General features: G+C 46.6%; 1 protein-coding gene across 1 annotated transcript; it reads left to right on the top strand.

Moving 5' to 3' along the window:
* Positions 1-11,465: 11,465 nt before the first annotated feature.
* Positions 11,466-161,393, top strand: LOC146860951 (cytosolic 5'-nucleotidase 1A-like). The gene is made up of 7 exons (XM_085644926.1): positions 11,466-11,633; positions 72,620-72,690; positions 104,837-105,004; positions 131,707-131,836; positions 133,607-133,729; positions 145,166-145,344; positions 158,649-161,393. Exons 2-7 carry the CDS (start codon positions 72,643-72,645, stop codon positions 158,988-158,990), a joined length of 990 nt encoding a protein of 329 aa, XP_085501052.1. The 5' UTR covers positions 11,466-11,633; positions 72,620-72,642; the 3' UTR covers positions 158,991-161,393.
* Positions 161,394-243,793: the final 82,400 nt, after the last annotated feature.

The following is a 243,793-nucleotide window of genomic DNA, read 5'->3' as shown; positions in this document are numbered from 1 at the left end:
ACAGATGGTGTGGCAATACCCCTGAGGAGGAGGTGGTCGTGGACAGCCAAGGTAGTCACGAAGGCAATTGTGAAGGATGCTACCAGTTGTCTGCTGGTTGTGGCCCTGCACTCCAAAAAGGCCAAACACAGCAGGAGATTTCTCGACTTGCCCTTGTGCTTCCGAAAAGAAGTGTGACAACTGCTTTGAAGTCCCCTGCTGCACGTGGATCAGAGATTGGCTACGGGATCTGACTTAGTGAATACAGGCAGAAATAGATATGCTTGCTAAACCAACATTCGTGATACGCATTCTGGGGTGGCTGTTTAAAAGCTCTTGAAGCAAAATCCGACGAAAGACTACCGTGAAGACAGTTAATACAGACCTAATCAACAGATATTTACACTTTTAGCACAATAATCTCTTACAAGAAATTATATATACATAATTGCATTGAAGATCATTCTCCGACAAGTCACAATTCATAAATATAACTTGTTGCTGATCACCTGTGAAAATTACAAACCAACATACTTTATTCGGTTTGAAGTAGCAAACAATAAGAGACAATTTCACTTGGGATTCAAACAATACACAGATAAAACATTGCAAAACAAGGCATCGAGATTCATCACTAATAAGGTTCCTTTGTCTGACAGCACAATTTCAAAAAATAAGCATCAGAACAACGCATAAAAGGATCGCTTATTAGCTGTAAAAACTGAAAAACTGGCCTAGCCTTGGTAACATTTGATTGATTGATTGATGAGAAACTTATATAGCGCAGCTTTCGCCCTGCGGGCATCCTGGCGCTCAGACTGATTAACCAATATCAGGAGTGACAGAGGAAGGATGGAGAGCCAACCTCAAGTTATACTTTGGGGTATAACCAGGTTTTGAGACCCTTACGGAATTCTAGTAAGGAGTTGCACTGTCTTAAGTTCAGTGGGAGCTTGTTCCACATACTGGCCGCAGCTATGCTGAAGGCCCTACCACCTACCCTAGAGCGCTTAAATCTCGGGACTACTAATAAGCCGGCTGCGGAGGATCGAAGTTGCCTAGTTGGAAGGTGACGAACAAACCTGTCCTGTAGGGGGACTGGTCCAGATCCGTGCACAGCTCTGAAAGTCAGACATAAAGACTTAAAGGAGACCCTCTCCTTAACTGGGAGCCAGTGTAGGTCCCTCAGTGCTCTGGTACTGGAAGAGCTACGACATCTGTTGAGCACTAGTTTGGCTGCTGCTGACTGGATCCTTTGCAGTCCCTGGAAGATGTACTGTGGGGCCCCCAGGTACTAAAGTAGCTTTGAAAAACGAGATCTGAAATACTTGTAAATTGGACAAGTTAAAGTGCATAGTGTCTTGAGTGAAAGTAGAGTCACAAATGCACTGTGGGCGATCCGCATCCTGTGACCATCCCTTGGGCTACTCAGCAAAGGATGCATCATGTTTAATCTAACACATGTTAATAATAACGATGAGAGTTGGACATATGATATACAAGGTATGGTTCTGCATGCAGGGTAGTCTGCACAACTGCATATGACCTGACTGAGACCTTTGGTAGGCAAAGGATTCTCTCTCTTCACGTATTGGCCGACAAAGGTGTCTTTTACCCGAATGAGATCAGCTTTCGTGATACACTCAGGTTGCAAAAAAGAGACAGTCGCCCTAGATTAAATAAACATTTCTTGATGTAAAAATCCATGGTATGCGAGAAACATGTCCTGACAATCCTGAAAAAATATCCTATTGAGTTCCAGCTGTGGCTTGAACTAGATGGACAACCATAAGGTCTCAGAGTTAATGTAATCAATTTAATCGGCGCCAGGGTGCCTAGATAACTTCTATGTTAGTTAATATGACTAGGAAGTGATTTTATTGTAGTTCTGCTGCTTCCTTCTGTCCCCCACCCTCATCATTGCATGTTGCCCTTGTCACCTCAAGCTAACATCAAAGTGTATTTGCTGTACTTTCCCGGCACAAGATATGATGATTTACAGCTATGTTTATAAGTTCGAAATGTTACAATAATTGTTTCTGGTTGCAATTGACTTGTAAGGTGGCATGACCTTCATATGTACGAAAAGGGGGTTCCGTGATTTTGGCATGTACTATAGGCACATGTGTGCCCTTTGTATGTCACTCCCATTATTTGTACCATTGTTGAAATATGTATATGTACATATGATGAACAGAAAAATCAATAAAGAAATAAGTGTAAAAAAATATAATTCATATACACCTTCTAGGGTACTCCTGTAGCGTACACTATTATAGACACAATTTTTTTAAAGGGTATCTTTAGATATTGTAGGACCACTAATATCATCCACTAAAGGGTACAAGTATCTATTGGTCATGGTGAATTAGACAACTCGCTAACTAGAATCTGTACCTTTTTGCGAAATAAAAAGAAAAACAATAGCCCCAGCGGTCACTGACATTTTTTCACAGATGATTTTCCTAAGGAGATTTTTTCGAAGTTGATGAAACGTGTTTGTGAGCATCTGGGCATAAAGCAATAGCGTACATCAGCCTACCATGGGTTGGAAGAACATTATGATGGCACCGTTAAGCTCACATTATGGAAAATAATGATTTATTAAGGAAAGGAACAGGGTGAGTTGTTACTGCCAACTTTTGTTTTAATACGAAACCAGAACCGAGCCAGCTAGGGTGCTCCTATTCAAACTATTGTTTGGACACAAGCCTCATACTTTACTGGAAATTACCCTTGAAAATTGAGAAGAAACTCTCAGGGAAGACAAAACCTTTCAGAATATGTTGCTCATCTAAGACCTCACCTATGAAAGTTATGGGGGATTGCTGAGCTAAGTCTAGAGACAGCCCAAGAACAACAACAAGTGTACTATAATAAGAAGGCACAGTGGAGGGAGTTACCTCTAGGCGACTGCCTCTTAAACATGGCAGGTTGGGGTACAGAGCAATGGGGGAGCAAATGACAGAGTCATCAACAATGGAACTGTTAGAAACCTTACACTCGTTCAAAGAGACTTTTTACAAAAACACCAGGGAAAACGTGTTTGATTTCTCACCAAATTAAAAAAAAGAACTAGGAAGGGTGATAAAAACAAGTGCCTTATAGGATCCCAGAAGAAAGGCTGTACAACAAGAAGTGACCAAAATGATGGAGTTAGGGGTGCCAGATCCTCCCTGAATGGTGATCCCCAATCATATTAATACCTAAACCATATGGATCTATAGAGTTTTCCATTGATTTTAGAGCAATCAATCGAATTTCTAAATTTGAGTTATCCTTTGCCACGTATTGATTGCACAGTTAGGGGAATCCAAGTATATAGCCACTATTGATTTAACTAAAGGATAGTAGGAGATCCCATTGAGACAGGAAGACAAATAAAACTGCCTTTGCCACTCCCCAGAGTTACTTTATTGCCCTTTTTTTGCATGGAGTTTCTCCTACCCTTTAGTGCTTAATAATTCCCCACAGGCTGGTTAGCGCCATCCCTGGGCATCCTATAGAGAACACTACTTGACCTGAGGAAGACGATGAAGTACCATACCTGCTGTCATTGCCCTGTGGAAAGACCTAAAATACTGTACAGGAAACCACCCAGAACTGAGGTTCTGCGTATATTATAGGGGCAATAATTCAGTCACCAAGACTGAGCTTATTGAACGGTTAGGGGTTGCCACATTTTTCAGCCCTCGAAGCCCAAGTCTAGCATGGTGGTAGACTTTGGCTATCTTTAAAATGCCCAAAGTGGATAGAGTTGGGCTGGGGAACATTTGCCCCATTAGTTAGGAAATCTCCAGGGATCATTCCCACCCACTTGCTCGTGCCAGACAGAAATGTGGAACCTCCAAGCACCCACTTCAGAACACTTCTGGACCTGTGGAATATTAGAAGAGGACCTGACCTGCTGTCTGACATCTGAGAAGAGGCTAGAAAACTGGGCCTGCTCTCCCTCTTGTACCCATTACAAGAAGCCACAAGCAGCTTTTTCCTGCAATAACCCAGCTGACCCGTGGCAATTGGAGCAAGATTGGACCCCCCTTTTTGTCAGGATTCATACCCGTTAGCACCTTCCTGATTATTCCCCCCCCTGCCACCGTTGGACTACCTCTGCAATAATACGGTGCGAGGAAGAGGTGGAGCAATGACATAAATTATCTGGCTGCACGCCGGCCAGCATGCGTAATTCTTTCGTATCCTGGGACTCGTCTCGGCTTAGCCAATCTATTTCCCTTGAAAGCCCTTGTGAGGGTGGGGTATGGCCCCGTGAGTAGAATAATGAGAGACGCTAGTCCGTATGGAGGTTTGTGGGTTCTTTAATGTTCAAGCCCAATACACTTTATAGGTGGAACTAGGTCTTGTTCTCCTCGTCTGCTGATACAGAAGTCGTCTGTCCCTCCTTCCCTGGGGTTCTGGGTCTGACGGTGTTGCTCCGACGGGCATAAAAGGAAGAGAGACCAAATTTTAGTCTTTCTGTTCTCGGGGTCTGATAGGGATTGGGGGGGGTAAAGGGAGTGAGGAGTCACCGGGGTCCGTCACCAACAAACTACTGCTGAGAAACAGGGAGGCTCTGAGTGTGCAGATCACCCCAATCAGCCCAAAGAACAACCCCGTGAACTCCCCGATACAAAAGAAAACCACTAGCTCCCTCCCCGTGTTGTAAGTAAACCCAGGATCCGGCCCCGTACCTTTCCCAGCCACGCTCCTCCGGGCGTGTGGCGGGGCGAGACACCGTGTAGTTGGCCTCCTGGCACTCCTGCTCCCTTGTTGCTGAGACTTCCTTCTCCTCCGCTTCCGATCTCCATGACAGGTCCTTCGTCCGATATCTCGCTCTCCGTCTCCTTCCCTGCTCGCTCTCCGGCTCCTTCTCCTCCCTAGGCTTTCGCGCTGATCTCCTCCCCGGCTTCCTCCTTACGGGGACTCATCGTAGCGGATTGGTGTGTTGGGGATGACGTCAGAGGAGGCGTCCCCGCCTCCGAGGCGGGCAAGGCCGCATTAAAGGGGCCGCCTGCGTCCTGCAGATGGGGTGGAAAGGGATAGTCACCGAGGGTCCTTTCCAGTCCCTCCTCCTCTCCTGAGACTTTGTGACAGCCCTCAATGTGGATAGCGTTCGAAGGTTTACTGGATTATGTTGTAGTTTGGCAGCATTAGTTCTGCTGCGTCTGGTGGTGGAATCCTGAGCCATGATGGCGAGTCTCCTGCTGTGCGGGCGGCGAAACTTCTCTCCCCGGTCCAATTCAGTAGCAGTATCTTTGCCCGCATATTTTCTTTTGTTGTGCATCCCTTCATTAACAGCGGCAAGAAAGAATTACAGTTGGTGATACATTGTGGCTGGTGGGGAATTCTCGCTTCCAGATAGGAAGTCTGCTCTTTGACTTTACAGTGACAATTTGTGCATTTAAAAGGATTTTTCACCTCCAAGGATGGAATTGTGAGTTGAAGGGACATTTTGTGAAGGCCTTTTGTTTCCTCTCTGGTAAAACTGTTCAAATTACTTTCATATCTTCGCTTTTTTTGGAAAGAAGGTCTTGGTTCCTTCCTTCCTTCCTTGGTTACTCCAAACATTAAGTATGCTGTGCTTTTGAATTGTGAATTGGCACTTGCTGAACTCTTTTTTTTTCTTGACCTATATTTTTGGGACGTTCTCTCATTTTACTGCTTTTTGAAGCTAATTAATTTGCTATGTATCTATGTTGTATGATATATAAGGTTTTCCAGATTTGATTGAAAGCAGAGATCATGATTAATCATGTGTTTGTACTTATAGGAGTACTGACCAGGAGGAGTTGTAGCCCTCCATGTGAATGAAAGACCAGGTGTGATATACGTCTGCTTATGGAGGTATCACATTACCCTTAATGAGACCATATAAAAGTAACTATTGTTTATGTATTTCTTCATTGTATTATTCCTTGTTTTACAGGTATCCTAGTTCCCGCTGTTCCCTTCCTAATTCCCTTCCCTCGCTTGATCGCCCTAATCCTCTGTAAAATACTATCAGAGTTGGGGATGTCAAGAGGTGGACATCTTTATGCATCATCCGGATTCTGAGGAGTTTTCATCTCGTGGTTTATGAGAGCCTTACACTCTTGGCCTTTGTCTGCCACCCGCTGAATCTCTATGCTCCATCCCTCAGGTCCTTAGGGGCTTTAGAAGCGTGGGCCTGTGGTGGATTAGGACTTAGATGACAGAAGCCAGAAGGTAAAATATTGAATCAGGACAAATCTGGTTAGAGTAGTCGACCTGCTCTTCATCACAGTCAGATTCAATTTGGGTCTAGGTCTTGCTCTACTGCAAACATTGACTACTATTGGCACTTTGTTCTTCTTGACGCAGTTTTTACCTCAACTTTTAAAGATTCATATCTTTGGTTTCCCTTATTGGATTCTTGTCATTTTTTGTGTAATGTTGTTTATTAACTTTCACTCTATTTTTCTAATTCGTTTGAGATTGTTATTGTTTTGTATTTCAACTTAAATACTGTTTCAGTATCACATAAATACTTTACACATTGCCTATAAGTTAAGCTTTCTGCTCTGTTCTATAGCTACCAGGGGGTTGCCCTCTCGTATATTTAGTGGCTCACCCCAACAAGGATTGTGATTATTGCTGGAGTTGGGTTCTCACCCATCTCAAATAATAACCCAATTTCTTACACTTGCTCTCTTGTCTTGCCACTTCATAAACACTACCTCTGTGAAACATCATTTGAAATATTTATATGGTAATGTTACAACGAACCATCCCTCTGTTGTTCTCTGTCTTCCTTGTCTATATAATTAGGTATATTCAACAGATATAGCGATTGCAATTAACACGATCTCAACTATCTCGACATCATTATGTATCAAACCATTGAGAGGACATCATCAGTGCTTTGGTTCTTTACTTTCCTCTGTTTATGATTTGGTTTTGTTTTTTGTTATTTGTCTTTGCAAAACTAAAAACAACAACGTCTTTAGAATTTAAGAAAGTAAACCTATACTTACCTATGTACTTTTGCCTTCATAATATTTTGTTGGTACTCAATATTCGGTCTACGACATTTCTGTAGCACAATACATTTTTGCTCTATAGTCTACAAGAGCACCAGTCATCTCAAGCATTGACTATGGAAGCAATTTTAACTGGTCTTTCACGCAACGACCTCTTTGATATGGAATACAAAAAGATCTAAACACTCACACCGATCTTTATATAGCTAAGCTGGCTTCCCATAGAATTCTGTCTGACAGATAACACTAAATGAATAAAATATAAAGAGATCCAGATGAACTCGTTGGAATGCAATTCTTAAAAACTTCAGATCTCGGGTGGAAAAAGTGCTCTAAGAAGCCAAGCTCAACCATAGCTGCGAGCATTCAGGTTTGTAAAAACCTGCACCCTTAAACGTTCTTTTTCTGGAAATGCAACTAGGATGTAGAATTTTCTTCTGACGTTTATCTGAATAGCAACTTTGTTTTTCACCTTCTAGAGAGAGCGGAAACTATATATTCTCAAAGACATCACATATATATTTCTTCACAATCTAAAAATTGCCTTTTTGTCAAGGGCAATTATTTTTTTCACTCATCAGAAATGTTTATGCTATCCCCCCTATAACAATGCAAATTTGGTATTCTGCTGAACTCTGTGATTATCATGGTGGAGTAATGAACACTGTCACCCTCTGCTGGGGACTTCACTGTGATATATCAAAAAATAACAATAAAGACAGGAGCTCTAAAAACATCTCCAGTTCTGTATCCTGGTAATACACACCTTCCTCACCCAAAGGGGGAGATTCACCGTTATCCCTTACATCCTTTCAAAAACAACAATTGATGGACAAATTGCAGAACAATGTCGTACATTCACCCCAGTACAGAGATCTGGGCCTAATCCATCGTTTTTTTGCTCACTATGCTATTCCAGTTTGGACCCAGCCATATGCAAATCAGTCTTGACCCTGCGCCCAATAGGAACAGTCCAGCCCGAACTGCCAGGGCAGGTCCTCCCTGGACTGGAAACAAGCATCCTAGGACCGGTTTCGGGCTTTCAGCCCTCATCAGCAACGATAGCTTGACTCCAGTGGCATGGAGAACACGGGACCCACGTCTGGGCATACCCGTCCGACTCGGGGTGACAAATGCAAAAACAACAATTGATGGACAGAATGCAGAACAATGTCGTACATTCACCCCAGTACAGAGATCCGGGCCTAAATCCATTGTTTTTGTGCTCACCATGCCATTCCAGTTTGGACCCAGCCATATGCAAATCAGTCTTGACCCTGCGCCCAATAGGAACAGTCCAGCCCAAACTGACAGGCCAGGTCCTCCCTGGACTGGAAACAAGCATCCTAGGAATGGTTTCGGGCTTTCAGCTCTCATCAGCCAGGATAGCTTGACTTCAGTGGCATGGAGAAACCCCGAAACCGGTCCTAGGATGCTTGTTTCCAGTCCAGGGAGGACCTGGCTTGGCAGTTCAGACTGGACTGTTCCCATGAGGCACAGGTTCAAGACTGATTTGCCTTTAGCTGGGTTCAAACTGTAATGGCATGGTGAGCAAAAAAACGATGGATTAAGGCCCAGATCTCTGTACTGGGGTGAATGTATGACATTGTTCTGCATTCTGTCCATCAATTGTTGTTTTTGCATTTGTCACCCTGAGTGGGACGGGTATGCCTAGACATGGGTGCCATGCCCTCCATGCCACTGGAATCAAGCTATCCTGGCTGAAGAGGGGTGAAACCCTGAAACCGGTCCTAGGATGCTTGTTTTCAGTCCAGAGAGGACCTGGCTTGGCAGTTCGGGCTGAACTGTTCCCACGAGGCACAGGGTCAAGACTGATTTGCATATGGCTGGGTTCAAACTGGAATGGCATGTTGAGCAAAAAAACAATGAATTTAGGCGCAGATCTCTGTACTGGGGTGAATGTATGACATTGTTCTGCATTCTGTCCATCAACTTTTGTTTTTGCATTTGTCACCCCGAGTGGGAAGGTGCTCTCCATGCCACTGGAATCAAGCTATCTTGGCTGAAGAGGGGTGAAACCCCGAAACCGGTCCTAGGATGCTTGTTTTCAGTCCAGGGAGGACCTGGCTTGGTAGTTCGGGCTGGACTTTTCCCATGAGGCACAGGGTCAAGACTGATTTGCATATGGCTGGGTCCAAACTGGAATGGCATGGTGAGCAGAAAAACGATGGATTTAGGCCCAGATCTCTGTACTGGGGTGAATGTATGACATTGTTCTGCATTCTGTCCATCAACTGTTGAGTTTGCATCCCTTAGATCCTGGCTGGTACTGAGCAGTGTGAAAGTTTCCTGTGGAGTCTTAACTCGTGATATTATGGAGTGCATGGAACATAGTGTACACTGTGCATGTTTCAGTTTACCAGCGTTTACTTCTTTTTGTTTTCATCGTTTACTCAACAAATGTACTGCTTTCTTGTTTTCCCCTCTCTTATCTGCATCTGTACCTCACATGTTGGGTGACAACATGCCTTTTTAGGTCTGGCTTCCGCTAAGACCTTTTGATTTTACTAACATTATGCGTATAATATTATAATATGTTGTGTGATTGCAGCCATTCTTCTTCAACCATTGTCACGTTTTTCCTCCACCCAATGCAGCACACAGCCTGGGGCACTGCAGCCGTTGGCTAGCTTCACTGTGCGTGACAGCATTCTGTCCTTTAACAAGGAGCACATCCAAAAATGACGTAATTCCCGTCAGTGCTCGGTTCTACTAGGGCAAAATTTGCTTTAGAGGCAATATTTTGCTTTTAAACATTATTTTTTTTTGTTTTGGATTGACGAACCTGTTTTCCCAACAATACAGTTGTGCAAAACCCGTCACAAAATAAAACAAGCTGTAACAAAGTCAAGGCTGGCAGCCAATGCTTGTTATGGGCTCCCTCCCAGTCAATCCACCCCATGACGGATTACTTCTACTTTCTTGCTCTTTAATTCGGTTTTTGCCAATGTGTTTTTCTCGTTTTGTCTCATGCAGTATGACGTCTGGCATTAGCTAAAATCTTTTAATTTTATTTAAATGATATGCATAATATACTAACTTGGATAGGCTTGCTGCCAGTCCTCTTTATCCATTGCTCTGTTACTGTGTTATTCACAATCTTCTTACGCCCACTACAATATTCATCATGGGCAGAGGTACTGGAATTATGCTATTGTGCGCCTGCTGCATTTTTTTCTTAATCAGAGATTTGCATAATCCACCATCTGCTGCATAATCTGCAGATTTTTTAAAAAAAACTTTTTGTTTCTTGCTCAAACGATTCAAAATATTACTAAAAATGCAGTGACACGTGTTGCTGCGTTGTGGAAAGCCCTTACCAAAGGTCGACTGGATCACCTCACTGTCGCTTATTGCTATGTCAATGTGTTAATGAGGTGCAACCAATGCCCAGTGTAAAAATGACAAAATAATGTAGTAATTCTAATGCAAAATGTTTCCATTATGTGGCATAATTTGCCTTTTCTTGACGCATAATTTACTCAACCCTGCCTCATGTTTTGGCGCTCCCTGCCGCATAATTCCAGGGACCAGCCCATTTCAGCCACTGGCGAGTTTCACTGTAATGGCATCCTACCCTCACAGGCAGCATATCCACACATAAAGTAATTCCTGTCGATGCCACAGACTGCTTGTCGGTTTTTGCCACTGTTCTTGTTCTGCTGCTTCCTTGACAACGTTTTGCAAACCCCACAACAAAACAAGCCTTTACAAAGCCAAACGGCTGGCAGCCAATTTCAGACCTATTTGCTTTGCCAATGCATGTTTTATTTCGTGGTAGCACGTCGGTCCTGCTGGGCCACCAGGTGACGACGGTGACAGACTTCGTGCCAGGCTGTGTGTTAGGGGGCAGCAACAGACTGGTGCACGCGCGAGACGTGCTAGAGAGGCAGCGGTCAGCTACCCTCCCATTTCCAGCCTAAGTTTAGCCCGTGTCGGCTGTGCCGCCCTATCATTATCTGCCTCTATGGGATGGCTGAAGACACGAGTATACCACAGGAGGGTCTCCAGACAGGGGCGTAACACATGCCCCTGGAGTGCAGAGGAGGGGGGGCGGAGGGTTACCTTCGCGGGTCACCATTCCCTAAACAGGCGGCGTAGGGTGCATCCTGGATAGTATAGATATATGTGTGAAAGTAAGCCAGATACTGAAGCCATGGTTTCATGCCACTGACTTAATTAACCCAGCCCTTCCGGGCTTTTAGAGACAACTTTGACATGCTACTGACTCCAAATGGAGTCCCACAGTACCGAACTCTGCGATTAGCCTGTGACAGGCAGCCGGACAGGCTGCTAATCCAGCCCGTGCCCTTTCAGAGGCTGTTCTTTCGCACGCCCTCGTGCTCCCTGCGGTTGGAGACGAGCCGAGCGGCTTCTCAGGTTTATCTCTGCTCCACCCTGCGTGCCGGGAGGGGGTGCGCCAGCCGCCAGTGATGAATGCGCATCCACCCTCCTTGGAGCCAAGACCACAATCCCCAGAGTGCCACGCGGGTCGGGCGTGTATTCTATACAACTACTTCTCTTCCTGCTGAAGTGCGGGCTGGCTGACAAGGAAGGTGCAGGGGAGTCGAGGGCGCCAAACCACCTATCACCGGCGAAGCGATTCATCTCTGTGCCGCACAGCATCCGCAAACACCGGTAAGACAGCAGGGACCGAGATCCGTCTGAAAAATGCATAAGAAAGAATGATTCTCATCCTGGTGAAATAGATGGGTGAATGTGCCCCAGGCAGATATTTGCTCGTAAGTTGCAGGGCACGAGTTAAAGTGCCTCAAAACCTGGTCATAAACAATGCGATCTGAAGTTCGTAGGGCCAAATTCTGCCCTGATATCCAAGTGGGTTAATGCGCTTACAAGTTTAGACCTGAAGGTAAATGTGGTAATCGCGGAAAGAGTGTTCATTGGGTCCATGCACCCACAGATGGTCCTGCACGGAGCCTGCCCGCAGCAAGCTTTAGTGCTGTCGCGTCGACTTTGGTTTGCAAGGTTGATATAGCGAAGATCGCCTTTTATGGGCAGAGGTTTTACAGATGTTGCACTTTGGTAGCTTCATTTACCCACTGAAGGAGGGCCCTTACTCTGCGCCATCCGGTGACGTCATGAGTATGCGCGCGGGGTGGCTACCAGCCTAAGGAAAGCGTGACTCCCCAACCCGCGCCCCTTTGAAGCACCAGTTACCTTGCCCCTGAAGTTCTAGGAGGGGCCAATGGCCCCTCCCCCTGGGCGGGAACCTCCATAGGATGATGCCCGCCCCCTCAGACCTTAAAATAGTTGCTCACCGGTCATGACCTTACCGCACGCCCCATTCCTAATAAATACGACGACCTATGGGAAAAAATTCTAAAGGACAACTACACTAACTAAATCATACATCATGTATAACACCGTAGAGCTACAAAGGGAAACAAGCATTTACAATGCAATGGTCTCGGCATTGTTAAAGTTAGAGCTATTGGCACTGCTCATGACATTATTTCTGTTTATGTTTTTGTTTTTAAAACATTTAAAGAAACGGCATTGTTATTTTCAATGTCAATAGCTTAATCGCTCTCAAATGCGAGACCTATTGCATTTGCACCCACACACAGAGCCACACACACAAAGCCACCCACACACACAGCCACCCACACAGAGCCACCTACACACACACACACAGAGTTACCCACCCACAGACAGAGCCACCCACGCATAGAGCCACCTACCAAAAAAGCCAACCACACAGAGGCGCACACACACACACACAGCCTACCACACACACACACACAGCCTAGCACACACACACACAGAGATCTTAGAGTGGCTATTGAGGAAATCATGGACTAAAGACGTGAAAGACTAAAGGCAAAAGCAGCACAGGTTGCGGTGACGCTCCTCCCAGACGGGAAACAACCTTTACAACGCAACTATTACATCGCACTACACTTACAAAGCAGGCATTACAACGGAACATCCTTTACAACGCATGGCACTACAACGCATACCATTACAACGCATACCATTACAACGCATGACACTACATCGCATGTCACTACAACGCATGTCACTACAACGCAGGCATTACAACGCATACCATTACAATGCATACCATTGGAGTTAGAATAGTAATTTTTAACCCCTACACTATCCAACACTTACCCTACTGAGGGACATCTGTGTCACTGCCCCATGGCAGCAGCTCTAAAAGAAAAGAGCGGAAGAGAAAGCACAGCGAGGCCAACAAAGGGAGGGGCAGGGTTGCCTAATGTATCGGGGAGGAGATGGGGGGCTATTCTTTCACTGAGCACAACTGTGCCTTGGCTGGGGTTTACGTCGAATGACACGGCTCGGGAGTAAAGACAAAAAAGACAACGGGAGGAGGAGGGAGTAAAGACAACACAGACCACCGGAGGGACAGGAGTAAAGACAACACGGAAAACACGAAGGGTAGGGGGGTACAGAGGTAAAGACAACACAAACAACGGGAGGGGGCAGGAAGAAATTGAACACAGACAATGGGAGGTGGGGGTCTGGAAAGGCAACACAAACTACCGCGGGGAGGGGGCCGGAGCAAAGTGAACACGGATAACGGGAGGGAGCAAAGTAAACGGACAGATTACGCAACAGGAAAGTTACAATGTAAGCTGAGGCATGATGCCATTTAGCTGTGACCCGGAAGCATGTTAAAGGGCCAGTTAGGTGGTGAAGTCAGCAATCCAGTGACATCTCGCAAACTATTTTCTCTTAAAGCTCAGTGCACCCCTCTGAAGCAAGGCGCCCTGGACCGGGGCCCAGCTTGCACATGGCCAGACACGGCTCTTTGGTCACACTTGGCATGGGAACATTGCCAGCTGTTGCAGGGTGCATTCCTGCTCAGGCCTGAACCCAAGTGATGCGGAGTGGGACAGAGCAGCACAGACAGGCTCTGAAGATGAAACCACGCCTCTGTCTCCGAGGGATATCTGTGTCACTGCCCCAGGGCAGCAGCTCTAAACGAAAAGAGCGGAAGTGAAAGCACAGCAAGGCCAACAAAGGGAGGGGCAGGGTTGCTTAATGGATCGGGGAGGAGATGGGGGGGGGGGGGGGGGTGGCTATTCTTTCACTGAGCACAACTGTGCCTTGGCTGGAGTTTACGTCGAATGACGCAGCTCGGGAGCAAACACAAACAATCCTCACAAAGGTACCTTTCTGTGCACTACCACCGCCATGTACATTTGTAGCCACATCCTTGACACCGCAACCAACTCTCGGTCTGGTCAGCAACAGGAAATGCATCAGAGAGCACGGAACGTTAAATAAAAAAAAATGCATACCACACGTTAATAAAATAATCGTAATCTCCCCCAAAAAACATTAAGTTAAAGACACTAGTACTAAATGCATTCCACGCGCAAGTGAAAGGCATGCAATAGTTAAAAAAAAAGTGTGAGGAAAAAAACTCAGCACAGTTTGGCTCCTGCAGCCTCAGTAATGGCGCTGCTATCATGTTACACAGAGTGGCCAATAACTTTTCGGTCCATTAAATAAAGATGTAACAAATGCGTTTGACTTGGTGAAATTTTTTTTTTTAAAGTGGCGGGCGGAAGCAGGGATGCCAGAAAGCAAACAGGGAAAGGCTATGTATATCAGCGCCGGGAGGATAACTGGGGCGAGTTGAGAAGAGAAGGGGACAGTTTTAAAGAACAGCAAAAACTAAGGGAAACAAGGCAGAGCAAAAGGCAAGCACACCAAAAGAGCGGAAGTGAAAGCACAGCGAGGCCAACAAAGGGAGGGTCAGGGTTGCTTAATGGATCGGGGAGGAGATGGGGGGGGGCTATTCTTTCACTGAGCACAACTGTGCCTTGGCTGGGGTTTACGTCGAATGACGCGGCTCGGGAGTAAAGACAAACCAGTAACAATCTCTAAACACACGTCCATATTTTCGCAATGCTGGCTGCAACACAAGGTCCATTTAGGTGGTATCATGTCCTGCATTGTCACCTAATGTTACTGGCTGCATTATATATTTTGATGTAATGACAGAAGTAAAATACCAGTAGCAGCACACTAAGCTAAGCATGGATTTTAAGTTTGCGTGTCACGCCCTTAATTAAATCGGTTACGCCCCTTTGAGAACCCCCTCCCCCTTCAGTTTTGAAGCCCTGGTGCTCTGGCATAAGCAGATGCTGCCGAGATCTATGTTATGTGTAACCTGCGGGTTGAATCTTTGTTCGATAGGGAATCGTTTCTTGGAGCTTTGAATACCTAATGGTGCTCAAATCCTTAGCACTTACTTTCGACTTCAGAAGCCTGAAAGGCTGAGACAACTTTTCAGGGAGAGCGACCTATCTGCTGGTAACAAATATAGCGCTTCATTGTGGTCACACAAAAGTACAGGACGGGAAACTGTGTCCATAATGACACAGGATGTGTTTCAGTCTCTCCAGTGCCAAGGGCGAGTGGAGACACATACTGTGGTGGTGGAGAAGTAGAAGAAGGACACGTGTCCGTAGACGAGAAGTAGAGGGAATGTAAAAGGAGCGAGTGAGGTACGGAGGAGAGCTGCCCCCCCTGCGATACAAGAAGAGGGGCATGTGTAGGTGAGCGAGGCGTTGGAAGCCAGAGGACATCGGCACTCGTAAAAGCAATACAGTGACGAAAAGACTGCATATGGAAGACACCGAGCGACTGAAGTAGTGAATGGCCATGTGGAGAGAAGCGGGGAGAAGGAAATGAACACGTGGGGCAGAAGCAGAGGTTAGAAAGGGAATCGAAGTGGAGCGGGGGAGGAATAGCTGTGCTTGTGGGAGAGATGTCGAGTTTAGAAGGTAATGTAGCTGGGGAGAGGACTGCGCGTGCAGGAAAGTATATGGGAGACAAGGGATGCGCACCTGGGAGAGTAGAAGAGCGAAGAGGAGGCATGTGCGGAGAGGAGAGCCCGTGAAAGTGCATGCGTGAGAGAAGACGTGTGGAGAGGAAGTGAATTAGAGAGGAAGGGGAAGAAATGCGACGAGAGGAAGGGAGTGCGCACCGAAGCGGAGAGCCCCGGAGAAGGGGCGAGGAGGGACAGGGAGATTGAGAGGGAGGGAGTTTTGCATTTACGGCTTACCTAAAAGGCCCAATTATTCGCCCATCTTTGCGAAACCGTCAACATAATTAATCTTCTGTTCACAGCTCCAGTAACAAGTCCTACACAAGGCGATCAGGTGAGGGAGCAACGCCGGGACACCACCGCCTTTCTCCGAGGCAGAGAAGATATGCCTCGGAGAAACGCAGCCTCGTTTTCGGATTGGGGGGCGTGTTTTGCTGTTGTCTCCTCCCTGAGACTTCTCGCAAAAAACACGCCCCCCGATCCGAAAAGGACGGGGCTACAACGGAGTGACTGGACCTCTTCTCCAGTGGCTGGCCTGCATTTAAGAGGCCAGCCAATGGAGAACAGGAGAGAAGAGGGGCGGGAGCAAGCCCCTCTTCTCAAAGTCACTCAAAGTCATTAAATCTCGCGAGCGAGACTGCGCAAGCGCAGCCTTCGCTAGCCGAGACCTAAAAAGGGCCTAAACACAATTGCAGCAGCAACACATAATACACTACCATTCACTACAATGGGAGAGAAAGGCCTACGAGAAAGCATAATCAGCAACATACATTCTAGCTACAGTATCGATCACTACAATGGGAGAGAAAGTCCTAAAAGAAAACCTCATCGGAAAATAAACATTTCAGAGACAGTTTACCGCACCTGGAAATTAAGCTAACAACATCCTAGCAATTTACACCCTAAATCGTACTAGTGACGCATCAACCGCGCACTCCAAGGGATGGTGGGTGGGAAAACAAGAAGCCCCGAGCGCAGGGCACGTCCGGTGTGGGGGAGCGACCAGGCAACAAAAGGGGTCACCATTCCTCAGCCGCCCGCCCCCCCCCCCCGCCGACCCGGATGTCGATTAACGTCATCCGGGTCAAGGGAGGGTGGCAACCAATCAGTGGCAGGGCGCGCCCCAGAGGACACGCCCCACCACCGAGAGGTCCGGAAGGTGAGGGGGGTCGCCGCACCGCCATGCGGGCGGGGGGGCCAAGAGCCCCCCCTTTTCACATGGTCAGTGACTGGCTACCGCCCCCTCCCTATGACCTCACCAACCCCCGGACACAGGAACATAAACATGGTATCTTTGGAAGGCGGGAGGTCGCAAGACCCCCCGGCCGTATTTATTAAGTTATAAAACAATAAAATTCATAATTGCATGAGAAACAGTTATACAAAAATCAGCAGGACATTAGATACATTATTGTCAACAGGTGTGAGTGACTATCCTTAACAAAACTCTAATACAGATTGTTTCCTAACCAAGTCTAACATCCTCCTCTGCATTTTTGTATACTAACATTTCTGGGCCATATGGCAAGGTCGCTAACCGGTGTCAGGTCCTACTAGCTGCGCCTCACCTAAAGATGTGCGCATGCGCAGCCGGGCCCGGTAATTAACCCGGTCCACGCCGTGAACTTCATTTACCCACTGAAGGAGGGCCCTTACTCTGCGCCATCCGGTGACGTCATGAGTATGCGCGCGCGGGGTGGCTACCAGCCTAAGGAAAGCGTGACTCCCCAACCCGCGCCCCTTTGAAGCACCAGTTACCTTGCCCCTGAAGTTCTAGGAGGGGCCAATGGCCCCTCCCCCTGGGCGGGAACCTCCATAGGATGATGCCCGCCCCCTCAGACCTTAAAATAGTTGCTCACCGGTCATGACCTTACCGCCACAGGCCAGCATTGTTAACCGACGATCTGGCCTCCCCCCTACCTAGACCTAAAGCAGGAGCGCGCTTACTTTGCAAATCCCTCCAACCAGGCCCAGACATTATTAGACCACAAGACGTTCGCTGCCTCAGTCAAGTGAACCCCGTCCCTCAGGTAGAACTGCTCGCCCCAGATACACCCATGTGGAATCGCCTGCAACCGGGGGGCTCGAAATAATTTGTCCAACTGTGTGTTGATCCTCCGTACCGAGTGATTCAACGCCCTGACCGAGTCCCCCCCCTCGCCACTGCCACCGAGGGATAAGTTGCGACCAAACTACCGTTGAACCCGGACAAGTTCTGGCCCCCCACCCCGCAGTGGAATTGATCTCCTCAATAAGCATGCACCTCCCCAATTTGGCCAAATCATTCTCCCCCAGGTGAAGTATCACCACTGACGGGGGGGTGGGCTGCTGAGCTAAGAGTCCCTTGAAAAAATTTCGAAACTGGCGGAGGCATAAACCCCCCCCCCTCCCGAAGAATGAGATATCAAACCCCTTCATCCTACGGTCTCCTGAAAGAAAAAACATGTTCCGCACGCCTAACATAAGAGCGGCCCACAATCCAAGTCACCAATTTCCTGTGTCCTCCTTGCTGTGCTGATGTCGGTCGTTGGCTCCCGGTGGCGAGTTCCTCCCCTGCGTGACAGGTTCGAGAAACTGCAAAAAAACAGAAACATAACAGGCGTGAGCACCGTCCTGTCACAACATGTCAATTCGTACATAACTCTTGTAACGTTCGTACGACCATCTCCCCAGTCTCTTCACATTCTCAACTGAGAGACCCCTCGCCACTGTCAGCAAAACTCTAGGTACTTTACGACATGTGTACCCGCACATACCGTTTGTAGCAATTGGAATTGGGTGATCATCTCCCAATTCTTCTAACACTGTTCACATGCAGACCCATTGTGATCGCCTCTGTGGCAGCGCCTACCTTAAAGGAGTGTGTGCCAAATTCCTTCGGGTCAAGGCCCCACCCTGGCAATAGTCAACTCCATGCCTCTTCTGAACTAGTATTTGGTTAAAGGGGGGCCGTCCGCCTGTAGTAGGAGCAACCCGCCCAACAGTCCACCTCGTTGCCTGATGAAAGCCTCTACATGGTGCACCGTGCAGCAAGGATTATCCCTCGCCCTGTGCAGTACCACAATCTCCCCCGTGACCCCTGATCAGTTTTTTGATCTCAAAATTGTCACCCACAATGTGTCTCCCTGTATTGTTGAGTTCAGGAATCGGACACCCCCCCTGCCTAGGAGAAATTTGACATAGTTTGACGAATCCTCACCAAAGTTTCAAAACTAGTTCAATACTCAATTCAGCTACTGTCGCAAATGTTTTGGGATGATCCATCAAGCAGGAGCAGAGAAGGGGGTGGGGGGGCGGGGGTGGATGGGTGCCAAAAACGCATTTTCCCCATGTTAATTTACATTGGAAGTGTAGACGTGGCTACAGCCTGAACTGCTGTACAGAGAGACCCCAAATTTTACAGGAAGGTAGATGTTGGTCCAGGGTAGTGCCTTTTTGTGATTTGGTGCACATTTCTCCAGCAGTACTTGAAATATTAAGAAAACAAAATCCAAATTTATATATACAAGGAAGCAGAGGGTCCGCGTATGTATATATATGTATATATATGCAAAGGTCCAGAAAGAGTGCTTTTTTGCTATCTGGTGTAAAGCCATTCAGTAGTTTTGGAGCTATCAGGGATTATAGAATGTGTGTATCTAGGGTCCTGTGGAATGCCATCCATGTTCTGCTTTGCAGTTTAGACCTCTAGAGAGCATTAATGGGGAGGCAATATATTTCTGGCGAGATTGGGCTGTCAGTGTGAGAGAGGCGGTGATAGGTTTTTATTATTTTAAGTTGTGCAGAGTACACTACAATGTGAACTGTGCAGTGTTTTTATCTTGTTGCCCCGACTTACAACTCATCTGCCACATCTGCTCCCTTTTCCCATATCCCACATGACCACTGTTGACGTTATCTCCTCCCAAGCGCCCTATTACTGCATCACATGGAGCATTAGGGGGTTGGGAAATACACGCAAGCGACCACACATACTGTTATATCTTGATAGGCATAGCATTCACATTACTCTTTACAAGAGACTTATTTGAGTGCTGCCACTTTTGCAGAAAGATGAGGTTCTTACAGACTATTTTCCACATACTCCTCATATACACAGGAGCCGGTGCCTACATACCGCAGGGATCCCTCTGTGATGTGTAGGGATGCTACACTATCATGTGGGGAAAGTTGTACACTCATCCATCACATTTGTGACTTGCTATGTTCCTTAATACAGATGACCCTAGTGACTGTCTCTGTAGCCAAATTACCTCCTTTGTCCCATCTTTGCTATTGTGGGGCGGTGAATTTAACACAGCTTTCTCTGTGGAAGTAACAGCTCCTGCATACCGCCCACCTACTGTAACATCGCTGGCCATCACCTCCGCGATATCAGGGAGGAGCCTAATCTGCTTGGAGAACACATCCCCCAAAGACTAAAGAAGGCACTTTGTATTTAGGTGGAAATGAGAAGTGGTCTAGGCTATCTTACTAGTTGATCTTAAGGGGAGTGTAGTCTTGGGTGTGGGTGGTTTGTCATCTTACATGCACACACTCTGACCACTCTCCAGTCCCACTCGTGATGTCCATTCCCACCCAGACCCCCCTTGGGACGAACCGGCACCTGTCCTCGTGCGAGCTTTTGGATAACCAATTTTTTGAGGAATTTCAGCAAGAAATCTCGGATTTCTTTTATCAGAAACGCAATCTCGGTACCACATATAGGTATGGCATAGAAAGCATTCCAGGACCCGGTTATGGGGCTATGCTTTGCAAAAAATTGTGAGAGTTCTGCGTTCCCTGCACAATCATCTGCCACCTGGAAGACTACCGTAAGCAATTATAATCCCAAATGGGGAACACAGAGGATCCTATCTTAGATCAGCAGATTACGATAGTATTGTCTGAATTTCATGAAGTGGCTAATAGAGAATGCCTCCTCTGCAGTAAATATGCCAGGGCATATAGGGAGGGTAAGCCCACAGGACACACTCTGGCCACTATGTCCAGATGGGAATTAGACGCCAAACACATTCTAGGAGTCTGGGGAGAGTCGGGGGCCCTACACATGGATGCTACACATCCTCCAAACGTTATACACTTTGTACAGCTTTAAAAGGGGAGAACTCATTGATGCTGCCACAGGGGACCTGAAGCTTTCACATTGCTGCACAGGACCCCAAGATTTCACATGGCTACAGGGGACTCACCAAGCTTTCACATGGCTACAGGGGACCCCAAGCTTTCACATGGCTGCACAAGACCCCAAACTTTCACAGGGCTGCACAAGACCCCAAACTTTCACAGGGCTACAGGGGACCCCAAGCTTTCACATCGCTACAGGGGACCCCACGCTTTCACATTGCTGCACAGGAACCCAAGATTTCACATGGCTACAGGGGACTCACCAAGCTTTCACATGGCTACAGGGGACCCCAAGCTTGTACAGGGCTACAGGGGACCCTAAGCTTTCATATGACTACAGGGGACCCCACACTTTCACATGGCTACAGGGGCCCTCAAGCTTTCACGTGGCTACACGGGACCCAAAGCTTACACATGGCTGCCTTGGCTGCATGGGGGCTGCGTAGTTACACTGTGCTGCACAGAGCTGTAGAGGGCCGTGCCGAGCATCAAGGGGTTCAGGGCAGGCTGATGTATGCCTGAACAGCGGTGCACAAAGCGGCGCAGGACTGCACAGAATCACAGTCCCTGCACTTCAAACGCTGGTGGCAAGTGACACTTAGAACGGGGAATAACAATACAAATCATAGGGGATTCCATAACTCAATATTTTGAGGCTCCAAGGTGGGTGAGACTGTGTGGCTTTCGAGGGTGATCCACTGAACCAACCGAGGTAAGTTTTCAGGAGAAAATAAGTGTTCTGTCTTGAGTATGTTAGAAATACACCCTGCAAATAAAGTTAGGTGTAGAAATAAGGAATGCTGCTCTGTGGAAGGGGCATGCTGTTTTGAGTAATATGAGATGCTGACATGGAACCGGCAGCTGAAACACCGAGAAAGCAAGACTACCGGCACCGAGTGTGCTCTGCCGCGTCAGAAAAATCACGAGAGCGTCTTCATTACCTGTGGCTCAACTTGGTGAGCACGCCGTCCGTTTCTCAATACTCTCCCGGGTCGCTCCTCCATGGCCAACTATGCCCTGTTGCCTTCTCCCGTGCCAAGGACGAGGACAAACCGTTCAAACTTCAACCCGCCGCTGGCATCTGCCATATACATATATAGATATAGAAAAAGAATTTAAAGAAACGCAGCTCAGGACGCCATCTTGGCACCACGTATATTGCGTTCTTTAGAACACAATAAGCTAGTATTCCAAGTATACTGAGAAAGCTGGCAGCGAAAGAGTCACACATTACCCAAAATAGTTAATATGTATTAAGAAGTAACCGATAATGGGGTAAGTAGTAATTAAAATCTAATACGTACTTACTCCGAAACACTGCTGAAATAACTCGCATTTGTAACCCTTAATCTCGAATTGTACTGTAGATGTTTTATGAAATACACGATGTTCATCTGTTCGGACCATGCATACAATTTAAGGAGGATGTTCATTTTACGGTGCTTACAGCCAAGTCCTTATGACACAAACGAGTGTGTCCTTCGTTTATGTTTATGTCTATGATTACCTGCCAGAGTGTTTCTCCAGTGATTGGCTGATACCTTCTGATGAATGGTGAGGTGTGTGCCGGAAGGGAGAGTTTGGGAAATGTTGAGTCAACGCTGGGTTGTTAGGATGGGCAGAACCTGTAAACTGTTACAGATTATGGTAAGAAATTTCAGGATAAACTGGGTATGATGGCTGCGCAGATTAGAAGAGAAAAACTCACCAGACTGCAGGATTAAGAGGCGAGTGGCGCAGTCCAGGGAATTTTCTCATATACGGACTATAACTAGAGACGTCTCTGAAGACAGATGTGTAGTTCCACGGGGAGCTGCCGTATCTATAGCAGAAAATAAAGGGGACCCAGGAGTGCCCCCAGAAACTTACCCCAGCACCAGTGGAGAATGGGCGGGAAAAACCGCTCTGCCGGCGTTCTTTGCCGCACCCCACCCGCTGCCTCGCAATACCTCTTTACTGCACCGGACCTCGACCTCGACCCAAACGCCCCTTCGAGCCGGATCTGCAGGATCTGCACCAGTTTCCCTGCAACGGTCCCCCGCTCTATCAGCTGGGCTAACGAAGGCTCCCGCCAACACGAAACCTGCAGATGGAAGAAAAACAAGAAAACAAGAAGCCCCGAGCGCAGGGCACGTCCGGTGTGGGGGAGCGACCAGGCAACAAAAGGGGTCACCTGGGCGCTCCCCGCCTCTTTATTCCTCAGCCGCCCGCCCCCCCCCCCCGCCGACCCGGATGTCGATTAACGTCATCCGGGTCAAGGGAGGGTGGCAACCAATCAGTGGCAGGGCGCGCCCCAGAGGACACGCCCCACCACCGAGAGGTCCGGAAGGTGAGGGGGGTCGCCGCACCGCCATGCGGGCGGGGGGGCCAAGAGCCCCCCCTTTTCAGATGTTGCACTTTGGTAGCACACTCGATAAATACAAGTTCTTTCTGCAAGTTGACATAGGTAGGCATCGTTACTTTCCCTGGTCACAAAGATCAACAATGAAATTGATAACCTCATTGTGACCCCTGGACACTTTGAAGTGGTTATTTGGGAATACTTAATTTTCATTCTATGTATCGCTCCATCACAATTGGTCTGTTTTTATTAACCCCTTCGCTGCTAGGCCTTTTCCCCCCCTGTGCAAAGCCTTTTTTGGCTATTTGGGGTAGTTCGCGCTTAAGCCCCTGTAACTTTTTGACCACATAGGGTATCCACGCCAAATTTGCATCCTTTTCTTCCAATATCATGGGGATGCTAAAGGTACCCACGGTTAGTTGATTCCCCTGGTGAGGACCCAGAAATTAACCAAAATACAGCTAGATTTTGTATTTTTTTGGAAAAATGGGAAAAAACTGCTGCAAATGAAAGCGTCTGTTTTTTTCCCCTGCAAATGGTATCAACAAAGGGTTTGTGGTGCTGAAACTACCATCTTCCCAGCTTTCAGGGACTGACAGACTTTTGTCAGAAAAGCAACATTTTTTACACAGTTTTGGCAATTTACTGGGATGTAGCCTATTTTTGCTATTGTTTGTGCTTTCAACGTTCTTCCAGTTAATGGTAAAAATAGGCATGAAAGCAATAATTGATACTGGAAAGCTATACATTTGAGAAAAGTAGATAACATTCTGAATTCAGCAAGGGGTCATTTGTGTAGATCCTTCCAGGTTTCTTTATAGAAACTAACAGTTGAAAATAGGAAAAATTGAAAATAAGTTGAAAAAAACAGACTTTTGTGACAATGTTTTCACCTGTAACTTCTTCTAAGTATGACAGATGTTTTTAAGGAATATACTGTTACATCCGCTGGACCTTTCTGGTTGTGGGGATATACAGGACATGTAGGTTCACCAAGGACCCGATGAACCCAGAGTCAATAACTGAGCAGCGTCTTGCAATGTTTTTTTATAGTGTACCGGGTATATAGCAATTCATTTGGGAAAATATATACAGTTAAAAATCGGGATGAAAGACACCTATGTATTTCTGAAATTGGAACAAAATATAGAGTTTAGAAACAGTAGCTATTTGCACATTTTCGAAATTGTGAGTACCCATACTAGTATAAGAATTATTGGTTATTTTTCAAAGTGACTTCTTTTTAACACATTGTCTTTAGTTTGGAATCCAGAAATGCATTGAAAGTCAATAGGTAATAACAGTTGCTCTACAATTCTGTGTTACCCTTAGTCTCCTGATAAAAATGGTACATCACTTGTGTGGGTAGGCCTAGTGCCCGCGACAGGAAATAGCTCAAAACGCAATGTGGACATATCACATTTTTACAGTGAAAACTGAACCTTTTTTTTTTAAAGTGCCTAGCTGTGGATTTTGAACACTAGCACTGCCGGCACCTAGGGAAACCTAGCAAACCGATATATTTGTGAAAACTAGACACCCAGGGGAATCCAGGATGGGGGGATTTGTCTGGCTCTCACCAGGTTCTGTTACCCAGAATCTCTTGCAAACTTTATCAAAAAAACACTTTTTCTCACATTTCTGTGATGGAAAGTTCTGGAATCTAAGAGGATCCATAAAATTCCTCCCACCCAGCATTCCCCAAAGTCTTCCGATAAAAACGGTACCTCACTTGTGTGGGTAGGTCTACTGCCCGCGACAGGAAACGGCCCAAAACGCAGCGTGGAGACACCACATTTTTACAGTGAAAACTGATCCTTTTTTTGCAATGTGCCTAGCTGTGGATTTTGAACCCTAGCTCTGCCGGCACCTAGGAAAACCTAGCAAACCTATAATTTCTTTTTAAACTAGACACCCAGGGGAATCCAGCATGGGTTGACTTGTTGCGCTCTAACTAGTTTCTGTTACTAAGAATCCCTTGAAAACCTCATACTTTGTAAAAAACCAAAAAACATTTTCCTCACATTTCTGTGGTGGAAAGATCTGGAATCTGCGTGGATCCACACAATTCCACCCACCCCGCATTCCACACACCTATTTTTTACAGTGAAAACTGACCCTTTTTTTGCAAAGTGCCTAGCTGTGGATTTTGAACCCTAGCTCTGCCGGCACCTAGGGAAACTTAGCAAGCCTATACATTGTTTATAGCATTGTTTATAGCTGGCATCTCTGTCACTTCTCCCATGCTGTGCCATTCCCCCACCCCTTCACAACACTGATCCCACTCCCACCCCTCCTCCGAGGGTGCTGCTCGCAGTTTCAAATTTAAGGCAGTTTTGTTTACTTTGTGCACTGTTTGCACCCTCAACCTAATCTGCCCCCAATACCACTGCTTGACTGCCCCCACCACTACTCCTCTGACTTGAGTAACACCATTACTTCCGCAGTTATGGCCTGGACGAGCTGTGTCTTATATTGGTAAATAAGGCGAGCCCTCGGTGGGCCATGGGTACAGACTGGCAGCTCTCTGGTGCGTGCATTTTAAGGGTGCCTTCTGTGGCCCCGGTGCTCGCAGCTTCCCAGATGTACCAACAAGAGCGACACAAAACACGGAAAGCTGGTGTTTGATAAAGAGCGCATTCTTGACGCTCGGGGTGCGGGCCAGATGATCTCACAAACAAGGCAGTCCCAGCGCCTGTTGTGAGCATTGTACAACAAGCATTTGCAATGCAATAGATCTCGCATTTGCACGAGTTTCAGCTATTGACGTTGCAAATACCAATGCCTTTTATTTTTGTTTTCGATTTTAAAACATAAATAAAAGGCACTGTCATTTACAATGCCAATAGCTTAAACTCGCATAAATGCGAGACCTTTTGCATTGCAAATGCTTGTTGGGACTGGTACCCGCAGTCTAAACTGTTTTCAGTGTGATGACATGATGGCATAAATATGTGATAACACAGTCCCACATTACGCTCGAAAAAGTAAGAGTGGATGACACTGATCAATTTAAAAACTGCCACAAACAATTCATTGCTCGGATACCTAGCGGAGACTGGTGGATTTAGGTGCAACGAAAAGGCAGGGAACACAGCTAGTCAAGGATGCGCAACTCTATATTACTGCATTGTGGACACCACCATTTTCACCCAAATGCTCCTGCCCTGCTCACATCGAAACAATGCCCAACTCATTCTGATAACCCACACGATCGAACATGGTCCAGTCCAACTCATAGGAACAGAAAGATTCAAGATATCGAACGCAGGGGGGTGACATGCTGTCCTGCCTGACTCAGATCTTATTGTTTTTTAATTGCTACTTTCTGTCTGACTTTTATTCACATCCATATTATAAATTGCGTTGGTTTGGTCCGACGCATAGTAACACAAATATTAAATTTATCCCTCGGAGGGGGATGACACGAAGCCCAGCCCGACTCAGATCTCATTTTTCGTATCACTATGGACTGACCGAATTCAACTCATATCAATAATGTAAAGCCGTGACATATCTTATTCTATTTAATGACTACTACATTTCCATTCAAAGAACAATGCGTCTGAACGCTCCACGGGCTTTAACTTGGATCACTCTGTGGGGCTGCTGCTGCCTGAGAAGCCAGTTGTGAGGTTCCAGCTGGGCTCCGCTCGAGTTCCAGTTGCTGCCAGCCAGGACAGCACTTGAATAAAATGAAATTTGATTGTCCTGATGGGAAGCATCTTGCACCCGGTCACACTTGAAAGGAAAATAAGAGCCCTCCAGAGCTTGCACCGGGAAGCAGAGCGGGGGTGCACGGGCGCCGACGCTGGGTCCCTCTCGAGACAGAACAGTGGGACACAGTCAAGAATGATCCACTAGAGTACTCAAGCACTGCAAGCACTTGCTTTCAGTAAAGCCGTTTTTAGCAGTATTTAGTTCACACATAATGTTTAGCCAAATACTCTGCATTTTCAAAGGAACAAAGAAACCTTTTGAATATCTGTGTACATTCAAAATGGGAGCCTGAAACGAGAGATGCCAGTTATGCCTGTATGAATAGAGAGTTTCCATGAAACAAGAGCAGTGCTCGGTAAAAAGAGGATCGGTTGGAATAATAACAAGAGCGGCCGCGAAAGTGAAAGCGACCGTGCTGTGTTAATTAGTAACATGATCCACAACAACAAGGGAGGAATGCAGCTGCCACCCTGCGCGCCGCTGCTCGCTCCCGAGACCCAAACGCCATGGGAGTGAACGTTTAGAGAAAAGGCAGGATATGCACCCGTCTTTGGCCAATCGCGTGCTTTCATTATTGAAAGCCACACGCAAAGGCCAATGGAATGTGTGGGAGTTGCCAGACCCACATGGAAAAGTCTTGGGGAAGTTTAGAGTGCTCACAAGAAGCCTCCCATAGAGCAAACACATGCAAACAAATTCCTTTGGCTCAGTATGTGAAATTGTTGCTGCTTGCTCACGCCATCATACCAGCGTGAGGTATTTTTCCTTATTACCCGTCCAATTTCTTTGACGAAGCGTATTTTGCTGCCCAGAGTATGGGGAAATAAATCGAGAAAGTTGAAACTGTTTAAATGACTGAGGTTTGAAAAACTTCTCATTTCCTTTCGTAACTGAGTGAGTTTTCTTTGCTTTCCGCTTTATATGGGAAGCTGCACTGAAATCTTACGAAGGTCAGATCATTCTTTATTTATTGGAGGGCAACATAACTTGTGAATCTTTGAATAGTCTGAAGGCAAGTCATAGAAGCACTGCGAAGGGCAGGCCAGGAGGTGGCGAGAGGGGCAGGAGGAGCCAGCAGCCGACAAGTACTGGTAGGGCAAGGGGTGCAACCCCCGTGTATACTCAGTGCAGCATCTTCAGTCAGACTCGTCTCTCCTGGCCCCCAAAAATGGTCTTCGTGCCTCAGATTTCTATAACCACGAGTAAAACGTCCTCATTGTAGTAAATTGGGCAATTGAATTAAAGAGAATCTCTGGATGGAACATGACACTTGTCGGATGGGAGTGGAAATATGTTCATTAATGTAAAGCTGAAGTGCTGTGTGAGGTAAAGCGCGCCTTGTGACCTGCTGCAGCTAGGGCTAGTCTTTGCTCCAATAGCGTCCCGGGCGAAATTAAATTGGGCGCCCTTCATGCACCTCATCCCATTCCCTCTCCTCTCTGCCCCAGATATTCCCTTTAACCTGTTCTAAGTGCTATATTAAACAGGAGTTGCTGTTCGGCTTAGTGCTTAATTTGTTAAACAAAGAAGTGCAATTGGCCCAAACTTTTCAAATGAGGCCATGGCCCAGTTTTACCAAAGCGCACACGTTTGCTTTTAAAAGATGCTTGAAGCCAGTAGCACGAGTGAAGCCGCTCGTTCAGGTCCAGTTACCATTTTGTTGCATTATTTTTAGGTGAAGCCTGAACAGAGCTGCTTATGGCAAAGCGTAAGCAGCGGGGCAGAGCCAGGACTTTGTTCGCATTACTTTTACTAGAACTCTGAAAATGCAATAAAACCAGTTCCTCGTGAATATTGGCAACATCGGCTTCCTTTACACATTAACAATGTGTCGAGAGTGGCAGGGGAGACATCCGTGATGGCGGGGACCGCTGGAGAGCAGCCCGCTCCAGAGTGGGCAGCAGGCAGAGAGGGGTGAAGGGATGGGAGCGCAGGTGAGGATTTTGGAGAGCATGGGCTTCAAAGAAAGATAATCCCTGACCAAGGGGTGAGAGAAACAAAGGCGCAGATCTGAAGAACAAGCAGAACACTAGGGACATAAACGTCAGTCTTCCCCCTAGTGCTTTTTGAACCACTTACCAGCAAGTTTGCGGAAACAGTATGTGTGTTATTTCATCCTGAATTTCATTTTTGTGAAAGCATGCCAGATGCACCCCTGGAGCGTCTTAAAAAACATAACGGCAATGATGCGATTGCCTGCACACAGCAAGGGCACGCTTAAAAGACTGGTGAGCCCTGGGGCTCTCTTCTTGCATGACTGGTGAGGGCTGGCCATGGTTGTACTGGGACAGAAAATAGGCTCTGGCACCAAAATAAAAGTGGCCCCCATTAGTGAATTCGATAGCTAAAAAGTAGATCATGTTGGCAAATTGGTGCAGTTTTTAACTGGTAAAGACACACTGTATATGCGTTTTTCTATGTATGGAAGACTGCGTGGATTTGAGCTTACGGCAAGCAATGTTTGTTTTACTAACAGGGAAACCAGCAGCAAAAACTGGACCAGCAGACCATAAGACAGGCCCACTAACGGCAAAAAAAAAATGGTCCACACACTGATCTGTCAGAACAGCCCATCGGGCAATGTCTGATCACCCTGTAGGCCAGCCCAACCCCGGGAGTGGCCAAGCTACACTCTTAGCGTTTGTTTCCACAAGCTGTGATGCTACCGCGAGGGGCACTCACTATTGAGCAGTGTAGGAAATGACCATCTTGTGCAACAAGCTAGAGCTCTGTATAAGTGCGCTTCACCCATTTCTTCCGACCCCCTACCCCTGTCTTTCTCCCTACTCCTCTTTATCTTCTCCACTCTTCTTGCTTCCCTTCCAGGCATAAGCATCTTACCCTCAGTGTCTCTACTGCTCCCTCCCTCCTCCCTTGGTAGGTAAAAGACATTACCATTTGCATTGCCAATAACTCGAACTCAAAAAAGTGTGAGACCTATTGCATTTCCAATGCTTGTTTTGCATTGTTAAGACAGTCTCTTCACCGGTATGTACATCATAGTGACAAAAGAATAATTTCAACACTTGCAGCTCAATGCACAAATAACCCTGGATAGTGAAATGAAATGTAACATCACATGAGGAACAAGTGTACAGCCATCAACACTACAAGCTTAATTTACACACAATACACACAATGGTACTGTGTAGAGATCAGCATAGCAGGCATCCCACTCACTCATAAAGTAAAACATGGAGGGGTAAATTCCCTACACAGAGAATAGGTACAGAACCGATGGCACCAGTGGAACCTTCTCTCATACAGGAGAGGTTTTAGACGTGCAGCTGCACATCTTCCTATGCACAGAACAAGACATCTCAAGCTTCGCTGACACTAAAAAGTGACAATAGGAGCCGCAGTTCAGACTTTCCAAACACAGGAAACACACAGCATAAAAACCACTCTCACATAAAAAAGGTACTGCGTGGTAGGGAGTAATGTAAGTCTCTACCACAAAATGGGGCAGCAAGAGCTGTGCAAGCTTCTGCCACACAAAACACAAAAGCTATAGGCAGCACGGTACAAGCCTTCCTCATAAAACAGATGAAACACAGGGGGAAGTGTAAGCCTCGGCACTAAACGGATATAACATCCATGCCAGGGATTATAGTAGCTGCAAAGTATGCCTTTATCACATAAATAGAGCACGGGCAGCAGTGATGGTATAGGTGTTGCATAGTTTACAGGTTGCACCATGTCGTCTGTGACACCTTCAGATAATTGCTCATTGTTCATTAGCCAAAAGCACTTTGCAGACTGGGATGTTTTAACTTCATTCTTGCTTAGAAAGTTAAAAACAAAAATTAACCTGGTGCTCCTTCAGAAAAGAAAAAAATCAAAATCACTGAGTTCCAGAAAGCACTTTTATTCTGAAGGTAGCACGAGGTGGAATTTGAGCAGGAACAATGGTGCAGCAAGATACCATGGGGTCCGGATGTAAGCAAAACAATGGGGCCTCTTGCCTCGTTTGAGAAAAATGCAGCTGTAATTGGGTGCAACATGCCCCCGAAGCCTGTGTGGTGGTGCACCTGCTGCCCTGTTGATTGCTAAACTCGGGTTTAAAAATCTGTCAGTAGCCCTGTTAGAAGTTTTATATACATAGGTTTCTGGGCAAGATTAAATACATTCTTTCAGTGTTATACATTATACACATAACATTGAGCGTTGAGTAGCTTTTCACATAATACATACCCGCACCACGTCTCATGTACTGTGCCTTGTGACTCCCAGCATATGTAAAAGAAAGGCAAAGTACACTTAACCCTTTTACAGGATTGGTATGAACTCTTGGGAACAGTTTAGCCATAGGCCTCTTGGACACCCCGCACAGTACAGGGGTCTCTCAAACACACAAATACCTGCATGCACAGACATGCACTCATTCCCCCATGAGTCTCCGACCTCTAAACCCCTCATGTCAGACTTTGATTCTCCTTCTCTAAACCGTTATCAGGCCAGAGGCCGTGCGCATGCCAGTGTGAGACCACTGTGTATCTAAACTGCTTGGGCTTATCACGCTATGCGGTTAGACCAGTCCTCTGCAACGAGAAGCTCGCGAGATCATGGTAGCTCTCCATCTGCCCGGTAGCTCTTCTGTGCACAACACAGCCTACTAAATTGGAAGCTTTTGCTTGGTTGAATAATGTACGTATATTAAAATTTAGAATGTATATTTGGTTGGGAAAACAATATTTTCAGAACTCAAGCTGAATTTGGATGAAAAATGGCTGGAATTTCCAAATACATTTAAAGAGTGATACATCATGCGGGGTTGCAGAGACATTACTACTATGGCTGTTATTATCCATCTAGAGAAATTCCATGTTGACGCAGCCTATTTTACATTACTGTTGGGAAAAATGATGCAATGAGGTGACGACTTCTGACAATATTACATAGGGTGCCCATTACTGTAAGCTTTTGTGAGGTGCTCGCTATTACAAAACGAATAATATTAGTAGCTCTGGGTGACTTTCGTTGAAGAGAAGTAGCTCTTATTAGAGGAAAGGTCGCAGACCTCTCTACACAAATTATGGGGTCTCTACCTCGGAGAGCCATCCCCTCCCTCCCACCTCTCCCTTTCTCTGACCGGCGGTGGACAGCAGAGCATGGGGCCCACCCAGCTCTTTCCTCGTGAGCAGCTCGAGAATTGCTACAGAGCTTTTAAAATATAACAAGACCTAATTTATGCTGGCCAGAGGTGCATGCAACATGACAGGGGTCGCAAACTGTAGTCCAGAGGTCACACCTGCGACCCTTGGCGGCCGCTAAATGACGTCTGTGCGAACCCCTACCACCTGTAGGACAGAACTTCCGACGACCCAGAATTTTTAATATTTGTGTGACCAGAAGCGGCTGTTTACCTGCTGCCACCCAGGCCAATAGCAGCTCTGAGCTCTAGCTGGCAAACTACGCGTTTTAGCAGCCATAATGTTGGTACGTGGCGTTAGCTTTGTACATAATGATTCACTATGCCTTTAAGTCCCACAACTCGGGAGCCGAACGTTCAGCTGCAGGAAGTTGTACAGAATGTGGCTCGCCCTAAATTCCAAATGGACCTGGTGGCGGTTGATGGGGCTGGCAGAGATTAAATTCCATCTATGACTAGTCTAAGTAGAAATATTTATCCCACCCCCATTCGCGAAGGACGAAGTGTAACATTTCACCCATCCCTAGTGAGTGAGTGAATGAGGGTGTGGCAAAGGACACTGATAGGGCACATAGACTTATTACATACATCAGGACAGGGGCGCAGGAGACGCTACATTTCTAGGCGGGACACGGGCATCCTTGGAGAGAGATGAGCCAGGGCACTCGCTTGGCTCTGAGAACCAACATCAAAAGATGTAAATTAGCAACACGTGATGAAAAATTATCATAAAGGCTTAATAATGAAAATAATATTTTTCAACATTTCTCTGTGTCTCAATTAAGTACACATACATATCACTGAATCGAATGACAATTATTGAAAGTAATTTTTTTAAGCCTGAAACATTCACAAACACACCTAACCCCTACCAAGTCACCACGAGTTACGAAAATGTGTGAGTTTGTAATTTTCTCTATTAATCTAGCTTATGCTTTAAATACATGTGAAGCCAGATTATTTTATATTAACCATATAGAAGTGAGGTTTTTGCATATCCTCTACTGAATTATTTCGATGTAGCCCCCAACTAGTTGGTTAAAGAAATGATACATTGTAAAGTAAAGCAGTGGATCACACAGTTTGGCTAAGTGGTAGAGCCGGGCTTTGAGACCAGGATGTCGTGTTGTGCAGTTCAAAGACTACAGGGTTACATCATTCTGTTTTGTGTTTAACTCCAAAGGCCAGTGCTTTGTGTTCAGTTCAATTAGTGTTTAGTACATAGAGGTGAATAAATACACTTATTACACCTTAATTCAAACAGACACTAAACATATTTTCTATTTCTATTTTGAATGTTTCTGCAGCCACTGAAAATCAAACCCAGTGGCACAACATGCCTGTCTGAAATCATGATGCTCTTCACAAGTGTCTCCTTCAAGAGCTGCAACCCAAGGAGAAAACTCTGAGACTCCGAGAGCTTTTCGTTTTTAGGTCTCGGCTGCGAAGGCTGCGGTTGCGCAGTCTCGCTCCGAGATTTAATGACTTGGAGAAGAGGGGCTTGAACCCGCCCCTCTTCTCCCCTGTTCTCCATTGGCTGGCCTCTTGAATGCTGGCCAGCCATTGGAGAAGAGGTCAGTCATTCACATTAGGCCCCGTTCTTTTCGGATCGGGGGGCGTGTTTTTTGCGAGAAGTCTCAGGGAGGAGACAACAGCAAAACACGCCCCCGAATCCGAAAAGGACGCTGCCTTTCTCCGAGGCATTTCTGCTCTGCCTCGGAGAAAGGCGGTGGTGTCTTCCGGTGCTGTTGCTGGGGTTTTCTGCCAGGTTCCAGAGCAATTGTTCGCGCTTGTTTGTCCAAAATGCGCCATCTGTTGATATTTATTTATACATGCTTTAGCTTATTTGCGGCGTAGGAGTAGTTTATCTACTTCAATCGGCTCTTTTATTAAAGTTTTACCTTATTTTGAACGATTTCTAATCAGCCCAGTGTAGTATTGTTAAAAAGTACATTTGTAGACTGACGTTCTTGGTAAAGCGGTATTGTTCAAGTTACGATTTATTTGTATTTCTCCTAATTCTATTTTGCACTCGGTCATGCTGGGTGCGGCGGATGAACAACGCATGCCTGGTTTGAGGCGAGGGCGTCGATTTTAGGACTAGGATAACCCATACTGAATGCGTGCCCGACTGATGAATTCTAAGCCATTTCACTCAAAATCCCACTGAGTTAGAGACCCATGCATGTCGTTTTACACCCACAAAAACAACAATTGATGGACAGAATGCAGAACAATGTCATACATTCACCCCAGTACAGAGATCTGGGCCTAAATCCATCGTTTTTTTGCTCACCATGCCATTCCAGTTTGAACCCAGCCATATGCAAATCAGTCTTGACTCTGTGCCCCATGGGAACAGTCCAGCCCGAACTGCCAAGCCAGGTCCTCCCTGGACTGGAAACAAGCATCCTAGGACCGGTTTCGGGCTTTCAGCCCTCGTCAGCCAGGATAGCTTGATTCTAGTGGCATGGAGAGCACGGGACTCACGTCTGAGCATACCCTTCCCACTCGGGGTGACAAATGCAAAAACAACAATTGATGGACAGAATGCAGAACAATGTCATACATTCACCCCAGTACAGAGATCTGGGCCTAAATCCATCGTTTTTTTGCTCACCATGCCATTCCAGTTTGAGCCCAGCCATATGCAAATCAGTCTTGACTCTGTGCCCCATGGGAACAGTCCAGCCCGAACTGCCAAGCCAGGTCCTCCCTGGACTGGAAACAAGCATCCTAGGACCGGTTTCGGGCTTTCAGCCCTCGTCAGCCAGGATAGATTGATTCCAGTGGCATGGAGAGCACAGGACTCACGTCTGAGCATACCCTTCCCACTCGGGGTGACAAATTCAAAAACAACAATTGATGGACAGAATGCAGAACAATGTCATACATTCACCCCAGTACAGAGATCTGGGCCTAAATCCATCGTTTTTTTGCTCACCATGCCATTCCAGTTTGAACCCAGCCATATGCAAATCAGTCTTGACTCTGTGCCCCATGGGAACAGTCCAGCCCGAACTGCCAAGCCAGGTCCTCCCTGGACTGGAAACAAGCATCCTAGGACCGGTTTCGGGCTTTCAGCCCTCGTCAGCCAGGATAGCTTGATTCCAGTGGCATGGAGAGCACGGGACTCACGTCTGAGCATACCCTTCCCACTCGGGGTGACAAATTCAAAAACAACAATTGATGGACAGAATGCAGAACAATGTCATACATTCACCCCAGTACAGAGATCTGGGCCTAAATCCATCGTTTTTTTGCTCACCATGCCATTCCAGTTTGAACCCAGCCATATGCAAATCAGTCTTGACTCTGTGCCCCATGGGAACAGTCCAGCCCGAACTGCCAAGCCAGGTCCTCCCTGGACTGGAAACAAGCATCCTAGGACCGGTTTCGGGCTTTCAGCCCTCGTCAGCCAGGATAGCTTGATTCCAGTGGCATGGAGAGCACGGGACTCACGTCTGAGCATACCCTTCCCACTCGGGGTGACAAATGCAAAAACAACAATTGATGGACAGAATGCAGAACAATGTCATACATTCACCCCAGTACAGAGATCTGGACCTAAATCCATCGTTTTTTTGCTCACCATGCCATTCCAGTTTGAACCCAGCCATATGCAAATCAGTCTTGACTCTGTGCAACCAACATGGCTACACCTATAAATTGTTTCACATTCGAGTACCACCATTGCATTAAAGCAAACAACTCAAATTGCAAATGGTAATAGTACGTACACCTTAAAAAACCTGCACTGTAAGTCCATTTAAAATTACAAACTCGAAAAATAATCAAAACATTACATAGGCCATGGTAATACCCGCCTCCTCCTTTTCTCTCCCCTTACTCGAGTCTCTTTCCCCTCGTTTATTATCCCTCCTGCATGTCCCCATCCTCTGCCCTCACCGTCTCCCATCCAATCCTCTTTCTCCCCCTATTTCCTTCTCCTAAGTCCCGCCCACGTTTCCTCCTCCCTACCTCGCCACCCTCTTACCCCCCCCCATCCCCTCTTTCTCTCTTTATATCGGCTCCTCCTCCTCTTCTTCCTGGAGCCCCTCTTCTTGTCCCGTGTTGCCTTGCCCCCCATGCTGCCCCTCTGCTGGCTTGGGGGCGGGGCCCCGTCGGCTCTAGTTTCTGGGCTGATCATGGCTGAAAGCGGACACCCCTCTGGGTTTTACTTGTGATGAAGTTTGAGTCAGTTGGGCGCACACTGCGCCTTGTGTGTAAACACCCCAGGAAGCACGGGGGCTGCGGACAGACACACACCCTTCGCACCCCCCACGAGGCCCTGGCTTTTCGGAGCTGGGCACTGCCCGACCTCCCTGACTGGTCCTGGTAAGTTCCTCGGCGTGATCCCCAGTGCAGCATGGCATGGTGGCATCCGCGCCCATACATGCCAGTGCCGCGTTTGTTCTCACCTCTGGTCGGTCTTACCTGTCTGCCCTCGTTGCGCTGACCTCTGCCTGCCCTGTCCTAACCTCTGCCCTGTCCTATGTATGTCCCCACCTTTGAGGGTCCTCCCCTGGGGTGCGTCCTCTTACCGTGTGCCCATCTAAGACTGGCGTCACCTGTGTCCTTGCCTCTGCATGTCCCCACTTTTACCCTCGCGGTGCCCACTCCCAGGCTGCCGTCACCTTCGTGCTCTTACTGTGCTCACCTGTTCTGCCCTCTTGAGCTCTCACCTGCCTGTCCTCGCCTCTGTCTGACCTTGCCTCTCCCTATGTCACTCACTTGTTTGCCTTCTCTCTGCCTACCTCTCACTTCCCTCAACCCTGCCCTAACCTCTTCCTCTCCTGCACACCTGTTTGGCTTCATTATGCCCACCTCTTAACTCCTCACATCTGCCCTGGTTCTGCCTGCCCTAGTCACTAACTGTCCTCAGCCTGCCCCCCTCACCTGTCTGCCCTCCTCACCTTTTGCTGTCTCTTTTGTCATTGCATCCAGGCATAATGATACAGCAAGTAACATGATACCTACAACAAGTTAGGACTATTGGCTTTGTCAATCGTTGTTAGTTGCATAAGATAAATTAGCAGTAACTGTGGCTTGTATATAATATTGAGAAAGCATCCACTTGAAGCCCTAGTGACACCACGACAATGTTACTGCTCCTGAGTTTCAAAAAGAGACAACAATATAATCATGCAGTGGCTGAACTCGACAGATTAAGAAATATATCCCAATTTATATATAACAGTCGGTAGACGCATGCCTCTACAGTGTTCTCTTATATTTTGAAACCAGAATTGGTCAAGTTCGTATCCTTTCAAAGTTCCCTTTTCAAACAATCATTATCAACGCCAAGTCTGGCCCTGGCACGGTAGTGCGATTTTTGTTTAGTATTAATAAAATTTGACACTTCAGGCAGCAGTTTCAGCAGAGAGGACAAATAAGGAATAGGCATGGGATCCAAATACTAATCATGCATATTAGTCTGGGCCACTGGCATTTTGCGATGCTGCGTTTTCCTCATATTTATGGATTTGCCAAACTTCCCAAATAATGCTCGCATAATAAATCTCGCTTTTGAGAGTGATTAAGCTATTGACATTGTAAATAACAATGCCGTTTCTTTAAATGTTTTAAAAACATAAACAAAAAAAAACATTTACAATGCAACGGTCTCGGCATTGTTAAAGTTAGAGCTATTGGCACTGCTCATGACAATGCCGTTTCTTTAAATGTTTTAAAGACAAAAACATAAACAAAAACAATGTCAAGAGCAATGCCAATAGCTCTAACTTTACCAATGCCGAGACCATTGCATTGTAAATGCTTGTTTTTAAAGTATTGAATTGTGGCCATTGAGGTGTTGAACCTCTCCTAAAGGTGGTCTTCCTCTCAAGTTAGTCGAGACAGTAGTAACATTAACATAAATAAGCATACTCTGTGTTTACTTATCCTGCTGGTTGGCCTGGCTTGATAAACAGAACGACTTTGGGAGAGGTTCAACACCTCACCAACTACAGAGAATAAATGAGTAAAAGAAAGAGGTCATGGAGACCCCACAGAATGTGCTCCACAAGTTACATCTCTTCAAGGAGACAGGCAATGTGCAGCATGTCTTAAGAGAGACATGCTCTGTATGCCACTGTTCAATCTTCAGTGTCCACGTCAAAATAGAGTGGGGGACTAGTGTTGCCTGTGTTCTCCCCACTGAAAAATCTGGGGGGACAACCCACGGTTTCTATGCCCACACACCAGGACTCGCGGCGGTTCACTTACGGGGGTGAGCGCGTATACCTGGTGGTCAGATGTGGATGATGGAGGTCAGTTGCAGCTGCAGCGCTGCATTTTGAAAAAATACTAATGAGAGTGACCTTGAGTTTTGGAAGGGAGCAAGTTGAAGTATACAAATATAAACTACCCAAGTCACTATTGCAGTGGGCTTAGGAGACTGAATATGGATAGGATGTGTGTAGATGGTCACTACGTTGCAGTCACAGGGGTCTGCATGGCTTGCAGCAGAAGAGCATGCTGGTGAGGTATGAAGAATAAAGTCCTTGGATCGCAGGGATGTTAAGGTCAGCAGTTTGTTTATTGTTATGTTTTTGTACACGACAATCCATCCTCGTGGCCCAGCCATCACCACTCAATTCCTGTGTCTGAATGCACCACCTTATCAACCACTACTTCAAAATCACTGTGTTTGTCACTATCGGTACTGCCTCTGATTGATATGTATTTCACCGTTACTTCCGCACCATTGCCTCGTTTGTATCGTAACCTCATTTGCTTCCCTAATCCTCTTCCCTGTCCCTTACTCTTACCCAAGGCCTAAACCTTTCCTTTACCCTTACCCTGTCCTACCACTAAACTGATTCCTCACTGTAATGCTAACCCTCATTTTATGCATTTTATGCCTTTACCCTGACCTTACCTCTAATCCTAATAATAAACATATACCTATCCTTGATCCTACCCACCTAATCATATCTTTTACTCGTAAGTTCATCTCTTATAGCCGTAAAACTATCCCTTATTGTTACCCTTGCCCTTTCCATAACCCCAAATCTGATTACCCAATTTACCTTGATACGTTTAGGTTGAGATAATGACGAGGCAGAGCCTCTGAGCTAGAGGAGACTGACCGGGGGAAGTCTAAGAGGTTGGTGTTAGTCAAGGGAAAGTACCAGGGTTCAGCGTGATGATACCCATGAGTTTGTTTAGGGGTATCAAAGTATAAGGGGGTGGGCTGACCAAAATACATTTAGGAATACATGCTTGCTGATTACTAGCTCGTTGAATAAGTCCTTAGCCATTTGAAGGGCAATTTTTTGGGGGTGGGCGAATCGTTCTTATATTCAGCCCGGGGTATCTTGATGTGGTGGAGATGAAGCTTTCTTGGTGCCTGACAGAAGTGAAAAGAGGTTGAAGATTTATACCAGAAGGGGATCACGCCAGGGTCATGGTAAACACTGGGGCCAGAGTGTGTGCACGGGGAAGTGGGTGCAGGAAAGTAGGGTCCCGGCCTCGGAGGAGTTCAACCTTAGTGAATGGAAAGCCGTCTAATGGGGAACTGCATTGGCTCGAACATGGGGGGAGGATGGAAAAGTGAAAAAAGATTTGAGTATTGTCGGCATGTAGGTGACCGGAAAAGCTAAATGAAGAAATTATTTGACTGAGCAAAGAGGTTAGAAGAGAAGTAAAGACTCAGCTTGGCGAATGATGGAGAATTGAAGAAGCCTCAGGAGACAGAGATGGATCGGATGAATTAATGTGAGGACAACCCCTTAAATGCAATGTGGAGATGCAAAGAGTGTCAAGTATTGAGAATAGTACAGTACGCTGGTCAGTCGTACCGAATGCTACAACGTATTTTAGCAGAATGAAGATCCAGGATTGTCATTGATGATGCGCCAGAGCTATCAAATGGGACATGTCAGACTTGGTGGAATGAAGGGTCTGGGAGCTGGCCTGAAGAGGGTTAATTAGATGGAGAGTTGGTAGGTGGGACTGTAAACAGCAGAATGCAGGACGTTTGCCAGTGTCGGAGAAAGAGGAGGTTTAGAGACGTTAGTAGGTAGAGGGACAGAAGAGAGCTGATCTAGGTTTCTTTAACAGTGTTGCTCATGGACGGTATATGCTACATAGGAGGAAATGATTCATCCCAGGTGAGGCAGAAGAGAACATTGTGCAGCTGCCAGCATTGTGAAATGATGAAATGTTGGAGGTGAGGTCCAATGTGTAATCTGATGTGTGCTCTGAGAAGGAGCGGGTGCATTTTCATTTTGACATTATGGATAGACTGGGTTATACAATATTGGTAACCTTGAAGTGATAGCATGGACAGAGCTAGAGTTAAAGGACAACAGAAAAGTGTTACTGCATCTAATAAAAGTTGGAATAAAGGAGGGAGGCTAGGCAGTAGTGAATTTGACTGAGGTGTGATGGGTGGATTTAGTTGTGTTGTTTCATGGGCTAACGGTGATGGTCGCAGCAGTTTTAGTCCGGGGTACTTGATTATGGTCATGTCGGTCATGAACATGAGTAGAGCGACATGCAGTGTTGGATATGAAAGCTCAGGATCAGAGTGGGTGGATGAACATGTTTGGGTGGGGCAGGAGTGCATGTTGATGAGGGATTATGAGTTATTTGAAAATAGTGTGTGTCCTGTTCTTTAGTATGCAGTTCGAGATGTAGACACCAATTGTGATTTGGGAGATAGAGGGGGGAGGAAAGACCAGGATTGAATCTAGACCATCAACAAAAGTTTCCTGCATCACCTGAGGGCTGATAAATCAGCAGGATGAGAATCGAAAAAGGGACAAGGACAGTAGGGGAGGTGTATTGTAGGGAGCAGTGGAGGCGATCAAGTGGTTGTACATGATTTCTTAAGTAGCAGCGCAACCCTATCTCTCTTGTTTGAAGAGCCTGTTGCAGCACAAATAAACAGTGTGTGGACATGTGGTGTACTGGTATCTTTGGGGTCTTTCCAGGTTGCTGTGAAATGGTGGGATAGTGGGTGGAGTTTGAGTGGTATTTTGCAAATGTGGTCTTGTTATAGATGGATGTGGATACAATGAGGTGAAGATGCTGTCTGGATACCTGTCGGCTGAATATTGTCACAGATGTGAGGCTAGATTATTGGGGACTACGAGCAGATGTCGTGGTCAATGATGATGAAATGTGAAGAGGGTGGCGTGGAATAATGTGAGTTCTTGTAGAAGAGACAGAGGTTAAGAATGCTGTGAGAAATAAACAGCAGGCTTAATCTGAACTTGGCGGATCTAAGGGACCAAAAGCAGGCTGATCGTAGACTCCACCTATAGGTGGCTGATAGTAGGTAGAGATAACCCTCAATATGCTGACCCCTTCTTGTGGGCTACTCTCGACCTTCTAGAACTTCACATTACTCCAGGAATGTGTCTCTGAGCTGGCCGTTTCTTGACCCTCACTGTATTGTGAAATGGACATTTTGCTCATACGAGCCACTTTCTAGAGTCTTACAGAGCCATTTAGAACACATTTCTAGTAGTAAATTTAGTACAAATGAAATTCACGCTCCTTTTAGCACCAGGAATTAAGCCCAGATTGGACTCAGTTCATCTGCTGGGACCCTCAGAATAGATCATGGTTGTAATCACCCCTGGTCACCAGTGCGCTGGGATCACAATGTGTGCAAAAGGGACACAGATGCCCTTTGTGCATATTACTCTTCATATTTCCGAATAATGCTACAAAAACACACACACCACAAATGTTGTTGCATGCGTTAATACATGTGAGGCAGATGTACTCAGTCTTTTTGTGGTTGCAAAGCCTGTGATTCACCAAATCACATGGTTTGCGCAAAATGGATTTTTGGTACGCACTAAACTAATTTTGTGAATCGGTAAAGGGCTACTAGATGGCAAAACAGGTTTAGAAATTGCTCCTAGATTGCAGTTCGAAAGGGTAAGTTTAGGGCATACCTTCCAAATTGAAAATCGGTATGCAGTGTATTAGTGGTTTACAACCACCATTCTGTTTGCAAACCATTGAAAAGTTATTTACTTCTAAAAGGGTATGGCAAAAAAAAAATTGCAAAGGGGAATGGCTCCTTCCCCTCTGCAAATATTGGAAAAATTCAATGGGACCACTACCAACTTTTAAATTTAAAAAAAAGTAAACTTTGTCTTTATATGCAGCCGTTTCCTTTAAGGAAAACAGGCCAAAAAAAGTTTACTTTACTGAAAGGCAATTATAGACAAGGATGGTTTGCTGATCCTAGTAGGCAACAATTACTGTGATGGCCTCCACTAGCAGTGAGTTTCAATGTGCGACCTAACTTACATATTGAGGAGATAGGTTGAATTGAATGCCACTAGTAATCCTTATTTTGCTATCCAATCTATTAGTGCATAGGTGGCTTTGCAAAATCTGTTTTAATTTGAAAAATGTTGGTGTTCAATTTGTGACTGCTTTTTGCAAATTAAATGTTAGTACAGCTGGCTCCAGGTTCCACATGAAGCGGTTAATGTTCTTTTGTGTTAGCATTGATTTGCTTTTTTCTTGCCTTCGTTTATAGTACGAACATTTCCCGTGGCAGGCATTATATACAAACATTTCTTATTTATGAAAAAACTACACACTCAGCCACCACCTTAAGCCTTACCTCGGAGCTCTGTTTGGTGGCACAATAAATACTGTTTAGGGAGGAGTCGTGAGATCACCCCACCTAGATCATATCTTCTCGCAACCTGAAGGGGCTAGTCTACCACCTGTATTGGTAGCTGTGGGTCTCGGAGACTTCAACTCTAATCCTGACCACCCTCCTTTATCTATTGTTGTGATCCGGGGAAAGCATTTTATTTTCTATGGCCCTGTTTCTCCATCTGTAAAAATTGGGAAGTACTTGGGAACCGGCTGACATTCGGCACAAGCTGTTGAATAAGAGCCCTGCAGTCTCTTCCTGTAGGGACTGACCACAGTGGTATGATGCGGATCTTCATCCTGTTTTCCCAACAGAATAAGACCAAGCTTATCCTATGCAGTCTGTGTGCAGCCATCTCTCCTCATCATGCCCTCTGACCCCAGGCCACCAATGAATGGATGTCCTGTATTTCCCCAAACACAATGCATGTCCACGCAGGTCACCTATGAATGGAGAGCCTAGGCATGCTCACTGAGACAGCGCCATGCATGCCCTTTGACCCCGTCACCTATTAATGGAGCCCTATCTTTTTCCTAACCTTAGATCACACTACAGTAGAGGCACTGTGCCTCCTAAATTTCCCTGGTCATCTGTACCTGGATGCTCCATACCTGCTCAATAACTCTAGGATAACTGTGAACTGAGAATCCATACCTATCCTCTGGCTTCAGGTAACTGATTCATGGAGACCCCATACCTTCTCACTGATCCCAGGTCACGTGAAAGAACACATGCGTACTGACCTCCAGATCGCCTGTGAATGAAGGCTCCATAACTTCTTAGGGTGTCTAGGTCATTTGTAAATTGAGGCCCCACACCACCACTCTGACCCCAAGTTATCTATTAACAGTGGTCCGAAACGTGTTACCTTACAGCCAGGTTGCCTGTGAATTGAGGCGTCCTGTGCCCTTTCTGATACTAGATTACCTGAGAATGAGGTCCCCCGCCTGTTTACTAACCCAGGGTCTCTTATAATGCAGGCTGCATAGCTATTGCCTATCCCAGGTCGTCTGTAATCAGAGGAGACACATCTTCTCACTGACCTCTGTACATACGCGAATAAAGGCTACACTCATGGCCATTGACTCTAAACCAACTTTGATATTTGGCCACTTACCTGGTCTGTGTCACCAGGTCCCATATAAACTGAGGCCCTCTGCCTGGTACTAGCCTCAGGTTACCTAGTCATGGAACCTCCATAACCCCCACTGGCCCTATTCATCTGTGAAAGGATGCCTTTCACCTTCTGTCTTGCCCACTGTTGGACTTGGCCCTTTTGGCAGGTACATCCCTAAACGTTTTGCCTTTTCTCTGACCTGGTGTTGGTGGTTTTAGGCCTCTGGGCACTTTAGCACTGTGGTCCAATGTAAAGTGTGTGCGCTCTCTGTGTACATTTGGTAAAGGTGGCCTGCCCTCTCATAGGAATGCATTGGGGATTCCCTGATAAAGTGTGTCAGTGATAATTCCTGTGTTGGGAGGAGCAGCGTGGTCGAGTTTAGTATGTATGAAATTGTAAGAATAAATGCTGCGCAATGGTGTGCGCAGATTTATGATGACTATTTGAGAAATTACACTTTTAGAAGTTGCAAAAACAACAGTTGATGGACAGAATGCAGAACAATGTCATACATTCACAACAGTACAGCGATCTGGGCCTAACTCCATCGTTTTTTTGCTCACCATGCCATTCCAGTTTGAACCCAGCCATATGCAAATCAGTCTTGACCCTGTGCCTCATGGGAACAGTCCAGCCCGAACTGCCAAGCCAGGTCCTCCCTGGACTGGAAACAAGCATCCTAGGACCGGTTTCGGGGTTTCTCCATGCCACTGAAGTCAAGCTATCCTGGCTGATGAGGGCTGAAAGCCCGAAACCAGTCCTAGGATGCTTGTTTCCAGTCCAGGGAGGACCTGGCCTGGCAGTTTGGGCTGGACTGTTCCTATTGGGCGCAGGGTCAAGACTGATTTGCATATGGCTGGGTCCAAACTGTAATGGCATGGTGAGCACAAAAACGATGGATTTAGGCCCAGATCTCTGTACTGGGGTGAATGTACGACATTGTTCTGCATTCTGTCCATCAATTGTTGTTTTTGCATTTGTCACCCCGAGCGGGACGGGTATGCCCAGACGTGGGTTCCGTGTTCTCCATGCCACTGGAGTCAAGCTATCCTGGCTGATGATGGCTGGTTTCGGGTTTTCACCCCTCTTCAGCCAGGATAGCTTGATTCCAGTGGCATGGAGAGCACGGGACCCACGTCTGGGCATACCCATCCCACTCGGGGTGACAAATGCAAAAACAACAGTTGATGGGCAGAATGCAGGACAATGTCATGCATTCACCCCAGTACAGAGATCTGGGCCTAAATTCATCGTTTTTTTGCTCACCATGCCCCGACGTGGGTCCCTTGCTCACTTTGTCACTGGATTCAAGCTAGCCTGGCTGATGACGGCTGATTAGCCAGAAACCGGTCCCAAGATGCTTGTTTCCGGTCCAGGGAAGACATGGCTTGGCAGTTCGGGCTGGACTGTTCCCATGAGGCACAGGATCAGACTGATTTGCATATGGCCATGTCTGAACTGGGGTAGCGGAGTGAGCTAAAGAATGATGATGGACTAAACCCAGATCAGTTGACTGGGGGTGCTTGCAATGTTGAACACTCCGCCCATCATCCCCTTTGGTTTTACTTTTAGAAGTTGTCATTTCTGTGTGCTATGTGTCTGCCTGCGTGATGTGAATTGCATGTCTGGCTTGTGAGTGACAGGGCCTGGGAGGTGTGTGTGGCTCCAGGAGGGGCAGGGTGAGTCAGCGCTAGGCTGAATAGGACATCTGCAGTGGAAGTAGTGGGAGGAGTAATCCCCTGACTCTAAATAGGACTGTGGCCAGCCTGTACAATGCTGGCTCTGCCCCCTGTGGTGTGTCTGATCACCTAGCCCCCACCATACAAAGGGGAAGAGAAGCTTGGAAAACAAAGTGCTCCAAATCCTCCCTGAACCAGTTGCATCTGTGTAAGCGGGTTCGAAGGAGGACGCTATAACGTGGGCTGCAGTATAGAATGATTTTATTGTCTTGTACAGGGTAGGTATGTAGGAGGGAAGCGAGTCCGGTTTCCTGGTGAGGCACTCGTCTGATCTCCGGGGTCCGAGTCTTGCTCATGGGTGGGGCGTGGTTTACAGCCGACTGGAGGAACTCCGGTGCCAAAAGGAAAAGAGAAAGACTATCATTAGTCTCACGCCCGGTCAGGCACAATCGTGAAGGATGGGAAGTGAGGGGAATACACACACCAGTGCAACGGTGACCCAGTCCGCGTCTCGTGGGGGGGGGTGTTTTGTGAGGAGGGGGTATATACACTATGTACACGGCGGCGAGTGGTGGCGTCTAGAGCCGCCCTCCCTTCTCCCGCCTCCCGACCCAGCCCGAGAAACGATCCCGTACCTGGGATAGCCACACTCTCCCTTGAGAGTGGCTCGGCGGAGCGTGGTTGCGGAGACCTCCTTGCTCCGGCGTCCCTTCCTCCGAATCGCTTTTGCTCCTCGCTGGTTCCTCCGTTCTCCCGTCGTCTGGCCGTCGCTCTCTTCCACCGTGGCTCTCGCTCTCTCCGCTTCCTCCGGTGTCGTCACACACCCGGCTCCTTGTCTCGAGGATATTTATTGGCTGCCGGTGTCATGCTTCACGGTCCAGCCCTTGGGTGCAGTGGGTATTTAAACGTCGAAGGGCGTACAGACGCCGCTTCGCGTTCTAGCTCTGAGCCCCAGTTCCGTCTTTCTCTTTGTTGCCTGACTTCCGGTTTCCTGTATTTCCTGTTTGCCAGTGTGAAGCCGTGGACGAGTCGCTTCGGACGCGTCCCGGCTCCGGGATTACTCCAGCCATCCCCGCTGGCGTATCGTAGAGGCGCTCCTTCCATTCTGAGCGGCCAAGCTTGTGGACGCATCTTCCACCACGGCGTCCCCGCATATTTTTGCCTTCCCAAGTAAGGTCTAACTGTTAATCAGTTGTGCGGGGTTATCCCGTCACCCGTCTCTCCTTTCCTCGGAGGTTGAGGTGGGCTGTTTGCTATTTCTCGTTAGCCGACATTTGTTGATTCCCTTCGGCTAAAGTCGTGTTATGTTATATGTAAGCCTGTTAGGCTCGACCCTTGCTTATAAGGCTTGTGTTGTGTCATGTTGTGTGTCAGCCTGTTATTCCAGACCCAGGCTTGTATTGTGTTTATGTCTCCTGTTGGAGTGACTCCACGTCCTGTGCCTTAGTTGGAGTCAGACCCGGTGTCCTCACACCCTTTCTCGCATCACGAGCCTCCTTGGCGCATCCACTACTTGTCCCTACCCTATGTTTTCTTACTCCCGCATCAGGCTGTCTAGGGTGATTGTTGCGAGGACCATTGAGCAGACGTTTAGGTTTACCATCTACCCACTTTAAAGTCACGGTACGAGACCTTCCTACACTTTGTATACGTATATGAGGAATCACACCTTTACCTCTTTTATATTGCCTATCTTTATCGTTCTCAGCCTAAAAAGTGACTTACACATTGTACATCTGAGTCCTCCTCTGAGAACCGATCATAAGGAGGTCCTACAGAGGTATACCTACTTATTCCTGTAGGCCATATCCAGGAGGCTGACCCTAATAGCCGGTAGGTGTGTGGATGGGAATGAAGTAAAAGATAGTTGCAGGGTAATGCTGTAGTTGTATTCATTTACCTGCCTTTGTATTACAGTGGAGAGGCTCGTTTATTCCTTCCTAATAAGAACAAACACCTGTCTGCTGTCTCGGCTGCCAGAATCATCCTTCAAGACCTGCCTGTGTTTCCCCATCTATCCTTGTTTTGTTTCCCTGTTTTCCCCAGCGTGTCCTTCGTACTCTAGTGTTTGATAGAGTCGGAGGATCGTGGGGGACGACTGTGGACTTTCTCCAAGGTTCCAGGCGTTCCTGCAGAATATTCGCAATCATTACAGAATGCGAAGCCTTAATAGTATCTTCTGCCCGAACGTCATGGAACTTGGAGTAGTTACTCTTGCTGATGTTGCCGGCATGCTCGGCAACTTACAAGTAGAAACCCAGGCCCTGTCCGCTAGACTAGATAACCTCCAGCGCAGTCAAGGCGTGGGGGCCGTGGGAGGGAGAGTAGACACCACCAACCCTGTGATACAGGTCACCACCCCTACTTCCATCCCATTGGCTCCGCCGGAAAGATTCTCAGGGGATACTGCTCGGTGCACTGCCTTTCTCAGTCACTGCCAGTTACATTTTTTGTGTAAAGCCACCTGCTTCCCCACTGATCAGGCCCGGGTCGCGTTCATGATTTCCTATCTTAGTGGAGCGGCCGCAGACTGGGCCATACCTCTAGCAGACCGTGATGACCCTTTGTTGTATGATTACCAAGCCTTCAAAAGGGAGTTCCGCAAACTATTCGATAGACACACTTATACACACTCTGCAGACTCTGAGTTATTGGCTCTGAAACAGGGTACTCAAGACCTGGTGTCCTACATTACTACTTTCCAGAGATTGGTGGTAGAGTCTAATTGGCCTGAGGAAAAGCGAGGTACTCTATTTTACAGAGGGCTGCGTGATGAGTTAAAGGATGCCCTTTCGCAAATAGTGGACCTCCCCACGGCCTGTCCTGATTTGATAGACCTAGTGGTAAAGATAGAACACCGTATTCAGGAGCGGAAGCACGAAAAGGGGAAGGGAGAGTCACGTTATGTTCCCGTCAAAACCAAGGTAGTAGAAACAGTTAAAGGGCTGGATGAGAGTGAACCTATGCAAATAGGGATAGTGAGAGGGCCATTAACAGCAGAGGAAAGGCAAAGAAGACGAACCAACAGGCTTTGTCTTTACTGCGGGAAGGCCGGTCACTTTTTGAGGTCCTGCCCTGTAAAACCAACGTCAACCAAGAGTTCGGGAAACTAGAAAGCCTGGGATGCATGGAGACAGGAATCTTGGGCGAATCTGAATTAACAGTCTCCACTTCCGACCTTGAACCCAGACCTGTTAACCATTTCTACGTGTCAGCCTATCTCTCGGTAGCACAGCTAGGGCTACATGTAGCCATCATGATCGATTCTGGGGCCTCGGGTAATTTTATGGATGAAAGATGGGCAAGGGACAATCTAGTTCCATGCGTCAAGAAAGAGGTGCCCAACACGGTTTTTACGATAGATGGGCGTTCTCTTGTTTCTGGTCCGGTTACCCACAAGACGGTCTGTCTCCATATGCACATAGATCCCGACCATCAGGAAACTCTCGAATTTGACCTGATCCATTCCCCTCAAATACCAGTACTCTTGGGCATCCCCTGGTTGCAGACACATAACCCCATCATTGATTGGCAGGCTGCCACTCTCACGTTTCGGCGATTCGCACTTTCTGAGTCTAGGATTGCCACAGTTTCTGCGCACCCAACCGTAGTGGAAGAGCAACTGGAACCCGTACCTGAGTTGCCTCTCTGCTACAGTGATTTGAGTGCTGTCTTTGATGCCAAGGAGGCAGACATTCTTCCACCGCATAGGGTGTATGACTGCCGGATAGATCTGGAGGCAGGTGCACGTATCCCGAGCAGTAGAGTGTACGCCCTCACTGAGAAAGAAAATGTATATCTCCGGGAATATTTAGACATGATGTTGGAGAAAGGGTTTATCAGGCCTTCCAGATCTCCAGCATCCTCTTCACTGTTTTTTATTCCTAAGCGTGAAGGGGGTCTTAGGTGTTGCATTGATTATAGGAAATTGAACGAGGTTACTATTAAGAACAAATACCCTTTGCCTCTGATAGCCTCCCTCCTTGACAGAGTACGCAATGCCAAATATTTCACCAAACTGGACTTGCGAGGCGCCTACCATCTAGTGCGTGTCAAGGAGGGGGATGAATGGAAGACTGCCTTCTGTACTAAATACGGATTGTTTGAGTATTTAGTAATGCCCTTTGGGCTTTGTAACGCTCCTGCAGCGTTCCAGTTCTTCATAAATGAAGTACTTTGGGATATGCTGGATCGCCATGTCATCGCCTACATAGATGATTTATTGATTTTCTCCACGTCTATGGAAGAACATGTTGACCACGTCCGACAAGTACTGGAGCGGTTGCAGGCCCATAACTTATACTGCAAGCTGGAGAAATGTACCTTCCACACGAGTGAAGTCCCTTTTTTGGGTTTTATTGTCTCCCCACAGGGACTTAGCATGGATCCAGTTAAGGTTGAGGCTGTCCTTTCCTGGCCGGCACCGAATACCGTTAAAGACCTGCAGAAATTCTTGGGTTTCGCCAATTTTTATCGGCGTTTTATTCAAGGGTACTCGGAGTTGGCGCATCCTCTTACCACCTTATTGCGGAAGGGGGTTCCTTATGTCTGGTCGGCGGCTGCTGACTCGTCTTTTCGGAGTCTGAAAGAGGCCTTCACGCGCGCTCCGGTCTTGCGTCATCCGGATCCAGCCTTGCCTTATGTGGTTGAGGTTGACGCTTCCCAAGTGGCAGTGGGAGGGGTCCTGAGTCAAACCGATCCAGAGACTGGGGCGTGCCATCCCGTGGCCTATGTTTCTCATAAGTTCACTCCTGCGGAATTTAACTATGCGGTGGGAGATAAGGAACTCCTGGCGATCAAAAAGGCCTTTGATGAGTGGCGGCAATATCTATTGGGTGCTCGGTTCCCGGTTGTGGTGTACACAGACCATCGCAATCTACAATATCTGAAGTCAACTAGAGCCCTGTCCATGAGGCAACTCCGATGGACTCAGTTCTTTTGTGAGTACGACTTCACCATTAGATTTCGCCCTGGAAGAAGGAATGGTAAAGCCGATGCTCTGTCCCGCTTGGGTTTTTCGCTTCCTGACGTGCCCACTGCTGTGCCTCTGGTCCTTCCTGAGAAGTGTTTCGCAGGGGGGGTGCTCGCGGAGCATGTCTTTCGGGATAGGCTTCGTGCAGGTCAACTCTCTGTGAACATGAGGGATTTTGTGGGGGCGGAAGAGTGGGTTCGGCAGGATGGTTTAGTATGTGTTCGGGGAGGGGTAGTGTTGCCCACTTCTGACTTGCAGACTCAGGTATTAGAGTGGTATCATTCACACCCTGTGTCGGGACATCCAGGCATTAAGAAAACCACCAAGGTTCTACGGGAGAGGTTTTGGTGGCCTAATATGGTGAGGGACATAGAACAGTATGTGAAGGCATGTCATGTCTGTGCACAATCCAAGGTTTCACATCTACAACCAGTGGGTCTGCTGCTCCCTCTAGCCTCTCCACCTGGCCCCTGGCACACAGTTTCCCTTGACTTCATTGTGGAACTACCGCTGACCAAACAGTCTAATAACACCTTGCTGGTGGTAGTGGATCATTTCACAAAAAACGCTCATTTCATCCCTTTGACGGGGTTGCCCACAGCAGCAGTCTTGGCCTCGGTCTTCTTGCAACATATTGTCCGTCTCCATGGTCTTCCCTCGGTCTTAATTTCTGATAGAGGGGCTCAATTTGTGTCTCGGTTTTGGAAGAATCTCTGTGGGATGTTACAGATTGATGTTAGACTCTCTTCCAGTCATCATCCTCAGTCGGATGGCCAAACAGAGAGGGTCAATCAGTGTTTCGAACAATATGTAAGGATTCAAGCTTTACAATCTGCAGCTGAGTGGGATGAGTGGGTATGGATGGCAGAGATGTCGTATAACAACAGCCCTCATTCTTCCACCCAATTAACCCCTTTTTTCTGCTCTCAAGTGTTTCATCCCAGGTTGTTACCTCTAGGGATTCCTATTGACAGCCCGACTCCCGCTGCCACTGACTTAGTGCAAAAGTTACACGACATACATGAACAGTCATTGACAAATCTAGAGTTGGCCAAGGTGAGATACAAGGAGGGGGCTGATTTACACAGGAGGATGGAACCTATATACGCTCCAGGGGATAAGGTGTGGCTTTCCACGAAGCACATTAAACTCAGTGGTCCTCGCAAGTTCAATCCCAAATACATCGGACCCTACAAGGTGGTGAAGCTGGTCAATCCAGTGGCCGTGAAAATTGACCTACCTACGTCCCTTAAGATCCACCCGGTATTTCACGTGTCATTGCTTAAACCTGTTGACCCTGGTACACGTGTTCCCAAGAGACCTGCTCCTCTCTCAGTTCAAGATTCTGACGAGTATGAGGTTGAGAAGGTCCTGGATTCCCGCTTGTCGGGCAGGACCCTCCAGTATTTGGTACATTGGAAAGGATACGGGGTGGAGGAACGCTCGTGGGTGTCAGCTGTTGACGTGCATGCTCCCCGGTTGGTGCGGCTGTTTCACCTTAGGTACCCCAATAAACCCAAACCAGAGGGAGGGCGTTGTGGGGGGAGTGTGCTGTCATGCTTCACGGTCCAGCCCTTGGGTGCAGTGGGTATTTAAACGTCGAAGGGCGTACAGACGCCGCTTCGCGTTCTAGCTCTGAGCCCCAGTTCCGTCTTTCTCTTTGTTGCCTGACTTCCGGTTTCCTGTATTTCCTGTTTGCCAGTGTGAAGCCGTGGACGAGTCGCTTCGGACGCGTCCCGGCTCCGGGATTACTCCAGCCATCCCTGCTGGCGTATCGTAGAGGCGCTCCTTCCATTCTGAGCGGCCAAGCTTGTGGACGCATCTTCCACCACGGCGTCCCCGCATATTTTTGCCTTCCCAAGTAAGGTCTAACTGTTAATCAGTTGTGCGGGGTTATCCCGTCACCCGTCTCTCCTTTCCTCGGAGGTTGAGGTGGGCTGTTTGCTATTTCTCGTTAGCCGACATTTGTTGATTCTCTTCGGCTAAAGTCGTGTTATGTTATATGTAAGCCTGTTAGGCTCGACCCTTGTTTATAAGGCTTGTGTTGTGTCATGTTGTGTGTCAGCCTGTTATTCCAGACCCAGGCTTGTATTGTGTTTATGTCTCCTGTTGGAGTGACTCCACGTCCTGTGCCTTAGTTGGAGTCAGACCCGGTGTCCTCACACCCTTTCTCGCATCACGAGCCTCCTTGGCGCATCCACTACTTGTCCCTACCCTATGTTTTCTTACTCCCGCATCAGGCTGTCTAGGGTGATTGTTGCGAGGACCATTGAGCAGACGTTTAGGTTTTCCATCTACCCACTTTAAAGTCACGGTACGAGACCTTCCTACACTTTGTATACGTATATGAGGAATCACACCTTTACCTCTTTTATATTGCCTATCTTTATCGTTCTCAGCCTAAAAAGTGACTTACACATTGTACATCTGAGTCCTCCTCTGAGAACCGATCATAAGGGGGTCCTACAGAGGTATACCTACTTATTCCTGTAGGCCATATCCAGGAGGCTGACCCTAATAGCCGGTAGGTGTGTGGATGGGAATGAAGTAAAAGATAGTTGCAGGGTAATGCTGTAGTTGTATTCATTTACCTGCCTTTGTATTACAGTGGAGAGGCTCGTTTATTCCTTCCTAATAAGAACAAACACCTGTCTGCTGTCTCGGCTGCCAGAATCATCCTTCAAGACCTGCCTGTGTTTCCCCATCTATCCTTGTTTTGTTTCCCTGTTTTCCCCAGCGTGTCCTTCGTACTCTAGTGTTTGATAGAGTCGGAGGATCGTGGGGGACGACTGTGGACTTTCTCCAAGGTTCCAGGCGTTCCTGCAGAATATTCGCAATCATTACAGCCGGCTGCTTAGGTCTGCACAGAGGGTGGTAGTCACTGGGAGGGTTTCCCAGTTAAAGCAACAGGCGTCCTCCGGGGAAGGTCCGGTGTCGGATGAAGTCAACGGATCGTCCTGGGGAGTATAAATCACAGGCATTGTCATGTTGTGGTGTGCCCACCAGTCACCCTCGGCGAGGGGTTGTTCCCCGTGTTCCCCGTGACACTCCTCCACCACTGGATTCTCCCGCTCAGGGAGAAGACACGTCCGAGACAGGTAGTCTGCACTGCCGTTTTCCGACCCTTTACGGTGTTTCAATGAAAAGGAAAAGGGCTGTAGGGCAAGGAACCACCTGAGGACCCTAGGGTTGTTAGAGATGTTATGGCTCATCCACTGCAGGGGTGCGTGGTCAGTATATAATGTAAAGTGTCGCCCCTCTAGGTAGTAACGCAATTTGTCGACTGCCCATCTAATTGCGAGGCACTCCCGTTCTATCGTGGGATATTTGGTCTCCCGGGGAAAGAGCTTCCTACTAATGAACAGTATGGGGTGTTCTATGTAATCATCAAGCACTTGGGACAGCACCGCCCCCAATCCGTGATTGGAGGCATCCGTATGTAATATGAATGGCTTGGAGAAGTCCGGGGATGACAACACGGGGCTGGATATTATGATGTTTTTCAGGTCCTGAAAGGCGTTCTTCATTTCCACCGTAGGTTCTTTGAAGATTCGGGGACTCATGTTTTTCTGAAGGGTGTTTGTCAGTGGGGAAGCCAGATCGGAGAAGTTCGGTATGAATCGTCTATAATACCCGATTAGGCCTAAGAATGCTCTCATGTCTCGTTTTGTAGACGGAAACGGTGTGTCGGTAATGGCTTTTACCTTCTCCGTCTGGGGAGCAATGAGACCATGCCCCAATACATAACCCAAATAGTTCACTTTCTGGAAGGCAACCCTCGATTTCTTTGCGTTCACGTGGAGACCTGCGTTATGTAGAGCCAGAAGAAGAGTGTGCAGGTGTTGGAGGTGCGTGGGCCAATCCGGGCTGAAGACGACGATATCGTCTAAATAGGCTGACGAGAAATCCTGGTGGTCCTTCAACACCTCATTCATCAGGCGTTGAAAGGTGGCCGGGGCGCCGTGTAGTCCGAAGGGCAGGACCGTAAATTCGAAGAGGCCGTCCGGTGTTGAGAACGCCGTCTTTTTCTGGTCTGCTTCCCTCAACGGCACCTGCCAGTAGCCCTTTGTTAGATCTAGCGTGGTGATATATTGGGCTTCTCCTAGTTTCTCTATCAGTTCGTCGATGCGAGGCATAGGGTAGGCATCAAAGGAGGAGATGTCGTTGAGAGCACGGAAGTCCATACAAAATCGTATGCTTCCATCTGGCTTAGGCACCATCACTATTGGTGAGGACCATTCGCTTCTAGACGGGCGTATCACTCCTAGCCGTAACATATCCTGTACTTCCTGCTGTATCGCTTCTCTTCTGGCTGCTGGTATGCGATATGGTCTTTGTTTGATGATTTTCCCTGGAGGGGTGTCTATTCGATGTTCTGCCAAGTGCGTTCTCCCCGGGGCATTGGAAAACAGCGAGGCGTGAGTATGTAACATCTCCAGCAGTTCCTCGGTCTTTTCCGGGCCTATGTCTGGGTTGATCACCAGATGGTGTAACGTGTTTGGTTCCTTCGGCGGAGTGGGTACCGTGAGGTTCGTGTTCTTGGGTGGGGGTCCGATCCACTTCTTTAATAAGTTGATGTGAAACACCTGTGTTCGTCTTGGGGTGATCTGTAACCTATAGGTAGTCTTTCCAATGGTTGCCACTACTCGGTATGGTCCCTTCCATTCCTTCAGGAACTTCTGTGAGGATGTAGGTAGCATCACCAAGGCCCAGTCGTTTATTGTAAGAGTCCTCCATCTTTTCCCTCGATTGTAATATCTTGCCTGTTTTTCTTGTCGTTTCTCCAGATTTGAGTAGGCTAGGTCGCGGAGTTTCCCTAGCTTAGATTGTAATTCCTGTGTGTACTCTAACATCTCTCGAGTGCTCTCTATGTCTTCTTTCTCCCATGCGTCCTTCGTCATCTCCATGAGACTCCTGGGCCTTCGTCCGTACAAAAGCTAAAAGGACGAGCAGCCTAGACTGCTCTGTACCTGGCTCCTTATAACGTATAGGGCTAACGGTAATATCTGGTCCCATTCTTTGCCCTCGACGTGTACCATCTTTTTGAGTGTCGCTTTCAAGGTTCCATTATAGCGTTCGACCAACCCGTCGGTTTGCGGGTGGTACACGAAGGTTTTGATCTGGCGAACATCAAGGATTTTGCAGACTTCCTTCATCAGGCGAGAGACAAACGGTGTGCCCTGGTCAGTCAATATTTCTTTCGGAAAGCCGACTCTTGAGAACAGCTCCACGAACCGGTCGGCTATGTTCCGGGTGGTGGGGGCTCCTAAGGGGAATGCCTCCGGAAAGCGTGTAGCATAGTCGACCACTACTAGCACATAGGTATGGCCTCGTTTTGTACGGGGTAGAGGACCTATGAGGTCCATACCCACTCTTTCGAATGGGGAGTCTATCACGGGGAGGGGTTGTAGTGGCACAGCTGGGGGTCTCTGTGTGTTCCTCGTCTGGCATACTGTGCAGGACTGACAATGTTCTTTGGTGTCCTTGTAGATGCCAGGCCAGTAGAAGTGTCGGAGTACGTTTTGTGTGGTCTTCTCCGTCCCAGTATGTCCTGCCGTGAGGTGGGAATGTGCGAAAAAGAGGATTTGTTCTCTAAAGGATTGGGGTACTATGAGCTGGTGTGGTTCGGAGGGAGCTCCGGGGATATACTACAGGGTCTACTCCTATGGATCTGTGGGCATGTTCCCATGCGTTTAGGAGTGTGGCATCGTTGGCCTGGGCGAATCGAAAGCTACGATTCATGAGCCAGGGTTCTGCCGTTATCAGGGCTGGGGCCGGGAGGTTCTCCCTCCTGTTAGGGTGTTCTTCCCCCCCTCCCGTCTTAGACAGGGCCATGCGGAACATATCTTGGAATTGGGGATTATCGGTCCCTATGATTAGCTCTTCGGGAAGATTGTCAAGGACTCCTACTCGTATCTTGCTCCTGTCCCCAGAGGGGTGTACCACGGGAACATCAGCCACTGGATATGGCTTAACGTCCCCATGGACACACCGAATGTGTACGAAAGCGTCCGGTATAACTTGTTCAGGAGCCACCCACAACCCCTGAATAACGGACTGCCTACATCCCGAATCCAGCAGTGCGTGTAAGAATGAGCCATTTACCTGCATCTGAACATGAAAAGCGGACCCCATTTCTGCGGTGTAGAGGATAGACTTGGGTATATACCCCACCTCCATGGGTTCGTCTACGGGCCGTTTCCTGGGACAGGCCCGGGCGATGTGGCCCCACTCCCCACAGTCAAAGCATTGGGGTCCCCTCGGGACGGGAACCTCATATCTTGTGGCACGACCTTTTGGGGGTTCAGGGATCTTTGGTCTCTTCTCAGTCCGTGTGGGGGTGTTGCGTACTTTCTCCAGGTCCCCGACGTACCCCTTTGGCTGTGCTCTGGAGAAGGTAGTGGCCATTTCTACGGCTTGTTCCGCCGTCAGGTGGGTGTGTTGTCTAAGCCACCTCTGTGTGTGATAGGGCAGGGCCTCTAAGTACTGCTCAAGGTATATCTTTTCCATTATTTCCTCTTTTGTACTTGTACCGGGACTAAGCCATTTGTCCGCTGCCATTTTCAGTCGGAAATAAAGGGTTTTCGGATTGTCACCAGGCGCTCCTTTCTCCTTACGGAAGCGTACCCGATAGGCTTCCGCGTCAAGGCCCAGGTGATCCAGAATGAGGGCCTTGATAGAGCTGTACGGGGCATCACCGGTGGCATTGGCCACCTGATATGCGGCTTGAGCCTCTCCCGTCAGCAGGGGGGCCAGGAAGAAAGGCCACTTCTCCACGGGCCAGCTACAGGCTCTAGTGACCCTTTCGAAGTTCGTAAAAAACGCATCCGGATCGTCTCCCTGGACATACTTTTGTAAGGATATTCCGGCGGGGGTGGTGTGGCGTCCGTCTCTCCCGGTGCCCACCACGGGGTCGGTTACGGCTCTCTGTAACCCCTCCAACTGGGCCGCTATCGTGTCCTTGAAGACCTCCCTGTCTGCGCTCGCAGAAGCCATCTGGCGTTCTACCGCCCATTCCAGCTTCTCCTGTCCCTTGATCATATGCTGTATCAGCGCGTCCATCTTGCTGTACAGATGGGCCCTCTATGCCCGCATTCTCCACCACTGTAAGCGGGTTCGAAGGAGGACGCTAGAACGTGGGCTGCAGTATAGAATGATTTTATTGTCTTGTACAGGGTAGGTATGTAGGAGGGAAGCGAGTCCGGTTTCCTGGTGAGGCACTCGTCTGATCTCCGGGGTCCGAGTCTTGCTCGTGGGTGGGGCGTGGTTTACAGCCGACTGGAGGAACTCCGGTGCCGGTGCCAAAAGGAAAAGAGAAAGACTATCGTTAGTCTCACGCCCGGTCAGGCACAATCGTGAAGGATGGGAAGTGAGGGGAATACACACACCAGTGCAACGGTGACCCAGTCCGCGTCTCGTGGGGGGGGTGTTTTGTGAGGAGGGGGTATATACACTATGTACACGGCGGCGAGTGGTGGCGTCTAGAGCCGCCCTCCCTTCTCCCGCCTCCCGACCCAGCCCGAGAAACGATCCCGTACCTGGGATAGCCACACTCTCCCTTGAGCGTGGCTCGGCGGAGCGTGGTTGCGGAGACCTCCTTGCTCCGGCGTCCCTTCCTCCGAATCGCTTCTGCTCCTCGCTGGTTCCTCCGTTCTCCCGTCGTCTGGCCGTCGCTCTCTTCCACCTTGGCTCTCGCTCTCTCCGCTTCCTCCGGTGTCGTCACACACCCGGCTCCTTGTCTCGAGGATATTTATTGGCTGCCGGCTGCTTAGGTCTGCACAGAGGGCGGTAGTCACTGGGAGGGTTTCCCAGTTAAAGCAACAGGCGTCCTCCGGGGAAGGTCCGGTGTCGGATGAAGTCCACGGATCGTCCTGGGGAGTATAAATCACAGGCATTGTCATGTCGTGGGTGCCCACCAGTCACCCTCGGCGAGGGGTTGTTCCCCGTTTTCCCCGTGACACTCTGGTTCTCCCAAACCCTACACTGCAGACAAAGGAATGCCTAATATAAATATAGGGAGTGTGACCCCATGAAGTGGTTCTGTGCTGGTGTGCTGTTCCTAACTTGCTGGGGGCTTGCTGCTGCTTGGGCCCAGGAGGAACCGCCATGGGGGCTTACCTCCCTGCTGTAGCACCCTGTGTGCTGGCCTCCCTGGGCCCAGTTATGCCATCTGGAACTAGGAGAACTTTTGCTGGGACTTATTCTTCTTTACTCCAGGACTTTTGCTGCATCTAGCACCTCGTAAGCGCTATATTTCAATTAGGAGGAGAAGAGCGTGAGGGCTTCGAAGCGCTGAACTGCCCATCCTTTTAGAGGGAATCCCGGCGTGAGGGATTCCCCTGTGATGCTGCTTCATGAATATTCCGAGCGGGTGCCCACCCCGCATTTGTGTGTTTCCGAGCGGGAGCCCACCACGCTTTGTGGTTTCTTAAAATGGCGGGTGCCCACGCCGCTTGTGCTTTATTTTTATTTGCGGGTGCCCACCCCGCATTTTGGGGGAGATCGCCGCCGCCCAAGCCGCCGAAGAAATCTCTCTGGGCCACTGATGAGCGTGACCCGGAAGCCAGGCGACCTTGCCTGGTTGTTGGCAGGGCCTCCTACGGGCGGCCGGAAGTCTGCGCAGGACTCCTGTAAGCATGAGAGAGCCCCGCACATCTGAAGGGCGAAGTCCTGCGTCCCAGGAAGGGGGCCCGGGTGAAGTGAGGAGAGGACCAGATCCCCAAGGAGGAGCAAGAGGCTACGGCGCCTCGCGGGCTCCCTTCGCTGCTTTCCAGCCTGCCCCCACCTCCCAGAAGGGGAAGCAGGCCCACGGAGATTGCCAGCGACCGGAGAAGTCCTGCACAAGAGCCCGGTGAATGATGGCTCTATGTTGTTGATGCCTTCCAAGGCACGTTGTCCATGCTTGGATTGATCTGAGGGGACCCGCCAGACAGCAGGCCGCTCCAACGATGGGCACCTTATTTCCAGTGCCAGAGTCTAGAGGGCACAGTGGTGCCCGTATCTTCTCGCTGATTCAGTTTCTGCACAGCTGCACCGCTGTAGCGGGCAGATGCATCGAGGGTGGCATCTTTTTCTGATAGAGCCCCAGTGGGGCCCCGAGGGCACAGTCGTGCCAAGGCCCAGTTACTTTATTCCCAGCTGCGCTGCACCAGCGCTGGCAGATGCAATGTTTTTGCATATTTGTTCAGAGGGCACAGTGAGTGCCCAGGCCCACATTCTGCTCACAGCTGCACGGCAATTAGCGTCCGCTGCAATGTTTAGGCCATCAGTTCTTTGGGGGCATGTTTAGTGAGACAGGAGTGAGAGACACTCCTGTGCCCCAGCCCAATTGCGCGCTTGTGAATTCTGCTGCATTGGCAGCTGCCCTGACATTATGGACATAGGGCCAGTTGGCCAGGGGGGACTGTTAGGTTGATAGGGTGCCAGGCCCTGCTGTGATTTATGTGGTGCTCGGAAATGTGATTCATGTACTGTGTTTTATGCACCGTGATTTATGCCTCTACTGTGGTTTATGTATGAGGTTATTTGCATACTGTGAGGTTTGCCCCTAATGTGAGTTATGCTTAGGAGGTTATGGTCTATTATGTTTAGACTTTTGAGGTTGGTGCATAATGTATTTTACGCCTGAGGTGATACTGTGCATCATATGGTTTGTGTTACCGGATGATGCTGAGTATAGTGTTTGCCAGTAATTACTCGTTGTGTTCTACGTCTATTATATGTTCTACATTTATTCTGTTCACTTTGTGATGGTTCCGACAGTGGTCCAAGTGGCCCTGTCAGATGTATATAATCCCCTGTAAATAGTGCTTAGTGCCAGTTGGCACATTTTATGTTGTATGATTACTATTCTAATGTGTTTTATGATAATACAAAGGCTATTTTTGATATAACCTTGTGTGGAGTTCCTTTTGTAGTGTGTCTCGTGTTTTGTTGCTGTGTGTGGGTTGTGCAAACACTTTACACATTGCCTAGGGGATAAGCCTGACTGATCGTGCTAAGCTACCAAGGGGGTGAGCAGGGGTTATCTTTGGCGTGTAACTCCCTTGCCCTGACTAGAGTGGTGGTTTCTGCCTGGCTTTGGCGCAAGCCTTAGCCAACCAGAAATCCAATTTCTAACACCCACGGTGACGTATTATTGGATGCCCTTATACCTGCCATATGATTCCAGGTCACCTGTCAATAGAATCTCTCTACCTGTTCTCTTACCCTATCTTTTCTCTTACCCTACCTTACCTGTGTATCGAGCAGCCATATGTGCATATTGACTCCAAGGTTACCTGCGAATAGATGCCCAGTACCTGCCTTTGAATTGTTTTCCGGTGTGCCCATTTTAATGTTTACGTGGCTCCTTTTGCGGTGGTGATTAGATCCTTTAGATTTCCGCTGACATCATACGCAACACGCAAATAGTGGTGTCATTACACCCCAGACAGGAGGCAGTGAAGGGGAAGGTTTCCATGATTGCTGAAAGCAATCAAGTCAGGGATGATAACCAACCATTTGAAGTTAAATTCCAGCAAAACAGAGGTCCTCATCTTTGGCAATAATGCCAACTTTTGGACCTCAGACTGGTGACCAGACCAGCCGCGTCCCGTGGAGGGAGTTCCGTGGGGCGGTAAGGCGGGGCGTGGGAGGGGCAGGGTGGGGGGCTCTAAAAACCGAAATATAGATAATTGCAGGTAAGTAAACAAATAAATAAAACTAATTTCGTAGCGCGCACTGCATCGCATTTTGCGATGCAGCGCGCGCTATGAAATTCATTTTATTTATTTAATTGTTTACTTACCTGCAATTATCCATATTCCGGTTTTTAGAGCCCCCCACCCTGCCCCTCCCCCGCCCCGCTTTACCGCCCCACGGAACTCCCTCCACGGGCCGCGGCTGGACCAGACGAACTAGGGACTGTCCCAGAGCCGACCAGGAAAGCAAAAAACGTGGGTGTCATAGTTGACAATAAACTCACCTTTGGAGACCAGGTAAACGGTGTAACCTCAGCTAGTTTCCATCTCCTGAGGATGATAAGAAAAATTAGATCATTCTTACCAGAGGACTGTCAAAGGATAGTAATATTCCCTCTAATCCTATTGCGTGTGGACGACTGCAATAGCCTTTACCTTAATATCCAAAGGAAACACCTAAACAAGCTTCAACTAGTGCGAAACGCAGCAGCCAGACTGCTGACTGGGACACCAAAGTTTGTTTCTGTCAAAAAAGACATAAAAAGACTACATTGGCTCCCAGTGAAACAGCGGGTTCATTTCAAATCACTGTGTATGTCTTCAAGGCCCTTCACGGAACTGGCCCAGACACCTGAAACGGCGTTTCCAGTGGTGCATCCCCAGAAGAGCTCTTTCAGAAGCAAAAAGGGTGGTTGTACCTCCAGCAAAAAAAGCTAGGTGGGGCGGCAGAAGCTTTGTCACGTGCGCCGCTCGGGCATTGAATGAGCTTCCTTTCCATCTCGGGAACGCCACGGAGCTGCTGACATGAAAGGGATGAAAATGTGGCTGTTTGCCACATAGGTTAATACACACCCTGTAATCAGAAAGACAGTAGCCAGCGCCAGGACACCCTTGGGTAACCGTGCGCTCTAAAGATGCAATTAACATAATATAACATAACATATTGGTTTGTATGATGTACTCATTTTACTGAGTGGAAGGAGAAAATTACAGCAGAGGTGTTGCGGTAACACAGACCTCTGATTACAAACGCCGGCTCACAATTCTTAAAGCAAATTTAAAGTTCACGCAAACATGTATTGGGTTCGCAGTGGAAGGCTGGAAGGTGATTCGGAATCGTGTTCCTCCGTTCCCTCGGGGGAGTGGATACCAGGACCAGCGCCGCGGCCTTGCGCCGAAGGGCCAGGCGGGTGAGGCACTCCCTGGCACTCCTCATACTGCTTAGAGTACTTCACCGGCACAGTGAGGCAGGTTGTGCAACGCAGGCACGGTTGATGCACTGCAGGCCTTGGAGACAAGGCCTGCGTAAGGCCACACGAACAGTGTGACCTCTGAATGGGGAATAGGGGCACATGGAATTCCACAGAACACATGGGGCGCTTCGCCCAAAAACTGGCACCTTCCCCTCATTCATGACTTGTATCCGGTACACGAAGAGTGTGAGTAATGCGCGGTGCAATGTGGTACATGTAGTCCTTCGCCTGTTGTAAACAAAGAACGATCCAAATGAACCAATTACTGACTAGTCGTTCACAAATAAAGCAGGCCGCTGGAAGATTTAGTCACATGTCAAACGTTTCTACAAGATCGACAGGGCAGGGTAAATTGAGTGAAATGCCGGGTTTGGCGTTTTGGCGTTGAAAGACCTTTAGGGTGGCACAGAGAGGCATACGTTCATCGCCCCTCGCTTCTTGCACAATTCTGATACGACATCCGCTGTTTTGTGTGCGACTGCAGGTTAAAGAGACATTTGCCCTCGCAGTGCGCATGTCCAATTCGGTCACTGCTATTATCTGCTTATTGTGAAGCACATGCTGTGTGTTTGCTTCTTTGCTCCTCGTCGCCACGTTTGGAAAGAAGATGCTGGACTTTAAGATTAAGTTTTCTTTATTCGGCCCCAAGCGTATAAATCAGTACAGCGACCCCCTTCTCTTCCTCACCCATCGAACCTTGGAACCCTGTCATAGTGCCAATATCGGCAACCGTTATCATAGCACACATCAGTACATAATCATAATAAAACACATGACACTGAATGAAGTGGAGAAATATTGCTGCAGGTTTATTAGCATAATAAATATGCAAACACGGTGGGTTATCTTACGGGCGATCCCAGGGCAGGCCAGCCCCATGCCGCCTGCCCGTCTGATAAGCCTAGAGTCACCATGGCAACGCCAATTGGTGTCTACCAAATGTTGGGAGGGTCCCCCCCCTCCCATCCGTGGACCTCCAGTCCACATGCTTCACCACGCCCCCCCGTGATGGGTGGGCGGAGCATACATGGCAGCCCCCGGTTGCTCAGACCCACAACCGCCTGTCGGTTAGCGGGGCGCCGTAGGTCTTCCAGTGGACACGCTAAAAGATCCCTGGGTATCCTGGCTTAGCACCACACGGTGCTGCTGCATGCTATACCCCTTGGTATGTGCAGACCCTGGATCGCCCTGTAACTCCTCCTGCAACACAAAGTGAAAATTGTTAGAAAAAACCTCCCCCCCCTTCTTGTCCCTCCAGATGCCGGGTAAGCGGATGGGCGGGCAAGGCAAACGAGCGGACAAGAGGGCGAGGAGGGGGCGGGGACCGAATATGTACCCCCCCCCTTGGCTCCTCCCCGCCGGAAGCAGCTACCTGACTGGGGTCTCCCTAGGTCAAGCCCAGGGACACGACCTCCCACCCCTGTGCCTTCCTGTGGCACTAAGGCGGCCGCCCTCAAGGGGCGGGCCGCTGCGCAACCCCCCCCCCGGGCAGCCTTACATAGTGCCAATATCGGCAACCGTTATCATAGCACACATCAGTACATAATCATAATAAAACACATGACACTGAATGAAGTGGAGAAATATTGCTGCAGGTTTATTAGCATAATAAATATGCAAACACGGTGGGTTATCTTACGGGCGATCCCAGGGCAGGCCAGCCCCATGCCGCCTGCCCGTCTGATAAGCCTAGAGTCACCATGGCAACGCCAATTGGTGTCTACCAAATGTTGGGAGGGTCCCCCCCCTCCCATCCGTGGACCTCCAGTCCACATGCTTCACCACGCCCCCCCGTGATGGGTGGGCGGAGCATACATGGCAGCCCCCGGTTGCTCAGACCCACAACCGCCTGTCGGTTAGCGGGGCGCCGTAGGTCTTCCAGTGGACACGCTAAAAGATCCCTGGGTATCCTGGCTTAGCACCACACGGTGCTGCTGCATGCTATACCCCTTGGTATGTGCAGACCCTGGATCGCCCTGTAACTCCTCCACAGCCTTGGGAGTGGCCACCGTCACTACCAGGGCCCCCCACCAAGGTAGACCTATTTCCTTACAACCTGCTGCAGCCAAAGCTTCCCCTAGGTCCAGTAGGAAAAGAACCGTGCCTAAACCAGAGAGGTGCACCCCATCTCCCTCCCGGCACCCTGTGGACTTGGCGTGTGTAAGACCATGCCTGATGAAGCCCAAAACCTCTTTGCTCTGCCCAACTGCGCATGGCTCCCGGTGGACCTTTTTACCTACAGCAACTGATACCGGGCTTCTCCCAGGTCCAGCCAAGACAATCTACGCCCAGCTGGACCGGCGGGCGGCCTGCCCCACAGGACAGGTGCCCTCATCCTTTCTAACTCCCCCGTGGATTTTGACTGAAATGACCGTAAACCTAAAACTAGGCGTTGGTCCAATGTAGCCTTTGAATGGTTGAAGCACAATCCCCTTGACAAGACACTCGTGCCTGACAGTGCCAATGCGGGAGGGGTAAGAGTTGACAAGCCCGCCTTACCTCCTCCTTCACTCAGTTGGAGTATGTCCATCGCATTCCAAGAGTCACCACCAAATGAGAAGCCTTGCCCTCCCAAACTTTTGCTAGTATACCAGGGAGAGACAGGACTGAGTGACAACAGAGGAGGACCAACGTGTAAAATTCTTCACTATCTTGGATACTGGGTACGCCAATTGTTCTCCTGCTAATTGGTAGCCCAAAAGCATTACCCTGGGGTTTCCCTCAATCATGTGGACATATCGCCCCCGAGGAAGGCCACTTCCACAACCTGCATAGCTGCCAGCCAGTGCTGGAGGGCAGGATACGTTACCCGGTACCGATACTCGCATCCATGGTACCTGTTTCGTCGAACTCAAGGACGGGCTACTAAGTGAGCAACCAGGCTCCGCCCACTCCTGCCTGGCAGAGCCCTTGCGGGAGGAGGTGAGGGTTGACAAGCCTACCTTCCTTCCTCTTTCACTCCGTTGGAGTACGCCCATCGTATTCCATCAGTCACCACCCAAAGTGAAGCCTTGCCCTCCCAAAATTCTGCTATTATACCAGGGAGAGACAGGACAGAGTGACCACAGAGGAGAACCACGTGTAAAATGCTTCTCTATTTGAATACTGGGAAAGCCAAATTGTTCTCCTGCAGATTGTAGCCCAAAGTGTTACCCTGGTGCTTCCCTTAATCATATGGACCATGGCCCTGTTGGAAGGCCACCTGCATAGCTGCCAGCCAGTGCTGGAGGGGGGAGAAGTTACCCGGTACTGATGCTCGCATCAAGGTACCTGTTTCGTCTAACTCAAGGGCGTGCTACTAAGTGAGCAACCAGGCTCCGCCCTAGAACCCCGAGGCCAAATCCAAGCCCCTCCAAGTTCTGCTGCCTCACCTGCCTGTTAACACGAATCCCAGGGCAGACCACCGGCCTATAATCCATGCTTGGCCATGCCGAGCTAAAATACCTCTGAACAGCCTGACAACAAGCTAACCACCAGCATTGAGTTCTGAATGTTTCTGACGCTGCCAAGAAACATGCGCATAACTAAAGCAACTGGCACCATGCCATAAAAGTAACAATTCAACTTTCTATGAAACAAACGTGCCCTTGTGGCGATCCGAGTAGTGCTCCCGCCAAGCCGGCAGCCCTACTCAGGCAACCCGCACCCTCTTGGCACTGACACACCCCCGCCCCAGCTGCCCTCGAGTGCCTGGTCGTGTGTAGCCACAACCTAGGTTTCATCACTGCGTCATACCGGGGTATGATGACCCATCTAACTCGACTGCTGAGTGCCTATTGCACCATCGCAAGTATGCCTTTGCCTGCTATGAGTCTGGCTGTAAAGTTGGAAGGCATTGACCCCCCAGCCCAGGGTGAAGATGTCAGCATTACAGTACCTGGTGCTATAGACGGTCCCTGACCCTGATGGGACAGAAAGCAAATCCCTTGCTCCTGTTGAGCACGAACCCAAAACCAATTGCTCACCATGGTTTAATACCTTCCTGCTGCTAATCATTCCTAGCTGAATGTTGACAAATCCATGTTCTGTAATGGCACTACTTCGCAGCCTGCACCATTCTGCCAGTGCCGAAAAGACCTTTGGCATGCTTCCTGGCCTCATCAATCTTGCCCTGTTCTAGCAGCGCCCGCTTCAGCCGTGGAGCAAACAACTCGCCGGTACCCCCAAACTGGCCCTGATGCGAGACAAACCGGGCCAAGGCACAACAGTGGGTGTACTAACTAATAGCAGGTCTAACAGCGTCAACAGGCATCCTCAGCTTACAATAGGCGTGATGGAGTGAGGGTATCCAGTGAGAATCAAGATGACAACTTCCCATCTGACCGACCGTGGTGGGAACCACTCCTGTATATTCTAGTACACATGGTCCCAGTTCACCTGTCACTGCCTGATGCACGTGACCTAGGTACATGGTCCCCTAGCATGGCGGCATGCCATTGAGACCACCATCCAGTCCCCGATAAGTACCACTATCTGCCTATGCTACAATCTTGCCTGTTCCTTCCTGCCCAGATATACCACGCGATGGTTGCTCTCCTCCGTCACTTGGCCCGACCACACCTAGCAGAACAAACACAGCGAGAGGAAGCAGCCTGTGACCTACCCCAAGACTCTACGAAATCCTCCTACCAAATGACGTGGGAGCTCGCGGACCCCTATTGCTCCAGGAATTGGAGGGGGGGGAAGGGGCCGTCCTATCTGGAGATGTGTGTAGTGGAGGACCGCGGCCTAGAGTACCTATTGTAGGGTGCAACGATCGCCTGATGTGTCTGATACGAATAACCGTAGTAACAACTCAATCAGCAAAGGGCTAGTTGCCCCCCCCCCGTCTTACAACCGTGCGTGACAAGCGGGGGGATTAAAGGAAGGCTAACCCCGGTCAAACACAAAGCACCACCACGTGGCTGTGCCCAAAAAACCACCAACCCGCATCAAACCGACCCGATGGAAAGACAACCAGCGCCTAAAGCTCTACCCCCGCGGATGACCCTGCACATATATGAAACGCACACCCCCACGCATAGTCTGAGATAGGCCGCAAGATGACAGAAAACATCAACACCATATCTAATGTCGCTTTGACCGCCGACTGCGAGGAGACACGCATGCGGCAGCCCGGAGGACACCACACCTCAAATCGTTCCAAGACCGCGAAACATAGCCAGACAGGAGCATGTTGCACCCGCTCCCCATGCTCAATATAAGGGAAATCGGGAACACAAATTAATGACTAGTGTAGCCAACCGAGTCGGTAGCTGTGCTGAACACCCAAGGCCTCCCCCAGGGCAAATCCGGTCCTCACCCCGGAAGCGTGCTTTGCAGGCCGAGGCAACTTGTGCGTGCTTGCACCCCGTGACCACACCCGAGTGATGCACCCGGAGTCCCCTCTTGTGTCGCTGCAACCATAAAACATCATGTAAACCTGTCCCTGGTGACACCCTGAGTACCTGCACCCGGGTCCCCCTGTGCTTGAGGAAGCTATTCTGTGCCTAGGTGACGCCCCTCTCGACTGGTGATTTGCTGTTTCTGTCATTGCATGCCGATATAAGATCCAGCAAGACATCCCCGGCACGTCAGGGGTGTAGGCTTAGTCACTGGTAGTTAGTTGCCTAAGAAATCAGCAGCAACTGGGCTAGTGAATAAAGTTGCAACGTTAGCTTAGAGCGCTGACTGTTGCTTAAGATGCAGGCCCCTGCCTAATATTGCTGCACATACCAAACATGATACCCCTAGCCATACATATGAGACTGTAAATCCTAATCAGTCACTTAGAAGTTGCATCTCTATTACAACAGTCTACCAAACTACACTTTATCACTGCATAGTCCCGACCGCAGGAGAAACCGCGCTGAGACCAGGCAAAAGCCAAGCTCCTGGACTGTTTTCGCTATTCACCAGTTTTTAATTTGTAAATGAATGTGTGCCTGTGCACGGGCCGCTGCTCAGAAACCCGCGTCCAGCGCTAGCACGTTTCCACAGCCCAGGCTGCTTAGACTGATTAAAATTATCCATAACTGGTGCACGCATCCACGCACACAAAGCTGCTGGATATATGGATGAAATGCGCTCATGGCGAGCCCCGGCACCTGGACTGCAAGGCACGCGGACAGGAGGGGCGCCCAAGCCAGGCGAGGTCCCCCCCTCAACCGGATAGAACTGGAGGTGCCGGGGGTAAAACCCGGGACCGGCCTAGGTGTTGGTGGCGCCTTGTGCAACCATGTTTGTTGGCACCCCCAACGCCACCTTCACCACGCATTCTCTCACTAGCCCCCTTTAACAGTGACCACGTCTCCCTAACCACACTCAGCTGCATTGAATTAGTATATAGCGACACTCCTACCCTTGTAGAGTGTCCGAACACTTTGCATCGCACACACATTACGCAGAGCCAATAATTCATATGCGTGTGAATCGGTGTATCACAAATGTTACCTAAGCCAAAGGACTCAAGGTGTATGAGTCTCATGTCATCCCTACTGGTAGGCAATATAGTTAAAGGATGTTTAGTGCAGAAAATCACATGCTCAGAGTCGCGTTCTGGCCCAATTACCTGTTTTGCCACAATAATCAATGTTCTAATAATGTATGCTTTGCAAATAACCAAAGGATGCCTCTTTTGAAAACAGTGACCTGCTGACCTATTTACATCATACGCACTCTGTAATCTACTTGGCACACGTTCTATGCAGCAGGCAAATTAACCCTCTGCACGAACTTCACCGAAGTCAACCTCAACTATACAAATCCTGCTCGCTCTCCAGGAAGAAAGAATCACACGCCTTGTCCTGATATTTATGTGAGGCCTGGAATCGCCGCGGGGGTGAACGGAGCATCCGGTGCTTCAAGAAGCGAAATAAACTTCCAAACCCGGCACCCCCCAAGACAAGCACTTGGTGCGCTGGGCCCCGGTGCACCGCCCTACCTAACAGCAGGCCAATTGCTTATTCACTTAATCTCCACAGCCGTTTTGGCCCCGATGCTCCTAATGCCAGCCATCTCTGTATTACAATAATTGTCCTGTTCTTGCTAACACTCCTAGAAATTGCAGTGGCCATAATCCAGGCTTACGTCTTCGTCCTTCTATTAAGCCTCTATTTACAAGAAAACGTCTAATGGCACACCAAGCACACGCCTATCATATAGTAGACCCCAGCCCTTGACCCCTCACAGGAGCCAATGCAGCCCTTCTCCTAACCTCCGGCTTAGCAATATGGTTTCACTTTGGACCAATAACCTTAATAACACAGGGAATTATACTATTAACCATACTCCAGTGCAGACGAGACATCATTCGAGAGGGCACATTTCAGGGGCACCACACCCTCCTGTACAAAAAAGGGGCTTCGATACGGAATAATCTTGTATATTACATCAGAGGTCTTCTTTTTCTTATGGGTTTTTTGAGCATTTACAACTCTAGCCTTGTATAGGCTGAGGAACAAAAAGTCCTCCACTACTAGCCGGCCCCATACAATGCGACTCACCCCAGCGTAAGTGGTAGGCATGGATTGTCTGAATACGAACCAAAAGTGGAGTGCGAGTGGAGCCCCACGCTAACCCAGCAGAGCCCTGCCTAGGGGGCCGCCCCCCCCCCCCGGGTGGTAACCCGCGTTCAGGTCGTTATCCACTACCACCCCCGCGCGGGAGGGCCCTGGCACCCGGATGTGTGGGACCGCCAGCGCTGCTCACGGCCCGCCACCCAGAGACCACGCTCCACGTGCGCAACAGGCCGCCCCACCTCAAAACAATATGCCTAAATAACTAATTTCAGGAGATTCACATAAGGATTGTGACAACATCCACACGCTATCGCGTTCCAAACAATTACAATTATAAGGGCGGCCCTGTGTCATTCTCCGCCTGCCGTGTGCAAACCAATTTGTAGAGCCCCCGAATATGTAGGACACATGCATATTCCACCTTAAGATATAGGGACGATGTCAATATGGCACACTTCTACAAGACTAGTGAACGCTCTCGTTCATAAACACTACCTACGATGGACATCGGAGTCCATCACATGAGCTTGCAACAGCCGTGCACACTACCCGGATCTAAAACAGACCAGCAAGAAAAGCAGTCTGCTGGACAGCCCGGTGCGGATCGTTAAGGATAATGACACCCCAGAGATGAACTAAAGAACACAGGGCGGATAGAGGCCTACTCATTGACTGCCGCAGTCCTGCCCCTTCTCTCCTATAGTCCTCCGAACGCTTCTTCCACTCTCAAACTTGACCCCCGGTCACTTCCATAAAAGTGCAAGGCCCAGGAGCCCTTCTGGCGCCATCTCAGTAAGATCCCGGCTCACGCGGTTACTCACAGGCATGTTTGCGCAGACACAGCCGCTGCTAGCAACGGCGTCAGGGCAGCGCGGGTTATTCCCAATGGTGCCACTGCTAACTACGCAAGGGGCCTACAACAAAAGCACTCGAACCTGCACCGATGTAGCACCCGCGCTCAATGGGCCTACACTCACACTCCCCCTCCAGCGCTCAGAGCCCTTGACAATCCTGCGCCATCGCCGCATCTTGGCGTGGGGGGGGGGGGGGGAGGGCCACCTTTTTTAAAATGGGCGCACCCATTTGCAACCTTAATCAATGTTCAAATAATGTACGCTTGCGGTGTATCTGCAGTTCTATACGAACGTGTGTAGCTCACTGTTGAGTATTAGGACTAATATAAATTGCGAGTAACAAAAAGAGGCCTCCTTTGCAAATAGTAACCAGCTGACCTATTTACATCATACGCACTCTGTTATATACTTGGCACACGTTCTTTGCAGTAGGCGTATTAACCCTCTGCCCGAACTTCACAGAAGTCAAACCCCCCAACTATCCAAAATCCTGCTCGCTCTCCAGGAAGATAATTAATCACACCAGTAATCTTGACAATTATGTGAGGCTTGCTAATTGCCGCGGAAAGAAAGAAACGCAGCATCCGGTGCTTCAAAAGGAATACTAACTTACAAACTCGGAGCCCCCAAGAAGCCAGGACTCGCTGCGATGCCTTAAATCTGGCCCTGCCGGGGCCTTCCACACGCAATCGAAGAGCTCTACCAACTGAGCTACCCCCATTCGCATTATGACCCGAGCAGCGCGAGACAAATTCATTTGTAGGGGGTGCTACACTAGTCGCAACAGACTCACCGATGTGCTAACACTGGTCCCCGCACCGAAGTCGGCAGGCCAAGCTGAAGTGCCACATCCACTCGTGCAACCCGGTGCCACAGCGCAGCGCCGGAGTACGTCATCCAGGCGCTTGGCGCGAAACAATTCACACTAACCTCGCTGTCCCCAACGCAGACGGCGGCGAGGGACTCGGACGACCGGCAAGGCAAACGAGCGGACAAGAGGGCGAGGAGGGGGCGGGGACCGAATATGTACCCCCCCCCTTGGCTCCTCCCCGCCGGAAGCAGCTACCTGACTGGGGTCTCCCTAGGTCAAGCCCAGGGACACGACCTCCCACCCCTGTGCCTTCCTGTGGCACTAAGGCGGCCGCCCTCAAGGGGCGGGCCGCTGCGCAACCCCCCCCCGGGCAGCCTTACACATTCTATATTCGATTACTTCCGTTCTATCATAAACAGGGAAGATTTACCTCATTACCCACACAAAGCGAATCGTACTTATAAGTTATCCTGTCAGAAGCGTTTTGCCAGATAAATAAATCATTAATGTTACATTGTCTGCCTCGTTATTCTTTTGGAGAATGATTGGTCGAAGGTTTTCAATACCGGAAGTTGAAATTGTAAACCTGCTTCTAGTTGTCCAGAGATACACCGGACAGCAAAAAGTAAGCAGCAAGTTCACAAACTAAGAAAACTTTAAATTCCTTGAATAAAAATCAAGGATATATGAAGTCAAATTATCAACATCATAAAGACCATGTATATGTTTAGCACTCGAACATCCGCCCGTGTTTGATGTGTATTTTGATGTGCTGCCTCTTTATACTGGTGCCCATTTTCTGTCCCTCTGTGTGCATTGGAGCCTCATGAATGTTTGTGTCTGCCTGCACGTCAGTGTCTGTGTTGCTGAGCCAACATATGTGCCTGTATGTCTTGCACTATACAAAAGACAGCTCTATTGGCTTTGTCATGATTTGTTTTTTTCTGCTAGACCTTTCCGGGCGAGCGTGGAACATGCCTCAGGTGGACGAGCAGCTGGTAATCAACACCCTGGTGAGACAGGTAAGGACTGGTGCATACCTGTTTGACGGCTGCGTCACGGCTTCTTCTCGGCTTTACTGGAATTGCAGTGTCTGATCCCAGAGTCAGTGGGGCATCAGGACTTTTCGCCCCTAGTACAGGGCTTTTGAACCCCTCAGCCACCCCATAAACAACGTTCACCCCTTTTGTGCTAGTCTTGGGGCGATGGTGCTGCTTGGATAGTAATAGAGATTATATATGGAGAGCACTCCGGTCTGTGGTCAGTCTTATCGGTAGTTCTAGGTTAGAAAAACAATGGTGCTACAGTTATGCAGGAGTTTGTCCTCTCCTGCTATGAATAAAGCCAGATATTGACAGGATGAGAACCTGTATGTAACCGTGCACTGTTCACAAAGTGTCTAGTCTGACACTATACAATTTTTGAAGTCAAGATGTGTTTAATTTTCAACACTGAAACAAGACATTATCATAAATTTTTTGCAGTGTTTGAATGTAAAACAACTAATAAACATATTGCGATTTGTTCCAAAATAAATTCATATCATGTATGCATAACACATTCAGTTACATATAACAACCATGTGTGGCATCAATTCAATTGCTTAATATAGACATATAATAATGCATCAAAATTACAACACAACAGAAATGTTAATGCCCAATGCATTTCGGAACCAGCCGGTTCCTTCGTCAGGGGCTGATCTGAAAGATAAAGCGTAAACCATGTTGCTGGTGAGTGCTATTCACTGGGAGCTCAATCTCAAAATATAATGTTAAGCAGCGAGTTCTCAAAAAGGGGTTACCTGTTCGTGTTTGCTATTGTGTGTGTTCTGAAATAAATGAAAATAAGACCATGTGAGCTACAGCTCAGGCTGTAGGATATATGTAAACGATGCTAGCAGAGGATTGCCAAAAACAGGCTTACCTGGTAGTAAGAAACCTCGTGATTCTGTAATTGTAAAAACGTACCATGAAGGGTTATTGGGGTGAACAAATCCTACAAGAAAGTAAAAGAGCTCAGGAGTGTGGGTTCCTAGAGAGATAAAAAGATCTTACCTCTGACGCAACAAATTAAGAAGCTGTGCGGAAAATAAATGGAAAAAGAATTAAAAAAGTATCAATAGGCGTGCCGTATGTGATAGGTGGGGAGTAACTGTAAATACAATGTAGACAACTAACGGGCGTTTCCAAAACACGTACGAAGTCTTACCTCTGAAAAGTAGTCTAAGAAGCTGCAAGGAGAGTAAAGAAAACAATGTTTTACTATTAACGGCGTGACCGCAGATGGCGGAGAAGATAACTACCGTGTATACTCGTGGAGGAGATCTTACTTTAATGGTATTTCGGGGCGAGAGTAACCAACGATTCTCCTCACTGGATGGGCGAGTGTAAAGGGAGTCTCAAGCGAGGGTACTACTTCAAAGTGGGAACCGGAAACTGCACCGGAACTATTCGAAATAAACGACGGACAAAGGAAATCAACAGAGTGTTACTCATAGAGCAGACGCCCGAAAGCGCCATCTTGAAACGGAGTCAAAAGACTACCAAGATGATTAGCAAAAGCGCCTAGGTACAAATAATATTGTAATATGAGCTTTGAAATAATAAAACAAAGTTTTCAGAAAAAGGTATTAATCGTTTGCGACTGCGAGCTTGCGAATGGAAAAGCAACCAGAATTCTAAGGGCCGGATATCCCAATCTGGAGCTTGTAAATACAATGAATTCTCTGGGTAGAGAAAGGATCGCTATTTGCACGGATCTATGAATACAGCCTCAGAGTTTGGGTCTAAGCCTCCAGTGTTACGGAACAAACATATAAAGAATGTAGATTACAAAGCCGGCAATTGTGTGAGGGTAAAAATCAGAGAGTCACCGAGGGAAACGAAAGGATGACCTGTGGCTACAGCATAGTATACCAAGTGATGATAAAAGTGTGGGTGTAGGATTGTGCTGGAGTACTAGGCACTGGCCTAAAATGTGTGAAGTCACCTAGGGCTTCTTAGGTTGGTTAGTTAGTTCATGATTAAATGAAACAAGACATGTCCAACCTGTCATTAAGACCTGTTGGTGCCATGGTATCTAGAAATTTGATCCAAAAGATCTCCCTTTGTAGGAGTCTCAAGTGGGTGTTGACTCCTTGTTGTTGCTCCACATGTTCGATTATTTGGAATCTAAGTTGGGATATGGAGTGACATGCTTCATGCCAGTGGGACGCCAGAGGTGAGCTTGTGCTCTTGGTTCTGATGCGACTTTTGTGTTCAGTAAGTCGTGTTTTCATTTTCCGTTGTGTTTTTCCTACATATAGTTTGCCGCAAGGGCATTTGATTCCATAGATTACATTTATGGTATCACAACTGCTGGTATGTCGGAGCTGAACGTCCTTGCCTGTAGTGGGATGTTTTAAAATGTTTCCTGGGATGATGTTGTTGCAATGCGAACAGTTTTGACATTTCACAGTTCCTTTATTGGTGGAGATGGTCTGCGGTTTCTGTGTAGATGAGAGAAGTTCTCGGATATTTTGTCCTCTTGTGTAAGCATGCAAAGGCAGTTCACGAAAGATGTCGTTGAAATCGGTTTCGTTGGATAGTAGTTCCCAACGTTTGTTGATGATTCTTTTGATGGCTGTGGAACTGGTCGAAAAGTTAGATAGAAACACTATGTTTGATCTGTTTGTTTTGCTGGCCGTTGCAAGTAATTCTACGCGTGATTTTGCCATCGCTCTTTGTGCACAAGAGTCAATGATTGTAGGGGGGTACCCCCGTGCCTGGTATTTTTCTTTGTATTCACTGATCTTGGCTGTGCTATCAGATATGTCTGAACAGATTCGTTTAATCCGAATGAACTGTGAGTAAGGTAAATTATTGATGAGATTATTGGGATGGAAGCTAGAGAATTGTAGCGCATTGTTGCGGTCTGTCGGTTTAGTGTAGATTGTGGTGCTTAGTCCATGTCCATCTGGATTTTTGTTGATGGTGACGTCAAGATATTGGATGGTGAGGGTGTCAATTTTATGGGTGAATTGAATCCTTGGGTTGTGGGAATTGAGAGTGGTTATCATTTGTTCAAGGAGTTGTAGTGAATTAGTCCAAACCAAAAAGATGTCATCAATATATCGACAGTATGTATAAATGTTTGACCACCACCGGGGAATGTCCATGATGTACTCTTGCTCGAACATAGCCATGAAGATGTTGGCATACGATGGGGCCCCCGGAAAACCCATAGACGTTCCCGAGAGTTGAGCATAGAATCTTTCGTCCCATTTGAAGTAGCTGTGGTGGAGGCAAAAATGTAATAGTTGTAGAATGAAAACTTTTTCTGTGTCAATGTCTTCGCGTTGGAGAAGGGCCCATTCAACTGCCTCCATTCCTGTGGAGTGAGGAATAGAGGTGTAAAGAGCCACCACATCGATGGTGCACAATAGCCAGGTGGATTGGATGTTGGGTTGAATCAGCTCAAGTTTTTTAAGAAAGTCCGTGGTATCCTTAGTGTATGACCACCAGTTCTGGACAAACTTCTGTAGATAGTGATCTAGATATTTGCCCACGGAATCAAAAATTGAACCACATCCTGAAACAATGGGTCTGAAAGGTGGTTGTTGTAAATTTTTATGTATTTTAGGTAGCATGTAGAGATGGGGTCTGCGTGGATCTGGTGTGGTAAGGAACTGTCTAGTTTGTTCGTCGATCCACCCTGAATCATATGCTTTTTTCAGGATGTCTTGTAGGATGGTGTCCAGTTGTGATGTAGGATCGGTTTGTAATGGTAAATATATGGATGGATCATTCACATGCTTGTTGACTTGTTGCAGGTAGAATTCTGTGTCCATTATGACAATTGCTCCTCCCTTGTCAGCGGGTTGAATGGTTATGTCAGGATTGTTGGCAAGGGTTCTTAATGTAATTCTTTCTTTGTTCGTCAAGTTCTGGTGTGTCTTCGAACGAAGAGTCAGGTTTTTTATGTCCTTTTTTACCATGATCTCAAATGTATCCAACATTTTGTGGGACACTGGGGCTTGGAAAGTATTGCGAGGCTTGAATTTCGTGGATCTACCAGTTTCAGAGGTGTCATCTGTGGCCACAATGTTGGAAAAATAGTGACGTAAACGTAATGTCCGCATAAACTTATACAATGCAACATCTATTTCCAATGGGTTAGCGTGACTGGTTGGAACAAAAGACAAGCCTCTGTTCAGAACAGCTTTTTGATGGGGTGTGATGTTAACTGAGGAAATGTTTATGATCAGGGAATGTTCTTCCCGCTGCGTAGCGATTTTCCTGCCCTTTCCTCGCCTGGTTTTGATGTTGCACTTTGTGTCTCTGGGTGTAAGGCTGGTGGTAGTCCTTGGTCCGGGGCCTGGGACAAAAAAGACACTGACCTTGTTTTTTCGACTTGTTCAGTAGTATCCTTGGTTGGAGTTTGTTGGTGAGAGGACGAGGTTCCAGGCTGCACAGGTATTCTAGATGTTGAAATATCCTTATCTGAAACCAGACTTTCTTCTGATGAGTGCGTATTAGGTTTACGTGGTTCAAATCTTTTGCGTGCATATATTTCGGCCCAGGTGTAAACCTCGTTTAACTTGTAGTCGATAGTATCTCTTTTGTACTTCCTTAACTTCCTCTCTTGTAATTCTCTGCTGTACTTGTCGAGTTTGATGTTTATGTCAGAATTACTTGCAACGGCCAGCAAAACAAACAGATCAAACATAGTGTTTCTATCTAAATTTTCGACCAGTTCCACAGCCATCAAAAGAATCATCAACAAACGTTGGGAACTACTATCCAACGAAACCGATTTCAACGACATCTTTCGTGAACTGCCTTTGCATGCTTACACAAGAGGCCAAAATATCCGAGAACTTCTCTCATCTACACAGAAACCGCAGACCATCTCCACCAATAAAGGAACTGTGAAATGTCAAAACTGTTCGCATTGCAACAACATCATCCCAGGAAACATTTTAAAACATCCCACTACAGGCAAGGATGTTCAGCTCCGACATACCAGCAGTTGTGATACCATAAATGTAATCTATGGAATCAAATGCCCTTGCGGCAAACTATATGTAGGAAAAACACAACGGAAAATGAAAACACGACTTACTGAACACAAAAGTCGCATCAGAACCAAGAGCACAAGCTCACCTCTGGCGTCCCACTGGCATGAAGCATGTCACTCCATATCCCAACTTAGATTCCAAATAATCGAACATGTGGAGCAACAACAAGGAGTCAACACCCACTTGAGACTCCTACAAAGGGAGATCTTTTGGATCAAATTTCTAGATACCATGGCACCAACAGGTCTTAATGACAGGTTGGACATGTCTTGTTTCATTTAATCATGAACTAACTAACCAACCTAAGAAGCCCTAGGTGACTTCACACATTTTAGGCCAGTGCCTAGTACTCCAGCACAATCCTACACCCACACTTTTATCATCACTTGGTATACTATGCTGTAGCCACAGGTCATCCTTTCGTTTCCCTCGGTGACTCTCTGATTTTTACCCTCACACAATTGCCGGCTTTGTAATCTACATTCTTTATATGTTTGTTCCGTAACACTGGAGGCTTAGACCCAAACTCTGAGGCTGTATTCATAGATCCGTGCAAATAGCGATCCTTTCTCTACCCAGAGAATTCATTGTATTTACAAGCTCCAGATTGGGATATCCGGCCCTTAGAATTCTGGTTGCTTTTCCATTCGCAAGCTCGCAGTCGCAAACGATTAATACCTTTTTCTGAAAACTTTGTTTTATTATTTCAAAGCTCATATTACAATATTATTTGTACCTAGGCGCTTTTGCTAATCATCTTGGTAGTCTTTTGACTCCGTTTCAAGATGGCGCTTTCGGGCGTCTGCTCTATGAGTAACACTCTGTTGATTTCCTTTGTCCGTCGTTTATTTCGAATAGTTCCGGTGCAGTTTCCGGTTCCCACTTTGAAGTAGTACCCTCGCTTGAGACTCCCTTTACACTCGCCCATCCAGTGAGGAGAATCGTTGGTTACTCTCGCCCCGAAATACCATTAAGGTAAGATCTCCTCCACGAGTATACACGGTAGTTATCTTCTCCGCCATCTGCGGTCACGCCGTTAATAGTAAAACATTGTTTTCTTTACTCTCCTTGCAGCTTCTTAGACTACTTTTCAGAGGTAAGACTTCGTACGTGTTTTGGAAACGCCCGTTAGTTGTCTACATTGTATTTACAGTTACTCCCCACCTATCACATACGGCACGCCTATTGATACTTTTTAAATTCTTTTTCCATTTATTTTCCGCACAGCTTCTTAATTTGTTGCGTCAGAGGTAAGATCTTTTTATCTCTCTAGGAACCCACACTCCTGAGCTCTTTTACTTTCTTGTAGGATTTGTTCACCCCAATAACCCTTCATGGTACGTTTTTACAATTACAGAATCACGAGGTTTCTTACTACCAGGTAAGCCTGTTTTTGGCAATCCTCTGCTAGCATCGTTTACATATATCCTACAGCCTGAGCTGTAGCTCACATGGTCTTATTTTCATTTATTTCAGAACACACACAATAGCAAACACGAACAGGTAACCCCGTTTTGAGAACTCGCTGCTTAACATTATATTTTGAGATTGAGCTCCCAGTGAATAGCACTCACCAGCAACATGGTTTACGCTTTATCTTTCAGATCAGCCCCTGACGAAGGAACCGGCTGGTTCCGAAATGCATTGGGCATTAACATTTCTGTTGTGTTGTAATTTTGATGCATTATTATATGTCTATATTAAGCAATTGAATTGATGCCACACATGGTTGTTATATGTAATTGAATGTGTTATGCATACATGATATGAATTTATTTTGGAACAAATCGCAATATGTTTATTAGTTGTTTTACATTCAAACACTGCAAAAAATGTATGATAATGTCTTGTTTCAGTGTTGAAAATTAAACACATCTTGACTTCAAAAATTGTATAGTGTCAGACTAGACACTTTGTGAACAGTGCACGGTTACATACAGGTTCTCATCCTGTCAATATCTGGCTTTATTCATAGCAGGAGAGGACAAACTCCTGCATAACTGTAGCACCATTGTTTTTCTAACCTAGAACTACCGATAAGACTGACCACAGACCGGAGTGCTCTCCATATATAATCTCTGTTACATCAGCTCTTTTGTCCATCAAGGAGAAGCACCCACCCCTACTAAAAATGTAATTCGAATCAATAACGAACATAACAGATAACAGAGCAACTACTCTGGTCTATACCACAGACCAAGCATCCGAAATGTATTCCTTAATTCAGGAAGTAAAAAACATGGATACACACAGTGGCTCAATCTCACAACAACTTAAGCAACTTGAATATCTAACCAGACGTCAACTTAACCAACAACTTCATGCTTCTACACTAGTACAGTATCATAAATCCAAACGGATTCCCAGAGGATTACGACTATCAATAAGACCCATGCTATTCCGTTTTCACCTCAACCCCACCTTCATGAACAAATGGTTTTCAATCTTGAACAAATGTTCCCTTGATCTGATTCTTCTTATTATCGAGGAGCTCTCTAAAACCATCAAAGATCTCGAACAAGAAATTAACACACTGAAAGATGAACTTCAAAATAGGTTAGAACATGATACCTGGCGAATTAACCTAGAAGGCTTGAACATCAAACTCGACAAGTACAGCAGAGAATTACAAGAGGGGAAGTTAAGGAAGTACAAAAGAGATACTATCGACTACAAGTTAAACGAGGTTTACACCTGGGCCGAAATATATGCACGCAAAAGATTTGAACCACGTAAACCTAATACGCACTCATCAGAAGAAAGTCTGGTTTCAGATAAGGATATTTCAACATCTAGAATACCTGTGCAGCCTGGAACCTCGTCCTCTCACCAACAAACTCCAACCAAGGATACTACTGAACAAGTCGAAAAAACAAGCTCAGTGTCTTTTTTGTCCCAGGCCCCGGACCACCACCAGCCTTACACCCAGAGACACAAAGTGCAACATCAAAACCAGGCGAGGAAAGGGCAGGAAAATCGCTACGCAGCGGGAAGAACATTCCCTGATCATAAACATTTCCTCAGTTAACATCACACCCCATCAAAAAGCTGTTCTGAACAGAGGCTTGTCTTTTGTTCCAACCAGTCACGCTAACCCATTGGAAATAGATGTTGCATTGTATAAGTTTATGCGGACATTACGTTTACGTCACTATTTTTCCAACATTGTGGCCACAGATGACACCTCTGAAACTGGTAGATCCACGAAATTCAAGCCTCGCAATACTTTCCAAGCCCCAGTGTCCCACAAAATGTTGGATACATTTGAGATCATGGTAAAAAAGGACATAAAAAACCTGACTCTTCGTTCGAAGACACACCAGAACTTGACGAACAAAGAAAGAATTACATTAAGAACCCTTGCCAACAATCCTGACATAACCATTCAACCCGCTGACAAGGGAGGAGCAATTGTCATAATGGACACAGAATTCTACCTGCAACAAGTCAACAAGCATGTGAATGATCCATCCATATATTTACCATTACAAACCGATCCTACATCACAACTGGACACCATCCTACAAGACATCCTGAAAAAAGCATATGATTCAGGGTGGATCGACGAACAAACTAGACAGTTCCTTACCACACCAGATCCACGCAGACCCCATCTCTACATGCTACCTAAAATACATAAAAATTTACAACAACCACCTTTCAGACCCATTGTTTCAGGATGTGGTTCAATTTTTGATTCCGTGGGCAAATATCTAGATCACTATCTACAGAAGTTTGTCCAGAACTGGTGGTCATACACTAAGGATACCACGGACTTTCTTAAAAAACTTGAGCTGATTCAACCCAACATCCAATCCACCTGGCTATTGTGCACCATCGATGTGGTGGCTCTTTACACCTCTATTCCTCACTCCACAGGAATGGAGGCAGTTGAATGGGCCCTTCTCCAACGCGAAGACATTGACACAGAAAAAGTTTTCATTCTACAACTATTACATTTTTGCCTCCACCACAGCTACTTCAAATGGGACGAAAGATTCTATGCTCAACTCTCGGGAACGTCTATGGGTTTTCCGGGGGCCCCATCGTATGCCAACATCTTCATGGCTATGTTCGAGCAAGAGTACATCATGGACATTCCCCAGTGGTGGTCAAACATTTATACATACTGTCGATATATTGATGACATCTTTTTGGTTTGGACTAATTCACTACAACTCCTTGAACAAATGATAACCACTCTCAATTCCCACAACCCAAGGATTCAATTCACCCATAAAATTGACACCCTCACCATCCAATATCTTGACGTCACCATCAACAAAAATCCAGATGGACATGGACTAAGCACCACAATCTACACTAAACCGACAGACCGCAACAATGCGCTACAATTCTCTAGCTTCCATCCCAATAATCTCATCAATAATTTACCTTACTCACAGTTCATTCGGATTAAACGAATCTGTTCAGACATATCTGATAGCACAGCCAAGATCAGTGAATACAAAGAAAAATACCAGGCACGGGGGTACCCCCCTACAATCATTGACTCTTGTGCACAAAGAGCGATGGCAAAATCACGCGTAGAATTACTTGCAACGGCCAGCAAAACAAACAGATCAAACATAGTGTTTCTATCTAAATTTTCGACCAGTTCCACAGCCATCAAAAGAATCATCAACAAACGTTGGGAACTACTATCCAACGAAACCGATTTCAACGACATCTTTCGTGAACTGCCTTTGCATGCTTACACAAGAGGCCAAAATATCCGAGAACTTCTCTCATCTACACAGAAACCGCAGACCATCTCCACCAATAAAGGAACTGTGAAATGTCAAAACTGTTCGCATTGCAACAACATCATCCCAGGAAACATTTTAAAACATCCCACTACAGGCAAGGACGTTCAGCTCCGACATACCAGCAGTTGTGATACCATAAATGTAATCTATGGAATCAAATGCCCTTGCGGCAAACTATATGTAGGAAAAACACAACGGAAAATGAAAACACGACTTACTGAACACAAAAGTCGCATCAGAACCAAGAGCACAAGCTCACCTCTGGCGTCCCACTGGCATGAAGCATGTCACTCCATATCCCAACTTAGATTCCAAATAATCGAACATGTGGAGCAACAACAAGGAGTCAACACCCACTTGAGACTCCTACAAAGGGAGATCTTTTGGATCAAATTTCTAGATACCATGGCACCAACAGGTCTTAATGACAGGTTGGACATGTCTTGTTTCATTTAATCATGAACTAACTAACCAACCTAAGAAGCCCTAGGTGACTTCACACATTTTAGGCCAGTGCCTAGTACTCCAGCACAATCCTACACCCACACTTTTATCATCACTTGGTATACTATGCTGTAGCCACAGGTCATCCTTTCGTTTCCCTCGGTGACTCTCTGATTTTTACCCTCACACAATTGCCGGCTTTGTAATCTACATTCTTTATATGTTTGTTCCGTAACACTGGAGGCTTAGACCCAAACTCTGAGGCTGTATTCATAGATCCGTGCAAATAGCGATCCTTTCTCTACCCAGAGAATTCATTGTATTTACAAGCTCCAGATTGGGATATCCGGCCCTTAGAATTCTGGTTGCTTTTCCATTCGCAAGCTCGCAGTCGCAAACGATTAATACCTTTTTCTGAAAACTTTGTTTTATTATTTCAAAGCTCATATTACAATATTATTTGTACCTAGGCGCTTTTGCTAATCATCTTGGTAGTCTTTTGACTCCGTTTCAAGATGGCGCTTTCGGGCGTCTGCTCTATGAGTAACACTCTGTTGATTTCCTTTGTCCGTCGTTTATTTCGAATAGTTCCGGTGCAGTTTCCGGTTCCCACTTTGAAGTAGTACCCTCGCTTGAGACTCCCTTTACACTCGCCCATCCAGTGAGGAGAATCGTTGGTTACTCTCGCCCCGAAATACCATTAAGGTAAGATCTCCTCCACGAGTATACACGGTAGTTATCTTCTCCGCCATCTGCGGTCACGCCGTTAATAGTAAAACATTGTTTTCTTTACTCTCCTTGCAGCTTCTTAGACTACTTTTCAGAGGTAAGACTTCGTACGTGTTTTGGAAACGCCCGTTAGTTGTCTACATTGTATTTACAGTTACTCCCCACCTATCACATACGGCACGCCTATTGATACTTTTTAAATTCTTTTTCCATTTATTTTCCGCACAGCTTCTTAATTTGTTGCGTCAGAGGTAAGATCTTTTTATCTCTCTAGGAACCCACACTCCTGAGCTCTTTTACTTTCTTGTAGGATTTGTTCACCCCAATAACCCTTCATGGTACGTTTTTACAATTACAGAATCACGAGGTTTCTTACTACCAGGTAAGCCTGTTTTTGGCAATCCTCTGCTAGCATCGTTTACATATATCCTACAGCCTGAGCTGTAGCTCACATGGTCTTATTTTCATTTATTTCAGAACACACACAATAGCAAACACGAACAGGTAACCCCTTTTTGAGAACTCGCTGCTTAACATTATATTTTGAGATTGAGCTCCCAGTGAATAGCACTCACCAGCAACATGGTTTACGCTTTATCTTTCAGATCAGCCCCTGACGAAGGAACCGGCTGGTTCCGAAATGCATTGGGCATTAACATTTCTGTTGTGTTGTAATTTTGATGCATTATTATATGTCTATATTAAGCAATTGAATTGATGCCACACATGGTTGTTATATGTAATTGAATGTGTTATGCATACATGATATGAATTTATTTTGGAACAAATCGCAATATGTTTATTAGTTGTTTTACATTCAAACACTGCAAAAAATTTATGATAATGTCTTGTTTCAGTGTTGAAAATTAAACACATCTTGACTTCAAAAATTGTATAGTGTCAGACTAGACACTTTGTGAACAGTGCACGGTTACATACAGGTTCTCATCCTGTCAATATCTGGCTTTATTCATAGCAGGAGAGGACAAACTCCTGCATAACTGTAGCACCATTGTTTTTCTAACCTAGAACTACCGATAAGACTGACCACAGACCGGAGTGCTCTCCATATATAATCTCTGTTACATCAGCTCTTTTGTCCATCAAGGAGAAGCACCCACCCCTACTAAAAATGTAATTCGAATCAATAACGAACATAACAGATAACAGAGCAACTACTCTGGTCTATACCACAGACCAAGCATCCGAAATGTATTCCTTAATTCAGGAAGTAAAAAACATGGATACACACAGTGGCTCAATCTCACAACAACTTAAGCAACTTGAATATCTAACCAGACGTCAACTTAACCAACAACTTCATGCTTCTACACTAGTACAGTATCATAAATCCAAACGGATTCCCAGAGGATTACGACTATCAATAAGACCCATGCTATTCCGTTTTCACCTCAACCCCACCTTCATGAACAAATGGTTTTCAATCTTGAACAAATGTTCCCTTGATCTGATTCTTCTTATTATCGAGGAGCTCTCTAAAACCATCAAAGATCTCGAACAAGAAATTAACACACTGAAAGATGAACTTCAAAATAGGTTAGAACATGATACCTGGCGAATTAACCTAGAAGGCTTGAACATCAAACTCGACAAGTACAGCAGAGAATTACAAGAGGGGAAGTTAAGGAAGTACAAAAGAGATACTATCGACTACAAGTTAAACGAGGTTTACACCTGGGCCGAAATATATGCACGCAAAAGATTTGAACCACGTAAACCTAATACGCACTCATCAGAAGAAAGTCTGGTTTCAGATAAGGATATTTCAACATCTAGAATACCTGTGCAGCCTGGAACCTCGTCCTCTCACCAACAAACTCCAACCAAGGATACTACTGAACAAGTCGAAAAAACAAGCTCAGTGTCTTTTTTGTCCCAGGCCCCGGACCAAGGACTACCACCAGCCTTACACCCAGAGACACAAAGTGCAACATCAAAACCAGGCGAGGAAAGGGCAGGAAAATCGCTACGCAGCGGGAAGAACATTCCCTGATCATAAACATTTCCTCAGTTAACATCACACCCCATCAAAAAGCTGTTCTGAACAGAGGCTTGTCTTTTGTTCCAACCAGTCACGCTAACCCATTGGAAATAGATGTTGCATTGTATAAGTTTATGCGGACATTACGTTTACGTCACTATTTTTCCAACATTGTGGCCACAGATGACACCTCTGAAACTGGTAGATCCACGAAATTCAAGCCTCGCAATACTTTCCAAGCCCCAGTGTCCCACAAAATGTTGGATACATTTGAGATCATGGTAAAAAAGGACATAAAAAACCTGACTCTTCGTTCGAAGACACACCAGAACTTGACGAACAAAGAAAGAATTACATTAAGAACCCTTGCCAACAATCCTGACATAACCATTCAACCCGCTGACAAGGGAGGAGCAATTGTCATAATGGACACAGAATTCTACCTGCAACAAGTCAACAAGCATGTGAATGATCCATCCATATATTTACCATTACAAACCGATCCTACATCACAACTGGACACCATCCTACAAGACATCCTGAAAAAAGCATATGATTCAGGGTGGATCGACGAACAAACTAGACAGTTCCTTACCACACCAGATCCACGCAGACCCCATCTCTACATGCTACCTAAAATACATAAAAATTTACAACAACCACCTTTCAGACCCATTGTTTCAGGATGTGGTTCAATTTTTGATTCCGTGGGCAAATATCTAGATCACTATCTACAGAAGTTTGTCCAGAACTGGTGGTCATACACTAAGGATACCACGGACTTTCTTAAAAAACTTGAGCTGATTCAACCCAACATCCAATCCACCTGGCTATTGTGCACCATCGATGTGGTGGCTCTTTACACCTCTATTCCTCACTCCACAGGAATGGAGGCAGTTGAATGGGCCCTTCTCCAACGCGAAGACATTGACACAGAAAAAGTTTTCATTCTACAACTATTACATTTTTGCCTCCACCACAGCTACTTCAAATGGGACGAAAGATTCTATGCTCAACTCTCGGGAACGTCTATGGGTTTTCCGGGGGCCCCATCGTATGCCAACATCTTCATGGCTATGTTCGAGCAAGAGTACATCATGGACATTCCCCAGTGGTGGTCAAACATTTATACATACTGTCGATATATTGATGACATCTTTTTGGTTTGGACTAATTCACTACAACTCCTTGAACAAATGATAACCACTCTCAATTCCCACAACCCAAGGATTCAATTCACCCATAAAATTGACACCCTCACCATCCAATATCTTGACGTCACCATCAACAAAAATCCAGATGGACATGGACTAAGCACCACAATCTACACTAAACCGACAGACCGCAACAATGCGCTACAATTCTCTAGCTTCCATCCCAATAATCTCATCAATAATTTACCTTACTCACAGTTCATTCGGATTAAACGAATCTGTTCAGACATATCTGATAGCACAGCCAAGATCAGTGAATACAAAGAAAAATACCAGGCACGGGGGTACCCCCCTACAATCATTGACTCTTGTGCACAAAGAGCGATGGCAAAATCACGCGTAGAATTACTTGCAACGGCCAGCAAAACAAACAGATCAAACATAGTGTTTCTATCTAAATTTTCGACCAGTTCCACAGCCATCAAAAGAATCATCAACAAACGTTGGGAACTACTATCCAACGAAACCGATTTCAACGACATCTTTCGTGAACTGCCTTTGCATGCTTACACAAGAGGCCAAAATATCCGAGAACTTCTCTCATCTACACAGAAACCGCAGACCATCTCCACCAATAAAGGAACTGTGAAATGTCAAAACTGTTCGCATTGCAACAACATCATCCCAGGAAACATTTTAAAACATCCCACTACAGGCAAGGACGTTCAGCTCCGACATACCAGCAGTTGTGATACCATAAATGTAATCTATGGAATCAAATGCCCTTGCGGCAAACTATATGTAGGAAAAACACAACGGAAAATGAAAACACGACTTACTGAACACAAAAGTCGCATCAGAACCAAGAGCACAAGCTCACCTCTGGCGTCCCACTGGCATGAAGCATGTCACTCCATATCCCAACTTAGATTCCAAATAATCGAACATGTGGAGCAACAACAAGGAGTCAACACCCACTTGAGACTCCTACAAAGGGAGATCTTTTGGATCAAATTTCTAGATACCATGGCACCAACAGGTCTTAATGACAGGTTGGACATGTCTTGTTTCATTTAATCATGAACTAACTAACCAACCTAAGAAGCCCTAGGTGACTTCACACATTTTAGGCCAGTGCCTAGTACTCCAGCACAATCCTACACCCACACTTTTATCATCACTTGGTATACTATGCTGTAGCCACAGGTCATCCTTTCGTTTCCCTCGGTGACTCTCTGATTTTTACCCTCACACAATTGCCGGCTTTGTAATCTACATTCTTTATATGTTTGTTCCGTAACACTGGAGGCTTAGACCCAAACTCTGAGGCTGTATTCATAGATCCGTGCAAATAGCGATCCTTTCTCTACCCAGAGAATTCATTGTATTTACAAGCTCCAGATTGGGATATCCGGCCCTTAGAATTCTGGTTGCTTTTCCATTCGCAAGCTCGCAGTCGCAAACGATTAATACCTTTTTCTGAAAACTTTGTTTTATTATTTCAAAGCTCATATTACAATATTATTTGTACCTAGGCGCTTTTGCTAATCATCTTGGTAGTCTTTTGACTCCGTTTCAAGATGGCGCTTTCGGGCGTCTGCTCTATGAGTAACACTCTGTTGATTTCCTTTGTCCGTCGTTTATTTCGAATAGTTCCGGTGCAGTTTCCGGTTCCCACTTTGAAGTAGTACCCTCGCTTGAGACTCCCTTTACACTCGCCCATCCAGTGAGGAGAATCGTTGGTTACTCTCGCCCCGAAATACCATTAAGGTAAGATCTCCTCCACGAGTATACACGGTAGTTATCTTCTCCGCCATCTGCGGTCACGCCGTTAATAGTAAAACATTGTTTTCTTTACTCTCCTTGCAGCTTCTTAGACTACTTTTCAGAGGTAAGACTTCGTACGTGTTTTGGAAACGCCCGTTAGTTGTCTACATTGTATTTACAGTTACTCCCCACCTATCACATACGGCACGCCTATTGATACTTTTTAAATTCTTTTTCCATTTATTTTCCGCACAGCTTCTTAATTTGTTGCGTCAGAGGTAAGATCTTTTTATCTCTCTAGGAACCCACACTCCTGAGCTCTTTTACTTTCTTGTAGGATTTGTTCACCCCAATAACCCTTCATGGTACGTTTTTACAATTACAGAATCACGAGGTTTCTTACTACCAGGTAAGCCTGTTTTTGGCAATCCTCTGCTAGCATCGTTTACATATATCCTACAGCCTGAGCTGTAGCTCACATGGTCTTATTTTCATTTATTTCAGAACACACACAATAGCAAACACGAACAGGTAACCCCTTTTTGAGAACTCGCTGCTTAACATTATATTTTGAGATTGAGCTCCCAGTGAATAGCACTCACCAGCAACATGGTTTACGCTTTATCTTTCAGATCAGCCCCTGACGAAGGAACCGGCTGGTTCCGAAATGCATTGGGCATTAACATTTCTGTTGTGTTGTAATTTTGATGCATTATTATATGTCTATATTAAGCAATTGAATTGATGCCACACATGGTTGTTATATGTAATTGAATGTGTTATGCATACATGATATGAATTTATTTTGGAACAAATCGCAATATGTTTATTAGTTGTTTTACATTCAAACACTGCAAAAAATTTATGATAATGTCTTGTTTCAGTGTTGAAAATTAAACACATCTTGACTTCAAAAATTGTATAGTGTCAGACTAGACACTTTGTGAACAGTGCACGGTTACATACAGGTTCTCATCCTGTCAATATCTGGCTTTATTCATAGCAGGAGAGGACAAACTCCTGCATAACTGTAGCACCATTGTTTTTCTAACCTAGAACTACCGATAAGACTGACCACAGACCGGAGTGCTCTCCATATATAATCTCTGTTACATCAGCTCTTTTGTCCATCAAGGAGAAGCACCCACCCCTACTAAAAATGTAATTCGAATCAATAACGAACATAACAGATAACAGAGCAACTACTCTGGTCTATACCACAGACCAAGCATCCGAAATGTATTCCTTAATTCAGGAAGTAAAAAACATGGATACACACAGTGGCTCAATCTCACAACAACTTAAGCAACTTGAATATCTAACCAGACGTCAACTTAACCAACAACTTCATGCTTCTACACTAGTACAGTATCATAAATCCAAACGGATTCCCAGAGGATTACGACTATCAATAAGACCCATGCTATTCCGTTTTCACCTCAACCCCACCTTCATGAACAAATGGTTTTCAATCTTGAACAAATGTTCCCTTGATCTGATTCTTCTTATTATCGAGGAGCTCTCTAAAACCATCAAAGATCTCGAACAAGAAATTAACACACTGAAAGATGAACTTCAAAATAGGTTAGAACATGATACCTGGCGAATTAACCTAGAAGGCTTGAACATCAAACTCGACAAGTACAGCAGAGAATTACAAGAGGGGAAGTTAAGGAAGTACAAAAGAGATACTATCGACTACAAGTTAAACGAGGTTTACACCTGGGCCGAAATATATGCACGCAAAAGATTTGAACCACGTAAACCTAATACGCACTCATCAGAAGAAAGTCTGGTTTCAGATAAGGATATTTCAACATCTAGAATACCTGTGCAGCCTGGAACCTCGTCCTCTCACCAACAAACTCCAACCAAGGATACTACTGAACAAGTCGAAAAAACAAGCTCAGTGTCTTTTTTGTCCCAGGCCCCGGACCAAGGACTACCACCAGCCTTACACCCAGAGACACAAAGTGCAACATCAAAACCAGGCGAGGAAAGGGCAGGAAAATCGCTACGCAGCGGGAAGAACATTCCCTGATCATAAACATTTCCTCAGTTAACATCACACCCCATCAAAAAGCTGTTCTGAACAGAGGCTTGTCTTTTGTTCCAACCAGTCACGCTAACCCATTGGAAATAGATGTTGCATTGTATAAGTTTATGCGGACATTACGTTTACGTCACTATTTTTCCAACATTGTGGCCACAGATGACACCTCTGAAACTGGTAGATCCACGAAATTCAAGCCTCGCAATACTTTCCAAGCCCCAGTGTCCCACAAAATGTTGGATACATTTGAGATCATGGTAAAAAAGGACATAAAAAACCTGACTCTTCGTTCGAAGACACACCAGAACTTGACGAACAAAGAAAGAATTACATTAAGAACCCTTGCCAACAATCCTGACATAACCATTCAACCCGCTGACAAGGGAGGAGCAATTGTCATAATGGACACAGAATTCTACCTGCAACAAGTCAACAAGCATGTGAATGATCCATCCATATATTTACCATTACAAACCGATCCTACATCACAACTGGACACCATCCTACAAGACATCCTGAAAAAAGCATATGATTCAGGGTGGATCGACGAACAAACTAGACAGTTCCTTACCACACCAGATCCACGCAGACCCCATCTCTACATGCTACCTAAAATACATAAAAATTTACAACAACCACCTTTCAGACCCATTGTTTCAGGATGTGGTTCAATTTTTGATTCCGTGGGCAAATATCTAGATCACTATCTACAGAAGTTTGTCCAGAACTGGTGGTCATACACTAAGGATACCACGGACTTTCTTAAAAAACTTGAGCTGATTCAACCCAACATCCAATCCACCTGGCTATTGTGCACCATCGATGTGGTGGCTCTTTACACCTCTATTCCTCACTCCACAGGAATGGAGGCAGTTGAATGGGCCCTTCTCCAACGCGAAGACATTGACACAGAAAAAGTTTTCATTCTACAACTATTACATTTTTGCCTCCACCACAGCTACTTCAAATGGGACGAAAGATTCTATGCTCAACTCTCGGGAACGTCTATGGGTTTTCCGGGGGCCCCATCGTATGCCAACATCTTCATGGCTATGTTCGAGCAAGAGTACATCATGGACATTCCCCAGTGGTGGTCAAACATTTATACATACTGTCGATATATTGATGACATCTTTTTGGTTTGGACTAATTCACTACAACTCCTTGAACAAATGATAACCACTCTCAATTCCCACAACCCAAGGATTCAATTCACCCATAAAATTGACACCCTCACCATCCAATATCTTGACGTCACCATCAACAAAAATCCAGATGGACATGGACTAAGCACCACAATCTACACTAAACCGACAGACCGCAACAATGCGCTACAATTCTCTAGCTTCCATCCCAATAATCTCATCAATAATTTACCTTACTCACAGTTCATTCGGATTAAACGAATCTGTTCAGACATATCTGATAGCACAGCCAAGATCAGTGAATACAAAGAAAAATACCAGGCACGGGGGTACCCCCCTACAATCATTGACTCTTGTGCACAAAGAGCGATGGCAAAATCACGCGTAGAATTACTTGCAACGGCCAGCAAAACAAACAGATCAAACATAGTGTTTCTATCTAAATTTTCGACCAGTTCCACAGCCATCAAAAGAATCATCAACAAACGTTGGGAACTACTATCCAACGAAACCGATTTCAACGACATCTTTCGTGAACTGCCTTTGCATGCTTACACAAGAGGCCAAAATATCCGAGAACTTCTCTCATCTACACAGAAACCGCAGACCATCTCCACCAATAAAGGAACTGTGAAATGTCAAAACTGTTCGCATTGCAACAACATCATCCCAGGAAACATTTTAAAACATCCCACTACAGGCAAGGACGTTCAGCTCCGACATACCAGCAGTTGTGATACCATAAATGTAATCTATGGAATCAAATGCCCTTGCGGCAAACTATATGTAGGAAAAACACAACGGAAAATGAAAACACGACTTACTGAACACAAAAGTCGCATCAGAACCAAGAGCACAAGCTCACCTCTGGCGTCCCACTGGCATGAAGCATGTCACTCCATATCCCAACTTAGATTCCAAATAATCGAACATGTGGAGCAACAACAAGGAGTCAACACCCACTTGAGACTCCTACAAAGGGAGATCTTTTGGATCAAATTTCTAGATACCATGGCACCAACAGGTCTTAATGACAGGTTGGACATGTCTTGTTTCATTTAATCATGAACTAACTAACCAACCTAAGAAGCCCTAGGTGACTTCACACATTTTAGGCCAGTGCCTAGTACTCCAGCACAATCCTACACCCACACTTTTATCATCACTTGGTATACTATGCTGTAGCCACAGGTCATCCTTTCGTTTCCCTCGGTGACTCTCTGATTTTTACCCTCACACAATTGCCGGCTTTGTAATCTACATTCTTTATATGTTTGTTCCGTAACACTGGAGGCTTAGACCCAAACTCTGAGGCTGTATTCATAGATCCGTGCAAATAGCGATCCTTTCTCTACCCAGAGAATTCATTGTATTTACAAGCTCCAGATTGGGATATCCGGCCCTTAGAATTCTGGTTGCTTTTCCATTCGCAAGCTCGCAGTCGCAAACGATTAATACCTTTTTCTGAAAACTTTGTTTTATTATTTCAAAGCTCATATTACAATATTATTTGTACCTAGGCGCTTTTGCTAATCATCTTGGTAGTCTTTTGACTCCGTTTCAAGATGGCGCTTTCGGGCGTCTGCTCTATGAGTAACACTCTGTTGATTTCCTTTGTCCGTCGTTTATTTCGAATAGTTCCGGTGCAGTTTCCGGTTCCCACTTTGAAGTAGTACCCTCGCTTGAGACTCCCTTTACACTCGCCCATCCAGTGAGGAGAATCGTTGGTTACTCTCGCCCCGAAATACCATTAAGGTAAGATCTCCTCCACGAGTATACACGGTAGTTATCTTCTCCGCCATCTGCGGTCACGCCGTTAATAGTAAAACATTGTTTTCTTTACTCTCCTTGCAGCTTCTTAGACTACTTTTCAGAGGTAAGACTTCGTACGTGTTTTGGAAACGCCCGTTAGTTGTCTACATTGTATTTACAGTTACTCCCCACCTATCACATACGGCACGCCTATTGATACTTTTTTAATTCTTTTTCCATTTATTTTCCGCACAGCTTCTTAATTTGTTGCGTCAGAGGTAAGATCTTTTTATCTCTCTAGGAACCCACACTCCTGAGCTCTTTTACTTTCTTGTAGGATTTGTTCACCCCAATAACCCTTCATGGTACGTTTTTACAATTACAGAATCACGAGGTTTCTTACTACCAGGTAAGCCTGTTTTTGGCAATCCTCTGCTAGCATCGTTTACATATATCCTACAGCCTGAGCTGTAGCTCACATGGTCTTATTTTCATTTATTTCAGAACACACACAATAGCAAACACGAACAGGTAACCCCTTTTTGAGAACTCGCTGCTTAACATTATATTTTGAGATTGAGCTCCCAGTGAATAGCACTCACCAGCAACATGGTTTACGCTTTATCTTTCAGATCAGCCCCTGACGAAGGAACCGGCTGGTTCCGAAATGCATTGGGCATTAACATTTCTGTTGTGTTGTAATTTTGATGCATTATTATATGTCTATATTAAGCAATTGAATTGATGCCACACATGGTTGTTATATGTAACTGAATGTGTTATGCATACATGATATGAATTTATTTTGGAACAAATCGCAATATGTTTATTAGTTGTTTTACATTCAAACACTGCAAAAAATTTATGATAATGTCTTGTTTCAGTGTTGAAAATTAAACACATCTTGACTTCAAAAATTGTATAGTGTCAGACTAGACACTTTGTGAACAGTGCACGGTTACATACAGGTTCTCATCCTGTCAATATCTGGCTTGGATAGTAATGCCAGCTGGCAAGTTAGATAGCTGAGTGGGTTTAGGCTCAACGCACTTCCAGGCGGAACAAATTCGCTTACACAAATTATGGAATGAGATGGTCCCTAGAGTAATAACCGATCGTTCTTCTGATTGATTAAATAAAATTCATTCGTCCTATGGCGCTTTATAGTCCAGGCATATGCCCATGCGTGCCTCGAGCTCATTGTGCCACAGGATTGTGATTTGTTTAGCAGATCATAGCTGGTGAATTTTAGTATTTTTTTCGATTTGCTTTAAAACGCGAACCTATTGGTAAAAAAAAAATCAGTGAATATCTTATCATAAAAGTATTTGTGTTTCCTGAACCGAAACTTTCTTTTAATCGTGGTTTATTAACATTTTCTTTTTAACTTTCCCCCCCCCAAAAAAATGTACGTTGGCGTTTGGATTCAGGCCTGTGACGCACACCTGCTTAAGCATTCTAGTGGTTTGACGCGCGGTCAGGCGCTGCATGCAGCCGGCCGCCCATCTTACTGATGGAAACACAGCCTGGCCTGCGGCCACGCCCTCTGTCTAACCACCAGTGCATGCAGTCTTCCCTCGGGCTGCAGTCAGCAGCCTAGAGCAAATATTGGAACCGACAGCAGGCCTGGCACCTTCTCATCTCCATTTCCGAGGGAATGGAGGATCAGCCTGGGCTTCGGCCTAGCCCACTCCTGACTACCCCCGCTGCACATTGCCTGCAGCTGTTGGCACAATCGGTGTGGTGTAGGGTCTGGTCAGCGACCTGGTCAGACATGTGCCATCGAAGTTTTTGTACGCGATATACAACTTGCTGCACACACATTTTAGCCATGAGTATTGCGCTTTGGACACAGGGCCCAATTTACAGCTCGACCTTGCACTAGCCCCTGTGCCACCGAGCTGTGGCCATGTGCAGTGACTTTGGGCACATGGTCTGACCACACAGTGTTCACTTTACATCCATTAATTGACTGCTCGCTTCACTCTCTGAATTTTATGTGCTCGATGTTTTTTTTGATTTTTAAAAACAAATTTTGGGGTCGATGAACCCTGACAAAACTCACAAAAAACATGGGCTTTTCTGTTTTTTGTGGACAGTATCTTCCCATTTATTACTTGCCCAAGTCAGGCCCGGTTCCATAAATGTTTATCTGGGTAGGCCAAGGGTGCGTTTGGGTGAATTTCTAACAATTCTGAAGGTAGACTACAAGCCTTAGAGACTAGTGTTTACACATGGACATCAAATCACTAAAATGCCAGGGGTAGCGGAAATGTCATCACACATCCTTGATCTTAATGACATCACAAGAAGTATCATCATATGACCTTTGACCCTCAATCTTCCTACGAATTGATGTCACATGACCTTCACCCTTATGACATCAAAATAATTGACATCGCTGAAGTTATAATAAAAGCCATAATAAAACATTACTAATACAATAACAGAACGTTAAAAAAATGTCTGTTTTAGATACCACTTGTATTAGGGTGCTGACGTCATATGAAAGATCATTAATCGTTTTTCTTAGTTTTACATGAAAAATGATGTGTTCATCTGAAGAGGATGATTCCACATTTATTCTTAGATAATGGTTAGACATTTATGATTCCCTTGTCGCTGCCATTGCAATGAGGCATGCACTGTCACTAAGAGAATATTATAATGCATGCAACTTCCTACAGTATATTACTGTGTGCCTCATACACAGACTAAAATACATAAACACCTTCAGAATCCACACTCAGAAACAGCCAGGTCTGGTGGACGAATGCATCCACTGTAGGGGCCTGTGCTCAACCTCATAGTCACAGGTCCAAGTCCCCACGGGCCCACTCAGCCTTTCATCCTTCTGAAGGCAATACAATGAGTACCATTGAGTTGGGTAACAATAAACATCTATTATTAAGTGTCAAAATACCCTTGGATGAACATGAATTTTCCAAATACACATTTTATGTTAGATAACTGAGGTGCAAAAGGACGCTCACAGGTCTGGGCTCCGGTGCCACTGCACCTGCTGCATCATTGGCTGGTAACATCGTGTCCCCACTCCCCCATACACACCACCTAACTGCAGCTTGCCTACGACATGAGGTACGGTTGCAACATTGCTGTTTTCTTCCGACATGAATATTTTAATATCTCAGCCAGTGTAAAAATAGAGAAAATCTCCCAAAGTCAGCATTTTTCCCCTTTACAGTGCATACTTGGAACAGTATTTATAAAAACAATGCACTTTAAAATGTGTTCTAGAGGTTCCTTAATTACACCTGACTAGGGTTGCCACCCGGCCGATTTTTTTTTTTACTGGCATCACTGGTATTTTAATGTCCCGGCTGGTACAAAAATTAGCAAAACCCAACTAAAGCAATAATTTTTAGCCCTTATCTGTACCTAATTCAAACAGCAAATATAAATGGAAAACACTTTTAAATGGATTCTAGAGCTGCAAAGATTCCTGACTATTAAATATAGTAAAAACAGACAGAAATATTATATTATTATCATGTCCATGCCTGTGCACACTCTTAAATCTACAACACATCGCAGGTATTTCTTTTGGAATGGTGACAACTCTACCCCATACTGATAATTAATGTAAACAAAGTGAAAAAGCATCACAATGTTTAGCCGTCCTCATGGCCTCTTCTGCCGACTGGGAGGGTCAAAGTTCATGTTTGGGTGGCCTGGCCCACATCCTCCTTCGGACCAGTGATGCTCTCCAGCCCATTATGCGCAAAAACCTCTTTTCAGGATGCAGGATAGGCCTGGCATTCTGTAATTGTCATCTCAACAAAAAATCAGTTGTTGCTAGCCAATCAGGTTCCTTTGGTCTGCTGATCCTGTCAGAATCCTTGGACCAAACCAAATAAATATATATATATATATATATATATATATATATATATATATATATATATATATATATATATATCTTGCAACAATGTAGCCCAAACGTTGTCGACGCCGGCGCTCGTTAGTGGGGTGGTGCGCTTCTACCGGCAGGGCTACGCCGGTGAATATCAAAAACGGTTCTCTGTCTCATGGCAGAAATTATGAAGCGCACTCAGTTGTGAACAGAAATGGTGGCAGTTTTATTATCAAGGTCTCGTCATGCCCAATGCGTTTTGCCTTCACATAAGGCTTGTTCATGGGATGTTAGCACAAAGGAAAGAGGGCATTTTTTATCTCGATACGCACACAGTTACTTCCTGTTTATGATGCAGTGCATTGTGGTGAGTGTAGTTCATTGTTTAACAAAACTTGTAACATTCAAGTTTACTTAGTGAAATGGTGGATATTAATGGAGGAGCCTGACCCACTCGCGCACCAACCTACAAAAGGATATGCTAATCAGCGAAAAAGTGATGCGTGAGGAAGGGATTTGTTACAGGCTGACGTCCTGTTACAATCGTGCTGCAGTCTGAGATTCCTTCTGGCCGTATGCAGTAATAAGAACAATATTATGGCATTCCATCTACTCACCTGACTGTCATCATACCGTATTCCATGTCTAACATCAGTGCATGTGCCAAAAATAACTTTCCAAATGGTGTTTAATGCGAGGACTTCCAGTTCGTATGTTCGCAGAATGCACATTGCACTATGGGATTTGCAGTTTTCCAAACTCAGTCACGTGATTAAAACCTTTTAAACAACTTCTGAGCTTACGCCTGCGTCTTCTTCCACCTGTGAGCAAAGCTATTTAAGCCGAAACGTTAGGAAATGGAAGCTGGCGCTGCTCGACCGAGCAAGGTATTTTAACTGCAGTAGTGGGCTTCAATATGTTTGTTTCTGCACAGTACATATATATATATATATATATATTCACTGAAAAAACCATAGGTTTCAGGCACGTTATAGTTAGGAGTTAGCATTTAAAAAACCTTAGAAATTCACTGAAAAAACCATAGGTTTCAGGGGCGTTATAGTTAGCTGGACTTTTCACTCATACAAAACCATTGAAATTCCCCCGTTATAGTTAGTTCAGCTAACTATAACTCACGCGCCCACGATGCACTGCTGATGACATCACATTACATCACTCATGACATGGTCAGTGACATCACTCATGACATCACTGATGACATCTCAAATGACATCACTGATGTCATCACTGATGACATCATTCAGTGAATGTGTGTTTTTCTGAAAATTACATATGTTTTATATATGTATATCTCAAGGTCGATGGAAGAATAAATGGGTATATAAGTGTCTAAATGGATGATTTGTTTTTGGAAAATTGATTGTATAACTGACTGATTAAATGTATCTTAGTGAATACATGGCTTAGTGAGTGAGTAATGTTTAAATATGTTAATATCTGTATCAGTCTCTCACTTTGTGTGTAAGTGGCTGCATGGGTTGGTGAGTAGCTACATGAGTGTCTATATAGGTTATTAGTTGGTTTTTTGAGTATCAGTATGAGTGTCTGAGTGGTTCGGTGGGGGTATTACGTAGTGCATAGGTGCATGAATGAGTGACTCACTGTTTGTATGAGTTGAAGACAGCATGTGTGCAGGACTGTATGGGTGGATGAGTGTGTGCATGGGTGTGTTAGTGAGTGAATGACTATCTCAATAGTGTCTTTATGAGTAACGACATATGTTTTAAACTAGTATTTGTGACTATTGGTGTATATAAGTGAGTATATGTGAGAGTGAGAGATTGAAAGAGTTCCTGTATGAATAAGTATGTGTTTCTATAAGTGATTGTTTAAAAGACTAAGTATGTGTAAGTTTCTGTAGAAGTAAGTATGGTGGTGTGTGTATACCTGTATATGCAAGTGAATGGATGTTTGATTCTTTATTAGCATGAGTGACCATGTGTGTGAGTAACTCTATGGATGAGTGGCATTGTGTAACAGGATGTATAGGTGTATGAGTACATATGATGAGTGAGTACATGTGTGATTGACTGTATAGGACTGTTGGTGAATGAGTGGATGTGTATGTGGATCTTAGAATTACTGAATAGGTTGTTGTAACTGGTATTGGTATGTCCATTGTTTTGAAAATTTTAGTTTCTATTTTTGAATGTGTGTATCAAAGGTTATATTAGGGGGAGAGGAGGTCTGCCATTCTATCACAAGGATGATGTTATCAGTGATGTCATCAGTGATGTCATTTGAGATGTCATGAGTGATGTCATGAGTGATGTCACTGACCATGTCATGAGTGAAGTAATATGTTACGTCATCAGCAGTGCATAGCGGGCGCGCGAGTTATAGTTAGCTGAACTAACTATAACGGGGAAATTTCAAGGTTTTGTACGAGTTAAAAGTCCAGCTAACTATAACGCCCCTGAAACCTATGGTTTTTTCAGTGAATTTCTAAGGTTTTTTTAAATGCTAATTCCTAACTATAAAGTGCCTGAAACCTATGTTTTTTTCAGTGAATTTCAAAGGTTTTTTAAATGCTAATTTCTAACTATGCCTACAGAGATAGGACATGTGAAGAAAGAAGAAAAAACGCACAGAAAGAAAAAAAAGAAATGCAGAAAGAAGCAACAGAAGTCCTCAAAGACGAAGAAAAGTGCAGGAAGAAGGATAACGTGCAGAAAGAACAAACAGAAGAGCAGAAAGAAGCCTTGTTGCAAAATCATCCTGTACCCTCAACTTTTTCAGACGGATACTGATGGTAACTGAGTCTGACTAACCAGTCCTAGAGCCAGTGCTATGTTAAAAGACACTCAAAATACAGTGAAAACACCTACATACACTAGGGAACACTATGCGTTGGGGTCCCCCTGTGATTAGCATGACCTCCTTGTAAGCCCCTAGGATATAATAGGGCAGGGGATTAAAACTACCTCTTAAAACACGCCACAGGGCGTGTTTGCACACGTTACCTCAGGCCCCGTCCCCTCCCTTCCCCACTGTGTAAATACGCCCTGTGGCCGTTTTAAGTTGGGAGATTAAGTCCCCTTGAATCGTGAGGGTCCCTAGGGTCCAACTAGACCACTAGGTACCTCCAGTAAGCGCCACAGAGCTGCATTGCAGAGAGATGTAAAAAGGGGCACGGCCTAGACCACCTCTCTGCAATGCAGCGCAGTGTCGCTTACTGGAAGCACCTGGTGAGCTAGTTGGTCCCCAGGGTCACTCAGGATTGAAGGGGAATTATTTCCCCAACTTAAAACGCGCCACAGGGCGTGTTTGCACACGTTAACTCCGGCCCCGTCCCCTCCCTTCACCACTGTGTAAACACGCCCTGTGGCCGTTTTTAGTTGGGAGATTAAGTTAATTTGAATCCTGAGGGTCCCTAGGGTCCAACTAGCCCACTAGGTACCTCCAGTAAGCACCACAGAGCTGCGTTGCAGAGAGGTGTAAAAAGTGGCACGGCCTGGACCACCTCTCTGCAACGCAGCTCTGTGGCGCTTACTGGAGGTACCTAGTGGGCTAGTTGGACCCTAGGGACCCTCAGGATTCAAATGAACTTAATCTCCCAACTAAAAACGGCCACAGGGCGTGTTTACACAGTGGTGAAGGGAGGGGACGGGGCCTGACTTAACGTGTGCAAACCAGCTCTGTGGCGCGTTTTAAGTTGGGGAAATAATTCCCCTTCAATCCTGAGGGACCCTGGGGGCCAACTAGCCCACCAGGTGCTTCCAGTAAGCGCCACTGCGCTGCGTTGCAGAGAGGTGGTCTAGGCCGTGCCCCTTTTTACATCTCTCTGCAATGCAGCTCTGTGGCGCTTACTGGAGGTACCTAGTGGTCTAGTTGGACCCTAGGGACCCTCAGGATTCAAGGGGACTTAATCTCCCAACTTAAAACGGCCACAGGGCGTGTTTACACAGTGGGGAAGTGAGGGGGCGGGGCCTGAGGTGACGTGTGCAAACACGCCCTGTGGCGCATTTTAAGAGGTAGTTTTAATCCCCTGCCCTATTATATACTAGGGGCTTACAGAGGAGGTCATGCTGATCACAGGGGGACCCCAACGCATAGTGTTCCCTAGTGTATGTAGGTGTTTTCACTGTATTCTGAGTGTCTTTTAACATAGCACTGGCTCTAGGACTGGTTAGTCAGACTCGGTTACCACCAGTTTCCGTCTAAAAAAGTTGAGGGTAAAGGATGATTTTGCAACAAAGCTTCTTTCTGCTCTTCTGTTTGTTCTTTCTGCACGTTATCCTTCTTCCTGCACTTTTCTTCGTCTTTGAGTACTTCTGTTGCTTCTTTCTGCATTTCTTTTTTTACTCTCTGTGCGTTTTTTCTTCTTCCTTCTCATGTCCTATCTCTGTAGGCATAGTTAGAAATTAGCATTTAAAAAACCTTTGAAATTCACTGAGAAAACCATAGGTTTCAGGCACGTTATAGTTAGGAATTAGCATTTAAAAAACCTTAGAAATTCACTGAAAAAACCATAGGTTTCAGGGGCGTTATAGTTAGCTGGACTTTTCACTCGTACAAAACCATTGAAATTCCCCCGTTATAGTTAGTTCAGCTAACTATAACTCGCGCGCCCTCAATGCACTGCTGATGGCGTCACATATTACATCACTCATGACATGGTCAGTGACATCACTCATGACATCACTGATGACATCTCAAATGACATCACTGATGACATCATCCTTGTGATAGAGTGGTAGACCTCCTCTCCCCCTAATATAACCTTTGATACACACATTCAAAAATAGAAACTAAAATTTTCAAAACAATGGACATACCAATATCAGTTACAACAACCTATTCAGTAATTCTAAGATCCACATACACATCCACTCATTCACCAACAGTCCTATACAGTCACTCATACATGTACTCACTCATCATATGTACTCGTACACCTATACATCCTGTTACACAACACCACTCATCCATAGAGTTACTCACACACATAGTCACTCATGCTAATAAAGAATCAAACATCCATTCACTTGCATATACAGTTATACACACACACCACCACACTTACTTCTACAGAAACTTACACATACTTAGTCTTTTAAACAATCACTTATAGAAACACATACTTATTCATACAGGAACTCTTTCAATCTCTCACTCTCACATATACTCACTTATATACACCAATAGTCACATATACTAGTTTAAAACATATGTAGTTACTCATAAAGACACTATTGAGACAGTCATTCACTCACTAACACACCCATGCACACACTCATCCACCCATAAAGTCCTGCACACATGCTGTCTTCAACACATACAAACAGTGAGTCACTCATTCATGCACCTATACACTACGTAATACCCCCACCGAACCATACAGACACTCAGACACTCATACTGACACTCAAAAAACCTACCAATAACCTATATAGACTCTCATGTAGCGACTCACCAACCCATGCAGCCACTTATACACAAAGTGAGAGACTGATACAGATATTTACATATTTAAACATTACTCACTAAGCCATGTATTCACTAAGATACACTTAATCAGTCAGTTATACAATCAATTTTTCAAAAACAAATCATCCATTTAGACACTTATATACCTATTTATTCTTCCATCGACCTTGAGATATACGTATATAAAACATGTAATTTTCAGAAAAACACACATTCACTGGATGATGTCATCAGTGATGTCATCATTGATGTCATTTGAGATGTCATCAGTGATGTCACTGACCATGTCATGAGTGATGTAATATGTGACGTCATCAGCAGTGCATTGCGGGCGCGCGAGTTATAGTTAGCTGAAGTAACTATAACGGGGGAATTTCAATGGTTTTGTTCGAGTGAAAAGTCCAGCTAACTATAACGCCCCTGAAACCTATGGTTTTTTCAGTGAATATATATATATATTTATTTAAATCAACCATTCTAAGCCTACCTATACCTTTTTCAATCACAAAAAAACTCACAAATGCCACCAAAAACATTCTTTGAGCGACGTTCAACTTTTATGACATTTTTTGGGTGTTAATTATTTCAGTTTTAACTTTATCTCCACTGGCCAGATCTGCATGCAGCTTGGCATGCCACACATGAGCCAAATGCGTCAAGCAGGTGGCGCATTTCCAAATCTGGCATTATTGGACTGTAATAGACGTTACTTATTGTGTATTTGGTATATTAAATGTTCATTCCGGCGCAGGCAGTATGAACATGATGCTCGTTTAAAACAAGAATATGTTTAATGAAGCAAGTTAAACACTGGACTAGACTGCTTGGTTGGTTGTTGTAAAAATAATAGAACATGTTTCATTTATGTGTTCTATAAGTGAATGATTGTAAACATATTTTTGCTATGACAAGGAGTGCATTTGACTTTAGAAGTGAGCTGTTTAACAGCGGGGCTTCGCACTGCTTGCTCAGTTGACCGATTTCAAAATAATGTTCAACTTTTGTTTACCATTATCAAAGAGAAGCTGATTAATCAGCCTCAAATAATGAAGATGAGCTGCGCGTCTCTATACTTTCATTATCTGAGAGACTAATTAGCTGGCAACAAAGCAATCAAAGTGAACTCCGGCCTCTCTGCGGACAAATCCTCACTTTACTGAATCTAAGAGTCTAAAAACAATTTACATGCTTGAAACAAGCCCCATGAATTAAGACTTTTGAAAACACTGCCTTCTTTGCAATACAGTTAAATGAAACACATAAGAGGTACATATTGTTAAATGTACCTGATGTTTTACTGAATGTAGCTCACATACCAGTTTTAAATCATTTTCTTTAGTCCAAACAGTGTTGCTCTTTGCTTATTCCCCTTTCAGCATCGAAAACTCTCACATAAACGGTGTTAGTTCTTTGAATATTTCTTCCTTTAGTGGTGGGTGAGTAGGCTGCGAGAAACAAGTGTTCCGGGTTTAAAGCTGCAGCAACAGTTTCTAGGGTTTACACTTGAGAGTGTCTGTGGTGCACCGGTTGGACCATGCTACCCCGTTTCATCAGATTTGGATGGGAGCAGGCCTCATAGTGTGTAGCAGGAGATGTGCTTGAGTGAATGTGCCCCAAGCACATTTATTCAAAAACACCTCCAAGGTCCCAGGTATGCTATTAAAAGTTGGTATAAATCTGCAACTGGTACAGGCACTGAGCCCTGGAAAGTGCACGCGACCAGGCTGCAGGACTGCTGCCCTGATGCAAAGGCTTCAGGGAGGAGCAACATTCTGCACCCGTCTCTACTCATGGCCTAAGACTCAAACTTACATTTCCAGAATTACAAGAACTAAAAAATGTAGAAAGAATATATTGTTTGGGGGAGGTGAGGGAGTTGCACAGACCAATTCCCGGCCCTTAAACATTGACTAGCCTGCTCTTCTGCCATGATCAGGTCTTGTTTCCCGCTCTTTCTCTCCGCACAGAAAGACCCGGAGCATGCATTGGTGATCGCGGTGACAACCCGTTCTGTCTTTGACCTGGAGAAGGAGCACCAGATCTTTCTGACCAAGGGGAAGGAGGAATACCTTCAACATCAGCAAGCGAAGAAGGACGAGCCCCTGCAGCCTGGCACGGCCTTTGAGTTCATCAAGGTGAGCTGGTGTGGAGGCACTCCAAAGGAAAGGTAATGGGGAGTCTCCAGGGATCTGCTCCAGCCCACCTCACCAGGTGTCATCGCTTCACTTCAAGGAGCAGAGATGGTACCTGGTGCCTGGTCCAAAAGTCTGGCTTCAAAATTGACTCTAAATAAATACGCATCCCGCACTGAAAGGCTAACAATCAGGACTGGCTAATAGGTGATATGGGCAAAAATAAGGAAATTGGAAAAACAGTCCAGAAATAATAATGTCTGAAGGGAAGGGCCTAGGAAAGGTTTATTTTATTTACACAATTTGATTAAGGGCACATCTGAGCTCCAGAGTGGTAAGAGGACACTACAAAAGACACACCATGATCCATAACATCAAAACTGAATACAGCAATACGAAATGTGGCCTAACAGCCCAAGCTGCCTACTTTAACATCCTGTGATTTTGGGCAAATCACTAAGGGGTATATTATCAAGACAGGCGATAAAATTATCGCCGCTTTAGCGGCAGAAAACTGCAGCTAAAACATTGATAATGGGCTTGATAATATGCTCTATGGAATTCCAATTGAAGCTCAGGTTAGATGTCCTTCACATCTAACATGGGCTTCAATTGGAATTCCATAGAGCATATTATCAAGCCCACTATCGCCGTTTTAGCGGTAGTTTTCTGCCCCTAAAGCGGCGATAATTTTATCGCCTGTCTTGAAAATATGCCCCAAAATCTCCCCCCGCCTACCAAACAATGAATCTGCCCTTGCGTAATGTAATCTGGTGCTCTTGTAAAGTACTCCAATGCCCTTGGGCAGAGTTTGCGCTATATAAAATGGCAAAAAAAAGCACCTGGGAGGAATAAAACACAGTGTAAAATAACACTGTAAATGTTATAAGGAGGGGGAAAAAATGGTGGAGAGGGGCCTGGGTATTTAGCTGGTCTGGGAAGGGTTGTCTAGTGACTTTTTAATTCATTCCTAAGACACGTTAATTAAAACATTTCACACATTTCTATGATATCAATGAACTAGGCTAGTGAAGTACATAGTTTAGTCTTACCATCTTGGTACTGCTCTGTATGCTTCCAGGTAACTATTTAAAAACTAGTAGTTGTATCAGCTTGGCAGGAAATTGTTTACGTGTCTGACCCACTGCTGCCTTCCTCCTTGTTGGATAACCACTTACTCTTGATTTTAGGATTTTGCCACGCCTTGAATTGCAAAATGTTCACGCCAAGATATTCTTTGTGTGAACTGATGCTTTTCTTCAACCATGTAACCTCTATGCTTGCCTTCGCCTATCTGTTAACAGAGTTACTTCTGTGTGCATCTACCCACAACCAATTTGTCTGGACACACTTCTTTATCCACCACTTAATTTACATCCACATCCACGTGCACTCTGGAGTCACGAGTAGCATGTGGATATTTACAAAAATATTAACATAAATTATTTTTAAAAAATCAATGTATACATCAAGGCACATAAATTGCCCAACTCAAACCTCTATCCAAGCAGCCATTTCTATCCTACTAGGCCAGTGTGCAATTAAAGCTATCCAGTGCACCAGTGGCTACCTAGAATTCAAACTTCTAATGCCTTTGACCATGCTTGCAAGTGTTTGGTGTAGGGCGTAGTGGGAGAGTGAAAGAACCTCGTAGCTTGCAGTACCATAGATTCACATGCTGTGCACACTCCTGCCATCTAGTGTTGAGCGCAGAAGTTGCAAGTTAAAATTCTTTGACAAAGTGTTTTTTCCTCTGGGTAAATCATCACTTTTCCCTGAAACCTATAATTCACTGTGACAAAGACTCCACTTCAGATTGTTAGTAAACGTGCATGGTGTTGACCACATAGCTGCTTTACGTGTGTCTTTTAGTGGTATGTTGCCTAAGAAGCCACTGTAGCTCCCTTTTGTCTGGTTGTATGCACTATGGGCACAGGATGTAGAGTACATTTTGCTTTGGCAAAACATTGCTAAATGCATTTGACTATCTATCCATTTAGCAAGATCCAACTTTGAAGTTGGGTTTCCCAAGTGGGGTGTTGCAAATGCAAGAAAGTGTTTTGTACAAATGGAGTTAGTACGATCATCTAATACGTCAGAGCCCTCTCCACATCTAATGTGTGCAATGCCGTTCAGCCACTGACTCAAGCTGTGGAATGAAAATGGGTAAATCAGTGATTTGATTTACATGGAATGGGGAAGCCACCTTTGTCAGGAAGCATGTGTTTGTCCTGAGGACTCACTAATTGATTGGATCGTGCACCGCTGTAGTTTGAGGTAGTTCGTAATGTTATGCCGTGCTCCTGGGAATCACTCCCCGCTCAGGAGTGTAAAGGATGATCACTGTGGTCGCAACCCCACCTCCATGGGGTGTCTCCCTGGGCACAGGTCATATTGCTGTATCTACAGCCAAAATTAATACTCTCTTCACATCATTTCTTGCTTGAACTTCTGTAAGTTTTAATTCTTTTGTTTTAACTTCATATCCCAACATGCATCACTTCTACATTATACAAAGCGATTTCATTTCTTTCTCCGTATGCATTTTGGCTTACTGCCTTCTTCAGGGGAATGTCTAGGAAAAGCAAAAATAACGTTTCTTTAATCAGGGGATTCTCCACCAAACAAGATGTAATCACCACCATACTAGTTGTGGTTTCTTAAAAGGTGTCTCTATGTTTGTGCTCACTCTCAACAATCTGGTTAACTGTTACGTGAAAGAGTCGTTATGAGATCTATTAGCGTGCCTCCTAAAAGTCATGCATTCCGTTGTCAATGTCGTTGTGTGATTTATTAGCGTGCCTCTTAAACGTCTTGTGTTTCGCTAATATCGGCGTGTTGACAGTGCCTACGTGATTATAACAAACCTATGGAGTAGCATGCAGCGTCACTATTCGTCCTTCCCCTCCGTGCTATATTTTATCAAAAGTGCCTTCCCATGCGCGGAGCTCCCAGACCCTGCCCGAATCGCTTACCGGTTAGTCATAATAACGCGCTCCTCTCCTCAGAAGCTGCCGCGTGTAAGTGTGTTTGGTTCGCGTCTGCCGGTTAAGTGCAAGTTACGTATGGCGTCTTAACGTGGTATCGTGAACATAGAAGGTGGACTAATCAATGAGGACAATATCATCTTTGCGAACCGGAATGAAAGGCTTCTTTAATGTTGTCAGGGAATTGATTGCTACTAAGAATGCTACCTTCCACTACTGTTGGGCAGTTTCTCATGCGGATGGGCAGATACTTCCAGAAACGCTGACTATCAGGGCTGTTGTGCCCATTTTGCGATGAGACTGAGTGTTCTGTGTCTCTGTCCAGAATTGGTAATAGAAAGAAAAAACATACTCAAGAGATTATTCAATGATCGAGGAGTAAGGACATGTAGGGAAGGATTGATATTGTGTCTGTGCTCTGATGATATCTTCATGAACTCTACATTTGTAAATTTTTAATTGAGAATAGAAACCAAATTAGAGAAGCACAATTTAAAACCTATAACCACAATATTTTAAAATACATCACGGGACGAATTTTACTAAATGCAACTCAGTTTAAAAACACTGCATTATTTATACTTGTTGTTTTAACTGCTTTAACTGTTTATATTGGATTTTTATGTATTTAGTTTCATTGTAAGATTTTAATAAATCAAACAATAAAGAAATTTAATTGAATGGAAATTTAATTGAATTGAATATCTGCTTGAGCTTCCTCACTGCACAGGGATCAGAAGTAGCGGAGGAAAATAGTATGCAAATATCTCTGGACTGTTGTTGCGGGTACCCGGAGGCCAATCTTGGGCATTTCGCGTTGTTTGTTGTAACAAACAGATCAACAATGGGCATCTCCCATGTTTTGAAATTATTGTTGACATTTTGGGGAATTTATCTCCCACTCTTGTAATTGTTTATATGTCCTACTTAGCAGGTCTGCAAAGTTGTTACCCTCCCTGTGGGGATGATCTGCTAGGATCTGAATCTGATGACAAATGGCCCAGTGCCAAATTAATTGTGCTAACGCTGACTGCTGGAGCAAGGGACTACCCCCTTATTTCTGAATGAAATACAGTCATATTGTCTGTCCTCACTAGGACATGTTTCTATTAAATGGGCTTTAAAACTCTCTGAGTGCCAACTGAACTGCTGTCAGCTCTAGAAAGTTTATGTGGCACTTTCATTGTTCTTGCGTTCAGGTGACCCGAACAGCCATCTCATTCAGATGTGTTCCCCACCCTGTTAGTGAGGTGTCTGTGGTAATGGTCACCTGCAGCGGAGGGTCCAGACACAGTCTGCCCAGCAACAAGCTCTTGTTGTTCCACCATTTTAGATTGTATTGAACCCTGGGCTTTACCAACACTATTTCTTCTCATTGATCTATCCATTGTGACCTACGCCTTGACAGACACTCCTGAAGTGGGCGCTTGCAAATCTGAGCTTGCGGCACTATGGCGATGCAAGAGGCCTTCATCCCCAACTGTTTCAAAATAATTCTCACTGATAGAAGACGTGATATCTGAAAAAAAAGATAGCACCATCACCCGCTCTTGATTGGGATGGCCTTTGCTCCCAGGAATGGCTGAATCTGCTGGGAGCAGAGATGGGATTTTTTGGCATTGAGTGTAAACCCTAGGCTGTGTAAGAGCGACACAGCTGTCTGAATGTGTGCTAGGCATTGGTGATGGTTGTTGCTCCGTATCAGCCAATTATCCAGGCACTTTGTAAAGCCCTTGGGTATGTTGTTACTCGTTCGAGTAGACCTTTAGTATAATGGTAGTGTTGTACACTTACCACAAACCTGAGGTAGAGATAATGTGTTGGATGAAAGGGAATATGAAAGTAGGTGTCCTTGAGGTCGAGTATCGCCATGTGCTCCTCTGTGCCGAGTACTGGAATAACAGTTTGAGATGTTTTGGCAGGATGTAACTATTCAGTAGCCTGAGGATAGACTGCAAGATTGTGTCCTTCTTTGGGTTGAGGAAGTACGGGAAGTACATTTATTGACCCCACTGGTGAAGGGGCTCCCATTCAATGTCACCTTTGTTCAGAAGTGTTTCTATTTCCTCTTATAACAAATAGTTTTTGATGTTTCTGATTAATTCCATGATAGCAAGACGGGATGTTAGGTGGTGTGTGTGACACCAAGCAGTATCCTTGTTGTACAGTGGACTGGACCCACTTGTCCTACTCTGGAAGGAATTATCTAAACCGTACCCCGAAGATGTGTGTGACTCGGAGAATTGTTAGTAAGTCACTGCTTGGAGGTGGAGGGGAACTTTCCATCGCCTCCTCTGCCCCTTCTTTGACCACTGCCCTAAAATCTTCCAAGGGTATAGGACTATTGAGCCTGTCCTTCTTGGAATGGTTAATGCTGCTGGCACTGGGCAAGCTGCAGTGTTGTTGCAGCCTGTGCACTCTCTCATGCCTCAGACTTGCCAAGTTAAGTTTTTAATGCCTCTATGTCCTTTGTGGTATTAGTGTCTTTCTTTATATTTTTGACTATTTTATCCACCTGAGGCCCAAAGCTATTGCAGGGTAGACTGTGAGGATGTTGCTGGACCCATGGACAGAACACCCAGCCCCTTAACTAAGTTTGTCTACGAAGGATGATGCTAGCCCTGGAGGCAATGTCAATGGAGTCCAATGCACAGCAGATGTTTGCCTTAGTGGTAGTCTTGCCCTCTTGGACTGGCTCTCTGTCTTTCTTGTGTTGTGCCTTCTGAGGATACCTAACTAGTTGTTTCCTTTCTTCCCAGCATTATTTATCGTACCTTGTGAGGAGGCCAGCCAAATTGGCTATAAGCCATTGTGTTGCTGCTCCCAGACCAATGCATTTTCAGGAAGACCTGCCCCCTGTGTGAACACTCTCTTGAGAGATGTGCGGACAACTAATTAGTCTGGAGGGACATGACCATGTAATATAGATTTGGTCCTCCAGATTCTGCGTGTGACCACCCTGACCTTAATCAGCTCTTTAAAGTTCTCTATTGTGCACTTAGTTATGCTCCTGTATTGAACCATTCCATTTTAGGTAAGCTCCCAACTAAGAATTCCTCCTTTTCATTCAAGAGATAGAGCCTCACCTTGTGCTGAATAGCATCTGTCTGAATGGCAGTGTGCTAGGATGTCGTTTTGTCTGGAGCAGAAGCCTTAACTGGACATAGCCAAGGTTTGAGACATCCTGTGGTTCAGCATTGTAGTCCCATTTTCTGGTGGTACGGGGTCAAAGTATGGGTCCTGTGGGTCCAACTGTATGTCGTTTTCAGAGTCAGTGCGTAAGCGAACTGAGTCCTGTGGTGAACATTACCTTTGTAGTGATGGGATGGGGTTTGATGGTGCCTATAGTAGTGGGTGCAGTGCCGGCTGGTGTCTTGCTGCCTGTCGGTTTTGCTGATGGGCAGAGTTGGAGTTCTTCCGAGAAGCCCTCCTTGAAAATGATTTTCCTGTTCTTGAGAAGCGTATGGTTCACTTCCTGTAGTGGCGGTCCAGACAGATTTTTCCTTGTGGTTAGGCAATTGTAAATCTTCCTTTGCCTGACATTAGGTACCTATATAAGGTATATGGCCAAATATAAGGTATATGGCCAAAATAGCGTTGCTCCACACCGAGGCTGGAGTCCATATTTGTTTCAGCGCCGTCTTCAAATCTGACTTTTGCACCAAAGTTGTTGGGTCAGCGCCTCAGGGCCTGGAGGACGTGGCTTAGAGTTGAGGCCAGTGACTTTGGCTCCATGCTTTACTGGAGTGGTGGGGGACTCTTAGCGCTGAGCAGGCTCTGGGGTAGTGGCCGAAGCAGACTGCAAAGGCCTCTTGCCTTAATTGTTCAAAACAGTGCTCGGCCTCCATGTAAGAGTGTTTTAGTGGTTGAGCTCAGAGGGTCGATCCTTGAGTGTTGGTCGAGATATGGGTGTCCTTAGTGTCACCTTTGTCCTCAGTGTAGGCTTTTCTGGGACCCCAGAAGTTCTTTCTTCTTTGATGTCAGAGCCATTCCAAAATAGGGTGTTGGGCTCTCTTCCTAGTGACCTTCCTCCTCAGAACTTTTCCCCATGTGGTCTTCGTTTCCGAAGACCAACGTCGGCTCCCATGGATCTTGACGCTGCCTTTTTTAATGGGCCAAGCGATGCTCTTCAATGTAATGGATTTCAGTTTTATTTTTAGAGGCCTGTCAAGCTGAACAGTTCGCTGCGTCTGAGTCTTAAGATAAACCAAGGCGACAAACTCGCTGGTGGCCTAACCCTGGGAGCTTTGAATTAGGGCTAAACGGGATGAATGTGTTGAAGTAGAGTTTGAATCATTAAAGTTGAAGGTACGTCTTCTGATGTTGTGACTGAAGATTCTGGTCACTGGAGTAGAATGGATAATAATTGTTGTTCAATCGTCCTAGAGCTCGAAAAGAACGTTAAAACCAGATAGTGGTAAAAATAATTTGAGGTGCGGCCTTTCTCCTAGTGCCTTGTGGGCTTCAAGGAGGAACTACAAGATATCTCAAGACCAAAACACGTTTTGAAGAAAAACAACTTCAGCCCTGCTAAGTACCACGCATCAGGCGTTAGTCTAACGCATTTCTGTGTGGTGGTACGTATCACTGCACTCAAATGCAAAGTTACGCGTTATAGTGCCTCCTCAGCTGTCAAGCCGGAGTGCTGTTAAAGCACCATACTGACTGAAATCTGGAATAGCAGCCGGGTGCGCACTGCTTCCAACAGGCTTGGGGGCTGGCTCAGCTGCTCGCCACTCTAGCTGCTACTCTGGTAACAATGTAACACATTCACCCTGGACACTCCGCGGCATTATGCTGATACATCATGACTGACGTCAGGAGAGTCGGTGCCCAGTAGCTTCTACGCATACAGTCAGTGAGGTAAGGTCAGGTCAGGGACATCAGTTTTGTGGTGCGTGCACACTTTAATAGGTGAGACATCCTGCCGCCCGCAGCACTAGCGCTGAGTGGGAGGCAGTTCAATAAGGTTAGTTTTGGCTGGTGGCAGTGGCAGCGCAGCTCGCCACTGCTCGCACCGCGGGTTGTTAATCTTTTTTAATGATCCTCTGTCCGGACCGACCCGACTCATCACCCAGTAGCAACCAGCAGCTGAGTGCACCAGCCGCCGGAGTGGTACCTCACTCAGCAGCCTAGAGCACACCATAGTCCAGTGTGCAGCTGAGCCAACCTCAGAATCATGGCTGGCTTTGCTGCAGGGGAATCCAAGTGGTTGAGGCCACGAGGTAGGCTGTAGCGAATTGCGGCTCGCCTTGCAAAGAATAAGTGCCTGGTGGAGTAACGTATTCTCTGCTTCTAATAAAATGTTTCTTCTTTAGTGTGCTGCGGTCATGATGATTGTTCATCTTTAGCTGCCTGTGCATGCCTTGTGTTGCAGTTGGATCCTGAAGTCTCACACTGCAGTCAGAGTCAGGCTGTACTGATCTCTCTGTAGTTTTCAGGGCGAGCGCGTTAGTCTGTCGCTCTAACTCGTTTTGGGTGCGATCGGGTGAGCCACTGTGGTGCCGGTCCAACATCTACTTTTATGAATACTTTCAGCGCCACATGTTCTGCTGCGGCGTCACTAATTCACCAGAGCCTGTAGCTCTGTGACAGGGTGTGACTGGTGTGAGATCTGGTGCGCTGCGGGGCTGGGCAGTAGTGGCGCGCCGGCAGGGGCAGACCTCTCAGCTCACCTGCAGTGCTTGGTAATGATTCTTATTAGGAATAGGGCTGAGGACTGGTCTTTATGTTACAGCCTGGCTGGCGGTGACCGGTCTGTGCCTCAATCCACCACTCTCCTGAGGTTTTCCCAATGCCCGGTGCTGTCTGCGGTGGCTGTCGAGTCGGCGAGCTAGATGACTGTTGACTCTGTATAATTACTTGAGCAGCTGAGAAGAGATCTGAGTTGGGGCCTCTCACATGCCTTAACACTTATCTGACACTGGGCTTCTAGCGCTGGTCTTAGTGTGTTTTCTTATTAGCTATTTTGTTCAATTGGGCAGGTGTTGCACTTGGTCTAGACATTATGTACATATATACTTTAATAGTATATTGTTTATTTTATAATGCAAATGACAATCTGTTGCATCGGACGAGTATTATCTTTTGTATTTAACTGTGTTTGTGTCTGCTTATGTGCACATAACCATAATAAAGTCCTGCCTCGGAAAGACTTGTTTAATGTTTAATATCATGGTTACACATTGGTTAACAGTACAATCAGGTTACAAGGGTACTGGGCTAGTACCCTTCAATTTCTGGTGCTATGCAGCAGTTTAGGATCTTTTTAGAGTTTCTCTTTGCTCAAATGGGTGTAATTTCTGACACGTAAATGTTTCCCTCATCTTCAATGCTTGATTTTGCTTGCGTGAAAGTGTCACTCATAGTTGTTGAATTTCACTCACAATTACACTGGAATTATGAAACTATCACACATAAGCAATCTGAAACCGTGCCAGCTATGCAACTTGCAACGTCTGCGCCCAACACTAGATGGCAGGAGTTTGCTGAGTATGTCATCTACAGCAGCACTTATTACAAACCTGGTTTTACCGAGATAAAGGCACATATTTGCTAACCCTGGAGATCAGAGGCTGGGTGAGAAAATATTATCAACAAAATCAGAAATAAAGAGAAATTTAAAAAGAATATGTGTTTAATTTACATAACCTGCAAGCAACTTGAAAGTCTATAACATGTGCAATTAGGACAGACCAAATAATACACACTTGACAAAACAGTTATCCCCAACACATTGGAAATCCTAGCTCTTTGTTAACATGTTAGAGACAAATTAAAATATTCATAAGTGCACTGCTGCATGTGGGGCCCAGGCCCATGTTACACTTATATCTTCACCTTGTAAACATACAGCGATAATTGAACGCAACACCATGAGTTTATTTTTGCATTGGAAGAATAAGGTGTATAATGAGTGAGAGCGACAATGTGTTTTTAGGTCGAGCCTAGCGCAGCGCGCATGCGCTACACTATGGGAGGTTTCTTGTGAGCACTCCACACTTTTCCTAAACTTCTCCGTGTGAGTTTGGTAACTCCCACACATTCTATTGGCCTTTGCGTGTGGCTTTCAATAATGAAAGCCCGCAAATGGCCAAAGACGGCTGCATGTCCCGCCTTTCCTTTTAACGTTAACTCCCATGGCCTAGGGGTCTCAGGAGCGAGCAGCAGCGCGCATTGTGCCAGCTGCATACCTCCCTTATCGTGATCTTGGCTCATGTTACTAAATAAACAAAGCACGGTAGCTTTCGGGGCCGCACTTGTTATATTTGCACTAATCAGTCTGATGTGTTTAAATACTCTCGTTTTTCAACTTTGGTGGACTCTGTTTATACTGTAGTTGTTTAGTTTGTGCTAGCCCATAATGCACACCTAGATAATGTCTTTACGGCGTTCATGGAGGGGATCGCGGCTCTATCTGATGTGTGTGACCTCTCTTCAGTCCGACTCATGAAAGTTTTGTGCCGATAATATACAGCTACAAGATCCCAAAAGATCCTCATGAATTTCTGCACCATTAGAAATTGTTCACGGACTGTTTAATCACAACTGTTGCATGGCAACCTGTACTATCAGTCTCCTCAAAAGACAGCGGAAAAGGCAGGCCTACAGAATGATATCTTGCTAGACACGAGCAATCCAGTCTCGACTCAGATTGCTGACCTCAAACTTGTAGTAGTGCCGAAGAGCGGCAATCAATTATTGATACAAGATCAGAGAGTCAGAGTGCAGAGTCTCATTGGTTAACGTGTATTAAGCTCAAGTTAGAACTATGCAAATGGAAAAAATGAATCCAAAAAACTGAGAAGAACTATTTTAAGTGAGACTGTATATAACTCCCTCTTTTCTCTGGGAGGGTTTTTATTAGGTAGTTGAAAGATGACGTCTTCAGCATTTTGGTACCTTTCATAGCAACCCCATGAGTAAAACATGTACAGTTCTGCTCTACGGAAGAAGAAAGGGGTTTTCCCATGTTGGTCCTCTTCTTTTGTTTTCCTATCTGGCTTGTTGTGTTGCCATATTGTCCTTTATGTTTTTTAAAACCTTTGTGATTTGAAACATCTAGGCTTTTGATGTTCTTTCCTAGCTTTTACGACTTTGTGTCACACTATATATATTTTTTCCTTTAACTTCTCATCCAGAACTCTATCCCAGTGGCTTGGGGCACTTTCAAGCCTGGCATAGAGAAAAGGATTCAAAGAAAGCGAGGTGCGCATCTGCCTAAGTCATTGCTCTGGCGACTGACGTGTTCATGCTTGTAGGTGCAGTTCTCTTCTTGAGATCATGCATGTCAGTGGATTTAGCAGGCACCAGCAGGAAGCATACACTATCTGAATGAAGGTGCATTCAGCATTGTCTGAGACCTGATCCCTGTGCTGAATTCCAGTCTTTTAGTAGAAATGTGGCACCTAAAGCCACGTAGTTCTGCCTAAATAGATGCCTCTGGAAGGATTCGTCACTCAGTGTATGTATAGAGTATTTGTAGTGCATGAATTTATTTAGACAGCAGCAGAGTGCTGCACAAGGGTGGGAGCCCTAACATTCACGTTTTATAACCCAAATTTGAAAAAACAAACATTGGGAGCGAGCAGCGGCGCGCAGGCGGGCAGCTGGTCGTGGATCAGGTTACTAATTTATTGCGTGGTCGCTTCCACTTTCGCATCCGCTCTTGTTTTGTGTTTGTTTTTAGGTTTCGCCTGAGCCAGCACATGCGTTGCTCTGCAAGACATTTAGTAATGGGCTTTTAAAAGTCCGACCACATGCTTTTGCTGGCCTCAAGCTTGCGGTTACGCGCGCGAACACGCGCAGAGCCGCCATCTGGCTTTTGTCATGGTTCATTAAGAATCACAAGCCTTACAAGCCTTACAGCGCGCAAATCACTTTTATTTCTATGCTCCTCCACCCCCTGCTCTCACTACTCCCCCTTCTCCCTCTCCCTCCTCGTCAGTCACCGGGTTACAGCACTTCCAACGCGCACCACTCAGACCAGCAACACGAGCGCACGCGCCCACACCACTTCCTGCTGGGCTTGTTAAATATCATCGTCAGCACAGCACTTTTTAAAAAGCTACGACATCTCTTCTTCCCCAAATACTTCTTTGTCTTCGTTGGGAGCTGTGCCCTCCAAAGTATGTGCTCCTGGCTACCTGCCATCTCTCAATGCAACAGGTGATTTTTTTTTTATTTTTAAAGCCAGCTGTAGCAACAATCTTGCAAACTGCTATATTTAAAAATAAAAAAGGCAGCTTCTTTTAGTTCCACCGGTTGCTTCCTCGCCGGTAGGCAGCCTTTGAATCGGTGATAGTACCCGGGCTGTCGCCGCCAGACTGACGACACCTCTAATCCATCCAACGAGCTTATCCACTGCTCCAGCAGAGCGGTGTCTTGTTCCAGCCACATAAATAGAGCAGGCGTCACTTATTACACAATGGAGTAACACGACCGCCCGGAGATCCGAACACTGTGGAACGGTGAGCAAAAACACAAACGTGCCTAATGTTTCCCTTCAGAAGGCTGTTCTGATGCTCCACACGCCGACCATGCCGACAAATGTGAGTGTTTTAGAAAGGCACTGTGTTCAAGTGCCCAACAACCGCACATGAGGCCCCATAGCTCCTCCACAGAGATGGGGGGCATACACACCCCCTGGCCCCATCTGCGCCTCAGGGGACGTCATGGTCCAGGCACCTCGTAGAACCATGGGTGATAAGTTAAAAGGGCAGGGTGCCTGGGACCCTCACTCACCCACCTCAAGGCGCGCAGGGCTTCACCCACTCACATTCCAAGGAAGCAGCGTTTGCCAGGTCTTGCAGTCGATATCATTTTATTTGGCTGCGGTTGTATTTATCTATCCTTTGCCCGTTAGTCGCTTTGAGGATTGACATTGTAACACAGCGTGGGGTGGGCGTTCCCTTCCCTTGCTCTCCCACTTGCGTTTACAGGAGGCTGGCCAACCCAGTCCCTCCTCTTTCTGAAAACAAGACACCAGAACCAGGCCTGTGTTCATCTCCGACATCTGGCATCCTTCACAGACATCATGTCCTTCCCACTCACACACTGTGCTCTTAGCTCACTGCAGCTATTTGTAAGGTCAAAAGGACAAAGTCTTGGTTCTCTCAGTGGTTAGAAGCCAGATTTGTTTTATAGGAGAAATCATAACTATTTTTAGGGCGAGCATTCAAGACCTTAAAAATGCTGCCAAGGTCCGTCGGCGCGTGTGTGCACTAGTTTTTATTTCTGGCACTGCTCACACGTTTATGTACCCGTTCTATTTGTTTTGTCAATTTGCTAGCTAAAGCAGACTGATAAAGTTTAGTTTAATAGTAACCTGAAGTTGCTATGGCAAAAGATGGCGCATGCCTGTAGCACAGACTGCTCCTGCCTCTTATACCTTTTGTTTACTTCCCGCTCTGCTCACAGCTGCTGCCTGACCATCAGAGACATCCTGGGCAAGACACTAAGGGGCAGATTTACAAGCCCCTTGCGCCACTTTTGCGTCACATTTAACATGGGAAAAGTGACGCGAAAGTGGCGCAAGGGGCTTGTAAATATGCCCCTAAATTCTCTACCGGGGCTGCTGGCGCAGGATGCCGGGGCCACTTAAAAGGTCCAAAAGGCGAGACCTATTGGCTATGCCAATAGGTCTCGCCTTTGGGACCTTATAAGTGTTTAGCCATGCAACAGTTAATGTTGTTGCAGTAAGGATATTGTGCTGCATAACTTAATACTTATAAGGTCCCAAAGGCGAGATCTATTGGCTATGCCAATGCTTGTTACTTTCTGCCACCACTCGACGCAAACCAGGTGAGGAAAAATGTGTTTTAATTTTACAGAGCTCCTTATAATTTGAGTTGCATGTGAGCACGGTAGGTTGTGCGGTGGTTCTTCACATATTTCTTTTATGTTTACTTAGGATTAACTTTCACAGTCACATGTTGTTAAAGCTCAGCAATGAGGCGTTCAACGCAGGCAGCATGCGAGGCAAGGAGGCACTGTGCATAGCTCTTATTCCCCAGCCTCTTATGGCGTTTTCACATAATACCACTCAGTGCCACATAATTACATGCCACATAATTACACTCTACTCAATGCAACATAAATACACTCCACCTAATACAACTCAGTGCCACATACTTATATGCTACATAATTACACTACACTCAATGCAACATACACTCCAAATAATACCACTCAGTGCCAAATATTTACACGCCACATAATTACACTCTACTGAATGCAACATACACTTCACATAATACCACTCCGTGCCACATAATTACACGCCACATAATTACACTCTACTCAATGCAACATAAATACACTCCACATAATACCACCCAGTGCCAAGTAATAACACGCCACATAATTACACTCTACTCAATGCAATATAAATACACTCCGCATAATACCACTCAGTACCACATAATCACACGTCACAATTACACTCTATTTAATGCAACATAAATACACTCCACATAATACCACTCAGTGCCACATAATTACACACCACATAATTATACTCTACTCAATGCAACATAAATACACTACACATAATACCACTCAGTACCACATAATTACACGTCACATAATTACACTCTATTCAATGCAACATAAATACACTCCAAATACTAACACTGTGCCACATAATTACATGCAACATAATTACACTCTACTCAATGTAACATAAATACACTCCACATAATACCACTACATGGCGTGTGACATAGTTACACGCCTCCTAATTACACTCTACTCAATGCAACATAAATACACCCCACATACCACTCAGTACCACATAATAACAAGACACATAATTACACTCTACTCAATGCAACATAAATACATTACACATAATACCACTCAGTGCCACATAATTACACGCCACATAATTACACTACTCAATGCAACATAAATACAGTCCACATAATACCACTCAGTGCCACATAATTATATGCTATATTATTACACTGCACTCAATGCAACATACACTCCAAATAATACCACTCAGTGCCACATAATTAAATGCCACATAATTACACTCTACTTAATGTAACATAAATACACTCCACATAATACCACTCAGTGCCACATAATAATACACCGCATAATAACACTCTACTCAATGCAATATAAATACACTCCACATAATACCACTCAGTACCACATAATTACACACCACGTACTTACACTCTAATCAATGCAACATAAATACACTCCACATAATACCACTCAGTACCACATAATCACAGGTGACAATTACACTCTAATCAATGCAACATAAATACACTCCACATAATACCACTCAGTACCACGTAATCACAGGTGACAATGACACTCTATTCAATGCAACATAAATACACTCCACATAATACCACTCAGTGCCACATACTTGCACACCACATAATTACACTGTACTCAATGCAACATAAATACACCCCACATACCACTCAGTACCACATAATTACAAGCCCCATATACACTCCACATAATTCCACTTGGTGCAACATAATTACACGCCACATAATTACACTCTACTCAATGCAGCATAAATACACTCCATATAATACCACTCGGTGCCACATAATTACACGCCACATATTTACACTCTACTCAATGCAACATAAATACACTCAACATAATACCACTCAGTACCACATAATTACACGTCACATAATTACACTATTCAACGCAACATAAGTAGAGTCCACATAATACCACTGTGCCACATAATTACACGCCACATAATTACACTCTACTCAATGCAATATGAATACACTCCACAAAATACCACTCAGTGCGACATAGTTACATGCCACATTTACACTCTACTCATTGCAACATAAATACACTCCACATACCACTCAGTATCACATAATTACACGCAACATAATTCCACTCAACTCAATGCAACATAAATACGCTCTACATAAATGCACTCTATGCCACATACCACCAATCCACATAAATGCACTCCACACCATAACACAATTTCACTAAGCATAATCGCACTCAACACCACAGTTCCAGGCCACACCATTCAACTCCACACATTTCCAATACACACCACATAATTACACACCAAACAACATATTTCAACTCCACAATCCGCAAAATTCCTCCAATCCACACCATAGAATGGCACCACCTGAGCACCAAACATCACTCACCACCACCATTTTGCATCAGCGCACCACCTAAGCATCACCTAAGCATCACCTAAACATCACCTAAGCATCACATCAGTCTGCCCTCGGAATCTGGCATCTGTTGATTCTCCCCTAGTGTCCGTTCGCTGCTCTTGTTCGAATTAAATTACTGTTTTCCAGCCTCCACTCCTCCGTTATTTATATCCCGCTCCCCCCTAACAAATAAAACTATAACGAACAAGCATGAGAACAGGCAGGAAGAAGTTGCCAGCAGGGCAAGTACCCAAAAACTAGAATATATTTTTTATGTTAAAATCTTTTTTTAATCAGGTTGTTCAGTTGTATATAATGTTGTCTTGGTTTGTATAAAGGTAACAAAAATTCTTAACACTTTTTATTATAACTTTTCAACATGATGCACAGCAGCCACAATGCTCCACAACATAGCCAAAAGTTCTGGCTAAACACATAAGGTCCCAAAGGCAAGACCTATGGGCTATGCCAATGCTTGTTCTTTGTTCCTCTAAATCTGGATGTTGAAGGGTGGGTGGGCGTTACTTTCAGGAAGGCACGCCTTCTTCCAAGGCCCACAAACTAGGCAAAGTGGAATTGGAGTTGGGTGTTGTTGACGGTGTTCTTATGCCCTGGCGATTAGCATGCGTGCTTTACTGCTGGAGAAGTGCATCATCCCCAGTGGTGGTTTGCAGAAATGTCTCCCTCTGCCAGCCTTTGCCATCATTCTTCTTGGGACTTCCAAGTCCTTGCTCTGTGTGCCCAAGAAGTATGTCCGTTAAACGTGCAACCAGACGTGAACAGACTCAGTTGCCCCATATGCCCCACGCAAACAACAGATACGGGTGTCCCAAGAAATTATCCAATACAGCAATCCAGTGAAAAAGAGTGAATTACTTTCTTAATTAAGGAGGTAATCTGTTGATTACCTATTGATTACATACCTAGTGATTAAATAGGAGAAGGAGACATTGTGCAGCAACTGCTCCTCTCCAGAACTCGACACAGCGCGTTCCTGTCCGGCTACAACCACTCTCACACTGCAAAACTCCTCAGTCAGCATCAGAGCATCAACATCCACAGAGATAGGTGAACCTTGGGCAGAATGTGGTTTGGTGCGAATGAAATAAGTTCCTATTCATCATCATGCAGGTTTGAGAGCATCACACAAATGGTAAAGGAGGTTTTAAAACATATGTGTTCAAATGGTAATTGTAGATAGAAGAAACTACCTGTGACCATTTAAACTATTTAGTGGGGAACATGGAGCAGACGTGCCGAATGAGCTCTGCCTCAGCCCTGCTGACATCAGCATTCATCGCATTCCTAGAAACTCTCCAACATGCTTCTGCAATAGGGAAAGGTTCCTTAAAATGAGAGTCCCTCATTTTGGTTCTTTGGTTCCTGCCAAGACACTACCAGTGGAGAAAGGAAAGAGAGGGGTGACTTGACTGGAGAGCGAGCCTCTATTCTGTGAGACTGAGTTAGGCACCGCATGCCATTGCGGAGACACTCAAACTTGATGAGAGTGATGAAGACTCAGATGAAACCCACATTATTGTCAGCCACGGCTGCATCTAGCTCTTGAAAGCAAACGCCTCGCCTGATGATTGCCCCAGTCCTGATAGTGACAAGACACAGTGAAGCTGGTGGCACCCGAGGAGTGATAGCCGGTGGAGAACTCTAGAACCACGGAGGGGTGACCTGGGATTGAGCAGTGCATTGTGAATGCTTTTGGGATTCACCCTTAGCAACAGATGATGGGAGTGGCCTAAACATGTCGCAAAGCTCAAACAAAACAAGAGACACCCTTTTCAACCCCATTGACACACTCAACGTGGTACAGCCTATCACACAACCAAGACACTCAAGGCCACATCTTTGTCCTTGTCTTCTGAACATTACCAACAATCCAATGAAAACTATCTGTACTCCTGGACTGAACAATTTGCCATCCCTATCTCTGTGTTCAGTCTCCTTCCAACAAACTAAACTGTGTACGCAGAGTTTTCTATGAAATAGGGCCCGCTAAACCAAGAAAAAATGTATCCACTACTTCCAAGTTGAACTTTAAGATTCTCTGAAGTATCCATACTGGTTGTTTCTAGGATTGAGTGGCAATGCTTTGCAGGTTGGTCTTTTTCTATCAAAGCTGCCTAGCTGTGGAATTCACTTCCAGTCACTTTGCATAAAACTCTGGATCTTTTATGCTTTTGTAAGGCACTACAAACCTGGCTTTATTCGCAGTAGTTTCTAGTTCATCAGTGTTGTTTTTCGTAATTTATTTTATTATATAGGTCCATTTTACATTCAGCACCAGGACACCTGTACCGGTGTTAGAACACTCTAAAATCCTATATCACTTCCTAACAATAAAATAACCAGGGGCGGCTGGTGACATTTGAAGGTGGTGAACCGTGGAGGTCCGAGTTGAGTGCCCGGTGGTGGGTGGGGGAGAGGGGCTCGGGAGGGTTCAACTGACTTCTGCCAAACAGAAACAATGCCTGATGCCTCCTTTCGGCAGCCAATGCTCAAATCCGCGTGCGCACAAATCTATTAATTAAACCACCCAAGCCACATTCGGGAATTTCTGAAAGTACTGTACACGTGCGCTACTCTAAGACTTCTGCACTGCAGTCACCACGACAGTCGATCTTTTACATTCGCACCTCCTCTCATGAATATAATTAAAGCCTGGCTAGTGCAAGAATGTAATAGCGCAGAGGAAGTAAATCATAAAAATCATGAAAATTATAATTTAATGAGAGAAGAGGGCATGCTTGGCATTGAGGCTGTAATTTCCCCCATGCAGGCATGCCATGTCTGTTAAAACATAATTGAAACTGTGAATGTTATGCCACATCAATACTGTTGTTCCGAGTGTTGACAGCACCTCTACATTAATGTTATGACGGTTCCTTCAAGAGGAACCCAACATTTTATAATTCTCTTTGGCTCAAATTTAATCCACCACCTCGTAAGCATTTTTTAGGCGGAAAGAATATTATTACAGCCTTGACAGGAAAGGATAGTATTAATGGGCCACGGATTTCTGTAAAAAACAAGAAACAGGTTTTTTTTTTTTGATGCATATTTATATAGCGCGAACTCGACCCGAAGGTATTGGAGCGCTTAACATAGCACCGTATTTACATTACACATTCAGGCACGGGGAGATTAAGTGATTAGCCCAGACTCACAGGATGTGGACGCGACCTCGAGGCTCGAACCCTGGTTTCCTGCACCAGAGGCGGCAGCACGCTGATTGCAATGTGAAGCCAATCCAGGGAGGGAAGCCTGGAACGAGCGTGCTTTTTGCCAAGTGACAACTCTGCAATCGATTATTATATAGGTAGCCCACAAAATAAAGAAAGCAGACTTACTCCAGCTGAATTATGGATCGCCATTCCCCAAGGCTCGAGGATGACATCATCGTGATGATCCAATCAACATCGCCAGCCCCTCAGAGAGGCAGGAGTTTAATAGGAGGGGCCGGGCCGTCGGGGGAGAGAAATACTGGCCTTCATGGGAGATTGTATGCTGCAATCTGTGATTCGGTAGAGAGAGACTGCGCAGGCAATTCATTTATGACCCGTTTGTTGCATAATGTGCGGTAAAAATTACAGCTCCCAAACAGGTACCGGCGATTACATTTAAAGCCATAATTCCAAGAAAGTTTCAACTGTTGTTCGTAATACCAATTTTTATCACCTTCTTGCTCATAAAAACATAATAAAAATAGCACAAAAAGGTTTTATTGAGACAATATTTTACAGAATCATGGATTATTTAATTTTGTGCCTACCTGGCGTCACTCTGCTTGTGCTTTCCTAGCTGCCGAATCGATTAATTATTTTTCAACACAACCTGCATCGTTCGTGAATGTTCATGAGCGCCACCCACTGCACTGTTTATTTTGGAAGATCCACTTACCAAGTAGTGACCTCGATCTCTGCTCAAGAAACACATCCGGGTCTGTGGCGTGTGAGAGGCTGGAGGGAGAGTGTGGTGCAGTGCGGGGCTGTGACTGTGGCCGGTGATGGTGTCCATCCTGAGTAATGCACATTAGCTCCCGCCTCCCATTGTCCAATCAGGAGGCCTGGGAGTGGCGTGAAGGAAAGGGGCGTGCTCCGGTGTGGCCACCCACTGCCCTGCCCCTTGCCATTGATTTCAGTGGCGCGATGCTGAAGATGCCTGGGGCGCAGCACAGGCGCCCCATTTGAAACCAGGCATTTTCCGCTTTCTTTGGTCACTCCCTTCATGATGACATCACTCATTCCACATGTGCTTCCAGGGCGAGCAATATTCCTCGCCCCGGCCAGCACATGCGCAGGAGGTCTCTGACCTGCTGTGACCTCGTCGTCGTCCGTGCCATGAAGAAAAAAAGTCAGAGTCAGACAATTTAATTTGTATTGTTGTCTATTTTTTGTGATCGACACATGGGGCAGAGAGCACTTCTTTTGAGGCTGCTGCATTGCATGTGGGGCCTTTCTTGTCTTCCTCCCCGATCCTCGTCCAGAGGCTAGTGGGGCAACACCCCCTTCGCCCCTATGCACCAGCCGCCACTGAAAATAACCATAACATGACCATAGCTATAAGATAACAGTAACGTAACATAATATTCCAAAACATATACATAACAATAACATACCATAACATAACAGTAGCATATTATAACCATAACATATCCTTCACTAGCTCTCCGCCTACCTTTCCAACCCACACCAGTTTGTTCACAGGAGCACCTCCAGGTCTCTTCACCTCTGGAGTCCCCCAGGGCTACACACTGTCTCTTGTCATCTACAAACACTTTATGGAGCCACCTGGTGTTGTACTCCCAAATAAGAAGCATCAAAATTCACCCATTTACCGATGATATGCAACTCTTCTTGAAAGTCTCTTCTGCTTCAGACATTCAACACCTCAAACACTGCCTGCACATTATCCGGACCTGGATGTCCAGTGCCTACCTGAAGCTTAACCCAACCAAGGCAGAATTTCTGATAGTTGCCAAAAACACCACCACAAACCTGGCACAATGGCAAGAACCTTTATGGCTTGGAACCACAACTTTGGTTGCGTGCAATAATATCGGCAAAAAAAGTATTGTGATACCTAAACATCGCAAAAATAACTGAAACAAACATATTGTGTTTAAATACTTTCTCTGTAAACTACGAAAACATTGAGACAAAAATATTGTGGATCAGGATATCATCATAAAACAGGTAATTAAATAGATTTTACTATATATAGCATTATATTTAACTAAATGTAAAGCTTAAAATTTCAAATAATATAATTCAAACCTAGATATATTACCAAACTAATATAACATTCAATAAAAAGGAACAGATATGTACTTTTAAAAGTTATAAACATTATTTAAGCAATTAATAAAAAATAAATGACATTATTTGTTAAATAATAAGAAAACATAATCAACATATATAACATTTATAACCAAAACATTAAGCAAATTATTGAAAAATAAATGTTAAAAAGAATATTCCCCAAAAATAAAATACAATATAATTAGCTTTTTATTTAATTTTATGAATATTTACCAAATAGTTAAAACACAATATAAAAACATTAAAAAATTATTACCACAGGGATTAGATTTATTATTCTCACTCCAAACATAAGCAAAAGTCGAGAAAGTGTTTTGAGAGGTCAGATTTTCAATTCCCACTCCGTCGTAAGCAAGACTAGGGAATGTGTTGGACTTTGAGGGGTCAGATTTATGATTCCCACTCCAACATAAGCAAAAGGACTTTACTTCAATGCCCGGTCAATACCTAAGCATGCATTGGAAATATGGAGTCTCCTTGATTCTGAAAAGCCTGACATCTGCTTTATAACAAAAACATGGCTCCATGACAAGCTTCCCCTGATGTAGCCATCGCTTTTCCGCCAGAATACCACCTAACTAGGTTAGACAGAGTTGCAAGTGGGGGTGTGGGGGGGATAGCAGTGGCCTCTAAGGACTATCTTGAAATCACCACGTTAGATTCCTGTATTTCTAGAAAATCTGAAATACTCATTTTTAAAATAGCAACTCAATCAATGGGAACATGGAGAGGGGCCTTAGTTTATAGACCACCATGTCAAAACTAATTTTATAAACCATCTACTTGAACTAATTGCTCCACATGCATTAGCTGCAGACAACGTTATCCTTATTGGGGATTTTAATTATCATGCAGAGCTATTATCAGACCCTGACACTTACCAATTGGTAACAAATCTGGAGACATTAGTTCTGGTTCAGTTGATGGTGGGACCTACTCACCAGGCAGGCCACACCCTGAATCTGTTGTTTAACAATGCAACTAAAGTCATAATGGAGCAACCCCTACCCTTACTTTGGACCGATCACAATTTATTTAAATTTTTTATACCTATAGGCACCTTAAATCACTGTTCCAACAGTGATTTCATTTGGATAAGGCTATGGCGTAAAGTTACCCATGCAACATTCTCGGCCCATTTTAATCATCTGTCTTTTTCCCATAGGGAGAATATAGACCAGGTAGCAACTGCGTTTGAAGACGAAATTACATCAACCCTGAATAAAGTGGCAACTTTGTCGAGGGTTAAGGTCAAGGCTAGAGCCTCACCCTGGTTTACATCATCATTACAAATTGATAAATTGGCCAGTAGGACCGCTGAGCGCCAATGGAGAAAAACTAAGACAAAGGAAGATCGCTCAAAATATAATCAAATCTATCGAACTTACCTAATTAACATCAAGCAGGCTAAAAAGCTGTATTTGACTAATAGGATCAACAAAGCTGCAAACTCCAACAAAGACCTTTATACAATATTGAAGGAGTTCACTACTCCTCATTCTGATCAGCCCATCTATACCTCTACGCAAGAATGGGTAGATACACTGCTTTCTTTCTTTGATGGTAAGGTCAAATCCATTCATAGGTCATTTCCTCATCACAAAGTTAATGATGTAGAGATTCCTCTAGCACCAAACAGTGATTCTACCCTGCCTTTACTACTGGAATTTAAAGCATTCACTCCAGAAGAAGTCTCCTTAGCTAAAGCTAAGATTAAATCAGGTGCCCCATCAGACCCCCTCCCTCCCTGCACAAACATAGCCTCTCTTCTTATAGCTAAACTCACAGAGATATTCAACATGTCTCTAGCTCAGGCTACGGTTCCTACCAGATGGAAAGCAGCTCAAGTAAAGCCCATCCTAAAAAAGCCAGCCTCAGATCCAATGGTACCTGGAAACTACCGCCCAATCTCACTGCTGCCATATTTTGGAAAGGTATTCGAGTCCCTGGTTAACAAACAGCTTACCACCCACTCAGAAAGCCATGGACTTCTGGATCCATCTCAATCAGGGTTTAGGGAGGCACATAGTACCAAAACAGAGTTAGTAGAGGTAGTTGATAACATCAGACTGGCATTGGACAATAGACAATCACCCATGCTAGTCCTTTTGGATCTGTCAGCCGCATTTGACACAATCTCCCTTAGAATTTTAGAATAAGGGCTCTGGGAGGTGGGAGTCAGGGGAAGGGCCCTCGACTGGTTCTGGAACTATCTTATGAACCGAACAACAACAGTACAAATAGGCACCCTGGCCTCATGTAGTCGGGCTGTAAGCATAGGAGTTCCACAGGGTTCCATCTTGAGTCCTGTCGTTTCAGCCTCTATGTAACACCATTGGCCAGGGTAATTAGATCCTAGGGCTTTGAGGTGGTGTCCTACGCGGACGACACTCAGCTGTTAATTACGTTAGGATCTGACCCCATAGATACAATGACCCGTTTTAAAAAGTGCATGATCCACATCAACAACTGAATGGGCAGCAACCACCTACAGCTAAATGGAAGCAAAATGGAGATCATCCTGTTTGGAAAAACTGACGAGTACTGGTCCAGCGACTGGTGGCCACAAACTTTAGGCCCATGTCCATCCTCTGAACAATTAGTGCACAATCTTGGAATAACAATTGACAATAGGTTTTCAATGAAAAACCATGTAAACTTGGTAATAGGCACCTGTTATGGGATTTTACGGAAACTACGTAAAATCTTTCAATGAATTCCAATTGAATCCAGAAAACCGTTGGTACAGGGGCTTATTCTAAGCCGTATGGACTATGGTAATGCCTTACTAGCCGCTATAAACGAAGACCTCCTTTCAAAACTTCAGATTTTGCAGAACACCGCTGCTAGACTTATTTTAAATCTCCCCCAAGAACCCCATCAGCCCCAAGCCTGAGGATTCTTCATTGGCTCCCGGTGAAAAAGAGAGGTCGCTTCAAAATTCTATGTCTTGCCCACGAGAGCTTATATGGAACCGGACCAAGCTATTTAGCTAAGAAATTGAATTGGTATCATCCAAGCAGACTATTAAGATCCAGTACCAAACAGCTTCTTGCCCCTCGGCAAGTTCGTACAGCAAGAAATAATGGTCGATGTTTTTCTTTTCTTGCACCCGCCCTCTGGAACAGGCTCCCAACCCAGCTTCTATCCAATTCTGATCATGGGCACTTGCGCAAGGAATTAAAAACTTGGTTATTCGACCATCAATAACGCTGTCATATCAGACCTCTAGCCCATACGGAGTTTCCGCAAGCACCATGAGACCTTTTTAGTGATTTGTGCGCTCAATAAGTTCCTTTGACTTTGAGGGGTTAGGTCCACTATTCCCACTCTCATCATAGCAACAATATGGAAAGTGTTGTACTATGGAGGGGTCAAATTTAGTATTCGCACTCCAATATGGGTAACAGTAGGAAAAGTGTTGGACTTTGGAGTGGTCAGACTTACTATTCCTACTCACCTTGATAAACTTGAGGGTAAGTTTTGAACTTTGCAGGGGTCAGAGTTACTACTAATACTCCAATGTAAGCAGCATTAGGGAAAGTGTCGGATTTTGGAGGGGCGGATTTACTATTCCCACTCCTAATTGTATCAAATAAGACATTTAAATATAAAAAGAAAAGTAAATAAATATATATATAAAATAATAGATGTAATCATCAACTGTCCACCGGATCATTGATTAATTAATAGTGAGTAAAGTAAAAATTGGTTAAAAACATGCAAATAGTTTACCCTAAAATCCCCCTTCCTTGTGTTGAGTTCTTATTTTATTTTGTCATAATTTTGATGTATTCTCAGATAAACCACAGAAAGAACTTGTGTTATATGAACATTACCAGCAGAAAATGGTGTACTTCTTTGAAGAAGTATTAAAACTTGCGAATTTTGGAACTAAGTTGTAGTTTACTGGTCTTGAATAATAACAGTGATATAATTAAAAATTAAAAAGTATCAGATTAAACCTAGGTATATATCATTTTGTGGATAGCCTAAGGTTTTGCAGTTGACACACTGAATGTTGAAGACTAGGTATGCATAACTAACACATTGTGGTTGTCACTTGAGAGACCTGACTGGCTAGCTCTGGTTCTACCTTTCCCACTTGATCAAATTGTGGAGACCTGCACAAATATCTTTATGTCCCTGGTCTCATATTGTATGGATTTCATAGTGGTCATTCTCATTTCAGTGTGCATTACACATACATGTGTTTTTTTAAATTGAGAAGTTATGAATCCCTCAGTGCCAACTGATACAAGAATGTCTGTCACCTTCACAGTGACCCATAGTTCACGTCTGTGAGCAGTGTTCAAGGAAAAAGGGAGATTCAGATAAAACCTGCCATTAAAATGTACTAGGACACAGTGAAAGGAGAACTCCTTGGCAGCGATACACACTCTTGATTTCATTTCAAGAGATTCACCCTCTTAATAGTATACCCAGGCACTGTGGGCCTGTTATGCTGCTATTGTCTTGGTTATTAGCTATAGTGGCATGGGTGGATGCCTGGGCCTCTGTATGCAATTGAGACCCCGTGTTTTATAGGCAGGCATGATCCCGACTCACTGGCCACTTCAGGGGCCGTCTGTGTTATTGACCGGAGAGATCTGGCCTGCTGACAGTATTTGAAGCTCTGTCGAAGGACTTCAGAGGCATCACTGCAGGACAGCTTGAACCCCCTTGCAGTGCAGTGGCCACAGTGACCTATGTAACACCCCTGGGAATTAAGAGGCTGTGAATTGTAGTCCTCTCTTAACGTGCCCACTAGGATGCCTAATAGGGAGACGAGCAATGAATGCACAAGAGCATCTTCCTGCCAGTTTGAAAATGTGGCAGTACTCTGTATCAAACTAAAAGGATAGTTTCATTCAAGGTGTGAAGTCAGTTTTAGTTTCTGCATCGTGTGCCATGCTGACAGATCGGTCCGCAGTGCATATTAGAGAGTGATGTGGAACCTGTTGGGGAGATGAGGGCTAGACAAGGAGTTAGAGAATCAGACGTGGTGGATGGAGATAGGGCGCCACCGTCTCACACATTACCAGTGGCGGCCTCAGACTTAGACTTATTTTCCATCAGTTCTTTGTTTAGTGTTTCTGGTGATGTAAATAATCTTTCCTTGTGTATAATTTGGGGAATGGACCTTCCAAACACCAAACCTGCCTCTATTTGTGTTGCATCTTCTTCATCCCGTTTCCCTCTTTTAGGCAGTCCAGAATGTCAATGACAAGCTGTTGGAGAAGGATCCTCAGGCGAAAACGTTGTTTGATGTCATCATTTTGTCCAACCTCACCCCGGAGAGCGGCGTACGCGTGGTCAACAGCGTGAAACACTATGGTTAGTTGTGCAACCCATGATCACCTTCCAGTTAATTAATGGTCTGAAGCCCTTTAGGTACCATACCAGTGACAGCTTATCTGTGTCCAATGTAATGTGGAAAACAGAGCAGGCTTTGCCTCTTAACTGCTTCCCTTTTCTAAATGTTCTAATTGATATGACACTCCGGAAGTGAGTTAATAAACGAGTAGCAGCATTTCTATGTTAACTTCAGTAAAAACGAATTGACTTTTGTAACTGAAGCTCAATATTAGTAATGGTAATGCGGTGTGTAGTGTTGATAGCTCAGTGCCTTGGTGCTAGTACTATCAGTGCGGTAGTTTAGTGGTAGTGCTGTTCGAGTGGTAGGCCTATTGTAGTGTCGTTGACTTGGGGGTGCTTGATGGTGCTCTTGGCTGCTCGATTGGTAGCTCAGTCATTGTAGTTCACTTGCTGGCCCTTGATAGTGCTCTTGGTTTAATACACAGGTTGGTAGCTGGGTGGTACTGCTGCTGTTATGTTAATTTGGGTCTGAGGCCTGGTCATGCCAACTTGCACTGGGTGAGGACCCAGTAGCATACATCAACACTATAGAATGGAGAATACTGGAGTAACTTTAAGAATAGATGTGTTTATTGTCATTTTCTGGTGCTGTGTAGCCATGCTGCCAACATTTAAAGGCAGGGAGTTCCACAGGTGGCCAGCCTAACTACACAGAGATTGCTCACCTGTGCACGTTTCGTATTCTAGGCAGTGAAAGAATAAAGAGCTCAGATGGAAACAAAATGCAGCTAGGAATACGTTTATTAAGCTTTCAAGTCTTAAATGAAGGCCTATGTTATAGATGGACAAGCTCAAGGACTTAAGCCGTACCCTGTGTGCCACTGAGAGGATGTACCGGGAGTGCAAGACGAGGGAAGCTTTAGAGCAGCAAAGCTGATAGAATTTTCGCAAGGTTTGCCAGTGGGCACGTGGGGGTGGGAAGCGGGGGGTGAGGGTGGTTTTCTCACCATGAATAGTCCAGTGTGAGCTTGAACATGTCAAAACAGAGGAAATGTGACGGAAAAAGTGTAGGGACCTCATTAAGACCCACCCTGATAATTCCGGTATGTGTGGTAAATAAAGTTACCGCACATAGCAAACTTATGAGTTTGGCAGCTAACACCAAACTCCCTCCGTTTTCACCTGATAAATTTTAGCAAATCAAACCCAGGGGTGGAAATAATTACTGGCACACGCGGATTGTGTTGCCGCAAGTACTAAAATCTGCTTATTAGTTCACCTTATCTGGAACAAACTGATTATTGGATGGTATTTATTGCACCTGAAGAATTCCAACCCAATAGCCAGATGTGGAACCTGTGAATGAATACAGTCGCCCTGTTTTATTGTGGATTAGTCTAACATGGTTGCCTGCGATTCCTTGTTCGATATCCACAGATGTGATAATTTGAGTCAGCTGCAGTCTCACAGCAAACTGCCAATAGCATATATAGTTGCCAAAGGGCTAAGATCTTAACCAGAGTCCAAATGTACATGGTAAAAAATGAAAGTGACTGAGCTGACAGCCACTTTTAGATGCCAAATCCTCAATGCCATGCTTCTGCTAGAAGAATGAGCGAGGTGTGATAGTCAGATTTAAAGGCCGGTTTGGGGTTGTGCATATGAGCCGATGTACAAGAGTGGAATCTGGACATACTTTAATATTAAATAGTTCTTGTATTCCCATTACTCCAATCTAATGCCTATATTGTCTTCTTTCTTTTTTGCTGTCTCCACTGCCCAATCAAGGTTTGGAAATATCAAAGTTCTGCTTTGTCGGCGAGGAGGACTCCACACTCTACCTGAAGTCCAACAATGTGAAGCTGTTCCTTTCGCTGGACCGACTAGATGTGTGCAATGCACTCAAAAGAGGTCAGTCAGTGGTGTTATGGCCTCTCCAATGAGTATAAGGGTGTGGATACTATATGGAGATGGCTCTGTTGGGACATGGCTTCTCCAGTGGAATCGGGGGTGTGGACGCTCCAGAAATGTACAGCTATGGAAACATATGTTGAAGCATAGCCTCCCCTGAGAGTTTTTTTAGGTGTTCAGGAGAGGTGAGCCTCTGTAGCCATGCCACCTCCCGTACGTTTGGGGATGGGAACACTGAAGTCAGGAGAGTGTGAGCTATCAAGAAAGAAGTAACTGCGGGGGCATCCTCTTCCTTTGAATTTGGGGGTAGAGGTATTCATGAGAGCTGAGTGTATGGTCACAGAGCCTCTCCATTGGTGTTGATGATGAGTGATTAAAAGAGATGGGGAATGTGTGCTTTTCATTGTGGTATATGGGTGTAGTGCTCAAGAGGGGTGAATTTGTGGGGAATTACTCGGTTCCGATGAGTTTACCAGTGTGGATGCAGAAGGGTGGTGTTGCCGTGTCGATTTGTGATCTGGAGAGCTGTTATGGGTATAAGCATTCAAGAGAAGTAAGTCTATGAGGATCAGTCCTCTGTAGTGCATTCAGTCGTGTCTGGATAGAATTCAGGAGCAACCAACCATTCTGCTATTAATCTCTCCTGTCAGGAAGCTACTAGCTACACTGTTTTCTCCAAACTCTTCCAGCCGTGTTTCCTGGCTCTTAGCTGCTGCTTTAATAGTATTTTCTCTCTAGTTGTCTACTATAATAGTACATGTTGATGCTATATAATTGGGGCTTGGCCAACAAGATGGATGACTAACCGCTTTCTTCACCTGCTACGCCGGCTCGTTTTGTAATCCTGCCCGTGTCGCACCATCCAACCCTCAAACCGTCTCCAGAGCTCCGAGACTGACTGCAGCACAGACTGAAAGCTCCACGAGACACCTCCGATCCCGCCACAGACTGTAGACTGAAATCCGGCCTGCAGACCGGCAGAACATCCCAGGTGAGGCTGCGTGGGTGGAGAGCCAGGAACTGAACACGAGACCTGCGAGAAGCTGCTGCCACCTAGAGCCAGTGAGTATGCGAATCCTCTGGCCTGGGACCCGACTTGTAACACCTGCCCACTCCCGTTCCCCCGGCCGACTGTACGCGGCTGACCCGGATCCGGACTGCAAGGCCCTGCCATAGCTGGAAGGGGGGGACAAGACCCGCTGCTGTACTGAACGGAGGTGTAGGCTTGCAGAGAGGCTGCCGGGCGAGATGGCATGCCGGAGACCTAGTCCTGGAGGTGATCGGAGAGGAGTGATCATCCCTGAGACCTCAAGCTGAAAAGCAGAGGAACCGGGCTGCGTCGGTGCTGATCCTGTCTGCTGGGCCCTGCAAGCGGTCTGGACTGCCCTGGCAACTTAGCTGGCGAGAGCTGAGGCCTGGATACCCACCTGCGATGCAGTGAGGAGGCCTGACCGTACGCCTGCACTGCAGGTACCAAGTGGTGGAGGAGTGGATGTGAGCAGTGTGCCCCCTGGATGACGAAGGTGAGGCACAAAGATCAAGGGCGCAGTGGGGACTCCAGGGGCCTGTGTGGAGGGACTGAGAACTGGAAGGGCCGAAACGGGGCCCACGACTCCCTAAGCCTAGGGACCCGGCGCGGCTTCTCAGGAGTGAAGGCAGAGCAAGAGGTAGCCGTGCCCCAGCCTCCTGTCATTCGCCACTTAGATCGAGGAGGTGACGGAGGGAGCAAATAGTGCTGACCCCAGCGGTTGAGTGCCAAGCTGTTTAGTCAGGAGGGGGGCCCGTCCGGGGCTTGTCCACAGTGCTGAAGTAGAGGGCAGGTTGACACGCTAGACAACGGCGACCCGTGAGCGCCAACTGAAGAAACCCAGTGTCTCCCCACTGGGCCCCTCAATGCAGACTCCCCCTGCTACTGTGCGGCACGAGTCATGAGTTGGCTGAGACCACTGATGGAGGCCACAGTAGAATAAAGGGGGTGCCCAACTGACCCCACCCCTGAGCATATTGCACTAGGAGGCCGCACTCAGACACCTAGACCCAGCAATGGCCGACAGAGACACCACTCTGCTACCTGGATCCTCCCGGATACAGACGCCTGGTTACTGCCAAGGATTTGGACATCATGGTTAAAGACAAAGATCCCTAGCAGCCAAAGCAGGGCAAAATGGACCAGTATACAAAGGTAATGGGCCCCCAGGCTGGACTGAAGAAGGGGGCGACTGGCAGTCCTCCTGCAGGCCGTATACACCTCATGGGAAACATGAGAAGGGAGAATAGGAGAAGTCCGCTCTGACGTTGCCCTGCTTCAACAGGGCCTCCGTAACCTCTCAGAGACAGTTACGCATGCAGAAAATAGAATATCTGGCATAGAAGACGCATCGCACACCCTCACCCAAGAAGTCACGGAACTTTGATGATGCTGATAATCTTGTGAAAAGAAATATTCTGCGATTTGTGAGCTTTTCGGAGGACGTAGAGGACCCTAACATGGGGGCGTTTCAGGAACACTAGCTGAGAGACGCCCTCCCGCTAGTGCAGTTCTCCTCGTGTTTTGTCATCGAACAGGCTCATAGATCTTTAAGCGCAAAACCCCTGGTGGGAGTGCCGCCATGACCCGTCATTGCCCGCTTTCTAAATGGTCAGGACCGGGACATGATACTTAGAGAGGTGCAAGGACTGGGTGTGGTCCAACACGCCCAGTCCAAGATCATGGTTTTCCCTGACTACCCTAGGGAAATAGAGCAGTAGAGGCGGACTTTTGACTTGGCTAAACAGAAACCTAGGGTATTGAATATACAATATATGTTATTTCCAGCTAAACTCAAGGTCATATTTGAGGGGCAGACTATCTTCTTTCAGACACAAGAGGAGGCATGGGCTTGGATAGAGGAACATTCATCCTGGCATCGGGATAGGGGCACCCGGGAGACACAGCAGAGAATAACACAGGAAGGAGCTAGACTCAAAACCCGGCTGCTTGGAAGAAGCCGCTGTGGCATCGTGGCACATAAACAATGAATGAAGACCCCCCTCCAGCAGAGGCAACGAGACCCAAGGTCTGTCGTCTCTACCAATATGGAGGGGCAACGGGCCGCAGACAGCCCAAGAAGACAAAGCAGGACAAGGCACAGAGAGTTACCACGTCGAATCAATCAGAATATGAACACTCAACGGATTCAGAGGACAGCCACCGACTGCTGGAGGCGATAGCTAACCTTGAGGCATAGTCGAAGCTCCGGGCCTCCCTGTAACCTGGCACAGACACACCACATGACAAGGAACATGACTGACAGATTGATCAAGACTGGCAAAGCACCGGAGGTTGAAAATCAGCATACTACGTCCCCGTAGAGACTCCCCACTATATGTGAGAGGGCGCCAGTCCTCTTAACTTCATTGATTTCTTCCCTACAGGTTTCAGACTGAGTAGTTGGTAACATTCTGGGACGATAGTTGACAGTGGGAGGGAATTTAAATTTGGGGAAAGAGGGCTACAGACCTCTCTGGCTTGACACAGTAGTCATGTTGATGAGTAGGGGTAAGGGCGTGGGGGAGAGTGTGGGATTCACAGAGAGCGAGGGGTTGGGATGTTGAGTGGGGATAAGTTGTTGCTACATGTGGGATGCATTGACAATCTATACTCATACAGGGGACGAGCCACCCTGTGGGATGGCTGGACACCAACATGCAACATAGATGATGGGTGCGGACAAGCAAGATGATAGGAGGCATTCAGTAATGTCATGTAATGTCAGTGGGCTTGGAAATAAGATCTAAAGAGGGTTGGTAACCAGGTATATTAAGAGGCATAAACCTGAAGTGGTCCTATTGCAAGAGACGCACCTGTGTGGGTCCCACTGCGGTTTCGTGAGTAGAGGGGCTTATGCGACACTGGCCCATGCTAGATTCAATACGGGATCTCTCGGACTAGCCATCCTGATCAGGAAAACTCCTCCTTTCTGAATAGAGAAAACATGGACTGACCTGAATGGGACATACATGGCGGTATCTGGGGACGGAGGGATATGACCCTGATCATCATATATATGCCCCACCTCCCCCCAAGACTACAAAGGCAAACAATGAGTAAGGTGGTGGGTATACTACTAGAGGCAGGTTCTTCCATGCACATAGTGGGGAGCGACTTTAAAAAGATTATGCACCAATGCCTAGATCGCACCAGCCCACTTCAGGAACCGTGGAGGGAGACTGTGCTGGCAGGCTTTGCAAATAGCATTGGGCTCCCCTACCGCTGGCGCAGGCATCATCCTAATGACCATGACCACGCATACTCTTCTTTTCAGGTGCTCACAATGTGTTCTCCAGCCTGAACTACATCTTAGCTCCAGCCCGTGAAGTGAAAGTGATAGAGAAAGCGGAATATTTGGCCAGGGGCCTGTCAGATCTTTTGCCACGTTTGGGGCACGACCTTGTAGATATACAACAGGCTGGAAACTGAAAACCTGGGAGCTAAGGAACAAGATGGTGGCAAGAGAACTTAGACTAGATACGGAATTCTACTTTAATGAGAACAAAGACTAAGTGACATTGGCCATTATCCTCTGGGAGGCCTATAAACCAGTACTTAGAGACAAGGTGCAAAACAGTATAGCACCTAAGAGGAAAAAAGAGGTGTATGAAATTGATGACCTGGAAAGGACAGTCATGAACTTGGAGGGCCAGCCCGGGGCAGAGTCTGACCCTGACATGATGCGCAGGATCGCAATAGTTTGCAGGGAATACCAGGCCTTTTGCCCCATCAGGAAGCTAGAGCCTTGATCTTGTCCATGCAAAATCACCTATATGACACAGGGGACGAAGTTGTGTGGATACTAGCCTAGCTAGGTAAGAGGGAAGCCGAGGCACCGTGGGTAAATAGTATACTGGGAGACAATGGTGTTTCCTATGTCACGTCACTGGAAATTGCAAACGAGTTTGCAAGATACTATGCCACCATTTATAAGGCCCGGCAATTGGCCGACACCATACAGATACAATACTATTTTACAGAGGTGACGGTCCCGACCTTGATGGGAGAACAGCGCCTGGCCCTGGAGGAGGATGTGGTCCTTCTGGAAGTACTGGTGGCTATAGGCAGTTTAATGAAAACCCGGTCCCTATGGCATGCCAGTGGAGCTTTTTTAAAAAGAAGGCTCAGGATCTTGGGCCCCTACCAGCTCAAAATGTTTAGAAAGTGAAAGAGGAGGGTGTCCTCCCACTTGACCTCCTCAGTGCCACAAATGTAGTGATCCATAAACCGGGAAGCCCACAACACAATGCAGCTCCTACGGTCCGATCTTACTCCTAAACATTGAGACGAAAATATTGGCATTAATGCTCAGAACCAGACTCCTAACGGTGATTACCACATTAACACATAAGGACCAATCAGGCTTCATGCCTAAAAAGGTCGGCCAGACAATCCCTGCAGACTCTACAACTGGCTGAAGACGGTCCAATTCAGGAAAGACCCTCACATAGTCCTGTCCCTGGATGCAGAGAAGGCATTTTATGCTGTTCACTCGCCCTTCCTGAAACAGGCCCTGGTGAGGTTTGGGTTCGGTTTAAAATTTTGGGCCTGCTGCTTTATAAAGACCCAGTAGCCAGAGTAAGGGTGAATGGAGAGATGTCTGCTGAATTCCCAATTGAGAGGGGCACTAGGCAGGGATGTCCTTTATCCCCCCTCTTGTTCGCCCTTATGCTGGAGCCCCTAGTCTCTATCATTCAAAAGCATCCAGACCGTACAGGATTTAGAAAAGCGGAGGAGGCAATGGGGGACTAACGGATATCACTGTATGCCAACCATATCCTCTTGTATGTAACTAGAACGAGTAGGCTCCCCAGAATATATCAGATATTTGAAAGATACGGTGCCCATGTGGGCTATTAAATCGACTGGAATAAGTCAAGCCTCTACCCGGCAGGTGGTCCTTTTGACGCACATGACTGCAGCCCAGATGACTATTGAAGCCTGGAAAGGGGTTGAGCGATGAACTAAACGAGGCACACGGGTTACTCAAAGATGCCCATTTGGGTAGGAACGCGCCTCAAAGAAATTGGGAAGCTGAAGGTATTTAGGCAGTGGGACACAATTGGGATCTCCAAGCTGAGCGACCTCCTAGAAGAAAGCACCTGGGACAGGTTTTGGGGTAACACCTCTCATCAGCCAGGTTAGCTTGAATCCAGTGGCACAGAGAGCAGGGGACCCATGTCTGGGCATACCCTTGGCCACTTAGGGCGAACATAGCAAACACAACAAGATGATTGACAGAGTGCTGAAACTTTCCAACCACTTGCAGTCAAAAGATCTGGGTTTAATCCATTGTTCTTTTGCTCACTATACCACCCCAATTTAAACCCAGACAGCTTGGCAGTTCAGGCTGAACTCTTCCCATGAGGAGCAGGGTCAAGATTGAATTGCATATAGCTGGGTCCAAACTGGGGTAGCATGGTGAGCAAAACAATTATGGATTAAATCCGGACCTTTTTTACTGGAGGTGAATGTGTGCATTGTTCAGCATTCTGTCCATAATTTGTTCTTTTTGCTTTTGCCGCCGTAAATGCCCAGGTACCTGAACCCCATCCGAGATAACTTCCCTTGCTAGGTGGGGGCCAGTCTCTCAAGGGAAAAGTGATAGATTGTGTCTCCAATTAAAAAGGATACCAGCGTATGCCCTAAACACCTCAAGGATGCAGAATACAGGGGAGAGAGCATTCCGGTCGGCAACATATAGTACTATATCATCCGTGTAAAGCTCTATCATATCTTCTTAGACTGAGTCCCATTTCAAGGCCCTGAGAATTGTGCTACCACGGATCCAAGATGCCAGTTGCTTGATCGCCAGAACAAGAGTGGTGATGGGGGCAATCATGTATGATACCCCTGCTGAGTCTAAATTCCCTCGACCGTGTTCTGTTACGTGGACCCAGGGCAGTGGTTCCCAATACAGCAGCCCTACCAATTCCAAAAACATTGTCCAAAGGCCCTTTTCTGCAGACCTGCCATCAGATATTACCGTTGTACAGAATCAAATGTTTTTTCAGCATCTTTTATTATCTGCAAAACTGGCTCAACAATTCGGTCTCTCCTGGTTAGACAGCCAGACAGGTCCCGCACATTATGTCTGGTCGCCCTGTATGGCATGAAACCTGACTGGTTGGAGGCTATTAGCCTACCTTCATGAGACTAGGTGCAAGCACCTTTGCCAGGATTATAGTTTCTATATTCAGTAGGGAAATCGGCCTATAGAAGGCACAGTTCTGCTTCCCTATCTTTTGGATAAGGAGTACATCAGCCTGCCTCAAATCCTTGGGTAGCATTCTTTCCCACAGTGCTTCTACAAACATCGCTTTCATGGGGGCCCACATACAGGATTTCACACCCTTGAAGATCTCCAGCAGAAACCCGTTTGGGCCTGGGGTCCTTCGTGTAATAAGCTGGGCCATCTCGTTGGGAGAATTATTCCACTGTCATTTCCATCTTTAGGGCCTTGCTCGCCTTCTCCCAGAAGTGGGAAACTGATTTCCCTAACAAACTATGCCATGTCGAGCATAGACCCATCTAGTGTCAAGCTGTACTGTCCCATCAGGTGGTCTGCGAAGGCTTGCGCTTTTCGATCTGGGGTCTCCTCTAGGGCAACCCACGGAGTGAACACTCTTTGTACCCTTCTTTGGCCTTCCTCCTTTTTGGCAGCTTCCCAGCTTTATTGCTCAGACTAACTCGCCTCCTGTTGGGCCAGACTTCAGTACTCTGCCCTCAGCGTCTCAAGACTTAGTGTCCTTTCCCTTGTAGGGTGGGGACACATTCTCCACCTCTCCTCTTATCAACTCAACTTCCAGTTTCCGGCGTAATTTCTCGCTTTCTCCCCTTGTATGGGTTATCAGTTCCCTCCCTCACTGCTGCTTTGTATGCCTCCCAAATTGTCTCGCTGGAGCACACTAACAACTACATTGTCCTTAAAATAATATTTGGTGACTTGCCTTATGTCACACATGTTCTTATCTGTCAGTTCCCAGGGGTCTAATCTCCACCACCTCTCAGTTCTGGGTAATCTTGTCCAGAGTCTTGGCACCACTGGGGCATAGTCTGAGATTCCTCTGGGCAGATATTCTGTGTTGCCATAGACTCCCACTAGGTGGTGCAGCACCAACAGATAGTTCAACCTAGACATTGACTTCATGGAGTTGGAGGCATAGGAGTACTGTTGTCTTTGGGGAATATGGGCCCTACATATGTTGGCCATTCCGGTCTCATCCAAAAAATCCTGGAAAAGCCTGCATGGGCCAGGAGTATATAGAAACCCTGGCTTGTAGTTATTTCTCACCAAGTGCGTCTCTTGCAACAAATTCATGTCCAGATCATGCCTGGCCATGTATTTGGTTACTATTCCCCATTTCAATTTACTCCCATTCCATTAACATTCCAAGACAGAACGTTTAGGGGAAGCCCCTCACCAATTTGCTGTGTCCTGGGTTCAGCCATAACCAGTCTTCCGGAATTCTCCCTCTCTATTAAGTCCCTGTGGCTGGCGGCCTTCCTTGTGGATGATGTGCTGCTCCTTTCCCCTCCCAACCTCCCATATAAATTTCCCCCGCCCTACACCCTCATGCTGCAGGCTTTAAACTACCTGCTTCCCTAACTTCCGAGGTGTCTGTCTTCCCTACCATGTTAACATTTAACACAAATAACTCACACAACAGTAACTGGAGGCAAGTCTTGGCTTGTATCAACCTGCAGAACTGTAAAGGAACCTCCATGCACCACCCACAAGGACTCCACCGCCATAACCCCCATAACCAGACTCACTGTCCCCCAGTCAGGTTGCATCCCAGGATCTCTGTCAAATTATCACATCTGCTGTCATCGACTGAACACTGGGGGGGCGGTGGCACAACATCCAGGGAGAGCCAATCCTTCAGCTGTGACTTTGGCACGTTTATAGTGAACCCCAACAATGTCAGGAGGTTCACCGTTGTTTAGTGGTGGTTTAGCGGTACAGAAGGGGGTGGTGATGGACGGAGCATCAGAACCAATCAAACACTCACACCCAGTCAACAGATCAGGGTTTGATCCATCACCGTTCTTTGGCCCACTCTGCCCCCCCAGTTCAGACATGGCCATATGCAAATCAGTCTGACGCTGTGCCTCATGGGAACAGTCCAGCCCGAACTGCGAAGCCATGCCTTCCCTGGACCGGAAACAAGCTTCCTAGGACCGGTTTCTGGCATTTCAGCCGTCTTCAGCCAGGCTTGCTTGAATCCAGTGGCAAAGTGAGCAAGGGACTCACGTCTGAGCATACCCTGCCAACTTATGGCAAACAAAGCGGTACAGAAGGGGGTGGTGATGGACGGAGCATCAGAACCAATCAAACACTCACACCCAGTCAACAGATCAGGGTTTGATCCATCACCGTTCTTTAGCCCACTCTGCCCCCCCAGTTCAGACATGGCCATATGCAAATCAGTCTGACCCTGTGCCTCATGGGAACAGTCCAGCCCGAACTGGATTCAAGCAAGCCTGGCTGAAGACGGCTGAAATGCCAGAAACCGGTCCTAGGAAGCTTGTTTCCGGTCCAGGGAAGGCATGGCTAGGCAGTTCGGGCTGGGCTGTTCCCATGAGGCACAGGGTCAGACTGATTTGCATATGGGCATGTCTCAACTGTGGTGGCAGAGTGGGCTAAAGAACGGTGATGGATCAAACCCAGATCTGTTGACTGGGTGTGAGTGTTTGATTGGTTCTGATGCTCCGTCCATCACCACCCCCTTTTGTACCGCTAGTGGTGGTTTAGGCCAGACTGTGGTGAGCCTGCATTCAACAGCTGGTCATCAAGATACAAGGAAACTAAAATCACCAATCTCTGACAGTGGGCTGCGACAAACGCCGTCACTTTTATGAATTCTTGATGGGCACTGGTGAGGCTGAAGAGGAGCATGGCAAATTGAAAAGGCTCCTAACCCACCTTGAACCACACAAAGTATCTGTAGGACTGAAGGATGGGTGCATGGAAGTAGGTGTTTTGTAGACAAAGTCACCATCTAATTACCTGAATCCAGAGCAGACAGAACTAGTGCCAACATAAGTATCTTGAATTTGTCCTCCCACAAGAAAATTGCTGAATGTGGAGATCTAAAATAGGATGAAGGCCTCTGTCCTTCTTTGGTATAAGGAAATAGTGGGAGTAACTGCCGGTCCCTAATTCTAGAGCTGAACCCTTTCTATGGCTCCTTTGGCCAAAAGAGCCTGCACTTCTTGGAGCAAGATGGATTGGTGCTCATCTGAAAGAAGCACTAATGTGGGTGGGAGATGCTGCGGGTCAAAAAGAAATTGCAGGGCATAGCCTCGTTGAGCTATCTGAAAGACCCACCTGTCAAATATATTTAGCCACTCTTGGAGGAGATGTCTGATCCTGCCTCCCACAGGGTGGTTTTGTGCCACTAAGGGCAAACTAAGACGGCTTGAAGCCTGATGCTGCAGGGGTGGGTGACTTAAAAGTTTGCTATCATCAACTGATGGGGAAAGATTTGGGAGTGAGCTCCGGATCCAGGTACAAAGGTGTGGAAAGAAAGGAACAGACGTTGGCGCACAGGGATTGCTCTTATACGCGGCTCTATCGTCACTTCCAGGGCAGAATGAAGGCAATGCAAAGCCGCACAGCGCCAGCTGCTGGCTTGAGGGAACAGTTCTGTTTAAATCTTCTGGATCCAGTCTGGCACCTGGGGATATTGTAAAAATCCTGCGGTTCGAAGTATCCATTAGCATTACTGGCACAGGCACCAAAAATGCAAGTAGCATGCATCTATAAACAGCAACTCTGCAAGCTGTTTTGGTATTACCTGTGGGATGCACTTGTACCATCTGATGCATTTTAAATCACATTGGGCCAGTAACAATATGCACTGCTTGGTAAAAAAAAAAGTTGATGCATTGTTACGTGCCACCATAATAAGTTGGCGGGGGTCAATTGGTGACAGATGAAAATTTCAAAGTGGATCAGCGAGGTTGCGCAGAAAAAGGTGGCTGGGGGAATATGCGTGGGCGTGTCTCTTACCTCCAGCCTCTTCACTTAAAACTGGCTAACCTCTCTGAGACCAGACTGCTTTGGCCACAAAGCCCAACCATATTAGACCAACAAAACATCCATTGCTTGCTTTTATGACTGTTGATTCACGCATATCCCTATTTGCAATCCACACATGCTTCTCCCTGTATCAAAGAAGTGTTTCCCCTTGGTGTTTTTAGAGCATTCCTCACAGATTGGTTTCTGACTTCTACCACGCTCTCTGCCTTAAGTTGGCATCCTCCGCACCCATGAACTGGCTCTACTTCATCCCTGTGCCTATGAATTGCCATTTTAGTCTCTGTACCTTTGAACTGCTTTTTTTTACCTCTGCACCTATGACTTCATCATGGTAATCTCTTTTCTCTTGCATCTATAGGTGTGTCGGCTGCCATGCTCTTCCAGCAGGAACTGCATCCCCCTACCAATCAGCTCCGGGTGGCATTCGATGGCGACTCTGTGCTCTTCTCGGATGAGACCGACCGAGTATTCCGGGAGAAAGGCCTAGATGAAGCTGTGAAGTACGAGAAGTCCATGGAAACTGTGCCAATGGGCAAGGTGGGTACATAAGTGGCGCAGTGTAAATAAAACATTGAATCTCAAAACATAGCTTGACATGCTGCCCACATTTACCATCTGTTCTGTCCACTGCTGATACATACTGGCCTCGGCCACACAACATAAACCCTCTTACAATCAATAATTCAAATCTGAACTCTCCAGCTAGGACCCTGGCTTTAATAGACTCTCCCTGTCGATCAAAATTTAGAGCATACCAACTATCTAGAAAGCTTCTGCAACAAATATTGGCAAAGTCAATAGGTCTGGCTTGCATTTCGAGTCCTGATGTATTTCAAAAATCCTTTACATTTAAAAAAAATGGCTGTTTTGTGTAAACACTGCAAGTCAGATACGAAAGCAAGCACCCAATAGGAGGTGGTGACAACAGCTAATGGCATAAGGGTAGAGGCAAAAATACTCCTCTGGATTGCGCCAAAGTCCACCCTGTGTGTATTTTAAATAGTGGGCAACTATAGGTCAAAACACGCATTGGCAAAGCCAATAGTTCTCACCTATGCAAGAGCCATTGGCTTTGCCAATATGTTTTAGCAATGTTGTACACAAGATATGTTGCTGTTCAGCATGTCTAAAAGTTGGTAGGGTAAAGGAGAGGAGTGGCATAGAGTGGAGTGGCATACAGTGGAGGTGAGTGAAGTGGAATATCATGGAGTATCGTACAGTGTCATGGAGGGTGTAGAGTGTCATAGAATGGAAGGACGTAGAGTGGAGCAGTGTTAGAGTTGAGTAGAGTGTCCTAGAGTGGCGTGGTATAGAGTGTAGTGGACTGGTATAAAGCAGAGTGGAGTGTCATGAAGGGTGTTGCGTAGAGCGGAGTACAGTGTGCAGTGGTATAAAGTAGAGTGGCACCGCATTGATTACAGTTGAGTGGCGCACAGTGGAGTAGAGTGGCGAAGAGTACAGTGGCATAGAGTAGATTGTTTCAGAGAAGAGTGAAGTGGTTTAGAGTGGAGTGGTGCAGGGTAGAGTAGAGTGGAGTGGTCTAAAGTTGTGCAAAGTGGAGGGGCCTAGACTGGAGTGGTATAGAGTGCAGTGTCAGTACAGCGGTTCACAGTAGATTAGATGGCATGGAGTGCATTGGCGTAGAGTGGTGCAGAGTAGAGTGGCATATAGTAAGTGGCAGAGAGTGCAGTGCTGCAGAGTGGAGTGTTTTACAGTGCAGTGATGCAGTGGTTTAGAGTGGCATGGAGTGCAGTGTTGTAGAGTGCAGTGCAGTGGCATAGCGTGCAGCTGTATTAAATTGAGTGGTGTGGAGTGGCATAGAATGGATTGGTGCAGAATGGAATAGAGTGGCGTAGACTGCAGTGGCATAGAGTTGATTGATTCAGAGTAGAGTGGAGTGGCATAAAGTGCAGTGGTATAGACTAGAGTGTTGTAGAGTGCAGTAGTGCAGAGTAGATTAGAGTGGATTGGCGTAGAGCGCAGTGTTGCAGAGTAAAGTGACGTAGAGTGAAGTGGTATATAGTGTAGTGGTGTAGGGTAGAGTGGTGCAGAGAGGAGTGATGTAAAGTACAGTAGTGCAAATTAGAATAGAGTGGCGTAGAGTGCAGTGGAATCAAGTAGAATGTTGTAGAGTATGGTGACGTGTAGTGCAAAGTAGTTGGCATAGGGATTGACGTAGGGTGAATTGGTTTTGAGTAAAGTGGTGTGGAAACGAAGTGGTCGTAGAGTGCAGTGGTTTAGAGTAGAGTGGCGTCGCATAGAGCGCAGTGGCATAGAGTGGTGCAGTGTAGAGTGCAGTGGCATAGAGTGGAGTGGCGTAGAGTACAATGCCTTAGAGTACAGTGGTGAAGAGTAGATTGTTTCAGTGTAGAGTGCAGTGGCACAGTGTAGTGGCTTAAAGCGCAGTGGCGTGGAATAGAGTGAAGTAGTGCCACAGAGTGGAGTGGGGCAGAGTGGAATAGAGTGGCATATAGTGCAGTGGCATAGAGTGCAGTGCCATAGAGTAGTTTGTTTCTGAGTAGAGTGAAGTCGCATACAGTGGAGCAGGGTAGAACAAAGAGGTGTTTAGTGCAGTAGTGCTTAGTAGTGTAGGGTAGAGTGCACTGGCATTGAGTAGAGTAGTGCAATGTAGAGTAGAGAGGAGTAGAGTGCCGAGTGGAGTGCTGTAGAGAGCAGCAGTGAAGATTGCAGTGGTGCATAGTAGAGTAGGATAGAGTGCACTGGCAAATAGTAGAGAGGTGCAGAGTAGAGTAGAGAGGTGTGGAGTGGTGTAGCGTGCAGCAGTGAAGATTTCAGTGGTGCATAGTAGAGTAGGGTAGAGTGCACTTGCATAGAGTAGAGTGGTGCAGAGTAGAGAGGTGTAGAGTGAGGTGGCGTAGAGTGCAGTGGTGCACAGTAGATTAGAGTGGCGTAGAGTGAAGAAGAGTGATGTGAATTGATGTAGAGTGCAGTGGCATAGAGTACAGTGGCGCAAAGTAGAGTGGCAGAGAGTTCTGTGGCAGAAAGTGCAGTGCAGTAGAGCAGAGTGGCATAGAGTGCAGTGGTGTAGAGTAGAGTATAGTGGTGTATGGTGCAGAGTAGATTGGCAGTAGTGTATCGTAGAGTGGCATGGAGTGCATTGGCATAGAGTTCAGTGGCACAGAGTAGTGTGGCATAGAGTGCAGTGGCACAGAGTCGAGTGGCGTAGAGTATAATGGTGCAGAGTAGAATAGAGTGGCATAGAGTGCAGTGACACAGAGAAAAATAGAGTGGCGTGGAGCAGAGTGTCATAGACTGTAATGATGTGGAGTGATTTGGTACAGAGTAGATTGGCATAGAGTGCATTGGTATTGAGTAAAGTGGTGTAGAGTGCATTGGCGTAGAGTGCAGTGTTGCAGAGTAGGGCGGCAAAAATGGAGAGTGGCGCGGAGTGGTGTAGAGTGCAGTGGCGAAGAGAGCAGTGTTGCATAGTAGAGTAGTATGGAATAGAGTGCATTGGCATACAGTAGAGTGGAGTGATGTGGTGTAGAGTAGAGAGGCGTAGAGTGAAATGGTGCAGTAAAGAGTGCAGTGATGCAGAGTGGCGTGCCATGGTGTGGTGCAGAGTAGAGTGGCGTGGAGTAGTGCAGAGTAGAGTGGAGTGGGGTAAAGTGGAGATTACATGGTGTATTAGTGTGCTGCCATTACAGACAACACATTTTCAATTGAAATGACCATTACATTTGCATTCATACCGTTTTTTAAAACATTTATTTATTGGTAAGCCAATAACATAGTGTACAATTACAGTGGAATTACATAAACAAGAGCAACAACAAGAGAGACCAAAACATACATTTAGTCACAATAGGGTTTCAAAAAGATACAAATAAATACATGATACAGAAACCAAAACAAGATAGCAGAATCAAGATCAAAAGAGGAGAGTAAAATAAAATAACAAGAGAAGAGAGCGAGATGAAAGCATATTAGAGTCCTCATAAATTATACATAAAAGGTGTATACAAACATACAGTGTTTCTCTAATTTCATCCTTCATTAGACAATAAAACATAGATAACCACCCATAAAGAAGCCAGGGCATGCAACAACACAAAGGCAAATTTAAATCATAGTCATTTTTAATGGTCCACTAACGCCCCCCCCCCCCCCCATATCATAATACCTAACCTACGTTTCTGTCGCCCTTTAGGGGCATAGAGACTATGTTCTAGTTTGCATATGGAGTATAGTCTGCCCATCCATATTTCAAAAGATGGTGGCTCTTTTTGCCTCCATATTGACGCTATGCATAGTCTAGCCACAGCAGCAGCTATGAATATAAAGTACCTGAATTCATACATCCCCTGTGCGGCTAACGATTCCTCCAATACACCCAAAAGCATTCCCATGGATGTAATCACAGTCTGTACCTCTGTCAGAAAAGCCTTCATCTTATTTATCAGTTGTCTCAATTCTGGGCATTCAAAAAACATGTGCAGAATATTAGCTTGAACCATCCCACAGCGCATACATTTGCCCTCATTTAACCCCCCCAAACCGTGCAATTTTGGCAGGCGTATAGTATAAATTAAATATGGTTTTATAATGTTGCGCTTTAAGACTGGAGGAAATCAGAAGCTTATCTGCCAAGGCAATTGATTCTTGTAAGATAGTCCCTCCCTGATCTAGTTTGGTGTTCGATTTGAGATTCTGTATTTCCAGATCATCACTTTGTAGTTCAATAAGACTTTGATACATAGTGCCAATCCTTCCACGCATCCTGATTACCTCCAACAGGTTACTTTTTTTGGCCAGATTTGCTACCTCTACTCTTTTTGTAAAATTATCCTGAATTTGTAAATATTAAAGAAAAAACAGTTTACAGAGATCATATTCGGATACCAGCTAAGAGTAAGCCTTGATAACATTATTATCAACTAAATCCCCCAAGGTCAAAAGTCCCTTTCGTCTCCATCTAGCCATGATGGTGTCGGAGAAGATGGAAGGGTGTAGTGCTTGGGAGCAGGTAGGCGTATAACAATTAAGTTTACTGATCTTCAAATACTTTCGTATCTGCAGCCACACTTGGTGGGTAGCCTGAACTACCTTAAATCAAGTTTTTTTAATAGTAACTGGGCTCTAAGTTTTGAAATAAACTCCTCTCTGCTTTTGAGCCCAACAGCATCTGAAAAATGTTCTGAGACTCTTCTACCCTTACCTCACCTTCCCCAACCAGTAGAATTCCCATTTGTTGTAACAAACACACCCAATAATAAAATAGAAAATTAGCAACAGCCCACCCTCTCGAGATCATGGTAAGATCATATACTTCATCGCTCGGCGGGGCTTACCTTGCGCCCAAAAGAAGCTACTACAAATGGATTGAAGTTTCTGAAGTTGCTTCCCCGTGAATTGCAAGGGGACAGATCTGAAATAATACAGCACTTTAGGCAAAACATCCATTTTTTAAAACATTACATATGCCCACCATTGATAGATGTAGGCCTATTCTGTCCAAATCCCTTTTTATTTTCCACACCAGTGGTTCCCAGTTAGATAATACCATCTTATCCAAACATGAGTTTATTCGTATCCCTAAATATGTAGCCTCCTCTGTAACCCTAGGATCATGAATGCATACTTGCTCTGTACAAACTGTTTGCGTTTTTGTTATATTTAATTTAAAACCAGATCTTTCCCCAAATACGGCTGCTAATTGTTCGATCTCTGTCAAGGTCTTGGCTGGGTCTGCATATGCTAGTATAGTAACCTCCATCCCAGGTCTCACCAGCAGCGCATTTAACTGATTTTCCAATAAATTCAAACAGGGATTAATGTAGACGACAAATAATAGGGGGGAGCAAGGACACCCTTGCCGGGTACCTCTTGATATTATAACCAAGTCAGACTCGAGCCCCAGCGCACATATTTTTGCTTTAGGGGATGTGTACATAGTTTGGAGAGCTTCAAACTGTTTTAGCACACAAGCGATGTGTGGAAATATCATCATCCAATGTATTGTTATGATCATCAGCACAGTTTATTTACAAACATTTAAATGTTATGTATTAGAAATAAAAAAATAACACTTGTATAGCCTTCCTCAGGCAAACCCCCTTTAGCCCGCATGATTGTCATATAAATGCTCTCACTTTGAAGTCAGAGAAAGAAAAATAAACACCAAGCTCTCTGGAAGACACAGCCCGACATCTGACCTTGGTATTTGAATATACGGCAAATGTGACAAGATAAGAACAAGATATAAAGGCCTGTTTATGGAAAGCGAGTTCGTGGAAGAATACAGTAAACACGGTTTGGGCAATGGGAGGGACAAACTCAAGCTGGACAGCCTAAAGCAAATAAAGCCAGCAATTAGGAAGACAGAAAATGTGAGTTACAAACCACAAAGCCAATGGTAAGCAACAGGAGGAATGCATTTATAGGTTAACTTTCTGAATGTCCCCAAGATGTCTTTAGCAAACCAGACAGCTTTGTTGTCTGTTAGGCTGTGACTCAAAAAGCTAAGCTATCAAGCCAGACCTAAACATCAGAAATGGACCACATAAACTGTTAAATAGTATATAACCAATTATGGGTTTATGATACACTTTAAACTTGCATTCTGCATTCCTTAGTTAACATCCGCACCTGCTGGCTTTTAATATAAGGACAACATACTTTAGATTAAAATATAAAACCTCAAATACATACAGCTAGTTATTTAGAAGCACGGTGTTCAACATTATTAAAACCGTATGAAAATGTATGATGTACAATTTATCCAGAAACACTTAGCAGTTTGCAAAGTTCATACTCTTACTACAATCAGAACTAAAATACAGTTAAACAATCAAAAAATATTTACAATGGCCTCAACATTGGCACAGTCTGATGCTATTCTGTTAATACACAGAAATATAGATGGGAAGCTGTCAATAAATGGGGGTTGATTTTATCCAAGGAGTGAAGCTTGAGTTATCTCTAATGTCACTTAGAAACCCATAGTAAAAACGTACTCTTTATTGCTGTCACTCCCATGTATTATTTTCTGTTGCATAAGGCTCATTCATGAGCACCACTGTAGGCCAGCTGTTAAAGGGGGAGCTACACACAAAAAGTTATTCATCAACCTCCTCCCAGTCCTGGCTGATAGATTAATAAAAAATATCTTTCCTAACTACAAGCCACAACATGAGCTGCAAATAACACAGCTTAGAACCACAGAGACGTGTCGGTCTCTCCTTTTTTGACCTGTGCATTCTGTGTCTGTTGTATTATGCCATACTGGTACATCTGTGGTAAATGGATTAATTTATTTAAAAATAGATGTGCTGCTATGGACGTCATTTGAGAGTAGACATGGGTCGCAGCTGTGACCTCTGGCTTGCTCCATGCTACTCCTTGCACTTCCGTTGTGACCCTTTACCTCAGCCTCAGAGGGGAAAAAATATTTGCCTCCTCTGAGGCCAGGGAGTAAAAGTTAAATTCCATACTATCTGGATGGGCTCTCTAAGCATCAATTAAACCTTGTGATTAAATAGTATTTGTAAACTATTTTTGCGTTTTGTTAGGAATATATTTGGACTGAGAGCGTCCATCTATAAAAGGGTCCTTAAGTTGATTACAGTCACCCCGTACAGTAAGGCTAGCTTGAGAACATACATTTTTAACACAGTAAAGAGTTTGTCGCAGAATTGAAAATCTACCCCAGTAGGCAGTGGCATGGGTTGCCAGCACCCGGGACAAGATAAGTATTGGGCATGCAATTTGCACCCCCAATTTTATTCCCTTAAGAATTTTATACCTGTGACCCCCGCCCCCATGCTATGCCACTCCCAGTGGGACCATGTTATGTAATACTATGTTAGAAAGATCTGTACAGCGCATGGCTGCCCCAGTGATGGGGTGTCCCAGCGCTATCCAGGTAAAACATTGCAGGAGGTGTACAATTAGGTCGGGAATAACCAAGTCTTTATAGCCTTTATAAAAATCAAATGGTTCTGGATGCCTCTAATAGACACAGGAAGAGAGTTCCAGAGACCGGATGCCAACTCCTTAAAAGAGCTACCACCGGCTCTTGCTCTTAACACTCGGGGCGTGCAAGCTAGGTGCTGATCGGCTGAGCGCAGCGTGCGATGCGGTGAATAAGACGCCAGCAGGTGAGATAGGACTGGAGGCGCTTGTTGGGTCATAAATTTGTGGGCAAAGAATAGTGTCTTGAACTGGATTCTTTTATCAACTGGCAGCCAGTGAAGCTTAGGCATAAGCTTTGATACTGACCAGAATTTCGGGAGAGCAAAAAGCGAGTGTGCTGCTGCATTTTGTACCCTCTGTAAGCGCTGAATCCCAGATTTATTTGCGCCTAAATAAAGGGAATTGCAATAATCCATTCTGAACAGAATCATAGACTGGGTAAGGGTTTGGTGAGTTTGTGAGTCAAAAAACCCCAAGAGAGGCTTGAGTCCATGCAGAAGCCCGAAGCAGACCCCATGACCGTTTTTGCATTGCATTGCATATAGATATTGGTACGTTGTTCATTTTTAGGTATAAAAAAAAAGCCATATACCGTCTTCATCTATAACGTCTTTGTCTATATCATGGCTTAATGATTTTGTAAATAAAATAATGATGCAGTTTTTGTGATTAGTTGCCGGAGAACAATAAACATGGCTCACCCACTTCTTCAAAGAATTCATATCATTTTCTGAAAGACAGGTTTCCTGTAATAAAACAATCTGAATTGCAAGTCTAGATAAATGTGTCAAAACTCTCTGACTTTTTATTGTGTTACATAGACACTTAACATTCCATGAAACAATGTCTAGGTTTCTTATGGTGTTCGGTGGGAGAAAAAAGATAGTGTATAAAGGTATGTAAAGTATTCATAAAATTACAATGAGTGCTCATCCTGAAAACAATAATAAGGAAAGGAAGATAAAAGCCAAAGGAGTAGGCTAAGTTAGAAAGGATAGAGAGAGACAGGATACAAGAAAAGAAAGAACAGAAAGGGGTGAAAGAGAGGGAGAACAAAAACTCCCATTGATAGATATAGAAGAGATGGCTAAAAGCCAAAGGGCTTTAGCCATAAGTAAGCAGGTAAAACTGCGAACAAGAACAGTTAACTGAGAGAGTGGCAGAGCGCAGAGACAAAGACCTTCCAAGAACCTGCCTCCCACCGGAGAAGAGAAACAACAATAAAATAACAAAAAGATGTATTGAAGACCAATTTTCTGGGTAAATAATAGACATTGTTCTGGTAAGGAAACCTGAAAAAGCATAGAAACAAAAATATAGAGAACAGAAACACTTACCAAAATAAGACTTGGCGATAGAAACAAAAATGGCTTTAGGAGTTGGGCGATCATAACAAATAGGACCACAGTACACTGCATACATACATCATTGACAGACACAGGACCTGGGGAAGGAAAAATACAGCAAGTCATTCCACACCTTCTAAAACAAAACCTCAAAAGCAAACACACAGATAATGAATCATGACAACAAGATGGCAGAAGAATTCAAGTCTTTCCAATTTCCATTTCTTCTCCTTTGTAGGTTTTGATGAACTTTTTCAAGGCTACTGAGTCATCAAATGTGAAGGGCCTGTCTTTGTATGTAACTTTAAAAAGGCAAGGGCGAATAAGACAAAAAGAGTATTCATGCATTGAAGTGTAAGATGTAGATCAAGGAACTCCTACCGTCAAAGAGCTTTGGAGTGCACAACATCTTGATCAAAGAAGATCTTATCACCCCCAAAAGCATTTGATTTTGTTCTTTAGAAGCAGAGAGCGCCGTCATAAGATATGAATATTGTAAGTGATAATACCTCGTGGGCAAACAGAATTGGATTTATACTGAAGTAGTGTTCCAACACAATATGTTCTATGAATATTAAAATTGGCGCAATCTTTGAGCCCAACAATTTTAGAAATGGTAAACTGTAGTAAGGAAATCATGTCAGAGACCTCTAAACCTTCAGGAAGGCCGTAGATTCTTAGATTATTGTGCCTATTGCTCGATTCTCTAGATCTTCTGTGTGCATTTTGAGTTGGAGGATTTCCTTTGACTATGAATCAACTTGAGTCACTACATCCTGAGCGTTGCTAATACATTGTTCAATATCTGATCATCTGAATCTAAATTAGACCATTTCTCCTCAATTCTGTGCAGTGTGATGTTTGTTTCTATAGAAAATGGCTTGAAATTTTGGTTTTATCCATGAGATTGTCCAGAGTAAGGGGCAATGGAGATTTAGATGGCGACGCTGGATCATTTATAGCCTCTTATTAACATTCCGAGTTTGTTCCTTCAGGGATGATGAGAGAGAAGAAGAAGAGAGGGATTTCAATGTAGACTATAACAAATGATCCATAATGTGTAGTTTGGGCAAATAACGTTAGCAATTGAGGAGAAGATAGAAGAGGTTTGTTGTGATACCAGTGCATAGAGAATTCGAATAAAGTCAATAATGGATCCAACTGCATGCTGTGAAGGAAAAGTGATGTAAAATAACATGGCAGTGGTTATCTGTATATGGGACTGAGGAAACAGCACTTATTTGAGGAGAGAAGGAAGGGGAAACAATTAGCATTTTTCCCCAATAGAAGATATTGGTAATATCCTCAGTGGACCTAGAGAGAAGTGATCCACAAAATGTCCACATTTATAGTGCATCGAGAACACGCAAAAGAGCTCCGTTATGAGGAGAGATGACGTAAAAAGAGCTCAAAATGGCATCGACAGAGATTAAGTATGAGGAGTGGTGTCATGTGAAGGTAGTTATCAAAAAAGATCGAATTGTGGGCAGAAAGGTTAACCTTGCTGCACCTCTGCCGTTCCTGCAAAATCACCACATGCCTGTTTCTCTTGTCAGGCTCTCAGACCGCTGAAAGAGGTGTTGATGGTCCAGGGGCAGCAGGAGGACTAAGCTCTGGCAGCCATCCTGGTGCACAGCGACCGTATGCTCTCCCATGTGTTTTACTCTTGCTTCTCTCTCAGAGAACTTTCATTTAGCCACTGTCTAGATGGTTGTATGACAGAACAAGACTCCCTAAACCACGCATGCCTTAACAACGCGCTCATAACAACTACTGCGTCTTTAACACAAATTTCGTTGTACAGGCATGATTGATAAAGATCACACCTCAGCTCCCCTGCTCTGAGCCCTAAAACCCGGACCCATGCCCCGCAATATACCCACCCCAGCCCTAAACACTACCCCAACCCCCCACCATGAGCCCTAACACTAGTTCCACCTTTAAAAAAACATGACCACAACCCCAGTGGCCCTACTCTGAGCACTAAGATCAGCCCCCAGCCCTACATACCAAGCTGCGTCCGGGTCCTTCCTTCCTGATCCTTCCTGTTCCTGCCCATTCGCGCTGCATCTAAAGTGCTGACAACGTTAACCACGCATATGCCGGGTTAAGGCATATGAGTGGTTAAGGTGAGTGTTGTTCTGCATGCGTTGAAATGGCACACGTGGTTAAGCCCGCTTTGTAGATGCTGTTTCCTGTCTAGATGCATCTCTCTTAGTAGCTGTACCTCCACATAGGTGCCCCCTCCCTGTATCTATACCTAGGAGCAATCTTCCTGTGCCCCTTTAGAAGTTCTCAATGTTTTCCTTTGACTGCTAATCATTGTTACACTTTAGCTATTTTGTCCCTGTATTTTCTGTTGCTACTGTTTCCCTGTCTGCTGATGCTGCTGCACCTCTTTGTTTCCCTTTAGCTGCTTTCTCACTGAGACTTAAACTAACTGCTCTCTGTGACTCCCTATGTTAAACTCCGACAGTATCTTCTTCTCTATTTAATTGTGTGAGATTTATCCCAGCTGATAATACCTGTATGTGGCCAGATTAATTTTTCTCTGTTTTGTAGCTGTTCTTTACATTTCTTCCTTCAGCACATCTTGTAATTTCTGTCTGTCTTTGTCCTATCGTAAATAACATCTTTCTGTGTCTTTCCCCTGTTGCTCTTTCCGTGTCTTGCCCCGGCTGCTATCTTCATGTATTTTTGTTGTAGGCTTTTTATGTATTCATCACTTACCCTCCCCCTGTGCCTTACCCTTGCTCTAGTTGTTCTGTTCCCTTCAATGCTCTCTTCATTTGTCTTGACCTAGCAGTAGTATGTGTTGTCTTAGCTACCGTGTTCATGTGCAGCCTCAAGCTAATGTCTAATTATGTCTTCCTCTAGATGCCAGAATTATGTCTTACTCTACGAGTTCACAGAAAGTTTCCATAAATGCATGTTGGCAGTAGGCTCTTACATACATATATGCTGGGAATGTCCGGGTACAACTAAGTTCTTGAAGGAGGTAGTTGAAAAACTATCTTCTTTAATGGGTGTAACTTTACGAGTGAATATTCAAATATGTTTATTGGGTTTAGTTCTCAGGAGTAAATCTACTAAATAAATGTCTAATGTGGCAAAGTTGGGCCTTGTGGCAGCTTAGAAATGCATTGTCATACGATAAATTAGGAAAACAACCTTAACAGTGCAACAATGGAAAAAGGAAATGGTTAAATCGGTAAAAGATTAATGTAAACTCCGCAGGAAATTACAATACCGATTTAGTTGCCACGGTGGTCTAATAGAATGGCATCCAGTGGACACTGAATTGGAACAAATGGCATTGGACCAGGAGGAACAGAGAGACCACACTGTTGGCACCAGTTAAAATTATGAAAATAGAACTGAGATGTTGCAGTGATCACCTTCAGGTTCTGTGCTATACAGTAATATGAAATAAGACGATTTTCATCTAATGGATATGTTAATATAATTGGAGAAGTGAGCTCCACTCGGAAGTGGAGAAGTGTGGGGGCGTTGATTTGTCTTCCAAACATTTTTTTTAAAAGGCTCACTTTAAATGCAGTCTTTTGTGTCTCCCCCCCTTTTGCGTTTGCTCTGAGTTTTGCCTTATCTACTGTCTTCATGTGTAGTCCAGAGAGTCGCTACCTTGTGTACCCCCACTTCTCCCCATATCTTGTCCTGGTTATGTATGTATGTATGTGCATTTATATAATTCAGATCTGGATTGGTGGTACTACGTTTCACCATTTTACACAATGTTTACAATTGCATTTCATATATTGTTATTTTTAGGCAGAGACAGGGAATATTGAAGTGCTGGTGCTCATTATCCAGATTATCTGTCTGCTCCTGAAAGTGCTGGTACTTTCCAATAAATGTATTGCAGCGGTGCCGAGAAGTGCAGGTACTCTCCAGTTCAAATTAAACTAGGGCAGGTACTCAGTACCTGGTAGTACTAGTCCATTTAAAGCACTGACATAAGTAGATCAAGTGATTTTCCCAGAATCACATGATTTTCAATCAACTGTAATTCCAGCTGGTGTCTGTCCATGAGTTAATGGGGATCACATGTTAAACCTCCCAGATTCAGGAATGGCCTGCCTGACCTAGAATTACCAGGTCTTTTTGCACAGGTTTTGCCTGTTCTGGGGAGTTTAATGCTTCTATTTACTACTGCTTCAAGCAGGTTGTAAATGGAAGGAGGGAGGCCCATCTGGTTCCTGTATGAGAACCATGGGATGAGGAGAGCGTTGGGGGAAGGCAGGCTTAAGGGCTGTTGGAGGGAACTTTGCATACTTTCACCACTGTTCAATCTGAGGTTGAGGTGGGGATCGGTCTCAACCTCTGCTTGATGTCAACCCCAAAGCCCTGTTGGTGGATGGACTTATCAAAAAACCGGGTCTAGTGTTTCCACACCCAGGTGTCCCAGGTCGAGTAAAACCGGGCTGAAGAAGTGTTCCCGCATCCTGGGGATACTGCTTCAACCAACTTGTAATGGTATTCTTTTAGCAGCATTTATATTGTCTCTCTCTTCATAAGCGCATGTTCTCTACTTTTTTCAAGGGTCCCTTACTGGAGTTTGCGATGCTGCTGGGAAAGATAAGGAAGAACTTTGACCGGGAAGGAGGGCCCCTACGCACCTATCTTGTGACAGCTCGCAGTGGCAGAGACATGGGTATCCGCACCATCCGCACTCTTCGTCAGTGGGGATTGGCCATCGACGAGGCATTCTTCATGGTTGGGGCTCCCAAAGGTCCCATACTCAGGCAAATCCGACCTCACATCTTCTTTGATGATGGCGAGCATAACATCGAAGGGGCCCTGGATGTGGGCATTCCTTCAGCGTGGGTTCCCTTGGAGTGTGCTTCAGCAGATGGGAAGCTGAAGGTGATGGGCCAGGAATAGGAGACAGCATGCAATGGCAGATCATGTACCACTCAAATCCTAAACCAAAAGAGATGGTGCACTTAAGTTCCACAAGGCAGAGGCAAATTGAGTGGACCTCTGGAGCTCCAGTCTTTTGTGACACTAGCGCTATTGCCAGTAATCTGACCTGTAATCGTCTGGCATCTTCTTACAGGAATTCTGCAGGCTCTCTGAAGGAGACATGGCACTTCATGGTTGGACTGATTGCCCGCACCATCAATGTTTCTTTATGGATTGGCATTTGCAGCCGGGTAGTAATTGATTGGCAATAAGCAGCTACAAATTCCTCAGGGACATTTCACACAATCTTACTATTTTCTCCCATATTTATTTTATTTTTGCACGCATACTTTATGTCTACATAGGGTTGAGAACCTGTTCCGTTATCACTGAAAGTGCACCCTGCTGGTCATATCGGACAGAATAGGGATCCAATGTCTAACCAGTACAACTATTCATTCTCTTACCACTCTATCTTCCCTTCCTGTTCTTATAGAATTAACAGGTTTTACGGAAACTCCTCTGAGATAACAGGAAGACAGCAGACCCTCTGTGAGACCTTTGACAGGTGTGTCGCTGGCAAACAGATGTCATCACTGCTGGACCACTGTTTGCCTATGGTCTTTAGGACCTAAGCCAGTTCCATTGTCTGGTTATTAGACTTTGTTTTTATATAAATTTTCTTTATTTAGAACCTTGGCCATATCCATGCCCTGACCAACAGCTAGCTGTCGCTCCTGCCCCAGGGTAAAGTTAGAGACCAGGCAGATACTCCCATCGGTCATTTAGCCAAGTTCCTCTAGCATCATGAACCAGCTTTGAAGAACATTTACTTACCTGGGGTTGAGTGTGTTGCTGTAGAGTACTGATATAAAGTAGATTTAGGCAACTTTATTTCTGAGAACACAAAGGGCACCAGTCCCATTACATTTCTGTTCCTCGTGGAACTAGCTGGCCCCTGGTTTGTCCAATTTCTCCATTATGCTAATCATGGACATTTTTCCCCAATAATGTTTGGTGTGTCAAAGAATCACCTGTTTCATGTCTGTTAACTCTTGGAAAAGTCATGTTTAAAAAACAGATATTCAATGCTTCTCCATTTAATAGGAACAGAAACTCCTTTTGAGTCTAGACTCCGACACGCATGACTGCATACCAAAGAACTTGCTGTTATCCCTCATACGATACACGTAGTTGCAGTGAGGAAATAGATTTAAAAAACGGGTACATCTCCATCACAATTTATCGCTTGGTTTCCAAAAAAAGTACATTATGTATATTAAGGGCTCAGAAAGTCAGAAAGGGGCCTCATCACCCAAAAAATGCCATTGAGTCATGGCTTCCAATTACCAGATGGATCTTGTCTAGTTACAAATTTCCTGTCCATAGACACTTGACCCCTTAAAGCAGTCTCCTAAATTATCGCTTTCCTCTATCTATTCCTCTTAAGAATGAATTTCCTTAGTGGATTATCCATAAGGATTTCACTCCATGATGAAGTATACACATAAAACATTATCCACAATGCAGCCAACCTAACCTTGTCTCTTGTCTGTGAAGACTTAATTTGTTTGCATCCTCATTTGGGACTTCCTTCCTCGCTGCATTCCCTTTAAGCATTGGTCAAAACATCACTTCTTATAGTTTTGTGTAAAAGCAGTTACCTCGTCAATGTGTTCTGCTTAAGAACTTCCCTCTTTAATGCATGCGATGTCAGGGCTTGACTCATTGATGTGTTGTTCATAAACAATGTAATCTTAGATTCACTGCCAACCAGGACTCCCTTTAAGTGTAACCCATTAGGACGTCCCTCTTTCATCCCTCTTTCATTCCCGAACAACATTAGTCCTCGATGTGTTTTCCATATTGTCTGCTTCCTCAGTGCACTGCCTACTGGTCTGTACTTTGCTGATGTGTAGTCAATAAGCACTTTACTCTTCACTATGCTACCTCTATTATGCAGTCTTTCCAATGGCATCCAGTGTATGGATGCCTCCTGCTTTCCACACACACTCATTTAACTCATGCTTCTGCAGATAAATGGATTCTGTCCCATTGTCCTCTTGGTAAACACTGCAGATGAACCACACCTGCATTTACACTTGTTTTAAAAAACACAAAACCAGCCACAAACTACAAACCTTGTGTGAGGGTGAAAGGAAATTACTTAAAGTATTTGTATTTGATATTTTTTCCTTCTACAACTTTTTCATAATTGTAGAATTCTCACTTTATATGGATGATTTGGTTTTCTTTATGTAAAATATTTTTTGTTGTCACTTTGCTTGTTTTAGTTCAATTTACTATGTTCTTACGGGTTATTTTTTAGGAGATAAAGGGCTTTTGCACGTTTTTGCTACAAAATAAATATTTCTTTCCTTACCTTTACTTTCCCTTTCTCTTTTTAAAAAATTTGCACATAAGCTACAACTGAGAAACCTGGTTAAAGATGTATTTTTTTCTGTCAGGTAATTAGGGAGCTTGTCTTGTCTCCAATCTTACTGATCATAACCAAGTCTTTTTGCAGACCCACTAAACATTCGTACATCACACTATTCGTCAAAGCAACAGTAAGACGGTCAAAACTAACGCGAAAGCCTTAAAAATAACACATAAACGTACACAGTAAATTCATTATGTCTGAACTAGGTGAGGAACGTGTTTACAAGCAGATACTCAGGAAATGCTTATAATTGGGAGGAAGGCACCCACATCTTTGAACACATCTTTGCAAGAATAAATCGATATACAGGTTAGCTTTATTTCCTTAAGGAGGATTTTAAGTGTTTGTGTTTGGGGGAGGGGGTGATGTAAAGGTAGTATCAATCAAGTGGGACGCAGGGGATGCTACCATTGCTGTTTGGCAGTGATCAACCATTTGCGATCCTCTTTGTTTCTCGGAATTAGGCTACACTTAGAAAACAAATGTTTTCCAGAGAAAAGGAACGAGAAACAAAATTCAACAAATGCATTTAGGCCTGTATGAACTTTGCGTTAAGTCCCACCAGAGCTCTAGGCCATCGTCATAATGAACCAATGGCTCAGTTCAACCACCCAAACCAACAGAAACGGCAATCCAGGCTTCTTCTAGTGGGCATAATGAGTGCTGTTGAAGAAATGAACGTCAGTGCACTGTGTTCCCAAGTACTGATTCCCAGAGCCATATGAAGAAAGCCGCCTAACTGTAAAGGCTACCGGTGCCGTGACCCCCAGTCTCAAAGGCTCCAGTTGAGAATGCAAAGGAGTTTTGGAAAATTGGTTTGCACCTTTCAGGTGGAACTGGGGGTGTTGTTTAACTTCACAAGCTGGTAACCTGGTTCGTAATAGGCATTAAATGAGTTTATTTGTGTCGGTGACCCTAAGGGTACCCACTGTAATTGAGGGGACCATAGTTTTAAGCAAAAGTGACACAATTTAACAGCAAATGACTCATCGTGTAGTTAATGGTTCAGACAAGTTAGCCAGGATGATTCACTAGTTGTTACACCTGGGATCTGCTGGGAAGGTGGGCTGGCTTGTGTTTATCTTGAGCCAAGACTCACTGGATACAGATATCTCCAGAATGATAGATTTGTTAAAGTGATACATCAAGAACAATCTGGTATTTGGTTCTTTTTTTTGTATTAGGTCTCGTGTAAGAAGCTGGCTCCTTATGTGAAATACCAAATATTGGTCATATCGTGTAAGGAGCCCAGAGATTCCCCAGTACAGGGCTCAATGTAAACCCAAAGTTCTCTATCTGTGGTAGTGTGGGCGAGCAGCCTTAGGCCTAACACAGAGGAGTGTAAGGCATTTATTATACACACAGTGAACAATAAATGATACACGACTCAAAAAGGAGACCCACACCCATTTAAAAAAAAAAAAGCTTCTTTCAAGATTTGTTTTGAGACCAAGATGTACGTTGAAAGGTACATACGTTTTTCAATAAAAAATACTTTTCACTTTAAAAAGTGGGCACTTAGTGCCAATTTTCAGTTCTGCAATGTTAACCTGCGGGAGGAAAACAAGAATTCAGTTTTGAAGGTAAGTACATTACTTACAATTCCAGTCTTCTGGGTTTCAGGCCTACAAGAGGCAAGGTTCGAATTAGTACCAAGAGTACACCACCAGCAGCAAAGGGGCGACAGGGTGTCGAGGCCAAACTCTGGGTTGGGCTCCCAATGTTACCCAATGGAGACTGGGGGTGATCGAAGCAAAGCAGTGTCAGGGGACAATCTCTGGGAGTTAAGGTAAGCACAGGGGGGCCACAAGCCAGCACCAAACTTACACCCTCAGCGGCACTGGGGAGGCTGGGTGCAGAGTGTCAACACAGCATTGGGCGCCCAATGCAAATCAATGAGGAAGATCGGTTTTGGAGAAAGGCTGCAGGTTCGGGTCAGGAGGCTGAACGAAGAAAACCCACAGCTGCCCTGGTACGTTCTGATGCTAGGGTCCATAGGGACACCGTTGGGCAAGCTCCCCAAGGCCTAGGGACTTTGGGTGCAGGGGTTTTCTTATATGTCAGGAACATCTTACCGGGAAGGTCTTGGTAGGGGGCAGAGTCTGGCAGAGGTCAGCCCATGGTGGACTCTGGCTCAGAATCGCTGGGGAACCTTCACAGGACCGGTGAGCCACTTGGACTCGGGCCAGGGGCGTTTGGTGCAGAGGTGGGTCTGGAGGCAGTTTGGCGACTCCACAGGGCAGAGCTCTATGGTTTTAACATTGGTTTCTTTTTGGATAGGTCTGCTGCCCACTGGAGTTCCTTGATCTTTATAGAAGGCCAACAGTCCTCCCAGGGTTTTGGAGATCCCTGGACCTGCAGGACAAGTCCACGTTTCTAGCAAGAGCGAAAGGCAGCAGACAGGCCGGCAGGGCTGGCGCGAAGTCAGTCACTGGCCCTTCGTCTTTCTTGCTGAGGTGGCTCTTCGGTGTCTGGGCTTCATAGGTCATCAGGAATACTAGATTTTGGGGTGTTACAGGGGAGTGACAGGTAGGGACCAATCAGTTCCTTACCGGGGTGTCTAAACCCTGGGAGAGGGGGGCATAGCCCTAGCCGTGATTGGACAAGTCTCACCATCTTCAAGATGGTGGGCACCGACAAATGTGCTTTACTCCACTCCCAGCAGCTAAGGGTGGAGTTGGCGAAGGGAGGCACACCTCCTATTCTCACCTAGTTTTACAGCCAGTTCTCCCACCAAAAGTGGGAGTTTGAAACAGGGGATGCCATCTGATGCTAGCACCAGAGGCTGGGGTCACATTACAAAGCCAGCGAGGCCTTTGAAGCTTCCCTCTCGAGCACTGTGCTCATCCTGGGGGAGGAGGTGTGACACCTCCCCCAGGATATGCTTTGTTTCTGGCTTCAGAGAGCAGAGGCTCTCGACCCAGAGGTCCAGAAACATGTCCTGTGGTGGCAGGCTGCCTAACAGCAGGGTTTGTAGGTTTTCAGAGGGCACCTCTGAGGTGTCCTCTGAGTACATATTTCAATAAGTCCAACACTGGCATCAGTGTGTGTTGGACCTAACGTCCTTGAGGTAGCTTGGCTCAGGCCAAAGGGCTTTTATTCCAGTATGGCATGTCGTGCTTGCATCACACCCAACTCACACCTTAACGCAACACCACATAAAAATGACACTACACCGACTAATTATAAAGTTTGGAAGAAATCTTTATCTTTCCTTCTTCAACGTGGCTAATCAGTTTCTTGTCATCCAGCACATTTCAGGATAAAACATTTCATTACATTTCACTTGACAGTACCAGTTCCTTCGGTATTAACTCTAGCACAGCAAATATTTAAACACTCTCTGAGGTTTCCCCCTGCGCCTTGACTCTGGAGGGAAAATTAAAATCCTCACAGACCACGCTCTGAAGAACACTCACATATTACACAGTTCAGATGTTCATTTCAAACTATACGGCGCTCTCCTGATAGACGGTTTCCCTGTCTGCTGTACTTTCTGAATCTTACACTGTCATTATTAATCAGCCCATCCCATCTTGGGGTTCTGAATTAGAGATTAACAATGCTGCTGGCAGGCAATTAGTCAAATCTAAGCAATTTACTTGCAGGATACCTTCTCACCAATATGGATCCATTACAGTTAGGCAGTACATATAGATTTTCTGTGGCTAAACCTCCAACGGCTACCTCTTGCGCTATGCTGGAAATCGTCAAAGGATTAACTTTAGTCACACGGGGAACCTTGCCAACGTGCCGGTATTAATACTCTGAACCGGTATCTCTCCAATCCCTTCCCCCTCTTAACATGCCCAGCTTACTGTTTACACCTGGGATCCTCCTCACGAAGCTGGGTTCTCTTGTGGCCCAACGAGAGATTTCTTTAAGGGGATTAAGGACAGTGCGCACTTCCCGACCACCTCCCCCAAGGACTTTCCCGAAGAGGGGATTCCTCAGTTGGCGGGGTCCTCGCTCGTCCGCTAACTCCCACGCTGCCGCTTCACTCTGTACGGACTCCCAGGCCCGGCGCAGGCTTGATTCCGTTCCGCTTCCTCAGTTCAGCGCTCCCGCAGCCGCCAGTAGCAGCGCGGCTTGCGGGGCCGCGGCCTCCTCTCTCAGCTGGCAACAGCGGGGCGGCGCTTCAGCGTCTGCCCCGCTCACGTGACTCTAGGACGGCGGCTTCAATGCCGGATCTGCCCGCACTTCCTGGATGCAAGTCTATCCTCAGCCGACAGTCGCGATGCCTGCTGGCTTACACCAAGGAGTCCCGACACCTCTCCAGACCTCCCGGCGATCCCCGGCCTCTCCCTGGGGCCACAGGCAACCTCACGAACCCGATGTGGCGGCGGTGAGCATTCCAGGTAGGGCTCAGGCAGTGGGGGGGGGGGCAGAAATTAAGGGTGCCGGGCTCACATCAAGCAGATGAGTAGGCCTACGAGTCTCTGCACTATTGGGCACGATCACCTCCACTACGGCCAGGGACGGTGGCCAGTCGCTAGGGCCAATTGGGTTCAGAATCCTAGACAACACCAGGAATAGGGCCAAGGTAGTCCCGGACGGCGATTCTTCCCCTGGTCCTCCTTCAGGATTTCTGTCCACGCTGAGGGCCCCGAGGTAACGATGACCCCCAGAGTCATTGGCGGTGTTCAGGGACCGGTCAGAAGGTTGAGGGTGGAGTCAGCTGATGAGGGAAGTCGCGCAGACCCTAAGACCTGTCAATTCCCTATCTAGCGCAGCCACCTCTCCACTCAGGTGCCTTACTCCTGTCTACCTCACAGCTCAACAAAGTCCTAAAATGGCTGCCCCGCCCTCACCTCTATTTATCACCTGGGACCTGACTGGCCAGAGTGGCCCAGAAGGTTCCGGAACCTCTCATGGCAGTCTATGGCCCAGGTTCTGAGGCGACAGTTGGAACCACCATTTTGTGAGACTAACCTCCCTCTTCCTGTTTCTTCAGTGAAGCACCTTGCGCCTCTCCCTCAGATAGTGAGAATGGGGCACCCAGAACCTCTACATCAATACCAAAAAGAGTTAATGGACAGGAATAAAAAATGAGAGGGTAAAGGGAAAAAAAAATATAAATGAGGAGGGAACAGCCAAAGGGCTGACAGGTCTAACACGCGTCCCCTCCAGCTGAAAGTGGGGAGAGCTACCCAATCCCTTGGGAGTTCTCTTCACTAAGGCGGAAATACCTGGAGAGACCGTCAGCATTGGCGTGGTCCATTCCTGGGCGATGTTCCACCCTAAAATCCATTCCCTGTAGGGAGATGGACCACCTCAATAACTTGGGATTCTCGCCCCTCATTTGCATCAGCCACCTGAGGGGCCGGTGGTCGGTCTGAACCAGGAAGTGCGAGCCAAACAGGTATGGCCGCAGCTTCTTCAGAGCCCACACCACCGCAAACGCCTCCCTCTCAATCGCACTCCACCTCTGTTCCCGGGGGAGTAGTCTCCTAGACAGGAAAACCACCGGTTGGTCCAGACCCTCTTCATTGAGTTGCGACAGCACTGCCCCGATGCCATGCCCCGACGCATCCGTTTGGCCAATGAACTCCCTGGAGAAGTCAGGGGCCCTGAGGACAGGTGCCGCACACATTGCCTTTTTCAAGGTGTCAAAGGCTTGTTGACACCCCTCGGTCCAGATTACCCGTAGAGGGTGCTTTTTAGAAGTGAGCTCAGTCAAGGGAGCCACGATAGTACCGTATCCCTTGACGAAGCGTCGGTAGTAGCCAGTGAGGCCCAGAAAGGCTCGGACCTCCGTCTGAGTCTTGGGGGTTCCCAGGCCATGATGGTTTCAATCTTGGCCTGGAGGGGTTGCACCTTGCCCCGACCCACCAAGTGACCGAGGTACACTACCGACCCCTGCCCGATCTGGCACTTACTGGCCTTGATCGTCAGACCCGCCTGCTGCAAAGCCTGAAGGACAGCCTGAAGGTGACACAAATGGTCCTCCCAGCTGCTGCTGAAGACAGCGATGTCATCCAGGTACGCAACCGAAAAGGCCTCCATACCACAGGGGACCTGGTTCACCAGCCGCTGAAAAGTGGCAAGGGCGTTCTTGAGCCCAAAGGGCATCACACAGAACTGGTAGTGACCCTCAGGTGTGGAGAAGGCTGACCTTTCCTTTGCTCCATCTGTCAGGGAGATCTGCCAGTACCCGGATGTAAGTTCAAAGGTACTCAGATATTGGGCAGCTCCCAACCGGTCCATGAGCTCATCCGCCCTCGGGATAGGATGAGCATCGGTCTTTGTCATAGAGTTCATTCCCCTGTAATCCACACAGAACCGGAGTTCTGGGGTAGTGCCCGGCGGGGCAGCTTTGGGTACCAGTACCACCGGACTGGAATAGGGACTGCTTGATGGTTCAATTACTCCCAGCTCTAGCATCTTGGTGACTTCTCCATGGATGCTAGCCTTCACCTTATCCGATAACCGGTAGGACTTGGACTTCACATGTGGGCTGTCCCCTGTGTCCACATCATGGGTACACAGATGCGTCCTTCCCGGGATAAGTGAGAACAAGGAAGCATACTGCTCCAAAACCTGGCGACAGTCCCTCTGCTGTTCGGGAGTTAGGGATGGTGAAAGGATCACTCCCTCCACCGACCCATCCTTTGCCTGGGACGCAAACATATCAGGAAGAGGTTCACTGTCCTCCTCCTCTGATCCATCAGTCACCATCATCAAAGTGACCTCTGGTCTCTCTTGGTGGGGTTTGAGGCGGTTGACATGGAGCACTCGATGGGGCTGCCTGGGGGTCTTAAGGTCCACCACATATGTGACCTTACCCTTCTTCTCAATCACCTCAAAGGGGCCTGACCAGCGATCCTGGAGGGCACTAAGCTCCCCAGGCTCCATAACCCACACCTTCTGGCCAGGCTCCAGCTCCACCGGGTGAGCATTTCGGTCATACCATTCCTTCATGACCGTCTGGCTGGCTTCTAGATTTTCAGAAGCCTGCTTCCACAACCGAACCATTTGGCTACGAAAGGCCAGCATATAGCTCACCACATCCGGGGGAAGTTTTCTGGGAGTTCTTTCCCATCCATCCTTCACCAGGCTGAGGGGTCCACGCACAGGGTGTCCGTACAACAGCTCGAAGGGGCTGAAGCCCACTCCCTTCTGTGGTACCTCCCTGTAGGAAAACAAACAAGGTAGGAGGACGTCCCATTTCCTCCGCAGGCTCTCGGGCAGACTCCTGATCATGCCCTTTAAGGTTTTGTTAAACCTTTCCACCAGACCATTGGTCTGGGGGTGATAAGGGGTGGAGAACCGGTAAGTGACTCCATACTCTTTCCACATAGCCCGCATATATGCCGACATGAAGTTGGTACCTCTGTCCGACACAACTTCCTTGGGGAACCCCATCCGGGTGAAAATCCCCATCAGAGCCCGCGCCACCGCAGGTGCAGTAATGGTCCTCAGAGGGATAGCCTCTGGGTACCGGGTGGCATGATCCACCAGAACCAGGATAAACCTGTGACCGGCAGACGTTGGTGGATCCAATGGCCCAACAATGTCGATGCCCACCCTTTCAAAGGGGATGCCAACGACCGGCAGTGGTTCCAGGGGAGCCTTCAGCTTCACCCCTGTTTTCCCACTAGCTTGACAGGTTACACACGTCCTACAAAAAGTGTCGGACGTAATCCTCATCTGAGGCCAGTAGAAATGAGGGACAAGCCGAGCAAAAGTCTTGTCCTGTCCCAAGTGTCCTGCCAAGGGTATTTCGTGAGCCAATCCCATCAGGAAGGCTCGGTAACGCTGGGGAACTACCAAGGCCCGGGATGACCCATGCACCGGAGCCTTGGGTTCGCTATACAGGAGACCATCTTCCCAATATATGTGGAAGTTCCCCGAATCGTTACCCGTTGCCTGGGCTTCGGCCTGTCGCCGCAAACACTCAAGGGTAGGGCACTCCTTCTAGGCCGACAAAGCTCCTCCCTAGTAGGTCCTCCCTCCACCTGCCATTCTGCAGGGGTAGGTAAGCCCTCCAGGGAAGTCACATCCCCCTCTGTGGACTCCGGGACCGCTTCAGTCGCCCCATCCACCTTCTGAGGTGCAGATGCCGGGGCAGGCTTCCCCTGTCCCCGTTTACCCCTTTTGGCAGCTGGTTGGGCCTTTGTCCCAGGCTCCAACCTCTGTGAACTCCCTCTTCGGGCAGTCACGGACCGTGTGTTGGCACAAGTCCACTCAGGTGTCCCCAACATCTCCATGTGGGCCTTGAACTCGACCTCCTTCCATGCCGTATGTTCAAGGTAATTTCCCAACAGACAGTCGACCGGCATGGCAGGGCTTATACCAACTCGTAGAGGACCCGCAATCCCTCCCCACTCAAAGGGAATCTGGGCCACCGGATAATGACCCTCTCGGTTGTCAGCCATCACAACCGGATGGACTACGTTGGGAACCACCTGCTCTGGGGACACCAGCTGACTCCTTACCATAGTTATGCTGGCTCCTGTGTCCCTCAGAGCCTCCACCCTCTGGGCATTGATGGTGACCCATTGCCTGTACTTAGTAGTATTCGAGGGCACCTGGGTCTTAGGAACCATCTCACAATCCCCTAGGGACACTAATGTTAGCCCTGCCCACTCACCTCCCCTATCTAGGGGCAACTCCTCCCCGAGCACTACACTCGCCACCCCAGGGGTCTTTCCTCCAATGGGAGGGTGTGGTCTCTTGGGACACTTGGCATCCCCCTTGTAGTGCCCAATCTCGCCACACTCATAACAACGGACAACCCTAGGCTGCTGACCACGGTCAGGATAAGGGGGTTTGTGGGGGCCAACCCTAGAAGGGAATCCTAATCCCTTTCCTTGCAAACTCTTTTGGGGGCCTTTAGAGAACTCCTTCTTTTTGTCTCCCCCCTCTTTCTTCTGGGGGGCGCCCTGACCAGCCCCTTGGAAATTCCCTCCAGTCCCTTTTGAGAATACCCGGGTACTTTCCCAGATATCCGCCTCCTCTGCAAGCTTCCTAGGATTAGTTAGCTTGCTGTCCACCAGGTGTTGACGCAGCTCCGGAAAACTTTTCTCGAGGAGGTGCTCCCTCAAAATCAGGATATACAACCCCTCATAGTCTTTCACCTCACTGCCCTGTACCCAGCCCTCCAAGGCCTTCTTGGCGTAGTCCAGGAAGTCCACCCAATTTTGTGTGGCCAGCTTTTGACTACCCCGAAATCTCTGCCTGTATTTCTCAGGGGTCAGCCCAAACTTTCTAATTAGGGCGACCTTCATGGTGGGGTAATCGGTCTGTTCTCGCTGCTCCAGAGCTAACAGGGCATCCCTCCCCATCGGAGGCATATACCTATAGAGACCACCCCCCCACTGAGCTTCGGGGATCCCATGGGCTCGTAAGGAGACCTCATAGGCAGCCAACCATTTAGCAATGTCATCCCCGACACCATAGCTGGCGACTACGTCCTTTGGCAGATAGGGTCTGGGCTCCCTGGTGATCTCTCTATGTACGCTGCCACCAACGGGACTGCTGGGGGTTCCAAACTGTAGGGCCTTGAGATCCAATTCCTTTAAATGGAGCTCATGGAGGAACCTCCTCTCCTCCCTTTCTTTCTATAAGCGGGCTAGATCCATTTTGAACTGCCTCTCCTCCCTCCTGTCAACTAAGTCAGCTGAAGACAGGCTTTCCCCCGAAGCGCTACTACCCGCTCTTGAAGGGGCACTAGGTTCTACGTCCATGTTGCCGCTCTCAGGGGGGAAAAGTAATTCGGTCCCTTCCGTAATGTCCGGTCCTGGCCCCTCCTCCTCCCGTTTTCCGCTAGGGTGGGCCATAACCCAGGCTCTCAAGCTAGTTTGGAGTTCTATTTTCTTCGCCCCCTGCTTGAAAAATACCTCCCTCTCCTGGCAGAATTCCTTTAGTTGGATTACGGTATACTCTTCCAGCCTACCCAACTCAAACTCCATCCTACCAGGTGGGACCCAGCACTGCAGAAAAGAACTTCACGAAAGGAGACCCTTCCTTTAAGAGGAAGTACACCACAGGACAGGACAATTTCGAAAAATTCCAATCAGGGAGACAACCTGGAGAAAACTCCAATAAAAAACAATCAGGTGTAGGGTGTGGCGCACGCTAAACTGCTAATGAGTGGATGCAAGCACAGACTCAGAATCCCACCGCTGAACACCAACTTGCTGGACCGAACGTCCTTGAGGTTGCTTGGCTCAGGCCAAAGGGCTTTTATTCCAGTATGGCATGTCGTGCTTGCATCACACCCAACTCACACCTTAACGCAACACCACATAAAAATGACGCTACACCGACTAATTATAAAGTTTGGAAGAAATCTTTATCTTTCCTTCTTCAACGTGGCTAATCAGTTTCTTGTCATCCAGCACATTTCAGAATAAAACATTTTATTACATTTCACTTGACAGTAACAGTTCCTTCGGTATTAACTCTAGCACAGCAAATATTTAAACACTCTCTGAGGTTTCCCCCTGCGCCTTGACTCTGGAGGGAAAATTAAAATCCTCACAGACCACGCTCTGAAGAACACTCACATATTACACAGTTCAGATGTTCATTTCAAACTATACGGCGCTCTCCTGATAGACGGTTTCCCTGTCTGCTGTACTTTCTGAATCTTACGCTGTCATTATTAACCAGCCCTTCCCATCTTGGGGTTCTGAATTAGAGATTAACAATGCTGCTGGCAGTCAATTAGTCAAATCTAAGCAATTTACTTGCAGGATACCTTCTCACCAATATGGATCCATTACAGTTAGGCAGTACATATAGATTTTCTGTGGCTAAACCTCCAACGGCTACCTCTTGCGCTATGCTGGAAATCGTCAAAGGATTAACTTTAGTCACACGGGGAACCTTGCCAACGTGCCGGTATTAATACTCTGAACCGGTATCTCTCCAATCCCTTCCCCCTCTTAACATGCCCAGCTTACTGTTTACACCTGGGATCCTCCTCACGAAGCTGGGTTCTCTTGTGGCCCAACGAGAGATTTCTTTAAGGGGATTAAGGACAGTGCGCACTTCCCGACCACCTCCCCCAAGGACTTTCCCGAAGAGGGGATTCCTCAGTTGGCGGGGTCCTCGCTCGTCCGCTAACTCCCACGCTGCCGCTTCACTCTGTACGGACTCCCAGGCCCGGCGCAGGCTTGATTCCGCTGCGCTTCCTCAGTTCAGCGCTCCCGCAGCCGCCAGTAGCAGCGCGGCTTGCGGGGGCGCGGCCTCCTCTCTCAGCTGGCAACAGCGGGGCGGCGCTTTGGCGTCTGCCCCGCTCACGTGACTCTAGGACGGCGGCTTCAATGCCGGATACGCCCCAGCACTTCCTGGATGCAAGTCTCTCCTCAGCCGACAGTCGCGATGCCTGCTGGCTTACACCAAGGAGTCCCGACACCTCTCCAGACCTCCCGGCGATCCCAGGCCTCTCCCTGGGGCCACAGGCAACCTCACGAACCCGATGTGGCGGCGGTGAGCGTTCCAGGTAGGGCTCAGGCAGTGGGGGGGCAGAAATTAAGGGTGCCGGGCTCACATCAAGCAGATGAGTAGGCCTACGAGTCTCTGCACTATTGGGCACGATCACCTCCACTACGGCCAGGGATTGTGGCCAGTCGCTAGGGCCAATTGGGTTCAGAATCCTAGACAACACCAGGAATAGGGCCAAGGTAGTCCCGGACAGCGATTCTTCCCCTGGTCCTCCTTCAGGATTTCTGTCCACGCTGAGGGCCCCGAGGTAACGATGACCCCCAGAGTCATTGGCGGTGTTCAGGGACCAGTCAGAAGGTTGAGGGTGGAGTCGGCTGATGAGGGAAGTCGCGCAGACCCTAAGACCTGTCAATTCCCTATCTAGCGCAGCCACCTCTCCACTCAGTTGCCTTACTCCTGTCTACCTCACAGCTCAACAAAGTCCTAAAATGGCCGCCCCGCCCTCACCTCTATTTATCACCTGGGGCCTGACTGGCCAGAGTGGCCCAGAAGGTTCCGAAACCTCTCATGGCAGTCTATGGCCCAGGTTCTGAGGCGACAGTTGGAACCACCATTTTGTGAGACTAACCTCCCTCTTCCTGTTTCTTCAGTGAAGCACCTTGCGCCTCTCCCTCAGATAGTGAGAATGGGGCGCCCAGAGCCTCTACATCAATACCAAAAAGAGTTAATGGACAGGAATAAAAAATTAGAGGGTAAAGGGAAAAGAAAATATAAATGAGGAGGGAACAGCCAAAGGGCTGACAGGTCTAACAGTGTGGGTTTATTATGAGGAGTTGTTTGGTAATGAACACTACTGTGTTTAGTGAAGCCATCATGGTGCTGCAAAACTCGAGTCGTTGAGTTTTCAGCCCATGTACTCTCTGTGGCTTCCCTGGCACTTTAGCATAGATTTAAAGATTGTAGGGGTATATCTGCTCATGCAGATATGCCCACACCTGAGATATAGTGCACCCTGCCTTAAGGCTTGTAAGGCCTGCTAGAGGGGTGACTTACCTATACCTTAAGTAGTGCTGCTTTGACATGGCACACAGGCAGTGTGCCATGTCAACTCTGTCGTTTTTGTCTGCACCAAGGCATGCAGGCTACAGTGGCCGTTAGCATGGCCTTGTTGAGTGATCCCTGGAGGGTGCCTCTTCAGTCCCCACACCATAGGTACAGGAGTACTATTAACTAGGTACTTACAGGGGGATCTGAAGTTGTGTCAATCGCAGTACAGTTTTAGGGAAGGAGCTCTGGCACAGGGAATCTGGTTGGCAGGGACCCTGTGCACTTTCAATCGAAACCACATCATGTTCCAGGCAAAAGGTGGAGGGATAGCCGAGTCAAAAGAGGCACTTTCTCACATCTGGTCTGCCAGGCTGTAGATTCCCGTGGTGTCTGAGCTGACTCTTAAAGTCGGCCTTTTCCTCGGGTAAGATACAACTCCAGTAACAGCACCCCAGCTGCTGCTCTGGATGTGGCAGATAGAAGCTTCAGAGGTACATCTGGTTCTTCATGCTTGGTCCTAGCCATATGTAGTTCAATAAAACCTCTTATCTTCCCCATCTGCCTCTCATATTCTGGAGTTGTGCCTACCACTGGTTCCAGAAGTTCTGAGCTGATCCAAATCCCAGAGTACTGATGAAAAGTGTTGTAAAGGAAAATACAGAGTCCATCTGTACATGTAGGTTACTTTTTTATTAGTAGCTTGGTTCCAGTGTACGAGATCAGGAGAGTAGGAGAAGATAGATGGTACAAAGACAGCCCCACCAGGAGCAGGCTCCTAACAGCTCAGCCTGAGTTGACTAACTGACTCTCTAACACAGAGAGGCACTCAGGCATTCTATGATGTCATGGAACATTCTGATAGAGCAGTACAGTGGAGAATAGTAGACAAGTAATTTACTACAAAAAGCTAGTTCCCAGTTGAGTTTCATACCTTCTTAACTTTCAGTCCCTAACAAACCAGAGCAGCGGGCATCTTTTCATACCTTTTTCCAGCTCAGGAAGGAGAGGGACAGCAGAAGGCAAAAGATTTCCGGTTGGACGTGTGATGGACATTTCATCCCTAATTTCTGCAAACAACAAGCCTAAGACTTACTTTTCAAACATCAAGATACTGCTGCTGACTGAGGCAAAACCTCTGTATTGCAACCGAATCTCAGCCATGTGAACAATACAACAGGGTTGCAAAGCTGAGAGATTGCAGAAGGTCACGTCTGCAGGGTCTAGGCTCTGTGGTAAACCACAGTTTTGAGTTGCATCGCTCATCACTGGACCCTCACAAATGGGCAGTAAATCGGATCCAAGATATACAGGACTCGATTTGTATTATAAAGGGTTGCTAGAGCCTCACCCGAGGGCGGTGATGCCGGAATAATTTTCAGAATGGGTGTGTTGGCCTTTTGCTCCATAGGAGTAAGCATGTCTGTGTTACTGTGCATTTGAGTACAGTTTAGATGTACACCACCAATGATCTTAAATGGGGTCAACAATTCCAGATCATAGAGTATTTTCTAAATATATTGCTACAAAGAATCTTTCAATTATTCCACTCTGGTAGCTCTGTCTTCTGAAAGATATGGATATTCATTTTGGTAACTGTATCATAGAATCAAGGAGGTGCTGCTGCACCCTCTGCACCCCTACTACCAGTGCCACTTAACCAAGGCCAAGGTGCAAAGGCCCCTCACACAGTGAACCCAATGCCAATTGTGACTTTAAAGGCAGAATGCACCTTCCTCCATTAGCAATGTGAATGCACCCTGGGTGTGACCCCACTCTGGCCGAGCTGAGTACTCTGCTGGGAAGAATCCAAAACCATGAGGCTTGTCCTTGATGGTCTCGATGACTTGAGCCACTGGAGGCCAAAAGTGCAAGCGATGTAAAATATATATATTGGATATAAGAATTACATAACTGACTGCAGAAGCCAGTACTTTAGTAATTGCATTTGCTAACTCACGAGTTTGTATTTGTGAAAGGACATGGTCTGCTTCCAGTGGCATCTGATTAAGCTCCAACCACAGGAAACAGAGGCCTCTCTATTCAAAGAGGATCCGTTCACTAGCCAGATGCCACAGTAACCAGAGCGGGAAACAGCAATTCTTCCAAACTAGAACACCAGTGAAGAAAGGGATTTTTGTTTAATCCTCTACGTTTGCTGTGATTGATTGAGACTCCTTTAAAAACAGACCTTTTAATGCATGCCACACAGACAATGGGGGAGCTAATATCCCTTCACAAGGTATACCAGAGTTATCACAAGATTCTTCTCTCATTTATGGTTTATTTTCTTAATGTTGCAATCTTCTCTCCCATCAAATATGCGATGCAGGTGGAAGGAGATGAAGAGAGTTGTAGAGAGGCTGTTACACTCTTAAGGGACCCGAAGACTAAGTATGGATATTAATGTCCTACTTGAGTAATATGCATTCCAATCAAGTCGGGGAGAAAGAGCATATGGTAGCAGCAGGGGCTGCTACAGGACGGGGGTGTGGGGAGAGGAAGAAAAAAAAAGATTTTACCTTCAACGGCCGGCTGCCGCCTCTCCTCCATCCTCGTCCTCTACCTGTCCAGGCTGGCAGCCGGAAGCACCTAGGCACACAGGTTCCCCTGAGCCAATCACAACGCTTCAATGCAGCATTGTGATTGGTCTGTGCGCAGTGATTCAGCGCTCAGAAAGGGAACAAGCAGCCTGGGAATCTTCCTCAGCAGGCTGTGTAATGCAGCTTGGTGGGGAACATGCAAAGTGCGCATGCACTGTTTGGTTGGCCCAAGAGGGTCGGCCAAATAGTTCATGCCCACTTAGGGAGTGCACACCACTCCTCCCCCTGCTCTGGCCAGCCCCGCCTGCCTATCCACTGACAGTAATAGGAAAAATAAAAGTATAATAACTATACGTCATTATCATTTTACTCTTCCTTTTGAGCAGTGGGGCGACACTCCTTCGTCTTAGCGGAGGAGCCGCCACTATATGGGAGATAACGTGGTCTAGTGGTTGACAATCGTCTGCAGAGCCTGCACATTTGAGTTTTAATCCTACCTTCACCATGTGTCAAAAAATGTGCGACTGTAGGGGGCTTATTTATGAGAGGCTTGTATCGTGTTTGCACCACGCAAAATCACTTTGTGTGGCTTAATAAATCTGGAGTAACGCAGTGCAAATCGCTACGTTGTTACTCTGCCCTGTGAAGGGGTTCCATGGGTGCTGCGTGGGTGTTTCCATGCAACTTCCATGGATTTTGACACATTCCCAGATTAACCAGAATTAGTAAACCTGACTGTGCACCAAAAAGACACGTCTTCTCAGGAGAGGCAGAATGAGGAGAAATATGTCAAATTTTCCTTGTTTCTTTCACTTTCTATGTGAGCTGCATTCTGCAGCACACATAGAAAGAGGAATATGCCTCCCAGGATTCTTTTTGTGCTGGAAAGTGCCCCTTCCTGCGCAAAAGAAATCCTGCATGCAACACAGGCATGGTGCCTGCATTGGCTCTAGGCTGCCAAAAGGGCACCAGCGCATGGGAAAGGACAGGAATGTTCTGTATTGCCTTAAATGCCCTTTCCCTGTCACGCCCTTGATATATAAAAATAACCTGTGTTTCAGGGCTCTCTCCTGTTGGTATGAGTGCTTTTAGAAACTTGCTCATTTCCTTATCATGTTGTGTGAAGCAAAATGAACAAAGTTTGGATTCCCACAGGCCAGAGTACTGTGCATTAAAAGATGCACATGTATTAAACAGCATAAAGCAAAATTTTAGAACAAAGAAAGAATCTTCATTTGTTTAAGTCTGTCTTTGGGGCAGCTTTAGCTGTATCGCCAGGTTAATGTAATAAAAAAGCTCATAAATAAAAAAGAATACATATGTACATACGTAGAGTGGTTTTGGGTCAGGCCTTTTCATTAACTGGTCTGTTTAACTCGCATTCACATTTTACTTCTGTCCATAACCGCATACAGCCTGGAGCAATTGATGAGCTCACTTCACCCATTTGCTCTCTTGCCCTGTGAATGGCATTTTTTGTTCCCGATCACATGTGCACATCTGCCTAAATAGAAGTTCAGTTCAGAGCCATGGCTGGCGGACCAATACTTTACTGTGCCAATGATGTTTTAGTTCCATTCTTTTTACTTTTTCGTCATGATATGTATTTTATGTTATGTCTTCAGTTTGCAATAATTCAAAATCAATATTATCTTTTCTTTGGCCAAATAATAATAATATTTTATGGTAATGTGAAACTAAAAAGGGGCTCTATGCCTGCTCTAAGTACACCTTAGTGTGTTAGGAAACACTCAGCTCATTGCGGTCATGTTTAGGAGGTGGCATGTTTTCTTTTTCTACTTTTATATTTTTTTCGTGGCACTTGCTTGCAACTTAAAAGTAAATTATTATTGCACCTGCTTGCCAGGCCCAGCAACATTGGCTTTGCTAATGCTTGTTATTCTGTGTATCCAGTGTAGCTAATGTAGTTGTTCATTGTTGAGTACATGTTCAAGAAGTTGGAATTGGAAATCTTTAGTCCCTTTTTGAACTGGAATAAGTAAGAGTCATAGATTCGGGTTGTGAATTAGTGCATGGTTGCTATGGGGGGGGGGAGGGGCTCAGAGCAGTATAACAGGAGAACAAACGGGGGTAAAAATTATAGTGTGTAATAAATAATGTTCTGTCTTGAACCACACAGGAGATTAGTTTATCTGAATAGCCGCCTATGGTGTCACAAGAAGTGAATCTTCAAACTGAAACCTTATGCAGTAACTCTCATGGTTTCGCCCTACATAGGGGCCCAGCTAAATCTCCAGGCCTCAATGTAAGATTTATTTTCTCAGGATCTAACCATTTTCAGCACAATATAACTGGCCTTTTATCTTTTACATACTTTAGTTACTGCAATGGAATATAAGGAAGGTCATGCTGCTGTCCGGCAAGAAATCCAAATGGGTTATATAGAAATAATTGCAGATTCCATGTTTGAGAAAAGTTAAGCAATGAAAATTGATAAGCATCAAAATAAATTTAAAATAGACAATACCTGAAATCAAACAAAACTAATACATGCTGCCATTTTCCCATACAAATATTCAGATAACCCTCCCTACTCCTATGTGCAACCATAATGAACAAGTTACTTACCTTCGGTAATGCCTTATCTGGTATAGACCGTATCTAGCTGCATATTCTTTACCTTAGAATTAACCCCAAGTGTCAGACTGCATCCGTATGTTTTTCGTGTGCAGTACACCTGCGCGCTGGTAGGTGCCGTTGTTTGGCTCCTCGTGGTGTTGGCTTTATCTGTGCCGGAAGTGACGCATGCTGTGCTTACATAGGCGCCACACCATCGCGCTGATGTCAGTTTCTTTTCGCGTCTTTCCACGTCATGTGTACTGAGCCAGAAAGAATACTGACCATTGGTGTGGAAAACTAGGGCCCTGAAAGGGGAAAGCCCTGTCCCTAGAAATCAGTTTGCTGAGCGGGGAGGATGGGTGGGCGGTAAGGAATCTTCAGCTAGAGAACTTTACCAGATAAGGCGTTATCAAAGGTAAGTAACCTGTTCATCTGATAGAGACTTCCAGCCACAGATTCCTCCCAGAGATGGGTCTGCAAACCTGCTTCACACCAAAAAGTCCTGCAGGACCGAATGGACAAAGTGCCCATCATTCGCTACTATTGTCATTCACCACATCATCCTTAGAGCTCACCATCCATTTTAAATCCTTTTCAGAATGATTGTTCAATCTCCAGTGATTCACTAATGGAGCTGTTTGAACGTTTTTTTTTATTCTGGATTTGTGCTGAGAAATTCTTAATCTGACCTCTTGATTGGTTTTTCCTATGTAACGCAAATTACACGGGCAACGTTATGTATTCCATAAATCACATTTCTAGTTTTGCAATTGGTGAATGACTCGAGTTTCCAATTAATTGAATTGTGTATAAACAACACACCTTCTTCCGTGGTGGCACAGCAAATACAGGTACATTTATGATGGCCAGATACTGGAGGGAGGCCTACATAATCCCTTGGCATTTAGTGTTACTGAAAGAGTTCTTTTTCTCTTTCTTTTTCCAGCTTGTAGGTCCTGATTAGAACCCTTTGATTGGAGAGGGTTTGAAACGCGTAGACCTATTTCTTTCTGGGCCATAAGAATTGTGAACTATTCGAATTGTTTGATACATTGTATATAATGTGTAGTATGTTTTCTATGGCTTGTATTACACAAATTTAAGATTTTTGTAAAAAACATTGTTTTGGTGCGAAAGGAGTTTTGGTGTGTGAGTGCTGGATGATGTGGTGAATGACAATATTAGCGAATGAGAATGTATGGAGGTGTATGTAGATGGTGGAATGGGGGTTAAAAAGGGAAAGAGTGGCCGCTAATTGTTTTTGAACTAGGAGGTGATAGTAGTTGTGTGTAAATGCTTTAAGAATTATTTGTGATGTATTATGTGAAATAATTTAAACAAAAGAAACATTTTGATTTATTCAGACGGAAAAAGAGGTCTGTGGTACATGTTGTTTGTTTTCAATATGTTCCCTCGTAAATAAATCAGAGTAAACGGGTATCAGTATTGGCAGTTCGGCTGTTTTTGTATACTAAACCTAGGGCATCCAAATTGACCCCACTCTGCTTTGGTAATTAATACTATGAGGCAAACTTTAAGGATAAACTTCAGAAGACAGCTGCTCCAACATATGCAGTTGCAATACTTACCCATTATATTCTCTCATGTAACTTTTATTGTTGCTTCATTCAAGCACAGCCTGAAGCTCTTGATATTTCCCTATGTATGCACCCAGCCATTACTTTACACTTGCAAACTCTAGCACTAGCCTGGCACAGAACAGACTGTTCACCTGCTACTAGGGCATATACAAAAGTCCCTAATATAGCACATTCTTGCATGCAAACTATTGTGTTTCTTTCTATAATTTTGCATCCTCAGAGTGCATGCTACTTCAAATGTCTCCTCTGTGTTCCTAAAAACCTGCATGAAAAAATCAACTTTGTTTTAAAACTTCTGATTTTCACCTTACCTTTTTAATGACCCTCCCCATACTTTCCATCCTTTGCATGCAGCCATTATTTTATATGCATTTCTGCATTATCCTCTATTATTGTATGTCAGAACATTTCCCAAACGTCATCTCCAAGGTCACTGCCTGCAACCTAGCAATACCTAATCTGCTCCATCTAATCTACTAATCCCACGAACCATGTGAATGAACTCACATGCCCCCGACTAACGATGACATCTAATTCCTACTAATTCATTCCACCACAAAGATACTGAAGTAAATGCATGGAATGGTCTCCTTGAGAGCACCAGACTAATCCTAAAATCCAACAATAACCACTGGATTAACCTCTAACCATGTTTTGTTCCTGAAGCTTCATTCTGCCCGGCTTCAACTCCTCATCAGGGATAGTAAGCACTATATAAATGATTTACAGTACAATTAAAATGCTCAGGCTGGCGGAAATCCGCTGATTCTCTGGTATTTGTGTATAGGTAGGACATAGAGTTTAAACAGAGACAAAAGTGCTTGTGTAAAGTGTACGGTTTGCACATGCATGGCACTTTTTACCATAGAATTACCCAATACCCCTTTTAATATGACTTTTGATAGCATGACCCAAAGGTAACATATACAGTAGATTCTGAAATAAGTGATCTGGACAATGGGCGTGGCCTAGATACACAGACATGTCGACTTCTCAAAATTCAACAGCCGTGGGCAATTTTTCTTGCCCAAAGATGAAGATTAGGTTCCTTATTTTCTTTTCCTCAGTGCAGAAGCCAGTTAAAATAATGAAATAAACCGGATTACTGCTGGCAGTGGATTGTGCTAAGAAAATATACATCTGGACAACAGCACAACGTCACGGATAAGCACTTAACCCCTCAGAAAAATGAATGCACAAATCAGGGCCACAGATTTTTACAATGGACGCATACTAAGGTTCTTATGTAACAAGCATTTGCAATGCAACCGGTCTCGCATTTGTGAGAGTTTAAGGCAATGGCATTGTAAATGATAATGCCTTTTATTTATGTTTAGAAACCAACGCATAAATAAAAGGCATTGTCATTTACAATGCCAACAGCTCAAACTTTCGCAAATGTGAGACCTATTGCATTGCAAATGTTTTTTTTTTTATATATCAATGCGGTGCAGTCTTTTCCAGAGGAGACTTCGAAATGTTAACGACAGAAACTCCACTCTTCCTGGAGATAAGTGCTAAGAAACAAAAGACAGACACTTCTGGACAAAATAATTCCAGCCTGCTGAGAGCAGAGTTTCCAAATTCAGCAGAGCATGCTAGCTGCTGGCATTAAAACACAGAGATAGAAGAAGCGGTTGACATTGTGAAAGCAGCGTCCCGCAAGTGGCGCAAGCAAAGCGGGTGCCATTGCAGGAAAGCATGTTGTGCCTGCAGTAGGAGAAGTTCATTAACCCCTTCCCCACTGATGACGGAACCACTCCGTCATGAGCCACGGGTGCTGTGTGCTCATGACGGAGTGGTTCCGTCATGCTGCGGCCGTTGGCCGCCGCTCCGCCCACGCGGCGCTAATTCCCCGTCTGTGCGGGCGATTAGCGCAGTGGGCGGAGTCGTGACGGAACCACTCCGTCATGAGCACAGCGCCACTGCGCTGCCCCCAAACCCCCCCCCCTCCCAGCGCTGCGGCGGAATTCCTGCCGCAGCCAAGGGGTTAAAGAAAATAGTGTTGGCTAGCTTAAATAACACTCCTGTGTAACAACAGAAGTAAAAGGTCCAGTCCTAATGGAAGGTTACAAATGAAGAGAGGGTGGTACTAAGGAGGGACTAACAAGCCAATTAACGAATCAGAATCCAGCATTTGCCAAGGACAATGACACAAGTCAATTAAAATTATGGGTAGAGAGTGGGCAGGGCTACAAGTCCCTACCTGAATACAGCATGCCTCGCAGAGCAGCGCATGCGCTACCGAAGCTCGACCTAAATGGGTGGTAATCTACAGTAACAATATAGCCTTCGCTACTGGGTATCCGCTCCCACTTTTGCGCTGGAAAGAGTTAAGAATAACTGAGTTACCCTGAGTTACCATGTACGATTTGTGCTGTAAATAATACTTAATGGCCTTCTCTCTCTCATTCTTACTTCTCCACTTTATGCGGTATGCAGATGTCTTCAAAAGCAGCCAGAGCATCACAGTGCAGAGCACTGGACCAATCATAGACTTTAACGGTTTCTCCCAAAAAATACTCACGGCCATATTTATGAGCCCAGTTGCATCGCCCTTGCAGCACACACCATAGTGCATGTGTGACACAACTCAAAAATGAGGTTTATGAAGCCACGCAAGACCACTTTGTGCGACCCTGAGTAGATTCATAAATCTGCAGAAATGCAACGCAGCACAAATCGGTGCATTGCAATACTCTGCCCTGGGAAGGTGTTCCATAGGCGTTGTGTGGGTGTTCCCATGCAACTCCATTGGATTTTGATGCATCCCCAGATTTACCAGGACTGGTAAACCTGGGAATGCACCAAAATACACGTTCCCAGGGAGGGCATAATGAGGAGAAATATCTTGATTTCTCATTGTTACTTCCTCTTTCGATGTGTGCTGCATTGTGCAGCACACATAGAAAGAGGAATATGCCTCAGGGAATTGTTTTTGTGCAGGAAGATGCTCCTTTCTGCACAAATACAATACTGAATGCAACACAGGCACCCTAGCACTATTGGCGTTAGGCAGCTAAACCTGTGCCAGCGCATCTTTTACATATTTTACTTACTGAAATGGAATATTATATAAGGAAGATCATGCTGCTCTCCGGCAAGAATTCCAATTGGGTTATACAGAAATAATTGCAGATTCCAGGTTTGAGAGGTCCTGGTTTGCAGGCACCCTTGCACAATGGTAGTTAAACCTGTGCCAGCGTAGGGACAAAGGCAGGAATGCGCCGTATTCTTTTAAATAGGGTGCATTCCTGCCTTTTCCCAGGCACTAAGAACAGCAAGGTGACTTGCTGCACTGCATGGCCTTCCCATAAATATGCCCCTCTGTATCTAACCCTACAGCACAAACACAGAGAGAACCTATGGTCATGTTCAATACATTCAGGCACATGTTTATTTTGGGGTCCAGTCACAGTTCCATAACTGCAATAGCATGTGCTAGATCTAAATCTCCTAAGGTGCAGAGAACTTGGACCCGGTGACTCCTCCACCAAACAGGAAATGTGGCTATAACATTCCCAGCTGCTGATGAGTGCAGTTTGTTAGTGTCATGGGCACGTTCTGCAATAATTTTATTTTAAATTGTCATTTTAGACACAATCCAGAAGCATTGACAGCATAATTGCCAGACATAAATGCACGTGAAGATATTTTGTGATTCTGAATGGACACGCAAGCCTGTAGCAACTCACTCCCATGCTAAACAGCAGTGGTGGCCGGCATGGATCTGGGGTGGCGGGGTGTGGAGCGAGGGGGAAGGAGGGTGTAAAAAAAGAAAAAGACACCTTCCTCCTCACCGCTCAATCCCACGTCATCTCTCCTCCGCATCGGCAGAACAGGAAACAGTCAGGATCCCCTGAGTCAATCACAACGCTGCAATGCAGCGTTGTGATTGGCTCCCTCAGTCAATCACAATGCTGCAATGCAGCGTTGTAATTGGTTTGAGCGCCTTAAGTTGGCACTCAGACGGGGACTGGGCATGTTCTCCACCCAGGCTGTAATGCAGCCTGAGTGGAGAGCATGCTAAGTGAGCATGACTGTTTGGCCTGCCCTAGAGGGCCGGCCAAAGCATCATGTGCACTTCAGTGTGCTCACCACTCTGCCCCTGCCCTGCTCTATGAGCAGAGCAGCCCCGCCCACCCCGTCTGCCACAGCAGGAACAAATAAAATGATAAAAAAATCAAGTCATTATCATTTTATTTTTCCTTTCTTTCATTGCTGCAAAGCAGTGAGTGGGACGATGCTCCTCCGCCTTAGTGGAGCAGCCGCCACACATAAGGATCTTAAACAAACCATTACAACTGTATATAAAACATTACCCAGTATCGTCCATATCTCCCATCAGTAGTCTCCACTATGTCTGCGGCTCAGAATAATCTTGATGGGGCTGGATTCCATATCCTAATTTTACTCAGGAATATCTAGCCGATGGTCTTTATTGCCTGCAAAAAAGTGTGGAGGGAAGAAAGCAATTTAAAAATTATACATTTCCCCTCTCATCCAACTAAATGATTACAAACTCCGAATTCAGTTTTTGTTGATTGATTACAAAGCCAGAACAACAGAATATTGACACACCTCGAAAACAAGGTGTAGAGGTACATGAATACTAATACACAATTTACGAATATAGTACATACTGCACAATAGCCACAGAGCAATGAAATCTAAAATCAGAACACAGCTGAGTATAGACACTGCGTCCAGATCCTTTTTCATTTGTATTTACGAATTAAAGAAAAATCTGTCCTTACTCTACTTCTAAAGTGGCATCCCTTCCTAGTTTCCCAAAAGAATTTCTGCAAAGGTGCCAGCATGTGTTGACTTCCTAAGATTTGCACTCATGTTAAATGGATCAAGTAGCGTAAAGCTGCAGAGCTCATTCTAAGATGCTCTCCTCCCTCAGTCAAAAGCAGAAGTCCTGCAAATCTGTCCCTGTGCCTAATACAAAAGACAAAGTTACACCCCTAACAGGTCACATGGAACGTTATTCCGTGAACACCTTCTTTGAGTAACTTTGAGTAACTTTCCACAAAGTCCAATTAATTTTACAGCTCTATTCGCCGACCTTGGTTCCCAGGTTTCACCAGACACGGAAGGTGTCCTCACTTCTCTCTGTCTGAGCTCTTCAAAGGCATTCCTCTCCTCCCATGTATCTTCTTAAATATAAAATAAGAGGTCAAATTCCTGCATCTGCAGTAGGGGTGAAAAGAAAACCTTCTACACACATAAATTATAATTAGCCCTGACCCGAGAGCAAACGAGGAGAAATTAAACCTTAGGAAAATAAAAGTTGGGCCTACAATTCAGGCTAACCTAAGAATTTTCTTTAATGTGCACTCATTACACAGGCCTTTATATGAATCTTATAACAGAGAATACAATTGTTTTACCTACTAATCATTATACGCGTACATAATTACATGATTTCTCTAAATACGTAGAAATTGCTAATCAATCCTGTAAATAGCGTCACAATTTCATTCTACAGATTTTGATATGCAGATATATAGAAATTTCATTTTAATATGCACAAAGTTCAACCAAAATTGAGTATATGCGAGTGCAGTTTGTACATGAAAATAATTCACCCCAACAAATTATAGACCGTCGAGCGATCTATCAGCTCCCCTCTTTGATGACTAGTGTCATCAAATACAGCACTTTTCCCCTGCTATGTTCAGAAGTTGTAAAAACAACAATTGATGGACAGAATGCAGAACAATGTCATACATTCACCCCAGTACAGAGATCTGGGCCTAAATCCATCGTTTTTTTGCTCACCATGCCATTCCAGTTTGAACCCAGCCATATGCAAATCAGTCTTGACCCTGTGCCCCATGGGAACAGTCCAGCCCGAACTGCCAAGCCAGGTCCTCCCTGGACTGGAAACAAGCATCCTAGGACCGGTTTCGGGCTTTCAGCCCTCGTCAGCCAGGATAGCTTGATTCCAGTGGCATGGAGAGCAAGGGACTCACGTCTGAGCATACCCTTTCCACTCGGGGTGACAAATGCAAAAACAACAATTGATGGACAGAATGCAGAACAATGTCATACATTCACCCCAGTACAGAGATCTGGGCCTAAATCCATCGTTTTTTTGCTCACCATGCCATTCCAGTTTGAACCCAGCCATATGCAAATCAGTCTTGACCCTGTGCCCCATGGGAACAGTCCAGCCCGGACTGCCAAGCCAGGTCCTCCCTGGACTGGAAACAAGCATCCTAGGACCGGTTTCGGGCTTTCAGCCCTCGTCAGCCAGGATAGATTGTTTCCAGTGGCATGGAGAGCAAGGGACTCACGTCTGAGCATACCCTTTCCACTCGGGGTGACAAATGCAAAAACAACAATTGATGGACAGAATGCAGAACAATGTCATACATTCACCCCAGTACAGAGATCTGGGCCTAAATCCATCATTTTTTTGCTCACCATGCCATTCCAGTTTGAACCCAGCCATATGCAAATCAGTCTTGACCCTGTGCCCCATGGGAACAGTCCAGCCCGAACTGCCAAGCCAGGTCCTCCCTGGACTGGAAACAAGCATCCTAGGACCGGTTTCGGGCTTTCAGCCCTCGTCAGCCAGGATAGCTTGATTCCAGTGGCATGGAGAGCAAGGGACTCACGTCTGACCATACCCTTTCCACTCGGGGTGACAAATGCAAAAACAACAATTGATGGACAGAATGCAGAACAATGTCATACATTCACCCCAGTTCAGAGATCTGGGCCTAAATCCATCGTTTTTTTGCTCACCATGCCATTCCAGTTTGAACCCAGCCATATGCAAATCAGTCTTGACCCTGTGCCCCATGGGAACAGTCCAGCCCGAACTGCCAAGCCAGGTCCTCCCTGGACTGGAAACAAGCATCCTAGGACCGGTTTCGGGCTTTCAGCCCTCGTCAGCCAGGATAGCTTGATTCCAGTGGCATGGAGAGCAAGGGACTCACGTCTGAGCATACCCTTTCCACTCGGGGTGACAAATGCAAAAACAACAATTGATGGACAGAATGCAGAACAATGTCATACATTCACCCCAGTACAGAGATCTGGGCCTAAATCCATCGTTTTTTTGCTCACCATGCCATTCCAGTTTGAACCCAGCCATATGCAAATCAGTCTTGACCCTGTGCCCCATGGGAACAGTCCAGCCCGAACTGCCAAGCCAGGTCCTCCCTGGACTGGAAACAAGCATCCTAGGACCGGTTTCGGGCTTTCAGCCCTCGTCAGCCAGGATAGCTTGATTCCAGTGGCATGGAGAGCAAGGGACTCACGTCTGAGCATACCCTTTCCACTCGGGGTGACAAATGCAAAAACAACAATGTTCAGAAGTTGTAGCATGTCTTCCCTGCCTGAACTTCTCCAAATTCTTAGAGTTCCGATAGTGACTGTCCTGCAGTCTTTCCATCTGCCTCTCCCATCTCATAAGAGAACTCTCAGCCTTTCTTTCCTTGTGCCGCCAATAAGCTCTAAAGGCACCCAACAATACAATGATTCAGATCACGGCTATTCTGATGGGTTTCAGAATGTAACCAATAATCCCTTGTCTCAAGCTTCCAAACCAACTTCCAACCCTTCCAAATCCTTCGCCAATAATATCCCAAATCCCTTCAGTAGCCAAATCATGTATGTCATGGTGCATCTCATTGATGTTACCTATATATTTCTTTATATTATCCGAGATATAAGTACAACACTGTTGGACCCTCAAAAATTTACAGACTCTGCGCTCTTTTGCCAATAAGACATCTAATGCAAGACGGTTCTGAAGTACCATGGCCCTTATACAGACCATCTCCCCATCAACAAGCAGTAAAGCTTGAGCTGTATTCACTGACAATGTGTCCACTAGTGTTGACAACCTTCTAATTTTTACATCATTCAGAACCACTCCCAAACTTGGTATCATTGCGCCAAACACATCACCAACAATTTTTCCGCACTCGTAACACGTTTCTCTCAACGCGATCGTTTCCCTTCCAATGGCCACAAATCTTCCACATGGAATATTTTAGGAAATACCACAGCCAAATAACATGTCCCATACCAATTAGGAGGCAGTTAAACATATGCATTTCTTCCACATATAAAATACACATTGGGCACTATGGTCAATGTATCCAATAGCCTATCGACCTCCCTCATCAATATATGGTTTTTTCACGTCCAGGTGGACCCCTGGTCAAACTCATATCAGAGCCCCTCTGGAAAAGGTTGCGTAGCCAGTCGCATAAATCTTTGCTCTCCATCGCCCTCTGGAGTCTCGGCACCTCTGCCCTTATCACATGGCTTTCAAGAATCAAGGCAACATCCACGTTTCTACACTTCTGATATGTTAGGACCATGTACCGTTTGTTCATGGAGCCCATACCCTGTACATTCCTGTACATTCCAGGTCAGGAAAGAATACTGCATCAACCCCTCCATATCAGCATGGTCCCTGTGCAGCCAGTCTGCCCTTCTCCCCCGCCTCTACAAACTCCCACCCCTGGTCATGCCATGAACTGCCCATCTGGTTCCAAGAGCACTAATAGTGGGTAGACACAACCCAACAATCCCCAACTCCCACGTTGTGGCTGCTTCGTGTGAACCGTATATGTCTGTTCTAGAGCGAAGAACAGTGATAGGCACTTGGGAGCAACCACTGTGGACAGCCAGGCCTTCAAGAAGGCCACTGCATTCTCGTGTAGTCCAATAATTCTACTGATATTATGCTAGCTGCGCCCTTCCGCATCTTCAGCTCGTTTAGCCAGCAAATCTATGAGCCGAGTGAGTGCCATCACCTTGTCCTCGGAATTGGGTTCCACGCCCTCAAGCGCCTCGGAGTTTCTCTTCATCGTGTCAGAAAGTTTGCAGTGGTCGTCCCGGAGGATTCCCAAATCAATGAAGACTTCTTTAATCTTGCTTTCCAGCACCACACGTGTGGCAGGCACGACATTCAGTATTAAGGCCAGTTTACCCATGGAGGTTGGCGCCACTGCCTTCTGTGAGGCTTCAACAGGTTCATGTCGTGCATCCCTCGCCGCCTCCCTGACTCTATTGGTGCGGACCATGCTGCCCAGGGGGATCCCCCCACTCACAATCATGAAATTCAGAAAGGTAAGGTTAGTGCCGCAGGTTAGCGGAAAGGGAGGTTCCGTAGGTGGTTTCAGGCATCCGGTTGGTGAGGCGTGGTGATCTGTCACTTATGAACTGACCCTGCACAGTTCCAAGCAGTCACTTGCAGTCCACCCCACAGTTTAGAAGGCACCCTCATCACCGCTCCTGTGGGGTCCCCGTGCTCTGCAGCTGGTCCAGGTCTATCTGCTTCAGAAGAGGGGGGCACAAGAACCCTAGTGCCGAGCACCTCCAGTCATTGCTCTGCTCCCCTGTAATGTAAATGTAATGTAATGTAATGTAATGTAATGTAAGTGTGCATTTATAAAGCACAAACTGTCACTCCGCAAGGAGCCTCCTGGCGCTGAGGGAACGAGGTCAGAGAAGCTGGAAAGAAGAAAACTAGCTGACGGAGAAATTTAGATAAGTGCTAAGCAGCGGTCGTCAGGGAGGTTATAGATCCAAGTTTTTAGTGCTTTCCTGAAAAGTGATTCCGATTCCTGGATTCGTAGGCCGATAGGGAGTACGTTCCATGCTTTAGAACCGAGGTAGGCCACAGTTTTTCCTCCTTTAGAAATGAGTTTGAAATGGGGAGTTTTTAAAAGATAGGCTGAGGAAGATCTAAGGATCCTGATGGTGGTATAGGGGGAGAAACGCACTGTAAGGTACCTGGGCCCTGCCCTGCGAGTGGCCTTGTGGGTGATCAGGAGAATCTTGAAGAGAATACGTTTATGGATGGGGAGCCAATGCAGGGTATTGAGTGCCGAGGATGCAGAGGATCTGCGTGGAAGCCTTAAAACCAGACGGGCTGCCACATTTTGAGCTACTTGCAATGTTTTTATTGTGGACTTGTTAGACCCTGCCAGTAGGCTGTTGCAGTAGTCCAAGCGTGATAGGACTAGGGCAACTGTGACTGATTTCTTGGCCGCCAGAGGAATGAGATCGAAGAACTTCTTCAGAGATCTCATTAAACTAAACAGGTACCCGCCGTGGCAATAGCATGGGGGAGGAAGGATAGGGAGGAGTCAAATTTGACCCCTAAGTTTCTAGCTACTTTAACCATTTCTGGTGGTGGGGAGGTGCCTTCCGGCCACCATATATTAGGGATGAAGGTGACATTTGTACCGATGGGTAGAATTTCGGTTTTGTCGGTGTTGCATTGTAGGTGGTTGTTCTTTATCCACTGTAAAATTTGGGAAAGACAAGTTTTGAAATTGGTTTCGGCCTCTACGTTATTTTTGTCCAGGGAGACGATCATTTGGGTATCGTCAGCGTATGAGGTGACTTCAATTCCAAAAGATTTTATAAGGAAGATAAGGGGAGCCATGTAAATTTTAAATAACAGGGGGCTCAAGGAGGAGCCCAGGGGGACCCCAGTGGTAATAGCCTTCTCAGTAGAGAGGAAGGGGCCAAGTGAGAAGGTTTGTCTGCGGTTGGTAAGAAAGGATCTGATCCATGCCAGGGCAATGCCTGTGATGCCTCCGCGTTCGAGTCTAGCCAGAAGGATGTCATGAGAAATGGTATTGAACACGGCAGAAAGGTCCAAGAGGATCAGAACCGCTTTCCTGCCTGAGTCGGCAAAGGTTTTTAGCACCTCTGTGATCTCTAAAAGGGCTGACTCCGTTGAATGTCTAGGACGGAAGCCAGATTGTTGAGGGTGGAGGATATTATTGGATTCGATGAAGTTGGAAAGTTCTTTAAGAACGAACCTCTCCGTAATTTTTCCCAGCACCGGGAGCAGCGAGATAGGCCGTAGGTTTGAGAGGACCGAAACGTCCACATTTTCTTTCTTTTTGAGGGGTTTAACCAGGGCGAGTTTCCAGTCATCTGGGACAATGCCTGTATTTAGCGAGGAATTGACTATTTGGTTTATGACTGGATTAATTATGTCAATAAGTTTGTGTAAAATCATGGGGGGACAGGCATCCAATGGGGAGCCTGATTTACAGGTCATTATAGCCCTGAAGGTAGAGTCTAATGGAACCGGTGTAAAGGTAGAAAAACCCAGGGAAGCTGAACCTGGGTTGGGGGTTTCAGTCTCAATACTGGAAGAGGTGGGCGGGAAGTTTTTTTGTATGTTGGAAATCTTATCTTCAAAGTAGTTAGAAATATTATTACATAGGGATTGTGAGGGAGGTAGGTCCGTCTGCAAACCCTTGGGATTCATGAAGGATTTGACTATTTTAAAGATAGATTTTTGGTCAAGTTTAGACTCCAGAATAACTTTTGAGTAGTGTAATGTTTTTGCGGATTTGATAAGAACATGATAAGATCTTCTACAAGTTTTATAGACTTGCTTATCCTCAGGCGCGTAGGACCTTCTCCATTTACGCTCTTTTTGCTTGCAGTGGTATTGTTCTTTGGATAACTCAGGAGTAAACCACGGTGGTCTCTCAGTTTTAGGTTTCCTCTTTCCTTTCTTATTGTGGGACTCTAGGGGCGCTAAATCATTGCAAATGGTGGAAAGCCAGGTATGGAAGTGGCCTGAGTCTTGGTTCGGATTGCCTGTCAGGGTAGGCATATAAGCCTGGGCAAGAGGCAGAAGCTTGGGGTTGTTTATAAGTTTGGACCATTTGCGACAAGGTTTAGAATTGAGGGGGGTGTAGACCGGACTGCCTAAAGTCGAGTACTCTAGGTTAAGAGGGATCATGTAATGATCTGTCCAGATTAATGGGATGGGAGGATTCACCGTAAGAGCAGTGAAATTGGAACAGATCGCATCTAAAATGTGACCAGCCTGGTGGGTCGGGTGCACGACCAGTTGTTTTAAAGTGAGAAATTCGATTGTTTGTAGAAAATTGTCGGTACCAGGAGATCCTTTTGATTCCAAATTTAGATTGAAGTCCCCTAACATTGTGAAATTAGCGTATTTGAGGAGTGGCTGGCTTAAGGCATCTCCTAGTGAATCTAAGAAAGTGGTGCTTTGCCCAGGTGGTCGGTAGATAAGGACCCCCGAGAATGACAGTGAGGCTTCCAGAGAAATATTAAAGCCTAGGCTTTCTGCGCCTTTGAAAGAGACTAAGTCTAAAATGGAGCAGGAGAGAGAGTCCCGGCAAATGATGGCCAGTCCCCCTCCTCTGCTTTCTATCCTGTCTTTCCTATAAATGTTGTAGTTAGGACGGAGAGCGATGGCTATATCCAGGTTAGAACATTCTTTCAGCCAAGTTTCCGTGATGAACAAGAAATCGAGCTGCATATCCAGTATTAGATTCCTAATATCTTGGCAATGTTTACTAAGTGACCTTGCATTAATAAGTCCACCTTGTAACTTGACTTTACGAGTTGGACTGGGAGGGCTCAATTTATTGGTCACTATGGGAGTGCTAACAAGAACCGCCTGTCTACACTTGTGACATGTGTAGGATCCCCATATTTTATCCGGGGCAACTGGATGATTGCATTCACTCCGACTGTTAAAGGACCTTAAAGCTTCAGCACTGTACGTAAGAATGGGTACAGTTTGAGCAGGGGTTGCTGCATTAGGCACGTCCTTGGCGCGGACGGGTGCAGACGGGCTTGCCTTTGGCGCGCCGCTGGCGCGCGTCCGCTGCGCGCTCGTCCTGTCCTGGGTTTTAACCCCGTTTGCCCGGAAGTGAGGGGGAGAGGGGGGAGGAGTCCACACCCAAGGTCCACCCTCCGTTCAGACGGCACTTGCCGCGACAGACCAGGGTGCAGGGCAGCGACAGAGCACAACAACGATAAGGTCTGTAACTTTCCCCACCACCCTCCACAATAATGTCACAGTTTCAAAAGTAAGTTTTGATTAAAAACAATTTGAAAGCAGTTTCCGTAAAACCATGTGCAAAATGCAAAATTACTTTAAGGTGTGAGCAGCGCAACTAGCAGCACTCCACCGCGTCCGCTGCGCGCTCGTCCTGTCATGGGTTTTAACCCCGTTTGCCCGGAAGTGAGGGGGCGAGGGGGGAGGAGTCCACGCCCAAGGTCCACCCTCCGTGCAGACGGCACTTGCCGCGACGGACCAGGGTGCAAGGCAGCGACAGAGCACAACAACGATAAGGTCTGTAACTTTCCCCACCACCCTCCACAATAATGTCACAGTTTCAAAAGTAAGCTTTGATTAAAAAGGATTTAAAAGCAGTTTCCATAAAACCATGTGCAAAATGCAAAATTGCTTTAAGGTGCGAGCAGCGCAACTAGCAGCACTCCACCGCGTCCGCTGCGCGCTCGTCCTGTCATGGGTTTTAACCCCGTTTGCCCGGAAGTGAGGGGGAAAGGGGGGAGGAGTCCACGCCCAAGGTCCACCCTCCGTTCAGACGGCACTTGCCGTGACGGACCAGGGTGCAGGGCAGCGACAGAGCACAACAACGATAAGGTCTGTCCTGCCTAATCCCCCTCCACAATGCTCTAGTGGAGTTCTTAGCCAAGTCTGGCATTGTTTCACCACGCCACCCCACTTGGCTCGGCCCTGCTGGCGAATACGACTTCGCCTCTGCCACACATTCCCGAGCATCAGGTCGTGGGGGGGTCCTTTTCTGATGGTCCTGAGAACCCAACATCTCCAGGGAATCAGTGGTGGTTACCCACGCTCTGCTAGTGTGCGGTCAACTTGGGTGATGGCCACATCCCTGGGCCATATTCTGGAATAAGAGCTGTTGGGCATGTTCTTGCAAACTGCCTCTAAACCCTTCTGATGCCTTTCCACGCACCAAAGTTTGGATGCTTCCTGAAGAAGAGCTGATGGGGTTTGGGGGTCAGCTGACCGAGGGGAGGTCTGTCCCCACAGGTAATTTGGGGCAGCGGTGCAGTACAGGGGCTGCACTTGCTATTGTTGGGTTATTTTGGGCTACTTTTGGGCTCTGGAGATAGCCCATTACATAAGACGAACATTTTCTGGTCACAGCCACCATTTTGTAGTTGGTAACACGGTGACTGTATATAGAAAAGTATTTTTTGTAGCGTGTATTATTTTAGTCATGTCAAAGAGCCGAGGGGAGCAAGTCTTGAAGCAACTGGCTGAGGCGGTGCAATTGGACCTTCCAGCAGTTGGTGCTGTATTGGGAGGCTGCCTGGCTCGGCTGACATCTGAGGGTGTCGCGTCAACAGTGCTGGCCTGCACACTGCTACGCCGCACTGCAGGGCCCAGAGAGACCAGGTGAGCAAGTGCCCCAGGGGTGTGAGGAGCGGGCCGCCGGAAGGATGCGAAACCGGTGTGGCATGCCCGCCCCCAGGGGGAGCCTGAAATGAATGACAAGACAGGACAGCATGAGAAGAATGCGTACAGATCCTTGGTGAGGGAGAGAAGGAGCGAGGTAAAGATGGTTGCTGAGCAGCCCTAAAGAGACAGGCTGCTCAAGAAATTGAGGCAGACATGGGGTGGGGCCAATGAGCAGCATGGGACCATTGAAGCTGCAGTGAGACTTGAAGAGGAAACTGTCAGGAGGACATGGGAGCCCATTAATCACACAAAAAGGGGGCTGAGTGACAGGGTAGATGGAAAAAGGTCTCAGTAGACATGGGAGGGGGGCTGGAAAGGGCCCCGGCAGAGGTCAAGGTACAATGGGGCAAGGGGTTTGCCAAGCCAGAGGTACATGCTGCGACAGGTCAACTGGAGGGGTATCTCAGGCAGGTCAGGGGTCGAGAGGCCAGGTGTCCTTGCAACAAACTGCTGCCAGGGGTCCGCAATCAGTGCTAGTAGCAGGGTTGCTGGAGTAGAGAGATGGAGAGGACAACGGGGAAGTGGAGGAGCTAGAGGACGTACTTCGGGATTGGGAAAGGAGTAGGTCAACTGTGGTAGGTGGCAGATGCCTGGTGAGGGTGTACTCTAGGCCTAGCAGAAGCAGGTAGATAGCCAAGACAACAGGTCTGGGTAGTGCAGGTAGGGTATTACGAGGAGTGCAGGGCATGGATGAGGAGGTGCCAGAACTTCTGGAGGGGTGGACCACAGGGCCCGGTAGGTGGAGAAGGGTGTCCTAGGTACCTGCACATCAGGCCTCCCTTCCCTTTTGCAGGCAGGCAATTCCTAAGGGGTGGCAGACTCGGGAGAGCCTAATGTTGCTCGTTACCCCGAGGACAAGGGGAGGCAAGGCCCAGGGCGGCCAGCTGTACGACGGCGCTGGACGACACTAGCACTGACACACGAAGCTCCAGAGTGGCCTCGTCAGTGCAACTAACTGGAGTCTATTGCGACCCCCGGTGACGTTACGTGTGGCCCGTGGTAGCCTTCATCGACAGAGAGGGTGGAAGGTTAGTTTACGACCCCCCAGCACGACAGTGAGTGAAGTACCATTGTAAAACATGCAATACATTATCAATGCCAGAGGGAGACAGATGCAGGGATGGCAATAGCTTTAGAGGCATTGGGTGAAGCCATGCTTGATTATGATGACGAGAGTTTAGAGGAATTCAAAGTGGTCGATTAGGCGAAGCCACAACTGGCAGAGGCTGGGTGGCGGCAGCGAGCGTCTAGTCAGATGGGCAAGGGGGTGCCTAACGCTGGGCGTAGTATTTTTCAGGAGGCACTGGATGGTCAACAGCAGTATGGGAGGCACGCTGTGCCAGAAAGAAGAGGAACACTGGCAAGATGGCAGGCCCCAGGGCAGGCATTGACATTGGAGCCAGGTAAGGACAGTGTCATGCCTGCCACAAGGTAGCGAGGTATAAAAGACCTCACCCCACACACAGAACGCTTTGCTTTCTAGTGTTTCCGGTGGCCTTCAACTCCTTGGCGTTCTGCAGACCGGTTTTTCCCACTACTTCTAAAACTTACCTGGTTGTTCTGACAGCTGCGGCGGTGACCTCGGATGACCCCAGTCATGGTGGTGAAGTCCGTCGATGACTGGTCACGGTGTTGTTTCCCCTCCTGATCCTGTCTGCGGCAGTGAATATCTTACGATACAGGCTGTGGTGATGTCCCTCTCGGCAGGCTCAGCAGCAACAACGGCCCCTGTTACACCTGGTTGCGGCGTTGAGTTCCTGTGGCCCCTAAGTTGATCCTGGGTTGCAACGGTACTTGGGGCAACCTTAAGTAACAAAAAAAGAGAGAAATATAAATTAGTTCCTCACCTTTTATAACAGGCATACATACATTTTTATAAGTATTCAGAGAGGTTATACTTATCTGCAGAATTGCCCTTCTCTGTGAAGATCAGTTTCCCTTTTTGCTTTCGCAATTTCTCCCCCTGCATGTTAAGGGGAAATCATTACATTTCCTTTGTAGAAAAGGTTTAATATAGTTTCTGTTATAGTTTTCAGTTCTGACCAGTTTAAGCAAATACGACAAAGACTGTTTTACTGTTTGCTGAAGACTCTTCCGGGGCACATCCTCAAGACTAATGTAGGTGGGTCTCTTAATTTCCACTGCTAACTTCTTTCCCTGGTATTCTTGTTGTGTTCTCAGCCTCTAAATACCACCATACTATTTCTCCTTATCTACAGAGGTTCTTGACACATCAACCACCCGGTCAAGCAAGGACCAAACGGGAGAAGGGAGAATATAAGGTAGTTTAGTGATTTGATATATGTCTATCCTTACACACTTGTTCCGTACACTGTCTGTCAGATTTTTACACTATTTTCTTTTCCCTTTAGAGTATCCTCGAACCACTGAGTTATGTGCTGGAACTGAACATTGGTCAGCACTTCTCCTTTGTTTTCTTCCCTTCTCCCCCTAGTCTACCGCTGGCACTTTGGCGTTGTTGGGTGCAGTGAGTGACTGGTCGGGTGTAAGGACCTATCATTTATCGTATCACTCCTGCAGAACTGTAAGTAGGGTTGACAGACAATGCAGAGGGGGAATGCGCCTCCAGAATGATGTCTATTGAAATGGATGCACGGGTATAATCAGAAGTAGGGGGTTCTCGGCTGTGGAAGGGCCATTATGTGACTGATACAGGTTGGGGCATGGAAGAGGTCATGACAGAGACAAAATGTGATGCAGTTCAGAGTGACAGTAAGCTAGGTTGCAGTATGTCAGACGGTGCAGCGGGGTGGTGTGGGGGGCGGATGCTGGTGGGACAAAGGCAGACAAGAAGCCAGGCAGCCAGGAGAGCAAGGAACTAAAAAATAAGAAGCTCCCTTATAGGGGGGTGTCTAAGCCTCTGGGTGCACACCTTATGTTGGCCACTAAAGAAAAAATTTGGAAGGGCGAATACATGGAAATGCTAAAGTTGCTACACAGGGAGTTGAGGTCCAAAGTGGGGTCTAGGGAGGAGGAGTATGAATTGGCCAAGCAGAAGAAAATGCCATTGCTATAGAGAATTGGGCGGCGGCCTTTATCAAATATGCTGGTGTACATTGCGAGAAACACCCGGAGAGATGCGTGGCACTTATCAAGTATATGGATGCCATACGGAAGGCCCAGCTCAACTATGGCACATGCTCATGGGCCCAGTATGAGGACAAGTTCAGGGTGCACATGGTGTGGGACCCTGAGGTGCAGTGAGGGGAGCTGGACACTGACCTTTGGCAGCAGATGATGGGTACCTCTAAATTCGGGAAGACAATTTTTGCGTCTAGTGGGTTGCTGATAGTCTAGCAGCCCTTTCAAGGATGTCCCACCTGAGGAGGGGTGGAGGCGACAGCAAAAAGTCAAACAGGGCAGATGGGAGCTTGTTGGGATTTTAACAAGGCTGATGTAAAATAGAGCACTGTAGGTTCCAGCATGAATGTTCTGAATGTGCCAGCAATCATGCACTTGTCAATTGCTATGTGGCAGGGGGGACAGAAGCACACATAAACAGGGAACTGGCAGCAGCAACAGGGATACACAGAGGGGCAACAGTAGGGGCATACGTAAGGCTTTCGATTCAGACGTGGGGCACAAAGACCTGCAGGCAAGAGCTCATACACTAATTAGTTTGGAGAGGTTGGACTTCTGGCTGGCACAGTACGATCGGAGCGAGGATGCCAGGGTACTAGGTGAGGGTTTTAGATGGGGATTCAAATTGGGGTATGAAGGGCTTATGGAGTGTAGGTGGGCAAACAATTTGAAGTCAGTGGGGATTTCCAGCTGCTAGGCATTCAATTTGAGGGCCAACGGTATGTGAACGAGGCACTACCAATGGGGTGTTCCATATCTTGGGCCTTATTTGAAAGTATCAGTACCTGTTGCGGTGGCTATTTTCGTGATTCACAGGACAGGAGTATGTCACAAACTATCTTGATTATTTATTTTGATAGGGAACCCCTGTTCCACAGACTGCCAGCAAATTCTGGTAAGCTTTCAAGAACTTATGGGGGGACCTTGAAGTACCTGTGGCACCAGAGAAGACAGAGGACCCATTGCAGGTAGGATGTTCTGAAGGTGAATGGGGCTAGCGCTTTCGGGGTTACACTTGTCGCACTACCATGTGTGTATATCAGTGGGATGAAGGAGGATCTGCGTATGTGGTGTTGTGTTTTTCTTGGACTCCTTCAATGGAAAACTGTTGGCAGCACGCCAAGAGTTGGAATGGGATGCACAAGTCTTTTCTGATGCTGTAGCAGGAAAGAAGGGGGTGTTTGTTCTGTACTGGTGCGGTCAGTGGTGCGCGGAGGAATGGCCCATAAAAGGACCAGGGCAGAGCATGCGGTACAAGTTATTTTGACATTACGTGAGAAAAGTCACCCTCGTATCACTATCTCAGGAAAGCTGGTGGGCATTGCATTCATGGGTAAACTGTTCTGCGGATACGTTCCGTCTGCAGGGGAGCTAGGGAAGGGGATGTTAGAAGGTTGGGCCACAGAGGCAGGCCAGGAAGGGTCACAGAGGAGGAAGCTGTCGTGGGGAACTTTAAGTGAGGCTTGGGGGGCGTGGACAAGCCGGCGACTGAAATGGCCGCCTGGCTCTGAAGCTCTGTCCGGCTCTCCAGCTTCCCGGTGTGTTCCTGAAGCCAGCGCCGACATCACACAGCAAACGCGATGTGAGGGATATCGGAAGAGAAGCTGATCCCTCCGATGCAAGAACTGATCCGCTGGGTGCCCGGGAACGGCTGGTACGGAGGCAGGTGGACCTCGCGGTGTAGCCGATTCGCCGCAGGCTCCACGCTCTGCCTCCTTCCCAGCGTGCAAGGCCTGAACTGCCCGGGACTGACCTTGACCGCCTCCGTTGCCGGGGAGAGCCTTTGCGCCCCCTCCCTTTGCTGACTTCCTCGCGGCCCTTCTCAACTGCCGCCGACCCAACATTGCAACCTGGGGCGAGGCCGATTCCTGCGATACACGCGGGGCCTGCGGGGGGAGGGAAGCGTAGGGGAACGACGTGCGGATTTTCCTTTGCCGGCTGATTGAAATGCATCTGCCACCACAGGCGCACATAGAGACGAGCATGATAGTGGGCTGTGGCGGAATGAGGAGCGCTGTGCCCCACGCGCTAGTGCCGGTGATGGTGATGGTTAGAGGACGACATCATTTCCGCCCCAGTTTGCTGCCTTTGTATTAATCTGCTGGCCATGACTTTGCACCCTCCATTTCAGCGGGAGTCAACTCCTTTGTGGACCCCCATCCTGCCGCGCAGTGGGCTTGTGGAACTTGCACCCGTACACAGGGCTCACAAGACTAAGCCTCATCTCCGCACCATCGGCCCCGTTCTACTGCGCCTGTGCCCCCTGAGGTATATGGGGTCTGCCTTTGACCAGATGCCGCGACAGCCTGAGTACCACCAGCAGGAGTGAGGAGCTCCCTCCTTTTTCCTCTTGTTTCAAACTACTGGGGTGGCGCCTCTCCCCCTCCCCCCCCGGTCCCGGCCCACACCACCGCTGCTGCCGGGCCGACTGGGCACCTGACTCACCCACGCTTGGCCTTTATTGGTGCCTTGTGGCTCACGCAGCGAGGCGGGAGTGATCTAACATGCTCACAATACCCGCTGAGGCCTGGTGGGTCACGGCAACATCGCTCTGCGCGGCATGGGCCGCAAAGACTCAAAGCAAAGAACTCTTCCATTTGAGAAGCTTGCAGACACCACCCCAGCACAAGATCCAGCCATGGCAGAGTCTGCTCAGAACCTAGGCCAGGGAGACGGCCCTGGCCCCTCTGACATGGCGCCCTCTCTGCTCCAAGAAATTAGAGCGGGCTTTAAAGCATTGCACAGCCGCTTTGACTCACTTGATAAAACCATCTCCAGTCTCGGCGTCAAAATTCAGGCACATGACAGAAGGCTAGATGTGGCATCTCCAACATTGAAGATGGGACTGCTCAATCCGCTAAACGTCTAGAGCGAGTAGAGCGCTTTTTGAAAGAGTTTGCCATAAAAAACAAGGACCTTGAAGTGCACAGTCGCCGAAATAACATACGTATCTTGGCGTACCCGAGACGACTCCCACAGGCCGCATGGATGTATTTGTAGAGACTCTGTTGTTGGGATTGTTTGGAAAGGAGTCATTCACTCCAGGCTTTGTCATAGTGAGGGCTCACAGATCACTGGGCCCTCGCTCCAACTCCAGTCTCCCCCCAAGGCCCATTGTGGCACACGTCATGAACTTCCGAGATAGAGACACAACACTCCGCCTGGCAAGAGAAAGGGGAGATGTGGACTGGCAAGGCTCCAATCTATCCTTCTATCCAGACTTTCCAGCTATGGTTCAGGAGGCTAGGCGTAAGTTCAATGGGGTTAAAGCCCCCCTAAGAAACTTGGGACTGCGCTACTTTATGTTGTACCCAGCCAGGCTGAAAATTGATGTTGATAGCAGGGCCCGCATCTTCGATAGCCCAACGGAGGCACAGGAGTTCTGTAGTGCGTACAAATAAAAGAACAACTCTTCGGTCAGAGCAGGATCTGGCTCTTACCCCCTCACAGCGGTTCAGATGCAAGTGCAGAACTGTTTTCAAGTGCTGGCACGGGATGATCGGACTACCTAAAGTACACTAACTTGTGTTTAGCTTTGATAGGAACACGTTACATAATTTTATATTGCTATGGCATTTAGCTGAAGGCTTGCCGGGGCGTTGCTGCCCCCCGTGGTGTATCCTTTGTGCATGGTTTGGTTCACTTTGGGGTACTGCTTTTTTTTTTTTTAATTTCTTTTTATTAACAATAGGAATCGTCAACACCAGGCACAGAACTTCATTACAATATATTCTTATCTTTACATGGTTCTCAAACAATTGACAGTATACAGTGTGTTTTCCAGGGGCGAATCGTGTCATGGCTGCAACTGTTCATCCTGAGCTGGGGTCAATGGTGGGGTGCAGATATCCCCCCTATATGCATTCCAGTCTCTCCATATGCGGGACCACTTTTTGGGGCACCCCCTGGCCACATAGACAAACTTCTCCTGGAACATGCACCAATCCATGCCTTTCTCCCAGGCTCTCACACTCGGCGCAGGCGACGCCCCCCACTTCTGGGCGATGTTTCGTTTGGCTATCATTAGCCCCAGTGTGACCCATGTTATGCGCGCAGTATTTAAGTCCGTTGGCTCCCACACATTTAGGAGACATCGCTTAGCCTCCAGTGGGAGTGCTAGGCCGAACACTTCACTCATCACCTCGTGTATTTTCCTCCAATACTTCTGGATATGCGGGCACTCCCACAGAATATGGACAAAGGTGCCTTCACTCCCACAGTCCCGCCTACACTGACCATCAGGTGCTCTCCCCATTAACACCATCCCTGGCCCCGTGATGTAGATTCGGTGCAGAATTTTGAGTTGTACTAATCTCAGCTTTGCTGCTATGGCTACCTCACGTGGCGAGGATACCGCCGCCACCCAATCTTCATCATCGAGTATGATGCCATCCCTTTCCCACTTCTCCCTCAACCTCACCAGGGGGTCTCCCGTATGGTTCACCAACTTTTTATATGTGAGTGATATGGCCCTCGTTGGCAAGTATCCATCGAGGAGTCGGTCTTCAAGGGGCGTCGCCTCCGGAGGGGTCTCTCCCCTTCGTAAACAGGTGCCCAGGGCGTGGCGAACTTGCATGTACCTGAAATACTCGGTAGGGGCCAGCTCATATTCTTGCTGCAAGGCGGCGAATGACTTAACCTCGCCCTTCACCCATAGGTCGCCCACCTTTGATATGCCGATGAGGTCCCATTTGTCAAACCCCTTCGTAGACCAGAGGTTACCAAGCCTGCCGGAGTCCCACAGCGGCGTGGCCCGAGTGATTTTATGCTCCCACCCCAGGCTCCTGGAGGCCGCCCCCCAGACCTGGGGGGGGGGGGGTACTGCTTTTTGGGGATGTCAATCCAGCGTAAAGCAATTCGGTACTTCACGTTCATTATCATTTGGGGTATGGCCTTACCCCAGATGGGGTTTGGCTGGGTGGGGGGAGGTGGGAGGGTATTTTCACTTGTAAGTCAAGTTTCTTTAGTACAGTTGAATCGTTCAAGATTGATCATTGTTGTTCGTAGTCGCTCTAATGATAAGATGGAAATGTTACGCCGGATGGATGTCCAGGTTCGGCAATGTAGAGGGTCCATCGAACCTCTCCCTAATATCTTGGAATGTGCGGGGCTTAAATAACACTCTGAAATGCAGACAGGGGATCCACTATTTATTGAGGCACAAGGTGGACATTGCCTATTTACAAGAGACGCACCTTCCTAAGACTGACAAGGCACACTTTGGGTCTAGCTGGGGCACGAAAAGATATTTCGCAAATTACAGCAACTACGCACAGGGGATAGCCATATTAATACATAACAGGGTTCCATTCCGTCTTAGTTCATTGCACCAAGACAGCGAGGGGAGGTACCTTGTAGTATACGGGACCCACTTGGGTAGGAATGTTACACTATTGTGCATATATGCCCCCAACACTGACACCCCGGAATTTTTTCACACTCTTTCTTCTCAGCTTGATAAGCTAGACCCGCAGATGCTGATAGTCAGTTGGGATTTCAATCTATTGCTCAACCCTGTCATGGACAGCACCTCTGTGGCACCGGACTCTAAACCACGTGCCCGCCGTGCACTCCGAGACCTCTGTGACTGGTTTACCCTATTGGACGTTTGGCGGAAACGTAACCTCAACACCACAGAATACAGCCACTACTCAGGTCAACACAACACATGGACGAGGATTGATTTCTGGTTGCTCTCACCTGATATCTACGGCTGGTGCTCTTCGGTTGAGACACTCCCTAGGACCTATTCCGATCACTCCCCAGTTATGTTACATTTTAAGATCCCCCGCCCGGAGGGTTTCGTACGGCAATGGCAGTTTCCCAATCGTGCCTTACAAGACGAAGTGTTCAAGGCTGAGATACACGAGGCCATTGAAGACTACTTCACTATAAACACTGGCTCAGTAGACTCCTGGGTGGTTCTATGGGAGGGCTTTAAGGCTGTTCTTAGGGGCACATGCATTGCTAAACATGCAGGTGTCCTGAGAGATCTCCGTAACACACTAGCATGTCTTGAGCGAGACCTCAAGACACTAGATGAGACTTCTACACACCAAACACCACCCACATATGAAGGCAGATGATTGGTGCTGCTAGAGGACTGCAGGGAAGCAGCTGATGGGGACAATTTATTCCTGGGAAAATACTAGACAGCAAGACGTTATGGCGAAGGTGACAGACCTGGCAGAGTCCTTGCCCAACTCTTGAGACCACCATATCATAAAACGTACATTACTGAATTGCGTGCTTCCGACACACACAACTACACCTCCGCAAAAGACATCCAGAGTAGTTTCTTGGAGTTTTTCTCCACTTTATATTCCTCTACCCTTGGGGAAAAGAACGTGGAGCAAGAGAGGTACCTAGACGAAATTGCGTGAGTTTATCTCAAAAAACATATGCAGGATTTTTGAGCTGAACCCATTTCTGTTGCAGACGTAATTATGCCATAGACACTATACGTGGTTCCTCAGCACCTGGGTTGGTTGGATTCACGGGAGAATTCTCTAAAGCATATAAAGATATATTGGCTCCCAAACTTATTGAGGTTTATGCAGAGGCTCTAGAGAAGCAGATTCTTCCTCCCACCCTACGAGAGGCGGTCATAATCCTACTCCCCAAACAGGGCAAGGGCCCTACGCAATGTGGTTCCTATCGACCGCTGTCCCCCCTAAATTTAGATTATAAAATATTAGCAAAAGTCATTTCCAATAGGCTGTCCCAATTAATGGAATACATAATCTCCCTGGCCCAATCCGGATTTGTGCCCCACCGCTCCACCTCCCTAAATCTTCGCACGTTGTTCCCGGTCATTCATAGGTTTAACCCCAACATTCCTGCTGCGGCCATTCTTTTAGACACAGAGAAAGCCTTTGATTCTCTAGAATGGTCCTTCTTTCTCTCTCTTTTATGTGCCGCATGCCCATGGGCTTCATTGCCACGACAGCTCTATTGTATAACAAACCGACAGCCAGATTAAGTTTGAATGGCACACTCTCCAGCCCCTTTCGGCTAACGCGTGGAACCCGGCAGGGCTGCCCCCTGTGACCCCCATTATTCATTGTGGCTATGGACCCCCTAAAACGTCACTTTCAGGAAAGACACCTACATAGGGGGTTACAATTTAATACCGGCCCCCTATTGGTTTCGTTATACGATGATGACACGATTCTTTATGTTCGACACCCACAAGATAATTTAAACGAGTTGATTAGAGAAATTATTAGATTCGGCCGTTTCTCGGGACTGGGCATTAACTGGCACAAATCAGTCATTTTTCCATTGACAAACGGCACAAAGCCATGGGACTGTGAATTCCCTTTAGAATGGTGCACAGAGTCGTTTAAATACTTAGGTATCCAAATTCATCTAGACTCAGCTCAAATGTTAAGTCTTAACTATGGGCGGGTGGTGGACACACTTATGACGCAGATAGAGAAATGGCTAAAACTACTCCTGTCATTAGCTGGCCGGGTACCAATCATAAAGATGATAGTCCTCCCCAAATTTTGATATATCTTCAACAACATACCAATTCCTCTCACCAATCATTTTTTTAGTACGCTCCATTCCCTTCTAAGCCGGCTGGTGTGGGGCGGTAAACAAGCACGAGTCCGATGGGCAGTCATTACGTTACCATACGAGAGAGGGGGTTCTAATGTACCGGATTTTCAGCTTTATTATTTGGTGCCACAGAGTAGCTATGCATATACCTGGTATCACCCAGATGCCCGGATTCCCTATTTGAGACCTGAGGCAGACCTTGTACTGCCTGATCGTCTCTCGACGGTACTACCTTTGGGTTTCCCCAGAGACCCACTCGACATTCAAACCGTCTCCTCAACGAGCTGGGCATGGCACAAATTATGCCGGGTCACAGGAACGGATGGGTTATACTCCTCAGCTCTACCCGTTGTCAACTCCTGTTTCATCCCCATTACGGGTGAACGACTAGTACGGCGCACCCTGGCGAAATTTGAACTAGTGCGATTGGGGAATTTGTACCCAGAGGGCCATATTTTTTCCTTAACAGAAGATGCACGCTTTAACTCTGGTAGCATAATGGACAAATTCGCCCTAGGTCACATTCGCTCCGCCTTATGTTCCACTTTCCCGACATTCCCACTTGAGCCAGTCTTGTTTCCCCCTCAAACGCTGGTTTTAGAAAAGGTAGATAACACGCATTTGATTTCAAAACTCTACAGGGCATGTGCCACACTGAAACCTGTAAATGACAGCAAAATTCGTAGTGCATGGGAACTAGACCTGGGAATTACAATCACGGATGAGCAATGGATCAAATGCTGCTCGGTCACACAGGACGTTTCCCTGAACAGCAGACACAAGCTTTTACATTTTAAATTTCTGCGCCGCATATATTTTACTCTAGCACTGGCATACAAAATAGACCCGTCCAAGCCACACAACTGTCGCAAATGCTCCGCGCCACATGCTGACTTCGCCCTCCTTACCTGGACATGCCAGAAATTACACGAATACTGGGAGTGTATACATTACACATTGGGGCAAATGTTAAATATCCCTCTGACTCCAACCCCAGAAGTAGCCCTGTTGGGGTATACTGTGAATTTCCCCCAAAAATTCAGACGGTTTGCGTCGCTGGGCCTTTTATTAGCGAAGCGATGAGTGGCCCTCCATTGGGGGGCGAAAAACTGCTCCAAATGTCCAGAGTTGGCTACACAGTCTTGCCTATTGCAATGTAAATAGTGAACTCTATGCAAATATGATGCCCAGTATGTCCCGTCCTAAAGACATCTGAGGCCCATACAGATCGTACATTGAGGCCCTACGGTAGGACTCCGAATCCCAACTGGAACAAGGCATTGTCCCGGAGGGAGTGGGGTAGTCCTGCCTTTCCGCGTGGAATTGTTAAATTTGCACAACTCCCAGCAAGTTCAATCAAGATATATGTTGGTTTCTGTGTATAAAGGGTATATTTCTTGAAATTTATTACAAATAGTAGAGGGGTTGATTTGAAGAGACCCTAATATTATGTACGATTGTTAATGCCGTTGGTTTTTCTAACTGGTGACTGTCCAAATATCTTTGTAAACTGCATCAGACACAAGTTTCTAAATGAAGTGACAATTTATGGCTACAAAATGATGAACGAACATACATGTGTCATTATTTTGTATTGAAGAAAACGGAAAATAAAGTTTAAAAAAAAACAAAAAACTTTATGTGAGGCTTACTCTAGTCTATTGATGGCATGCCACAGGGACCACAAGGTGGCATTGTTTTCAACCTTGATGACGTGGATGTTTCAGGGCTGTCCGAGATGTCAGAACTGCTGTGGAGTGGGGGGTAGAGGGGCACAAGGGCTTCACGGGGAAGATGTCAGCTGGGTGCTTGGCAAGCCTACAACCTATACAGGTACAAGACGGATCAGAGGGGCCAGACAGAGTGGTTTTTGCTCTGCAGCTATCCGATTTGCAAGTTCTGCCCCGTACAGTGGGGGGATACTCTCCGTGTGCAAACCAGGCAAGTGGAGGTGTAGGTTTTCATCATGCGAATGGGAAGCTGGTGTCAGCCTCCCTGGCTGTTCATCACAAAGCGTTGGAATTTGCTGGGGTAGATGCTATACTGTATGGTGCGCATTCCTTTGCATAGGTATGGAAACAGGAGCGGGCAGGAGAGGCTGGAGTCACAAGAGTATAATGAGCTTGGGCAGGTGGTAATCAGACGGCTTCCGGCGTTAAGTACAAGGGGGAGAAGGGATTTGCTAAGCCATGGCCGCCTTTTTTCAATTGCTTTTCGTGTTTTCCAGGTTCTGTGACCGGCTGGAGGCCCCAGGATTGGTGGTGAGGATTGTAGTACACTATTACGTCAAATGAGTAGAGCGGCACGCGAGACAGAGGTGTCACGCAGGGCACCTGGGTTTCGACTTCCACCTAAAATGCACCAGGCTGAACGGCAAAGGGGGTGGAAAGAATTGTTGTCTTGTTTGAACTCAATGATGGTAAAGGGTCGGTGTCCAGATAGTTTGGTGCTACACGTAGGAGAAAATATTTAGTGGTGGAAGAAGGTTTTGCGCTCAGACGGTCAATGACAGAGGATCTCAGAGAAACTCGGCGGCAGGTTACCCCATTTTGTGGACTGGGTTTATTTCTTGGAGGATCTGGAGAGGTTTGGTGAAACTGGCCGCAATAGATGCGCAATTTTGCAGGGAAGGTGGGATTGTTGAACATTTGGGCTTATGATAAGTGTAGTGTTTTTCAGGGGTGATGGTGTACATTTGTCTGAATATGATATGGATTTATACCCTCTCCAGTTGTGAGAGGTATTGGCGGCCAAGTGGCACCTGAGGTACTGAACATCAGGGGGGAGGGGCAGAAAATGGGGTTGTGGGAGCCCCAAGCCTTTTTCTGGGTGGCGTTTGGCTAAAATGTTGGCAGGGGTTAGCGAATGTTATTGTTGTTGACTGCAGCAATCCAGGCTGAAAGGGAACAGGTAGACAAGATCACGCCTGGCAGAGGCGGGAAGTTAAATGTTCATTTTTTTTTTTTTTTTTTTAAATATATTTTTATTGCAGGAATCAGTAAATCGTTACATAATCGACCAGCATTATATAACAAGCAAGATCAATGAGACACCCCCCTCCGTCCCCCCGCCGTAAGTTTCTTACACAGCCATTCAGCCCACAACCCTGGGGTCGGGCGGCGAAATTCAACGGGGGCTCAGAAGGATGTCGAGGCTGGTCCGGATGATCCACTGTCCGTCATCTGCTTTTCCAAACAAGCCTATAAACCCAGAAAGAAAACCCCCACCCTCAAAAACGCTACGAACCAAAGAGAACCCACCCAACCCCGCCATCAGCGCACGGCAACAACCTCAACAGGATCTGCTAAAGGACCCATGGGGAAAGCAACAGAGCTGAAAAGTGCAATCGTCTATCGGGACTTGGGGCGAGCTGCTTCCTCACTTTCAGAGTCGCTGGGGGCGCAATAATCCCTAAGGGCCTGCACTAACGTCTCCCACTCCAGCGCTGCCTCCTGTGCCTTCTCATTACGCTGCCTCCAAGCTAGCTGGTATCTTAGCGTGCTCTCCCCCGCCGCCCACTTCAAAAGTTCGCTGTGCCACCGGCTTCCTGTCGGACCAGCTCGCGCCTTCCAGTTCCTGGTCACCTCTCGTTTAGCAAGGAGCAGCCCTAAATCAATGAACTTGCTAGATATTTTGTTCTTGGGGGTATGAGGGAACCAGTGCAGGAGTCCCACCGCCGCGTCAAACGATAAGGATCTCCCCGTCGTCTCCTCCAGGGTCTTCCCCACTTCTACCCAATAGGATGACAATCCCGGGCAGGCCCACAGCATGTGGAGAAGGTCCGCCTCCTGGGCCGGGCACCTGGGGCATTCCGCCGAATTCGTAGCAAAATATCGCCTGATTTTCACCGGGGTCAGATATGCTCTATGGAGCACGTAGTAGTGGACCAATTGAAAGCGGGCGTGGCGTGTGCCCTTCCAGGCTCGCCGCACCAGCTGGGACCAGGTCGTCTCCGGGATCTCCTTGCCAATGTCCTCCTCCCAACGGTTTCTCAGAGTAGTGAGGGGAGCCAGCCCCTCATTGATCAGTCTGCCGTAAAGGCAAGTGACCGCCTTCACCGTGCCCGCAGACATCATCACGTATTGGCATACCGGGGATAAAGGAGGTTCCTCCTGCCCGCATTTCCAGTGCGCCTGGATCGCTCGGACAAGGGCCGAGTGCAGCAGAAAGTCACCGCGGGGAATCCCGAAGCGATCAATGAGCTCCTGAAAGGGCAAGAGCGCCCCGTCCTCGTATAGGTCACCTATTAGCTGTAGGCCGGCGTCCTCCCAGTTCGCCAACCGTGACCAATCGCCACCATGGGGCAAAGCCGTTAGCATCCCCAGAGGTATTTCGGGCGCATACGGTGTTCTCAGGTGGCCCCGGGCGTGAGCTCGGTTCCAGCACAGGCGAACGGTCCGCTCCTCCATCGACAAGTCCTGCAAGGCCAACCGTTGTCGCATCGCTATGAAGGAGAGAACATGCCTGGCCATACCCGTTCCCCTCCTGTCTTCTGGGCCCCGGAATTCCCGGGCGATCTCCTGGGTGAAGGTCTGGAGCTGCGCCGCTAAATAATACTTTTCGAAGTCCGGAACCGCAAGCCCACCCTCATCCTTCGGCCGCATCAGGGTCTTGAGGGCCACCCGCCGGCGGCCCGAGCCCCAGAGGAATCCGACTATCATTGATCGTAATAGTCGAAACGTGGCCGGTGGGACCCAGATCGGTAGTGTTCGGAAATAATATAACAACCGGGGAAGCGCCACCATTTTAAGCAAAGCAATCCGCCCTGCCACCGAGAGCGGTAGCGTGGCCCAGAAGTCCATACTGCCTCGAAGTGCTCGAGTGCCGCGGGCAATGTTCCCATCCAGGAGGTCAGAAGGTTCATGATAGACGTACACCCCCAGGTACTTAAAGCAGTCGGGTTCCCATCTAATCTCCCTACTTAGAGCAGGGGTAGGGGTGCCCCTGCGAACCGGGAAAAGACAGGTCTTAGTCCAATTCACTCGGAGGCCCGAGACCTCCCCAAACTCCGTGAGCGCCGTCGCAGCTCCATGGGGAAGTTAAATGTTCATTACGAAGTTAAATTAGTTAGAGGTTAATAGATGCAGTAAACCTGCACGAGAGGTTAAAGATCTCAAGTGCAGAAGACCAGCACAGGAGAAATTAGAGACTCGCAGATTTAAGGTTGTTGGTGGGCAGGACATTTAGGTGTGGGGGTACTTTAACATAGGTGAGCACTTGTGTATAGTGAGGTTTAAGTTTTGTAAGATCAAAGGCCTAGGGTTGTTTATGTGATGTGCACCTGTTTCAAAAAAGTGGCTTTTTCACACAATTTGGTGTCAGTGGGCTGTGCTGCGCCCCGTGTGCCCCAAATGGACTCTTGTAATGGCCCGTGGCAGGATGCAGTGGATCCTGTTGGCATTGCTGGTTCTTTGTGACACTGTGTGACTAGAAGACGTTGGGATATAATTTGGGGCCTGCCCATAATTCCAATCTCCCCGCACTTGTCCTGCCAATCATCTTATTGCCTCCAGCTGCAAATATTTCTTCAACGTCAACAGGATTCCCAATTTGGTCACCACCCATCACTTTTCAATGTGGAAAGACACCTTTTTGTGACACATGGGAAGTCTCGCTCAGGTTATCAATTTAAGATTATGAACATTAGAAACAATATGGGACCATGGTGAGAGGTCATGTTTTCAAAACCCTCACGTTCTTTCTGCAATGTCTCCCGGAGTACCTCCACAGTCACACCCAGGGATCAGCTGGATTATATCCCTACACATCTTGTTTTCACCTAAACTTATGACGGGAGGTTGGAGGGTTTATCTGTTTTACAATTCACACCTAGTAGAACAGGCTGGCTATTTGCATGTCTTACGATTCAGATGGTGGCAAACAACAGGATTTCTCTTTTTACAAATGTAGTCCCATGCAGCTTCACCCTTTGGCTGCATTCATGCTATATTTAGAAGGATAATGATTATTAGTTTGTAGGATTTTGTGGCTTGAATTGAACCCCCCTTTCGATGACGAAATTGTAAGAGAGCCAGTTAGACATCTGATCTTATCCGTCTATTTTAATAGATGACCTGCAGGGAAGTGAGAAACACCACTGCGTAAAACTAGCCAGTTTGGAGTACTGTCATCAGCAGCCTTTTTGTGTCTCCTCACTGGATGTGAAAAGTGAGAGATAATGGGCAGGTGTGTAACATAGGCCCGTGCAGCCCCTGCAAGGACGGGGGACAACCCTTCACCTTCAAGGAGCCCCCATTCAACTAAAGGCCAATGAATATCTGTGAAATATGGGAGTCCCAGTGGCCCGTCATCACATTCTGCAAAGGGGGGGCATCATTTTGCGTTACCCCACTAGAAAGGGTAAGTGTCCCACTTACACGTCTTTGTCCTATGCAGGTCTGTCTCTTCGTGATCCACAGAGCTCTCTTTGTTAGGAGGCTTGAGGGAAGCCATACCCTTCTTAGCTACAGGACCCTGCCAGGGAATCTTAAAAGGCTCCTGGCGAGGACCTGAGGGGACATCTTGGTCTCTTCCAGGCACCTCTGCACACTTGTCAGGGGCGTAACAAAGGCCCCCGCAGCCCCCGTGGTGCGGGGGGGCCCCCACGTCTAGGGGGCCCCCTCAGCACAATGCAGACTGGCTTGACTCCGGGACCAAATAAATATGAACTCGCACGGTTCGCCTTGGAAGTCTCCGAGGCAGAGGAGCATTTTAATCATGATAATGACCTGCAGCCCATGCACCGCAAAAGCTGGCTCTGTGCATGGGCTGCAGGCCATTTTTAAAACAGGCCCTCAGCCTCAGAAACAGAGGCTGGTCTCATAGTTCCGCACTCACGTTCACATAGTGCGCCGCCAGCGCGCAATCAACCATTGCTCTGCAGGGTGGGGCAGGGTGGGTCACGTGCGCACTGCGCAGAGTAAACTGCGCACGTCAGCAAGAGCCATCTGCGCCAGCGCCTGCTCCCGTGGACACTACCGAAGTAGGCCTCTCGACATCTTGCCAGCCGTTCCCAGGTATTTATTTCATGATAACAGTTTCAGGAGGCAGACTGTAGATGCGGGTGGCAGCGCGTGGCGAAATCAGCTGTAATTATCTGGCCCGATTGGGAAGTCAAGGAGTGCGCCCTTGACGTGTGATCACTGAATAATCACAGGTGCAGAGGTGGTCGAACTCCCTTTTCCTAACACCTCCCATCCTAGACACTGCAGCTTCTTGAGCTTTTTTGTTTTTTTCATTTTCTGTATTCGATTTTTCCTTTTCATTAAGGTTCCTCTCGCCTCACACTTGTTTGCTGATCCTTATCACATTTACTTGCTTCGTGCTCTGTGAAACTTTTTTCAAGTATTTAATTTCGCCTTTCCGAGCAGTTTTCTATTGTGCCAGAACAAACATGAGAGGTCTATACTTTCTGTCCTGCTGCGCGTCGATACTGTCCTACAATCATGATCTATCTAATCATAGCTGCCAAGGTTTCAGATTGCTATGTGTGACATTTCCATAATTTCATTGGAATTATGAGTGATATTTCAACGTGACACTTTATCACGAGCAAAATCAAGCAATAAAGACTAAGGAAGCAGTCTCTCTCCACCCATCACCCTCTGTCTCTTGTATTACTCCTTTCTCTCCACTCATTTCACCCTCTCCCTTTTCTTCGCACTTCCTCCGGTTGCGCCATTTTACCCTTATCTATCTCTCTCCTTCACTCTCCCAAGTCTTGATGACTCCTGTTCATATTTAGAGCTACTGACTCTTTTAGTCTGAAAGACTCTTATTTAATGTTTACTTCCTACATTACTCTTTATCCTGTGTAACACCTTGTTACAGTTCTAACTTATTAACCTACATGATGTTGCATTTTGGGACTATTGATACTACTGGCTAAAACAAAGTATGAAAAGACGATGGTCACTTTAAAGCTACAACAACTGAAGTAGCTCAGCTGGTTTGTGTGAGAGTCTGACTGAGCTCTTTCCCGTAAGGTGCATCTGTGGCAAAACATGTCTCACATGAGCACACCGAGGCCTGTTCTATCTACATCTTTGGAAAGAATGGTTTATAGTGCAGCTTGTCTAATGTTTTGCAGTGAGAGACCCGTGTAGAGAATCGTGTTGTACGGAGGGCGTGACTGATGAGATGCTTCCAATCACTAATAGTTTACTTAACGTGGATTCTGTGCTTCAGTGGTGGTTAACTCACAACACTTCCATACTCTCATTTATACTGCACTGTCTACGTGTCTCTGAGCTTCGACCTCAGGACCTCGAGCTGTGCAAATGAAAGCCCCTCTTATCTTTCTGTCAGTATGACCCAGCCCTTGACGCTATTCTTGACGGCAGCCCGAGGCTTCTCCGGTACCGATCTGGGCCTGACACTGCACCAGGCACTGACCTGCCCGAAGGGCACAGAGGTCTTCTGGGATGGCAGTGATAGCAACATATGCATACAAAAGACACACAGAATAGGCAGCCCAAGCTTCACAAACACAGAAGAGCAGCAAAAGTAGGAGGTGGAGTAAGCTTCATTCCTAGTCCCATACAGTAAAGCAAAATAGACAGCGGCAGTGAAATGCACACACACACACACACTCACACTCACACTCACACTCACACTCACACTCACACTCACACTCTCACACACTTTTTGCCTCTACCTCCTGTATAGCAGTGCAAGCCTCCTTTTCATACAGAGCTACTGAAAAGCCATTATCAGTCCAAGTGTCTCAAGAATGCAGTGAAATTGTACGTCATAAAAAGCCTGGCCTATATGCTCACCTGGCACCATCGAGCCTTGTCAAAAACCAAAACAGTTGTTGTTAAGTGATATCACAGCATCTCGCGGCAAGAACACTCTTGCTAGCATTCTGGCTCTATGCACGGGCAGCAGGCCATTATTAAAACAGCCCCTCGGCCTCAGAGAGGGAGGCTGGGCTCACGCGGCTGCAGTGCCGCACGTTCACATTTAGTGCGCCGCCTGCGCGCCACCACGCATTGCTCTGCAGTGTGGGTCATGTACGTAGAGTAAACTGCGCATGTCAGCAACAGTCATCTGCGCCTGCTCCCGTGGACACTACCGAAGCAGCCTTCAAGCAACTGTTAGGTCACGTCTCCTTCCATTTCCTCAGGTAAAAATCCTTTCTCTAGTCATTAAAATATTTCCATTACACCGGAGCCACATAGTCAGAAATTAAAATTTGGTGCTAAGGCACATATTACTGATATGCAAGTAAACGTACAAATCGTATACTTTGAAAATTGTGACCGAATAGAATTGCATATTTAAAAAAAATGCTTTGAGAAAAAACACCACAAATAAAAGACGTTAATATATATATTTCTAAACAGCACATGAATATAGTTATCTCTTTCTGTTGTATTACCCAATTTGACACAATATGTATTTTTGAAAAATGCCGGAATATAGAGCTACACTAGTTAGTGCTTCATTCATAATGCATGTGCAAAAACAACAGTTGATGGACAGAATGCAGAACGATGTCATACATTCACCCCAGTACAGAGATCTGGGCCTAAATCCATAGTTTTTTTGCTCACCATGCCATTCCAGTTTGAACCCAGCCATATGCAAATCAGTCTTGACCCTGTGCCTCATGGGAACATTCCAGCCCGAACTGCCAAGCCAGGTCCTCCCTGGACTGGAAACAAGCATCCTAGGACCGGTTTGGGGGTTTTTCACCCCTCTTTAGCCAGGATAGCTTGATTCCAGTGGCATGGAGAGCACGGGACCCATGTATGGGCATACCCGTCCCACTCGGGGTGACAAATGCAAAAGAACAATTGATTGACAGAATGCAGTACAATGTCATACATTCACCCCAGTACAGAGATCTGGGCCTAAATCCATCGTATTTTTGCTCCCCATGCCATTCCAGTTTGAACCCATTCATAATGCAAGCATCATGTCAGTCCGGCATGCAGCTCCGTGTGGCACCTTGCGCTCACTGAAAGCAACCCCCTATTTACATGTTGAATAAAAAACAATTTGAACCTTTAACTAACCCTACACAGAAAGATTGTCCTTAAAGACCTATCAACTGCCTTGGTAAATGTTGGCTCGAAATCCAGGCTTGATCTAGGTGTTACCAAAGGCAAAGATGGACAGTGCTATGGAAATTTCCAGATGTTTATTACGCACTGTTGTTTTCCTTAGTGTCTGGGTAATCGTCCATTCATCGGGGTAATTTTGGCTGCACTGTGAACAGCATGCAATGGTCAGGTAACCTTTGCTTGGAAAAAAATGTAAACGTCTTCCAATAGGCTGGATTATATGAGGCGTACTAAAGGTCCTTTAAGATTTGATGCATACAAATTCTGAATATCGAGAGAGTGTATTCTTTAGGGATTGCTTGACCGTGCAGTGTTTCTTTTTTGTGGTCAGTTGTAGCTTTCAGTTTCATTTTACTTTATTTTTGTATGTACTGACTCTTTTTATTTAAGTTACATTACTTAATGTGCATTGAAAGTATGTTTGGGACACTCATACCATTGATTTTTCTCATTTTTGAGTGCATTAATATTGATTTTACAAAACATACAAAAAAGGAACGAGTAGGGTAATAGCGCCAGCCAAAAGAGGACATTTGATGCACAACAGGTTTAAGGGTTAGATTGTAGAAGGGTGCTGTTTTTAACTTGCAAAGATTTACATAGTGCCCAATAATTTCCATTTGCGAAGCTTGCAAAGTTTCCCATTGCAATCCAACAAAGTTTGTCTCTGCATAGTGTGATAATTTCTACTGCATAGCAATATATTTTTTCACTTTCAACAAGGCTAGCCAGGATGAAAAATGTGTCTGCGAGTTTACCTTTTGCAGAGTTTTTCTATGTGTAATGACATTGCAAAGGGAAAGAAACAGGCCACAAAATTTTGTAGTACTCCTGGCTAATGCTTGAATTCTCTGAGGAAGGCAGGAGTAAGTTAGGAACAGTCTTCCTTAATTCTACAATTCATAAGTAAGATAGGAGTTCTATATGTGTAAGTCTCACCTATTCACAGCAAATCTTTTGTGAATTGGCTCATGGAGCTCAACTCACATATGGCCTGATTCACAAAAGGTTTGCTATTGGTAGGTATGATGTATTCTTGCAGTACTCCTGGCTTACTTCCAAGTTTCATTAATAAACCAGGAAAACTCTTGGCTTACTTCTGGAATTCAGTTCCAAGAATACACCCCATTCTCTGGTGCCCTCTTACACCATCAGAACCCATTGCATCTAATACCCCCTAAAGCCCTACCCACCCTACAAAGGCTGACCTGGTCCTGAACTCACCTCCTAATAGCTGATGCTGAATCAAGCAGATTTGTCCACAGAAGGGAGGCTCCATATGCCGTTTTGGTCCAGGTAATTCCCAGTTCACGTGTTACTTCATATTCTAGAGGCCAGTACTCAGAACAGCAGGACTCGGGTCTGGATATACTGTCTGGAATCGCTCTTTCTGTCTGGATAGTAACCTGACATCTCAATCCAGACCACCTGTAAGGGAGCTTAATGTTTCCTTTCATTTAAACCTGTTAATTTTCTCTGCACCAGTTTTGGGGACACCTTGAATTGGCTTACCCTGAGTGCCTACCCGACGACCAATGACTGCTGCATATTCTGCTTTTATAACCATAATGAGAAATACCACTTTAGCTTTCAAAAGAGATTGCTGAATATTTTAATCTTGAAGAGAAATATTAGTGCTCTCCTACTGTGGCTCTTTTTTAGCAGGAACTCAAAATAGACAAAGTAAGAGGGGATGAAGTGTTACCTCAATTTATGGTACCATGCCCCCCTTCAGGCTTGAAGAGAAGAGTAACAAGCTTTTTACCTATACTATTATGATTTCAGAGAGGTTTTCGAAGCCTACAATCATGATTTTGATCCTGGCTTGAAATGCCTTCATAATTGCATACAAATGACTTTTGCCCCCTTAAAGAATCTATCTTCCTGAAAATTCCTCTGCATGTCTAGAGACGTGTACTCCTGCCCTGATGGCTCTACTGTACTGTTGTCTGGATCCCTAATGTTGATTTTTTTCTCATAGGTGAGCACAGATCATGTGGGTACGCCATGACACAGGTCTGTCTCACGGTATGCGGTCTTGTTGGACCAGGAGGGGCACCCAAAGTGCTATCCTTATAGTGGTGGAAGGCTACAGCCTTCGCCAGGTGTTAGGCAGCACAGGCGCGCTGGTGGCAGCATACTGTGTAGTGATCAGTAGTAGTGAACAGATAGTTTTTACCCTGTCACTGGAGTGAGCCCAACAGGCTCACTCACTTTAAAGTTCCACTGCTATGTGCAGACTCACCCTTGGCCTACTTCAGGTAGATGTGCAGTGCTGCGCAGGAGCAGTGACTCTCGCTAGATATGTGTGTGCCTGGGAAGGGTACAGTACAGGGATTTTTATATGCTGCTGCCTGTTGTACTTATTATTGTTTTAACAGTGACTTTGAAATATCTTCACCTTCATGCACAAACCAAAGGGGCATTGGTGACTAAACTGGTTTGATTTTTGTGTGCTGCTGCTTTCTGGACTTATTATTGTTTTAACAGTGATTTTGAAATATCTGCACCTTCATACACAAATCAAAGGGGCATTGGTTGACTAAACTGGTTTGATTTGTGTATGCTGCTGCCTGCTGGACGTATTATTGTTTTAACAGAGACTTTGAAATATCTGCACCATCATGCACAAACCAAAGGGGCATTTGTTGACCAAACTGGTTTGATTTTTGTATGCTGCTGCCTGCTGGACTTGTTATTGTTTTAACAGGGACTTTGACATATCTGCACCTTCATGCACAAACCAAGGGGGCATTGGTTGACCAAACTGGTTTGATTTTTGTATGCTGCTGCCTGCTGTACTTATTACTGTTTTAACTGTGACTTTGAAATAGCTGCACCTTCATGCACAAACCAAAGGGCCATAGTCTGATTAAACTGGTTAGATTTGATTTGTGTATGCTGCTGTGCTTGTTATTGTTTGACCAGTCACTTTGAAATATTTACGCCTTCATACACAAACCAAAGGGAGGATTGTTTGACCAACCTGGCTTCATTTCTGCACAATGCTGGATTTGTTTACATCACGTACTTTGAAAGTGTTTTCACCTTGATGCAAGAAGAAAGGGGGATTGCTTTACAAAACATGCTTGAGTTTTGTATATTGCTGGATTGCTGATTCTTTTAATATGCACTTTGAAAGTATTTGCACTTTTTCCTTTACTTCACCAGCTACAGTTAGTATAGATTCTGTCGTTAGGTATTTGCTAATATGGTTTGTTTTTATCCTACATGATGCTTTATTGATGGTGTTGTTTGCACTTGTCTATCAATGTGCACTTGAAATTGTGTAATTAGCTTTGTTTACAATACAGAAATGATAAATACAGACACACATCTGCATCAATGTTCTGAAGCATCCAAGCAGTTTTCATCCTCAGCCTTATGTGCCAGCCTGTTTATGCCCTGCTTACTACTAAAGCCCTGATGGTAGCTATTGAAATTGCATGCTCAGTTCACTTTAAATAATATAGAGTGGTTAATATCATACACAATCCCAGACAGACGCAAGTGTGTGGCATGCAGATAATTCACACCAGTTTATTTTGGGAGACATCCATTACCACGCAGGCATTGCATCGCAATGCCTTTACATCACGGGTATTACAACGCAATGTGTTACAACGACATGCGCTGGATGGCGCTATAACCTAAGGAATAGTGTGATTTACGATTCCATCACCTTCCCTACTGTACGTAGACTGGTGTTGGAATAGTAAATCACACTATTCCTAAGTCCAGCGCCCTCCAGCGCAAGTCGTTGTAACAACTGGCGTTGTAAAAACTGCGATGTAACATACCGCAATCATTTTGATCGCGTTGTAACATCACATATTCATTTATTTCTCTTGGAGCTGGCAGGATACTGGGTTATATCCTGTGTAGCGCTCATGTATATTGTCAGTCGAGTCTGTTAAATGGCAGATTTGGGTTTGTCTTTCAGAGTTTCAAGTTATTTACCATCAATGTCAATTCTAATTCAGACCCTATGCAGTTGTTCTTCAGCGATTGGCAGTTCCTCAAACAATAGCACCGCTCCTTGGCATTGCTCTGATTCCTGTCTCAGCTAAATAATCTGCTCTTGACAATAATATTGCAAATGGCGTAGCTTATATGTTAAGAGTGTTTCTTACTTTCTTATTCGAACTTTGAGTATGTGAATATAGAGGCATTTAATTAAAGGTTTCAATTCAAAATGTACCAGATTTTTGGGCGGTGGGGCAAAGTGGTGGGCGGTGGGTGGGGGGCCCCCTCCATGTACTTTGCAGGGGGGCCCCCTCAGTTTTCGTTACGCCACTGACACTTGTCCGGCCTGCTGAACGGAGGCAGAGGGATTTATCAAGCGCCCTTTCGATGCCTTCTCCTTATCACATGGGAACTTGCTTTGAAAGGGCCGCATGTTCTTGGCTGTTTGTAAAAAACATGGTAGTAGATGCGCATGCAAGAAGCAGATGCTGGCTCATTCTATTCATCTGTGGGAAAGGCGCGCGCCTTAACATCGCCTCGCACCTTAAAACCGTCTCTAGCTCGGAAGGACACAGACCCTGGGGACTTCCAGGTGCACTCGGGCCTGCGACTGCCGGAATCCCCAGAGAGTTTCCTGTTCTGCATAGGCTGGTGCCAGCTCAGGCAGCCCCTCCTCTCGGTGGCGTCAGTCACGCGCGTCGATGTACCGGCGGCGCCGCAAGGAAGGAAGGACAGTTACTCATGTAATGCATTTTCATATTTTGGTTTACTTTACTGTGTAATGAGCTTAGATTGCACTTGCCTGTTCTTGGGCTTGTGACAAGCAAACATATTTTACAATTAGTTTATATGCTGAAGCGAGCTTGTTTCGAGGGGCTGGCAGTGTTCGAGAACAGGAACCAATCATAAATGAGTCACGAGCACTTAACTACCGGAAGTCAGATCAGTGGCCATGCTGGTGGCTGGGAATATTAACAAGCATTTGCAATGCAATAGGTCTCGCATTTATAAGAGTTTGAACTATTAGCATTGTAAAATTACAATGCCTTTTATTTATGTTTTGGTTTTAAAACAAATAAAAGGCATTGTCATTTACAATGTCAGTAGCATAAACTCGCATAAAAGCAGTGTGTGGAGTGCAGCAGTGAGCGGCGTGCAGCAGTGAGCGGCGTGCAGCAGTGAGCGGCGTGCAGCAGTGAGCGGCGTGCAGCAGTGTGCTGCGTGCAGCAGTGTGCGGCGTGCAGCAGTGTGCGGCGTGCAGCAGTGTTTCGTGTAGCAGTGTGAGGCGTGCAGCAGTGTGAGGCGTGCAGCAGTGTGCGGCGTGCAGCAGTGTGCGGCGTGCAGCAGTGTGCGGCATGCAGCACTGTGTGGCGTGCAGCGGCGTGCAGCAGTGTGCGGCGTGCTGCAGTGTGGGGCGTGCAGCAGTGTGCGCCGTGCAGCAGTGTGCGGCGTGCAGCAGTGTGCGCCGTGCAGCAGTGTGCGGCGTGCAGCAGTGTGCGGCGTGCAGCAGTGTGAGGCGTGCAGCAGTGTGCGGCGTGCAGCAGTGTGTGCCGTGCAGCAGTGTGAGGCGTGCAGCAGTGTGAGGCGTGCAGCGGCGTGCAGCAGTGTGCGGCGTGCAGCAGTGTGGGGCGTGCAGCAGTGTGGGGCTTGCAGCAGTGTGGGGCGTGCAGCAGTGTGGGGCGTGCAGCAGTGTGCGGCGTGCAGCAGTGTGCGGCGTGCAGCAGTGTGAGGCATGCAGCAGTGTGAGGCATGCAGCACTGTGGGGCGTGCAGCAGTGTGGGGTGTGCAGCAGTGTGGGGCGTGCAGCAGTGTGCGGCGTGCAGCAGTGTGCGGCGTGCAGCAGTGTGCGGCGTGCAGCAGTGTGCGGCGTGCAGCAGTGTGAGGCGTGCAGCAGTGTGAGGCGTGCAGCAGTGTGCGGCGTGCAGCAGTGTGCGCCGTGCAGCAGTGTGAGGCATGCAGCAGTGTGAGGCAGTGTGCGGCGTGCAGCAGTGTGGGGCGTGCAGCAGTGTGGGGCGTGCAGCAGTGTGGGGCGTGCAGCAGTGTGCGGCGTGCAGCAGTGTTTCGTGTAGCAGTGTGAGGCGTGCTGCAGTGTGCGACGTGCAGCAGTGTGCGACGTGCAGCAATGTGCGGCGTGCAGCAATGTGTAATGCAGCAGTGTGTTCTTGGATAGTGGAAATGCTTTTGTCAGATGCCAGAGGTCTGGCCACAAGCATGGACAGCTCTAATGCCCCGACATTACCAAATAAGTCTCTAATTGAAAATCTCATCGTCATTTTGGTGCACCTATAATGCCGGATAGGAGGCCGGGGCTTTGTTAGGTCTGTGGAAAAGCCAGACGAAGAATTGAAGCGTTAACGTGTGTGCTCTTTTGTGGCAAAAACTACAGCCAGGTACAGAGAATGCATCGCACAGTGCATAAAGGGATACTGATACAATGACTGTATTGTGCTGCTCTTATGGGACAGCGGAGTCCTTCAACAGATAGTGACATGTATGCTGCACAGAAAACAGCAGGCCTGGGGGAGGAAAATATGTAGCATCAATGATACAAAACAGATTATACAGTGGCCCAAGGTTTTAAAAATGTACATGGTACAGTGCACGGATGCTTTAAAGTAAATGTATTATTACGTTTTGAGGACTTTTAGAGAAAAGAGAGTATACTAGATTGGAAATGTATAACCTACATTAAGATTCAAACAGTGCCCTGTTAAAAATAGTCCATAACCCCGAATAAACATAAAAATGCCTGGAGCTGGGACCAGTGGGAGCCTGTTTACACCAAGGGAAGATAATGATACTCCCAAATGTCATATCCTACAGTGCACACCACCAGGATAAAATAATTGTCAGTGCAATCTGCAGACAGATCTCTCAGATGAAACGAGGCGACGGTAGAGCTCCATACAAGACTGGTGTCAACAAAGGCTACATTTGATTACAGCAGAACTGCCTGGCATACCAATAACTGCATAGGCTCAGTTTGGGTAAAGGCCCACCGAAGGCTATAGCTGCAGCAAATATATGCTTGTCACATTTTGGAAACACTTGAACCACTGCACTTTGTAGTAGGAGAGCATTTCGTATTTAAAGCTGTACTGACAAGCAAGTATTTCTTGCGTTGTTAACAAGTCTTGTAGGACTGATACCGAGTAAGAGGAAAACGAAGTAGAGTGGTACGTTTATGGTTTTAGCCGTAATACTGTGAAAGAGGCCGATTGTAAACTATTTGGAAAGCTTCATAGCCCACCATTCGCATATTGGTATGCAGACATAATCAAAAGACTATTTATTAGGTGAGGCTGCATTATTAAGATATATGGTTGACTAATGAAGACAGTCATCTATATTTGGGCGACTGTTGCGATATGATCGCGGAAAACATTGTGGACTGTGGAAAAAAGAAACGAGACGCGATGGTGGAGGGGGTGGGGGAGAGAAGCAGGGAAGGGGGCGGAGAGGGGCTACGAGGGAGAGCGACGTAAAGCCATATGGCTGCTTTGCGCGTGTGCACGATAGCTATGGAAAAGTTATGAACTGGGCCAAAGAGGAGGTCCTGCAAATTATCAGCCTCTGTTCCTACCGAAAGAGGTGGGCAGCATACAGCAGCTATGTTTTCCAATCTATAGTAAATATTTACATTAGGATGTCACCAGGAGTTCAGTATATAAAAATACCTTAAGAAAAAAAATACAGTAAGGTAACGGAACGGCTTTGCTGTTTCAGTGCTAAATTCTCTTGATCTTGTGCACATTGTAATGACTCTACTAGCTTGGCTAATGGTTTCTAGGTTTAGTTTTATCGACTTCTAGCAGTGCTTTATATAGCGCCAACATGACCCGAAGGCAGTGGAGCATTTTATATGAGCACCAATTACATTACAGTTGGACACAATTTGTTTTTTAGGTAAGAGGAGATTAAGTGATTTGCCCAGAATCGCAGGATGTTGAGCCTACGTCAAGACTCAAACCTGGTTCCAAACTCAGGAGCTCTGGCCATAGCGCCACATCCTCTCCATTGCTCTGCTTCTGAGTTCACTGCTTACAGCGTGAAGGTACATGCATGGAGATGAACCAAACAGAAGTACTAAAGGGAGGTCCGTGGGGTTAGAAAAAGCTTTCATGTGTGCAAAAGAGTCACATTCATTGGTAGTGAATCCCGTAGTGATATGGGATCAAGCAACTAGTGCCAGTGCCGTGCTCGAGGGAGGTGCATGTGCAGCTGCTACACAGTTTGTCAGCTCGAGGCACAAAGTCTACTGAGCACTGCAGACCGCTGGACACCAACGGGGATGTTGTCTATAACGCTTTGCACAACGTTCGTGCTTGAAGTTCCAATTAATGTGCAACTGCTGCGTATGTAAATACACCAATGACATGTAACTTCTGCTGCTCCAACAGCAGTGCTGAGTTATTAGAATACTCACTTCTCCAGCGCGAGACACGAAGGTGGGGGGGGTGGGGGAGAGAAGCGCGAGTTCTGATAACTGGTGAACTGGTGTGAAATAGCAGCAGGGAAGGGGGCGGAGAGGGGCTACGAGGGAGAGCGACGTAAAGCCATATGGCTGCTTTGCGCGCGTGCACGCCTCGTGCACTGTAGCTCTATGCCAGGGGAAGCACTTTCAAAAACCCACATACATAACATTTGTGAACATTTTGGCCATCCAAACACAGTGGCAACCCCTCCTCACGGCTTGACTGCGAGTTTTTTTTTTTTAACAGGACGTAAATATTGCATGATCGGGTGGTTTACGCCCGGGTAAACTGAACTATAATGAAAGAGCCATGAGTCTCTAGTTTTAGAACTCTCAAAGGGCAACTTGTAATACTTCTCATTCCAACAGCATTAATACTCCGATAAATCGAGTTGATGTAGTTTGATTCTTAGGCCTGCCCTGTGTGTGGCTTTAAATCTTAAGCGTTGTGGGGGAGGGAACGCATCTCGGTTTATTAGAGAGGGTTCAAATCGGAAATCGCATTTCTGCATCTGCTGTTTGTGGGAATAACATGCGTTAGATTTCATGTGATGTTACAATAACTTGTGCCAGAAGAACTGGGAAACACAGGGGTATGCAACGATGCGTCATCGGAAACCCCCTCCCCTACAGTAGTGCACATCACCCGTGTACATCCGGTTTCCATGTAGCGCCTTAAAACGATTCAGCGCTTGAGTTCTGAGCGGATTTCTGTGTGAATCAACAGAAACAACACCTGTTACCAACAGAGCTTCGAGCATAGAAAGACTGTATTGTGTTTTCTTGTTTTCACTGCGGTTATCATTCGTGTTCTTGTCGTTACTTCTGTTGTTATGATTACAGTGTAGTAAGTCTGGCACGTGACGCGCCGCACCCCAGGCCAGCAGAAGCAGGCACTGTATTTGCAGTGACAACGGTAATTGCAGCTCGTTTGGAAATAAACATTTCACACCCTGTTATCGAAGTGCCCGTGTGCCCGGCTTCAGTCGGCTGGAGTGATTGGGTCTCCGCAGCTGTTCTGTCCTTGTTTTGTGCCATTTCAGTATTTGCCTGTTTGCATAAAGTGCCGTCACTTCAGATAGCCGTGATTGAGCTGTGCTGACCACGAAACACACGGCACCCAGCCCCGAGAGGGCTGATAACACACAAGACACGGCGCTGGAGTGGGCTGACAACAGCACACAAGACACACGGCCTGGAGAGGCCAAAGCCTGGAGGGAGGGGTGCACACAGGTACAGTGCACGCGATGGTCAAAGGACAATAATAGCATTACAGAGAGGTGGCGCGAGGACAGACTATGCACAAGTACAACGCCCCTGCGTGTTAGATAAAAGGAGTAAACATGGATGCGTTTAACGAACATGTATGAAACAAGGCGAGGTGTGGAGGTGATAAAAGAAGGAGCCGCGGCGCGGCTGAGTCATAAAGAGCACAATCGGGTATGAAACATAAGGCACTGGGCTCGTGGCGATGAAGTGATAAACGATGGAGACTCTGCTGCCCTAAGGAGTAAGAACGGGTATGAAACGTCTGAGGTCGGGATAAGAAGGAGCCGCCGCTGCCGCATAGGAGGCAGGCGCAGGTATGAGAGTTAAGGCAGCGGTGGTGGAGTGATAAAAGAAGGAGCAGCGATTGCCCCATGAAAGGGTATGGAACATAAGGCAGGTGGTGAGGAAACTCATAAAAGAATGAGACGCCGTTTTACCATGGAATTGATAAAAGGATGAGTCACGGCTGCCCATAAGAGTACACGAGGAGGTTTTGCGCCACGTAAAAGCACTCTGGCCGGGGAAGACTTCCAGAGAGAGGAGAGCTGGTGCGGGCCTCTGTCGGGTCGTGTCCCGCCATGTGGAAGGAAGACACCAAACCGCATATTCCACAGCGCTCCTCCGGCGCGGGAAGTATCAGTCAGAGGTCAGACTGCGGGTCAGGGAAGCACTAGTGATGAGTTCAGAAAAAGTGACTGCCAGAACCAGTAGAAGCCAGGGCGCAAACTCATTGAAGGCAGACGGCGCTATGTATCGATCGAAGGCGCTATATCGTGGCTCTCAGCGCCTGCTTGTAGCAGACCTGAGAAGTAGTTTTAAAAAAACGCTCTTTAAAACAAATAACATTAAAACGCCAGAGACGTGCAACTGTTTATCAAGCAGTTTACATAACAACAATAATAATGTATAATGATAATACAATAATAATGAGAATTACAATTATAATAATAAAAACTGCTAAAATATTAAATAGTTAAGTATTCTTTATCAATAAAATAACACTAAATCCGTTAAAACAACGAACTACCCTAACTGCATGTGAGGAGCAAAAGAAAACTCCTTTTGTAAGTGGCTGTGAAGTGTACAACTTGCTCACACAGCAGCACCCAGGTACATATGCAGGCCACCGACGTGGGCAGCAACGGACGCTCTAGAAATAAAGACAGAATAAAACAAGAACAACAAACAGGAAGTGGGATAAGGGAGGGGGTAGGGGAGAGAGGCAATGCAGGTTGGCAAATGGTGAGCACTTTTCGCGGGCGGCCGTGCGGCCGCGAAAGTGAAAGAAAACGAGTGCTTTCAGGCTGCCAAATGGTGCGCGCGCCCGGAGCACATGCACTGTAGTTGGTGGCCTGAAATGCACTCGTTTCCACTTCCAAAAGCGCTTACTATAAGTCTCGCCAGAGCAGCGCTAAAGCGCTGTCTCAGGCGAGACCTAAAAAGAACTGACTTAAATGAATCACCACACAAGGAACTCAAATAGCCGAAACAGCTGTTTAATAAGCCTAGGATTTTTCAGACAACCACGGGCCTGTACAAAGGTCAAGGGACTGAATGAACTTGCGTCTCAGTCAAAAATATCTTCTGGCAAAGGGGCTGTACTTGCGAAAGGAAGAAATCAAAATGACCAGTGAGCACAATATTTGTCGAATAACTGTTGTCAGGGAGGTAGTGCCCAGGAAAGGCGAGCTTAAACCAGCCTCATCATCTAATGACTGTCCCATTAGCAGAGAATGGACAGATGGGACTATCACCAAATTGCCACCCCTAGCGCTGCTGAACCCTCAAGGCCTTGCTGAACACAATGTCAGGGATTTGGGTCACGCTGTCAGGAACCCCAGGGGTAAATTCTCAAGAACTTGTGATAACCATCGCAAAAGTTACTTAACTCAACCCTCAACATCGCAGTCCATCATGGGAAATTTACACGTGTTAACCAGGTATTCACAACACGGCGGTACCATACGATAGTCACCAGACAACACGTCAAATGGCTGCGTTAAAATCAACGCCACTCCGCAAAACTGCAAAACACGAATGCAAAAAAAGCTGCGATGAGGCCAATCACGATACAAAAATCAGCGAAAACCAGCCACAGGCCTGCAATCCACACATGTCGGGCGGGAACAATCACCATAAAAGGTGGAAAAAACCAGACAAACAAATGCCAAACTACAACAAAGAACCATGGATGTTGCCGGAGCAAGTACGGAGGAGAACCAGAACCCCACAAGCCCCCCGGAGGACCTGCCTGGAACCTCGGGTCAGGGAAGGCCAAGGAGAAGAAGAGTAGGAAGAAGCGCTTCAGTCCGCAGGAGAACAGGATCCTGATAACGGAGGTGGTTGAACACCATCAACAACTGTTCGTCACTTCCACTGTGTCATTGGCGACAAAAAATGAACTATCGCAGGCGATCGTGGACAAGGTGAATGAGGTCGGAGTGCTGAAGAGGACAATGGACGAGGTCAAGAGGCGCTGGAATGACATCAAGCGCAAAACCAAGCTGAAACTCGCCAACAACCGGAAGGCAGCAATGCAGACTGGAGGTGGGAGTCCTGCGCCACAGGAGGAGCTGGACGACAGAGGAAATGGTGGCCACAGTCATCAGTGGGGAGACGGTGGCAGGAGTTGGGGGACCGGACACTGCTCAACAGGACCGGACACAACAGCAAGACGGTGAGTAACGACCAGGGACGGGGGGACAGGGGAGATGGGCACAATGGCACACATGCACAATTAAGTAGAGCACAGTTGTGGACAAATCATGCCCCAGAACCCAACTCCCACCAAGAGAACTATGTACCCAAGTATGCAACATTTCAGCACTGTATGAGCACAGAAGTCAGAGGCACACCGCATGTAAGGGATAAGGGGCAGCCAAATCAGAGCTGCAGGGGTGACTCACCCAAAATGCGGTACACACACATCACGGGCACAGCACATCAACATTGACAATAAAGTGGCACAAACCGCAATACGTTCACCATCGAACAGAGGACACAACTGGTGCCGAATGGGTGTAGACACTGGCCAATCACAAGTGGAATTGGAGGGAAATGCGAGCTGATAATGTACAAGTACAAACACACAGCCATGATGTTGTCGAAATGTCCACAGTCCCACAGCAAATGGGCAGCCCCTCCGAAACAGCCACGATGTACACAGTCATGCAGTCTGTATGTAAACATATACAATGCGACAACACACATGTGAGCACATTGTTAAACTGCATCTCCCCTTCACATTGCAGAGGGACAATCACCACCTCCTGCAGAGCAGTCCCAACCTCTCTTCTCTGATGATGAAGAGGACCACAACACCTTTGGCTCCGACGCCCTCCGAAAGTTCATTGACAGTCACCGCAGCACACCTCCAGGAGCAGGGCAGCCCAGCTGCAATGAGGAGAGCCCACCGCCTGCACAGACCACACTGCAGGCAGCACGCACCACCACGGCTGCCTCCCAAGACCCCCACGAAGAACACATGGCCCTCCAACGCCATGTGTTGGGATGCCAGGAGCAGCTGGCTGAACAGGTGCAGTTGGGCTTTGACCATGGCAGACAAATAGATGCCATACGTGGGTGTCTAAGTCCCATCAGGAACCACTCATAGTTCCTAACGGACACCGACAGTCCGCTCCATGCTCTCCATTGAATCATGGCTGACATCGCTAGAGTCCTGACTGTGAGACAAGAATGACTGTCTAGTCAGAGTGGCTCTAGCGAGCTTGCCCGGGAGTTGGGACTCATGCGGAGTCTCATGAAGAACATGGAGTGGGCCAATGCGGAAGGAGTGCCTGCACACTGGCAAGAGGTAGCTGGGTTCCACAATGATCTCAAAACCATTCTCATGGCATTGCTGCCACAAAGCCTGGCGCTGATGCATGCTGCTGCTACCACTACATCCACATCTCCGCCCCCTGAAGTGTCAGTGCCACACAGTATGGCAGACATTCCACCTCCGGCCTCTGAGGTGTCACTGCCACACAGTGCTGGAGAAAGGCCAGCACCACCCACACATGAGGCACATGAAACAGCAGAGGAAGAAGATGCGGATGAATCTGCCCTCGTGGTCAGAAGGAAGCGGTAGCATCCATCTCCGCCTCATGGCCAGTTTCAGCTTGGTTCTGCCCTCTGCATCATCACCTTCCACTGTCCCCCGGTACACTCTGCGACACTCATCTTGGACCTCGACATGGACTGCCATAACCTGTTTGATCGCCAATGACACTGTTATCAGACTGCGGACTGAACTCTTCCACTTCCTGTGGACTGGTCATTCCCTGAATGACTCGGGCTGGCCCACCAGGGGCCGACATTTGAAAGTGGGGTTTGCATGGCCCTGTACTGCTCCAGATGCAACACTCCACTGAATGTGCATTAAAGTTTTCAAATCACACAGATGTGTTGTCTCTATGGTCTTTCAAGTGTGGTAGCATGGATGAATGTGGGGTCAGTGAATTCCTCTTACGTCCATCTGGCTCATGTTGTTGGACTTGGGTCACAGGGTGACACATTGTCGATTGTCGTCCGGGTGGCACCGAGTCAACAACAGCGACACACTCATTTGTTACTTCCTTGTCCAGCCCCGTACGGAACCACGCACAGACCCCTGGGTCGTTGTTCAAACCCTTACGCTGGAGTGACATACGCCAGGCCAGCCCACTACGCTTGCGCTCCAGGGGGGACAACAACGCCACATGTGCCAGGACTCCCCTGTAGTGATCTGCTGCTCACAGGTCTAGTTGTCAGCATGCCACGGCCACTCCCTCACAGCTGGTTTACACCCACACCACACCCATCCAGCACACGTGTCACAGCTCATGTGACCCTGCCAATAAAAAGGGCCAGGTGCACGTGCACGACGCCATTTCCAACCTCTCTCGGGGTGTATCCATGTGGTGTGCATGTAGGCAAGGGGGCCCAAGGGCCTGCGACATCACATTCCGCAGGCCCGGAGGGGACATGATGGCGTCCACACCATGAAACCCAATCATAGAGGGTCCATGACTGTGGGGCCACAGACTTGGTGGCACCGGATACCCTGCGGCCGGCACAGGCATACCGCCACGCGACGGTGACTTTCGGTGCACTGAGGAAGGGGCACCTTAAGTACTGAGCGGGTGTGCAGCCTGCGATGATGCCCCATACCAGCGGTCTGGACGGCTCAGGATTTGTGTGCCCTGCTGGACCGCAGTGTAGGCCTGAGCCAGCGGGCAGCGCGGGCCTACCGCCACGTGGCATCACCTCCTGGATCACAGAGTTAGTGGCACCTATGAGGCTGAGCAGTTGGGCAGCCTGCGATGAGGCCGGGTGCACTGGCATGTCCTCTGCAATGGAGTAATCAAGACCCAGCACCAAATGTGAAACCTGGTGGCCTGCGAAGCGTGGCTGCATGATGTGGAGGGTGCCATGTCTGCGGGCCCTGGGCTTGTGGCTTGCAGCGGCACGTGGTGGGGCCTCTTTTCTACACGCCGGTGGCAGAAGGTGAGCAGTGAGGCCTGGTTGCGCAGGGGCGGGCATGCACCGCTGGGTGGCGGGAGGTGCTGGGGTGCATATGCCTGGGTGCGCAGGGGCGGGCATGCACCGCTGGGCAGCGAGAGGAACTGGGGTGCAGCTGCCTGGGTGCGCAGGGGCGGTCAGGCGATGATGTCTTGTGCAATTGTATGTACTTTGCCATTCAGTTATCTGGACTCTGTTTCAGATGTGGGACCTTGTGAACTGCACTACATACCGGCATGTGGTTGGAGACACACCGGTGGCAGTAGGTGGGCTATGTGGCCTGGGTGCGCAGTGTCGGCACTCTCTCTCCCTGTGTCTCTCTTCTTTAGCTCTCTCTCTCCCATCTGTTCATATATCCCTCTCTGTCTGTCTAAAACTCTCTCTCCCTCTCTGTCCGTCTTTCTCTCGCTCCACCTCTCTGTCCATCTTTCTCTCGCTTCCCCTCTCTGTCTGTCTTTCTCTCACTCCCTCTCCTTCGCTCTCTCTCTCCTTCACTCTCTCTCTCTCTCTGTCCTTTGATGTGCCCAGGACACCCCTTCTCATCATAATTTTTGTCTTGCAGGCTGTGACCTACGGATTGTCCCGAGGGGAGCTGACATGTGTCTTCATTTCTGTTCTGTGTTTATTTTAATAAAGTTTAATTTGTTGCTTCACAGGTGAATGTGTGATGCTCATTTTTGTGACGACACATGCACATGGAGTGGGGCCCCGGGGGGGAGGGGGTCCTGGGGTTGATGGCGGTGGCGGTTGTTGTCCTCTTGGGGCTCCGGGATGCATGTTATGTGGCTCCATGGCATCTGTTGTTCTTCAGGTGTGGCTCTGGGCTGGGCTCTCTTTTGTAGTGCAGGTTGTAGTCCGACTTTTAGGTGTTAGTTTCCTGGTGCTAACGCGCCTTAATGCATGTTTTGTGATCTTTTCACAGATCAGGCTGGTCGTTGAGAATGTTGTGGTGTGGTGTTGTCGCGGCTATTTGCTCAGGAATACCTACTCTGCATCTCATTAGCGATAGTTGCCGGGGTCATCCTTCGCGATGTTTTTTGCAGCTGCTATCGCCAGAAAACTGGTGATATGGGCTGTTTGCACCAGCTTGTGAATGGGTTGGTAAGTTTATCGCAAATTTGGCTGCGTTAAGGTGCCGATATCTCGGCGATAGCTCCTTGAGAATATGGCCCCCAGTCTATAAAAGCAAAATATGCTATCTTACATCGAATGTCGCCTTACGGTCTAGGTCAGCGTACCGTCAGCCTTTGCTACCAACAGCAATCGTGAAGTAAGCACGATGATAATGGAGAACAGTAGTGGACATGCTGCAGACACCCAAAGCTTCCAGCCAGCTCCTCACCTCCGAGGAGGAGTGATGCCAAGATAAAACTTCAGTGGGAGAAGCTGAAAGAGCAGTGAACAACTGTCAGCATCTGGAAACAGATATTAGCACATGAGAGACATGACCTTATTCAGGCGTGTGGCAGGAGCGAGACCAGCATCCCTCTTCAACTTGCATTGCGTGAGCTGAAGACCATAGAGTTTACCAAACCATCGGCATAAAGAAATTTAAGGCATTCAGGAAACAGCAGGTGGAGTCTCAGGTAGGGTGTTTCTGTTTACTGAAATGTGTCAGTGTGCCCCAATTTTAGGTCTCCCCTACAGGCAGCTGAACGTTCTAAAGACCTCATGTGAACTGAAATCTTACAGTGAGCATAGAGCCAGCCCATTGCTTATCATTGGATAACTTTCTTGTCACCCTAATTGCTTGTTATTAGATAGCTTTCTTTTCTCTTTTTGTGTTTGTCCTCCACTGGAGTATAGCTTCTTTACCATCCTTTTGGTTGGATGGTTTGTATCCCTTCACTGCTCACATTCAGGGAACAACTTTTGTCTTTTTCTTTCAGCACTCCATAAGAGTGCATGTGTTCTAGCTCTCTTCCCTATGTGCAGGTTCCCCTGATCACCCTCATCCTTGGGTGCACTCCATGTTGGTCTTTGTTCCAGATCCATCCTGTCCTTTCCTTTCACCACCCTTTCCTAGCTTATCATTTTTAGATGTTGCCTAGGCAGCGCACGCGCTGTCTCTCGAGACATGCTGTATCTACTTATGGGCTTTCAGCACATTCTTCCATTTGGTTAGTTCCTTCATGTGCCTTTCGAAATTCCTTTATTTTCCTTGGTGAATAGTTTACATATGTCCCTCCTTTTGCTGGTCACACCCTAGAGACTGGCCCTGTTACATGTATTATTGTACTATCAGCCATATATGTGAGTTTTGGAGCACTATTTTTCTTTTGCCTTGGCTTGTTTGGCTTTCCGAACACGCTCAGCTGATGGCTACAAATCATGTCCTTATTTTGTTTTCCACTGTCTTTGGTTTCCCGAGCGCATTTTCAGCCAGAGGCTCTGTTGTATTTCATCCTATCACATTATTGGTTTCATTGGGTCAAATGTCCAAACCTTAAATAATAATTGTACTTTAATGGAAGTGTAGCTTAAGAAGCTGGTAGTCATTAGGATCAATCTATTTACATTGTGCTTTTGATAGCGTGATTATTTGGATACAATTACAGAGTTAAGCATGATGTTATTGCTCAGTTTTAAGAAAATGGAAGCAGCTTTAAGTTGCACGCTTTCAACTTTTGATGCTTTCTTTTAGGTTTCAATCGGTGAAATAAAACCAATATTGGATGCTACCTCGTGCTCTCCAAATGCTGTATGTAATGTGAGGGTATGTAACACCACTTCAGCAGCACCACCACAACATGACCAGAGCATCACTCAGCAGCACCTGAGCACTACCACAAACAACAGCACAGCACCAAAGCCTCACTCAGCCCCAGCGCAGTACCACCTCAACACCAGCGCAGCACCACGTCAAAACCAGCACATCACCTCTGCACCATCACAGCACCACCTCTGCCCCAGTGCGGCACCACCTCGCTACCAGTGCAGTACTACTTCAGCATCAGTGCAGCACCACCACCTCAGCATCATCGCAGCACTAGCACAGCATCTCTCAGCGCCACCACAGCATCACTCAGCACCAGTGCAGCATTTCCTCAGCATCACTCAACACCACCACACCACCACCTTAGCACAACCTCCGCATCAGTGAACCACCACCAGCATAGAATGTATGACGTTACAATGCAAACATTTACAACGCATGCTTTACAACACAGTTTTTACATCACAACATCCATTACAACGCATGATTTTACATCACATGCAACGCATTTTTAGAAACTACATTTACAATGCATTCCATTACATCGCATTATACTATTACAACGCATACCAATATAACGCATACCATTACATTGCATTTAAGGTAAGTGTTGGATAGTGTAGGGGTAAAAATTACTATTCCCACTCCAGTGAGTGCAACAGTAGGGTAAGTGTTGGATAGTGTAAGGGTAAAAACTATGCGTTGTAATGTTATGCGTTGTAATGGTATGCGTTGTAGTGACATGCGTTGTAATGACATGCGTTGTAATGACATGCGATGTAATGGCTGCGTTGTAATGGCATGCGATGTAAAGGATGTTGCGTTATAATGACTGCGTTGTAAAGGTAGTGCAATGTAATGACTGCGTGAAAGGTTGTTTCCCCCAGCGTAGCACCAACTCAGCACCAGCATAGCCCCACCACAGGATAAGCGCAGCACCACCTCAGTACCAACACATCACCACTTAAGCATTAGCACTGCACCACCTCAGCACCAGTGCAGCATCACCTCAGCACCAGCACAGCACCAACTCAATAACACTCAGCACCACCAGAGCACGAGCACAACATCACCTGAGCACCACCAAAGCAATCATCAGCATCACTCAGCATCATCTCAGCATCACTCAGCACCATCTGAGCACCACCACCTCAGCACTGCCTCAGTATCACTCAGCATCCCCTCAGCACCAGCACAGCATTAGCGCAGCACCAGTTCAGCATCAACACAGCACCACTTCAGCATCAGCACAGCACAACCACAGCACCATCTCAGCATCAGCACAGCACCACCTCATCAGTGCACCACCACCAGTGCAGCACCAACTCAGCATCAGCGCAGCACCAACTCAGCACCACCTCAGCACCAGCACAGCAGGACCTCAACATCTGCACAGCACAATCTTAGCACCATCACAGCACCACCTCTGCATCAGCGCACCACCACCAGTGCAGCCCCACCTCAGCAGCAACCCCGTACCAAGGCAGTACCACATAAGCATCAGTGCAGGACCAGCACAGCATCAATGCAGCATCGCCTCAGCACAGCACCAACTCACTATCACTCAGCACCACCTGAGCACTAGTTTAGCTGTAACTGAGCACCAGAGCAGCAGCACCACCTCAGCATGGCTCAGCACCACCACAGCATCACTCAGCACCACCACTGCATCCCTCAGCACCACCTCAGCATCATCACAGCACCATCTCAGTGTCAGCACAGCACCACCTCCACATCAGATCAGCATCGCATAGCACCAGCTCCGAAATAGGGCAGCCCGACTACTGCACCAGGCCAGCCCCATCTCGGCACCAACGAAGCACCAATATAGTACCACTTCAGCATCAGCACAGCACCACCCCAGCATCACCTCAGCACACCACCAACTCAGCATCACTCAGCACCAACTCAGCACCAGTGCAGCGCCACCTATGCTCCAGCACAGCCCTACTACCACAGCATCACTCAGCACCAGCACACACATAAATCAGCCCTACCACAGCATCACTCAGCACCACCTTAGGGCCAGCACAACATATCCTCCGCATCACTCTACACTAGCACAGCACTACCTAGCATCAGCACTGCACCTCTGCCTCAGTGCACCAGCACAGCATCAAATCAGCACAAGTGCAGCTCCACACCAGCATCAGTGCAGCACCAGCATAGCAGCACCTCAGCAGCAACTTAGTACCAATGCAGCACCACTTCAGCCTTAGCACAGCACCACCTCAGCACCAGTGCAGCATCACCTCAGCAACAGTACAGCACCAACTCAGCACCAGCACACCACCTGAGCACCACCACAGCATCACTCAGCACCACCTCAGCATCAGTCAGCACCACTTCAGAATCACTCAGCACCACCTCCACACAAGCACAGCACCCCCTCAGTATCACTCAGCACCACCTCAGCACCAGTGCAGCACCACCTCAGCACCAGTTAGGCATAAGTGCAGGCCCACCTCAGCATCAACGCAGCACCACCTCAGCATAAGGGCAGTCCCTCCTCAGCATTAGCACAGCACCACATCAGCATCAGCACAGCACCAACCTTAGCATCAGTGAACCACCCCCAGTTCAGCACCAACACAGCATCGGCGAAGTACCACCTCAGCACCAGGGCAGCACAACCCTAGCACCGACACAGCACCACTACCTCAGTATCATTCAGCAGCATCACTTAGCACCAGCACAGCATCACTCAGTGCAACCACATCACTCAGCATCCCCTCACTCCCAGCACAGCATCACTCAACACTAGGACAGCACCATCTCAGCATCAGCACAGCACCACCTCTGCATCAGTGAATTAGCACAGCACCAACTCAGCACCAGCACAGCTCCACCACAGCATCAGCGCAGTATCAACTCAGTGTCAATGCAGCACCACCTCAGCAGCAACTCAGCATTAGCGTGGCACCACCTCAGGACCAGTGCAGCAACAACTTCTTGGCACCACCTAAGCACCAGCACAGCACCACCTGAGCACAACCAAAGCATCACTAAGCAACCCCTCAGCATCACTCAGCACCGTCTCAGCATCCCTCAGCACCACCTTAGTATCACTCAGCATCACCTCAGCACCAATTACGGATAAGCACACCACCACCTGAGCACCACCTCAGCGCCAGTGCAGTACCACCTCAGCACCAGCACAGCATAAGTACAACACCACCTCAGCATCAGCACAGCACCACCTCAGCATCAGCGCAGCACCTTCTCTGCATAAATGCAGCACCACCTCCACATCAGTGCACCACCAGTAGTGCAGCCCCACCTCAGCACCAGCACAACCCCACCTCAGCAGCAATTCAATATCAATGCAGCACCACTTAACTATCAGCGCAGCACCACCTCAGCATCAGCGCAGCATCACCTCAGCACAGCACAGCACCAACTCAGCATCCCTTAGCACAACCTACTCACCATCTCACACACTATTTGAGCACAATAGCAGCACAATCATCTCAGCATGACTCAGCTCCACCTCAGCATGCCTCAGTACCACCTCAGCATGACCTAGCATTACTTAGTACCACCTCAGTATCACTCTGCATCACCTGAGCACCACCCCAGCATCAGCACAGCAACATCTCAGCATCAGCACAGCACCACCTCATCAGTGCACCTCCACCCTTGTAGCACCAACTCAGCATCAGTGCAACACCTCCACATCAGTGCACCACCACTAGTGCAGCCCCACCTCACAACCCTGCCTCAGCAGCAATTCAGCATCAATGCAGCACCACTTAATTATCAGCGCAGCACCACCTCAGCATCAGTGCAGCATCACCTCAGCACAGCACCAACTTAGCATCCCTTAGCACCACCAGATCATCATCCACACACTATGTGAGCACAAGCGAAGCACCATCATCTCAGCATGACTCAGCACCACCTCAACATGACTCAGCACCACCTCAACATGACTTAGCATTACTTAGCACCACCTCAGTATCACTCGGCATCCACTGAGCACCAGCACAGCACCACCTCAGCACCAGCACAGCACCACCTCAACATCAGCACAGCACTATCTCAGCATCAGCACAGCACCATCTCCGCATCAGTGCACCACCATCAGCATAGCCCCACCTCAGCACCAGCGCAGCCCCACCTCATCACCAGTGCAGCCCCTTCTCAGCAGCAATTCAGCACCAACCATCTCAGCATTGCATAGCATGAGTTCCGAAATAGAGCAGCCCTACCGCTGCACCAGGCCAGCCCCATCTTGGCACAAATTAAGCACCAATATAGCACCACTTCAGCATAAGCATAGCACCACCTCAGCATCAGTGCAGCATCACCTCAGCACAGCACCTGCTCAGCATCACTCAGCACCACCTGAGCACCAGTGCAGCACCACCACCTCAACATGACTTGGCACTACAGCATAACTCCTCAGCATCACTCAGCACCACCTCAGAATAACTCAACATCACCTGAGCATCCCCAGCACACCACCTCCTCAGCATCACTCAGCACCACCTGAGTATCATTCAGCATCACCTGAGTATTTCCTCCGCACCAGCACATCACCACCTCAGCACCACCTCAGCATTACTCAGCACCACCTCAGTCCACCCCTGGAATCTGGCATCTGTTGATATTCGCCTAGTGTCCGTCTGCTGCTCGTGTTATAATTCAAGTACTATTTCATAACTTCCACCCTCTCGTTGCTTATGTCCTCCCACCCATATAATAAAAAAAGCTGTAACAAACAAGCATTAAAACAGCCAGGAAGAATTTGCCAGCATTTGAAGGACAAAAATACTAGAAGACATTTTTTATGTTCATTCTTCTTTTAATAGGGTTGTTCAGTTGTAGATGATGTTTTCTTGGTTATATATAAGGTAACAAAAATGCTTCTAACACTTTTTTATTATAATGTTTTAACATGCTGCACAGCAGCAACACTACTCTACAACATAGCTTGAAGACATTGGCAAAGCCAATAGCTCTGGCTAAACACTTATAAGGTCCCAAAGGCGAGACCTATTGGCTATGCCACTGCTTGTCATTACTTATTTTTGCCTGCACTGCGGCCCAGCCTCTAGCGCCTAGTTACACTCCTGCCTTCCCCCAGTTGCTTCCCTCCCTCCTTGTTGCTCCCCGGCCATGCCCAGGGCAGTCCTTAAACAAGCATTTGTAATGCAATACGTCTCGCCTTTGGGAACCTATATGTATTTAGCTATGCAGCACATGCATCTACTGTTCTTTAAAATGGAGGGAGAGTAAGCACCAAACTGCGTGACACGCCAGGTATGGGAACACATGGAGAGAAATATTGCCTTTCAGCGGGAAATGGTATAGTCCAAAGCTCTGTTTTTAATATAAAATCAGGGCCTTCGGTGGTCATATCACTGAAAATACAAGATTTGAAAAAAATATTTTTGTCTACGGGTGCTCATGGAAGACAATTTCTATGGGCTGGAATCTAGAACATGCTAAAGTGATTCTGGTATTTTACTGACCTCTGCTGGTCGTTTTCTATCAAGACAAATAGAGGCAGTTGAACAGAAAAAAAAGTCCTTAAGTGGAAGCAGACAAGTCCGAGGGCTGATCTCCAGAGCCCACATAGTACATACACATATAAGTATATAATAAGTATATACTAAAGTATATACAAGAGGTCTCGAATGCTCGACCTAAACACACAATGTGAAAGAAGGAGGATGAGAAAGACTTAACTACCGTCACAAAGGGAGACAGCAGGAACCAGCAAGAGGAATAAATGAGCCAAGGGTGTCAGGTACTGGATTAAAGAGGCCTGGGGTGGTTTCAATTCTAGAGAGCCCTGGTATTCGGCCCGCCGACATTTATTTAATAGGGCTTCCGAGCAGAGCTTTGGGCACCGGTACTCATTATTTGACAAATTAAGCACTGACGCATCTGAAAAATACTTTTCCTTCGACGATGCACACAGCACTCATCCCACTGTGGCGCAGTGCTTTCCTATTCACATTCCACCTGCAGGCTCCCGCACCCCATGTGTGGAAGTGCTTCTGGCTCGTGCTCTGACCAACTTGCTCCTTTAATGGACTGTTATGGAAGTGAAGTTCCTTGTGCGCTGCAGGGCTTCGGGTTTACTGCTCCGGTGTCCCGGTGGGAGAAACACCGAGCAGCTGAAGCATGAGGCAGGAAACGCGGAAATTATCCGAGAGCATAGCTACCAAGGTTTTAGATTGCTATGTGTGACATTTTCATAATTTCTGTGTAATTATGAGTGCCATTAGAACCACTTTGAGTGACACTATTCTCGCCAGCAAAATCAACCAATAAAAGATGAGGGAAACATAAATATCAGAAATCTGACCTATTTGAGCAACAAGAAACTCTAAGATCTTAAAACTGCTGCAAATTCATGAGGTGGCTGAGTCATAATTACAACGAAATTATCAAAATATCATACATAGCAATCTGAAACCTTGGCATATATGAAAGAGGGTGAGCATCACTTCACATGACATAGCATTGAAGACAATGCCCATACTTCTGTTCTTGACACCGAGTCTTGTTTACTTAAATATTTCATAAAAGTGATAGGAAGCATGTGTTTTATTCTATTGCTATTTTATTGCTTCTCTTGTACAATGCTGATCATATAATAAACTTGTGGATTTTGGTTGGCATAATGTATTGACTAATATGAATAAAAAGGCAGAAACAATGCCAATTAGACAAAAATAAAAGAAAAGGAGCATGTTAAAACAAGGAGAAAAAACACAAATCACTTTTACCAGGTGGTGTTTGTTATGCAAGACGAGGCCATGCTAAAAATTAATGTGATGGGAAAAGGTTTTTCATTTGGAGTGGGGTGAACTAAGTCGGTACAGCTGTCACTGCAGGGGCCACCTTATTCATAAGCGAATGCTGTAAGCAGGAAAGTAAGGCTTGTAACTACTAATATTAGCCTCAGATGTCACCACTAGTAAGAAAAAAAAGTGGACAGCTAGAAAGCAGGTCACATGGCTCTGCTAAAAATTAACACTAAAAGGAGCAAGAAATTGCGTTTATGCTGCAGAACCACCTAACAGGGTGTGAGAGGCTCTAACACAGAGCCCAGCTGCCTCGGGTCCTATAGCGTACATTAATTAGAGTCAGCTGACTCGCGGACTCCAGCTGGCGCAGTTAGCAGTGTCATGACAGCATGGTGCAGGGCAAGCTTCAGGAGGGGCTGAGAGATACACACAGCGGTCACAGCAGGCTGTATTATTTCATAATTTAACACCAGTGAAGTGAGCAGTCCAGGGGTCTGGCGCACCACAGCTACACAATTCACTTACTTGAATGAGTCAATAAACTAAGAGAACTGCATGTACTCTGTAGCAAAGAGAAGCCTTTTAAGTCATTTTTAAAACATACTTACTGCATATTTGCTATGCCGTGGGTTTTAGAACAAGCTGCACACGGTTTACCCTGCAGCAGAGTCTGTCTTCCTCCTGCAGAGTACATCTTCTTGCCCGCGCTGTGACCTGGGAAATGTCTGGTAGCCCCAAGAGATTGTCACATACAGGAGACTGGTCGGGCCAGGAGAGGTAGGGGACACATTTGTACTCAGCAAGGAGTGTTCGAGTACTTAAATCTCAGATTTTTTTTTAAATTAAAACCCGGATGTTTCTTTTCCAGTGTAAAAAACACTTCAGCCACACTTTTTAACGAATGGATAAACCTTTCCTCTTGAAGCAATATCGTGATCGGAACAAGAGGACAATACTCCCTAGGGCGCACAATTGAAAATATCTGAAATCAGTTCCTAAGTGTGTTGGATTGCTGAATTTTACTTAGCCCACATGTAAGGAAATAGAGAATTTTCATATTCTGCAGCGTACATTAAAATTATGGTTCTGAGATGGGCAGTTTGATTGTCTTGAAAATAAATTGCTGCAAAGTCATTTTGTTTGGAGCTCTGCTGCCCTCTTGTGGCCTCTGTCGGCACTGACATTGGCGCGGCGAATAAGGAAAAGCCGGAGAGCATACATTTTCTTTCGTCAAATTGTTGAACCGCGGATATTGTCTGATCTACAGGGTAGGTTATATAATGTCGTGACCCTAAAGCACTGCGTAAAACAGATTATAGTAATACCAACAAGCATTGGCAAAGCAATAGGACTCGCATTTACACGAGACCTATTGCATTGCAAATAGCAATGTGTGCGGGCAACGAGGGGAGGCGGCGGTGAGAAGGCATCAGACTGTGGGAGGGGGGCACAGGAAGAAAGCAGTCTGTGCTGTGAAAGGGCCAGTAGCCGTAGAAGGACACAAATGACTGACATGAATGTTATGGGGAGGGACTAACCAGTTTAAAACCAATCAGAAGGCAGCATTTAGAACCTAAGCCAATGAAGAAGATGGCCCGGAGAGTGGGCCGGGCTTCCACAAAGCTTCCACACTATAGTGTATACTGCATGCCTCAAAAAGCGATGGCAGCGCATTCGCGCTGCAAAGCTAGGCGAGACCTAAGAAGAAGAAAGTAGTCTGTGCTGTGAAGGGGCCAGTAGCCATGGAAGGACACAAATGACTGACATGGCTGTTATGGGGAGAGACTAACAAGCATAAAACCAATCGGAAGGCTGCATTTAGAACCTAAGCCAATGAAGAAGATGGGCCAGAGAGTGGGTGGAGCTTCCACAAAGCTTTCAGTGTATACTGCATGCCTCGCAAAGCGATGGCAGTGCATTCGCGCTGCAATGCTAGGCGAGACCTAAAAAACTGCCTGGCAGCTGCCATTTGTTACCGTCCCACTCTTTCAATTAATTGTTTTGACACCCCCTGGCATAGCCTCAAGCACCTTTGTTGCTCCCCTGCCGACTTACGTTGGTTCCCGCCTCCACATGGGATTCTTTAGAAGAAAAAAAACCTGAAGGTTCTTTAAAAGAAATGTATATGGACCAGCAGCTCACATTTGGTGCTGAGCCACTCTTTTTCCTGATGTGCTTTTGCAAATGATCAATTTATTAATTTTTTTAGAAAAGAAAGTAAATCAAATTGTACCCACATTATTACATATGGGCCTGCATGTGTGGTGATGCATACATGCATATACATCATCTCGCTGGGCGCCATTGCTTCGGGATGTGCCATGAAGCTGTACAGTATCGGCAAAAGTCATTTTTTTTGCCACTACAGAATAGCATCAGCAAAAAACATTGGCAAGACTAATAGGTCAAGAAGACAAGGCTATTTATTTACTTTGCTAATGCTTGTTGCGTGTTTGTGGCTGCCTACGGTGGGTAAGGTGATGGGACAGGGACTAATTTTCTATTAGGAGAGTCTTCATGAGCACTTTAGTTTTGATGGAAGCTGATCCTTCCGTCAGGTGGAATAGAGTACTTTCAGTAATTAACAACCATAATTGTGCCTCTACCCAGCTGAACTCTTTAAACGAGGCAGCAGGCATGCTCACTGTTATAAAAGCTAGGACACAGATGGAATTTGTACGTGCAAAACATTGAGGCACAGACTTACTTGCACAAGAGTGGTTCCTACTAAAGGGCGGTGGAGGTTTGCCCCGCCTGCTGCAAGTGTAACAGGTAAACACACATAAATAAAATGGCATATCAATGCCATTATACTTTGCCACCGCAGTGAGGGCAGGGGGTGGAGCTGAATCCTGCGATTGCAGGATGAGTTGCTGCCCTTGCCAGTGCGCATGTTGGATTTGCCAACTGTCATGCGGCGGCCATCCCGACATGTTCACTGCAGACCCAGCAAGCACTGTGTAACAGCCAGGGGATTGCTGGCACAGACCTTCACTCTCGAAATGAGCACTGGGGTAGTCTGCTCTTAGTCTGCTCTAACCAATCCTGGAGCTAGCTCCAGGATTGGTTGGATTCGCCTTTCTTTGGGCAGGAAGGAAGTCCTTCCCTTTCCTACTTGTACAGGATCCTGCTGGGAGAAAAGAGATGGAATGCATCGGTTTTGGTGGCTCTATACAGCAGAAGTCACCTTTTAAGGGCCCATGACTGGATTGGCACCACTTCACTTGGTAGGGCAGGACTCACATATGGCAGAGAGCAGGTGCTGTTGCAGAGTTGAAGGAAGTCTTTGATGGCCCTGAGACTTCAGAACAGAGGGCAAACCAGCAAACCCATGGAGTCCCTCTGTGCTCAAGTGAGATGGGTCCAGTCCTTGTCCTCAGCAGGGCAGAGATTTGCAGGCAGCAGACCAGCACAGCAAAACAGAAAAGCAGTTCTTCCAGAGCAGCAGTCAGCAAAGAGATAATCCTTGTGGC

Source organism: Triturus cristatus, chromosome 3_1 (genome assembly GCF_964204655.1).
Source record: "Triturus cristatus chromosome 3_1, aTriCri1.1, whole genome shotgun sequence".
Lineage (NCBI taxonomy): Eukaryota > Metazoa > Chordata > Amphibia > Caudata > Salamandridae > Triturus > Triturus cristatus.
Note: the sequence above shows the minus strand (reverse complement) of the source record. Positions and strands in the feature narration are given on the sequence as shown.

Bases quoted from the DNA above. Each gene is read 5' to 3' on its own strand.
- LOC146860951 (XM_085644926.1), top strand. From the start codon at position 72,643: ATGCCTCAGGTGGACGAGCAGCTGGTAATCAACACCCTGGTGAGACAG. The intron at 131,837-133,606 runs GTTAGTTGTGCA...TGCCCAATCAAG, and splicing joins CAACAGCGTGAAACACTATG to GTTTGGAAATATCAAAGTTC. The intron at 145,345-158,648 runs GTGGGTACATAA...ACTTTTTTCAAG, and splicing joins AAACTGTGCCAATGGGCAAG to GGTCCCTTACTGGAGTTTGC.